At 36.0% G+C, this 288,358-nt stretch overlaps 1 long non-coding RNA gene across 3 annotated transcripts; it reads right to left on the bottom strand.

The window, feature by feature from the left end:
* Positions 1-159,380: 159,380 nt before the first annotated feature.
* On the bottom strand, positions 159,381-276,387 carry LOC112440858 (uncharacterized). Of its 3 annotated transcripts, none has more exons than XR_008619776.2 (4): positions 276,258-276,387; positions 267,315-267,403; positions 257,821-257,942; positions 159,381-163,285 (listed from the first exon to the last, which is right to left on the bottom strand). It is a non-coding gene; the product is annotated as an uncharacterized LOC112440858 (long non-coding RNA). The 3 variants fall into 3 exon arrangements; XR_008619777.1 differs by lacking the exon at positions 159,381-163,285 and adding an exon at positions 207,383-207,439; XR_003028848.4 differs by lacking the exon at positions 159,381-163,285 and adding an exon at positions 249,340-249,657.
* Between the last annotated feature and the right edge of the window lie 11,971 nt (positions 276,388-288,358).

Genomic DNA, 288,358 nt, shown 5'->3' with positions numbered 1-288,358 from the left:
CTGCTCTGAGACGAAGCTTCCAGAGGAACAATCAGGCAGCAACATTTGCTGTACAGTAATATTCGCTGTTCTGCAGCCTCTGCTGCTGATACCCAGGCAAACAGGGTCTGGAGTGGACCTCCAGCAAACTCCAACAGACCTGCAGCTGAGGGTCCTGACTGTTAGAAGGAAAACTGACAAACAGAAAGGAAATCCACACCAAAACCCCATCTGTATGTCACCATCATCAAAGACCAAAGGTAGATAAAAACACAAAGATGGGGAAAAAACAGAGCAGAAAAGATGAAAATTCTAAAAATCACAGCGCCTCTCCCCTTTCAAAGAAATGCAGTTCCTTGCCAGCAATGGAACAAAGCTGGATGGAGAATGACTTTGACAAGTTGAGAGAAGAAGGCTTCAGACAATCAAACTTCTCCGAGATAAAGGAGGAAGTTCGAACCCATTGCAAAGAAGCTAAAAACTTTAAAAAAAGATTAGACAAATCGCTAACTAGAATAACCAATGTAGAGAAGGCCTTAAATGACCTAATGGAGCTGAAAACCATGGCACGAGAACTACATGACAAATGCACAAGCTTCAGTAGCCAATTAGATCAGCTGGAAGAAAGGGTATGAGTGATTGAAGATCAAATGAATGAAGTGAAGTGAGAAGAGAAGTTTAGAGTAAAAAGAGTAAAAAGAAATGAACAAAGCCTCCAAGAAATATGGGACTATGTGAAAAGACCAAATCTACGTCTGATTGGTGTACCTGAAAGTGACGGGGAGAATGGAACCAACTTGGAAAACACTCTGCAGGATATTATCCAGGAGAACTTCCCCAATCTAGCAAGGCAGGCCAACATTCAGATTCAGGAAATACAGAGAACACCACAAGGATACTCCTTGAGAAGGGCAACTCCAAGACACATAATTGTCAGATTCACCAAATTGACATGAAGGAAAAAATGTACAGGGCAGCCAGAGAGAAAGGTCGGGTTACCCTCAAAGGGAAGCCCATCAGACTAACAGCGGATCTCTCAGCAGAAACTCTACAAGCCAGAAGACAGTGGGGGCCAATATTCAACATACATAAAGAGAAGAATTTTCAACACAGAATTTCATCTCCAGGCAAACTAAACTTCATAGTGAAGGAGAAATAAAATCCTTTATAGACAAGTAAATGCTGAGAGAGATTTTGTCACCACCAGGCCTGCCCTACAAGAGCTCCTGAAGGAAGCACTAAACATGGAAAGGAACAACCTGTACCGGACACTGCAAAAACATGCCAAATTGCAAAGACCATCGAGGCTAGGAAGAAACTGCATCAACTGACAAGCAAAATAACCAGCTAACATCATAATGACAGGATCAAATTCACACATAACAATATTAACCTTAAATGTAAATGGGCTAAATGCTCCAGTAAAAAGACACAGACTGGCAAGTTGGATAAAGAGTCAAGACCCATCAGTGTGCTGTATTCAGGAAACCCATCTCACATGCAGAGACACACATAGGCTCAAAATAAAGGGATGGAGGAAGATCTACCAAGCAAATGGAAAACAAAAAAAGGCAGGGGTTGCAATCCTAGTCTCTGATAAAAACAGACTTTAAACCAACAAAGATCAAAAGAGACAAGGAAGGCCATTACATAATGCTAAAGGGATCAATTCAACAAGAAGAGCTAACTATCTTAAATATATATGCACCCAATACAAGAGCACCCAGATTCATAAAGCAAGTCCTTAGAGACCTACAAAGAGACTTAGACTCCCACACAATAATAATGGGAGACTTTAATACCCCACTGTCAACATTAGACAGATCAATGAGACAGAAAGATAAAAAGGATATCCAGGAAATTTAACTCAGCTCTGCACCAAGTGGACCTAATAGACATCTACAGAACTCTCCACCCCAAATCAACAGAATATACATTCTTCTCAGCACCACATCGAACTTATTCCAAAATTGACCACATAGTTGGAAGTAAAGCACTCCTCAGCAAATGTAAAAGAACACAAATTATAAAGAACTGTCTCTCAGACCACAGTGCAATCAAACTAGAACTCAGGATTAAGAAACTCTCTCAAAACCGCTCAACTATGTGGAAACTGAACAACCTGCTCCTAAATGACTACTGGGTACATAACAAAATGAAGGCAGAAATAAAGATGTTCTTTGAAACCAATGAGAACAAAGACACAACATACCAGAATATTTGGGACACATTCAAAGCAGTGAGTAGAGAGAAATTTACAGCACTAAATGCCCGCAAGAGAAAGAAGGAAAGATCTAAAATTGACACCCTAACATCACAATTAAAATAACTAGACTAGCAAGAGCAAACACATCAAAAGCTAGCATAAAGCAAGAAATAATGAAGATCAGAGGAGAACTGAAGGAGATGGAGACACAAAAAAACCCTTCAAAAAAATCAATGAATCCAGGAGGTGGTTTTTTGAAGAGATCAACAAAATTGATAGACCACTAGCAAGACTAATAAAGAAGAAAAGAGAGAAGAATCAAATAGATGCAACAAAAAATGATAAAGAGGATATCACCACCAATCCCACAAAAATACAAACTACCATCAGAGAATACTATATAGACCTCCATGCAAATAAACTAGAAAATCTAGAAGAAATGGACAAATTCCTGGACACATACACCCTCCCAAGACTAAACCAGGAAGAAAGTTGAATCCCTGAATAGACCAATAACAGGCTCTGAAATTGAGGCAATAATTAATAGCCTACCAACCAAAAAAGTCCAGGACCAGATGGATTCACAGCCAAATTCTACCAGAGGTACAAGGAGGAGCTGGTACCATTCCTTCTGAAACTATTCCAGTCAATAGAAAAAGAGGGAATCCTCCCTAACTCATTTTATGAGGCCAGCATCATCCTGATACCAAAGCCTGGCAGAGACACAACAAAAAAAGAGAATTTTAGACCAATATCCCTGATGAACATCGATACAAAATCCTCAATAAAATACTGGCAAACCAAATCTAGCAGCACATCAAAAAGCTTATCCACCATGATCAAGTGGGCTTCATCTCTGGTATACAAGACTGGTTCAACATATACAAATCAATAAATGTAATCCAGCATATAAACAGAAACAAAGACAAACACCACATGATTATGTCAATAGATGCAGAAAAGGCCTTTGACAAAATTCAACAACACTTCATGCTAAAAACTCTCAATAAATTAGGTATTGATGGGATGTATCTCAAAATAATAAGAGCTATTTATGACAAACCCACAGCCAATATCATACTGAATGGGCAAAAACTGGAAGCATTCCCTTTGAAAACTGGCACAAGACAGGGATGCCCTCTCTCACCACTCCTATTCAACATAGTGTTGGAAGTTCTGGCCAGGGCAATCAGGCAGGAGAAATAAATAAAGGGTATTCAATTAGGAAATGAGGAAGTCAAATTGTCCCTGTTCGCAGATGACATGATTGTATATTTAGAAAACCCCATAGTCTCAGCCCAAAATCTCCTTAAGCTGATAAGCAACTTCAGCAAAGTCTCAGGATACAAAATTAATGTGCAAAAATCACAAGCATTCTTATACACCAATAACAGACAAACAGAGAGCCAAATCATGAGTGAATTCCCATTCACAATTGCTTCAAAGAGAATAAAATACCTAGGAATCCAACTTATAAGGGATGTGAAGGAACTCTTCAAGGAGAACTAGAAACCACTGCTCAACGAAATAAAAGAGGACAGAAACCAGTGGAAGAACATTCCATGCTCATGGGTAGGAAGAATCAATATCATGAAAATGGCCATACTGCCCAAGGTAATTTATAGATTCAATGCCATCCCCATCAAGCTACCAATGACTTTCTTCAAAGAATTGGAAAAAACTACTTTAAAGTTCATATGGAACCAAAAAAGAGCCCACATTGCCAAGTCAATCCTAAGCCAAAAGAACAAAGCTGGAGGCATCACGCTACCTGACTTCAAACTATACTACAAGGCTACAGTAACCAAAACAGCATGGTACTGGTACCAAAACAGAGATATAGACCAATGGAACAGAACACAGCCCTCAGAAATAATACCACACCTCTACAACCATCTGATCTTTGAAAAACCTGACAAAAACAAGAAATGAGGAAAGGATTCCCTATTTAATAAATGGTGCTGGGAAAACTGGCTAGCCATATGTAGAAAGCTGAAACTGGATCCCTTCCTTACACCTTATACAAAAATTAATTCAAGATGGATTAAAGACGTAAACATTAGACCTAAAACCATAAAAACCCTAGAAGAAAACCTAGGCAATACCATTCAGGACATAGGCATGGGCAAGGACTGATGTCTAAAACACCAACAGCAATGGCAACAAAAGCCAAAATTGACAAATGGGATCTAATTAAACTAAAGAGCTTCTGCACAGCAAAAGAAACTACCAACAGAGTGAACAGACAACCTACAGAATGGGAGAAAATTTCTCCAATCTACTCATCTGACAAAGGGCTAATATCCAGAATCTACAATGAACTCAAACAAATTTACAAGAAAAAAACAAACAACCCCATCAACAAGTGGGCAAAGGATGTGAACAGACACTTCTCAAAAGAAAACATTTATGCAGCCAACAGACACATGAAAAAATAGTCATCATGACTGGCCATCAGAGAAATGCAAATCAAAACCACAATGAGATATCATCTCACGCCAGTTAGAATGGTGATCATTAAAAAGTCAGGAAACAACAGGTGCTGGAGAGGATGTGGAGAAACAGGAACACTTTTACACTGTTGGAGGGACTGTAAACTAGTTCAACCTTTGTGGAAGACAGTGTGGCGATTCCTCAAGGATCTAGAACCAGAAATATCATTTGACCCAGCCATCCCATTACTGGGTATACACCCAAAGGATTATAAATCATGCTGCTATAAAGACACAGGCACACGTACATTTAGTGCGGCACTATTCACAATAGCAAAGACTTGGAACCAACCCAAATGTCCAACGGTGATAGACTGGATTAAGAAAATGTGGCACATATACACCATGGAATACTATGCAGCCATAAAAAAGGATGAGTTCATGTCCTTTGTAGGGACTTGGAAAAATAGAAGCTGGAAACCATCATTCTCAGCAAACTATCGCAAGGACAGAAAACCAAACAACGCATGTTCTCACTCATAGGTGGGAATTGAACAATGAGAACATCTGGACACAGGAAGGGGAACATCACACACCAGGGCCTGTCGTGGGGTGGGGGGAGGGGGAGGGATAGCATTAGGAGATATACCTAATGTAAATGACGAGTTAATGGGTGCAGCACACCAACATGGCACATGTATACATATGTAACAAACCTGCACATTGTGCACATGTACCCTAGAACTTAAAGCATAAAAAAAAATCAATCATGCTCATTGCATGTCATATTGTGATAAGGAGGAGAGTTAATATAGCTCTGGAAACCATGAATATATACTATTATATTTTCTAAAAGGACAATGGCTTTTTATTCACTTCATTCCTGGTGACTGAAAACAAATTCAAATCAATGACCACATAATAAATGTAAAAGGATATCTTGAAATTTTCCAATAGATACATGATATAATACACAGCAATGGGAATTGGTGCTATAACCTGGTTATGTTTACAACAGTGCATTGACCTCTACCATAACCCAATTTGTTTTTGCAGAAACTATACGAACCAGTTGAAGAGAAATATGAAGTATCCTATTATTTCTGCAATCTTGAAGACTTTGAATATAACCTTTATCTCTACAATTTTACCAAAAATGTGATATTGCTTCTGACAAAGTCTCCTGACTAGGATGTGTTTGTGTAGGTGGGTGAGGAGTTGGGGAAGTTGGTTCAAGGACTTTCATTTTACACTTCCTACAATAATGGATATTCTTTCATAGGTCAGAGAACCAAATATGAGGGTTCAGTTACCATTTATCTATAACCATTCCAATTATGCATTTGGGGATCAGAAAAAATACTGTAAGGTGTGTCCATAGATGCTTTTGACTCACTGTAAGATGGATGTCAGTCAGGACTCCATCTATATCCTGTATTCCATAATACCCTACCCTAATAAACTAGTCATAATGATATTTTAAAGCCCATGACATAAGTAATAGTTTAGACCATGATTCTAACAACCTTCAAATTATCTCAGTCCTTTCATTTCACTGATTTTTCTAATTCTCATAAATGACTACAGGTCCCTTTGGGAAAGATTTCAAGGAATATTTATTTTATTTATTTTTAGTGACAGTTCAAGACTTTTAAAAGACATATTAGCATACATAATCAATGAATTCTGAAACTCACAGGCTTAGAACAGGTTAAGGGCTGCTGCTTTGTTACTGTGGCAACAGATATAAGCCTTTGCCCACAAGCCCTTGATTTTTCTTTTTTCTCGTCATGCAGGTCAAAACATGTCATTGCTGATTGCACATCCAATCTTTCCCTAAGAACATCATGCTCTCTGCTCAACTTCGTAGGTTCTGGCAGGTCACATGCCCAACAGTTACCTATCTACTGTCGCTGTCTATAATGGTAATTAAATACACCTTGAGGCTGATTGATAATTGCTGCCACCTAACCTCCAAGAGGCCAGAATTTTATAATCTCCATTGATCTAAGGGTCCTAGTTCCATGCAAAAATCTTTTGTCAACCCTGGACTCTGAGAACAGTCACTGTGGAGCTTCTCAAGAATGCTGATGCCCCCATAAATATCTTCCTTAGTGAAGAGAAGGCATTCTTGTCTCTTTGCAGGACATAATCTGGCAGATTATCTGGTCATACATGATAAATATGTTTATATTTGTGTGCCTTTTGACCCATTCTTCAATACACCGTAAGTACAATTCGACATGTCTATTTATTTACTGTACTCTGTCATCATGTTCAAACTTTAAAGAGCAACTCAAGCAAAGTTTTAGAATCGGCTCCCGATTTATTTGGCAGGGCATTAAATTCTAAGGCATAACATGAGATTTATCTCATGTTAATAATTCTTCCCTATCCAGGCTCATATTCTATCCACATCCTCCATTTCAATATTCTCAAAATCCAAACTTACCCACATTTCACTGTTTCTGCTATTACTTATTAACTAGCTGCTACAGCTCTTTTTTTTATGTGTGTCCCATTCAGGCTATACTGAAAGCTAATATTGCTTCTTATCTAGAGGCAATGTGAGAAGTCAGGAGGGGACATTTTGGAGAAAAAGCATTATCTCCTAAAGAAATCTCCATATGTGAATTTTTTGCGTAGTCCCCAGGAAGAGATATTCCCGCTGTAGGAAGAGTGAGGTTACTTCCACTAGTAATCCAAGTACTGTTCTGCAGAATCTGTTTTCAGGCATATGCACCCAAATGATCCCATCCCTGTTTTCAGGGTTTACATTCTTCCCTATCAAGTCGTGATTTTCTGAAATAGGAATGCTATCAAGGCAATACATTCAGCCTCCTTTGTAATTTTGCCACCTTTCAAATTAAATTCTTGGCTTGATTATCAACACAGTCTTCACTGTAGCTGCAGAAGACAAAGATCTCTTTAAAACACTGTCCTGCACTCCTGCAGTCCTTCACATTTTTACAGCATGCACATAATATGGGAATGGCTAACTTGTTTTAGCCATTAGCAAATCTGGACCACTGACATTCTTTATATTATCATCTTCCCATTGCCTTCAAATGCTGCAGAGCTTCACACAAGTCCATTTCTTCTACTCTTTCACATCTTCTAATCCAAAATAATGAGACAGATTATTAATCGTTGCTTTACGGCATCCCGGGAGTTAGTAGTACCCATGTACTGCTAGTGATGGGGTTTTGTGGCTATTTGATCAGTGCGTGATCTAGTTCTAAATCCCATCTTGAGGGCTGCCTTCTAACACCTCTTCCACAACTGCATACACTAGTTGGCAGATCCTAAAAACAAAGCATTAGACAATAATTTATAAATGGTAGTTTATCTGGAAGGTGATCTCTGGAAGCAGAGATGAGGGAAGTAGGAGAGTGACAGGGAAAAGTGAAGACAAATATAAAATATAATACTAAGATATTACTTCTATGGACAACTGGATCTAAATCCTACTCGGGGTCTTCTATGTTACCCTGTAAAGTACATCTCTGATTAAACTCTATGGATGTAGATAGGGAGGCTGAAACATTTAAGCCTCTACTTTCTACTTCACTGGTTGAAAGATAACTATCCCCATGCTCTTCTCTGGGCCTGTATATGAGATAAGAAAATATCTATGATCTTGGAAACAGCAAAAAAATAGAATAAGCTTGAATACTGTCAAACCCAGCTACAGCTCAAGTGAGCTGAGGAAATGTTGTTTGTAGAATCACCAATACATGCTACAAGGCCGAAGTAGTTTTACATGAAAAAAATTTGCAAACTTTTAACCAACAAATAATCCTCATACTGCATAAAATATTTCAAAGAAGTAAAAGGTATAGTTACAACATTTATTTTGTAGAGCTGATACAACTTTTCAAACAAGAAAGAATAAGAATAGAAAATTCTATATTAATTTTATTTGTGAATGCAGATAAAAAATTCTAAAGAAAACATTGACAAATTTAATTTGGCCATGTATTAAAAAGGTAATATCTACTGACCAGGTATACATTATCATAGAACTTCAGGAAAGTTTCAACATTTTAGTAAAATGTATCAATATATCTCAACACACTAATAAAATGAAAGTCCAAATAATCATCCTAACAGATGCAGAAAAATTATGTAATAGAATGTAATACACATTCACAATGAAAATCTGCTTAGTAAATTAAAAACAGAAGATAACTTATTTAATGCGGTAAAGATACATGACAAAATCTCACAGAAAATATAGTCTGGGTTGATATTTTAGAAATATTTCCTTTAAGGACAAAGGTAACTATTATAACCTCTATTTATTTAATATTTTACTTGAAGTTCTAGGTGCAACATCAATTATAAATAGGAATAGGTAGATAAATTATGAAGAAAAACACATATTTTATCTCTCATTTGCAAACACTATAGTTATTTGCATGACAAATCCAAGGGATTTCATAAACTGTGAGAATAAATTAGTTAATTCATTAGGATTGTATATTTGTCAGTGTATAAAATTAAAACCATTGGTGTTCTTCATGAATGACCAATTAGAAAATGGAAGACACCAAAAAAAAATGCTATTTCTAATAACATAGAAACCTATATGAACTACATTTAATAAATATGCATTGAAGCATTATAAAGTCATTATAAAATATTATTTAAAAAATATGAGTAACTTAAAAATAAACCTGAATAAATGGAATATTGATGTACATTGATGAAAGAGAAGATTCAATTTTTTGTATTATTATACTTTAAATTTTAGGGTACATGTGCACAATATGCAGGTTTGTTACATATGTATACATGTGCCATGTTGGTGTGCTGCACCCATTAACTCATCATTTACATTAGGTATATCTCCTAATGCTATCCCTCCCTGCTTCCCCCACCCCACAACAGGCCCCGGAGTGTGATGTTCCCCTTCCTGTGTCCAAATGTTCTCATTGTTCAATTCCCACCTATGAGTGAGAACATGCAGTGTTTGGTTTTTATTTATGCAGCCAAAAGACACATGAAAAGATGCTTATCATCACTGGCCATCAGAGAAATGGAAATCAAAACCACAGTGAGATACCATCTCACACCAGTTAGAATGGCAATCATTAAAAAGCCAGGAAACAGCAGGTATTGGAGAGGATGTGGAGAAATAGGAACGCTTTTACACTATTGGTGGGATTGTAAACTAGTTCAACCATTGTAGAAGTCGGTGTGGTGACTCCTCAAAGCTCTAGAACTAGAAATACCATTTGACCCAGCCATCCCATTACTGGGTATATACCCAAAGGATTATAAATCATGCTGCTATAAAGACACATGCACACGTATGTTTATTGCGGCACTATTCACGATAGCAAAGACTTGGAACCAACCCAAATGTCCAACAGTGATAGACTGGATTAAGAAAATGTGGCACATATATACTATGGAATACTATGCAGCCATAAAAAGGATGAGTTCATGTCCTTTGCAGGCACATGGATGAAGCTGGAAACCACCATTCTCAGCAAACTATCACAAGGAGAAGATTCAATTTTCTAGGATGTCAGCTTTCCTCAAATTATTCAATAAATTTATTGCAAATTTAATTAATAACCCAAAATGATCTTTGAGGCACTAAGCAAATATTCTAAAACTCATATGGAAATTAAAAACTTAATAAAGAAATACAAATAGTAAGACATAAGGGGATTACATAACACATCAACATGAAGCATAAAACTATAGTGTGATTTGAAATATACACCCATAAAACTGTTGATAGGGTGGAGAGGCAGAAGTGAGACAAAGCCTATAAAGAAACTTATTGTATTTCATGGGCAACATTACAAATTAATGGGTAATACTAAACTATTTAAGAAATGGCATTTGGATAATCAAATCTCAATATTACAAAATGACAATAGATCTCTATTTCAGAGTCTACTAAAGGGCAACTTCTGGATACAAAAAAGACAGAAATTGGAGAGAAATATGAGAGATAATTTTTAGATACCTGCTGTACAACATGGTTGCTGTAATTGACAATACCTTATTGTACACTCAAAAATCTGTTAAGATGGTAGATCTCATGTAAAGTGCCCTCATTATAAGAAAATAAATTTTTTTAACATAATTGTTCTGGTAGTTGGATAGAATTGCTAAGCATGGGCATTTTCGTCTCCTCTTGATTTTACAGGAAATGCATCCAGTTTTTTACGATTGATAATGATGTTAGCTTTTCATATACATCTTTACTATGTTGAAGTAACTTCCCTCTAGTTTTTAATTTACCATGAAATTATGTATATTTTTTGCATTTATTAGAAGATATGATTTTTATTCTTCATTCTATTAACATGATATGTCCCATTAATTTTTTTATGTGAAGAACTATCCCTGCATGCTGAAGATTAGTCACACTTGGTCATGGTGTATGATCATTTTAATGCACTGTTGATTTCGATTTGTTGGAATTTCATTTTGTTGAGTATTTTTGCAAGTATTTTTTTCAGATTTATTAGCCTGTAGTTTTCTTTTCTTGTGATGTCTGTGTTTAAATTTGGTATCAGGGTAATGCCGGCTTCAAAAAAGAAGTTTGGAAGTGTTCTCTTCAATTTGTTGGAAGAGTTGGTATTAATTCTTCTTTTGATGTTTGGTAGACTTTACTAGTAAAGCAGTCTTTCTATAGGCTTTTTATTTGGGGGGAAGTGTTTATTTGATTACTGTTTCAATCTCCTTAGTAGTTACAGATCTATTCAGATTTTTTTTTTATAATTCAGTCTTGGCAGCTTGTATGTTTCTAAGAATTGATCCATTACTTCCAGGTTATTCAGTTTCTTTGTGTATTCATAGTAGTCTCTTACGATAAATTTTATTTCTGTGGCATTAGCTGTAATGTCTTCTCTTTGGTTTCTGATTTTATTTATTTAAGTCTATGAGTCTTCTCTCTTATTTACTTAGTTTAGCTAAAATTTTGTCAATTTTATGTTTTCAGAAAATCAACTCTTATGATTGTTTTTGCTTTTCTATCCTCTATTTTTCAATTTCTGTTCTAATCAGTAATCAGTATTATTTCCTCTTTTCGGGTAACTTTGAGCAGAGTTTATTCTCCTTTTTCTAGATCTTTGAGATGTGAAGTTAGATTTTTAATTTTGAGACATTTATTCTTTTTAAATGTGAGTGTTTATCAATGTAAACTTTCCTCTTGGTACTGCTTTTGCTACATTCTACATGTTTTTGTATGTTATATTTTCATCTCTGTTTGTCTCAATGTGTGTGTGTGTATATATGTATTTTGGGGTTTATTTATTTATTTATTTATTTATTTATTTTAGACAGAGTCTAGCTCTGTTGCCCAGGCTGGAGTGCAGTGGCATGATCTTGGCTCACTGCAACTTCCACCTTCCAGGTTCAAGGGATTCTCCTACCCCAGCCTCCCAAGTAGCTGGGATTACAGATGTGCACCACCACCCCTGGCTAATTTTTGTATTTTTAGTAGAAACGGGGCTTCGACATGTTGGCCAGGCTGGTCTCAAACTCCTGATCTCAGATGATCCACCCGCCTCGGCCTCCCAAAGTGCTGGGTTTACAGGCATGAGCCACTGTGCCTGGCCTGTCTCAATACATTTTTAATTTCCCTCTTAATTTCTCTTTTGAACCATTAGTTGTTTAATAGTGTGTTGTTTGGTTGCAAATATTTGTGAATTTTGTAGTTTTCTTTCAGCTATTGATTTCTAGTTTCATTCCATAGTGGTTGGAAAAGATACTGGATATAATTTTAATCTTATGTTTATTAAGAATTGATCTGTAACCTAACATGACTGATGGTCTAGTTGAAGAATATTCCATGTGTGTTTGAGAATAATGTATATTCTTCTGCTATTGGGTGAGAATTTAAATACATCTGGTTAGTCCATTTAGCCTACAGTATTGTTCAAGTCTGCTGTTTCTTTGTTGATTTTCTGTTGGTTGTTCTATCCATTATAAAAGTGGGGTATTAAAGTATTCTATTATTAATGTATTCTGCCCATTTCTTTTTTTCAGTTCTGTCAATGTTCCCTTTCAAATATAAGTGTCTAATTTTGGATGCATGTATATTTATAATTGTTGTATTTTCCTGGTGAATAGTTATTTGTATTATTACATAATGTTCTTCTTTGTCTCTTGTGACAGTTTTTGACATAACGTCTATTTTAATTGACATAAATATAGCCACCTCTGCTCCCTCTTGGTTACTATCTCCATGGGGTACATTTTCCTATCCCTTCACTTTCAGAAGTTCTTAAATCTAAAGTGAGACACTTGTGGTTAGCACAGTTGGATCTTATATTTTTTATTTAAAAAAAATCCATTCAGCCATTTCATGTCTTTTGATTTGGGAGTTTAAACTATTTACATTTGAAGTAAATACAGTTATGCACCCACGTATTGCATGATGAAATTTTGGTCAATGATGGACCACATATTCAAGATTATAATAGATTATAATGGTGCTAAAATATTCCTACCATTTAGTGATGTTGTAGCTGTCATAGAATCACACGACGACATGTTACTCATGTGTTAGTGGTGATGTTTGTATAAATAAACCAAGTGCACTGCAAGTCATATAAAAGTCTACCACAAACAATTATGTATACAATACATAATACCTGATAATGATGATAAATTCCCACAACGATGGCTTATGTATTTACTATACTATACTTTTTATTATTATTTTAGAGTGCACTCCTTCTATTTAAAAAAAAAAGTTAACTGCATCATGGCCTCAGGCAGGTCCTTCAGCAGGTCTTCCAGATAAAGGCACTGTTACCAAAGGACATGACAGTTCCATGTGTATTACTTCCCCTGAAGACCTTCCAGTGGGACAAAGTGTGAAGATAGAAGACAGTAATATTGATGATCCTGACCCAATATAGGCCTCGGATAACGTGTGTGTTTGTATCATAGTTTTAACAAGAAAGTTTAAAAAGTAAAAATAAATAAAAACAATTTTAAATAGAAAAATGCTTAAAGAATAAGGATATAAAAAAGAATGTATTTTTGTACAACTGTACAATGTGTCTGTGTTTTAACCTAAGCATTATTACAAGAGTCAAAAAGTTAATAAAAATTTAGAAGTATATGAAGTTAAAATGTTACAGTAAGCTGAAGTTAATTTCTTAGTGAAGAAAGAAAAGCATTTTTAAATAAATTTAGTTTAGCCTAAGTGTGCAGTGTTTATAAAGTATACAGTAGCATACAGTATTATCTTATACCTTATATCTTATACCTTCACTTATACATTCACTTGTCATTCACTCACTGACTCAATTAGAACAACTCCAGTCCTGTAATCTTCATCTATGGTGTGTGCCCTACACAGGTGTACATTTTCTTTAAATATTTTTTACCATATTTTTACTATGCCTTTGTCTTGTTTAGACATCTTTAGATACATATATACTGACCATTGTCTTACGATCACCTACAGTATTCAGTACAGTAACATGCTGTACAGTTTTCTAACCTAGGCACAATAGGCTATACCATATGGCCTACATGCATAGTAGTTTGTACCATCTAGGTTTGTGTAAATACACTCTATGGTGTTTGCACAATGCTGAAATTGCCCAAAGATTTCACAGAACATATCCTTGCCATTAAGTGATGCTTGACTATATTGATATGGAACAATTTTCTACTCCCCTTTTCAAAACTAAGTTGTTTGTCTTATAGTTCTTTTGTTCCTTTTTCTCTCTTCCTTGCTTATTCTGTTTTGTTAATTTTGTTGTTGACATGCATTGATTTTTTTCTCTTTCTATTTTATGTAATTTCAACGGTACATTATTTTTGTGGTTACCACGGGGCTTACATAAATTATCTTTAATTATAACAGTCTTTTTAAAGTTGATAACAACTTAACTTCCATCACAAACAAAAATTCTATATTTTACCCTCACACACACTTTATGTATTGATGCCACATTTTACATCTATGCATATTGTGCATTTGTTTCATACTTTTAGTTACAGTTATTTTAACTACTTTTGTATTTTAACATTTGTACTTGAATTAAAAGTTGTTTAATGATCACCATTCCAATAATACACGTTCTGGTTTTGTCTACATAGTTAGCTTTACCAATGAGCTTTATACTTTCTTAAACTATTGTATCACCGTTTCTCTTTGGTTCAAGTTGAAGAATTCTCTTTAGCATTTCTTGTAAGGCAGATCTAGTAGTGATGAAGGACTTCAGCTTCTGTTTGTATGTGAAAGTCTTTATCTATCTCTCCTTTTTGAAGGACAATTTTGCCAAGTATAGTATTCACACTTGACAAGTTTTTTTTTCTTTTTTTCAGCGTTCTGAATATATCATCTCATTCACTTTGAACTGCAGAATTTGTGGTGAAAAAATCCACTTTTTGTCTTATTAATATTACCTTGTATATGACAAATCACTTTTCTCTTGCAGCTTTCAAAATTCTCTTTGTCTTTGACATCTGAAAATATGATTATAATGTGTCTCAGTGTGAATTTCTTTAGATTCTGCTTACTTGAGGTCATTTGGGTTTTCTGTATCTGAATGTGAATTTCCTTGCCCAGATTTAGTAAATTTTCAGTTATTATTCCTTTGAATAATCTTTCTGCTCCTTTATCGTTCTTCTTCTTTTTAGACTTCTATAATACGTATATTGTCCAACTTAATGGCATCTCATAAGTCCTGTCATAAGCTTTCTTCGCTCTTTTTCATTGCTTTTTCTTCCTCCTCTGACAGGATATTTTCACATAATCTATCTTTAAGTTGACTGATAATTTCTGCTTGCACTAGTCTGCTTGCTGTTGAACTCTTTCACTGAAATTTTTTTTTAAAAATTTTATTCATTGTCGAAATTCTTACTTTGTCATGCATTGTTCTCCCGAGCTCATTAAGCCTATTTATGACAATTACTTTGAATTATCTCTCTGGTAACTTATATCTCTGCTTCCTGAGGGTTAATTCCTGGAGATTTATCTTCTGTCTGTATTGTGGGTATAGTTCCCTGTTTACTCCTTTAGGCTTTCTCCCAGAAAATTTGGAACCTCTGCACATGGTTCAACTCTTTGCCTCTCAGGGAGAGGCTGGAAGCTGGAGCATTTCACCACTTACCCCGTGTTGAGCCATGGGGAAGAGCTGTGGTGAAAGCCCACATGCTAGTTCAACCTACCGGCTTGCTTCATGTAGCCCCCAAAGGTCTAGGCTATGCTGGACCCTCTCAATGCTTTAAGAAAGGAGACATAAAAGCCAGTCCCTCAGGTAACACCCAGAAATTTGAGACATTGGGTGCGCTGTCTAAGGCTTTTCCTACCCAAGGGGTAGCTGGGGGCTGAAAGTTATTTTTTGCTTCACTCACCTCTGTGTTGAGCCACAGTAAGGGCCTTTGTTCAATATCTGTATGCTAGTTAAAACCACTGCCTTTGTTACGTTAGGTCCCATCAGCACTCCAAGACAGTAAGGTAAAAGCCACTCTCTTGGACAATACCAAGAAAAACTGAGGTGTGGATATGCTGTCCAACTCTCTGCATCCTCAGGGAGAATCTGAGGATTTCCTCACAACTGCATGTACAGTGCTGTGCCAGGGTGGGGATTACGGTGAGAGGGTGTTGCTAATTTAAATGTGACTGGCTTTGCACTCACCCATGGTACAGGAGCTTTTCCACTAGTTCCTAGATTTCTCACGAAAACAATTGATCTGCATATTGCCGTTATACTTGTGTGTCCCTAGGGGGAAAGAGAGTCCAGGGCTTCTTGTTTCACTATGTTGTTGATGTCACTTGGAAGTTCTTTTGTTCATTTTTTGAGTCAGGGTCTCACTCTGTTGCCCAGGCTGGAATGCAGTGGGGTGATTATAGCTCACTGCAGCCTTGAACTCCCAACTTCAAACAATCCTCCTACCTCTGCCTCCCAAGTAGCTGGGACTATAGTCACACACTACATGCCTGGCTAATTTTTACATTTTTTGTAGAGACAGGGTCTCACTATGTTGCAAGGGCTAATCTAAAACTCCTGCCCTCAATCAATCCTCCTGTCTTGACTTACCAAAGTGGAAGTATTTTTTATTCTAGGGAAAACTGGAAACAATTTAAATGGAAAAAGATAAATGAAAATCAATGAAGTATACTAATATAATGTAATATATACAGCTGTTACTATTAATGAAAAAGATATAAATTCCAAATAATGAATTTAAAAGTAAATTGAAGAATAAAAACTGACATATATCATTAATATAATTAAATAGTACTATATGTTTGTCATCAATAATATACTAATATTTAACAAAATATTAAATAATATGGGTCCGTATAACAATAAAATAAAACTACAGTCCTTCATTTAAATTAAATAAAATAATTGGCCAGGCAGTTACTAGGCATTGGAAATAAAGTTGCTGAATAATTGTGACCCTTTAAAGAATTTATAGACCAGTAGAAAAAAAAAATCTAAGGCAGCGGCACTGGTGATGGTATCAAGAAGAGAACAGAAGTTGTGGTAAATGTGCATAGTAAGGTGAATATGTTAAATCCATTTCCTGCTTCCTATCTTTGTGAGCCATTTGATTCCTTTATTTACAGTTTACCAAAGAAGTTCCAGCATTTCAACTTCCTTTAATATAAGCCACCATGGGCCTACATTTTAGTCAACCAATCAATTAAGCAATAGAGATACTGCTGGCTTAGCTGCTCATGGTAATATGTGCTAAATTCAGAATCTCTGGGCCATCTTTCCATATCAATAATTTAGCTCAATCCATCAGCATTTTCCTTTCTCCCTGGTATAATTGCTTTACAATCCATTCACAATATATACTCTAAAGTCTCTACAGGTGTTAAATGGATAATAATTATAAAAATATTTTGTTGTGTATAGCATCTTGTCTCATTTCACATTTTGGTATGTACTCATCCTGTTGTGGTGGGTACCTGTTTATTTCCCTGTGGCCTGCTGGTATTTGAGCCTAGTTACGGATCAAGGAATAATCAGGGTGTTAAGGGTGATTGTTAAGGAGGACCAGTATTCACTTTAAATGCAATTAACTCATACTTGATGATTATGTTTTTCAGACAAAGGGAGACAAAGCTGATAAGGAAAGCTTAAATTTCAATGCATAGAGTTTAGCTAACAGTATGAGCGGGAGAAGGAATTCTACAGGGAGCCAAGACAGAGCAAGGGATCAACAGCATAAAAGGGCATGGTGAGAGGGAGGAGTCCCACATTCAATCCAGTACACAATAATGCAGTAACTCCCGAGACACAAGTCGGTAATAGTTAAAGGAAGACCACATCACAGGTGTCCTTTTAAATGATATGTAGGTTTTAGATTTTGGACAAAGAGCTATTAAATACTTTTGAGCAAAGGAGAAATATAGTCATATTAGAACTTTAGACAGAACACTCTGGCTAAAATGTGAAGAATGGATTTTAGATGGGCAAAATGGACAATACAAATTTTGATGTTTATGATGCTAATATTTGGAAATAAATATTGTGAAAAATAAGACATTTAATTGATTAAAGGCAATGAGTATGGGGGAGTTACTTGCCAGTGGAAAGCTTAAAATTAAGTGGCATGAGAACAAATATACTGAAATAAGTGTTATAAAACCTTTTGTTCTGAACTCATGTGTCTTTTTAAACTATTTGACCTTGAATATGGGAATCAAAAGCACCTATTATTAGTGGCTTTTGTGTGTCAACATTTAAGCAGCAGAATGCATAAAAAAAGAGAATACGCTCAGCTGAAACCCAAAGGAAATTTAGAATATGGCTATTTTGCAACTGGTGAGTTTCTGGCAGGGAAATTGGAATAGAGATGAATTTTCTGGAAGAAGTAGAAAGAAGTTTTGTGCAGGTTGTTAAAACAATGGTGATTGAATCTAAATATCCGTAGACAGATGAAAGTATAAAAGATGTAGTAAATACATATATTGAAATATTATACAGGCTTATAAAAGAAGAACATTCTATTACATGCTACATGGATAAAACTAGAGGACATAATGATAAGTAAACTATGACAGCCAGAAAATGACAAATACTTTAAGATCCTACTCATATGAAGTATTTAAGAGTCAAAATCAGAGAAAGAGAAAGTACAAAGATGGTTGCCAAGGATGGAGAGATAGCAGAAGGAGAGTTAGTGCTTAAGAAATACAGAATTTTAGTTTTGAAAGATGAAAGAGTTCTAGAAGATTCACAACAATGTGAATATACATTGAGTAGTGCTAAGGCACTACTCAAATATACACATAAAAATGCTTGACTGTAAATTTAATGTTATGCATTTTTACCACATTTTAAAAAAACAAATAAACAATGGAGAGTATAGTGTGAAATTTGTGCCCAAGCTCTGCAGGCAGATTGATTTTTGAGCCCTTTCACAGAAATATTTTTATCACTAAATGTTATATAAGTTATTTCCTGAAAGATGTTTGAGGCTTTGGAAAAAAACAAAGCTATAAAGTCATGGGAATAATGAGGAGCAGTGGCACTCATGGGCCTGGGCAGAGTGGAGGGAAAGCATGTGTGAAGGGAGTGAATTTTTTTTCTTTCTTCACTTTTTTTTAATATTAAGATAAAACTGACATATGGTGAAAAGCAGTTTCCACAAATGCATTTAACTGTCACCATCACTGTAGTCAAGATATGGAAAATATCCAACCCAACACAAAGTTCCCTCCTGCCTCTTTTCACTCAGTTCCTGCCTTCCAAAGCTAACTGTTGTACTAATAATTCCTACTATCATAGGAATAATTCAGTAAAGATTTCTAAAAGGACTAGTTGTTTGAAGTCATAGTGGCTTAGATCTCATGCATATTAGGGAATGCTGTGCAATTAAGGATATCATAGCTGACTTTTAAAATGTAGGGATAAGAGGAAGGATGGCAGAAATATCAGGAGAGAAGACTGAATGGGGCAAGAGCCAGAAAATTCAGAAATTTTAGTTCATTGAAAATAAGTTTATAGGCCTGCCTAATGGCTCATGCCTGTAATCCCAGCACGTTGGGAGGCCAAGGTATGAGGATCACTTGAGCCTAGGAATCTGAGACAGGCCTGGACAACATGGGAAGACCTCATCTCTACAAAAAATTAAAAAATTAGCTGAGCATGGTGGCATGGTTCCAGCTACTTAGGAGTCCAAGTTTAGAGGATTGCTTGAGCCCAGGAGGTTCGAGGCAGGAGTGAGTTGTGATTGTGCTACTGCACTCCAGCCTGTGTGACACAATAAGGCCCTGTCAAAAAACAAAACAAAAAAAAAGAGAAAGAAACAAGAGGAAAGAAAGAAAGAGAGAAAGAGAGAGACAGAGAAAAGAAAAATAAGCTTTATAAATTCAACTACATCAATGGTTTTTAAATTTTACTATGCTTTAGAATCATCTGTAGAATCTTCAAAATGTTCAGTTGCAAAGATTTCTCTCTCTTTTATGAGATACTGGTTTGTTAGGCCTGGAAGAAGCCCAAACACTAATACAGGTCCTCTGATCCCTGTGAAATTTGTGATAACTAGGGCCGTAGACCAGTGACTTTCAAAGTTCAGCATGCATCACAGGCTCCTGGGGAGTTAGATTAAAGCCAGCACAGCCCCAGGCTTTCTGATGTATTACATCTGGGTAGAATTTCGGGGTCTGAATTTTCAACAGATCTCATCTAGTAAGGTGAGGCTGATGGGAGGACCATATTTTGAGAACTACCATGTGGGACATCGATCTATTACCAGTTTAGAATGTCCAACAGAATCACTGGGGGATCTTACTAAAAATACCTACATGCAGAACCCAACCCTCATACCTCCCCTCTTTCCTAACTCCTGCTCTGCTCCCGACTTACCCTCATCCCTATTTCTGATATGCCCTAGAATAGGAGATGTAGTTTGAAAGCTCTTTCTAGGTTGAGTTGTTAGAAAATCAAACGTGATAACAAATCAAAAGTGTTCTTAACCATAAAGGGCAATATGTATGAAAGATATTAATTTGGTTTCTAACAGTATACCAATATTACACAATACAGTCTCAAGTTCAGAACAATTCCTATGTGATCCAAGTTGCCAAGCTGTATATTTAGAATGAGAGGGGAAAAATCTTACAGAGGAACAATAGAAATATGATATATTTTAGAAACAGTTATTATCTGTTTTTATGCCTATTTGTATAAATGTTAGAAATGTTAGTTTGTATCTTACACTCTGTGTTATGCAGTGAACAGCAGTATTTGATTAACTGTGTGTCCCTGTATGCTATTTGCTTGATATTTAGAAGTACTTTAGTTCAAAACACATCACACCCTGAGTGTGCTTGGTAAAGTGGGAATTGTTTTCACAGGTACTAAATGATAAAATATTGATAGAAAAAGAGAACTAACTCACATTCTGTAATCATTATGGAGAGTTCAGTGGAAGAAAATGGGGCAAAGACCAGCCTTTCAAATAATACCTACTGAATAAAAGCAATTTTTCTGTGATAAATTGAAGAAGGTAATTGTGAAGTGGAATAACCACTTTCTTCAGAAAGTCCCTCCCAACAAAATAAGAACGTATGGTAAACTCTTATAAAAGGTGTCAGCTGAAGATGGTTGTAGTATGAGGTTATTATTCTACTTTCTCCAGTTCTAGAAAAGGAAATTCAAAATAAAAATAGCTCTTTGAAACATACTGTGATTACATTGTGTGGGAAAACAAAAATGAAACAACCGCCACCAAAAAAAAAAAAAAAAACTGCCTTTGATCAACTCATTAAAACTATTACAAAGCAACATTCCAAATATATCTTCCTTAAAAATGTTTTGGATTAGAAAAGTAAATCTTTCAGAATTGCCTTTTTCTGCTTTATAAGGATTTTCCTTTCTGTCTTGAGAAGCTAAAAGAAGAGAGTTGGATAAGAGAGAAAAGTCAAAATGCCAGAGCTCAAGGCAAGCAAGAGAAGAAGGCAAACTTTCCAGTCCATCACTGATAATATTTTTTTTGCTTTGTTTTAATCCTTATAAAGTGGAGGTTGTAAATGTGTTTGGTGAATATTTATTAAACTTCATTTAATGCTGAGTGAATATATAGCCACTAGAATAGTTAGGAACTAGAAGGTATGTAGTACTCATGATCTTGCTTTTAAGACTAATTCCAGCTGCAGTCAGACCTCACCAGAAGTCAACACTGTTCCAGGCTTGAGGAAACTCACGTTGAGATTGACAAAGTGGAGTAATTAAGTTAATGGCTTGGTTCCCATATCTTAAGGTGTCAAAGAGCAGGTGAACTTTCAGGAAATGAAGGAGCCAGAGCCAGCTAGAACATAAACCATTTGAGAAGCAGGTGGAAGAACAGGGTAAGTGCATCTAGATTAAATCAGGCTAGGTTAAGAGGAGTAACTATTGGCAACTGTTTCTAGGAGAAATGAGCTAAATATAATTATGACAAATTCAAATGCCCAGCAAGATACATTTGTTAAAATCTTGTGTTAAATTATTTACCACTTTATCTCTTCTATAGTGACTACATTATTTACATTTCTGCTATCACAATAAAATGAATTTTGGTATGTAGCCTCTTGTTTATTTTTATTAGAAACAGGCAATATATATTTGAAACAGGTAATATATATTTACCCAAAATATATTAGTAGTCACATAGTACAACTTTGGCTGCATTTCCAATTTTTTTGTTCTTTCTTTTTTCTTTTTTTTTTTTTCTCAGACAGGCTCTTGCCCCATCACCCAGGCTGGAGTGCAGTGGTGTAATCTCAACTTCACTGTAGTCTCTACCTCCTAGGCTCAAATGATCATCCCATCTCAGCCTCCCAAGTAGCTGGGACTACAGGTGCACCACCATGTCTGGCTATTTTTTGTATTTTTTTGGTGGAGATGGAGTTTTGCCAATGTTGCCAGGCTGGTCTTGAAAACCTAGGCACAAATGATCCCTCCGCCTGGGCGTCCCAAAGTGCTGAGATTACAGGCGTGAGCCACCGTGTCCTGCTCAATTTCCAATTTCTGTTTTATAAGGGGTATGTATTAGTCTTCCTTTAACAACACAGAACACAAAACTTGAAACATTCACAGAGTATATTCTTGAATGGACTGTCAAGTTGTATAAAAAGTCTGCCTGAGACTGTGTTATTTAGAGAAGATAGTCAAAGGGATCAGCAATTCAACTCTAAATTCTTCTCTTAGATTTAGTTATGTGTACTTAGATCACAAGTGACTAGTCCATGCAATATCACCTTCTCTCTCTGAGGTCCTTTCTGAGGTTATATCCTCAGCTTTTGCTAAAGGATGTTATAACAAATAGCTATTTGGAAATGAGTTTGTCATTTAGCACAAAGCTGTAATAAAGAGCATGGTGGAGTACATTTTTTATATAACATCCCAGATGAAAAATGTCTTTTGGAATTTATTCTTGCAAGAACTTTTTCTTCTAAGTAACATGTTTTCTACAACAAATATACATGGTAACTTCTCCCACTGCTCCCACACCCCACACCAAAATATACCTAAAAGGCTAAGAGAATGAATTCCAGAGACTGGTTCTATGGCTTATGTCCTAAAAAATGACTAGGTAAGTAATATGGTTTGGTTGTGTCCCCACCCAAATCTCATCTTGAATTATAGTTTCCATAATTCCCACATGTCATGGGAGGGACCAGCTGGAGATAACTGAATCATGGGGGCGCTTTCCCCCATCCTGTCCTTCTGATAGTGAGTTAGTTTCCATGAGATCTGATGGTTTTATAAGGGGCTTCCTCCTTCACTGAGCACTTATTTTCTCTTCTGCTTCCCTGTGAAGAGGTGCCTTCTGCCAATCATGGCAAGTTTCCTGGGGCCTCCCCCACCATGTGAAACTGTGTGTCAATCAAACCTCTTTCCTTTATAAATTACCAGTCTTGGTATTTCTTCACAGCAGTGTGAGAAAGGACTAATTCAGTAAGTCATTTTTTTTCTTTTTTTTTTACCCTTTATAAGACATAGTATCAACATGTTTCTCATTGTGCTTGCTGTTTGAAGAGTAAATTGAGCCTCGATCTTTAAAGGAATATGGCTTCTGGAAGTTTACTCCTCTCAGTTTCTAAAGATCAACTCGTATTATACTTCTATGTTAAATTATTGATATTTTCTACATTATACTTCCTCTATCTTTTTCTCTACTCACAATATTCCTCACCATAATTTTTGGGTGTTCTGACTCAGAAAGTTTGTTTCATATAGTGTCAAGTCAATATAGCAATGAGGACAATCATTCATAGCATTATATAAAATTAAAACCCTGGACTTAAAAGAAGATGTAAAAGTTATTTAAATCCATTCACTTACAAGAATTCTATCTAAAATATCTATACACTGTAGGTGGGTGCCCACTCTATAGATTTTAACCACTCCTAAGACTGTTCAATCCAGTCTGTTATAAATCTGTATAACTACCCACAATTATAGTTATATCAATTTAGAATGAACATACAAATGTTACATGGCACTCTTAAATACCGAAAGCTAGTTATTTTCTATAGAAGGAAGCCAACAGATTAATAGACTTCCTTTTTTTTCCTCCTCAGAGACAGAAATTTGTGGATATAGATTTTCACTTGGGCTTCTGGGATCACCCTGGCCCCTCTTACATTTAGATCTCTTTGGGAAATATCTCACAGCAGATTTTATTTTTTATTCAAAATTTCTTAGTCTTTTAAATAATACTAAAAGTTCATAGCACCAAACTGATCCTATATATTAATCTAATAAATAAAATAACACATTTCAGTTTCATAAAATAAAAACACTATTTTAAAAAATAAACTTTGTCATACAAAGAAGGTGACTTTAAAGGGAACTATTGAAGGGATAACTATTTCCACTCTGAAATTAATAAATTACAAATATATCTAAGTACCTTTTATATTAATTGTCTTATTTTGTTTTCATATCTACATTTTTGTGTACACCATGATTTTCCTAGAATTTAGTACAATTTGCTCTGCATTCAATAAGTATATAACACAGTATTATGCAACCTAGGATATGTGAAATGGAATATAATGAGATAATTCTGAATTTAGAATATTTCAAGTAGCAGTAGATTTTAAGCTAGAAAGCTAGATTTAGATTACCTTTAAATATAGTATTGCATATATTATCATCACTAGTGCTTCCACCAGAAATTTATCAACTACATTAGCTATGAAAAGGACTTGGCAAAAATACTGAGTGTGATGATCAAGGAGGAAGACCCAGGGAAGCAAAAACTGCTTCAATGACCCCAGGCCTTAGGGCACATGTCAAGTAGACCCTAAATCATACCCAAATCCCAATCAGGTGTTGCCAGTGGGGAGTGGAATCTTATGTATGTCCAGGCCTTCTTTCATTGGCCAAGCTTTGTCCTTAAGACCAGTCTGTATGAATCTTCAATGAAGCTAGCTAGGATAAGGGACAAGGCTATAGCCTGGACTAAGTCAGGGACTTAGACATTAATCCTAGATGTATATATCAAACCCAATTTCTTGCTGTGCTTCATAATTTTAATATCTTGTGCCTCCTGGCTATATTATATTGGCACTTCAAATTCAGTATGTCTAAAGTAATAAATAATTGTCACCATGCCTCTGCTTCCCTTTCAGTTGCTTGCTTTCATTACAAATGACTGCTAATTTCTGCATTTTGCCCACATAAGAAATCCTCTGTCTCACCTAAAACCTCACATCTGAGAGGTCACCAAATACCGTAATTTCTACCCTGTAAATATCTTCAGAATTTATATATTCTTTCCCTCTTTTTTGCTTCATACATCTAGTTATAGTTCTCATCATCTCGTTTCCTTACTGTATTTTGGCTTCAATTTTTGGCCACTTCTGTTAGCAAAGAGATCATTCTAAAATGCCTATTTTTCTGTACGAAATCCTACAGAGGTCTCTTATTTCCTAGTTAAAAAACTCACTAGGATAGCAACATTTTTCTGTTCCAGTCCCTGTTGGCTGTTTTTTAAAACAACAATCTCCCACTTTTTTTTCTACAAGCCTATCTGATATTTCTACAAGCCTATCTGATATTTTCTACTGTTTTTTTCTGAAGCCTATCTGATATTTCCAAGTCTCTATTCTTTCTCATACCTAGTTGTTTTTACATATGCTATTACCTCTGCTGAGAAAGATCTTAATTCAAATCTTTGTTCCCTTATGATTCTATTCTCTGACCTTTAAGCTCCAATTCAAGTGTTACTTTTGGGTATCTGCTCTGACCATCCTCCATCTCCATCAATCTCCTGTACCTGCTAGGACTGCTGACACACACACACATACACGCACACACACACACACAAAATCAGGCATTTAGTCACTCTCCCTTTCATTTTTATTCCTTTAGCAAAGGCATTGTTAAATGTGCATTTATAAAAGTGTGTTTTCTTCACAACTTCAAATTCCTTAAAGGCTGAGATCAAGCCTTATTAATATTTATATCCTCAGGTCCTGGCACATAATGGGTTTTCAATTTCTTTTCCCAGCTTTCTTCCTCTCTAATAAATTCCCGAGGAAGTACCTTTGTAAACACAGATCTGGCCATGTTATTCCATTACTCAAAAACCTCAATCAAGCCTTCATCCTAACAGATACATTCTAAAGTCTTTAGCATGACTTAGATCCTTCAATATTTGGTCCCAACATCATCTCCTCTTACTCTTAGCACATCTGACACAGTTTCCCAAACACAACCTCTGCTATCTACAACATATCTGTTTTCATGCCACTCACATGGTCTAATTGATCTTTACATGGTCAACATCTAGTAAGATGCTTAGCAAAAAGGACCACTAAACATTTGTTAAAAAAATAAATGAAAGATTGAACATATTAACTTGTGTCAGACTATGGTATTATACATGAGAACAATGAATAGCTATAACAATGTATTTCCACTATCAAACTGACAACTCACCACTTCGATGGAATTGAAATTTTGACAACACAGGAAATGCTACCATGGCATCCCAAAATAATGAGGGAAACAAAAATAAATCATGGATTGAGAAACGTTTCTCCTGTTTGAGGCACCTGTGAGTTTTCCAGGTGATTCAGGACACTTGGTATAGTTTTAAGAGTTAAATAATCTGTTAGCCTAGAAAAATATTTCTTATCAGTGTCTTTTCCTGACATATTATAGGTAGAAGTAAATTCATATTTTGTTTATTGAGACAACATAGAAGCAAATTTCAGTGCACTCTAAATACAAACTATAACGTTACTCTTTAGGGTAACATCATTAGCAATGATATTGGATTAAGATTATTACTTTATTTTGTAATATCACATATTTCCATTTCATATGCCTAATACAAACAATTCACTACAGTGGATATTGCTGTTACCCTCCAGCATCCACTCTCCTTTCATTCTTGTGAAAACACTCACTTCTCATTCATCACACTCAAACTTCATGCTTAATTTTTAAAGCAATGCACATATTACATTTCCCTAATGAAATGGATAGCTCAGGTTTGGGCACTTTCCCTTAGAAAGTATAATCACTGCACATTTCAGAATTTTTGCTTATATTACAGTTATTATTTCTGTGTCTTAGTGATACTCTGTAAACCTGTTTTCTAAGTTTAATGAGTACATTTATGAGAAATATGATGTCAGAGACAGCAAAGGAATATCTCTCTAAATATTTTATATGGTATTAAAACTTTTGTTCACATTAATACTTTAGCAATCTGAAAATTGGCACCCTGCATTTGCTATATTAAGAGGGTCATCCAAAATTTGAAAAACCAATTTGTCAAATTATAAAAGCAAGCATATGGCAACGTTTACAAATATATGGAAACTAAATAACACACCCAAACAGTCAATCGCTGAATCAAAGAAGAATTCAAAGAGGATTTAAAGTATTCTAGCTGATCTGTAAAAATACTCTTATTGATTTCTAATTTTGTTTCACTGTGGTCATAAAAGATACTTGTTATGATTTTGGTCTTTAAATTGGTGAAGACTCATTTTGTGTCCTAAAATGTGATCTATCCTGGAGAAGTTTCATATGCATTTCGGAAGACTGTGTATTCTTCTATTGTTGGGTGAAAAATTCTGCATCTGTGTAAGTCCATTTGATCTATATTGTTGTTCAAGCTTGCTGTGTCTTTGTTGATTTTCTGTCTGGATATTCCATACATTATTGAAATTGGGCTATTTAAGTCTCCTACTATTATTATAGTTTCCTATGTCTTCTGCTTACTTAGGATTGCTTTAAATATATAGATTTAATTGAGAATAACTGACCTTTTGACAATATAGAGTCTTTCTCTTCATGAACATGGGACATTTCTCCATTTACTTATTTCTTTGATTTCATTCATCAGAATTTCATAGTTTTGAGAGAAAATATTCAGAAACTGTGTATCTGACAAGGGTAAAATATACAGTCTGAATAGTAGACCCTTAGAAATTTAAGCAATGCAAAAAGCAAAAAACAAATAGCCTCATTAAAAATTGGGCAAAAGACATGAACAGACACTTCTCAAAAGAAGATGTACAAGTAGTCAAAAAACATGTGAAAAATGCTCAACATCACTAATAGTCAGAGAAATGCAAATTAAAACCACAATGAGATATCATCTCATACCATTCAGAATGCCTATTATTAAAAAGTTTCATATATATATATATATATACATATATATATATACACATATATATATGTATATATATATATATACATATATATATATATGTATATATATATATATATAGCAGATGCTGGCAATGTTGTGGAGAAAAGAAACACTTATACACTGTTGGTGGGAATGTAAATTTGTTCAGCCATGGCAGCAAGCAACTTAGAGATTTCTCAAAGAACTTAAAACAGAACTATTACTTGACCCAGCCATCCCATTATTGGGTCTATATCCAAAGGAAAATAAATCATTCTACCAAAAAGGCACATGCACTCCTATGTTCATTGCAGCACTATTCACAATATTAAAGACATGGAATCAACCTACGTGCCCATCAGTGGTGGACTGGATAAAGAAAATGTGGTACAGGCTGGATACAGTGGCTCATGCCTATAATCTCAGCATTTTGGGAGGCTGAGAAGGGAGGATTGATTTATCTTAGGGGTTCAAGACCAGCTAGGGCAACATAGTGAGATCCTGTCTCTACAATTTTTTTTAAACAAGCCAGGTGTGTTGGCATGCACCTGTGGTCCTAGCTACTCAGGAGTAGCTTCTCAGGAGGCTGACATGGGAATATTACTTCAGCCTGGGAGGTTGAGGCTGCATTGAGCCATGATTGTGCCACTACACTTCTGCCTGGGCAACAGTGCAAGGCCTTGTCTCAAAAACAAAAGAAAAAAAACAAAATGTGGTACGTATACATCATGGAATACTATACAGTCATAAAAAGAGTAAAATCGTGTTCTTTACAGCAACATAGATGCAGCTGGAGGCCATAATCCTAAGTGAATTAATGCAGGAACACAAAACCAAATACTGCATGTTCTCAGTTATAAGTGGGAGCTAAAATCAGGTATACATGGACATAAAGTTGGGAAAAACAGACGCTAGGCACTACTAGATGGGGGAGAGATGGAGGAGGGTAAGAACTGAAAAACTAACTCTTGGGTACTATGCTCACTACCTGGGTAATGAGATCAGTCATACCTCAAACCTCAGCATCATGCAATATACCATGCAACAAACCTGTACATATACCCACTGAATCTAAAATAAAAGTTGTAATTATCTTTAAAAATGAATTTAAGGATAAAGTAAAAAAAATTAAGAATTTCTGAGTTTTTGTCATATATTATTTTTTAGAACTCTCCAGAGAAACAGAATTGATTATACAGATGCACACACACAGACACGCACACACAGATACATAATGTCTGTATGTGTGTGTATATATATATTTTGATTATGTGTGTATGTATATCTATATACACATACACATGTATATATATCTATACATACACACGTATATATATCTATATACACACACATACACATGTATATCTATCTATACATACACACATACACATGTATATCTATCTATACATACACACATACACATGTATATCTATCTATACATACACACATACACATGTATATCTATCTATACATACACACATACACATGTATATCTATCTATACATACACACATACACATGTATATCTATCTATACATACACACATACACATGTATATCTATCTATACATACACACATACACATGTATATCTATCTATACATACACACATACACATGTATATCTATCTATACATACACACATACACATGTATATCTATCTATACATACACACATACACATGTATATCTATCTATACATACACACATACACATGTATATCTATCTATACATACACACATACACATGTATATCTATCTATACATACACACATACACATGTATATCTATCTATACATACACACATACACATGTATATCTATCTATACATACACACATACACATGTATATCTATCTATACATACACACATACACATGTATATATAGCTATACATACACACATACACATGTATATATAGCTATACATACACACATACACATGTATATATAGCTATATATACACACATACACGTATATATATCTATATATACACACATACACATGTATATATATCTATATATACACACATACACATGTATATCTATCTATACACACATACACATGTGTATCTATCTATACACACATACACATGTATATATATCTATATATACACACATACACATGTATATATCTATCTATACACACATACACATGTATATCTATCTATACACACATACACATGTATATCTATCTATATATACACACATACACATGTATATATCTATATATACACACATACACATGTATATATATCTATATATACACACATACACATGTATATCTATCTATACACACATACACATGTATATCTATCTATACACACATACACATGTATATCTATCTACATATACACACATACACATGTATATATCTATATATACACACATACACATGTATATATATCTATATATACACACATACACATGTATATATATCTATATATACACACATACACATGTATATATATCTATATATACACACATACACATGTATATATATCTATATATACACACATACACATGTATATATATCTATATATACACACATACACATGTATATATATCTATATATACACACATACACATGTATATATCTATCTATACACACATACACATGTATATCTATCTATACACACATACACATGTATATCTATCTATATATACACACATACACATGTATATATCTATATATACACACATACACATGTATATATATCTATATATACACACATACACATGTATATCTATCTATACACACATACACATGTATATCTATCTATACACACATACACATGTATATCTATCTATATATACACACATACACATGTATATATCTATATATACACACATACACATGTATATATATCTACATATATACACATACACATGTATATATATCTATATGCATGTACGTACATATACATACACACATAATCAAGAAATATTATATATATGGAAAGAAATACCAGAAAATAGCTATTAGGAGAATAGGCTTACTGAATTATGGAAGCTAAGAAGTCCCATGATAGGTTGTCCACTAGCTGGAGAACCAGAAGAGCTGGTAGGGCAACACAGTTAAGTTGGAAGGCCTCAGAACTAAGAAAGATGATGGTGTAACTCTCATTCTGAAGACAAAGGTCAGAAAACCTAGTGAGTAACTGATGCAGGTCCCAGAGTCCAAAGTTCAGAAAACCTGGAGTCCTGATGTCCAAGGGTAGTAGAAGATTGTCCTGGCTTTGTCAGAGATAGAGTAAGAAGTAGCCCTTTCTTCACATTTTTGTTTCATCTGGGCACCAGATGATTGGATTTTGTCTGCCCACACTGATGGAAGATCTCCCCCATTCAGTCTACCAACACATGCTAATCTTTTTCAGAAATTTTTTCAGAGATGCACCTGAGGAGGCTCAGTCACTCTAATGAAAAGCAAAACCACATGAGTTTCCTCTCAGGGGCCATGGAATGGGTTCAGTGCCTATGGAAGAACTGAGAATAAATATTGCTTTACCAGCCAACTGAGTATCCCTTAATTCAGTCAAGTGGGTACCAAAAATCAACCATCACTTAGATCTTGTACATATTTTCTTAGATTCGTACCTAAATATTTCATTTTGGGGAGTGCAAATGTAAATGGTATCTTGTTTTAAATTTCAGATTTTACTTTTTCATTGCTGATATATAGAAAAGCAACTGACTTTTGTGTAGTGAACTTATCCTGAAACCTAATGACTAATAAACTATTAACTGCTTATTAGTTTCAGTTTTTTTGTTGATTCTTTCAGATTGTTTACAATCATGTCATTTGTAAACAAAAGCAGTTTTATTTCTTCCTTCTCAATCCTCATCACTTTTTTTCCTTTTCTTATCTTATTTCATTCCAGTATGGCACTGAAAAGGAGTCATGAGGGGGGAACCATTGCTTTCTTCCTAACGTTACCGGGAAAACTTTGAGTTTCTCACTATTAAGTATAATATTAGCTGTAGGGATTTGTAGGTATTCTTTATTGAATTCAAGAAGTTTATATCTATTCCTAGTTTAACTGAGGGTTTTTATGTTGTAATAATTTTGAGTATTGTCAAATGCTTTTTTCTGAAATTCCAAATATGATCATGTAATCTGCAATTTTCAAGATGATCCATTAAGACCAAATGGACTTAGACAGCTACTAAACTTTTCACTCAACAACAGAAGAATACACATTCTTCTCAAGCACACATGAAACTTCTCCAGGATAGATTATATATTAGATCATAAAATAATTTTTTTTGAAACAGAGTCTTGCTCTGTTACCCAGGTTGAAGTGCAGTGGCATGATCTCAGCCCACTGCAACCGCTCCCTTGTGGGGTCAAGCCATCCTCTTGCCTCAACTCCCTGAGTAGCTGGGAGTACAAGTGTGTACCATCATGCCCAGCTAATTTTTGTAATTTTTGTAGAGGCAGTGTTTCTGCATGTTGCCCAGGCTGTTATCAAACTCCTGAGCTCAAGTGATCTGCCTACCTCATCCTCCCAAAGTGCTGGGATTACAGGCATGAACCACCATGCTTGGGTACAAAATGGATCTTAACTAATTTAAAGAAGATAAAAATCATACCCCATGTCTTTGTTTACTACAGTGAAACAAAATTAGAAATCAATAGCAGCAACAAAACATCAATTAATGTAATCCATCATTGCATTTATAACACACATACACACACACACACAAACAAATTTTTTTTGTGTTAATTTGTTGGAATACTGTATTAGTCCACTCTCACAATGGTATAAAGAACTTCCCTGAGGGTGAGTAATTTATAAAGCAAAGAGTTTTAATTGACTCACAGTTCTGCATGGCTGGGGAGGCCTCAGGAAACATAGTTATGGTAGAAGGGGAAGCAGGCACATTTTTCACAAGGTGGCAGGAGAGCAAAGAGCAGGGGAAACCACCACTTACAAAATCACTAGATCTTGTGAGAACTCACTCACTATCAAGAGAACAGCATGGGGGAATCACCCCCATAATCCTATCACCTCCCTCCCTCACCAGGTGGGAATTAAAAATTAAGATGAGATTTGGGAGAGGACACAGAGCCAAATCATATCATTCCCCAAATCTCACGTCCTTTCACATTTCAAAACAAATAATGCCTTCCCGACAGTCCCCCAAAGTCTTAACTCATTTCAGCATTAAGTCAAAAGTCCATAGTCCAAATACTCATTTGGGACAAAGTAATCAAAAGTAAGTTAGTTACTTCCTAGATACAATGGGGGTACAGGAATTGGCTAAATGCTCCCTTTTCAAATGGGAGACATTGGCCCAAAAAAGCCGCTACAGTCCCCATGAAAGTTCAAAATTCAGTGGGGCAGTCATTAAATCTTAATGCTCCAAAGTGATCTCCTTTGACTCCATGTTTCACATTCAGGGCATGCTGATGCAAGGGGTGGACTCCCACCACCTTGGCCCGCTCCCTCATGGCCTGGCACTGAATGCAGCTTTTTTAGGTGCTACAGTGCAAGCTGTCAGTAGATCTACTACTTTGGGGTCTAGAGGATGGTGGCCCTCTTCTCACAGCTCCACTAAACAGTGCCCCAGTGGGGACTCTCTATAGGTTCCAACCCCACATTTCCTTTCTTCACTGCCCCAGCAAAGGTTCTTTATGAGGGCTCTGCCCCTGCAGCAGACTTCTGCCTGGACATCCAGACATTTCCATACACCCACTGAAATCTATGTGGAGGTTCCCTAACCTCAATTCTTTACTTCTGTGCACCCACAGGCCCAACTCCACATGGAAAATGCCAAGGCTTGGGGCTTGCACCTTCTGTAGCAATGGCCTGAGCTGTACATTGGCCCCTTTTAGCCACAGCTGGGACACAGGGTGCCTAGTCCTGGGGCTTCACAGAGCAGCAGCCGGGCTCTGGGACCAGCCCAAGAAACCATGTTATTCTCCTAGCCTCTGGGCCTGTGATGGAAAGTGTTGCAGTGAAATTCCCTGACGTGCCCTGGAGACATTTTCCCCATTGTCTTGGTGATTAACATTCAGCTCCTGGTTACCTATAAAATTTTTGAGCAGGCTTGAATTTCTCCCCAGAAAATGGGTTTTTCTTTTCTGTTACATTGTCAAATTGCAAATTTTCCAAACTTTAATGCTCTGCTTCCCTTTTAAACATAAGTTCTAATTTCAGATCATCTCTCTCAAGTTCAGAGTTCCACAAGTCTCTAGAGCAGGGGTAAAATGCTGCTAGTCTCTTTGTTAAGCATAACAAAAGTGACATTTGCTCCAGTTCCCAATGAGTTCCTCATCTCCACCTAAGAATATCTCGGCCTGTACTTCATTGCCCATATCACTCTTAGCATTTTGATTAACACCATTCAACAAGTCTTCAGGAAATTCGAAACTTTCCCACATGTTCCTATCTTCTTCTGAGCCCTCCAAACTGTTCCAGTATCTGCCTGTTACCCAGTTCCAAAGTTGCTTTCACATTTTCAGGTATCTTTATAGCAGCGCTGTACTCTCTGTGGTACCAATTTACTGTATCAGTTTGTTTTCACACTGCTATAAAGAACTTCCCTGAGACTGAGTAATTTGTAAAGGAAAGAGGTTTAATTGACTCTCAGTTCCATATGGCTGAGGAGGCCTCAGGGAACTTACAATCATGGTGGAAGGGAAGCAGACACCTTCTTCACAAGGTGGCAGGAGAGCGAAGAGCAGGAGAAACTGCCACTAATAGAACAATCAGATGTCGTGAGAACTCACTACCAGGAGAACAGCATGGTGGAACTGCCCCCATGATCCAATCATCTCCCTCCCTAGACATGTGGGGATTACAGGCCCCTCCTTTTACACATGGGGATTAAAATTTGAGATGAGACGTGGGTGCGGACACAGAGCCAAACCCTATCACTTACATTGATTTTTGAATGTTGACCCAAGCTTGCATATCTGGGATAAATCTAACTTGGTTATGGAACAGAATTCTTTTAATATATTGTTGGATTTGATTTGCTAATACAGTAGTCCCCTCATATTCTCAGGGGAATATGTCCCATGACTCCCAGTGGATGCTTAAAATTGCTGAGAGTATCAAACCCTGTGCATACTGTGTATTTTCCTATGTACTTACCTGTGATAAATTTTAATTTATAAATTAAGTACACTAAGATTAATAATGATAATGACTAATAAAACAGAACAATTATAACAATATGCCAGCATCATTACTTTTGTGCTTTGGGATCATTATTAAGTAAAATGAGAGTTACTTGAACGCAAGTAATACAATTCTGTGACAGTTGATCTGATGACGGAGATGGCTAGTAAGTGGCCCACAGGCAAGTAGCATATACAGGATGGATACACTGAAGAGAGGGATAATTCACATCCTAGGCAGAGTGGAACGGAACAATACAGGAGTTCATCACGCTGCTCAAAACAGCGTGCAATTTAAGACTGATGAATTGTTTATCTCTGAAGCTTTCCATTTAATATTTTCAGACCACTGTCAACTGTAAGTAATCAAAGATACAGAAAGTGAAACTACAGATAAGGGGGACTACTGTATTTTGTTGGGGATTTTTCATTTGTGTTCATGAGAAATACTCTATTTTTTACACATATGATCCTGAATATATTAAAAAATCGCTAAAGAGGCTTAAGAGCATAGCCGAGTTTTCCTTTCATAAATCAACAGGACAAGAATATAAGTTATTGAAGAAATCTCCCAATCTTTCTTTCAAATACAAATGAACATGTGTTCCCATTGAAAGAACAAACTAATATTAAATCTTTGGAAGTTATACTAACTTTTAAAAAATATCATTATTATCTGGGAATTCAAACTGTTCCTACCAATCTCTTTCTTTTACATTTAGATTTTGTTTCTAGTTTTTGACTCCTGAAGGTCAGTGTGATATCTTAAAGGCTGGGTGATTTTAGGGTAAGGGATTTTGTTTTAAATAATTCCTATAGTGTCACCTTTTAGTCCTCAACCTGGATTCTGGCATCACTCAATTCACATCCAACTTCTTCCTTAGATGCTACTATTCCTGTTGCTGTTTCCACAATTCCTAGATCATATTTTGCCCTAATTCCTGGCATCAGTTGCCTTTTGGATATTACCTCCTGACTCTTCCCAGAGACCAGGGGTGGAAGATTTTTTTTAATGAGTTCTTGCATGGAGCAATTCTGGCTCTATACTCTCTTGTCCCATGACGTTTACTCCTAACATGACCTGATGCCTGAGCATTTTATGATTTAATAAGAATTTATGGCAGCATAAGAGTGAATGAAATACACTCAAAATGCAGCATGTAGTGTGAACAGATAAGAAAACAGAAATGGATACTAAAAGGACATCAAGATCTAAAGTTCAGAGAGATAAGGAACCACCAGAAAAAATCTCAGAAAAGTAGGTGGGAAACCAGCTTAATGACATATGAATTAAATTAGGAGAGACTTTCAAGATGTAAAACAAATTAAACCATGCAAGGTAATCCAGAAACCTAAAGAGTATGAAGAATAAATTTAACACTCGGATTTTGGCAATTAAGAGATTCTTTTTTTTTTAATTATACTTTAAGTTTTAGGGTACATGTGCACAACGTGCAGGTTAGTTACATATGTATACATGTGCCATGTTGGTGTGCTGCACCCATTAAGTCGTCATTTAGCATTAGGTATATCTCCTAATGCTATCCCTCCCCCCTCCCCCCATCCCACAACAGTCCCTGGTGTGTGATGTTCCCCTTCCTGTGTCCATGTGTTCTCTCTTGTTAACCTTTGAGTTAGTGGCTCTGAATAGCAATGGAGCATAGTGATAAGTAGTGGACTCTGAAATCAGACTGCTTGAATTCACCAGCTTTACAACTTACTAGTTATGTGACCTTGGGCAAATCACTTAAATTCTATGATCCTTAGTTACTTTATCTGCAAAATGGGTATCATAAGAGTAATTTTCTCATATGGTCGTGATTTTAAATGAGTTATTACATCTAAAGAACTCAGAACAATATCTGGCACATAACTATGTAAATGGTCTTGAATATGCACCACCCAGATTTTCTTTCAAAGAAAGACTTACTATCTGAGTTTCTAGAAGAGTTGTCAAGAAATACCTTTCAGTTGTCATATTCTTTTGGGGTTACCTTAGGCAGAGACTCACCACACCCAAAGTCATGCTCTTTCCAAGAGAGCATACATCCAATAAGTGATTAAGAGACAACCAATAGGTCCAACTATTTCAGTGCAACCAGCACAGAAAATCTGTGATGGGATAACTCCAAAGTTTCTATCAGGCTGATCAAGCCTTTTTTTCTTAGCCAAGCATGGTGATTCTAAGCCTTTTCCATTTCTAATAAACATCTTACACACTGAAGTTTTCCCAACAGTGTTTCTCAGTGAACTCAAATTGTGACATACGTGTAGTTTGCTTTTATATTTTTAGTTGGATATATGGGTGAATCAGATGGCAGTAGTAGCATTAGATTTTTTTCTGAATGCTTTATTTACTGACTGTGTTATTAAAACCATATTAGTATTAACCCTAAATGAAGTTTTAAAGTTTATTCTCCTATTTATTATCATAGTAACTTCCAAAGAATTTGCACAGAAACATAACCTATTTTTTCATGATAAACTAAACTCCTAAAAGCTAGTTTCTATAAAGAGAAATAGCCATTAAAAATCACTGTTGACTTTTAGGTAGCAGAAACTAAATTACAAATAGTATAAGTAGTCATCTTCTCTATGAAATACCCAACATACTGTATGTGGGTATTTGTGTGCTAAAAATGATTATTTTGCCAAATTAAAATAACAGATCAAAATGTTAGGCACAAATTGATACTATGCTCATTAAAATGAACATAATGTTAAAAAAAAAAACCCTGGAATTCACAAAACCCATAGAAACAAGAAACATACCAAACAATTTAAGGTTTCTATAATGATAGGTATGGGGGTTTTGATCCAAGAGATCTACAACATAATGAACAAATTATAACAAATCTATAGAGACTGAGCTTTTATTTTTAGCTCCTGAATAACGAGATCTGACATAAAAATATCTCTCTGTTCCTCCAGCCCACTTTCAAGGACCTCATTTTTTTCATCTTTTGACTTCTAACTGCATTTTTTAAATGTCTGAGTTCAAATGGTTGTGGGAACTTCATATGACTAAGTTATGTGTGAAGGAAAATAAAGCACCAGAATGTGAGTGGGGTATTATTTAGTGGTTAGCTTTCCGTCAGTTCTCCTTCTGAGAAGGACTCATGAAATTGTCAATGGCTTTAGAGGACAGCATAATTTAAGTGAAGCATAAGGAAGATTTTCCTCATTGGCAATGGTTGTTAAAAACCGAAATGAGTTTTCAAAAAAGAGATTATAGAACAGATAAGGAAGGGGTATCTTTAAATATAGTCTAGATTAAGGCCAGGGGTGGTGGATCATGCCTGTAATCCCAGCACTTTGGGAGGCCGAGGCAGGCAGATCACCTGAGGCCAGGAGTTCGAGAACAAGCCTGCCCAACATGGTGAAACCCCATCTCTACTAAAAATACAAAAATTAGTTGGGCGTGGTGGTAGACGCCTGTAATCCCAGCCACTTGGGAAGCTGAGGCAGGAAAATCGCTTGAACCCAGGATATGGAGGTTGCAGTGAGCTGAGATGGTGCCACTGTACTCCAGCCTGGGCAACAAGAGCAAAACTCTATATACAAAATATATATATGCATATATATTATATATGCATATATATATTATATATTATATATATTATATATTATATATTATGTATATAATATATATAAATATATAAATTATTATATATAAATATATATAAATTATTATATATTATATAAATATACATTATATATTATATATATTATATATATTATATATAATAAATATATATAATATATATGCATATATGTGTGTGTATATATGTGTGTATATATATGTATATATATTATATAGTCTAGATATTACAAAATATTGGCTGAAAAATAGTTCTGCCTAAAGAAAAATACGTGTGTGTGTGTGTGTGTGTGTGTGTGTGTGTGTGTGTGTATTGGGGGATTTCAAGTAAGAATCTTTCAATTTCAATTGAATCTATAATATGACTTGATATGGAGGCTTCCTTGAAAAACATCATCAACAACACAATAAACATCAATTAAGACCACTAACTCAAAATTGTCCTATTAAAAATATATCACTATATCTAAAATATTATTTTAAATATACCTAATGCATTTTATTTTGAATAGCTGAAACTTACTCTCAATTTGGTTGTTATGTAAATGAAAACAATGCTTTCCTAAGTAATGCCTATTACTTTAAAAATTCTAATTTTCCAGAGACTTAAAAGACATATTTCTCCCCAAATTCTTATTCACAATGGATTTCAGCCTTAGATACGTTTCTCTTAGAACAGAGATGGGATGAAAAGTGAGCCAAAATATTAATGTAAAAATAATAAATCATCTGGATCAGTTTTCTTTTCTTTTTTTCTTTTTTTGAGATGGAGTTTCACTCTGTTGCCCAGGCTGGAGTGCAATGACACGATCTCAGCTCACTGGAACCTTCACCTCCTGGGTTGAAGCGATTCTCCTGCCTCAGCCTCCAGAGTAGCTGGGACTACAGGCATGCGCCACCACACCTGGCTAATTTTTGTATTTTTAGTAGAGATGTGGTTTTGCCACGTTGGTCAGACCGGTCTCGAACTCCTGACATAAGGCAATCCACCCACCTCAGCTTCCCAAAGTGCTGGGATTACAGGCGTGAGCCACCGCGCCTGGCCTAGCTTTCCAGGTTCCACAGAGATCATAGTGGAAATGACTTTTTTTAAAACTTTTATTTTAGGTTTGGGGGTACATGTGAAGGTTTGTTACACAGGTAAACTTATGTCATGGGGGGTTGTTGAACAGATTATTTCCTCACCCAGGAATTAAGCTCAGTACCCAACAGTTATCTTTTCTGCTCCTCTCCCTCCTCCCACCCTCCACTCCCAAGTAGACTCCAGTTTCCTTCTTTGTGTTCATAAGTTCTCATCATTTAGCTCCCACTACTTATAAGTGACAACATAACAGTATTTGGTTTTCTGTTCCTGCATTAGTTTGCTAAGGATAATGGCCTCTAGCTTCATCCATGTTCCCACAAAAAATAACATGATCTCATTCCTTTTTATGACCACATTGGGTTCCATGGTGTATATATACCACATTTTCTTTATCCAGTCTCTCATAGTTGAGCATTTAGATTGATTCTATGTCTTCACTATTGTGAATAGTGCTGTAATAAACATTCCTGTGCATGTGTCTTTAGGTAGAATGATACTGGATATTAGGCCTTTGTCAGATGCATAGTTTGCAAATATTTTCTCCCATTCCTTATGTTGTTTGCTTACTCTGTTGATAGTTCCTTTTGTTGTGTAGAAGCTCTAAAGTTAATTATATCCCACTTCTCAATGTTTGTTTTTGTTGTGATTGCTTTTGTGGGCTTTGTCATGAAATATTTGCCCGTTCCTAAGTCCAGGATGGTATTGCCTAGGTTGTCTTCAAGGGTTTTTATAGTTTGGGGTTTTACATTTAAATTTTTAATCAATCTTGAGTTGATTTTTGTATACAGTGTAAGGAAAGGGTGCAGCTTTAGTCTTCTGCATATTGCTAGCCAGCTATGCCAGCACCACTTACTGAATACGGAGTCTTTCCCCCACTGCTTGTTTTTGTCAGCTTTATCAAATATCAGATGGTCATAGGTGTGTAGCCTTATTTCTGGTATCTCTATTCTGTTCCGTTGGTTTATGTGCCTGTTTTTGTACTAGTACCATGTTGTTTTGATTACTGTCACCCTGTACTATATTTCAAAGTCAAGTAAGGTGACGCCTTCAGCTTTGCTCTTTTTGCTCAGGATTGCTTTGGCTATTTGAGCACTTTTTTCGAGTTGTAATAGTTTTTTTCTAGTTCTGTGAAGAATGTCATTGCTAGTTTTATAGGAATAGCATTGAACCTGTAAATTGCTTTGGGAAGTATGGTCATTTTAGTGATATTAATGCTGCCTATCCATGAGCATGGGATGGTTTTCCTTTTTTTTTTTTTTTTTTTTGGTCTTCTCTGATTTCTTTAAGCAATGTTTTGTAATTCTCACTGTAGAAATAGTTCACCTCCCTGGTTACCTCTATTTCTATGTATTTTATCCTTTCGTGGCCACTGTGAATGGGACTGCCTTTCTTATTTGGCTCTTGGATTGGCTGTTGGGGTATAAGAATGCTAGAGATTTTTGTAAATTGATTTTGTATCCTGAAACTTTGCTGAAGTTGTTTCTCAGCTGAAGAAGCTTTAGGAACAAGACTATGGGGTTTTCTAGATACAGAATTATGTTGTCTGCAAATAGAGATAGATTGACTTTCTTTCTTCTTATCTGGATGCACTTTCTTTCTTTCTCTTGCCTTATTGTTCTGGCCAGGACTTCCAATATTATGTTGAATAGGAGTGGTGAGAGAGGACATAATAGTCTTGTGCCATTTTTCAAGAGGAGTAATTCCAGCCTTTGCTCACTGAGTATAATGTTGGCTGTGGGTTTGTCATAAATATGACTTATTATTTTGAGGTATGTTCCTTCAGTACCTAATTGAGAGTTTTTAACATGAAGGGGTGTTAAATTTTATCAAAAGATCCTTCCGTGTCTATTGAGATAATTATGTGGTTTTTGTCTTTGTTCTGTTTATGTGGTGAATCGCATTTATTTATTTACATGTGTTAAACCAACCTTGCATCCTGGGGATAAAGCCTACTTGCTCATGGTGGATAAGCTTTTTGATGTGTTGCTGGATTTGGTTTGCAAGTATTTTGTTGAGGATTTTTGCAACAGTGTTCATCAAGGATATTGGCCTGAAGTTTTCTTCATGTGTATGTGTGTGTCTCTGCCAGCTTTTGGTATCAGAATGATGCTGGCTTCATAGAAGGATTTGGGGAGGATTCTTTCCTTATCAACTTTTATGAATAGTTTCTGTAGGAATGGTACCAGCTCTTCCTTGTAAATCTGGTAGAATTCATCTGTGAATCCATCAGGACTTCAGCTTTTTTTTTTTTTTTGGTTGGTAGGCTATTTATTACTCATTTAATTTCAGAGCTTCTTATTGGTCTGTTCAGGGAATCGATTTCTTTCTGGTTCAGTCTGGGGAGGGTATATGTATCCAGAAACGTATCCATCTCCTCTAGACTTTTTAGTTTACATGTATAGAGGTGTTCATAGTAGATTCTAATGGTTGCTTGTGTTTCTGTGGGGTCAGTGGTAACATTTCCTTCATCATTTCTAATTGTGTTCATTTGGAGCTTTTCTCTTTTTTTCTTTATTAGTCTAGCTAGTGGCCTATATATCTTATTAATTTTTTCAAAAAAAAAAACAGCTCCTGGATTCATTGATCATTTGAATAGGTTTTCGTGTCTCAATTTCCTTCAGTTCAGTTCTGATGTTAGTTATTTCTGGTCTTCTGCTATCTTTGATTTGTTCTTGCTTCTCTTATTCTTTCAGTTGTCATGTTAGGTTAATTTGAGATCTTTCTAATTTTTTGATGTGGGCATTTAGGGCTGTGAATTCCTCTCTTAACACTGCCTTTTCTGTGTTCTAGAGATTCTGGTATGTTGTATCTCTGTTCTCATTATTTTCAAGTATCTTCTTGATTTGAGCTTAAATTTTATTCAGAAGCACGTTGTTCAATTTCCATGTAATTGCATGGTTTTGAGTGACTTTCTTAGTTGTGACTTCTATTTTCATTGGACTGAGATTCAAAAGTGTGTTTGTTATTATTCTGGTTCCTTTGTGTTTGCTGAAGATTGATTTATGTTCAATTATGTGGTGGATTTTAGAGTATGTGCCATGCAGCAAAGAGAAGAACGTATAATCTGGCTTTTTGGGTTGAAGAATTCTGAAGATATCTATCAAATCCATCTGGTCCAATGTTGAGTTCAGGTCCAGAATATCTTTTGTTAATTTTCTGCCTTGATGACCTGCCTAATACTGTCAGTAGAGTGTTGAAGTCTTCCACTATTATTGTGTGGGATCCTATGTCTCTTTGAAGGTCTCCAAGTGCTTGCTATATGAATATGGGTGCTTCTGTGTTAGGTGCATATATATTTAGGATAGTTAGATGTTCTTGTTTAATTGAACTGTTTACCATTATGTAATGCCATCTTGATCTTTTGTGATCTTTGTTGGTTTGAAATCGGTTTTGTCTGAAATTAGTACTGGAATCCCTGCTTCTTTATGTTTTCTATTTGCTTGGTACATTTACCTTCATCCCTTTATTTTGTTATTACATGTGAGATGGATCTCTTGATGACAGCATACCATTGGGTCTTGCTTTTTCATACAGTTTGCCACTTTGGTCCTTGTCAGCAGGACATTTACCACAATTACATTCAATGTTAGTATTGATATTAGTGGATTCGATCCTGTCATTGTATTTCTAGTTGGTTATTATGCTGGCTTGTTTGTGTGGTTGCGTTACAGTGACACTGGGCTTTGTGTTTAAGTGTGTTTTTGTATTAGCTCATAGAGGTCTTTCGTTTCTATATTTAGTGCTCCTTTCTAGATCTCTTGTAAGGAAGGTCTGGTAGTCACTCATTTTATGAAATCTTGAGCGCAAACTCTCCATCATCTGTACAGTGCTTAACATGAAAAGGAGCAAAATTTGAGTTAAACAATTTGAACCAGTCCAGCTACAAAATGGTAAATGAAAACAGAGAGTGGTGGTGTGGAGTTTTTGCTTTATACTACAGAGTTTCTAACACAAGAAGGCAGCAATTCCCCAGTGCAACACCAAACTGCTTCCCACTGTTCCCCAAAGCACAGTGATTTAATAATAATAGTCAAAGTTCTAAGAAAGTTTCAAGGAAAATAAGGACAGAACCCCTGTAGCCCTGTGCAGGGCCTACCATTGAGGAATCAAGTTGTTAAGAACCTGTGATTGGCTAAATCTCTTGGGGAGAGCACCTTCATAGAATCTCCAGCACCAGACCTCAGTTTTTCCATTTGTAAAAGAGAGCATTGGAGAGAGTAGGAGATCCAGTAGACTTCCAGATCAAAGTTATTGTGCTCTTGGTTGTACTCCAGCACATTCTGCTTGATCCTAGATGAGTTGACCCAGGTGACAAAGTCTCCATTCTGCACATGACAAGGAAGGTAGGGTGGGTAACCATGTCAGGGCCCATGCACATATGGCCTTGCTCCACAAAGGCCACAGCAGCCTGAAGGTGCTTCATGATGTGCAGCTTGAGTAGCATAGTAGACAGGTGGTGGTGGCAGAAGAATGAGGCCATAATTAAGTTACAGAGCTTGATTGAGCCACGTGTAGGCACCAGGCTGAGAGCATACAGCTTGTCTAGCAGTGCAGCTGAAACACACATGCAGAATGGGTCACGCTCAGGCAGGTCTTACAGGCATGCCATGCTCTCTTACACACGGTATGGCTCAGCTGATTGTAGCACCTGTTGTCCTCCCACTGCTTCAACTGGTAATGCCACTGTATGCACAGCTCATGCAGGTTGTGATCAGTGACCTCCCAATTCAGGAAGTCCACCTGCTTCAGCAGGTTCTGCACATGGAATTTAAGCTTCCGCACCATGATGGTGGCAGCCGGAATGGCAGGACCAAAATGACTTTTAAACCAAGTTTATGATTGCTATACCCTTGCCCCAGGATCTGTGTTCTATGGGGAGGGTTGGAGAACACTTTGAGAAGCATATGCTGCACTGTTCTCAAAATCACTGACTGTAGCCCATTCTCCTCAAAACAAATTTCTCTCTGTGAGAGTGTTTGCCTTTCTTGTAAGTTTACCAAACATATAAGACAGACCTCAGCAACCCCAGAAATGTTCTAGTTATATGCTTTATGAAATCATTATTGGTTTGCTAAGACATAAGTATAAAAAATAATTAATAAAAATCAAAACAATTTGATTAATATTGCCATAATTCTAAAACACGGTGAATGTTGTATAATAGATACTTAATCTGATAAATCTTCTCTTCTTTGAAGTTTCTTCTAAAATCAACAAGATTTTAATTATTTTTTCAATCATTTATTTGCAGGGATATCCTTATTTGATTATTATTCCTCACAGATGGAAAACTATCTCTCTTTTTTTTTTTCTTGAGATGGAGTTTTGCTCTTGTTGCCCAGGCTGGAGTGCAATAGCACAAACTTGGTTCACTGCAACTGCTTCCTTCTGGGTTCAAGTGATTCTCCTGTCTCAGCCTCCTGAGTTGCTGGGATTACAGGCATCCGCCACTATGCCCAGTTAATTTTTGGTATTTTTAGTAGAGACGGATTTCACCATGTTGGCCAGCCTGGTCTCGAACTCCTCACCTCAGGTGATCCACCCACCTCAGCTTCCCAAAGTGCTGGGATTACAGGCGTGAGCCACCACGCCCAGGCAAAAACTATCTTCTAAACCCAATATTCATGGCTGTCTTTACTTTGACACCTAGTGTAGGTTGGTCCAATTTATTCATTTGTTTCATGCAATTTTACTTAATTTCTATGAAGTACCAGGTAATTTGCTAGTTCTAAAGCTATAGAGCGATAACTAGAGCTATAACTCGGTTCTCTTTCAAACAACCAAGGTCTAGCATGTGGGGCAGATACATCAATAGACAATAATGCAACCATAAGATAAAATGTAAGCACAGGTGGCTAAGCAAACAATAATAATAATAATAATAAAATGGAAACAAAGCTAGGGTCTTAGAAAGTCTCAAAAAGTAAATAAATCCTGATCTGAATTGTGATGATATGAGAAATTAATCAGGAATAATATAAGTACGCTGGATTGGACGTCGTGGTTCAGGGAAACAAGCACCAGATCTCTCAGGCAAGAGGTGAGGTATATGCTGAATCTTGGCATAAACAAGGATCAGAGTTTTTCTCTGGGAACCACAAGTAATTAACTATTGATGTAACTCAGTGCAAAGTGCATGGAGTTGACAGATGATGCTGGAGATGCAGGTAAAGAAAAATCTTGCTTTGGACTTCATGATTTAGGCAATAGGAAATAAAAGGATTTTAGGTGAGGATGTGATATAACCAGATTAAGTGTGACAAATGGTTTGGAAGGGTCAAAGGTGGTGGAAGGATTATTCCACTTATCAATTGTAAGAGGTCACACGATTGTGTAACTTTTCTGAGCCTCAGCTTTCTCATGTGATCACGCACACATACAAAGATATTATTAGCTTCATTTCAAAGTTGTTGCAAGAGTAGAGGATGTGTCTATAAAGCAGCTAGTACAGTGACAGGAATCTATTAGATAATTATTAAGTGGATTCTTTTTTACCAGCTCCAGCCTCTGGAATATTAGTCTCCATTTCTACAAGGAAGATGATTTTTCCTTATAACATAATATATATTTTTTTCTCTTTCTTATAACAACTCACTCTTTCAGATGAATACAAGAATGGGGAGGTAGCTCTCCTGCTGAGAATGAACACATAGAGTTATGTGCTTAGAAAAGGAAACATGTCATTTCAAAATAGCTATTTCAAAGACATATCATACATAGATACATTGCATGCATTTTGCAGCTTAAACTAAAAATCCAGGCACAAATCATGATTCAGGAAACTCCATTTCTGCTATTTTGCCATACAATCACGAAGGCGAGGTGTCTGCTAAAGCCTTCCTTGTGAAGAATGGTTCCTAGCACCAAGCAAATCTAAATATATTTTTACAGGTGGATAGATTGTTAGTTTCCAAGTCAGCTTGTCATGGTGAGTGATATTTATGTGTGAAGATCAGCCAAAAAGTTGTTCACATTACCAGTTTCTCTTTCTTGGCTATAATTTTCATCAAAGTCAATGAACCAGATAAATAAAAATGTGGGTGTGTATGTTTGCATATGTGCACATTGTGTATGCTTTTCTCCTATATCCTGTCCTCCAGTTGGTTTATCTCCCCCAAATTCATGATGAATACCCCAAGCACAGAAAATGCTTCCTGGTAAACATTTTTTTGCTTGATTCCAAATTAGGCTTTGAAAGAGAGAAGAACATTTTCAAATGCTTTCAGAAAAGTAAGATCCTATGTTGAAGATTTAATATTTTTCAAAGTTATGCCTAAGGAAATGCTCAGAAAATTAGCAACTGGACAGACTGGTTGAAATTGTCTCCCTTGTGGAATACAGCATTAACTTCAGAGAAATTTGACTCTGTGATTGAGTAGAAATTATGCAGTGTAGTGACTCGTAGTCACGGGTTAAAATAATTTGTAAGGCTTAATTAATTGCTACAACAACTGATAGCCCTGTCAAATTGGCAAGTAAGTTCATTGATCTTAAAATTCAGCTGAGCTCAAGAGAAAGACTGACAAAATAATTTGTAGACTGTAAAAGAGACAGCTAGAGATAATGCGTATGAAGGTGGAGTAGAGGATATACCACCAGGAGAGATAAAACAGGGATGGTATTTTCAAGGAAATATTATGCTTACATAGCTCCAGAGACAAGACCCCAGGAACCAAATTATCTATCCTTCTTGTGTATTGTACATAAGGGATTTCTTGTACTTTTAATGATCTACGTTTCAGTTTACACCGAGCACATAATAAATGGATCAGATTGTGTGCGAAGTTCATTTCATCTCCAGTTTTGAAAGCAAAAATATCCTGACATTTGATTATTAAAAGAAGAATAAGTGCCTTCTTTTATATGAACTTCCAACTCTCAGATTTCCACGTAATCCTCCCAAGGATGAAATGAATCTGATGCATTCTTCTTTTTTATGTTAAGAACAAATTAGTATGCTTTGCCCTGTAGTTCAGAGATCGTTTATAAACTGAAGACTCCCTGTTACCCAAAGTAGCAGGATACCCCTCATCAATGTTCACTCACTGATGGAATGAATAAGAAATGAAAACAATGGACAATTTCTCCACTTTTCCCAAGATTTATAAATGAGAAAATCCAATCCCTGAACATAGTAACTGAATTGCAGTACAGAATTTCTTATCACTTAAGCTATTCCTATAATCAGCAGCAATCTTGATGTCCATTGTATTGTGCACACAGAGGGCAAAATAATCATATTAGCCATGTCACAATGTAATCTTGCAAACAGTCATGGAGTATGTAAATAATAATGAAAACAATAATTAGAAAGAAGAGGCACAGTATTGACATTTAGTGCAGCAGTTCCAGAAACAAGAGTCTGGATAAAACTTAGATACTTGGTATCAGACACCTTTTATGTTGCACATCAGATCACCTCAGCCTCACTGGTCTCCTGTCTCTGGAACCTCTGGTAACTTTCTATATCCCAGCCCTTGGCTATTGTGATTAACTCTGTGTGAGTTCCTCCCTCAGCTCCAGAGTCTACCCTGATAAAAAGTCATGTCTATGGACTTTCAGAAGATAATTATGCAAAACTGAGCAAGCAGTCTCACTTAACTCTAGTAATTGATCCTTAAAGTGACTTTTCTCCTTCCCTGCCTCATTATTTTTTACCTTCTGCTCTCTGGAATTACCCTCCCTTGTAAACTGGTAGTCTATAAGGCTTTGCCTTTGTTAAATAAATTTATGGGAGGCTTTTTTTCTGGACTGAGCTCCTGCACTAGACTCCAACATACCAAACCAAAATGGAGTCACTAATGCGAAGGTTTCACATCACCAAACCTAAGCATAAGCTGTTGACTTGTAAGATCTGACCTTCCAAAAATCAGGACAGAGATTATAGCCAAGGCTATAATATATATAGCCAGATCAGTTTTCTGGAAAACAAACAAGCAAAGAAACAAATAACAACAACAACAACAAATACAGGAGATTCACAGCAACCAATCAAAAGGGGACCAGTCAACCTGACTCAGTAAAATGAAGTCCCCTCTGCTTTAACCCATGCAAACAAAGTAACCTGAAGTAACCTGATGTTAACAAATCTGCTTTTTTCACTCTGTTATTTCCTTGATCCAACTCAAGCTACCTTAGAAAAAACTGACTGTTTTGTCACTCCCAATGGAATGCCTTTCTGTTTCATAAATGGAGTGCTGCCCTGTTCATAAATCCTTAATAAAAGCTAACCAGATCTTTAAAATTCAACTTGTCGAAATTTTGTTCTGTGATACTTTGCATTTGTTTTCTGCAACCTACATTATAACATAACATCTTTTCAAAGTAATAAAGAGAAAATACTTCTTATATTAAAATGGATTAGCATGGTGCCAAAAAGATGTAAAAATTAAAATACTATGACTTCTTTTTATTGGAAACTGACAGCTCTATGCCTTCTAAAGTAATAAGGAAATATCCAGCTATTCTAAATTTCTCATATATTTATCTCTGGGCAAAGTATTTGAGGAACAACAATATTTGTACTATTAATTTCAAAAGAAAGTATAAAATGTGTGAATTGCTGGTTTGTCATAGCTAGGGCAGTTTAACGGGTCTGTTTGTGTGTATTCATGTCTCTTTTGCTTTGGAGTAGGAATCCTTAGATCTAGTGAATATGTTCATATCAGTAACTGTAGTTATTAAAAAACTCAATAATTGCAGCCTGAACCATGTTTCAGACCCTGCAGGTTATGCTGTTGTCTCCTCTACTCATTTCCCATACTCCTACTTCAGGGCATCTTGCCTGAAGGACTTCTTTCCACTGTTGTGAAACAAAGGTTTTTATTTCTCTCATTTAAACTGTCAGTGCGCTACTTTTCTTCATGATTATCTTTCCAGCAAAGTTCTTAAATAAATTCTCTAAGGAAGAGTCAAAATGTAGAGGAAATTAATGAACTGGAGACTTCTGAATTTTTGTATAAATATATTCATATATGAAATTTCAATGAAAATTCTAACTTAAATAAGGCAAGATGGATGAATTAAGGAAAATATACATTTGTAAACACTGGGGTGAATGACATTTCCTGGTCCTTGAAAAAGCTTTCAACATAGAGCTAAGCTCTTCAGAGTTAGGACTCATTCAGAGTTAGGACACATTGGGATTACAAACTTGGAAAAAATACACTAACAATGAAATATATCACTACATTTACATTTCATTTATTTGTTTCATTTCTGATAAATTATTAGGATAAATGTCTGTGTGCATGAACCTTTCAATTGAAAGTAAAATGTGATCCTATATATATCATATTGAGAGGTGACAGCGTGCTGGCAGCCCTCGCAGCCCTTGCTTGCGCCTCCTCGGCCTCTGCGCCCACTCTGGCCGCGCTTGAGGAGCCCTTAGGCCCACTGTTGCACTGTGGGAGCCCCTTTCTGGGCTGGCCGAGGCCAGAGCCGGCTCCCTCAGCTTGCAGGGAGATGTGTAGGGAGAGACGCGGGTGGGAACCGGGGCTGTGCGCCACGCTTGCAGGCCAGCGCGAGTTTTCAGCGGGCGTGGGCTCGGCAGGCTCCACACTCGGAGCGGCTGGCCAGCGCCACTGGCTCCAGGCAGTAAGGGACTTAGCACACAGGCCAGCAGCTGCGGAGGGTGCGCTGGGTCCCCCAGCAGTGCCGGCCTGCTGGTGTTGCACTCAAATTCTCGCTGGACCTCAGCTGCCTCCCCACGGGGCAGGACTCGGGACCTGCAGCCCACCATGCCTGAGCCTCCCCGCTCCCACCATGGGCTCCTGCACGGCCCAAGCCTCCGCAAACAGCACTGCCCCCTGCTCCATGGCACCTGGTCCCATTGACCACCCAAGGGCTGGGGAGTATGGGCACATGGTGTTGGACTGGAAGGCAGCTCCACCCGTGGCCCCGGTGCAAGATCCCCTGGGTGAGGCCAGCTATGCTCCTGAGTCTAGTGGGGACTTAGAGAACCTTTATGTCTAGCTAAGGGATTGTAAATACACCAATCAGCACTCTGTGTCTAGCTCAAGGTTTGTAAACACACCAATCAGCACCCTGTGTCTAGCTCAAGGTTTGTAAATACACCAATCAGCACTCTATATCTAGCTAATCTGGTGGGGACTTGGAGAACTTTTGTGTCTAGCTCATGGATTGTAAACACACCAATCAGCACCCTGTCAAAATGGACCAATCAGCTCTTTGTAAAACAGACCAATCAGCTCTCTGTAAAATGGACCAATCAGCAGGATGTGCGTGGGGCCAGATAAAGGAATAAAAGCAGGCTGTCTGAGCCAGCAGTGGTAACCTGCTCAGGTCTCCTTCCACAAGGTAGAAGCTTTGTTCTTTAGCTCTTTGCAATAAATCTTGCTGCTGTTCACTCTTTGGGTTCGCATGGCCTTTATGAGCTGTAACACTCACTGTGAAGGTCTGCAGTTTCACTCCTGAGCCAGTGAGACAGCGAACCCACCAGGAGGAATGAACAGTGCCAGATGGGAGGAAAGAACAAACTCCAAACATTCCGCCTTTAAGAACTGTAACACTCACTGCGAGGGTCCGCGGCTTCATTCTTGAAGTCAGTGAGATTAAGAACCCACTAATTCTGGACATGATATTGTTTCACTCTAAAAACCTTTTTTTTTTTTTTAACCATTTGATTATTTTATCTAGCACACATCTATTTAAAAACTTTGAAGTTCCAGGATTGACCTAGCCATGAAAATTACAAGGACAACTTGGGCTGGGCACGGTGGCTCACGCCTGTAATCCCAGCACTTTGGGAGGCTGAGGTGGGCGAATCACGAGGTCAGGAGATCAAGACCATCCTGGCTAACCTGGTGAAACCCCATCTCTACTAAAAAAAAAAAAAAAATAGAAAAAATTAGCCAGGTGTGGTGGTGGGTGCCTGTAGTCCCAGCTAGTCAGGAGGCTGAGGCAGGAGAATGGCATGAACCTGGGAGGCGGAGCTTGCAGTGAGCTGAGATCACACCACTGCACTCCAGCCTGGGTGATAGAGCGAGACTCTGTCTCAAAAAAAAAAAAAAATTACAAGGACAACTTAAACTTAGTTTTGACCCTCAACTGGCAACAAATAGATTCTAGAATTAATAAAGCAAATTAAAAGTGATGTTTTATTATAACCCATGTTATGATAAATTTCTATAGGAGAATTACTGAATCACAAGGTAAAAGCATTTGTATTGGGGTTACATTAGACAGGGCTTAAAGGTTAAGGATCAAGGGAAATGTCTATGAGCAGATAAAAATGTGGTAATTAAGAATGAATTGAAGCTATTTGAACACATATTGTACTTTGGGTTTGGAAAGAGAATATATTCCACATAATATTAACAAGCATGCTGGTGTTAAATAGCATAATGCAAGTGCAGAATATTCAAGTCATTGTGGCTATGGCTTGAGCATAGATTGAGGGATAGAGTAGAATAAGATGAGGTATAAGACAGACACAGTATAGATAAAGCTAAACTAATTGAATATTATTCTGAAATCTTTTGAAGCAATTGAAATCCTTTTTTTAAAAAGGAAATTTTGTGATGAAGATTGTGTTTGAAGAGATCTCTAGCTCAGTATGCGTAGGAAGACTAGAGCAGAGTCCAACTGGAGACAGAGACTAGTTAAGCATCTACTGCTTTACTCTAAGAAAAAATGGTGAGTGTCAAAAGATAAACAGTGGAAATAATAATAGAGAATAGGATGTCAGTGGGGTAGACATTAGAAAGAAAAGTCGATTGATCTTGGTGATAATGTTTTTAAGTACGAACAAGTTTCTGACTGAGGCAAACTGACAGTGGGTGCCAGTGCCCTTTGATTAATAAAGGAAATAAGGCCTAAGAAGATGCTTGGGAGCAAGGGGCAATTATGAGTTCATTAATGTGTAAAATTTGAGATGTGTTTTGGGAAAGACACTTGGCAATGTCTTAAAATGCGGGTACAGTCATGTGCCACATAATGATGTTTCGGTCAATGATGGACCACATATAAAAGATGGTGGTCCCATAAGATTTATAACGGTGCTGAAAAATTCCTATTGCCTAATAATGTCACAGTCATTGCAGTCATATACTCATGTGTTTGTGGTGATGCTAGTGTAAAAACATGTACTGTGCTTCCAGTCATATAAAAATATAGTGCATATAGTTATACACAGTAGACAATACTTGATAACGTTGGTAAATGACTATGTTTCTGGCTTATGTCTTTACCATACTATACTTTTTATTGTGATTTTGGACTGTATTCCATCTGTTTATTTTTTTTTAAAAATTGACTGTAAAACAACGTCAGGCAGGTCCTTCAGGAGACATTCCAGCAGAAGGCATTATTTATTATAATAGGAGGTGAGAGCTCCATGCATGGTTTTGCACCTGAAGAGCTTCCAGTGGGACAAGATGTGGAAGTGGAAGACAGTGATACTGATGATCCTGACCCTTTGTAGGCTTAGGCTAACGTGCGTGTTTGTGTCATAGTTTTTAACAAAAATGTTTAAAACGTAAAAAAATAATAATAAAATAAAATAAATCTAAAATTTAAAAATAGAAAAATGTTATAGAATAAGGATATAAAAAAAATTTTCTACAACTATACAATGTGTTTGTATTTTAAGCTAAGTATGATTTCAAAAGACTCAAAAAGTTTAAAAAATGAAGTTTATAAAGCAAAAAAGTTACAATAAGCTAAGGCAAATTTATTATTGAAGAAAAAAGTGTTTTGTTTTGTTTTTTTGAGATGGAGTTTTAATCTGTCACCCGGGCTGGAGGGCAGTGGTGTGATCTAGGCTCACTGCAAGCTCCGCCTCCCAGGTTCATGCCATTCTCCTCCCTCAGCCTCCCGAGTAGCTAGGACTACAGGCGCCCACCACCACACCCCGCTTTTTGTATTTTTAGTAGAGACGGGGTTTTACGGTGTTAACCACGATGGTCTCGATCTCCTGGCCTCATGATCCGCCCCCCTCAGCCTCCCAAAGTGCTGGGATTACAGGAGTGAGCTACCATGCCTGGTCAAGAAAAAGGTATTTTAAAATAAATTTATCGCACCATAAGTATACAGAGTTTATACAGCCTACAGAAGTGTACTGTGTCCTGGGCCTTCAGATTTACCACCCCTCATTTCCTGACTCACTCAGAGCAACTTTCAGTTAGTTCTTCAAGCTTCATTCATGGTAAGTACCCTATGCAAATGTACCATTTTTAATCTTTAATACCATATTTTTACTATACTATTTATATGTTTAGATACACAAATACTTACTATTGAGTTATTATTGCCTATAGTATCCAGTACAATAACGTACTGTACAGGTTTATAGCCTAGGAGCAATAGCTATATCATATAGCCTAGGTGTATAATAAATAGGCTATATGATCTAAGTTTATGTAAGTGTACTCCATGATGTTTACACAAGAATCAAATCACCTAACAATGCATTTCTCAGAATGTATTCTCATCCTTAAGCAACACATGCCTGTAAAAGCATAGTTCTAAATTTTAAGAGGGCGACTTTGACCTAAGATATATATTTGGAAGTTTATTGCATTTAAGTGATAACTGAAAATAGAAAATTGAATAAGATTTCCCAAAGTTATACAATTTAAAAGATATAATAGACAGCAGAGAATTTCTGGAAATTTGCATTTCAAATTTAAGTATAAGAAGACCAACTAGTGAGGAGTACCAAGAAGGAACAAATGTAGTGGTAATAACATCAATGGTGATGGTGATAACAACCACCAAGTATTAGATATTTAACAGCATGTATTAGCAACTGAGTTACATACTTCACATACATTACCTCACTCTTAGTTTGCAACAAATCTATAATTGAGATTACATTGTTATTATCTACTTTTAAAGATAAGAAAACTAAGGCTCAGAATTGTTGCCAATTTACATAAATACTGTAGTTACTATCAGGTATACTGGATGTGGCAGAGTGTATTTTCCAAAAATGTAATAATATTTCTCATTATGAATACTGTCCTATAAACTAGTTGATCAAAAGGTCATGCACTTTTTCTTTGCTCTGCTAGGACTGTCACTTTTAGCAGAAGTCTCCATGGTGTGAGGAAGCCCCAGCAGCAGGTATAGAGGTCTACATGGAGAGGATCACAACCAAGCTGAGTGGACTTTCAGCATCACTAAGTCATGTAAGTCATGTAAGTGAAGGATGATTATTGTTGCTTTAAGCCACTAAGTTTTGAGTTAGATTTTTATGCAAAAATAGACAAATAATACAGATTTTGGCACCTAAAAGCGGAGAGTAGACATAAAAACACCTAACACCAGTGACATTGACATTGAGACTAGGCAATAAGTTAAAGCTGAAAATGCTTTGAGGAGACTCTTGAAAAAAGCCTAGGACCTCAAGAAGGTTATGGGTGAGAATAGAAAAGTAATGAAAATGTGACAAAGTTTTACCAAAGGGAAGCCTTGTTATATATGGAGTATTGAATTTTGAGAGTTCTTTATCCAAGTCCTTTGTTAGAGAGGTGATTTGCAAATATTCTCCCCAACTATGGCTTTTATTTTCCCTCACTGTTTTCTTTTCAGTCACTTAAAAGTGACCTTTAATAAGCAGAAGTTCTTAATTTTGATAAATTACAATTTATTATTGTTTTTTATTGTGTGTCCACTTACTGTTGCATTTAAGAAACTGATATCTTATTCCAAGTCACAAAGATTTTTACCTGTTCACTTTTAACAGTTTTATAGTTCTATATTTTAAATGTACATGTCTACAATTTATTTTGAGTTATACATGTATGCTTGTGAGTGTGAGGACTATATCAAGGTTTTTGTTTGCTTTGTTTTGTGTGCTTTGTATGCATATATTCAATGGTATCAGCACTATTTATTTTAAAAAGTATCTTCTCTTCATTAATTGCTTTTGCACATTTGTTAAAAATCAATTGACTGTAAGTGGCTCCATTTCTGGACTGTTCATTCTGTTCCATTTTCCTACTTTCTACCTTTTATCAATACCACACTTTTGATTGCTCCAGCTTTTTAGTAAATCTTAAAATCCAGTAGTGAGAGTCCTCCAACTTAATTTTCCTGTAGAAAAATCATTTTGGCTTCTAATTATTTATCTTTCCATATAAATTTCAATATTGACTACAATATTAACTACAAAAAGTTCTGTTGGGACTTAATGACATTTTGCTGAGTTTATCACTTTGGGAAAAACTGATGTCTTAACAACAATGACTCTTCTTATCCGTAAACATGATAGATCTCTTATTTTGTTCTTAATTTTATTTAACATAATTTGGTAGCTTTGTGTCTTCAGACCTTGCAAATACTTTGTATCTCATAATTTTGACCCTATGTAAATGTTAATTTAAAAATTACTTTCTGATTTTTTATTGCTAGTATACAAGCATACAATTGATTCTTGTATTTTGAGTTTATATCCTTTAATATTTCTAAGCTCAGGTATTACTTATCATAGTATTTTTTGTAGATTCTTTGAATTGTCTTTCACAGACCATCATGTTAAGGCAAACAGAGACAGTTTTATTTCTTCTTTCTCAATCTGTATGCAATTGTTTTCTATTTCTTGCTTTATTGCCCTGGACTAGACCTTCATGAGAACACTGAATAAGAGTAGTGAGAATGGGCATCCATTTTCTTTTTTCTTTCCTCCCCCCGAGATGGATTCTCGCTCTGTGGCCCAGGCTGGAGTGGAGTGCCGAGATCTCAGCTCACTGCAAACTCCGTCGCCCGGTTCAAGCAATTCTCCTGCCTCAGCCTCCTGAGTAGCTGGGATTACAGGCGTGCACCCAGCTAATTTTTGTATTTTTAGTAGGGACGGAGTTTCATTACGTTAGCCAGGCTGGTCTCGAACTCCTGACCTCATGATCTGCACACCTCGGCCTCCCAAAGTGTTGGGATTATCTATGCCCGGCCACTATTTTCTTAATCTTTCTTACAAGAAGAGCATTCAGTCTTTCACCATTCAGTATGACATTAGTTGTAGGTTTATGGTATATGCCCTGTCATAGAGAAAAGTTATTTTCTATTCCTAGTTTACGGTGTTTAATTATAAATCAATACTGAATTTGGTGAATATTTTTTCCGTATTCATTGGGGTGCTCATATAGGTTTTCTTCTTTATTCTTTTGAAAAGGTGAATTAATTTATTTTCAAATGTAGAACTAATCTTGCATTCACAGAGTAAACTCACTTTTCCATAAAGTATTATCACAAGTTTGAACACACAGATATATATTCTTTTTATATATTGTTTAGCATATTTGATATGCACTAAATATACTAAAATTGAGAAAGAAAATTTGCATCTCTATAAGGGTAGGTGAAAATTAAACAGATAATTTTTCCTTCCAATGTTTTCTTCTGGTTTTGGTGTAAGAAAATGATCGCTTCATTGAATAAATGAGGAAGTTTCCTTTTCTTCAATTTTCTATAAGCGTTTTCATAGAATTGCTATTCTTTCTTCCTTAATTTTTGGTAGAAATGACCAGAGAAAACTTCTGTGCCTGGCATTTTATTTTTGGAAAAATTTTAAATTACAAATTTAATTTTTCAAATCTATTTAAAGCTCTTCAGGCTACTTATTCAGGTTACTCCTCACTGAATGTCATTATTTTGCATCTTTCATAGGATTTGTCCATTTAATCTAAATTGTCAAACTGGTCGACGTAAAGTTTTTATACTTAACTATTTTATGTAACACACTGCCACAATATGTAATGCTTAAAATGACCAACATTTATTGTCTCAAACTCTCCTGGTTGGGAATTCGGGAGCAGATTAGCTGGATGTTTTTGGCTCAAGGTCTCTCATGTGGTTGCAGTCCTCAAAAGAATTGAATGTCAGAGCATCCAGTTCAAAGACAAATCACTCACACGGCTGTTGGAAGAAGACCTGGGTTCCTTGATGACTGTTGGCAGGAAGCCTTATTTCCTTACCACATGGTTCTGTACATAAGCTGCTTATGTGCTTAAGTATCCTCACAATATGAAAACTCCCAGAGCAAGTGATTCAAGAGAGAGAAGGAAGCCACTATGTCTTTCATTATGTAGCTTCTAAGCTGGTACATAATCATTTCTACGTTACATTATTCATAAGAAACAAATTGCCAAATCAAGCCCTCAATGAGAAGAGCACAATAAAGCTCTACTTTTCAAAGGGGGACTTATAAAGAATTATAGAAATATTTTTAAACTGCCACAGGTTATTCAGATTTCTCACTTATTATTTTATCTGATTTATAGGGATATTCTCTCTCTCAATTTTGATATTGGTAGTTTTGTCATCTCCCTTTTTTGCATGATTAATTTGGCTAGAAGTAGATTCAACGTATCAGTTTTTACAAATAACTGTTTTTTATTTGATTTATTTTATGATTTATTTATTTTTTTCAGAGACAGGATCTTGATCTGTCACAAAGGCTTGAGTGCAGTTGCACAATCATAGCTCGCTGCCTCCTCCATCACCTGGGCACGCGATCCTCCTGCCTCAGCATCCTGAGTAGGTGGGAATATAGGCACACACCATGATGACTGGCATATATATACAGTGATGACAGAGTCTCACAATGTTGCCCAGGCTCATCTCAAACTCCTAGCCTCCAGCAGTCCTCTCACCTCAGCCTCCCAAATGCTAGTGTTAAATGCATGAGCCATCATGCTCAGCCTATTTGATTTTACACATTGTTTTCTATATTATTACTTGTGCTTTTATCTTTATCTTATTCTACATATTTTGGGTTACAGTTCCTCTTTTTATTTGCTTTATTAAATGGAATATTAGGTCATTCGTCTGAGACCTTTCTACTTTTCTAATACAGACATTTAGTGCTATAAGTATCCCTCTAAGCCCCATTGTAGCTATATTCCATAAATTTGATAACTGCATTTATGTTCATTCTGCTTAAAACACTTTGTAATTTGCTTTTTGTCTTTGATCATGGGTTGGTTAGAGATGCTTCATTTCTTATATTTGGAAATTTTAAAAATATCTTGTTATTCATTTTAAATTTAATTATCTTGCAGAAAGCATACTTTAAATAGTTTGAATCCTTTTAAATCTACTGAGCATAATTTTGTTGCTCAGAATATGGTCTATCCTGGTAACAGTTTCATGTGGCCTTGAGGAGAATGAATGGTCATTCTACATTGTTGAGTGGCATATTTTACCAATACCAAGCAGGTTAAATTAGTTGATGGACTGTTTAAGCCTTCTATGTTATTTATTACTGATTTTGTGTCAAAATTTTCTATCACTTATTGAGAGAAGAGTGTTGATGTCTCCAATTATAACTGTGAATTTATCTATTTATTTTTACAGTCCTCTGAGTTTTTGCTTTGTAAATCTGTGAGTCTTGTTACTGAGTTTATAAATAGTCAGGGTTTTTCTGTCCTTTTGATAAACTTATGAAGTGACAGTCTTTATCCATGTTAGAATATTTTTCTCTGCAATATAGTTCATTTGATATTAATATAACTCCTTTAGTTTTGATTACTTTTGGCATGGTAGATATTTTTCCACCTTTTCACTTTATATCTTTAAATTTAGTTGGGCTTCTTATATTCAGCACATGATCAGGTGTAGATTTTTCTAATCTGATAATCTCTTCCTTTCAACTGGATTATGTACCATTTGAATTTAATGTGGTTATTGACATGGTTGGATTTAAATCTACCACATTACTGTTTTCTATTATCCAAATGCCCCTCCGTCCCTGTTTTTCCCTATTTTCTGTTTTCTATAGAATAAATGAGTATTTTCTATCATTCCATTTTATAAACTTGCTTATTTGCTCTATTCTTTTCTTCCAGTTCATTTAATGGTTAGTTAAGTTTTATATTATACATCCTCAACTGATCACAGTCAATCTTTAAATGATATTATACCACTTCATATATAGTATAAGAACCATCCATGAGCATCCTTCTATTTTGCCTCTCCGTTTTTTGCTGCTGCTACCATACATTTTGGTTATAGGATTTAACCTCACAAACATTTTTATTATTTTTGCTCAACACATTATATTTTAAAGAGATTAAAAGAATACATTTTATATTTGCCACATATTTGCCATTCTTTTGCTCTTTATTCTATTGCTTGAGTTCTGGTTTCCACATGGCAACAGTTTTCTTCTGCATAAAACATTTTAATAGTTCTTAATTTTTAAACATCTTATTTCCTTTATCATCTTTTGATAACTTTTTTCCAGTTTTGGTATAGCTAAAAAAAATTACCTTTTATTTTATTTTATTTTATTTTTATTATTATTATTATTATACATTAAGTTTTAGGGTACATGTGCACATTGTGCAGGTTAGTTACATATGTATACATGTGCCATGCTGGTGCGCTGCACCCACTAACTTGTCATCTACCATTAGGTATATCTCCCAATGCTCTCCCTCCCCTCACCCCACAACAGTCCCCAGAATGTGATGTTCCCCTTCCTGTGTCCACGTGTTCTCATTGTTCAATTCCCACCTATGAGTGAGAATATGCGGTGTTTGGTTTTTTGTCCTTGCGATAGTTTACTGAGAATGATGATTTCCAATTTCATCCATGTCCCTACAAAGGACATGAACTCATCATTTTTTATGGCTGCATAGTGTTCCATGGTGTATATGTGCCACATTTTCTTAATCCAGTCTATCATTGTTGGACATTTGGGTTGGTTCCAAGTCTTTGCTATTGTGAATAATTCCGCAACAAACATATGTGTGCATGTGTCTTTATAGCAGCATGATTTATAGTCCTTTGGGTATATACCCAGTAATGGGATGGCTGGGTCAAATGGTATTTCTAGTTCTAGGTCCCTGAGGAATCGCCACACTGACTTCCACAATGGTTGAACTAGTTTACATTCCCACCAACAGTGTAAAAGTGTTCCTATTTCTCCACATCCTCTCCAGCACCTGTTGTTTCCTGACTTTTTAATGATTGCCATTCTAACTGGTGTGAGATGGTATCTCATTGTGGTTTTGATTTGCATTTCTCTGATGGCCAGTGATGGTGAGCATTTTTTCATGTGTTTTTTGGCTGCATAAATGTCTTCTTTTGAGAAGTGTCTGTTCATATCTTTCGACCACTTTTTGATGGGGTTGTTTGTTTTTTTCTTGTAAATTTGTTTGAGTTCATTGTAGATTCTGGATATTAGCCCTTTGTCAGATGAGTAGATTGGAGAAATTTCTCCCATTCTGTAGGTTGTCTATTCACTCTGTTGGTAGTTTCTTTTACTGTGCAGAAGCTCTTTAGTTTAATTAGATCCCATGTGTCAATTTTGGCTTTTGTTGACATTGCTGTTGGTGTTTTAGACATCAGTCCTTGCCCATGCCTATGTCCTGAATGGTATTGCCTAGGTTTCCTTCTAGGGTTTTTATGGTTTTAGGTCTAACATTTAAGTCTTTAATCCGTCTTGAATTAGTTTCTGTATAAGGTGTAAGGAAGGGATCCAGTTTCAGCTTTCTACATATGGCTAGCCAGTTTTCCCAGCACCATTTATTAAATAGGGAATCCTTTCCTCATTTCTTGTTTTTGTCAGGTTTTTCAAAGATCAGATGGTTGTAGAGGTGTGGTATTATTTCTGAGGGCTCTGTTCTGTTCCATTGGTCTATATCTCTGTTTTGATACCAGTACCATGCTGTTTTGGTTACTGTAGCCTTGTAGTATAGTTTGAAGTCAGGTAGCATGATGCCTCCAGCATCCAGTTTTCTTCTGCATAAAACATTTTAATATTTCTTAATTTTTAAACATCTTATTTCCTTTATCATCTTTTGATAATTCTTTTCCAGTTTTGGTATAGCTAAAAAAATTTACCTTTTATTTTAAAAATATACTTTTAATATTAGGATAGATCACATTTAGAAAAGCATTGTAAAGATAGTACAGAAAATGTCTTTATATATCACATCCAGTATTCTCTATATTAATATCACATATTAGCATGTTACATTTGTCAAATTAACAAATATCAATGCATTACTATTCACTAAATTTCATACTATATTTTCATTTAATAATTTTTATTTTGTTTTATTATCTGATCCCGAATACCATAATATATTTAGTTATCATGAAAGTGAATACTCTTTCTAGGATGACTGCAAAAATACAAAAACAAAAGTAAAAAGCAATGTTACAAAGAATCACAGGACGGACTTAACCAGCCCTATGATTTATTGTGCTCAGGACGAAATAGTTAATCACTCGACAGATATTCATGAAGCTCCTCTATGTAACCAACATTTAATAATGCATTTTCCTCTACTCGCATATAAAAGCATATAATTTTAGTTTCCCAACCAAGCAGAAAACTGTGTATTTCTTGATCCCTATTTGTCAAAGATAAAACCAAAACCAATAAAAAATTATAAGTGATGAAATTCACAGAACTTATGAAGCACTTTTCCAACCAGTTATTATGTTTAGAGTTAATTCTATTGTCCAGCAAGATATTTTCTAGTCAATAGCTTCCGGGAATCATTCCAAATTGTCAGTCCTATTTCTTATTCTTAATCATCATTATTAGTGTTATTTTCAGTAGTTGTAATAATTTTTCCCAAAACATACACTGTTGAAGCCCTAAATACACCAATAAATAAAAATAATACATATATAGTACTTTGAGTTATATATTTGATATTGTAGCAAACAAAAGAAATATGCCTTCTTAGCTGTTTCAATTGCTATCTGTTAATTCTGAGGCTGCTTATTTCTTGTTTGTTTATCTGTTTATCTGGAACAGATAAAGGTCTATAAAGCAACTGAGGACAGGATTGCCCCAAACAAAGTGTATACTTTTATTGGTACAATTATGAATTCATTTGAAATGCCTTTCTTAACTCCCATTTTGGGATATTCTTAGCAGGATTAAAGGATTTCAATCTGGATTAAGGGATTAGGTAATTCATAAACTAGTGATTCATTTTAGAAAAGAAGGAAACATATTCATTTAGATTCTTTTTGTCAAGGGATGAATGACTATTCTTTGCAACATGATTTTTTTCTATTTAAGCTGAAACAACAATACATTTATGTTTTTTCTAGTCCTTTGCTATCTTGATCCCCTGTTCATCTTTTACACTGAATACTTGAATATGCCTTCAGGGCTATAAAAAGAACATTATAATAAGGTTAAGCATTACCACTTTTGGATGATAATGTTAGGCAATCATTGCTTTAATTTACAATAAATATGATATAGCAAAAACAGAAAAAAAATGAATATTTGTGTAAAGAATACTCCCTACATGCTTTGATTTCCAGAGAAAATAAAAAACAGAAAATCATTTTTGGATACTTGTATTTTCAGCATAAAGACTTTTCTAAAGCTTAGATTTACAAAGACTATTCCCATAAGTGATCCATCAAATAACTCACTTACTTGAATGGTGTTCATTCCTCTTTTATTTCTAATGAGCAGGCCTCGGATATGATACCTGAAGTCATAACCATAGCCTCAGTTAGCTACTTTGTTGGGCAATGGTGTTGAGCTACTGAACATTTCAGTCTAAGGAGATTCCTGCAAAGTGAAACTTCTTGCTCCTTTCAGCATATTCTTATCAGAAACAATCCCAAAAACCTGGCTGAATTCCATGTGAGAACATGACACTCCCTGGCAAAAAGGCTATAGGGAGCACAGGATAAACCAGAGCCTCATAAAACTACATAGCAGCTTACTTGTGAAAAGCCATACTAGATTCATAATTTTTGAAAAGTATTCTTGATGCATTTCTTATTGTTAATTCAAATTATTCTGCCTTCTTTTGAGAAGTGTCTGTTCATGTCCTTTGCCCACTTTTTGATGGGGTTGTTTGTTTTTTTCTTGTAAATTTGTTGGAGTTCATTGTAGATTCTGGATATTAGCCCTTTGTCAGATGAGTAGGTTGCGAAAATTTTCTCCCATTTTGTAGGCTGCCTGTTCATTCTGATGGTAGTTTCTTTTGCTGTGCAGAAGCTCTTTAGTTTAATTAGATCCCATTTGACAATTTTGGCTTTTGTTGCCATTGCTTTTGGTGTTTTAGACATGAAGTCCTTGCCCATGCCTATGTCCTGAATGGTATTGCCTAGGTTTTCTTCTAGGGTTTTTATGGTTTTAGGTCTAACATTTAAGTCTTTAATCCATCTTGAATTAATTTTTGTATAAGGTGTAAGGAAGGGATCCAGTTTCAGCTTTCTACATATGGCTAGCCAGTTTTCCCAGCACCATTTATTAAATAGGGAATCCTTTCCCCATTGCTTGTTTTTGTCAGGTTTGTCAAAGATCAGATAGTTGTAGATATGCGGCCTTATTTCTGAGGGCTCTGTTCTGTTCCATTGATCTATATCTCTGTTTTGGTACCAGTACCATGCTGTTTTGGTTACTGTAGCCTTGTAGTATAGTTTGAAGTCAGGTAGTGTGATGCCTCCAGCTTTGTTCTTTCGGCTTAGGATTGACTTGGCGATGCAGGCTCTTTTTTGGTTCCATATGAACTTTAAAGTAGTTTTCTCCAATTCTGTGAAGAAAGTCATTGGTAGCTTGATGGGGATGGCATTGAATCTGTAAATTACCTTGGGCAGTATGGCCATTTTCACGATATTGATTCTTCCTACCCATGAGCATGGAATGTTCTTCCATTTTTTTGTATCCTCTTTTATTTCATTGAGCAGTGGTTTGTAGTTCTCCTTGAAGAGGTCCTTCACGTCCTTTGTAAGTTGGATTCCCAGATATTTTATTCTCTTTGAAGCAATTGTGAATGGGAGTTCACTCATGATTTGGCTCTCCGTATGTCTGTTATTTGTGTATAAGAATGCTTGTGATTTCTGCACATTAATTTTGTATCCTGAGACTTTGCTGAAGTTGCTTATCAGCTTAAGGAGATTTTGGGCTGAGACAATGGGGTTTTCTAGATATAAAATCATGTCATCTGCAAACAGGGACAATTTGACTTCCTCTTTTCCTAATTGAATACCCTTTATTTCCTTCTCCTGCCTGATTTCCCTGGTCAGAACTTCCAACACTATGTTGAATAGGAGTGGTGAGAGAGGGCATCCCTGTCTTGGGCCAGTTTTCAAAGGGAATGCTTCCAGTTTTTGCCCATTCAGTATGATATTGGCTGTGGGTTTGTCATAGATAGCTCTTATTATTTTGAGATACGTCCCATCAATACCTAATTTATTGAGAGGTTTTAGCATGAAGGGTTGTTGAATTTTGTCAAAGGCCTTTTCTGCATCTATTGAGATAATTATGTGTTTTTTGTCTTTGGTTCTGTTTATATGCTGGACTACATTTATTGATTTGTGTATATTGAACCAGCCTTGCATCCCAGGGATGAAGCCCACTTGATCATGGTGGATAAGCTTTTTGATGTGCTGCTGGATTCGGTTTGCCAGTATTTTATTGAGGATTTTTGCATCAATGTTCATCAAGGATATTGGTCTAAAATTCTCTTTTTTGGTTGTGTCTCTGCCCGGCTTTGGTATCAGGATGATGCTGGCCTCATAAAATGAGTTAGGGAGGTTTCCCTCTTTTTCTATTGATTGGAATAGTTTCAGAAGGAATGGTACCAGTTCCTCCTTGTACCTCTGGGAGAATTCGGCTGTGAATCCATCTGGTCCTGGTCTCTTTTTGGTTGGTAAGCTATTATTGCCACAATTTCAGAGCTTGTTATTGGTCTATTCAAAGATTCAACTTCTTCCTGGTTTAGTCTTGGGAGGGTGTATATGTTGAGGAATTTATCCATTTCTTCTAGATTTTCTAGTTTATGTGCATAGAGGTGTTTGTAGTATTCTCTGATGGTAGTTTGTATTTCTGTGGGATCGGTGGTGATATCCCCTTTTTCATTTTTTATTGCGTCTGTTTGATTCTTCTCTCTTTTCTTCTTTATTAGTCTTGCTAGTAGTCTATCAATTTTGTTGATCCTTTCAAAAAACCAGCTCCTGGATTCATTAATTTTTTGAAGGGTATTTTGTGTCTCTGTTTCCTTCAGTTCTGCTCTGATTTTAGTTATTTCTTGCCTTCTGCTAGCTTTTGAATGTGTTTGCTCTTGTTTTTCTAGTTCTTTTAATTGTGATGTTAGGGTGTCAATTTTGGATCTTTCCTGCTTTCTCTTGTGGGCATTTAGTGCTATAAATTTCCCTCTACACACTGCTTTGAATGTGTCCCAGAGATTCTGGTATGTTGCGTCTTTGTTCTCGTTGGTTTCAAAGAACATCTTTATTTCTGCCTTCATTTCGTTATGTACCCCGTAGTCATTCAGGAGAAGGTTGTTCAGTTTCCATGTAGTTGAGTGGTTTTGAGTGAGTTTCTTAATCCTGAGTTCTAGTTTGATTGCACTAAGAAGACATTTATGCAGCCAAAAAACACATGAAAAAATGCTCACCATCACTGGCCATCAGAGAAATGCAAATCAAAACCACAATGAGATACCATCTCACACCAGTTAGAATGGCAATCATTAAAAAGTCAGGAAACAACAGGTGCTGGAGAGGATGTGGAGAAATAGGAACACTTTTACACTGTTGGTGGGAATGTAAACTAGTTCAACCATTGTGGAAGTCAGTGTGGCGATTCCTCAGGGACCTAGAACTAGAAATACCATTTGACCCAGCCATCCCATTACTGGGTATATACCCAAAGGACTATAAATCATGCTGCTATAAAGACACATGAACACGTATGTTTATTGTGGCTCTATTCACAATAGCAAAGACTTGGAACCAACCCAAGTGTCCAACAATGATAGACTGGATTAAGAAAATGTGGCACATATACACCATGGAATACTATGCAGCCATAAAAAATGATGAGTTCATGTCCTTTGTAGGGACATGGATGAAATTGGAAATCATCATTCTCAGTAAACCATTGCAAGAATAAAAAACCAAACACCACCTATTCTCACTCATAGGTGGGAATTGAACAATGAGAACACATGGACACAGGAAGGGGAACATCACACACTGCGGACTGTTGTGGGGTGGGAGGAGTGGGGAGGGATAGCATTAGGAGATGTACCTAATGCTAAATGACGAGTTAGTGGGTGCAGCACACCAGCATGGCACATGTATACATATGTAACTAACCTGCACATTGAGCACATGTACCCTAAAACTTAAAGTATAATAATAATAAAATAAAATAAAATAAAAAAATTATTCTGCCTTCTTTTGTCTTTTTCTTCTTATAGAGTTACCTCCTCCCAAAACATGTTGAAGATTTTAAAACTATCCATCTGTTACCTCATATTTCCCCAGTCCTTCCTGTTAGTTCATTTTAAATTTCGACTCCAGAAGACCACACTGGCAGCTTACTTCTCTGCCTGTGGCCTCCAAGAGGCTCCTAGCTACTTGTCTTGATTTCCTTGCTTATCCTCACGTTTATCTTTCCATCTGGAAAAAAATTATGCTGCCATAGAGAAGAAACCCTATTGATAACTGAAGTCATAAAATATTTCTGATAAATTTTTTTTATACGTTTTATTGCCACAGCTTTTCATTAAGCAGTAGTAATTCAAAACAGATAAGAGCTCGGACACAGGAGCCAGACAGTTTGATTCATCTAGTTTGACCAATTCCTGTATTTGTGATCTTGGACAAATTGTTTAACTGTTAGTAGCTGTCTCATAGTAACTACTATATAAGTGATAGTATTTTTATTTGCAAAGAAACAAAATATCAGCATCATTAAGGCATGGATCAGACATCTTCTCCACTGAGTTATTTCAGGTTCTCAGGGAAAATCTGGTTGATTAGGAAGATTCCTGGTAATGTATCTTTCAGAAAAAAAAAAAATTCAATTTACCTACATACTTTAATTTTGTGTACTAAACAATTTTAAAATTTCCATGGATATATGTGTTTTGGAAATATATTATGGTAGTATTTGTAAGACGTTTAGGAGTTAATTAGCCATTCATTGTGGTGCATGCCTGAAGGCCCAGCTACCAAGAAGCTGAGGTGAGAGGATCACCTGCTCTCCTTTGGAGGTCAAGGCTGCAGTGGGTTGTGATCTTGCCACTGCACTCCAGGCTGGATGAGAAAAAAAAGACCATGTCTCAAAAAAAAAAAAAAGGAAAAAGAAAAAGAAAAGAAAAGAAAACAATGCCCACCCTGTGGTTTTAAATTTTCTTTTTCAGATTTTTGTTTTTTACTCTCTTTTCATATGCTTTTGATTTTAGGGGGCAGCAGCTTCCCTAAAATGCTAGAAGCCCACAGCAGATTCAGATCAAACAAATATAGTTTCATTTTCTTCTACTGTTTTGCTTTGGGAAAACGTTGAAAGATAGTGAATACTTATTTACTGTGCTGGTTTTTGTTTAGTTAATATTTCCTATCTCATGTTTTTAGATATAAATAAAAATTACAGAACTACTTGATATCTTTCTAATCCCAAGCATTCATTTTAACTTTTTGTATTTTAAACATTACTGTTTCTTTAATTGCCATACCATAAGTATTTACAGGTTTTGAATGATATACACAGCACATTTCTAAATACTTTAGGCAATTGTCAAGACAACACTGATAGTCAAAGATTTATGGAGACACGTAGTATGAGGTAGACCCATCAGATAAGCAAATTTTGATTAGGTAGATAAGGAAAATATATGATATTTAAAGGCTTGTTACATTATCAATTTTGTTACTGAACTTCCCCAAATATGTAGAACCTCAAATTGGACCCAAATACATAAATATATTTATACCTATATGTGTAGATATTTGTAGATATATTTTATGTGTAGATATGTGTAGATATATTTTATCTGTGAATGTCTAGCAACTGACAAGAGCAAAAACAGGCCCACTTCCACTTGTTTATCTTGTTTAGACATTTAAACTTCCAGCTGTAATCATTAATTACTTAGAGGCAGAAATTTGAAGACGTTCATAGAAGTTGCCACTCCCTTAGAAAAGGAAATTATGTAATTCATTACATTCAATGGGAATAAAGTTGAGCTTTTACTGAAAAAAGTCAGTTTTTTAACTTTCCTCTACAAATTTTCAAAAAACTGGATGAAAAGAAACATTAAGAGTATTTGTAAATACATAAAGAAATCTTCAAGGCTTTCTATATCAATTATTTTAGTTAGTAAGCGATGGCATTACTGATTTCAATTACATATATAGGTTATACTATTGTTATCAAATTGTAACTGACTTTTTATTAAAATTATTTCATGTCCAACTTCATAAATCTTTGAAAAGCATTAATGTATTTCCAATTCTGTTAATTTAAATTATTTTGCTTTCTTTTGTCTTTTACATTTTGGCTTTCTCCTCACATTACTTTTGACCAACTTGACTGATCTAAGACAAAAATTACAATAGCTGTATATTTTAACTTAGATGATCTATATTATATATATAGCAATCAATAATTTTAACTCTTTATTCTTAAAATGATCCATATTATTTTCCCTTGCATCATATTTTATTTCCTGAAAAGTAGAGAATACTAATAAAATAATTTCAGGGCTTCTCCTAGCAAATCCTAGTTAATTGTGTCGGATTGACATCAGAGATAAAAGCAAGGCAAAACAAAATGTAAAGACTCAATGTCGCTAAAAGAAAAGAAGAAAAGAATAAGTTTAACAAATATTTAGAAGTAAGAATGTAGATAGAGAAGTATTATCCTAGTTGCTATTAGTAGTCTGCTCATGTTCCCTCTGATCCCCTTACCAAGTCATGCACACAGGCTATGTTTGCTCCTTCATGCTCTGTAGCCAAGAGCATCACTGTCAGAGAACTGTTTCTTAGATGCTAGGACCTACTCTGTGTATCAGTATATGCCAAAGAGCAGCAGGTGGCCCTTTCACAATGACTGACAGATACGACAGTATGAATACACCAGTTTCCTAGTCTCATAATTGGACCAACACTGGATCTCCAGAACATCCATGTAGCTTTAACCTAAATAATTATCTGGGGATTTGGGTTGGCACAAGATCCTTGCTTCAACTCTTTCCCTTCGCATCCCACTGCCTCAACTGCCTATTGTTTTTTCCTGGGAATCCTTCCTAATAAACCACTTTCAAAAAAATCCTCATTTGCTTTTGGGAAACCAACCCAAATATGAGTGACAACTGATTAAGTCCTGTTAATAAAGTCACCACCTAGGCTTGTGTAGAGTGACATATTGATGATAAGTGAAATCCATCCTACAGAATCCCAGAACATTTCATCATTTGGAGACACTCTGAGGAACAAGGTAAATGCAGTGAGCTTAAAAGGAGATTGGTTGAAAATCTGTTTAAAAAGCACTTGGAACTCTATGTCTCACATCCTCATATGCTTATGCCCTGCTAGAAAACAGCATAGACTTGGAGATACCAAATATTGTAGAAAATAGGAGAAGTAAGGATTAGAGTAAACGCTGCATTATAAATATGCTGGACTCAGCTGTCTTTCCTTCCCTGGTTCCCAGAAAGTCAAGAGACAAGTACACATAACCTATTCCAACTGTAAATGTGCACCTCCACCAAAATTAAGCAAACTATCTTGTCACTATAAATAAGCCTAGGAAAAAGATTTTTGATATCATAGTTGTAAGTGTTCCACTGAAAATGCAAGATTGACATTAAATCACCATCAGGTGGCCAGTTCTGTCAATGAATCAACTCACACTTAAATAGGAAAGGGCAGCTAGGGGTCCACAGCAACCTAGGGAAAACCTCCGCCAGTGAAAAAGGAGATAAAATAAACAAATAGAAGAAAAGAATGCCTAGGAAACAAAGACTAAAGAAAACTAATTTATTTTCAGGATGAGAGCAATGCTGAATATAAGCATAAAACATGTATGCTATAAAAAATCGGAGGACAAACAAGCTCTTGGAAATTACAAAGATAATTACTTATATACTATTCCTTCCCTCACCAGAATGGTCAGCAGAAACATTTAAGGACATCTCTTCAACAGTAAAAAAGTCAAAACTAAGATTTGAAAAATACTGCTACAATTAGCAATTTGGAGTATAAATCAAAAATCTCCAACATCTTTTTAACAGGATTTCCAAAAACAGAAAAAGAGGGAAGAGAAAGTTAGCAAAAAAGTAGTAGAAGAAAGGTCTCCAAAACCCAAGAATTCCAGTCTCCATTATGAAAGAATCCATCAAATTTCTTGTATAATGAAAGGGAAGAGGCCCACACTAAGGTACATTTCCCAGCAGTTTCAGGAAAACAGGAACAAAGAAGAGCTTAGTGTCCAGAAATGAAGAAGGAAAAAAGTTACAGTGACAAAAAAGAGGGAAAAAATGGTATCATTTCTTAGCAGCACACTAGATTTTATAAAACAGTGCCTTCATTATTATGTGTAGGTGGATGATAGATTGAAGACATTTTCATATATGCAAAGCTTCAAATAATTATCTCTTAAGATCCTCTTTTTTGAAATCTACTGGGAAATGGGCTTTAGTAAACAAAGCAGCTAAAAATGAGAAAGATACAGGGTACAGTAAAGCAGTGAAGCCTTTGCCCTTATTAAGGATATATTCTATTAAAACAGAGGCAATAAGTAAGTATATGAAAAGTGTGATAAATGTTAAACAGAAAAACAAAACAGGATAAAGAGACTGAGATATGACGGTTGGGAGATACTTTGGATGAGTTGCAAAAGACAGCTTTCTAGGGCATGAAGGAAATATACGAGAGCCAAATGAATACCTGGGTGAAAAGTGTCCTAGGCAATGGGGGTAGCAAATACATCCCTGAGAAAGAAGGATGTTTGGCTTCATGAACAGCAGGGTAACAAGTGGCTGAAGCAGACAATGAGCTGCAGTGGAGATTAGGTCACCAGCTTGGAGAAATAGTGAGAGTCCATGTCATGTGGGGCTGCTAGGGTTTGAAAGATGCTTTAGATTGTATTCTAAATGTGATTGCCCATGAGAATCTGCTGGAGGATTGAGCAAGGAAGTAGTATGACTTGATTCACATTTTTAAAAACCCTGATAGATGGAGAATAGCTGATAGGAAATGATGCATAGACTGGATTAAGAAAATGTGGCACATATACACCATGGAATACTATGCAGCCATAAAAAAGGATGAGTTCGTGTCCTTTGTAGGGACATGGATGAAGCTGGAAACCATCATTCTCAGCAAACTATCGCAAGGACAAAAAACCAAACACCACGTGTTCTCACTCATAGGTGGGAATTGAACAATGGGAACAGATGGACACAGGAAGGGGAACATCACACACCGGGGACTGTTGTGGGGTGGGGCGAAGGGAATGGAATAGCATTAGGAGATACACCTAATGCTAAATGATGAGTTAATGGGTGCAGCACACCAACATGGCACATGTATACATATGTAACAAACCTGCACGTTGTGCACATGTACCCTAAAACTTAAAGTATAATAATAATAAAATAAAAAAAAAGAAGCAAGGAGACCAGGTAGGCTACTGTACTTGTTTTGTCTGTTTAACTTTCAATATTCATTGTGCCTCCTTTGCTCTCAAAATCCTAATAGTTTCAATAATTTAAATCAAGACTGTGACATGATCATTTCCACTTATATTTGAGACATTTTGGCACATAAGTCCATAAGTGTAATAAGATAATAATAATCTGACATGAGACAACAAACAACAAAAAATTCCAGAGATAATTTCCCTAGAACTCAGTTCTCATATAATATGACTATTTTCTTATTTGTAACCATACATTATGACATCTATCAATGAAGAGTATTTACAAATGTTAAAATGGCTGGTGTGTATTTATATACTGTAGAACCAGTTGTAAAAATGGCTGATGTATGTTAATAGTATGAGGCTAGATATGACATTTTGAGTCTCGAAAAATAAATAATTGAATAGGGAGGAGAAGAAAAATAAGTAATCTGTTTACATGCTCAGAAGGTTTTAAAGATTTTTTTATTTCAATAGTTTTAGGGGTACAAATGGCTTTTGGTTACATGGGTAAATTGTATAATGGTGAAGTCTGGACTTGTAGTGTACCTATCACCCAGATAGTGTTCATTGCACCCAATAGGTGATTTTTTTTTTTTTTACCCCTCACTCCCCTCCCTTGTTCATCCCTTCTGAGTCTCCAATGTCCATTATACCACTCTGTACAACTGTGTGTATGCATGGCTTAGCTCCCACTTGTGAGACCATACATGCTCAGATTTTGAATTTTTGCAGCAAAAAAAAACTTGAATTACAGAAAATTGCTTCCCTATAATACCAACACCTTCACCAAGTAAAGTTAACCTGATGATCTAATCAAATATATGAAGAGATAATTGTCTATTTGATAGTCATGCCAATTTTCTTTTGTCTTTTTTGCGTGGTTGCCATTTTATTTTTTATTCTCATTGGAAAAAATATGTTTTGATTAAAAGAAGCATATTCTTAAATGGAAGAAATGTTTGTTTTAAAGCAGCCATCATTATATTAAATTTAACCTGGGACATATGCTAAAAATGGAAGCTGGTGTCATAATGTGCTTCTGGTCCTCTGGGAAAGTTTTTAACTCAGCAGGCTATGAAGATCATGATAAATCCTCAGGACAGTAATCCAGAAACTGCTAATGATTGCATTCTTGCATGTTAAAGAAGATGTGCAGAGTCAGCAAAGAACACTTAAATACAAGCAGGAAGAAGATGGAAATCAAGGCCTGCTTGCACAAGGGAATCTTTTACATGCAGACTACAGTTTTTACGCTTAAAAGTCGTCAAGAAGCTCTATTACCACATATTCCAAATGATGCACTGATTAAGGAAGGTCAGTATGTCTTTTGGGAGGTTGACAGTCATGATATAGTAACTATGCAAAGCTGCAAGTCTCTGGAGTAATATTTGTGTCTAATCTATACGGTCACAGGAAATATAACTGCCAAAAATGCCATATTTATCATCTTGAGTAGTTTTATCAGCACTACCTGATGTCGTACTCAAAAGAAAAATCACCAAAAATTTGCTTGGTCATTCAATCATGTATCCTTTGTGAAATGTGCTTGAGGCAATCTCTGTACCTGGTGCTCACATAATAAAGGTGAAAATGAGACACTGTCCCTGCCCTCATTGTGCTAAAAAATAAGAGAAAAAAAGATAAATAAAATATTTTAATATAATGTGATAACTGCTATCATAGAAGCAAAATCAAAATGTTAGAGAAAGTGCCACCTTAGCTTGAGGATTCTCCATAAAATGTATACACAAACCTAAGAATAAGGAATAACTAATAAAAGGTATAATCAAAGATGCTTTTTTAAGCATGAGAAAACAAAAAAATAAATTAATATTTTTACATTCTCTAAGTTCCTTAACAACTCTAGCACTAAAGTCTTCCTGTTTTGAATCTACCTCTATTGCTTTTCTACTATACTGCACAAGCAAAAGGTTTTTTTTAAATTAATTTCTGATCGTATAAATATTTAGAATGTTCCTCTTACATATGATTGCCTTTTTTAGAATTTGGCAATAGCATTGCAAACAAAAATAGACATATTTTCTTTGATATAGCTTATATAAGAGCAGGGATATATTATTCAAATAAATACAAAAGTAAAAATTAGTATTTAGCTTCCAATATAAGGACCATGCTGCTAACACCAACCCTCCAGCAATTAACCACTACAAAATGTGCACAAAATACAAAAATAATTACTTGAAGGTTTTGTAGGGTGAAATGTGCAGGCAGGATTTGAAGGGGAGTCAAAATATGGAAAATGGGATCAGAGGAGGATGGTTCTTATTTTGTAGGTTTAATTTGAGGATGGGCCATGATCACTACCCAGCCCAGGGCAGCTGAAGCTCCATAAGAAAACCTGCAATCTTTCTGTCTTGTAAAACTGTAAAAGAACGGCTGAAGGGCCATAGTCACCAGGAAGTGAGGGAGCAATCCTGAACAAAGAGTGTCGCAGCAAAGGAACCCCAGTTCCTGTGTGTTAACTCTGACCAAGTAGCTGGCTAATCCTTGAACAATAAACACCTTAGACAAGGTGCAAAAATTTAACTGAGAAAGGGTCTTCCCCCCGCTGTAGATGGGAAAGGTTTTGCATTTTGAGTCTAACTACATCACTACCTGTTGAAACAAACAAAAAATTTAAGACTTTTCTGAAGGAGTATAATAAAATCCACAGCCTCCACAAAATAACATTCACAGTGTCCAAAATAATATTTAAAATTATGTGAGTATAAGAAATATAGGGAAATGTGGAAATTTGACCCATTTACGAAAGAAAAGCATCAGAGATCAATGCTGAGGTGACTCAGATATCATAGTTCAAGGACATTAACAGGTGGAGTTACTATGTTCAATGAATTGAAAGAAGTAGCATTATGATGAATGGAAAGATGTGAAATCTCAAAAGAAATATAAAAGATTTTAAATCAATCAGATGGAAACTTTAGAACTATGAAGATACATTACCTGAAATAAAAAATTTCTGGAATGGGCTCAATAGCAGAGAAAAGAGTCAGTGGCCTTGGAGATAACAAATAGAATTTATTGAATTTTAAGAACAGAGAAAAAATAATAGGAAAAAAAATAATCAGGGAGTCAGGATCCCTATTGTGTGGAAATAGAGTCTAAAATATGTGTAGAGTTCCAAAAGAGAGAAGGAACAAATGATAGAAAAAAATATTTGAAGAAATAATGAAAATAACTAATTTGGAGAAACACAAATGAACAGTTTTAAGATATTCGGTGAACCCCACGTGGGTTTAGCATGAACAAAACTATGCACACATCATAATCAATGCACTAAAGACAAAGATAAAGAGTAAATCTTGAAAGCAGCTAGAGAAAAACAACATATTACAATTGTTTTAGAAAAAAATTGAGTGACAGGGACTTCTCAGAAAAAATGTATGAAGGCAATAAGATAGAAGTCCAGTATCTTTAAAGAACTGAAAGAAAAAAGTAAATAAACTATCAAATCAGATTTCCATATCCAGCAAAATATGATTCAGAAATAAAGGCATGCTAAAGACATTTCAGATAAACAAATATAAAAAATTATATGCAAAATCTTTCAGAATATAGACAAGAAATTAGTTTCCCCAACTTGTTTTAGGAGGCCATCATAAATATTATACCAAAACCTGCAGACATTAAAACTAAAAATAAAGTTAGGTACAAATAGTCCTCATGCACATAAACATAAATATTTGTAAAACATATTAGCATATTAATTCAATGTTAGGTATGGTTCATCCCAGAAATGCAAGGCTTAACATATGAAAATCATAGGAATAACAATTGAATATAATAGGGCTACAGGAACAAGGTTACGTGCAAGTATTAACTGTGTGCATGTATATGTATACACACATACATTCACAATAAAAGATTGGAAGTAAATTAAAATAAAAAATTCCACTTAAAATATTATTAAAAATCTACTTAGGAATGAATATAACAAATGTTAAAGGACTTTTAACTGAAAACTATAAAAGATAGTTGAGAAAATGTAAATACAACAGACACAATAATGAAGAAATAGTCTCTGCTGATGCGTAGGAAGACTCAATACTGTTAAGTTGGCAATTTTTCTCAGATTAACCTTCAAATATACCCTATTCTCAATCAAAACACTACTAGTATATATATATATATATATATATACTATATGATATATATATATATATGATATTGACAAGCTGATTCTAATATCTATGTGGAAAGTTAACAACATAGAATAACCAAAGCAATAACAAGAACAAAAACAAAACTGTAACACTTATATTATGTGAAAACTCATTTTCCATCTGTTTTTATCCAGTAATATAGTCCTTGCACAAGAATCATCTTCATAGATTAATGGGAAAAATAGAGTTCGGAAATAAACCTGCACCTATTTGGTTGAGTAATTTTTTTTTAAAACAAAGGTGTCAAGGCAATCAACTGGGAACAGAAAGACCTTTCACAAATGGTGCTGTGAAAATTCGATATCCACAAGGAAAAGCAAAAAAAAGCATCTTTCCTTCCCTCACATCATACATGAAACAGAACACAAAGTGAATTATGAGTCTAAAAGTAAAAATGAAAGTATAGTACTTTTAGAAGAAAACAAAGAAAATCCATGCGACTTTGGTGTCAGCAAAGATGATATAAATAGGGTATAAAACCATAAGCCACTAAAGAAAAAAATAATAAATTGAATATTATGAAAAATTTTTAAATGATCTTCAAAGACCCTGTTAGGAAGAGACAAGTCATAGCCTGGGAGATATTATGAATAACACATAGAGCTGACAAAGTGCTTATATCCCTCTAGAATGTATAAAGAACTCTTACAACTTAATCATAAGAAGATAAATGCTTCAAAAAAATAGGTAGATCTCAGCAGATATTTTTCAAAAGAAGTTGTAAGTTATAAGTGCATGAAATGCATGTGTCTCATTAGGAAAATCCAAAGTAAAACCACAGCAATATACTACTACACTCCCATGAGAATGGTTAAGAATGGTTAAAATTAAAAAGCTAACAATAGTTGGTATTGATAACCATATGGAACAATTTGAACTCTTATAAACTGCTGATATGCATGACAAATAGTACCACGTTGGAAAACCAAGAAATCTGCAAGTTTCTTAAGACATTAAACTTCCACCTGACAGATGACCCAAGGTATTTATTTAAGAAACACAAAAACATACCTCAATTAAGTCGAAAAACAATAAAGACAGACAGATACATAGAGAGACAAGTGGTTGGGAGTCAGAAATTTCAGGTTCTGTTGGTTGAAATACTGTTTTAAAGCCACTTTTGACAAAGCAAGTAAGTATGCAGACCAACATTTTCCAACATTAAACTAACTAGAGGAGTATATCTGAATAATAAACTTAATATCATGTCATCATAAGCAACACTAGTAAATCCAAGAAGAAAGTCAGAGATGGAATAAATAACTGGAAGCCACACTGTATGCAGATGCCAAAAAATAGGCAGCTAGTAATACACCATGGCCTATGATTAATGCAAGAGTGATGGTCAGAAACAAGGCCTGAGGTTGAAAGAGAAGTTGCTCCTAGCTAGAGAGGAACTTTTAAAGAGAAAAGACTCAGAGTAAAGCCACACATTTCTGTCTAGAAAAGAAATATCTGACGTGTTCAGCTCAAGGTCTAATCTACCCAGATAAAGGGCAAATATAGCATGCTGACTGGGGTAAATCTACCGAGATAAAGGGCAAATATAGCATGCTGACTGGGGTAAAAAGTAAAGGATGAAGGATTAAAAGATGGATTGTAAGAAGATTCTATCTTTTTCAGAGAAAAACAAAGAAAAAAATGAGAATAGATCAACATAGCAAATTGAGGTAAAAACAGAAGGTTGCTAGGGAAAATTGGAATAACTCATGGACTCTAATTTAGTTTTTAGACTAAAGAGGAATGTCAAAAGCAAGGACCAAAAAGAGCACTTGGACTAAGACCAAAAAACTAAGAGTTTTTCTTAGTCCAAAGAGATTTAAATCATTGTGTCTCTGATCAGAAACTCACAAGTTACAAATAATGGAAATGTGAGAGCACCTACACCTAACCCTTCTCTAGGGAACACCACACTGCTGTAGCCATTGCGCCTGTTATGAAAACACACAACTATTAAAAGAATTTGTAAATTCTGAGATAGAGTAAGGGGGAAAATATGAAAAGCAGAAAGAGCACATATGGAGGCTTATTCTGATGTTTGAATTTCAGACAAGGCCTGTCCCATCTTTTGAGATCTCTGCCCAAATATATATATCTTTCTATAATATCTGAGTTTCTATTTTAACCCTTATACAAAAAATATAGTTTTTTGAAATGAAAATTCAGTTGGCTGGCATGAGAAATTAGATCCATCCTCATATGATATGAGTAAATTTAATAATTAATGGTATATGGGAATTTCAATAAGTCAATAATTAGTTGAGTTATGGAAGTTTTGATTATGATGAGACAAATGATTTGCAAACAGTATTAGTAAAGAAAAGCAGTGAAAATAGTAGTAGAAACTAAGATAAATAGATAAAGAATGTAGGAAAGGAAGAGAGAAAAGTACTGAAAGTTTTCTTAGGCCTCTTCTGCATCAGATATGGATGGGGAGAACATGGGTGTATCTTTCTTCTCCTTCCTGAATTATGCAACCCACTTCTTCTCCTTGACACCAAAAATAGGCTAGTTATGGTTCTATAATTGAATCTCATTGTAGATTAAATAAACTGTAGTGGATTGTTTGAGTGTGGGAATCTTAGTGCCAATTGTAGTATTCCTTTGTTTTTATGTTACAAATATGTGTTTTAAATAAAAAATGAATTTGTAGTTTAGGAAGGTAGAGAATGGTGACATACTTCAATTATTAGTAATGGCCCCAACTCCTTTAGGATTGTGGTTAAGTTGCAATCTTTAACTCTTTATGTGTAAGTTTTTATTATTTTGAAATGAGGCTAGAAATGCCATAACTTAAAGTAGAAATTGTATTTAAAACAAAAGAAACAAAGAACATATCTTCACTGATCTGAGGTAGCTCAAGCAGAGGTAGCTCTAAAAGAGGCAAAACAGTAACTTTGAAAATAATTATTGTCATATTGGCAATCACCAGTGATACTTGCACTCAAGGGTTTCTTTATCATTGGTATCTAGAAAAGTTGAAGGAGGAAGATACAATGGCCTAACTTTTATTAAAGTACAATAATATGTAATCTGAGCATCTAACAGGTGGAAAGTTGACATTCACATTTGATACTCAAAATATAAAAACACCGATTGAATCCTGTTTATCCTTTAGTGAATGTGTATTTAAAATCAGGTGGTCATCAACTAAAATTGAGAACTGCATAAGTTTTGAGTATACTAGGGTTTAGTTTCTGATCATAATTCCGTTCTTATAGTTCAGTCAATTATTTCACAGGTTCTGAGAATGACACTCCTGGAAACATTTTTGTGTCCCATATTTCTAAATATTTCACCTAGTGATTTGACATTTTATAGAATGAGAAAAGTATTCCGAGACACAGCATCAAGCTCTTTGCTGTTAGGGGTAAAAATCACATTGGCGAGAGTAGCTAAACTTTTACAAAATCTTCCAAAATGGGTATCTCCAGAGTAAAAGCTACCAGGCTGTTTATATGTACAAAGAGAGATAGAAGCCTGAGGAAAGAAAGGAAAAGGATGTGGTAGGCAAAGTCAAGTTACTGAGAAGTATATGCCTGGAAAGAAATGTACACAGTGTTTTATAATAAGATTTTAGGTCTTCTATTAAGATTCAATTCATTTATTGTTGGAATATTAAATTGCACATTTGAGTTCCTGGTAATTGAATTACTGATGGTCACACCCAAGTCTTTTATTAGGAGTAAATTTCAGTTTAAAACTACCTGTTGGATACGAGTTTTGAAAATGACATGGTACTAGAGTGTGGTTTAAAACTACCTGTTGGATACGAGTTTTGAAAATGACATGGTACTAGAGTGTGGTTTAATACCTTTGCCAAACTGATTAATTCTCCACTAATTTATGTTTCAATTCAGACAGTTTTTATCACAGTGTATTTAAATTTGAAGACTAGGAGCATGAATCAAAATGTCACTGGGCCCATGAATTAGTGAAAGATGGAACAATGTGTCAGCATTAAATTGGTGAATAGCAACAGCAAGAATTATCTACATGGGGATCAATATTGCAATTTAACTTGATGCTACAAGTATTTGACCTTATAGATGTTAACTATTCTTGGATTAGACTTGTTTACTCCCATTGCCAAATTATGAAAATCTGGTAAGACTAACATTATTTTTTAAAGTTAATTATTATAATTATCATGGCATACTGAAAAGAAGCTGATTAAAATATTGTTTATATTCACAAAAACTATATCTACATTTTATAAAGGAATACATTCTTTATTATTCATAGACACTACTGGTGTATAAAGTTCAACTACATGCTGTGTTATTTATATTCACAAAAAATGACATCTATATTCTATAAAGGAATACATATTTTATTATTCATAGTCACTACTGGTGTATAAAGTTCAACTACGTGCCATATGTCAATTATTATCAAATGAGATATGAAAGAGTCACCTTTACATAAGCATTTATTGCTACACACATATACATATATATACTACACACATATACATATATACACATAGTTTCATATGTATATACACACACACATTCACACATATGGTTAAAGCATAAGTATATATAATTTTACTAGATTCTAAATTGTGTCTAGAGTCAAGATCATTAAAAACCAATGATGGAAGAGGAAAAATGCCTTGAAAGACATTTAAAATTGCACCAAGATAATGAGAATTGTGCATATTTGAAACATGATAGTCAAATGAAATTATTTTAGAGAATGAAATCATGAGAGATAAGACTATAAATGTTAGTATGTTCAAGAAAATGAATATATTAAAAATAGACAAACATTTGACCTAAAACAGACTTTAAAGTCAGACATATAAGGAATATGAAAAAGAGATGGACAATCTAATATCAAATAGCACTTATTAGATAAATAAATACAAATATAAATTAGTATAAAAATTATCTTCCAGATAGGACAAAGAAATGCACGGTTTTGTTGCCCCGTTTAAATATGGGAAACAAATATGAGACACAAAAATGTTTCCAGTAATGTCATTCTCACCACTTGGAAAACAATTGGTGAGACTGGCCTGTAAGAATGGAATTATGATCAGAAAGTAAATGCTTCTGTACTCAAAGATGTGTGATCATGGTTGTTGCACATCTGGAAGAAAATCATGTCATTTTCTGATTATTATTGGGAAATACTTGTATGGGTCCTCTACAAGGTAGCTTAAGAAATCTAACTGTACTCATCATCATTCATGAGAAGTGCACGTACAAGTCTTAGTTAAGCACAGGGAGACTCGGGTGGGGTGAAGACAGGGAGAAATGTAGGGAACCTACCTCCTTCAAAAGAGAGAGAGAAAAAAAGGAGCGTTTTGAAGTTTGGTATAAATATTTAAAACCAAATATGTTTTTTGAATACAACTCATTTTTTAGTTGTTTCTCCAACTCACCTAGATTTGTATCGTTTCATCTGATCTATTCTTTTTTTCTATGGACATTGATATAAGGCCCAGTTCTTAGAATAGATGTCAAAGAATATTGTGAAGTCAGCACATTAGTTCACATCACTGACTGATTTTCATGCTTTCTTATATCTGTGCAAAATATTAATACTTTTATTCACTTATAGTAAATACCAGTCAACAGGCTTTTTCTAAAAACTTAATGATTCCCTGCAGAGTATGTAAGAGAAGTCAGAGTTTGGAAATTATAATTGGCATAGTGAAAATACAGATAGGTCTGGAATATTAAACTAAGGCTAGAGAAAAAATGGTAGGGATGAATTATTGCTACTTATATTCAGGATCAATCTACATCTTGGAATAATCATTATTTAGGACATGACTGTTGGAAAGTAGTGGGTCTAGGAACATATGTAACACACACACACACACAGAGTTAGTGTATTATTTTATCAGATGGAGTCTGCTCTATTAGCAGTATCACAGTTAACACTGGCTTCAGTGGGTGGTTTCACCTGCCTCTCTCCACGCAAATAAAATGGGCAATATAAGAAAGAAGCATAGGTACCCTATGTGTCTCCTAAGTTTAGTTACAATCATAGAACTTAAAAGCTATAATAAAACTTAGAACCACATTACTCACCCTCTATTTGGTATAATATTAGAAAAGTAGCTCTCTAGAATGGAAAAACAAACAAAAACATTATATGTTAAAATATGGTAGGAGACATTTGCATAAGCAAAGGTAGTGTATTTCTTTAGAACTTTTCAGAGCTGATTTGGGGCTTCCAGAGTCATTGCCTTTTATACCCCAACATACTCTTGTATTTAGTCCTTAAGGCTGAGGCCCATGTTAGTAGCTTTGAGAAATAGTGTCCCCGTTCTGCTCATCATGATAATCAGCTCACAAATTCAAGTGGGCTGTCCAGAGAAGAAGTATAAACAAGGGGTACAAAAATAGAAAAAATAGGGGTTAAGAATATTGTCTCTGGAGTCAGAAGACACTAGATGTTTATCCCACTGTCACTTTCTATTAGCTGTGTGAACTTGAATAAATAAATCCCTTAAGCCCCAGTTTCCTCACATTAAAAATAAGGCTGTCTAAGCCCCATTAAAAAGTCAGCAAAAAACTTAAAAAGACACTTTTCAAAAGAAAACAAACATGTGGCCAATAAGCAAATGAAAAAAAGCTTAACATCACTGATGATTAGAGAAATGTAAATCACAACCACAATGGCATATCATCTCACACCAGTCAGAATGGCTATTATTAAAAAGTCAGAAAATAACAGATGCTCATGAGGTAGTGGAGAAAAAGGAACACTTACAAGTTGACGGGAGTGTAAATTAGTTCAACCATTGTGGGAGACAGTGTGGTGATTCCGCAAAGACCAAAAAACAGAAATACCAATTGGCCGAGAAATCCCATTACTGGGTAAATACCCAAAGGAATAAAAATTATTCTATTATAAAGATATACGCACATGTATGTTGAGTGCAGCACTGTTCACGATAGCAAAGACGTGGAATCAACCTAAATGCCCATCAATGGTAGACTAGATAAAGAAAATGTGGTACATGTACACCATGGAATACTATGAAGCCATAAAAAAGAACGAGATTATGTCCTTTGCAGGGATATGGATGGAGGTGGAGGCCATTATCCTTAGAAAACTAACGCAGAAACAGCAAACCAAACACCACATGTTCTCATAAGTTGGAGCCAAATGATGAGAACACATGGACACATAGAGGGGAACAACAAACAGTGGGGCCTAACAGAAAGTAGAGGTTGTGAGGAGGGAGAAGATCAAGAAAAATAACTAATGGGTGCTATACTTAATAGCTGGGTGAAAAAATCATCTGTACAACAAACCCCCGTGACACAAGTTTACCTATATATCAAACCTGCACTTATAGTCTTAAATTTAAATGTTAAAATACATACACTATAAATAGTAGGGCTGCAGAGAGGGTTTAATATAAAATTTTAATGTTACTATTATTATTTTTATTAGCTTTTTCTAACCATCCATCACTATTTTAATGGAGTATCAGCTTCATCTCCAATTCTGAAAAGTAGCTCTTTCATTGGTTTTCTTAAAATGGTATCAAAGAAAAACAGATATCCCTTAGATGAAACTGAGAGACTTTATTTCCAAAGACACTGTATAAAGGAATCCTGAAGTAGTAACTGTTATTTTTGTATTGTTATAAAATAATAAATGCTGTTATTTTAATTAAAGTATGAAAATCTCTCTTTCTCTCTCTCACGCACACACAAAAAAAAACTTACTTTTTTGGTCTTGTATTCTATGTGAAAGGACCTTTAACTGGTCCTAGTGGCATCATATTAATGAGTGATCTTCAGGTAGCATATCCATTTTAAGGATGATTTCAAGTATGGCTTTCTCTACTGAAAATGCTTAATACTTCAGAGAACAGGACATATGCCAATCTTTTCTGAGAATCTGAATTAATGAGCAAAATGTTATTCATTTGTCAGCCTGATCATTTAATGTATTATTATGCTAATTACTTTAAGTAGCTTATATTTTGCCCCTGAAGGTTTTATTCCTTGAAATCACAAGCTAGTGTCTCTTTCCTAAACTTATTTATATGGAAAACAATTATCTGAGAATAATACAGTTAAGCCCCAAGAACTCCTCAATAGCTGTAGACAAATAAAAAGCACACTAAAGAACTATAGTTAAATATATTTTAAGACAGAAAAGCTGTTGTGTAAAAAAAAAAAAAAAAAAGCTATCTGAAAACTAAAATTAAGTTATCCTCTCTTATAAAAATAAAAGGATGAGTGTGCTATTGTTACAATATTGAAAGGATACATATGATCCAATTTTAAAAAGTAGTTCTCCACCCTAACTCTGCATTAGGATTAGGATGGCTTAAAGAGCTTAAGCCAGGGCAATGCCTGAGCCACACCTAATACCAATTAGAAAAATTGGTGGAGCCTATAATTAATATTTTTACAAATCTTTCAAGGTGTTATAATGTGCAGAAAGGTATTCAAACTACTGATCTAAAACATTGCTCCCTATAAACAATGGCTTCTAAACTTATTTTGTATCATGGGAGTTTTTGAAAATCAGACAATAGCTATTGGTCCTTCTCTACCTAGAAAAATGCACCCATACACATACACAACCACATAACATATCCACATAGACACCCAAACACATGCTTACACTTGCACACACACGATTTTACATATGACTTTAAGGACAACCCCAAATTCCTGAAGCCCAATGAAGAAACCTGGCTTTGGCCGGGCGTGGTGTCTCACGCCTGTAATCCCAGCACTTTGGGAGGCCCAGGTGGGTGGATCACGAGGTCAGGAGATCGAGACCATCCTGGCTAACACGGTGAAACCCCGTCTCTACTAAAAATGCAAAAAAAATTAGCCGGGTGTGGTGGCGGGCGCCCGTAGTCCCAGCTACTCTGGAGGCTGAGACAGGAGAATGCCATAAACCCGGGAGGCGGAGCTTGCAGTGAGCCGTGATCGCGCCACTGCACTCCAGCCTGGGCGACAGAGCAAGACTCCATCTCAAAAAAAAAAAAAAAAAAAAAAAAAAAAAGAAACCTGGCTTTAAGAGCAAAACTTAAATGATTTCAAGAGGAAAAGAAGTTGTTGCTCTTTCAAGGGATCAAGTAACATCACCTAGGTAATTGCGTCACAATTTAAAAATCACTTGCGTTAATGACATTCCTTTGTAGCTGCAACATAAACATGCTTACATTCTCAACACAAGTGGAGAGAGATCAACCTGTGCATGTTCTGTGTGACCATGAGTAATTTACTTCCCCACTTCAAGTCTGTTTTTTTAAATCTGATAAATGAATAAATTGGTAAAATGTGGAGTAATAATTCAATGAAACATATAATACTGACATTGAAAGCAATCAATGAATATAAGCTGCCACTATTACTTTTGTTTTTATTTATTTCTATTAAAGATAGCTTTATATGCCTGTAGACTTAATGAAATTTCCCATGTAGTATTTTTACTTCAAGAAAATAGTTACATTAATAAAGCAAAGAAGAGCAAACAAGCCATAAATAAACAAAACAATGATCATGATGGCCATTTCCATCTCTTTACATTGATTTAATTCAAGTTTGGTTAAAGATACTGAGAGATTGTTTGTGCTTCCATTCTTAAAATCTATTTCTATTACATTCACTAAAGGGGGTATTTAAGGGAAAAGTTCAGCATTGTGTTGCTGCCTCATGCCAACTTTTTGTCCACTTTGCCTCTTAGATAAGAGTACTTCTACATAAAACAAGTCAATTTTAGTTGTTAATTAAACAGTATTGCCATTCATATTTATATTAGTCCATTTCACACTGCCATAAAGAAGTACCAGTGACTGGATAATTTATAAAGGAAAGAGGCTTAATTGACTCACAGTTCTGCATGGCTTGGAAGACCTCAGTAAACTTACAGTCATGGTGGAAGGGAAAGCAGGTACCTTCTTCACAAGTCAGCAGGAAAGAGAGCATGTTAAGGAGGAACTATCACACACTTATAAAACCATCATATCTCCTGAGAACTCATAAACTATCATGAGAACACATGAGGGTAACCACCCCCTGAACCAATCACCTCCCTCTCTCAACATGTGGGGATTACAGGTCACTCCCTTGACACATGAGAATTAAAATTTGAGATGAGATTCCGGTGGGGACACAGAGCCAAACTATATCATTCCACTCCTAGCCCCTCCCAAATCTCACGTTTTTTCACATTTCAAGACCAATTATGCCTTCCCAACAGTCCCACAAATAGTCTTATCTCATTCCAGCATTAACCCAAAAGTCCACAGTCCAAAATCTCATCTGAGACAAGGCAAGTCCCTTCTGCCAATGAGCCTGTAAAATCAAAAGCAAGTTAGTTACTTCTTAGATAAAATGAAGGTACAGGCATTGGTTAAATGCTCTTGTTCCAAATGGGAGACACTGGCCAAAACAAAACAGCTACATGCCCCATGCAAGTCCAAAATCTAGCAGGACATTCATTAAATCTTAAAGCTCCAAAATGATCTCCTTTGACTCCATGTCTCACATTCAGGGCATGCTGATGCAAGGGGTGGGCTCCAACAGTCTTGGGCAGCTCTTTCATGGGCTTGCATTGAGTGCCTGTGGCTTTTCTAGGCACATGGTGCAAGCTGTCAGTGGATCTACCATTCTGGGGGCTGAAGGATGGTGACCCTCTTCTCACAGTTCCACTAGTCAGTGACCAGTGGGGAACCTGTGTGGGGGCTCCAACCTCACATTTCCTTTCTGCACTGCCCCAGCAGAGGTTCTCCATGAGGGTCTGCCCCTGCAGCAAACTTCTGCCTGGACATCCAGGCATTTCCATACATCCTCTGAAATCTAGGTGGAGGTTCCTAAACCTCAATTCTTGACTTCTGTGCACACGCAGGCCCAACACCACATGTAAGTCACCAGGGCTTGGGGCTTGCACCCTCTGAAGCAATGACCTGAGCACTACACTGGACCCTTTTAGCCATGGCTGGGACACAGGGCACAAACTTCCTAGGCTGCCTACAGCAGGAGGGGGGCCTGGGCCAGATCCAGGGAACCATTTTTCCTTCCTAGGACTCGAGGCCTGTAATAGGAGGGGCTATTGTGAAGGTTTCTGTTATGCCCTGGAAACATTTTCCCTATTGTCTTGGCTACTAACATTTGACTTCTTGTTAGTTATGCAGATTTCTGCAACTGAATTGACTTTCTCCCCAGAAAATGGGTTTTTCTTTTCTACCTAATGGTCAGACTGCAAATTTTTCAAACTTGTATGCTTTGCTTGCTCTTGAACACTTTGCCGCTTACAAATTTCTTCTGCCACATACCCTAAATCACCTCTCTGAAGTTCGAAGTTTCACAGATCTCTAGGGCAGGGACAAAATGCCACCAGTCTCTTGGCTTACGCATAGCAAGAGTTACTTTTGCTCCAGTTCCCAATAAGTTCCTCATCTCCACCTGAGACCACCTCAGCCTGGACTTCATTTTCCATATCACTATCAGCATTTTGGTCAAAACCATTAAACAAGTCTCTAGAAAGTCCCAAACTTTCCCACAGTTTCCTGTCTTCTTCTGAGGCCTCCAAACTGTTCCAACCTCTGCCTGTTACCCAGTTCCAAAGTTGCTTTCACATTTTTGGGTATCATTATAGCAGTGCCCCACTCCCAGTATCAATTTACTGCATTAGTCCATTTTTACATTGCTATAAAAAATACCTGAGACTGGATAATTTATAAAGAAGGGAAGTTTAATTGACTCATAGTTCCACATGGCTAGAGAGGCCTCAGGAAACTTAAAATCATACAGAAGGGGAGGCAGATACCTTCTTCACAAATCAGCATGAAAAAGAGCATTTGAAGGAGGAGATCTCAAACTCTTATAAAACCATCAGATCTCATAACTCATTCACTATCATGAGAACAGAATGGGGGAAACTGTCCACATGATCCAATCACCTCACTCCCTCAACATCTAGGGATTACACATCCCTCTCTCAATATGTGGGAATGACAATTTGAGAAGACATTTGGGTTGGGACACACAGTCAAATCATATCAATATTTTTTCATAGTAAAAATTAATATTATTTCTAGATCATACCTCTAAAATACTGTCATCATTTCAAACTCAGATTTCAATATCCTGGCCCCTCTTCCACATGATTGTTGACATGACATGGTAAATAATAATTTTATTTTAAAATATCTTAACCCTGATTTTTAGTTCTCTCTCTCTTTCTCTTTTCAAACTTCCAAAGGCTACTTACAACTTTTAAAGAAATCTAACACTTCAAGATGTGAAAAACACCTTGAAACTGAAACTGACAAAGTGAATCACATCCCTCTCCCAATTAAGATCTACGCAGACAGAGATGCTCATATGTGTGATATATATACACAAACACAGCTGGGCTGAAACCCCACATTTGACTTCTTATAACTTGACTTAAAATTCTCTGAGCCCCAAACTTATATGGCTGTGCTATTCCATGAATATGGCAAAGCTTTTGTTACATGCTCTTGTTAAATAATATAAATTTTCAAATACAAATATTTATTTAATTATAAATTTGTTTAAGAAATAAAGATGATACTCTTTGAAGAAGGGAAGAATAACTTACTATAAGCCAAAGACTGCAGGCATAGAAAGCAACCTACTCTACATCAAGCCACCTGTTAATTTGTATTGCCTTACTTCCTGGCAGCCACCCTGTGAAGCAGGTATAATTGACCTCAGTTTTACAGATGAATAATCTATGTATTAAAGGGTTAAAATATAATGAGTAACAGAGGTAGAATATAATTTATCTTCTGCTGAGATTATCTATCCTAGTATTTAGTTATGACACACTGCCCCTTTGGGTTTAAGGGATTCTAAAAGTTAGCCATTTTTCTATACTTAAGAAGTTAAAACTGAAAATAGGAGTACTTGGGCAAATCATGATACTGCAAAGAAGACTAGCATAAGGAAGATTTAAAATCACTTTTGTACTGTAAAGTAATTATAAATGTGAAATAGCAACAAAAATATTAAATGAGGCTTCTGTTGTACTAAATTTCTATAAATGGCTCTATAATTTCTCACAACTATTTCCTGCCTGCATTTATATGAAGCTTGAAACTATCACTTAATTCTATATCCTACACATGACATTCAAAATTGTAATAGAAGATCTTAAAATATTTTAAATGATTAAGTAAAAATACTACAAAGTTTTAGGTAGGCTACAAAAAGAACTGTGTGAAGTAACCTGGTGAAATTAAAGCTGTAGAGATGAATTGTGATTAAATTCAAATTATGTATAAACAGATAAACATTAAAAACTCATTTATTGTCATGAATTTTAGTCCCAGCTGAAGGTTATGTATAAATAACATGAAGAATACATCTGGATCATAAACCAATAGAAATGACAAAATCAAAGCTGATCATTTTGGTTCAAATCATCGGAGTTGAGTATTTCCATGAAGCATAGTAATGTTAGTTACTGGCTTTTAGAGAGTATCCTTGTTATTATAAATACACTCCCATCCAGTTTACACCTCAGTGATTCTATCAACATCGAATGAGTGAAATAGATATTTTAAAAGATGGATTTTAGATCTTGTATAAAAACCTTCAAATTAGTACTCTTTTCTTTCCTGAAATTGGCAATACATTTAAAAAATCAAGAATTCATGTATTTTAGCAATTTTGCTTTTATATTTTCTTGATATTTCTTGAACCATTTTCCCCAATTTCTTACCCCTTTTTTACAGAACACTTTTATTGCCAACTACCTTTACAGTAGCCTAATAACATTATCTTACCAATGCTATTTGTACAAAATATTAAATTTGAGGTGTTCTTTGCAGTCTAGGCCTTGTATGGAGTTTATTAAAAGGAACATTTATATTTAAAGGCACATTTTAGATTATTCAAATGTAAATATATTTTTAAATATTTACGAAGATATAACATAGCTCCCAGACCTAATATTGATTTTTGTGTATTCAAAAATTAAAAAAAAAATCATATGTGACCTAGGCTGCAAAAAAGTGACCCATTTTGGTTGAAATTTCTTTCCTGTCTGACTCATGTCATATGGATTTGGAAGGAAATGACTACACAGGGAGAAAGAGTATTGGAAATGTGCCAATCGAGTATTCTCTGTGGAGTCTTAGAGAAAAATGGTGACAGTGATAAAGGACAAGCTGGTAAAGGACATTCTTACTTGCCTTAAACATGACTACATAAGGCAGTGGTTATGAGCTCTAGAATCAGACTTTCTGGACATGAATACTGACTGTATCATTTAATATGTGTGTGACCTCAGAAAAATTAACTACTTTCTCTGTGGTTCAGTTTACTCACTGGAAGAATTGTGGTAATAATGACATCAACATCATAAATTTGTTGTAAGAGCTAAGTTATCTATTAGATGGTTTAGCATAGTCCCTTGCATACGTTAAGTGCATAATATATATATTCACATTTTAGAGGTTATCTTGTTATATTTCAGAATAGTAAAATTGTAACTCACTTTTACTCATTGTGATAGGAGAAATCATTGCAGTTTAGCGGAACCCTATTTCTCACCTCTGGAAAGACCACCTCTTCCACTACGATTTTAATATCTGCAGAGGCTTTTATTCTCTTTTGTTTACTGCTGTATCCCCAGGGCTTAGATTAGTGCCTGAACCATAATGTGCTATCTGTGAATGTCGAAGGAATGAATCATTGGTCAACTCTCAGTTTCTCCTTGCCAGGAAACTCTCCACAATATTTTGCAGTGGAGAAAATATTCCATCCATCATGGAAATACTCTGCCACATGATAGCATTCAATCTAATTATTCTTTTTTTCTTTAATCTGCTTCCTCCTGCTTCTAACTCTGTAATGGATGCCTTGGGTTGCTAGAGAATTCTAAAAATCCCTTTGATATCCCACTCAGGGTTTTCCAATTTGGGAAATCCCTTGTAAAGCAAAAGAATTTTTCTCTGCCAACCCTTGCCAAAACCTCCATACCTGGAGAATATGAAAATAATAGTAGCATTTGATATTTATTGAGTATTTACTGTGTATGCAGTAGTGAGTTAGCTATTTCATTTAATCTTCCTATGTTTCGATGATATGGATCCTAGAAACTTTTTACAAATGAGAAGATTGAAATTTGGGGAGATTAATAATTCACTAGTAAGTCTCAAACTATATTAGTCAGGGTTCTTTAGAGAGACAGAACTAATAGAATAGATGTATATATGAAGGGGAGTTTATTAAAGAGTATTGAATTACATGATCACAAGGTAAATTCCCACAATAGGCCATCTGCAAGCCGAGGAGCAAGGAAGCCAGTCCAAGTCCCAAAAACCTCAGAAGTAGGGAAGCTGGCAGTGCAGCTTTCAGTCTGTGGCCCAAGGCCGAGAGCCCCTGGCAAACCACTGGTGTAAATCCAAGAGTCCAAAAGCTGAAGAACTTGGAGTCTGATGTTTGAGGGCAGGAAGCATCCAACACAGGATAAAGATGAAGGCTGGAAGATTCACCAAGTCTGCTCCTTTCCATTTCTTCTGCCTGCTTTATTCTAGCCACTCTAGCAGCTGATTAGAAGGTGCCCACCCAGATTGAGGGTGGATCTGCCTCTCCCAGTTCACTGATTCAAATGTTAATCTCCTTTGGCAACACCCTCACAGACACACACAGGAACAATATTTTGCATTCTTCAATCCAATCAAGTTGACACTCAATATTAACCATCACACAAACTATAAGGGGCAAAACAGTTTTCACCAGTCTAATATTAACATCAATGCTCCTAAGAATCAACTAACCTCTACTTCTATCTGTGTAGTCAGTGTTCAGTACCAAAGCTATCAGGAGCTCTGATCATTTCACACACACCAGGGTATGAAGGACTGACAATGAGTTAACTATCAATTACCAGGCTAACTCTGTCTGAATATGTTTTTGCTAAGAATGTTACCTTGAACAAAAATATATTAAACCTAATGAAAGAAATTTAATGGTGAATTTCAGACCCCATGACAGGTAAATGGAATAGATAATTTGGGACTAGAAACTTTCTAGAGTTAACAACCTTCATAAAATTTTGACCTGAGTTTCACTTTCAAATTCATCCATATATGTACTTTCCCTTTTAACACCTATAAAATAAATACATATTCTACTCATTAATTAGTAAATCAGTTCAATCATTCAACTCATAAGGATTTTTAGAATGTCTACTCTATGGTAAACATTGTTTTAGACTTGGAGGTGAATGACTTCAGAAAGTTTACAACTTGTGGCAGGGAAAGGACATTTATGTACATAATTAGAGTACAATAAGATAAACACTACAAGAAAGACACCTATTATGAAAATGGGAATAAATTGTTTATTGAGAAAACCTTCACTGGAGCAGTTACATTTAACTGTGACTGGGGACAGTGGGGAGGTAGTACAGAATGGTGAAAGAAATTTACCAGCTGGAATAGCTTGTATAGGGAATTCTAGATAGAGAAAAGATATGCAAAGGCATGGAGGGCTGAAGAAATTCAACTTACTGAGAGAATTAAGATTAATAGGCTATGAACAATCATGTTCTGATGACTTCAATGACTACAGTCACTATTAGTTCTGAATTTGTGTCTTGAATGTTGGGACTGCTCATCAGATGGTCCTCCTCGCCTCTATCAATTTTAGGTATCTGAGTTACCTCATTTTCTCCAGGGCTTTAATTAGCTGCTACCAGAATCTGGTGGTGGCTCTTTGGGGCCTTCTAGTATATTGTCACATAGATAAGCCAATCTCATCAAAATTAGACAATTCTGAAACACAGAATAAAGCCTGGATGAAAGGAAAGAGATCTTTGCAAATGTTAAAGGAATAAAAATTTGTAGGTGGGAGAAATTTCAAAAGTAACAACTAGTAAGAATTCATGTTCTGCTTAATAAAGTTACACATAATTACTCATAGAAGTATTTTTACTTCTATAAGTGTGTTTTCATGTAGGAGTTAGTATACAAATATACATTTCTTTGCTCCATCAGGCGCAAGAGCCTAAAAGAAATGATACCCCAGTAACAATGTACATACCATGGGCCCATATGTCAGTTGCAAATAGCATTCTCCAAAGAAAGGAATCAGGGCTCATTGGAGCAATGGCTGATTCTAGGATTGCTAGGATTTTCTGAGAAGTTGCGTGCCACATTTAATTTGGAATCAGTAAATTGTGGGTATTTTTGTCCTGCCACTGACTGGGATTTTGGGCAAGTCATTCTCACATCTAAATCTCACTTCCCTGTGTCAGCTAGAACCTGAGCTTTGCTTGCCCTAAGATTCATGCAAATAGGAGTCCCAGTGAAGGATCTGAAAGCCAGATCTAGCTATGAACTATTTATATGAGGAACTGTGGAATTTCCTGGGAAATAGCTTATTGAAAGGAAAGGTAGAATTCGGGCACAGAGGCCTAAAAACAATGCCCAAGGATCTAACACGGGAGGAAGGGAAAGAAAGCAATTGAACAGCCCACTGTTAATTATCACATTATTTGTAGCTCAGTCTTCACCAATGTGTGCTTAGATCTGAGAAGAGGGAGTGGGTAGAAAGCATAGATATAGTTCTTTCGCTAAAATCTCTGAACATCAAAGCACAGTCTAGGGATTCATGGATTAGCACAGTTAAGGCAGTGGAATCCTTTTCCCACATAAGTGGAAAGTATGGTATGTTTTATTTTGCATTAAGACCTCAGAGGTCTCAGCTTTCTTTGCAGGTCCCAGCAGCTCTAAGATACAGACACAGCAGAGTAGTCTCCATCCAATGTGCCACAATGTGTGATTCCTTTGCAGTCTCTTATACCAGAGATGGAAGTTTTGGTGTTCCGAGTTCCACTGTGTTACCCCTCAGAAACAGGTTTGAAGAGGAGTAGGGTCTTTCCATAAGTTTGAGACAAATATGGAATGAATTAATTAGATTCTTTTTTTTTTTTTTTTTTTTTGAGACGGAGTTTTTGCTCTAGTTGCCCAGGCTGGAGTTCAATGTCATCATCTCGGCTCACCACAACCTCTGCCTCCCAGGTTGCAGTGATTCTCCTGCCTCAGCCTCCCGAGTAGCCAGGATTACAGGCATGCACCACCATGCCTGCCTAATTTTGTATTTTAGTACAGACTTTTGTATTTTTAGGTTTCTCCATGTTGGTCAGGCTTGTCTTGAACTCCCAACCTCAGGTGATCTGCCCACCTTGGCCTCCCAAAGTGCTGGGATTACAGGTCTGAGCCACTGTGCCCACTCAATTAATTAGATTCTGATGTCCTATAATTGTAGACAGTGATAAACTCAGGGAAAAAATATTTGTTATTATGCTTGAACAATGGAAGCTAAGAAACCTGTAGAAGGCCGGGGGCGGTGGTTCAAGCCTGTAATCCCAGCACTTTGGGAGGCCAAGGTGGGCGGATCATGAGGTCAGGAGATTGAGACTGTCCTGGCTAACACGGTGAAACCCTGTCTCTACTAAAAATACAAAAAATTAGCCGGTCGTGGTGGCAGGCACCTGTAGTTCCAGCTACTCGGGAGGTTGAGGCAGGAGAGTGGCGTGAACCCGGGAGGCAGAGCTTGCAGTGAGCCGAGATCGCGCCACTGCACTCCAGCCTGGGCGACAGAGCAAGACTCCGTCTCAAAAAAAAAAAAAAAAAAAAGAAAGAAAGAAATGTAGAATAGGAATTTCTAAGTAATTATTAAAATTGATATTGCATAAAATTTGAGGTAGAATTCCAATATCAGAAAAATTGGAGTTACTCTTGTAGAGGAGTGACATACTCTATCTTAAGATCTCAGTGTTCAGCATCTCTCTTATTTCCTGAAAATACCTAAGAATATTCTCAATGAAATGAAAATAAGGGCAACCCAGAATGCAGATTGAAAAAATATCTAACTGATTGATGGCTAAGATGCTACCTACATTTAGATAATTGTTGGCTCTAAGCCACTGAGAAGGCTTATTATAGAAACATTGTTGCTGATTCTCAAGACTGTGAAGAAATAAGAAAAAAAAAATGAATCCTTAGTAACAGCTGAAATGATAACCTGGCTACTTGAACAAGGTCACACTGCTTTTCTATCCCAAAACCAATAGGAAAATATTAATATTCTGAACCTTGGGCCTTCTGCCAAGTCTCTATACCAAGTCTACTGCATTAACTATTTACATGTCAGTCACACATACAAAAATTACTTGTCTGAAAATCCTTCACTACATGACCAAGATTGAAAGGAATTCTAAGAGAAATAGAAAAAACAGGCAGCCTCTACTCTAGGCAGCTTCTTCCTTTATGTTACCCATACATCTCATCCCTTGCTAAAAGTGCCAGGATATAAGGCATTGATATAGTTCAGTCTGGGAGGGAGAAGTTTTCTTTCTTTTTTTTTTTTTTTTTTTTTTTAAAAAAGGAGGAGGTTGAAAGATAATGAGTGTTTTTTAACTGAATTGCAGACAGTCCAAGGAAAGAAGAGATAAGATATCAGGCACTCCCAGGGCACTTCAAATGTAAGCCCAACAAAAGAAAAATAAATACAGAAATCAGTGATAAGACCTGCGTTTTTTAAAAGGTAAACTGTGACTGTGAAATACTTGTCAATCAGTGAGTGCCAGGGGCCAATCAGATGTAAAGGAGGCCCTGGGCTAGAAAAAAAAATTTTGATTGTATTAAATTGGTGATGTGTGCATATAAACAGAGTGAACAAAATTACTCAATTCTGTCCTTTAAATCAGTCAAGGGTTTCCTGAAATCAAGTGAAGTATTTCTTAGTATTCAGTAAAATAATTTAATGAATTCAGTTTTCCATTGTCCTTCGGATTGTGTGACATTTCCCATAAACGGCCATTTAGAAGAGGAGCTTTGGGAAGCAAATTAATAGTTTAGGAAATCTAAAACCATTACATCTGCCATTATTCTAGTTTGGATTCACTGATAAAACACACACTCCCATAGTTCAATTGGTGATGTGATACCATATGGGAGGGTGGTATAAATAGTTTTAATCATCTCTATACTAGGGTAAAGGATCATTTGCAAAAGTTTTTTCATAAAATGCATTCTTTGGCCTCATCCTTGATACTTAAATATTTTGCAAGTTGGATACGTATTGAAAAGCAAATCTTATATTTGAGCGTATCACATGAACAAATTCTTAAAGATAAGATAACACACCCTGTTCATATACATTTTGTTTTTTCAAGAATTTTAAAGAAGTAGTCAGTGTCTCTGGCTTTTATAAATCACCTCTTCAAAATGCATACAAGTGTCCATTTAGGAAGACTTGCATAGCCTTGCAAAGTTCAGTGCGGCTATTCTTTCTTTGGAGAGTTCATCTCTGTTCTAAGTGCAGAAGCTTACAAAAACCTTTCAGAAAACAATGAAAAAATTCAAGTTGAAGAAGAAATGTGTCATTGAAAATACAAATTAAGATATTCAAAATTTGGTTTCACACTTAGGGAGAAATAAAAATGTATTTTTCATTTGTATTTCTAAAGGCTTTGGTTTAGTGAGATATTTTCCCTAAAGGCAATTAGCTAACCAAGATAATTACTTCATCTGACATGTATAAAGAATTATTGATTTGTCTAGTCCATAATTTTGAATTGTGCTCCATTTTAAAAATGAGCCTTTGTCCGTCACCTCTACCAAGTCAATGAATGCAAATTATTTTCAGTGTTCTGGCAGCTTTTATCTTACAGTATTTGTTTGCCAACAGGATTTTCTAGGAAATAGGCAACTTATGCTATTTACTTAAATAAAGTATAAAAAGGAATTTCAGGTCAGAAAATCAGTATCTAAATAGATTTGAGAAAGTGATCTTTTTTTTTTCAAATATAGGTCAATGGAGTATAAATTGTATTATGTATATGCTGCTATTATGTAAATTTTATTATTTATATGGCTACTATATAGCCATAGGAAGAATATAACCATGAAGAAGAAGAAAGTGAGGTATCAAAAAACTGTAATGAGAATAGAATCTTGGAGAAGTAAAAGTAAGGCCTCAAGGAAAGGGGATTAATAAACAGCAGTTTCTTCTACTAATGTGCTCTTGGAGATTGTAGGTGCAGAAACCAATATTAACACTTTTGATAGTGAATTTTGGAGAGCTTATAAAATCACTGCAATTTGTCTTCAGCCATAGGTCTGATTTCTTGGAAACTTATGGAAAATACATTGTACTGGGAAGATTAACTTTCAACAAACTAACATCTTGAGATGTCTAGATCCTCCTTCTTAGTCAATGTCTGCCAAAAATGATTTAGCCTTGGGAATCAAATCTAAAACCAACCAAATCTCTGAGATTCCTTTAGTAATCAAGAATATGGGTATTTTTTATGTGAATGCATCTTGACTTGGGTCTAGGTTTCTGTTTAAACCTGTGCTATAATCTCTGTCTGTAACACAGGTCAACAGTACTACATCCCAAATATAACGCTTGAAAATAATTAATCAGTTCATTTAATACTTACATGGTACTTTTCTGTGCCAGAAATTTGCCAGAATTTCTGAAAATGAGATAGTACAGAGAACGAGATGCAACTTCCTTATTAAAATTTTTAAAAATAGGTAATATAATGACTTTCACACAGATATAAATTACTTCATAAAATATCTTATTTAATTCATTAATTACTGAAGAAACCAGTAATATTACAATTGGATCAAAATAGATTTCAAAATGCCACATATTTTTAGTCAGAAAACCAGTGCTGAAATGAATTTATAAATGAATAGAAAACCTAGTCAATATTCACAAGGTGATGATCAACTGCATTTTACTGGAAAATTTGTGTTTTTAAGACACAATTTGTCTTTCCATGGGCAGGAATTTTTGTATTATATCAGCATTCTACAATTTTTTTTTTCTATTTATGAAGCTGTAAAATGGTTAACAACAAGCAAAGGTAGAGACAATGAATGGCGAAGTTGGTCAGCCCATTCATTACATTTCAAAGTCCCTCAGATTTTTCCTAAATTTACAACAAACTCATAGCTTACAATCTAATGTAGAATGGAAAGTAGTCACTTGGAAGCACAAAAAAAGGATCTTCATTTGTAGACATGAGTAGGGTCGGGACTTCATAGTGAGGATGATAACTAATCTAAGGAAGGATAGAAAATAAATAGCCGGCCCAAATACTGTGGATGGATGGAGCAGGGATGGTGTTCTTAGAAGTAAGTAAACAGGGCAACAGAGAACTAATATATTCATAAGGTGACCCACTTCTATTCAAAAGACATAGAGATAAGCTACTTTTAAAATATTTATTTGTTCCAGGAAATTAAAATACAGAAAACATCCACATATTAAGGAATTGATCTCTGCCTTATTGGTAGATACTTACCCAGTGCTACTTGGCTTTGACAATACACAAAGTGAAGTGAAAAGATCATACAATTCCACAGGTTCAGTTCTGCTAAGTGTAAACACCTAGACCATCCATCTCTATATTGGAATACTAAGATAAAAGATCAGTGCAGTCACTGGCCAAAACTAAATTCCATTGCAGATAGAGTTGGGCATTCATTAGAATTGGTACAAAAGAAAAATTTATACTTTTAAATTTCTCCCTTATTTAACTTGTCCACTTGGTAACTGTGGCAAATTACTTAACTCCTCTGTCCCTCAGTTTTCTCTCTAATAAAGTGGACAACAGTAGTGCCTGGATCATAAAATCATGAATTTTAAAAGAGATAGCACATGCAATATACTCAGGACAGTGCCTAGTATGTAGTAAATCCTTAATAAATGTTAACTGTTTTATTGCCAGTTTGAGATCACCATTACAAAGAAGACTCCCTTCATCAAATAAAGCCAGGGTTCAGTAAGCTCAGATAATAGGGTTTATGTTTTAATATATAACATTCAAGTGTTCAAAGTTACGCAAAATATGCAAACTCATTTAAGACAAAGAAAAGAGTTGACCACAGTCCAATATGGAGTCCTGTGACCTGGTTATAGATGTGGGCACGTGTTATGATTATCCGAAAGCTATACAATCATTGTACAAGATAACCAAATGAAAGAGGGTGCATATATTGAAGGATTAGTCCAAAATCATCACTCCAGAGAAGAGAGGGAGAGAAGAAACTGATCTGAAACCACAAATCATATATCAAAGATTTGAAAGTGTCTCCTAATAGGGGAGTTCTGCCAGGCCTCTGAGCCCAAGCTAAGCCATCATATCCTCTGCGACCTGCATGTACACATCCAGATGGCTGGTTCCTGCCTTAACTGATGACATTCTACCACAAAAGAAGTGAAAATGGCCTGTTCCTGCCTTAACTGATGACATTACCTTGTGAAATTCCTTCTCCTGGCTCATCCTGGCTCAAAAGCTCCCCCACTGAGCACCTTGTGACCCCCAACCCTGCCCCCCAGAGAACAACTCCTCTTTTTCCTTTACCTACCCAAATCTTATAAAACGACCCCTATCTCCCTTAGCTGACTCTTTTCGGACTCAGCCCGCCTGCACCCAGGTGAAATAAACAGCCTTGTTGCTCACACAAAGCCTGTTTAGTGGTCTCTTCACATAGACGCGCATGAAATTTGGTGCTGTGACTCAGATCGGGGGACTTCCCTTGGGAGATCAATCCCCTGTCCTCCTGTTCTTTGCTCCATAAGAAAGATCCACCTATGACCTCAGGTCCTCAGACCGACCAGCCCAAGGAACATCTCACCAATTTTAAATCCAGTAAGCAGCCTCTCTTTACTCTCTTCTCTAACCTCTTTCACTATCCCTCAACCTCTTTCTCCTTTCAATCTTGGCGCCATCTTTCAATCTCTCCCTTCTCTTAATTTCAGTTCCTTTCCTTTTCTGGTAGAGACAACTCAGGAGACGCATTTTATCCGTGAACCCAAAACTCTGGCACCAGTCACGGACTCGGGAAGGCAGCCTTCCCTTGGTGTTTAATCATTGTGGGGACGCCTGCCTGATTATTCACCCATGTTTCAGAGGTGTCTGACCACATGGGGATGGCTACCTTGGTCCTTCACCCTTAGCGGCAAGTACCGCTTTTCTTGGGGGCAAGAATCCCCCAACCCCTTCTCTCCATGTCTCTACCCCTTCTCCACTTTCCTGGGGGGCAAGCAACCCCCACCCCTTCTCTCTGTGTCTCTACCCTCTCTTTTCTCTGGACTTGCCTCCTTCACTATAGGCAACCTTCCACCCTCTATTCCTCCTTCTCCCTTAGCCTGTGTTCTCAGAGGCTTAAAACCTCTTCAACTCACACCTGACCTAAAACCTAAATGTCTTATTTTCTTCTGAAAATGCCGCTTGACCCCAGTACAAACTCGACAGTGGTTCCAAATAGCCAGAAAATGGCACTTTCGATTTTTCCATCCTACAAGATCTAAATAATTCTTGTCATAAAATGGGCAAATGGTCTGAGATGCCTGGCATCCAGGCATTCTTTTACACATCGGTCCCTCCCTAGTCTCTGTTCCCAATGCAACTCATCCCAAATCTTCCTTCTTTCCCTCCTGCCTGTCCCCTCAGTCCCAACTCCAAGCATCGCTGAGTCTTTCCTCTTTCCAATCTTTCTTTTCTACAGACCCATCTGACCTCTCCCAGGCTGCTCCTTGCCAGGCCGAGCTAGATCCCAATTCTTTCTCAGCCTCTGCTCCTCTACCTGACAATCCTTTTATCACCTCCCCTCCTCACACCTGGTCTGCCTTACAGTTTCATTCCATGACTAGCCCTCCCCCACCTGCCCAGCAATTTCTTCTTAAAAAGGTGGCTGGAGCTAAAGGCATAGTCAAGGTTAACGCTCCTTTTTCTTTATCCTACGTCTCCCAAATCAGTTAGCATTTAGGCTCGTTCATCAAATATAAAAACCCAGTCCAGTTCATGGCTCGTTTGGCAGCAACCCTGAGACACTTTACAGCCCTAGACTCTGAAAGGTCAGAAGGCCGGCTTATTCTCAATATGCATTTTATTTTATTACCCAATCTGCTCCCAACATTAAATAAGCTCCAAAAATTAAATTCCGACCCTCAAACCCCACAACAAGACTTGATTAACCTTGCCTTCAAGGTATACAATAATAGAGTACAGGCGGCCAAGTAGCAATGTATTTCTGAGTTGCAATTCCTTGCCTCCACCGTGAGACAAACCCCAGCCACATCTCCAGCACACAAGAACTTCCAAACGACTAAACTGCAGTGGCCAGGGATTCTTCCAGGCCCACCTCCCCCAGGAGCTTGCTGTAAGTGCCAGAAATCTGGCCACTGGGCCAAGGAATGCCTGCAGCCCAGGATTCCTCCTAAGCCATGTCCCATCTCTGCAGGACCCCACTGAAAATTGGACTGTTCAACTCACCTGGCAGCCACTCCCGGAACCCCTGGAAATGTGGCCCAAGGCTCTCTGGCCGACTCCTTCCCACATCTTCTCTGCTTAGTGGCTGAAGACTGAAGCTGCCGATCGCCTCGGAAGCCCCCTACACCATCACGGACGCCGATCTTCAGTAACTCTCACAGTGGAGGGTAAGTCCGTCCCCTTCTTAATCAATACAGAGGCTACCCACTACACATTACCTTCTTTTCAAGGACCTGTTTCCCTTGCCTCCATAACTGCTGTGAGTATTGATGGCCAGGCTTCTAAACCTCCTAAAACTCCCCAACTCTGGTGCCAACTTAGACAATACTCTTTTAAGCACTCCTTTTAGTTATCCCCACCTGCCCAGTTCCCTTATTAGGCCGAGATATTTTAACTAAATTATCTGATTCCCTGACTATTCCTGGGCTACAGCCACACCTCATTGCCGCCTTTTCCCCCAGTTCAAAGCCTCCTTCACATCCTCCCCTTATATCTCCCCAACTTAACCCTCAAGTATGGGATACCTCCCTCTACTCCCTCCTTAGTGACCGATCATGCACCCCTTACCATCCCATTAAAACCTAATCACCCTTACCCTGCTCAATGTCAATATCCCATCCCGCAGCATGCTTTAAAGGGATTAAAGCCTGTTATCACTCACCTGTTACAGCATGTCCTTTTAAAGCCTATGAACTCTCCTTACAATTCCCCCATTTTATCTGCCCAAAAACTGGACAAGTCTTACAGGTGAGTTCAGGATCCGCACCTTATCAGCCAAATTGTTTTGGCTATCCACCCCGTGGTGCCAAACCCATATACTCTCCTATCCTAAATACCTTCCTCCACAAACCTGTTATTCTATTCTGGATCTCAAACATGCTTTCTTTACTATTCCTTTGCACTCTTCACCCCAGCCTCTCTTCGCTTTCACTTAGACTGACCCTGACACCCATCAGGCTCAGCAAATTACCTGGGCTGTACTGCCTCAAGGCTTCACAGACAGTCCCCATTACTTCAGTCAAGCCCAAATTTCTTCCTCATCTGTTACCTATCTCGACATAATTCTCATGAAAACACACCTGCTCTCCCTGCTGATCGTGTCCGGCTAACCTCCCAAACCCCAATCCATTCTACAAAATAACAGCTCCTTTCCTTCCTAAGCATGATTAGTGCGGTCAGAATTCATACACAAGAGCAGGGACAGCACCCTGTAGCCTTTCTGTCCAAACAACTTGACCTTACTGTTTTAGCCTAGCCCTCATGTCTGCGTGCAGTGGCTGCCACTGCCTTAATACTTTTAGAGGCCCTCAAAATCACAAACTATGCTCAACTCACTCTCTACAGTTCTCATAACTTCCGAAATCTATTTTCTTCCTCACACCTGATACATATACTTTCTGCCCGCCTCCACTACCTCTCAGCAAGCTGAACTCATTGCCTTAACTCAAGCCCTCACTCTTGCAAAAGGACTACGCATCAATATTTGTACTGACTCTAAATATGCCTTCCATATCTTGCACCACCATGCTGTTATATGGGCTGAAAGAGATTTCCTCACTACACAAGGGTCCTCCATCATTAATGCCTCTTTAATAAAAATGCTTCTCAAAGCCGCTGTACTTTCAAAGGAAGCTGGAGTCATTCACTGCAAAGGCCATCAAAAGGCATCAGATTCCATCCCTCAGGACAATGCTTATGCTGATAAGATAGCTAAAAAAGCAGCTAGCGTTCCAATTTACATCCCTCACTTTCAGTTTTTCTCCTCCTCATCTGGCCACTCCCACCTACTCCCTGGCTGAAACTTCCACCTATCAATCTCTTCCCACACAAGGCAAATGGTTCTTAGACCACGGAAAATCTCTCCTTCCAGCCTCACAGGCCCATTCTATTCTGTCGTCATTTCATAACTTCTTCCATGTAGGTTACAAGCCACTAGCCTGCCTCTTACAACCTCTCACTTCCTTTCCATCGTGGAAATCTATCCTCAAGGAAATCACTTCTCAGTGTTCCATTCTATTACTCAGGAATTTCTCAGGCCCCATCTCTTCCCTACACATCAAGCCTGGGGATTTGCCCCTGCCCAGGACTGGCAAATTGACTTTACTCACATGCCTCACAGGAAACTAAAATACCTCTTGGTTTAGGTAGACACGTTCGCTGGATGGGTAGATGCCTTTCCCACAGGGTCTAAGAAGGCCACCGCAGTCATTTCTTCCCTTCTGTCAGACGTAATTCCTCGGTTTGGCCTTCCCACCTCTATACAGTCCGATAACGGACCGGCCTTTATTAGTTAAATCACCCAAGCAGTTTTTCAGGGTCTCGGTATTCAGTGAAATCTTATATCCCTTACCGTCCTCAATCTTTAGGAAAGGTAGAACTGACTAATATTCTTTTAAAAACACACCTCACCAAGCTCAGCCACCACCTTAAAAAGGACTGTACAATACTTTTACCACTTGCCCTTCTCAGAATTCGGGCCTGTCCTCGGAATGCTACAGGGTACAGCGCATTTAAGCTCCTGTATAGACGCTCCTTTTTATTAGGCCCCAGTCTCATTCCAGACACCAGACCAACTTGGACTGCACCCCAAAAAACTTGTCATCCCTACTATCTTCTGTCTAATCATACTCCTATTCACCGTTCTCAACTACTCATAAATGCCCTGCTCTTGTTTACACTGCTGGTTTACACTGTTTCTCCAAGCCATCACAACTGGTATCTCCTAGTGCTATCCCCAAACTGCCACTCTTAACTCTTAAAGTACATAAATAATCTTTGCTGGCAAGGCTATGCTGAACCTCCTTGGGCACTCTCTAATTAGATGTCCTAGGTCCTCCCAATTCTTAGTCCTTTAATACCTGTTTTTCTCCTTCTTTTATTCCATTTAGTTTTTCAATTCACACAAAACCATATCCAGGCCATCACCAATAATTCTACATGACAAATGTTTCTTCTCACAACCCCACAGTATCACCCGTTACCACAAAATCTTCCTTCAGCTTAATCTCTCCCACTCTAGGTTCCCATGCCAACCCTAATCCCGCCCGAAGCAGCCCCGAGAAACATCGCCCATTATCTCTCCATACCACCTCCAAAAATTTTTGTCTCCCCAACACTTTACCACTATTTTGTTTTATTTTTCTTATTAATATAAGAAGACAGGAATGTCAGGCCTTTGAGCCCAAGCTAAGTCATCATATCCCGTGACCTGCACATACACATCCAGGTGGCTGGTTCCTGCCTTAACTGGTGACATACCACAACAAAAGAAGTGAAAATGGTCTGTTCCTGCCTTAACTGATGACATTACCTTGTGAAATTCCTTCTCCTGGCTCATAAGCTCCCCCGCTGAGCACCTTGTGACCCCCCCCCACCCCTGCCCACCAGAGAACAACCCCTCTTTTTCCTTTACCTACCCAAATCTTATGAAACAGCCCCATCTCTATCTCTCTTCGCTGACTCTCTTTTCAGACTCAGCCCGCCTGCACCCAGGTGAAATAAACAGCCTTGTTGCTCACACAAAGCCTGTTTAGTGGTCTCTTCGCACGGACGCGTGCGATCTTTTCAGACTCAGCCCACCTGCACCCAGGTGCAATAAACAGCCTTGTTGCTCACACAAAGCCTGTTTAGTGGTCTCTTCACAGGGACGCAAGCGAAAAGTTCAATGTTTGAACTTTTAGAAGGACACTTGGTTCCAAAATCTTAGTTAATTTCATGTATCTCCTTGCTCTCTTGTTTCAAATATAGTATTAAAAACATGGCATCTTGCTAAGATTCCTGAGCATTTCCTTTTTTCATCTTCTATTTTTATCTGGAACAATATTGTATCTGGGCTTTCTCTTTTATTCATCTCTTATTAGTACTTGTGCTTTTTTTTTTTTTTTTTTTAGAGACAGAGTCTCGTTCTGTCGCCCAGGCTGGAGTGCAGTGGCATGATCTCAGCTCACTGCAAGCTCCGCCTCCCGGGTTCACACCATTCCATTCTCCTGCCTCAGCCTCCTGAGTAGCTGGGACTACAGACACCCGCCACCGTGCCCGGCTAATTTTTTGTATTTTTGGTAGAGACAGGGTTTCACCATTTTAGCCAGGATGGTCTTGATCCCCTGACCTCGTGATCCACCCGCCTCGGCCACCCAAAGTACTGGGATTACAGGTGTCAGGCACTGCGCCCTGCAGTTCCATTCCTGTGGGATCCTCTCCTGAAAGGAGGCTGTGGAGATCAGTTTGAAGAGTTCACAGAAGTCCTTTAGGGCTTTACCACCCACTACTTTTACTATCCTGCCAGTCAAGTGGGAAATGTTTCTTCTAGCTTCAACTGCCATTCTCAGGAGCAGGCATTCCTTACACCATCTCGTGAATACCTGCTGGCAAATGTGAGTTCATCAGAAACTCCATTGCTTCTCTCTACTTTCTCCCTTACAGGTGCCTACCAGATACAGATCTTGATGGCAGTGTATTTTGGGTTTGTGGTATTCCTTGCCACCTATTTAAGTTTGAAATATTTTACATATATTGTTATTTTTGCCATTTAGGTGCTCTAATTTTATGTGAGAATTTTGGAAGAGCCAAAATTGTACTTCCCCTTTTTCCTCTCTTTCCTCAATTGCACATACAGATATTCCCATAAATTTACTGATAAAGTACTTATCTAATTAACAATGTTTAAACATGAATAGGTAAAAGATAAGTAAATTAATTATTTTTGTCCTGTAAGATGTGTTTTTAACCCTAACTGACACAGGAATCTCATAGAAAGCAAATAATTCTTTTGTTTTAATTTGAAAACCCCTATAAAAGGAAGTAGATCTGTAAATTTTTAGCAATGCCAAAGGAATGTGAAAGCTTCATATAGCACCATGAACTGATATTTTTGTTTTACAGTAATACATTATTTGAATTGATATTGAATAAAAGTATGATGTGTTTCATTATCTCTGAATATTTAGTAGTCACCACCTAGAACAAAAGTAGTGTATAAGAACCCTCAGTAGTCACATGTTTATAGTATTCAACATAATTTTATTCAGAAGCAGGGTGACTTTTAAAATATGCAATTATATCACATATAAGAAGTGATTAGATGTTAGGAAGAATATATTGTTTCTGGAAGGCTTTTCCCCATCTTCTAGATCATTGTAAATGCATTTACTATTCAATTATCTGGTATTTCCTTTTCTGTAATAATACTGAGTTGGATAAAAATATTTCAAGTATACAGGCCAGGTGCAGTGGCTCACACCTATAATCCCAGCAATTTGGGTGGCCAAGGCAGGGGTATCACCTGAACCCAAGAGTTGGAGACTAGCGTGAGCAACATAGTAAGACCTTGTCTCTACAAAAAAAGAAAAAAAAATTAGCTGGACATGGTCGTGTGTGCCTGTATTCCCATCTACTGAGTGGGTGAGTTGAGGGAGGATCTCTTGAGCCTGAGAGGTCTAGGTGGATTGTGACACTGTACTCCAGCCTATATGACAGAGGGAGACCCTGTCTCAAAAAAAAAAAAAAAAGTATACAAACCTCCCCCCTTTTAAAGGAAAATATATTATTGAAAAAACTTTGGAACTGGTATTAGTTTCTGGGAAAACAATCAAAACTAGGTGTATTTTTTTAATAGACAACATTTCCTCTTTTGACTTCTGTTATTGCATAGCTACATCAAATCAATCAATAAAATGGCATTGATTTGAGTTGTATCTTGACTACACTACAGTGAAGTGATTTGCTTACTAACACAGAGTGCATTTTAAAACCTTTTCCCCCCAGAAGGAATTCTTAATTCACATAAATTCTAACTGCTTTTATATAAGGGTAGTAAAAGTTAAAGAATGGACAGTAGTGACAGTTCCATAACATTATGAATGTAGTTAATACCACTAAATTATCTACTTAAAAATGGCTAAGATGATAAATTTTCTATTATGTGTATTTTACCACAATTTTGAAAAAGCTGGAAAAAATAGCTAAAGGATGCCTACCTACATTGAAATAGCACTTGTCTGGCAGATATTGATAGAGACTCATCCTCCTTGCAACTGTAATTTATTTTATTTTATTTTAATTTTATTATTATTATACTTTAAGACACATGCACACGTATGTTTATTGCGGCACTATTCACAATAGCAAAGACTTGGAACCAACCCAGATGTCCAACAATGATAGACTGGATTAAGAAAATGTGGCACATATACACCATGGAATACTATGCAGCCATAAAAAATGATGAGTTCATGTCCTTTGTAGGGACATGGATGAAACTGGAAACCATCATTCTCAGCAAACTATCACAAGGACAAAAAAACCAAACACCACAACTATAATGTTTTTTAAAGAAAGAAATGGCTGAATGACAAACACGTGGTTCTGAAAACAAAAAAATCCAAAGATAGCCTATAATCACAGTGCAAAAAAAATTCCATGAAATATTAATCAATGCAACTAAATCAAGGGGAATAAACAACTAAGCTCTGGTGGTCTAGTAATACTTTATTTCACGAACTGGAAGAGTCCCATTACTGAGAAAGGTGACAGGAATCCCTTATGTTCTCCCTTACTTTCTACCTCCTGGATCAGGGCACAGGGTTGCCATCTTTTCAATAACAAGCAGCTTTTCTTTGAGTTTGCAGAGTTTCAGTAATGGCTTAAGAAAATGTGTGTGTGTGTGTGTGTGTGTGTGTGTGTGTGTAAAGTGTTGTATATATTGATTTGACACATTTTAGGAACTCAATCAATAGTACATATGTAACTATGATTTCTGTTTCCTCAGATAACAGCTGAGAAAGCCTTTTATATACTATAATGTTTAACTGCTTTGTATGAAGTCCAGAGGTTAGTACCCTCCATTGGCTCCATGGTGAACATTCTCTCATCATAGACATTTGCTCTTGGAAAAACATAAGAAGTAGTACATAATTTAGCTTGGCTCAACAAGAAGGTTTTGATATATTAAGAGGTCCTGATGCGTGAAAAATCCATTATTATAGTTTAATATAGGTTAATAATCAAAGTTTTGGTGTGGGGTTGATCTATTTAGTTATTAACTAACAACATCCTGTTTATGTGCATTAAGTTTCTATCATGCATAGAATATAAACTAATGTTTACAAAAAGTAAATAAACAAGTGAATAAATAAAGTCAGTTCTCTAAGTGGTCACACTAATCTCTTGAATGAATGTCTGTATTTAGCTCTTTAGCTGATATTTTTATCATTGTTTGCTTCATATTCAGTGTTCCTAACAAGCTACACAGCTTGGGAAATTTAAGGAGAAAGTACTTGAGAGAACCAGTAAGAAGAATAGTTGTAAATGTTTTAGAAAGCAAAGGCCAAAGCTCTAACTAATAGATTCTAGGTCTAAAGAGGTATTTGAATAAATGTAAGATACAGCATATAGCATGTCTGTAATTGTTAGTACACAAAATTATTGCATAACTATTGGCATTAAATCATTACATTTTAAAAATTACCTTGATATATTTTTATGTAAGAGCTCTAAATATTCACATTCAATTTTCCTATAGACTATCAATCATGTCTTCAGCTATCTATAACTTCTAGCTGCTATTAACTTCTTATGCTGGGAAAGCAATGTCTAAAATCCATTGCCGTGTGGTAAATTAGAAAGAAAAGTGATGTCTTATTTGAGGAAATTACTGATATTTGCTTTTGTATTACTTTTTGGCATGTTTATCGCAATTGTACATGGTATTCTTGTTAGGTTATCCATATTTTGGAATTGTAAACGGTGTGATAAGCATCTTGGAACATCTCAATAATCTTACAAAAATAAGGACCTTGGTCTGGAAGCCCTAAAATATTTTATGCAAAAGAGGTATTATCAAACGCAATGACAAATAGCTACAGAAAGCCAAGTCTTGCATAAAAATAGGCATCATCCATCATTACAATAGAACTACTGAACACCTATCAAGTTCCTGATAATCAGTATTACAACACTTAAGTAACCTCAGTCATTCCAGGGCTTCCTTACATAGACGCTAATTACTAAATATTTGGTTAACTGGAAAATTGAGAAGTTCAATTCATGAATATTTACTGAGTGCCTACTATGTATCCAGCAGTGTGGTGCAGAAATCAAGATAAGAATTAAGCCTGTAACTCACAAGCAAAACGTGTACTCATGATCTAAAAAGCACATGTGTTCTTCCTCTCATTCACTTCTGGGAAATAAAACAGTGTTTAAAACTACTCTAGAAGTCCAGGGTAGTACATTAGGGAAATGTCCTAAATAATGTCTCCGTGGAATCCACTTCTTGCTCTGGATTTTCCTAAGAAGCAAGTAAGTTGGCCCACAAAATTAGATAGACTGTGGGCGTTTTCACATGCTTAAGGAAACATCAAAGCTCCATAGAAAATGTGGGTGCTGACAAGAAATTAGGGAACATCTGTTTTAATCCTCTATAAGTATTTAACAAAAAAAGTGCCAAAAATAAATTTATAAATGTGGCCAGTTAATGGCAGACCAGAACAAGTCCAGGGCTCCAAATGTCCAGTTCAGAGCTCCTTCTGTAAGAAGTGTTCCAACGAGAGTGACTCCATCTTGAGTGAGGGCTAGGAAATTGAGGCTGCGACTTGCTAGGCTGCATTCCCAGAAAGTTAGGTATTCTTTACCTCTTAGATGTTTATGGCTAAGGGAACAGATTGATAATGTTTACTAAACATACCTGGACTTGGGAGTGTCCAGATATCCCAATATCTTGAGAACAAAGGCATTCCTAATTTTTCTTTAAAGATGATAACATTGATTCTTGCAAAATGTAGTAATTATGAAAATCAATCCTTTATCACAAGCCCTTGTAGCAAAGCACATCTCCTGTGATTTTTTTTAATTATATATATACAAGTACTGTACCTACAATGGACGCGTTCCTCCTCTTACTTTCAGGAATGCCCTACTCTGTCTGTGGAGTACTGTTCTTTCACCACTTTACTTTCTTAATAAGCTTGCTTTTGCTTTGCACTGTGGACGTGTCCTCAATTCTTTCTTGTGCAAGATGCAGACACCTCTCTTGGGGTTTGGATCCAGACCCCTTTCCTGTAACATTTATACCAAACTACATCAGCTGTTTCCCAGTCTCATACCTAAATTAGGCTAATATTGAAAGTAAGATCAAAACAGTTATAAGATGGCATTATGTGGTTGCCAATTAGTCAAACATGAATAGGTTCTAGAAGTAGCTCTTAAGTCCCAGAAATACATTGAGCAAACATTTCGAATATTTCTTGAATTCGTTAATGACCCTAGAACTGTTATCTCTCAATGACTATACTATTAAAGAATATACTTATGGCTGTAAAGAATCAAAGTTACAGAACAATAGAAATATGGTTTTTAGGATGAGGCAGGCAGATCCCTTGAGCTCTGGAGTTTCAGACCAGCCTGGTCAACATGGCAAAACCCCATCTCTACAAAAAATACAAACATTAGCCAGGACTGACGGCGCATGCCTTTAGTCCCAGCTACTTGGGAGGCAGGCTGTAGTGAGCCGAGATTCACACCACTGCACTCCAACCTGGGTGACACAGTGAGACCCTGTCTCAAGAAAAAAGAGAAAGAAAAAAAAAAAAAAGAAAGAAAAAAGAAATATGTTTTTTTATAGGACAGACTTTTAACTGGTTATTTTTTCTTAATTTGTTTTCTCATGTTTCTGACAAAGATTTAAAATCAATCTACTAAATAGGTTACAGTGAAATATCAATGAGGGTTCTGTCTTCATCTGCCCCTGCTCTATTTCAGGGCAGACATTTCTGTTTTTCTGCTCTACCACTTTTCTTCAGTCTAAGAACAGGGAATTTGTGAGTGATTTTGCCATGTTATTCCTATATATGATATTAGGATTTACATTTTTGTAGTTATTCCTCAGATTACTATAGATTTCATTAATTGCTCTGAAGAACAATTCAAAACAGCATGGTTGACAAATGAGAATTTTCTCTACACCTAAAAAAAAAAAAAATTCATCATTATGAGAAGTCTTTGCAGACTATTCAACTACAAAGAGAGAAAAAATAATCCTTTGACTTCTCTCTTACCTTGATTTTTTAAAATAAAAATCTCAATATTTGCAAATCACAAAGTTTTAATTTCATGGAGAAAATGAGAAAATATTATTAACTTAGTTTGTATCCTCTATTTCCTAAGAAGAAATTGCAATTAATCTAGTTTCAGAAGTTTAGATACAACTCATTCATATAGATGCACTACAAATTTAAACTACAAAAAAGCAAATTTGCAGTGTAAGTCTTACGAAATTGTTAACAGCATCTCCATTTTCTACTTCATGTAATGCATCACAAAATGTAGACACAATGACTAAGTCAGTATGGTCAGAAAAATTTTCAAAGTTGATTGAAAATGCAAAAATTGAAAAAGGAAACCAAACATTGGGCAGAGAATGGAAATATCCAAGGAGACTCATTTTTCTCTTTGCACTGTTTTTGTCAGCCCTCATTAAGTTTTTCATTGTAAAAAAATTAGAATTTCAGTCAGTCGTTCTGTAAAGACGAAATATTTGGATTAGAGAGAATTCATTTTATATTTTTGCTTTTTGCATTAGCAATCTAATGAAAAATGATAATTACTGAGCGGAGAGTGAAATTCACAAAATTATATAATCCCAAATTTACTAGTCAATTCCACGTTTGGTAAACTCTAACTGTATGAGTTATCATCACCACTTGTTTAACTTAGTGTGCATCTGCTATGAGATAGGCATGATCTAGGTATTGCAGACATATCTGTTAATAACAGAGATGTGGTCTCTGTCGTCTTTCAGCCTACAGTGAAAATAGAGATTTAAACCAGTGATTCGAAATCTGATGATCATGCTGAAAGAGAAACACATCATGTTTAGAAGAGTGTCAAAAGCATTTGCTGAAGGATTTTTGTTAAGGTTTACAGAAGAAACAGGAATTCAAAAGTGTTTGAATAACTGGAAGCTCATATATATCTGTGCATGTTTGGTTAGTATTAGGAAGTCTCAGAGATCTGAAAAGAGCAAACAGAAACACAGGTGGCAGTATAATAAATAGAGGCATAAGAAAATTACTGGCCTTTCTTCTAATAATTTTGAGTTAGAGTTGAAAATAAAATGCTTTTCAAGACAAAAATGAACAGAACAGTCTTAAAATGTAAGTTCATTATAGGATTTTCAAAGCATTGAGTTGGCTAAAATAATGTTGAATATTTCTGTAAGTATTGTAATTGAAAATTAATTAAGTAAATAGGTGTATTAGTCTGTTCTCATACTGCCAATAAAGACATACCTGAGACTGGGTCATTTATAAAGAAAAAGAGGTTTAATGGACTCACAGTTCCACATGGCTGGGGAGGCCTCACAATCATGACAGAAGGCAAAGGAGGAGCAAAGGCAAGTTTTGCAGGACGACAGGCAAGAGAGAGTTTGTGCAGGGGAACTCCCACTTATAAAACCATCAGCTCTCATGAGCCTTATTCACTACCATAAGAACAGTATGGGGGAAACTACCCCATCATTCAGTTACCTTCACCTGGCCCTGCCCTTGACATGTTGGCATTATTACAATTCAAGGTGAGATTTGGGTGGAGACACAGCCATATCATATAATTGTGTCCCTGGCCCCTCCCAAATCTCATGTTCTCACATTTCAAAACCAATCATGCCTTCCCAACAGTGCCCCAAAGTCTTAACTCATTTCAGCATTAACTCAGAAGTCCACAGTCCAAAGTTTCATCTGAGACAAGGCAAGTCCCTTCCACCTATGAGCTTGTACAATAAAAAGCAAGTTAGTCACTTCCTAGATAGAATGGGAATCCAGTCATTGGGTAAATACACTCTTTTCAAATAGGAGGAATTGGCCAAAACAAAGGGGCTACAGACCCCATGCAAGTCTAAAATCAAGTGGGGCAGCCAAATCTTAAAGCTCCAAAATGATCTCTTTTCACTCTGTGTCACAAATCCAGGTTACACTGATGCCAGAGGTGAGCTCCCATGGCCACAGGCAGCTCTGCCCCTGTGTCTTTGCAGGGTACATCCCCCCTCTTCTGGTTGCTTTCATGAGCTGGCACTGATTGTCTGCAGCTTTTTTAGGTGCACAGTATAAGCTGTTGGTGGATCTACCGTTCTGGGGTCTGGAGGAGAATGGCCCTCTTCTCACAGCTCTACTAGGCAGTGCCTCATTGGGGACTCTGTGTGTGGGCTCCAACCCCACATTTTCCTTCTTCACTGCCCTAGCAGAAGTTCTCCATGAGGGTCCCACCCCTGCAGCAAACTTCTGCTTAGATATCCAGGTATTTCCATAAAGCCTCTGAAATCTAGGCAGAGGTTCCCAAACTTCAATTCTTGACTTCAGTGCACCAGAAGTCTCAATATCACATGGAAGCTGCAAAGGCTTGGGGCTTACACCCCTGAAGCCATGGCAGGAGCTGTACCTTGGTCCCTTTTTAGCTATGGCTGGAGAGGCTGGGACGCAGGACACCAAGTTCCTAGGATGCACAGAGCAGGGCCTGACCTACTGATCCCTGGGACTGATCCACAAAACCATTTTTTCCTCCTGGGCCTCTGGACCTATAATGGAAGGGGTTGGCATGAAGATCTCTGACATGCCCTGGAGACATTTTCCCCACTGTCTTGGGGATTAACATTTGGATCCTTGTTACTTATGCAAATTTCTGCAGCCTGCTTGAATTTTTCCACAGACAATGGGTTTTTCTTTTCTATCACATCATCAGGCTGCAAATTTTTCAAACTTCTATGCTCTGCTTTCCTTTTTAACATAAGTTCCAATTCAAAACCATATCTTTGTGAATACATGAAATGCTTTTAATAGCACCCTAGTCACCTCTTGAACACTTTGCTACTTAGAAATTTCTTCTGGTAGATGCCCTAAATCATCTCTCTCAAGTTCAAAGTTTCACAAATCTGTAGGGCAGGGGCAAAATGCCACCAGTCTCTTTGCTAAAATATAGCAAGAGGCATCTTTGTTCCAGGTCCTACCAAGTTACTCATCTCCATCTGAGACCATCTCAGCATTGATTGTATTGCCCATATCACTATCATCATTTTGGTCAAAGACCATTCAACAAGTCTCCAGGAAGTCCCAAACTTTTCCACATCTTCTTGTCTTCTTCTGAGTCCTCCTAACTGTTCCAACCTCTGCCTGTTACCCAGTTGCAAAGTTGTTTCCACATTTTCAGGTATCTTTACTGCAGCATCCCACTCTACCAGTACCAATCAGTCTGTTCTCATGCTGCTAATAAATAGATACCCAAGACTAGGTGATTTATAAAGAAAAAGAGGTTTAATGCACTCACAATTCCACATGGTTGGGGAGACCTCACCATCATGGTGGAAGACAAAGGAGGAGCAAAGGCACATCTTACATCATGGCAGGCAAAAGACAGCTTGTGCTGCAGATTTCCCATTTATAAAACCATCAGATCAGGAGTGGTGAGAGAGGGCATCCTTGTGCCAGTTTTCAAAGGGAATGCTTCCAGTTTTTGCCCATTCAGTATGATATTGGCTGTGGGCTTGTCATAAAGAGCTCTTATTATTTTGAGATATGTTCCATCAATACATAGTTTATTGAGAGTTTTTAGAGTGAAGGGCTGTTGAATTTTGTCAAAGGCCTTTTCTGCATCTATTGGGATAATCATGTGTTTTTTGTCATTGGTTCTGGAAGTTCTGGCCAGGGCAGTCAGGCAAGACAAAGAAATAAAGGGTATTCAATTAAGAAAAGAGGAAGTCAAATTGTCCCTGTTTGCAGATGACATGATAGTATATTTAGAAAATCCCATCGTCTCAGCCCAAAATCTCCTCAAGCTGATAAGCAACTTCAGCAAAGTCTCAGGACACAAAATCAATGTGCAAAAATCACAAGCATTCCTATACACCAGTAACAGACAAACAGAAAGCCAAGTCATAAGTGAACTCCTATTCACAACTGCTACAAAAAGAATAAAATACCTAAGAATCCAATTTACAAGGGATGTGGAGGACGTCTTCAAGGAGAACTACAAACCACTGCTCAACGAAATAAAAGAAGACACAAACAAATGGAAGAACATTCCATGCTATTAGATAGGAAGAATCAATATTGTGAAAATGGCCATACTGCCCAAGGTAATTTATAGATTCAATGCCACCCCCATCAAGCTACCAATGACTTTCTTCACAGAACTGGAAAAAACTACTTTAAAGTTCATATGGAACCAAAAAGAGCCCACATTGCCAAGACAATTCTAAGCAAAAAGAACAAAGCTGGAGGCATCATGCTACCTGATTTCAAACTATAGTACAAGGCTACAATAACAAAAACAGGATGGTACTGGTACCAAAACAGATATATAGACCAATGGAACAGAATAGAGGCCTCAGAAATAACACCACACATCTACAACCATCTGATATTTGACAAACCTGATTAAAAACAAGAAATGGGAAAAGGATTCCCTATTTAATAAATGGTGCTGGGAAAACTGGCTAGCCATTTATAGAAAGCTGAAACTGGATCCCTTCCTTACACCTTATACAAAAATTAATTCAAGATGGATTAAAGACTTAAATGTTAGACCTAAAACCATAAAAACCCTAGAAGAAAACCTAGGCAATACCATTCAGGACATAGGCGTGAGCAATGACTTCATGACTAAAACACCAAAAGCAATGGAAACAAAAGCCAAAATAGACAAATGGGATCTAATTAAACTAAAGAGCTTCTGCACAGCAAAAGAAACTACCATCAGAGTGAACAGGCAACCTACAGAATGGGAGACAATTTTTGCAATCTACCCATCTGACAAAGGGCTAATATCCAGAATCTACAAAGAACTTAAACAAATTTACAAGAAAAAAAAAACAAACATCATCAAAGAGCGGGCAAAGGTTATGAACAGACACTTCTCAAAAGAAGACATTTATGCAGCCAGCAGACACATGAAAAAATGCTCATCATCACTGGTCATCAGAGAAATGCAAATCAAAACCACAATGAGATACCATCTCACACCAGTTAGAATGGCAATCATTAAAAAGTCAGGAAACAACAGATGCTGGAGAGGATGTGGATAAATAGGATCCTTTTACACTGTTGATGGGAGTGTAAATTAGGTCAACCATTGTGGAAGGCAGTGTGGCAATTCCTCAAGGATCTAGAACCAGCAATCCCATTACTGGGTATACACCCAAAGGATTGTAAATCATTCTACTATAAAGACACATGCACATGTATGTTTATTATGGCACTATTCACAATAGCAAAGACTTGGAACCAACCAAAATGTTCATCAATGAGAGACTGGATTAAGAAATTGTGGCACATATACACCATGGAACACTATGCAGCCATAAAAAAGGATGAGTTCATGTGCTTTGAGGGACATGGATAAAGCTGGAAACCATCATTCTCAGCGAACTATCACAAGGACAGAAAATCAAACACTGCATGTTCTCACTCATAGGTGGGAAATGAACAATGAGAACACTTGGACACAGGGCAGGGAACATCACGCACCAAGGCCTGTCAGGGGGTGGGGGCTGGGGGAGGGATAGCATATTAGGACAAAAACCTAATGTCAATGATGAGTTAATGGGTGCAGCAAGCCAACATGGCAGATGTATACCTATGTAACAAACCTGCATGTTGTGCACGTGTACCCTAGAACTTAAAGTATAATAAAAAATAAAAAATAAAACCATCAGCTGTCATGAGCCTTATTCACTGTCATAAGACTAGTATGGGGGAAACTGCCCCCATTATTCAGTTATCTCCACCTGGCCCCCCGCTTGACACATGGGGATTCTTACAATTCGAGGTGAGATTTGGGTGGGGACACAGCCAAACCATATCAATAGAACAGATCTTGAATTTTTAAACATCTTTGTCATTAGATAGTTATGCTGTATCTTACATTTATATTTTCAGGCTTTTTGAAATAAAAATATTAATTTATGATTAGCAAATTTTATTGTTTTATTCTCTTATATTTAAGAAATTCCTTTCAGAGACATATGTTTAACATTGTCATTGAAAATCAATCAGCCTTTAAGAATTTCCAGGTTAGACAATAAGAAGTTTAATGTATTTGTTGATATAACAATAGTGTTAAATAAAAATATCTGTTTCTTAGCATCTAGTTCATGACAGTATACTTCTTGGGTTACAATCAAAATGTCTTGCTTGATGATGATAAATTATTTCTACATTTTCAATTTTGTTATTATTAAGACTTATCAGATAATGAAGCTTAGAGAAAAATTAGCCACACCACTTGCAAAAGATACAGCTGTAATATATTTAATTTTTTTAAATTTAGGGTTTAACTGAAAAAAGTAGTTGCTATGTAGTAATACAATATATTGCATTATTACATGTTCAGACTCATTATATTTATTTCAATTTCTTTCTCTTTTTCATAATGTATCTGTTTTATATTCTGATTCAAATACATATGCAGGCCAAATACTAGATTCAAAAAAAAATTAGAATAAAATTGATGATAATCACAGAGTTTTCATTGACAGAAAACTGCTACTATTTGTAGGTTATTCTAAAAACTATATTATAACTACATAGAAGAAGAAACTATAGTAAAAATAACACTTTATGTGACAGACCCATAAGGTGTTCACAAGATAGAACAGGCAGCCATACATTGTACTGGGGTATAATAGGAAAAATATTACTATAGCTGCATTAATTTAAAATGGAATTTGGTTGTTATAAACTGGAAAGAAAAAATAAAGTATGAAATAGATATCTTTCTTTTGCTCCACTCAAATAGAAATTACAGGGCAATTTCAGATAAGAGGATTTCCTGTTTTATTCAACTTGAGGTCATTCTATATAGTTTGTGTTTCTTTTTTTCTTTTTTTCCCCTTCTGTATTTACTCAGACAAGGTCAACAGTCTATCTGGAGCTTTCTGCAATCACCCATTTATTTTAAAGAACCAGACTTCCCTAGTGTTAAAATCCTTCCTATGCCATTTGTGAGATATTATCTGGCCTTTCTTTTTGTTGCCTGTTGTGTCTATGCATCCAAATAACAGACAGTCTATTTCCTCTAACTCTTCCATGAGTCAGCAGGCTGTGATAGGTCAATTGATATAGTATTATTTTTGACTTTCAAAATATATGCTTAATCTTTTCATTATTAACTGGATGACTCAAGTATAAAAAGTATTTTTTGACCTAGACTCAAATAATTTACTGTATTATGTGGGTAATGCAAAATAGAATCTTTGGCCATTGCTAGTATTTTTCACTCCTAAGTAGTGAAACATTGCAGATAATGTATTCTTACTGGAATTTAGCATCCAGACATAGTTTAATAAGAGAGTAAGAACTATAAAACTGATTTGTGAATGAGGGGAAAGGTGAAGGAATTAAAATTCTGTATAGAACAGAACACTTTACTTTTTTTATGAAACATAAAAAATGGAAATCTAATTGAAGTTTCCTCAAGTGATAAAACATTCCAGACATAAGTATGTTATTCAAAAGATAGCACCATGTGGCCTTTTGTCATTACCTACCAGTCTTGAATAAGGTATTTTTTTAAAAAACGAAGTATCTTCACAGCAATTTTGTCCCAGCCTCTCTCTTGATTCTAATTATTTTGAGGTCAGCAATTGCAACTTATTCTCCTTTGTGTCCTTTACGTGTTTAGCACTATGCTATTGCTGAGGATAAGATGATGTATTCTGAGGTATTCTGTAGAACACCCATGCTAGTTTCAATGACATGCAGCTCTTAGAGTTGTTTTCTCTTCAAAAACATGCATCTCCTCTGGGTCTGTTCAGGAGTCATGAAACCAAGAACTATATCAGATGTATAGTAGGAACTACAGTGTACTACTTTAGTAGCAAACACTGACTATTTGCTTATGGCATAATTTTAGAGTAGCCAAAGGAGAACATGTTCAAGAGCAACATGTATATTCAAAGATACAATTTCTGGATAAATATGTACTTAAACCAAAGAATGTAGAGATTTATTAATGACCAGTTTATTCTTATTCTTAGTCAATTATCTCAGCTACAGAGCGGCTTTTCAATCACGGAGCTCTGATCGTGTCATTTTTCTATTTAAAGCCTTTGATGACAAAAGATTTCCTTCAAGGTAAAGTCTAAATTCACAGTAAGTGTTGGTGCATTTCAATGTTCTGCCCTCAACAGTCTTTTCCACTACTCTTTATTTTTTTATAATGAAAAGTAGTAAAATTATATCTACTTCCATGACTTCGGTTAACACCCACTTACACCGCCTACATACACTTCAATTTTGAGAAACTAACTCCATAAATCTGACAACTGCCAATGTAATCAGCTACATTTAATCTCTCAAGTCTATTCCTAACCTCATCATCTAACCCACAAATTCTGCTATTTTTAATTAAATTTTATTCCATCATCACTTTAGTATTATCAAGGTAAGGTTATAGTAGAAAACAATAATAACAAAAAAAACTCAAAACAAACAAAAATTCAGTGGTTTAATAAGAGAGTAAGAACTATAAAACTGATTTGTGAATGAGGGGAAAGGTGAAGGAATTAAAATTTTGTATAGAGTAGAGCACTTTACTTTTTTTATGAAACATAAAAAATGAAAATCTAATTGAAGTTTCCTTAAGTGATAAAACATTCCAGACATAAGTATGTTATTCAAAAGGTAGCCTGGCTGGGGTGCTATGGCTGGGGATTTTGCTTTGTATAGTTTGTATTCAAGTACCCAGATTGTGGGAGCAGCCACTATTACACTATTAGGCATTGTGTGGCAAAGGGAAAGAGAGAGTGTGGACAATCAACTCTGGTTTCTAAAGCTTCCACTTGGAAGTAGACATGTCAATTCCTGAACGTCATTAGCTAAAGTAAGTCATGTGGCCACACCTTCCCACAAATGACAGCCTCCATGTTCTTGAAGGAAGACCATAGATACTATAACATAATAGCAGTAAAGAATGTTACATGTACCATCTAGCCTAAACTATAAACAAGATAATCTCTGCTCTTCTTCACCAGCTTTTATCTTTCATAGCCTATCACCAAATCTTACAAATTCTGGTTCTAAATGTCTTTCATATCTGTTTTCTCATCTCCAACCCAACTGCTACTACCATAGTTTCAGATCTCATCTTTTCCCTACACTATTGCTTCACTTTATTACTCTCTGCCTACCAATTTCCCATACTGCAACCCGTTCTCCATACGGTAACCAGAGAATATCCTAAAATGTGAATTTGATTTTATTCATCCTATTCTTAAAATTCTCAATACTGTGGTTTCAATTTATAGTTTATAGTTCAATTTATAGTTTAAGATTCAAGCTTTCTAGCTTGAAACACAAAGGTGCTTCATGATGAGATCCCAGTCTACTTTTCTGTTCTCATCTCACACCTCTCTCCTCTGACACTTTTTTATGCTCCAGGCATCATGCACTACTTGTCATTCTCCCCAAGCAAAACATTCTTTCTTATATTGCCAAAAGCTGCATATACTCTTTTATTTCTAAAATGTTCTTACTTTCAAACCTCTATTTATCTTTCAAGATTAATTTCAAGCATAAACCCCTTCACATGACTTCTTTGGATCTTCCTTTCAAATGGCAGGATTAATGTTCTGAACCTCTGTTTTCACATGCTGGAGTACTTAACGCACAGTTCTATTAATCCATTTCTAACATTGTAGCCAACTATGTATGTGTTTGTGCGTTTTTTCAGGGCCAAGACTATACCTTATACTTAGTCTATGGCGTGAAATTGGTACTCAATAAATATTTATGATATTTTAACTTTTTAATCTGTTGGAGCCATTTTATCAAGCACCACGTTAAAATGTTTAAATAATTTACCTTGGATTAAAATGAGGGCTGATGATCTTGGAAAGCCAATGTTTTCTATAATTTTATTGGAACTATTACCCAAATTACTCTTCAAAAACTGGCTTTAAGTAACATTGTTCCAAAAATACTGCTATGTAGGCAACATTCATAAACTTTACATTAAAGTTTTTCATGTATAAAATGAATTGGCCTAATAATGTAATTTACAATGCAAATGTTAATGTTTAAATTGTTAATTTGTATTTGACTTACAGTACTTTAGAGAGTATCTTGACCATCTGACTTTTTAGTTGATGGTCCATTGTTATGTAAAACAATAGATTCATTTTTTTTTCTATTGGTTATTTATACCACAAAGAAATTACTACAGTCACTGTTGTACATATTTTACAGTAATGAGATAGATAACAGAATGTGAAGTAAAAAAAAGCTTCCTAGTAAATCTGATACACAACTGTAGGAAAATTGCAGCAACAATACTGCATGTAGTCAAAAAAGTAAGAGTATGGTTGGTTTGACATCACCAACATTATAAATAATTAAGGCCTCTTACATTTATGGATGGCCCAAGATATTCTTGGAATGATTTTTGCTAGGAATATAGTGATGAAATACATAACGCTTATCCACAAGGAGTTTTCAATGTAGTAATGGAGACAAAAATACATATAAGTGATTTCCACTGAGTAAAATATGGGTGAATATAGAAACAATAGCTATTATTATGGGCTCTGTGTCAAGTACAGTAATCCTTTTAACGGCCATGGGAATTCAATGTTTTTATTCCATTTTACAGGTGAGAAAAATAAGAGAGGAATAGTAGCTTGTTTGCTGTGTCACACCTAGTCAATAAAGATTGTAGTTCGGGTCTGCACATCTTCAAAGGCCATGTTCAATGCTGTCCTAGCTTTCCATAAGAACAAGTGCATCAGAATCATCACTAACAATTACAATTTATACACTCTCTATTACTGGCATGCTACCTGCTTTCTTCACTAGAGTAACTTAAAATCAAATGAAGATGTCTTAATTAAATACTTCTATAATTCACTGTATTAATTATTATTTCATGACTTTTTAACATTTTCTTTGAGAGAAAACACTGCTTTGTTATAAATTTGCCAATGATTTTTGGGAAGGAATGTTCTATACATTGGTTGCATAGATAGGTCATTGATTATGTGAACAAACTCAAAAAGATGACATGCCCAAATACTTGTGTCTCTGAAATTCGGCTAACTCCAACCTCTGCCTCCCAGGTTCAAGCAATTTTCCTGCCTCAGCCTCCTGAGTAGCTGGGATTACAGGCGCACACCACTACTGCCTGGCTAATTTTTGTATTTTTAGTAGACACCGGGTTTCACCATGTTGGCCAAGCTGGTCTCGAACTCCTGACCTCAAATGATCCACCCACCTTGGCCTCCTAAAGTGCTGGGATTACATGCATGAGCCACCAACATTTACCAGTTCTTTTCTATTAGCTATTTTTTTCAATTTTTTTCTAATTTCTAAGTGCATATATTTCCACCTTAAGTATCCTATGAGACATTTCAAATCCTGGTGGAAATGACTGCCTTTAGGAGACACAAGGAAAGCACTGAGTAATCTATACAGAAAGTAGTTCTGAAATTCTTAGTGGAGCTATACATAAGTGGTCAGACTTAAAAATTGTGTACTTTAATACAGAAATACTTATGTTTTAAGATAAACATATCTTGTGTATCTACATATTCACAAATGATTAAGAAACTTTAAATTCTGCACCAGAGCATATCTACTGTCATTAAACTGGAGTCACAGCCAGGCACGGTGGCTCATGCCTGTAATCCCAGCACTTTAGGAGGCTGAGGTGGGTGGATCATTTGAGGTCAGGAGTTCGAGACCAGCCTGGCCAATATAGTGAAACCCGTTGTCTATTAAAAATACAAAAATTAGCCAGGCAGTAGTGGTGCGCACCTGTAATCCCAGCTACTCAGGAGGCTGAGGCAGGAGAATTGCTTGAACCTGGGAGGCAGAGGTTGCAGTTAGCTGAAATCGGGCCACTACACTCCAGTCTGGGTGAGAGAGTGAGACCCTGTCTCAAAAAACAAAACAAAACAAAACAAACAACAAAACTGGAGTCACATATGTGACTGCTGATTGAGATCAGTCTTGGGGTATATCTGTGTAAGATGCACCACTGAGAGAAATCCTGGGTGTTTAGAATTAGTCACCTAAAGAAAGCAAGAAAGAGAACATCCAGATAAAGAAACCCTTCCACAAAGACAAGAGAGAATTCTAAAGCCACTCTGAAGTGTCAGACCTCTGAGCCTAAGCCTGCAGATATACATCCAGATGGCCTGAAGCAACTGAAGAATGACAAAAGAAGTGAAAATGGCCGGTTCCTGCCTTAACTGATGGCATTATCTTGTGAAATTCCTTCTCCTGGCTCAGAGGCTCCCCAAATGAGCACCTTGTGACCCCTGCCCCTGCCTGCAAGAGAACAACCCCCTTTGACTGCAATTCTCCACTACCTACCCAAATCCTGTAAAACTGCCCCACCCCTAACTCTCTTTGCTGACTCTCTTTTCAGACTTAGCCCGCCTGCACCCAGGTGATTAAAAAGCTTTATTGCTCACACAAAGCCTGTTTGGCGGTCTCTTCACACAGACGCACGTGACATGAAGGAGTAAGATGGATCCTTATCCACAATTTGGTTTGGATGGCAAGCCTGGTGATAGCACACATACATCAAGAGGGTATAAAGCATTTTATTACATAATGAGATTTTCTGTGGGAAAGCAGGATGATTCCAAGTAGGTCTGAAAATGACTGGAGAGAGCAAGGAAAAGAGATTGGCCTGGGGTTTTCCATTGTGATTAGGGGTGTGGCCATTTTTGCACATGGTTTAAACTTCTCTCCGGTGCCAAATGAGAGAGCAGCTGTAAGTTTGTATCAGTTTTGCCAGATGTGGGGTATAAGGGGAAGTGAAAAGGGTAGGTTTTTAGCAGACAAACATAAAAACTGGAGTCAGACCCTTTATAACATACATATTTTCCACTTTACCCCAAAATGCCATCCATTTTACAATTTTAAAACAGCCTGCATTTCATCTGACATATCACAGACTTAGAATGCTCATATTCCAGACCAATAACCCACAGTTTTGCATCTTTACCATTTGCTGCCAAAAGTCGTGGGATTTTCCTATAATATTATCAATTACTGAGGAAAATTAGATATAACAAAATTCCATCTGAGGCCCTGTGTAAGAAGAAATAGACAATAAATTGCTGAAGTTTATTAGTTTAAGGGTATAAAACAAGTAACTCATTGGCTCTGAGAGCCGTGAGCACCAGTATATGCTTATAATGTATCTTTTCTTTACCTGTCCCTAAAACCATCATGCTTAACTATAAGCATATTAAAATGTAAGTATTAATACTTATTTTCAATTTTTCCTTACATATATAATTATGCTGTTATTACACTATTTGTGCAGAGAAGTTTGTAATCTAAGATCTAGTGTGAAACACTTGAGCATGGCCACGGAAACGACTTCTCAGTAGGTTTGAAAATGGATATTTTTCCCTCTCATGGTGTCATTGGAGTGCTGCTTAAAGAAAGGAAATAAACTCAAATTTGGTAATTCTCTTTTGAAATTATATAAATATATTTTCATTTTCTCTTTTTTAAAGGGTTGACATTCTTCCTAATAGGGGGAAATCATAGCTGAAAGTGTAAATCAATTCATTGAAAATACATTCAACACATAGCCATATTTTGAAATTATATCAATTACCATATTGATGGGTTTGAGAGGTGACAACGTGCTAGCAGCCCTCGCTTGCTCTTGGCGCCTCCTCGGCCTCGGCCTCTGCTCTGGCTGCGCTCCAGGAGCCCTTCAGCCCGCCCTACGCTATGAGGGCCCCTCTCTGGGACTGGCCAAGGCCGGAGCCCGCTCCCTCTGCTCTTGGGGAAGTGTGAAGAGAGAGGCGCGGGCACGGCACTCACGGGCTGGCACCGGTTCCAGGTGCTCGGCAAGCCCTGCAACTGGTGCGGCTGGCCAGCGCCCGCTGGGCTTGATCGGAGGCTGAATCCCATGAGTGGACTGCCCTTCCCTCTTTGCGGGATCGTTGGCCACCATAGCAGGTCTGCATCTCTTTCTCGCTTCCCCTCTTTTCCTCTTGATTGTCTGGGACAAGCTCCCTCTGGGCTGCTGGAGTGCCTCGGCAAGACCCCTGCCCAGTGCTAGTGAGAGGTGAAGTTGGCTGGGCTTCTGGGTGGGGTCAGGACTTGGAGAACTTTTCTCTCTAGCTAAAAGATTGTAAATGCACCAATCAGCACTCTGTGTCTAGCTAAAGGTTTGTAAACACACCAATCAACACTCTGTAAAAATGCACCAATCAGCACTCTCTGTCTAGCTAAAGGTTTGTAAATGCACTAATCAGAGCTCTGTGTCTAGCTAATTGGATAGGGACTTGGAGAACTTTTCTGTCTAGCTAAAGGTTTATAAATGCACCAATCAGCACTCTGTGTCTAGCTAATCGGGTGTGGACTTGGAGAACTTTTGTGCCATTCTAAACGTTTGTAAACGCACCAATCAGCACTCTGTCAAAACGGACCAATCAGCTCTCCATAAAATGGACCAATCGGCTCTTTGTAAAATGGACCAATCAGCAGAATGTGGGTGGGGCCAGATAAGGGAATAAAAGCAGGACACCCAACCCAGCAGCAATAACGTGCTCAGATCTCCTTCCACTGTGTGGAAACTTTGTTCTTTCCCTCTTCATGCATGAAATCTTGCTGTTCCTCACTCTTTGGGTCTGTGCCACCTTTAAGATTTGTAACACTCACCATGAAGGTCTGCAGCTTCACTCCTGAAGCCAGCAAAAGACCACGAACTCGGCGGGAGGAACAAACAACTCTGGATGCGCTGCCTTTAAGAGCTGTTAACACTGACTGCGAAGGTTTGCGAGACCACGAACCTACCAGAAGGAAAAAACTCTGGACACCTCGGAACATCAGAAGGAACGAACTCCGGACACACCATCTTTAAGAACTGTAAAATCACTGCGAGGGTCTGCGGCTTCATTCTTGAAGTCAGCGAGACCAAAAACCCACCAATTCTGGACACAGCTTTAAATTGATAAAGAAAAATTTTTATTAGTATTACATTAGTTGTCATTCTAAGTAATTGCCAATATCAGACACATAATTGTAATTCATCTTTTATTGTCATTGCGACATTCGATGTACTTAAATTTAAAATAATTAATGTTTATTGTTCCAGGAAAAAGTCTGTTGGGTTTTATAGGTGCCACAAATTATATGATGTTATATCTAAGTATTTTGAATAATAGCTATTTTACATGAAAGTAAATAACATAAATGAGTTTTTGGCTAGAAAAAAATTTTCTTATATCTTTGAAAAGATTATCTTCTTTTTTACATTTCTATTATATAGGGAACTAGAAATATATGAGTTATTTTAAAAGCTTTACTTTTTGGACCGAAATATGAATTTAAATAGAAGACAAATATGAAGATACATTAATTTAGGAAATATGTGCTCTGCCAAGAAGTTACATTGAGTTTAAGTTATTTAAGCCAGCAAATTGGCTTAACTCCTACATAAGAGGTAGGTGGAGCCTTTATCCCCAAGATGGCTAGATATCTATCATTTATTTATTTATTTATTCCCTGAGATATAGTATTTAAAACACTTTAAGAAACAACTTTAAAGTTCTATGCTAGAATAGCTATTATATGTTTTATTAATAAATAGTTCATTGTTTATTAGAGGAATTGATTCACAAAATGAATAATTTCATAAGGGTTAGACTTACAATGATGATGAAACTTAGCAGTTACACTATAGACTGACATTTTAATTTTAATTTTTATTCTTTTGGCATAAACCTCTTATTTATAGAGAACTATAGGTACCACAGTTTTCAGAAGTAATAGTTACATGATGGGGCTAGTTGAAAAATTAATGAAAAATACTTTCTTATTAAAGTTTATTTTGCTGGTTCTACTAGGCTATACTGCAAAGTTTCTAACTTTATGGTTATTTAAAGCCTTGTAAAGGTGTCTATGATTACTTTATTAATTTTCCTTTCTGTGATTGATGATGTAGCTTTCATGAGAATATATATGAATTATCAGTGCTGTACTTATTTTATGATCTATCATTAATTAAATTATAATATTCTACCACTTCTTGATACTGAGAGAGAAGAAAATCTTCTCAGATTATAATAATAAGAAAAAGTAGAAAACCCAGTGTAGTTAGTAAAGATTTGCCTTCAAAAGATTTTTATTTTCTCAGAAAACCACAATTATTCTTTGCAATTTTCAAGTACTTTCATATTCGTTGTATTATTTGATCATAATTAAATCTTAGTGGAGTAGATGTTGCCATAATTATACCAATTTTGCTAATGAGAAAACTGAAACTTAGATGGGTTAACTATCTTTTTGAACATACGGATTTAAATATTCATCATTGTAATGGATATTTATTGAAACCCCACCATATTCTGGGCATGCTCTGAGCACTAAGGATTAAGATGTAAACAAACATAAAGTCCCTGACCTGATGGAGTTTGCATTTTAGTAAGAAAGACAAACAGTAACCAAATGCATAAATAAGCGTATAATGTCAAGTATTGGCAAAGAAAGTGAAAAAGAAGGAATCTGGGAAAGAGAATAGAGAATGATTATGGGGAGGCTACTATCTGAGAAAAGATGAAGAAGAAAAGCCTCATGGAGAAAGTGGAATTTGAGCAAAGACATCTATTAGGTGTGGCAGAAAGCCATATAAATAGATGGGAGAAAAGCAGTCCTGGCAAAAGGAAAAATAAAAGCAAAAGGTTATGAATCAGAATCATGTTTAGCATGTTGTGGATGGATCCTGAAGGTCTTATAAGATATAGCAATGGGTCTAGAGTTTATTCCAAGTGACCTGGAAAGCCATTGGAAAAATTTTAGCAGTGAAAGCATGTCATGTTGTTTATACTTTTAAAAATTCACCCTGGTTGATTGGAAGGAGGCCAAAATCTAAATAGCATGGGTGCTGGCCAGGAGCAGTAGCTCACGCTCCTAAACCCAGCAGTTCGGGAGGCCAAGGGGGGTGGATCATTTGAGGTCAGGAGTTCAAGACCAGCCTTGCCAACGTGGTGAAACCCCGTCTCTACTAAAAGTACAAAAATTAGCCACGCATAGTGGCGCGTGCCTGTAATCCCAGCTACTGGGGAGGCTGAGGCAGGAGAGCACTTGAACCCAGGAGGCGGAGGTTGCAGTGATCCCAGATTATGCCACTGCACTCCCGCCTGGGCAACAGAGTGAGACTCTGTCTCGAAAATAAATAAAAATAAAAATAAAAACATAAATAGCATGGGCCCTAACAAATCAGAATGGACAACTATAAACACCTGTTTATATAAGTAAAATCATGTCATCAGGGTTTGTTGTACAGATTATTTCATCACTGAGGTAGTAAAACCTAATACCCATTAGTTATTTTTCCTGGTCCTTTCCCTCCTTCTATCCTCCACCCTCCTGTTGGCCCCTGTTTCTTTTGTTCCCCTCTTTGTGTCCATGTGTTCTCATTATTTAGCTTTTTAAACATTGTACTGCTCCGTGATTTAAAATTTTCCGTTCAACTTTAGAAATGATATGTATTTTTTTTAAAAAGGGTCACATCTGATAAATGTAAATAAATAAAACTGCAGAATAAAATGTAAATAAATTTCATACTTTTCTTTAAATCCAAAATCCATCAGCATTTGCCAATTCTTAATATGTAATTCCAAAATAATTTGATAAATGAATGCACATTTGCTTTTAACAACTAAGTTTATTTCTGATAACTTTATTCTTTCATATTTCTGATGCTATAAAACAGATCATCATAAAGTACCCAAATTTCATAGTACAAATATCTTTATAATATAATAATTCTATGCAGAGTTAATAAACAATGGATCAGCTACAGGGTCAACATAGTCTTAAAGGTATTTTTGAATAAAGTATTTATTAAAAGCAAGTTAGATCAAAATGAATTACTGCTTTTAAGTATGTGAGTCTACTTAGTTATTCTATTAAGTAATTTTATAAAATATAAATTATTTGATAGTTCTTAGAATTTCACATTGTGTATTTACATTTCTAAAGCTCCCAATATTTTGACATGCCCCCTCAAGGGGACTTTGATGGAATCCAAAGACTTAAAAGACACTGTATGTATATGAGATTTTGGAGAATAATAATGTTAAGAAAGCCTAATATGAATATATCTTCACCTGAATTATTTCAGATAAATACATTTTCACTTTTTATATATTTTGCATCGTGAAGCCATGCAAATAACTGTACATTTGTAAACAGTCCAGGTTTATTATAGGACTATGTCGCAGAGGAAGACAGACAGAGGAAATTATAGGATATAACAGTATAGCAAAATGTGCTCTATGGAGAGCAATGAGAAAAAAGAATAGAAAAAGACAAAAATCCCATGAGAAAGCCAGAAATCCCAATAAAACAGATTAACTTCTTTTCACTTTCTCTCTCACTTGAGGAATCAGGAAGGGTCTGTCAACTATGCACTACAAGTTTTTAAGAAGCTGACTATCAGCCTGTGGCCATGCAGGAACCATGCCCATAGGGAGAGTCTGTGAAGGCAGGGCAGTCTCAAAGACTAGCTGGCAGCAGCTTCTTATATAGACCTGATATTACTACTCTTCCTGTCTACCTAGCACATTTATTCCTGCCCACAACCCAACTTCTAGTAATGGAATCCTCATTCTCGACCACGAGTGGGCATAGGACATGGTTTGAGCTAAGCATAGTCAGGGTGATTGTGTAACTTGAGCCAAATAGGGATAATCTGATTCCTGTCCCTGTGAAGCTGATAGGAAAACATTTTTTCCTCCTTTGGGTTAGCTATGCTGGAATGACTTGAGAGCGGCCAGTGGCTCTTTTTGCCTAGAGAATAATCCATCCAGTAAGGGAGAAGGAAGCCAATCATAGAGAAACAGAAAAGATTTAAAAAGCGAGAAACATGATGCACCCGCCCTAAATTCCAGACTCTCAAATTCTGTTTCTTTCGGTTCATTTTTTTTTTTTTCTAAGTGATGTGTCCATGAACAGATATGAGCTGTTAATTGTTCCAAGACTTAACTATAACTGGCCTTGAAGTGGTGACAGCAATTAGCAGAAAATTTAAGAAACAATGTTTTGGTGTTATAAAACTTAATAGGTAAAAATCAGCTGACACTTAACAAATGAGAAGGGACACATGGAAACATTTAAGCATCGTCCTCCTTGATTTGTCCCTGATGTTTCACAGTATAATATTCATTATCTGAATATTCAATTTTAACATTATCAAGTCAGTGCAAGTAAACCTATGTTTAATATTCTATTTATGTTCTACCTGGTTACATTTACAGTACTTGTCATCCTTTACCAAAATATATTGTGCATTGGACACAGCTCTGCTTAAAATAGTTCATTTTAACCCTGATATAAAGGGAGATTTTTTTGAATAGTCACATGAAAGTCCAAAAATACTCCTATATTTTGATTAGCAAAAGCAGGGTACAAAGAGCACACATTATTTTTAAGAACTACTGAGAGGGATTCAGCAAAGATATTGTTACAGCTACTGTGGGAGAATGGATGAGGATATAAGGATGCCAATGACATCTTGCAGTGTCTAGGTTGGCAATTCCTAATAATTACATCCTTGTGAGAAAGACAATTAGAAAGATTCACACATAAGTTGTAAGATGCAATGAGGAATGCATATTAAAAACCTGAAAAAATGATTTAAAAATATTTTAAGTGCTACAATTTTTAGGGTATTATTGCAAAATCCACTATTTTATTACCAAAATGTCTAATTTACCCCATGAAAGGAGACACAATATCCTTATTAGTGGAAGCAAATGTGAAAGCAAAACAATCCTTTACCAGTAAGTTAGAGAAACTAGTAGCTAAACAAGTAGCTAAAAGGTAATAAATAAACAAGTAGCTAAAAGGTAATAAATAAAATCACGACAATAAAGAAGGCATCATTGCAGAAATAAAATCCCCAACATATGGTCTATTATTTTCCCTTTTAACACTGATCTTAGAGCTCTTTCAGCTACAGTGCTTGGAGCCATTTACTCTCTACACTTGTTCTAATTATATCTATCAAATGCGATGCATGTTTAATTGGATTTTAATAGGACTATAGCTCCTTGTTTAGCAGCAAGTTTAACAGGAGAGTAATTTATTGCTGATAAGGTATGGGGTCTTCTGTTCCTCCTACTAAATAAGAACTGGAAATGCATTTGGAAACCAATGTCTTGGATGAAGTTCCTGTTCTGAAAGCAAATTCCTATAAATCAAAGTGGGTGATTATTTTGCCCATGTTCTGAATGCGTTGAGAACAAATATTAAAACATTTGATAGCCCTGCCTATGAAAAATGTTGCTCAAAAAAGTGCTTCCTAAAATTTTCTTCAAGTTAATTAGATACTGGTTGTACAGTTTTCATGATATTATAATAACAGGTACATTTCCTGCTGGAGGGAAGTATAAACCAGTAACAAATTAATTCTGTGAAAATGTGAACAAGCTAGCTGACCAAAAGTTGTAGCACTCATCAAAAGAAATAGCATTGACATGTAAAGAAAGTGTAGAATTTTAAAATAGTAGTTACAAGGCAAATGAATCCATTACCATATGAAGTCTTTTTTCTATTATGTTCTAGAAGTTTCTTAGATATGATTTTTCAGAAGAATATATTCAAAGGTATTTATACCAATGCAGCATGATGCTTTATGTGGCTAAAACTTAATCATGATCTCTGCTCACATACTTATCAATCTCAAGTGAGTTGGTTTCCATTTTGAAAGTGACGACAGAACAATGAGTAGGTGTTAATCATTACATTGTAAGAACAGTCCTCTGAATGTTGAAATGGTACTTTGAGGTGTATTTGGAAAAGCAGAGATACTTCAGGAAACAAAGGGTAACAAGGCTTCAATAGTAACATGCCTTTATTATTATTAAACATATATACCTTCCTCAACATATACTAATCAAAAATCATAATATTCATCCTTTCAAAATTCAGGATAATGGAAAGTGACTAAAATGAAGGCATATTTAGATGAGTTGATGAAATGAACTTTGAAAATTTCAATAGAATCACAACAGTGTTGTAGTTGTCTATTTGTTCCGAACATCGTTTCTCAAACTATTTATTCCACAAAACATATAAAGCTACTTTAAAAATACCTCATTAATCCTTACTTATCAACTTCTGTGCTTAATTGTATGGCGGGAGGGAACAATGGCAAATTCACCTATGAAAACAAAATTCATTATATGAGGTGCAGGTGCAAGCAAACTAAGGAAAACCAGGACTCTTAAAAAATCAATGAAGATATTTAAGACTATATTTCCTAGAACTCATGATAAAAAAGCATCAGAATCGGTACACCGCTGTCCAGTTAAGTTTTAATTAAAAGCATAGGAATGGATTTTCTATATATAAAAGCTGCCTACATCATTGCTCATTGAATTCTTCCGTGATTCTGATTCTAGCAAAGCATGCATATCTGACATTCATTTTTTCTCATAGCTTCTACATCTAGGGCATGGCATGAACTAATTTCTCTGACCTCCTGTAGCAAGAGTGTAAATCGAGTAGCTACATAGTAGGATGCAAAGGGAAACAAATGACCTCTGACCTTAATTAGGGCAGTTATTTCTTGCAGAGATAGAATATATACATAAAACATAACTCTATAAGAGAGCATATGAAAATGTCAGTTGAATTTAGATCTACCTTTAAGCTCTGCAGGAAACCAATTTCTAGCCAACTTCTATATTCTTAATCTTTATGCTGAAAATTTTTCACTCTGTTACCATTCACCTTCAGGTATTTATAAATTCCACACACTCCCAATATCTTCAATAAAGACTGTCTTTTCCCATCTGTTCACCAGACCAAACAGAGCTCATATGTTCTACAGAAGTATGTACGACATAGTCAACATAAGCATGACGTTTTAAGTCAGGAGCTCTGGATTTTGGCTCTAGCTCTGCTAGTTGCTAGCTCTGTGATTTTGAATAAGTTATTCAGTATTTACTTGCTATCTGTAAGATATGGATTATTATAATGGTACTTACCTTAATGTTGTTGTATGAAATGAGGCAAAGTATCCAAGGCACTTAGCATACTTCCCAAATAATAAAATGTATGGATATTTTTGGTAGGTGGTGGTGCTCACATAGTCAGATATCTAGAAGCTTTTGCTTTAACTCAATCTGGTAACAGTGCACACTTAACATCTGCATTATAACTCTGGGCTTTCTTGGGCAGACCCATTACTGCTCAATTGCTGATTGTGCTTTGAAGCTGGCATTGCTTCATAAGAGAAAGTAAAGACAACAATACATTTATGATATTCAGCATTTTTATCTTAGTAATTATTGTAAACAGTATAATTGTACTGAAAGACAAAAGTACAGATGCATTTATTTAGGATTATGGCTGATACTAATTTGGTTGAGTATGCAATGTGTTCTATGGCCCAGTGATATGTAATGCAAGTAATTTTGTTAATTATTGATGATAAACTAGGATCATTAGACTTTTACTTTTGACTTTACTGATTAACATATAAAATTTCTATGAAAAACGGTATTTAACAAAATTCCAAAGATCACATCAATGATTTTATGGTGTTTTGTTTGGCAATGATTTCTTGGCTATGACCCCAAAAGCACAGGTAGTAAAAGCAAAATGGACAAGTGGAAACACATTAAACTAAAAAAACTTCTGCACAGCTAAGAAAATCAGAGAATAAAAAGTCAACTTATGGGATAAGAGAAACTATTTGCAAACCATATATCTGGACAAGGAATTAATTTCCGAAACTATAAGGAACTCCTACAACTCAATAACAGAAACAAAACAAAACAAAAACAAATAAACCAATTTAAAGAAATGGGCAAAGGACTTGAACAGAAATTTCTTTGAAGAAGACATACAAATGGCTAACAAGGTATATAAAAAAGTGCTGAATGTCACTAATCTTCAGAGAAATGCATATAAAAACTATAATGAGATATGACCATATACCTGTTAAGATGGCTATTATCAAAAAAAATAAATAAATAAAAGATAAGTGTTTACAAGGATGTGGCAAAACTGGAACCGTTGTATAGTTTTGGTGGGAACGCAAAATGAGGCAACCATTCCAGAAAACATTATAGAGATTCCTCAAAAAATTAAAAATGGGACTACCATACGACCCAACAACCCTACTTCTGGGTACATATAAAAAATAATTAAAATCAGGATCCTGAAGAGTTATCTGTACTCCCATGGTCATTGCGGCATTATTTGTAATAGCCAATATGTGCAAAAAACCTCATGCCCGCCAATGGATAAATGGATAGAGAAATGTGGTATGGCCGTGGCAGGTGGATCACCTGAGGTCAGGAGTTTGAGACGAGCCTGCCAAACATGGCAAAACCCCATTTCTACTAAACATACAAAAAATTAGCCAGGTGTGGAGGCAGTCACCTGTAATCCCAGCTACTCGGGAGGCTGAGGCAGGAGAATCGCTTAAACCTGGGAGGCGGAGCTTGCGGTGAGCCGAGATCTTGCCATTGCACTCCAGCCTGGGTGACCAAAAAAAAAAAAAAAAAAAAAGAAATGTGGTATATACATACAATGGAATATTATTTAGCCTTATAAAAGAAGAAAATCCTGCTTTCTGTGACGTCATGGTTGAACCTGGAGGATATTACAAAAGTAAAAGAAGCCAATCAGAGAAGTACAAATATTGCATGATGCCATATATATGAGATACCTAAAATAGTCAAACTCATGGAAGCAAAAAGTAAAATGGTGGTTGCCAGAGTCTGGGTAAAGAGAGAAATAGGAATTGTTCAATGAATATAAAGTTTCAGTTATGCAACATTAATACATTCTGGACATCTGCTGTACAACATAGTGTCTATAGTTAACAATAGTGTATTGTGGACCTAAAAAATTTAAGAGGGTAGATCTTATGTTAAGTTTTCTTACTACAAAACAAAAACAAAAATGAAAACGAAGAGATGGAAACTTTTGGAGGAGGTGATGGATATGTTTATCATCTTAATTTTAGTGATGGTTTCATGAGGGAATGAAATTCTAATTTCATCTAATTGTATACATTAAATATGTGCCATTCTTTTGCATATCACTTATATCGCAATAAAGCTTTTGATTAAAAAGTTAGTTTAAAATATGCATAATTGGGCACTTCAGTTTAGGGCTGATGAGGGTGTGCTCTGAAATAAAATGTCCTGAGTTTAAGTTATAACCTGCAATTTACTCACCATAAAATCTTGCAGAAAATGGTTAATCTTTTTGGACCTCAGTTTATTCATCTTTAAAATGGAAATATTTACAGTACGTCTTTTATAGCATTCTTTCGTATTAACAGGAGATTGTGTTTTTGAAGCACTCAGCATTGTGCTTAGCACATTATAAGCGCTCAATAACTGTTTGCTAATACCACTATCCACAAGACAAGTAGACTCTGTGTGATGAGTGCTGTGCAATGTGCAGGACAAGGAGAGAGTGTAGAATGGATATATAAAACAGGAGAGACAACTTTGTCTAGGCAGTTAGTAAGGCAAAGAAACCTGAAGAGGGGACACCAGCAATCCAGATTGAAGGACTGACATGCACAAATCCTTGCACAAGACGGGAAAAAAATAAAGTATACCTGTTGTTTCAAACAGTGTATAAAGTTGAAGTCATTAACCTATGTGTAGCAGGAGGTAACTAAAGGGCAGCAAGCAGAGGCATTACATACTTAGATATGCATTACAAAAGAAAGAAAGCCTTCCTGCTGCGATGAAGAGAAAAGAAGTGAGAGTAGGAACAATGAGACTTCTTAAGATGTTATTGCAATGACCTAATTATATGAGATTTACTGTTTACAATACTGTTAACCTTTGTATTAGTTTGCATTAAGATTTGGAAAGATAGGATAGAAAGAAATGAGTGAATCAGAGCAGTGATTTTCAATAACATCAACATTTCTTAGAGTTTTAAAATTATTATTATTAATTCCGTGTCTGGGATTTACACCAGCCTAATTGAATCAGGATCTCTGGAGATGGGACTCAGAGAAGTATGTATTTTGTTAACCTCTCCATACTATTCTAATATTCAGGAGAAATGAAAACTACTAGATAAATACTTAGAAGGAAGAATAGATAAGACTTGATTGATTAAATGTGGAATTTAGAAAGAGGTAGGAATTAAAGATGAGCCCCAAGTTTCTAATTTTTTCTCTGGACAGATGGTAGGAACATTTAATGAGACAAAAATGCTTGAGAGAGAGCCCATTTTTGGTGAAAAGATGGATTCATCTTGGTCATGTTGAGTTTCAGGATCCTAGTATACATCCAAATGCAGAGGTAGGGTAGAAAATTGGGTTTGAGATTTGGGACTCAAAAAAAAATAATCTGGGTTAGAGGTGTCAGACTAGGGAACATTATGCATAGATGGATGGTACCTGATATTTGGGGAGTGTATATAGACTGCAGAAAATGTTAACAGTGAGAAGAATATGTTAGATTAAATAATGAGGAATTCCAACACTGAATATTTGGATAGAGTAGCAGGAGCCTGGAAGGAAAACTGAAAATGAATGTTGTGTGCTCAAAGCCAAGGGAACAGATTTCAGAAAAGAAGTCTGTGGTCAAATATGTTTACTTCTACTAAGAGACACAGTAATACAAGTACTGAATATGTCTACATGTTCATCTGGAAAAACCCAGGTCTAGTGCAACTCAGCCTCTACTTAGCTCTAATCTATACTAAAACAGCAAAAAGTGCCTACAGAAATATTTTTTAAAATAAAAATTAAAAAAGAACAATCCTACCAAATTTCCCTTGGAAATTTTATTTCTCATGCTCTCACATTTTCTCTTCAATTTCACATCTCTTCATCTTGTAGTCCTGCAGCCTTCATTTTCCACTTGTTATTCTCAACTGATGGACTGATTCTTTTTTATTAAGAAAATAGAAGCAAACAGAAGACAGCTATTTTATCTCCCAATTCTTTGTCTATTTCCTATCTGCATCAGTACTCATAATCTTCTCTTTTCTTCTTGTTGCCATGGAGAAATGTCCTTATCCCTATCTTATGCCAACCCCTCCAGTTTTAAACTGAATCTTGTTTTATCAAATATTACTGTTGACCAAAGCTCCCTCAATCCTTTCATGAACATTTCTTCCTCTCTGTTGTACTCTCTCCTCCATCCCTTTAATGTTCTTCTGTATTCAAATATGCAAACAAATCTTCTGCCTGAAAAAATCTCTTTTGACTTCCAACTGCCTTTATCTACCTCATCATTTCTTTTTCCTATTTACTATAAAATATTTTAAAAGAGTTATTATTTCTTCTATATCTGCTTGTCCAAACTCCCATTTTACCTGTTTTTGGAATGCAAATGCAGGTTGTGTTAATCCTATTCCCCAATTTGTGACACATCATCAACATGGATCCTTACAAAGGTCCTTTCTCATATTTCTTCTGCTTCTTCCTCATCACCTTTCACCAGCACCTCTTTAGCAACCATTTGTGATTAAAATTTAATTTGAATGTATTTACATAAAACTTGGAGTCATTAATTGTGCATGCAGTTTTAGTCCATATATGCAGTATGTTTTATAGACCACATTGTGTTTCTCAAATTTTCTATCTATGTACATTATTAACATTTATCCACATTGCTGTTACATATCCAAGCTTTAATTGAAATTGTTATGTGGAATTCCAGTGTTTCTTTTTTCTGTTACTTGTTATCCGTGTTCCCCAATGATGCACATCTAGATCCAGAGATGTCCTCATATACAAAAACAATGCTGAGAGCTGGAACTTCATATGCCTTCGTTTTTGAACCTGCATGAGAATTATTCTGCTCTATTCTGGAGGTTTACTCAGGGAAAAGTCTTTACAACTAACTAATCAACGAATCAGTTAACCAACTTACTAAAGTACATCTATTGGCACACAAACACATGCAAATGAATTATAAGTACTCTGCTTGCTTTGGCAGCAAATGTAGGAATTATAAGTACTGCTAGATTTCTCTCCAAAATGACTACTACTTTACATTGTAAACACTAGTGCATGAGAGATTCTATGTTCCACACCCATGTTATTTTATGACTATTTTATTTAAAATATCTTTTGTCTGTTTTCCTTTTTAAATACTCTATCTAAAGTTTCTTTATTTGCCTCTTCTATCTGCTTTTGATGTTGGCCAATCTTTTATGGGTCTGAAATATATTTTACATTATTTTTCCCTGTCATTGATTTTTTTCCTGTTTTATTATATTGCCCCTTTTTGCTTTATTCAGTGAGACTTGTCCCCATCACTTCACTGATACTATCTGTGTCAGGGTCGCTAACACTTCATATCAAATCCAATATTGATATTGGTACTTATTTAAACTTCTTAGTTGCATAGGGCATGATTGCCTATGCCTACTTTTTTCAGGCACTTTCTGTGCTCGGTTTGTAGCACATTACTCTCCCTAACTGTATTCATATCCCACAGTTCTGAGCCTCCATTTATGGTTACTCCTCCTTTGTTTCTAACCTTTGTCTAAAGATTCAAATATCCCTACCATTGTCCTTAACCCATATATTTTTGTTATTTATCTTCTGTCCCTTTGTTATCACACCTGTCTCATGGCTTTGCATTCCATCTATAGGCAGACAATTCCTCAGTTTATATCTCAGGGTCAGGTCTTTCCCCTGAACATGAAATTTATATATTACAGTTCCATTTTGACATTTCTACTTGCGTATAATAGGTATTTCTAACTTAACAAGGCCACTGCAGAATTATGTATATAAGCCCACCAATGCCAAACTGATCTTGCCCTTTAGTCTCCCAGCTCGATTAGCAGTATTGTCATTAACATAGTTTATTGGGTCAAATTTTCAAAGGCTTTCTTGATTTTTGTCTTTCTTGCAGCCTAAACTTGTATTGCTTCAGGGAGTTTTATGTGCAAAGTTCTATCTCCACCATGAAAATGTAAACATAATGAGGATGAGGGCTTCATTCGTGTAGTACAACGCTCTTGACTCATTACTTGGAGTAGCATGTACAGATCGGGGCTTATATATATTTGTGAAAAGGCTACATGTGTAAAGATAGATGGAAAATGATAAGGGCAGGGGAGATCTGAATATGTGTTAATGTTAACAGCAATAAAGCAGGTGAGAGAGAGAGAGAGAGAGAGAGAGAGAGAGAGAGAGAGAGAGAGAGAGAGAGAGAGAGAGACTAGTCATCTAAGATGGAATGATTCCCGCTGTGTCCACCAAGGCTACAGATACCTCCACTGTGGATGTTAGGCACATACTTAGGCCAGGAACATGCCTGCTAGGCATTTTCAATTTATTTGGTAAGTTTGGTGCCTGATATTGAGAAGCAGAAATTTTAAGATTATAGACAATGAAGGAGAACAATTTGAAAAATATATGTGTGTGTCATATATTTGTTGAGATATAAGACCTCTGGAGTCTGAATTACATTATGTAAATTTTAATGCTTAATTTTGTGTTGTAAACAACCCCAAGTGATCTAGTTAATTTACAAAAAAATAAGCTTAGGAAGCAATATATTGTGAAAAATAATGTACGGAGTTCAGAGTCATACATTTTACGTATAGATCCTCGCTCCCCTGACAACTGGCTGTATAACAAGACTCTGGCCTATTCATTAACCTCTGCCATCTAACGTTCCATATCTGAATAAATGGACATAATGATGTCAAGGTTGACTCGGAGATTGGTTCAGGTGATATGTACAAATATTAATTCTTCCTCCTCTCCATACCAATACTTTACCTGTAATTGTTCTTTACGGATATGGCTATATATTCTGAAAAATAGTATCATTGAAAAATAATTCTTTGTGTAAAAAATGATAGCATCGGAAAACATTTCGAAATAATTTTAACGGAGTTTGGATGGTTTTAGGTTTGCATGCCTCAGTGATTTTGAGCAGTGTATTCAGTAACAAGGCCAGATGCTATTTTGAAAAGGTATCTTCATGTCACGTGATACTGATTATTATTTGTTCTTATTCAAGTATTGTCATATCAAGTGTGTACTCTTAATAGATAATAATATTGCATTTGCTGTCAAGTATGCTTGCTCTCTTTTTAAAATCTCCTTTTTTATAGATGTCTATATGAAGTTAATAGCTTCAGCAAAGCAAATTTGTTATGCAGATAGAGTTAGCAACATTAATGTAAATGGTAAATCCAAATATCTTTGTATTTTTTACAATAAATTAGATCATTTAATATATGCATCACACTGTTAGATGTTAGTTTAATAATTTGCAAATAATTGTAAACAGTGTCTTAGGGTATTTTACATGGGCTTGTGATTCATATTGAAGGCCAAATTAAATGGGGGCTTTTGAACTTTCAATTTTAGTTTGTCTCAGCAAGGCAGTTAAGCATCCAGGAGATGCATGTAGGAAATTTCAGGGTCAAATGCATGGTTTACTGTACTATGTTCACAAATTAGTAACTGTGTGACTTTGCTCAGGTTACTCAAACATTCTGAATCTCAAATTTCCTCATCTTTAAAATAAATATAATAGCCCCCTCATTTCATGAGAGAATGAAAGGAGACAGTGTATCTAAAGTTTAGAGTGCAGCTAGCACTTAATAATTATTCAATAGAAGTCACTTTTATTAGTGACTTCTATTTTATTAACAATTTAGTAGTAGTATTTTATTAACAATTTAGACTAACCTCTCTGTGAAATATTTACAGAAACATATTCTTTTTAACCAGTCAGGTTATGTACAATTCCCTGCAAAGCCATTGCACTTAGCAACTTGTTTCTCATTGTTTACGTGACCGTTTACTCCATGGGTCTTCAGTTCTGCAAGCACCATCAATTTGTTTCTTATTTGTGTTCCTCGCACCCAGCAAGTAGCTTGGCACAGAATATTCCTGTATCCCGTATTAGATGAGTAAGTTGGATTACTTCCCTTTATATAACATGTCATTATTTGAGAAAACTTACCTAAAAATTATATGAAAAAAATGCTTAATGGGGCAGCAATTTAAACAGTTTTCTTATTATTTCTAAATACAAGAATTCTTGTACTTAATATTAATAAAATATTCCTGTATGTCAAACCATTGTATGGTTTATACCGTATTAGGAAGTGGAAAAATACTGGGGCAATTAAAATTCAGTTTCTGATATAATTTATATATGGACTAACGTGGAGAAAAATTGCAGAAATGATATCACATCTCATAATGCGTATCTATTGACTCTTTGTAATCTCCCTTCAAGTCAGTGCAATGACTTGTAAGAATAAATCTCAGTAACCCTTTAAAAACTCATCAGAGTAATTATATCACGCAGAAACTAAATATCCTATTACCATTTTCTAAAATTGAGCTTATCTTCTTTGTAGCAAAGACATAGAATACTGTTCTTCAAGGTTTGTTTTTTTTTCCCCCAACATGATGCATGGTTAATTTCATTTTGAAAATTGATTAGACTACCTGATTGATTACAGTGATTGCTTTTCTTGTCTTGAACAAGGAGATAGCATTTGTAATTCTTATTAAAAGTTGATTAGTATTTAATACTGTTAGTCTTATTAAATGTTGAATAATAAATTTTAGAACCGAAACCCACATGGCCAATTACTAAACATGAAGTAAATCACATCTTCAAGTGGTATAAAAAATTCAAAGGCATAATCTTCAGTGTTAAACAAACTTGGAAAAAAAAATCTCATTAAAAGCAGTAGCTCAATGATCTGAAATGTTTTGTTGTTTTCTTTGTGGATATGTTTATTATTTTAAGCTAGGAGTGAATACAGCTTGCCTTGTCACTAATGCATTTAGAATTTGCATAACGTAAAGCTGTACAGATATCCAATTGGTTTTATTTTCCTAAGGATTGGAGCTATGATTAAAGAACACCTTAAATTAAGATATGTATGCCTACTATGTACAGACATAATTGACATACTCATACCCTTCTGATGCTTTGATAAACATATTTGACTGATTTTGAAATGGGTTCCCTAGTGAATGAAATCCAAATCGTTGAAACAAATGATACAAACTGCTCCCTTCCTTGAAAAGACAGCTATTTCTTTCACCTGTTGAACATTTCTCAATAGAAATAAGATCTTGTATAGCTGCTGAATGAAAGGGCTCTAGATAGTGTGGCATGAAATAAAGAGTATTGTGACCTTGAGGAGGTGCTTATTTTGTGACATCTGTATTCAGCGAGATGAAGGCATTATTCCTTTTTGCTAGGCTTAGGGGGTATTGCTTTATGACCACTGGGGACGACAAACATTGCATGCCTTTAAGTCTGATATAGAGGAAACAACTCCAAAATGTTTGCATCGTACAATGGAGTCTGTGAGTATGTTCTGTTTAAGTTTTATGCAGTGTCTGCCTGCACCACCCACCAAGAATCTCACAGCCCATTGTGCATAAAGTATTTCACTCTGTTGACAGCAGACAATTGAGATTAGTAGGAGTGACACACACATGTAGAGGAGTGCAGAGTAGGCAGAAAAAAATGAGCAAAAGGGAAATGAAGTGACATCCTTGCAGAAGATGAACATGACCCAATCAGCAATGGAAATCAATGAGCTGAAAGGAAGTGGCAGGGAAAATCAATGATGAAATAATGCACTGACCAATGAACTTTGTCCTTTTTTGTATTGTCTGGCTATAGCAACTTAAATATTCAAGTGCATCACTTTCAGATCATTCTAGCCTTTCCATCCCAATTTATAATATATTCTCAGTCACCTCTGGCTCCCATACTACTATACACAAGGCCCTCTGCACAATCTAAAGCATCCAAAGATGTTTCAAGTATCATTCCCTTCACCCCATGGGAAAGCAATTAGAGATAAGACTTCATCTGAGAACCTGACTATCCAAAACATGGCAAAGTGGAAATTAGCATAAAAAGTTTTCCAGGGACATAAAAGGGTTTCCAGGGACTGCAAGTCAGTTTCAGCTTTGCCATTAAGAGGTTTCTTAGTGTCAGTTAAACTTTGAGCCTTAATTATAATGGACAGTACATGTGGACAGTTAAACAACTACAGGGTGTCAAACAACCTGCTTGAAATGCCATTATGTGTAGCAGTACACCGAAGATTCTCAGTTATACATTACCTGTGGTGAATTAAGCAATGTTGTCATTGTGGGAGGGGGCATCACTTTGCTGCAAGGGCAAGTAAAGGTTGTGAAATTAATTAAGCATTTCATAACAAAGTTGGAGTGTTTATAATTGTAAACCTGGGGCAATGATGAACAACCCAGAAGAAGGAACAATACCACAAATTCCACTAATGAACATGAGGTTAAATTCTGAAAATCTGGAACTGTTCTACCCTACACTGTGTGGCCTTCCCCAGTGACAATCACTCTGTATTTTTCCTTCCTAATATAAATCGTAGTTGCCTGCTATTTCCTAGGATCCTTGTGAGACTACAGTAAGAAAAATTTTACAAAAGAAGCATCTTAAAATCTATAAATTTAAAAATAAAATGTAAGGTACTTACGATGGAAAAATAGAAACAATCTGTACATACAGAGTTAATAGTGAAAACAAACACAGCTCTTCCATTTCCCCTCAGCCTAAAAATAAAATAAAACAAATTTGTGGGCACAACAATACTCTGTCACATTTTGAGATATTAGTCAAGTTGTTTTTCTCTCATTAACAGCAGGAGTAATCTTTTTCCTGATGGATAATGCTGTGGTCATTGATTAAATATTTCAGTCTGTATATATTTCTCTTTCTGTCTCTAAGTCTCCAGTCTGCTCTCTGAATTCTCTCTCCAAATATATTGTACAAACCTGGAGGGCCTGACCATGTCTCAGGTTTCTTTGCAACTCCCATCACATCTAACAAAGTGGCTCCTTTGAGACTAAATGCTTAAAAAATTTTTTTTGTTAATGTTCTTAATGAATTGCCTAATTTGCATTAAGTGTTTATCAATAACAATGTATCACATTTTGTATGTACATTAAATATTTTAATCTTTACTAAATCCTGTGAGTTGATTTTTCAGTTTTATATTTAAGAGAGTCTGGATGCAGAGAAAGAAAGTAAATTGCCCTAGATTACACGGCTTCTAATTGAAAGTACCAGCCTTCCAACTTCTCTCTGTTGCTGCTTCTTGAGCCAAGGAAATCTTAAATATAGAGTTCCCATGGGAATAATGATTCCTTTTGATGAGGCTTTTCTGGGAGTCATTTCTTCTGCAGCCTGAGAAGCCTTCTGTTCAGTTTGAATGTCTTTCTTTAGAGAAGGGGACCCTCTCTTTTCTTATCATTGATGGAGTTCATTTTTTCGGTTTGATTTCAGCTGTAGCTGGGTTATCTCAAAAGGAATTATTCCAGAATTCAACATCTATTCTCTATTTTATTGGTTTTCCAACTTATCAAACTGCTGTGGGTTTTGTTTATTTGATGGTAGAATATGAAATTTTTTTTTCAAATACCATGTTACATAAAATGTGAACTTACAAAACACTGTAGCTCCTCAATTTGAAGTGGTGGAATGAAGGGTCATGAGTCCCACCCTCCAAACTTTAGAACTCAGGTCACTTTACCACTGGGTCCCAGCATTCTGCGAACTGCTCACCTGTGGGATTTGAAGGCTGATTTTTTTGTTCTGTGAAATGTAATTACAAAAACATTTAAGTTTTAACTCCTTTATACAAATCAGAGAGCAAAATGGAGCCACTCAGAAGTCCAAACAAGGGTTACTTTTCTCTTTTGGTAAGTATACTTCGGTATGCACTTTATTAAACATATTTTGCTTCTATTTAGGGCATGCTGTAGTACATGCAAAGAGTATCAATTCTGGTTCTAGATACAGTTTGGTTGAAATCTACTACTTAGTAAATTTATGATCTTGGAAAAGCCCTTTAATTATATTATTAGTTTTTTTCTATGTGAAAAATACTAGAACAATTCATCTATAAAATGCCCAGCACAGTTAGTGGCTGCACATAGAAGGTATGCATAGTGGTTGATCATGTTCTTTGTCCTAATAAATTGTGCAAGAGATAGAATGCTATTTAGAAAAATATACACATTACTCATCAAAAACAACTCTCAGCTTTATTAGCTTGGCATGATTTGTATTCACTAACTTCTTAATTCAGTCAACATTTCTGAATCCTGATTATAGGACATGTAGCAGAGAAACAATGTAAACCAAGGCAGAAGGAAATTGTACCCTCCTGAAGAAAACAGTCAAGTGAGAAGAAAAGGCCATGGATCAAATAATCACACAAATAAAGGTGAAATTACAACTGGGCCAGTGTTGTTGAGGTCAACAGAGATTGCTTGAGGAAATGACAGATCTGAAGAAGATGAGCAAAATTTAAATACTAAGGAGAAAAACAATTGTAGGTGGGATGAGATAAGACATGTTAAAGCAGGCGCAGAAGAAATAAAAATATAACGCTTCTAGGTAACAAGCACCTGAGCAGGCAATCCACTCAGGACAAAATAACAAGCAATGAAATTGTACATCAGGAAATAGTAGCATCATGTAAGCAAAGTGATAGAAGACTAGATTACATGAAGGCTGTTGCCTTAGGAAAGAATAAAATTAGTTATTAGTGCACAAGTATTTGAAATGTGTTGTTCTCTGGCTTAGTTTTAAAGGGGTAAGTGTGTAAAAATGAAAGGATACCTGTCAGACGGAACTAGAAGGGATACTTAATAAAGAGTCCTTGAGGATAGAATGGTGATGATTACTGACCTGGGGTTGTTGAACAGAATTAGATAAGGCAGTTGAAGAAGGAACATCCCTGGGAGCAAACACATCAGAACTGGGAGTTGACAGAACAAAAGTACATGGCTAACTGGCACTACATTTTTTAGGAAATGGAGTACTATTAAGGCATGATTGCATGAATTCAAAACAGATACAACTTACTATCTACCATATAATGTAATCCAGCTTGCCTTGCCAGGGGATTTGGCTATTGGTTGGATGTAAAGATTTTAAAAAAAAGGTTTTTAACTTTCTTTTGCTTAACTCTCTTGTGCATAGAATATGAATATTATCACAAAGAATATTATCATAAAATATAATATTTGTAAAAAGTTTAAATTAGGAGAAAGAAATAAGCAGATAATCCTCTAAGGTAGAATGTTGTCTTTTAAAATGTTAAAAGAACAAATAACATTGGTTTGTATTGTAATGTTAGCTTTTAACAATTTGAAATTATCTCTGCAAAATATACATACAAAAAAGATAAGGAGAAAACATTAACGAGAGTTGTCTTTCAGTGGATGAATACACACACAGATATCCATACATACAAATGTACATAATTTTTTAAAACATATCGATATATATAGATATATAGATAAACATATCGATATATATAGATATATAGATAAACATATCGATATATATAGATATATAGATAAACATATCTATATATATAGATGTATATAATTTTTAAAAACATTTTATATCTTAACTTTTTCTACAACTGGTAGGTAATACTTTTATAACTACATGAGTAGTTTTATAACTACAGTAGTAGTTTATAATACTTTTATAACTACATGAGTAATAAAAAACAAGAAAATATTAAGATTCTATTAAGGCATGTAGTTTTCTAGGAGAATGGAACAACATTCAGAAATCTGAAAGTATTTTGTTAAATTGACCTTGATGCAGGAAAAGACCATGGGTCCCTCTGCCTCCCATAAAGATTTTGGGGGATTACATCTCTCAGTGGGGAGATGAGGCAGGAAAATAGGGTCTGGAGGCAGGGAACATAAAGCAAATTCACTCTTCAACTATAACAAGAAATGTTCTCTCCATAGGGCATAAGCTGGAAATGACCGTATAACTTTACTTCATCCTCTCCTTTTATGTAGGGTGTACCCCAAGTAACCAATGGCCTCCTCTAGGGGATATTTAAACTCCCAGAAATTCTGTCACAAGGCCTTTTGAGCCTCTATGCTCAGGCCCACTCCCACGCTGTGGAGTGTACTTTCATTTTCAATAAATCCCTTCATTCCTTCCTTGCTTTGTTTGTGTGTTTTGTCTAATTCTTTGTTCAAAACGCCAAGAAGCTGGACCATCCTCCACGATTAATAATCTTACCAAAATTTAATTAGGTTACTACTTCGGTAAAAGCCAGACAGACATTCATGACAATTTCAAAAATTTTAAATTAGTTCAAAAAAGCAATGACACTTGTGAGGATACTAGCGGAATGCTGAATTCTTAGCTTATTCAATGAAAAAATGTTTTCAAATATCCCTAAAATTGTCTGAATATGTGTTAAGGCATTTGACAATATTTAAAATGTGGACAAAGACAATTGGCTTTCCACTTCTGCATTATGTCTTGTTGATAATCTTTATGTGTGAATACAGGCCAACATTTTCTAATTCACCTTTTCACTTGGACATCTGCTACACAAAACATATGGCTCTCTCTGAGAAAATCTGGAGTCCAGATTTTTGCAGGTAAGTTTAGGCTTAACTTTTGTTTTGCTAAAAACTTTGCTAAGATAAATGCTGTTTAATAAAATAATCTGAAAAATAAAGTCATTATTCATTCTCTCCTCTATTTTATGTCCCATCTTTACATAAATTTGATCACCAGGATTTGGTTTAGTTTCCTGCAGGAGTTCATTTGTTTGGGTTCCTGTAAAAATATTTTCACTGGATTAGGGTATAATGCTCCTGGCAGACAGAATTTTGGCTTCTGTGATTTTGCCCCCTGATGTCTTGCCTGTAGATAGGTTAAATTACATGGCAGAAAGAACTTTGCCAGTGGAATTAAGGTTATAGACCTTAAGACAGTGAGATTATCCAGGATTATCTGGAGAAAAAGTACTATTAAAGATACCAACATATGAAGCTTTCACTCTTCTTTCATAGTTTTCTTCTCATCAGAGTGTCTTCTATTTGCTGTTCAGTGTTGTGCAAGGTAAAGAACAAATAAAATGTTCAGTTAATAAGATATCTACAGTTGATTCTTCTATTTTGAAATTTGTCTTAAATAGAAAAAGTAGAGCCACAACTAGCCCTGTCATGAAATGACGCTGTGTACATACCACACCCTGACACTTCCCAAGACTGTTCCAGCCACCAGCAGGAGTGGAGGGCAGTAACAGACTGGGTGGGAGCATGGTGGGAGGGGCTGGACAGGCTGGGTGCCAGAAAGCAGGGCAGAAAAGAGGGAACTAAGACATCGCTTAAGGAACTGAGACATGGTGGGAGGCATCCCAGTCACGGGCTATGGCTCTAGGCTCCTAGTGCATGTTTCATTGTCCAGTTGGTCTTCACAAATAAAACACTTAGAAACTTACAAAATTCAAATGTCATGTTATTGCAGATTTCCACATGATGACCTCAGAGTTTTAAACCCCAAGTACGAGAATGTTCTGAGAGTGGGACTCAGAGCAACTGCTTTGGTCATATGCCCATGAATCTGACTCTGATAAGAACTGGCCTTAGCACACACATTTCCCTTCTTTTCATGATTATATTGTATATAAAATAATAATTAAGTAAACAAAGAATAAAATAGGAATAGCAAAGAGAATGGAAGGAGGGTCAATAATAGATTACAAATTACAAGTTTTATAATACCTAGTATTACTTAGTGCTTTCTGTGTGCCAGGTATTTCACAGTTGAAATGTCAGGTCACTAATTCAAGTAAATAGATAGATTAATAAACTTATTTTATGAATAAGAAACAGGAATTAAGGCTACTTAACACTTCCAAGGACATAGAAGTTATAGGTTGAATCTGATCAATTTAACACAGAGACTGACCTCTTAAACACGAATTATAATGGCTCTCAAGATGAAATAAGGTGGATAACAGAGTAATGAAACTAGCACATTTTTCCACATTTAGGAGGAGGGTAAATTGTAACAAATTTCTTAAAGGAAAATTTGGCTATAGCTAAAACTTAAACATTTCACATATATTTGCATCTTAAACACTATTTTTAGAAATTTATTATTTTAAAAAATCAAGGATGTCATTTCATTTTTCTGTGGCTGCATAATCACATCAAAATTTAGTGGCAACATGCAAGCATTTTGTTTTGTTTGGACTTGATGTACTTTTCTTTGTATTTTTGGAGTATGCGTTTTGTTGAGTTTTGGATCAGTGGATTTATAGTTTTCATCACATCTGAAAAAGGTTTGAAAAGTTGTTTCTTCAAACGTTTTTTCTGTCTTCCTCCAACCCCTCTTTGGAGAATCCAATTATATTTACATTAAGCTGCTTAAAGTTAGCTCCGAGCATACTGATGATATATTCATTTTTGTCTTTTTTTCTGTTCGTGTTGAATTTTGGGTAGTTTTAATGGCTATGTCACAAAACTCACTCATCTTTTTCTTTTTCATTATGCATTGACTTAATATGCTGTTATTGACTTCCAAGTTGTTTTTCAACTCAAACACTGTGGTTTTCATCCTTATAATTTCAATTTCGATCATTTTATCATGTGTTATGATGTGTCATTTCTGGATCTGTCTCAATGGATTGATTTTTTTTTCATTATAGATTATGCTTTCCTGCTTCATTGCCTGTCTGGTAATTTTTCATTGGATGTCAAACATTGGTATTTTACCTTGTTGGGAGCTAGATTTTTTTTTGTAATTCTATATTCTTGAGCCTTGTTCAGGATATGGTTACTTTCAAAACATTTTGACATTTTTTAATCTTACTATTAATGAAAATTAGGAGATATCTATCTCATCAGGTTTTATTCTACAGCTATCTTTTCTTCCCTACAGAGACAAAATGTCTCTGAATATTCTATCCAATATTTTGTGAATTATGAATTTTTCTACACTGGGGGGTAGATACTTGAACTACATTTGTTCCTGTGTGAACTCTAGATATTATTCCTTCTAATCATTCATGTGGTCCTCTCTCTAGCTGCAGATAATTTTCTCACATGTGCATGTTGATCCTTAATCAGCAGATGATTCTAGGGGAATCTCTTGCAGATTTCCAGCGTTCTCCCTGTGTGTAGCTCTCTACTCTGGATTTTGCCCAGCAAAACGCAGCTGTCATGATCTCCTTAGACTCCCAGATTCATCTTCTCAGTTCAAGGACGCTACTGGACTCCATCTGGTTTCTCTCTATGTCATATCCTGAAAATCTTTCTAGGATCTAAGTTAGAGTAATTATAAGACTCTTCTTGTTTGTTTCCTCTTTCTCAGGTATCATTTTGTAACATACAATGACTTCAAAATCATTGTTTTATATATATATAAAAAATATATACATACAACTAAATTTTTTCCAAGCACATGACTACATCTTGGCCCAAATTATTTCACTTTTTCGTTATTTGTGGATTAAGAATTCTGGAATAGCTCATCTAGACATTTTATCTTTTATCTACATGATGTTAGTGGGGATTGCTGAGCTGGAGATTCTAATTTCAACATGGTATCTCACTAACATGTGTGAATCCTTGATTTTCTTTGACCTATCTCTTCCTCCCTTCTTTCCTCTCTTCCTCTATCTGGCATCTCATATTTTCGTGCATCTTTGCATGGCTTGATTTTCTCACATCATGGTGGATTTGGGATTGTGGACGGCTTGCAAGGTAGCTCAGGCTCCAGGAGATCAAAGTGGAACCTGCAGAATTTCTTCTGACTAGACACAAAACACACAACAGCAAAATTAATTTCTGCCTTATTTTGTTTGTTACCAGTGAATTACAGAGCCTGCAAAAATTCAAGTGGATGAGATGACACAAGGACATGAATACTAAGAAATGTGTCCCATTGGGCTGTAGAAAATTATTTTACAGACTGATTATCACTGGTACAATAAGGGATACAACTACAAAAGTGTTTACTACTGTTTATATTAAGAGAAAACAGCAAAAAAGAAGGCAACCAGAGGAACCTGGCTGTTGTCTGAATTATGAGCTATTTACAAAATATTATTTTGCAATATTTCAATATGTTATTACAGATGTATATGTAGATTTAATATTTAAAATGTGGAGGATTGCTCATATACTCATCTCCAAATAAATGCTGGTAGAGTATCAAAACAGGGTTTGTTTATTTTTTTTTACATTTTTCTTTCGTTCACTTTGAACATTTCTATGTTGAGCATGTAGTAAAATAAAAAGATGTATTTGAAAGTCTGTTATTCTTCTATCATTCAAAAAGAACTGGTTAAAAGCCTCCAATTTACTACTTGCTTCATTTTGAAGAAATATTCCACAATTTAATACTTCTGTAAATTTTGCCTAATGCAATGCCTAGCACATTAATACTTGATAAATGTATGAACAAGGCAGCGATAAAAGAATACATCATATTTTCCTTTTCACTTGGTTTCCGGATATTCAGAAATAAATTTGCCTTTGATTACAGTAGGATTAGTCTAGGTAGTCAAAATATTCCCTCTCTCACAGGTCTTTTTAAAAATTTATTTTAAAGTTTAGTTTAATTATCTAATTCTATATTGAATTGAAATCTGTTTCAATTATATTTTTTAATTTTATGAATAAGAGGAAGGTAGACAGCTAGTTAATTTATAAAAAATTAAGAAATACCCTAAGCAAGATGTTTGATTTTATTTTGAAGACGATTAATTACTTAGAAAATCCAAGGTATACATAAAACAATTTAGATAATTCCAAACCAAATAGTCATTGTTTATAAAATGCTGTTGATTTCCTAATACAAGTCCCATAAGTAAATTTTTCGTTTGACCTTGAATTCAGTCCCATGCTTCTTAATTCTTTCAATTCCATTTTAGATTATGTATACATAAGAATAGCCTACATTTTGAGATCGTCATTCATTATGGTGATCACTCTCTCTTGTGCAATACATGATTTGAGGATCCTTCTAGAGTACATGCATAAACAATATTTTCATAATCTACAGAGGTATGATTTACAAGGGTTCAATATTATGGGATCTGTGGAGATCTATATTCAGTATACAAAGAGACTCACATATATGTACTCGAATTCAACATAAGTCCTAGAAAGAAATGACTGACAGTCTCCTTGTGCTGCTGAAACTTTGCTGTCAACATCAAAATAGAATTTATTGGTTCGAATGGCAATCACCAAAGGGGATCATAATCAATTATACAGATGAAAAATGAACTGTGTCAATCTTTTAGAAAAAAAAATATTTCTTTTTGAAGTGGGGCAGGAGAGACAGGGTGTCACTCTGTCAAACCAGGCTGGAGTGCAGGAGTGCAATCTTTGCTCACTGCAGCCTTGACTGCCTGTGCCCGAGCAACCTTCCTGCCTCAGCCCCCCAAGTAGCTGGGATGATAGGCATATGTCACCATGCCCAGCTAATTTTTCTATTTTTCGTAGAGACGGGGTTTTGCCGTGTTGCCCAGGCTGGTCTCGAACTCCTGGGCTCAAGCAATCCTCCTGCCTCAGCCTCCCAGAGTTCTGAGATTACAAGAGTGAGCCACCGTGCCCGGCCAATATTTTATTTTACGATTAGCTTGATGAGTACAAATATACCAACACAAACACACACACACACACACACACACACACTCTGTCTCTCTCTCTCTCTCTCTGTATCTCTCAAACTAATTTTTATGTTATTTATTTATTTATTGAAATGAAGTCTCACTCTGTTGCCCAGGCTGGAGTGCAGCGGCAGGATCTTGGCTCACTACAACCTTCGCCTCACAGGTTCAAGCGATTCTCCTGCCTCAGCCTCCCAAGTAGCTGGGATTACAGGAATGCACTACCACACCCCACACCCAGATAATAGTTGTAATTTTTTGGTAGAGACAGGGTTTCACCATGTCGGCCAGGCTGGTCTCGAACTCCTGACCTCAAGTGATTTGCCTGCTGTGGCCTCCCAAAGTGCTGAGATTACAGGCATGAGCCACCATGCCAGGCCCTCAAACTCATTTTAATTGGGTTTCAGTTATAAGTTTAGAAAGAATGACAAAACAAGTTATGTCGTATTTATATAAATCTCTGAGCACAGCTATAAACTGTATATAATTTCTAGTATAAATGTGTAAATGTCATTATTCCCTGTTCCACATCTATGATGTCATGGGAACTTGGGCAAGTCACAGAAACTTTTGTCTTGGTTTAACTTTTCCATAAAAAAGAAGCTTGGAGTAGACAAACTGTAGAATCCTTGTTGAATCAAAAATTCCAAAATTTCTAGAACTAATTGTTTTAAGTGATCCTGCCATTCCTCATTTTTAATGCAATGTATTGTTACTTGAAAGCTAAGTAATAGCAGTGTCAAGAGGATATATTGCCCACAACCCATCAAATAAAACTTAAATGAGGGTTTCTCTGTAGAATCACTGTAGGAATTAGGAAATAAAGAAGGTAAAACAGATATAGAGACCCATGTTTTCATATTCCCTATACTGTAGATCTTGGAAAAGCCCTAGTAATTAATTAACATTCTCTAACATGTACATGTGTGCTTATATGTGTGCATGTGTGTGTGTGTTTGTGGTGTGTGTGTGTGTGAGAGAGAGACAAAAAGTAAGGGGAGAGAATCTACTAAATGAAATAATATGTTGTAAAATTTTTTATTGATTTAATGATTATCTTCTTAAAAATTTTACTTTTCAGATGCAATGTTGGAATTAACATTTAGATAACAGTTCAGCCAATTGAAAATAAACATAAAATTACATGCATTACACATGACATGCAAGTGTTTCTCTCTGACTTTTGTATAGTAAAATGTTTTCTGTAACTTGCATTTCATCTGTCAGTTCTTACTTATGAATGTATTTTTTTTTGTATTGATGCCTTTCTTTACTTCTTTTTTTTACCTAGCAATAAGCTGCATGTTCACGTTTGATTGTCATTGAATACCCAACTAGTGTTCAAATGCCTGTTATATAGCCAGCAGAGCATACAATTATTAGAGTTTTTTGTCCCTTAATTGGCCAAAACTGCAACATCTGTCATTTTTGTGGGAATCAAATTTCAGCTTCAAAAGCAGCGTGAACAGTCTGGCACAGACACATCAGTATGACTTCTGTTTAATCTACTTGCTCACCCTCCCGCTCTTCCCTATCACCATCTCTCCTTCAAATCTCCCTTTCTTCACAAAGTTCCTTTTCACCTTATTGGACTCACTACTGAATCCTTTCTGGCTATTGATTCTGCAGAGTGTGCTGGCTTACCATTTCAAGGTCATTCATAATTGTGTCTAGAATTTTTGTATCCTTAAAGGTAAAATGCTCTGCTAAACATCACATTGGCATCCTGAGAACTAAAATTTAACCAGTAATAAGTGGATCATTTAAAAAGAGGTGACCATAGGAACAGCATAGAACATTTCTGGTGCCATGGGATTTTTTTCTATTTCAGCCTCTGAAGATTCATTCTTGGCTACTCCTTCTGGAATTGAATCTGCCCAAATAGATGAGGTCTGAGGTGAAATAAAAATGAAGGTAAGATATTACAGAAGCATGAACCTAAAATATCTTCCATGTTTGATAAAATCCCTTGAGAGAATTGTAATGTTAGTGCTATTTTTCTCCCCCTTTCTCTTATCAACTGGAAAGGCACTTTCACTTTCTGTTATTACAGTACCATACCCTCTAGTCACAATGACACAAATAACAAAAACAGCACCATGCCCTTTCTTTTGTCCCTATCCATTGACAAAGTTCACAAATAAGCATACTTCCTAACTAAAAGAAAGCAGGAAAAATTGCCTAGTTCTTCATTTCTGCTTCCTCTGACATTGCACAGCAGCATGAACAAAATTCACTATACTTTTTTTCTTTTCTTTTTTCTTTTTTCTTTTTTGAGATGGAGTTTCTCTCTGTCGCCCAGGCTGGAGTGCAGTGGCATGATCTTGGCTCACTGCAAGCTCCGCCTCCCGGGTTCACGCCATCCTCCTGCCTCAGCCTCCTGGGTAGCTGGGACTACAGGCGCCCACCACCACGCCCAGCTAATTTTTTTGTTTTTTTTAGTAGACATGGGGTTTCACCGTATTAGCCGGGATGCCCTCGGTCTCCTGACCTCATGATCCGCCTGCCTTGGCCTCCCAAAGTGCTGGGATTACAGGCGTGAGCCACCGCGCCCGGCAAAATTCACTGTACTTTCGAGCAAAATATAGTACAAAAATGTTACTCTTTAGTATTAGAGAATGAATAAAGTTTTCCCAAATAGACAGGGGATACAGCCAGGGAAACGCAAATAAAAGGTAATTTTGGATTAGTGTAAATAGATTCCCTCCCCCCAAATTATTCCCTTAATTTGACTTAAGGGTCAAGACAATTAATCTTTCTGAGATGTGATTTCCCTGTTTATGTACTGGAGATTCTAAATATAAAAATAAGGTAAAATAAGTAGAAGACTTTCTGCAATGTATATATGAAATTTAGTTGTTAAAGTGAAGTGGGGACAGGGAATTCAGTACATAAAATCAATGAATAAAAATAGTAAAAGAACTGGTAGAGTAATGGCATACTAACTTTTTCCATATCAGCTCATCATTGAGAATAACTGAAAAATCCAAAAAGTATCTCCTTGAAGACATCAGAGGTACACCAAAACATCCAGGGCTTGAAGAGCAAAAATCACAAAGAAAAGAAAAGAATTTTGAAACAGATTTTAATGATTCACTATTTTCCCCCACAAGGCTCTCATCATTTTGAAAGGGATAATTTCCGAGGGATAAAATCCAAGGAGAAAGTGGTGGCAATAGCTGATAAGCGGATATTAACTTTACACAATGCTGGGGGTCAGGAAAACAAAATTCGAGTTTCTGGGCCACCAACTCAGTGCAAACTAATATGTTAAAGTGAAACAAAGCACCTTGAAATGAGCCCAGGATTTGAAGGCACTTTTTAAAGTCCAGACATTTATTGGTTTCTAAGTGGTACTGAAACAACAAGCTTAACACCAAGAGAGTGATGGCTAATAGGCTAGGAAGCAGAGGAGAGCTTTCAGGAATTTTCTAGTGCCGAGTGGAAAAAAAAAATGTACATGAGAGCCGAGTATGTACTGGAAGTCTTGATAGCACAAACAACACACACACACACACACACACACACACACACACATGATCCTGCTGTGCTACAAATAAGAGTAAGAGTGGATTGGAAATAAACTAGTCATAACAAAATATCAAGTATGGAGTATAGCTGGGACCAAACTTAATCCCAAAGTGAAATAAATTAATCTGCACAACTAACTACATCTAACAACGTGATATAACAATATTTTTCAAGAGAAAGAGAACTGTATTTATAGTCTCAGTTTCTTTTCATTTAAAATGACCAATAATATATATATTTTTAAGTACTGGGATGACAGAAGATAAAATCAAAGTAATAAAAAGTGAGAAAAGTAAACAAGCAAACACATGGAATCTAACTAAGAAGTGATCTAAAAATTGTACTTATCAGAGAAAAAGAAAAAAAAAAGATGATGATATGGTTTGGATTTGTGTCCCCACCCAAATCTCATGTCAGATGGGAGGAGTGGACTGGTGGGAGGTGATTGGATCATAGGGGTAGATTTCTCCCTTGCTGTTCTCATGATAGTGAGTGAGTTCTCATGAGGACTGATGGTTTAAAAGTGTATGGCATTTTCTCCTCTCTCTCTCCTCCCATGGAGTAAGACATGCTTGCTTCCCCTTTGCCTTCCACCATGATTATAAGTTTACTGAGGCCTCCCAGCCGTGCTTCCTTACAGCCTGTGGAACTGTGAGTCAATTAAATCTCTTTTCTTCCTAAATCACCCAGTCTCAGCTATTTATAGCAATGTGAGAACAGACTTATACAGATGACATGAAGGATATTTTCATTTAATGTAGATACTCTAGAAGACTTACCCACAGATTAGACATAAAAGAAGAGGGGATCACTGAATCAGGAGAAAATATCCAGAAGAAAAATATTCAAATGTAGAGAATAAAGGTTGTAATGTACTTACAAGAGCCTAATATGTATATAAAAATGGTGAAAGTCTTTCATAAGTGTAACTGGAGACACAGAGGGGAGAAAAAAATACAAAGCAGAAACATTTTTAGAAGATCTAAAGGCCAAAAATTTTCTAGATCTGAAGAAAGTAGAAGAACCCAAATTTAAGGGGCTCTTCAAACTCAAGGTAAGATAAATACAAAGAAAGTCACTGCCAGAACCATCAGAGTAAAAGTAAAACCAGTGACAAAAGAAAACCATAAAGTCATCAAGTGGGGAGCAAAAGACACATTACCTTCAAATGAGCAAAGGTTATTCTGACAGCTGAATTCACAGCAAAAATGATGGGATTCTGGAGGTAATAAAATAACATCATCCAAGTCCTGAAAGAAAATAACGATCAGGCTAGAATTCTAAAACTAATAAAATGTATCCTTCAAAATTAAAATGTAGTAAAAAAAGTAATAGATTATATGTTAATCAGATATGAACCTGAAGAAAGAGATGCTTATTGAGGTCTCCTGGGGAACTAATTGTAATCTAGGATATATACAAAAGAATTAAAAGCTATTAAAATATCAATATATTAGGAAACATAAATGAGAATTTGCTGTATTGAATAGCAGTAACATCTTGTCAAGTTTAAAATACGAGTAGAGTAAAAATATATGAAAACAGTGATACAACATGTGAAAGGAGATAAAAGAAATAGCGTTCTAAGCTTCTTATGTCATCCCAAAATTGGTAAAGGTCATATTTTATGTCGGTGTCAAATAAAAAAGAAATGAAACTTATAGTCTGTTGGGTAACCAATAAGCATGGAACTGTATACACACACACACACACACACACACATATACATACATATATAAACAGACACACACACACCTCTAATAAGAAAACCAAGAATGATTCTTTTTGAAAAATCACTTAAGGAGAGAGAAAAAGGACATAGAATAGGCAAGACAAGTAGATTATGGATTTTAACTAAAATAAATTAGTAAATATATCAAATATAAATTTTAAAATATTCCAGTTTAGGGAAGATTTTTATTAGCATATATAGATAGAGAGATTATTATTATTATTTGAGACAGAATCTCACTCTGTTACCCAGACTGGAGTGCAGTGGTGCCATCCCGGCTCACTGCACCCTCTGCCTCCTGGGATCAAGTGATTCTCCTGCCTCAGCCTCCTGAGTAGCTGGGATTACAGGCACCCGCCATCACACCTGGCTAATTTTTGTATTTTTAGTAGAGGTGGGGTTTCACCATGTTGGCCGGGCTGATCTCAAACTCCTGACCCCAGGTGATCTGCCCAAATCAGCCTCCCAAAGTGCTGGGATTACAGGTGTGAGCCACCACACTTGGCTTTTATCAACTTACATTAAAACAAAGAATGTTGGTTACGTTTTTAAAACAGACATCTTAAAAAAGTAAGAATGGAGAAAATTAAAAAGTAGAAGTGTGAACAAGTCATACTACACATAAAATATCAAAAAATCTTATTAAAATATTTCAATATCAAACAAATTAAATGTTAAGACAAATTTATTATAAGACATTATGAGATATATTTCATAGAGATAAAAAGAACATTTCACTGAGTATAAATAGCAATTGTACTATAGCCCTGTAAACATACTGCTAAATATAAAAAGCAACACTTTATAGGATGAGGAGAAATAGAAAAATCAACAACAGCAAATGAGATTTAACACATTTTTCTCAGTAACTTAGAGAAAATATATTAAGAATTCAGTAAGGATATAGAAGATTTTTTTAAAAAGTAAAAGTTTTTATTGAATTGCCATTTATAAAACACTGTGCATAGCAATTTCTTTTCATATTCATGTGAAACATATCTCCAAATAATCCTAGAACATATATAGGTTCTAGAACCTAAATCTAATCTCATCAAATTTCAAAGAATAAAAAGCTTACAGATAATTGTCTGTCTCTACTCCTGAAAGCACATAGAAATGGGTAAGAAAATAACAAGAAATCCGTAATTATTAGGAAAGTTAACAACACATTTATAAACAATCCATGGACTAAAGAATCAATAACAATTAGAAATAGACAATATATTAATTGAAAGATAATGAAAAAATGTTATATCAATACCTATGCAATGCTACAAATCAAGTGTTTAGAGGAAAATTTACATCCATAAACAAATTTGTGAAAATGAATGGCTGAAAACTAATATATTGAGGAGTGTATTGATCTCAAAAACTAAAGGTATTAGAAAATATTAAATAACAAAGAAAATAACAAAACATACTAAATTGTACTCATGTAACCAAATACCACCTGTTCCCCACAAAACTATGGAAATAAGTATAAAAATAACAATAAACTATAATACAAATGCAAAATAAGTATCAACAAAGCCCAAAGTTGTTTTTTAAAAAAAGAATGAAATTAATAAACCAGTGGCAAATATGATAAGAAAGAGAAAGGCAGACATTAATATCAGGAAAGAAAAAAAGACAAAAGTATCACCATTATACATTTTTTAGGTATTAATCAGAAAGTTGTAGAATATTATGAAAAATTATTTTCAAATGAAATGAATTTTAAATGAAATGACAGTCTTTCTAGAAAACACCACAAAATCCATTCAAAAGAACTACAATGAAAATAGTTTTGTATTTATTAACTTAATTATACACTTAATAATAAATATTTACACACACTAAAAAAAATCTAGACACAGAAAACTGTATAATTGAGTTCCACTAATTATTTAAGGAAGGGATAACTAACACCAATTTACACAAACTCTTCTAAAATAAATAGGAAAAGGCTTTCCAGCTTATGAAGAAATATTTAAAGCTTACTCCTTGAAATGAGAAAAGAATATAAAGATGTTTAGTATCACTGTAATTAACACTGTACTGAAATACCTACAAAAAATAAAAAGCCACATAAATTGTATATATATGTATCATAACTTATACCTTCATAACCAGAAAAAAGTGGGTCAAAGCACAATTTAATAATATTCCTTGAATCCATCAAAAAACTGGAGTCACAGGGCAAACAACTAACCTCAAATTCAGAATGGGACAGATACCCGAATAGAAACAAACTATTTATTTACTTGGAACACAAGCTGCTGAATACCGTATAAACTGATAAAAATATAAGCTTTTTTTCTTAACAAAACTCACTCCAAATATAAAAACATAGGCTAAAAACTAAAGGCTGTAAAAGGAATATACCATACAAACACTAACTCCGAGAACAGATATAGTTATATTAGTATCAGAAAAAATAAATTTCAGAAAAAAAAATATGATCAGGGATAAAGAGAGTCATTACATACTGATAAAAGGGTTAATTTTTCAAAAAGATATAGTAATTCTAAACGTAAGTGTATCTAACAATAGAATTTCAAAACACACGTGACAAAAATGGATTTAGAAAGGCAAATTGATAAATTTATGGTTGGCAACTGCAATACCTTTCCTCAGTATTTGACAGAACAAATGAGTATTAGGCCAATAAGAATGTAGATGACCTGAATAAAACTGTCAACCAACTTGAGCTAATTCATATTTTTAGAACACTCTACTCAATAACAGCTGAACACACATTCTTTCCCAGTGCTCAAAGAGCATATACACGACATTCCACTAAAATTTTGATCTGCTCCCAGAAATAAGCCCGATAAACAAACTTTCCCAAGTCAACAATATATTACACAAAATAGTTTTCAGTAAACTAACGTCCTCACAAAACTCTGCCAGATACATGGAAAATTATTTCAAAAATAGAAATGGGCAAAAGAAGTGAGTAATATACAATAATTGAAACGGGAAAGTTTCCCTTGTCCCTCTCGCAGGACGTGCGATGGGAGCTCGCTTCTTCAGTGCCCCACTGCTCAGACCTCTAGGGGAGCATACAGAAGGGCAGGCTGTGGGGCTCCGACCCCATGGCAGTGTCTAGGTGTGAATATTTACAGCTGAAGCCCCAGTGGGCGCGTGTTACAGGGCGCTCTCTTAGTTTGCCATCTATAGGCGGCTTGTGTTAACCGGCTCAATTACAGCCCTTTCCTTATCACAAGCACAGAGGTACTTCTGTATCCCAGGGCTTTCGCTTTGGTGTACAGGAAGAATCGGATCATATGTGGGATGGGAGAATGAGTGCAAGGTTTTATTGAGTGCAAATAGCTCTCGGCAGAGAGGGGAGCCAGAAGGGAAATGGTTTTCACCTGGAGTCGGGCCGCTGGCGGCTCGGGCTCTCCTCCACTGCCCCGGCCCAACTTCGCGTTGTTCTGCTGGTCGATGGCTCGCTGGTGAGCAGGTGACTGCTGACATGCTCCTCTCCACATCCCCTTGCTTTTTCTTCTGCGGACGTGCTCCTCTGGATATCTCACCACCTCTGCGTCTGCCTGCTAGGATCTCGGGTTATTATAGGCCCAGGATGGGGGTGTGGTGAGCCAGGGTGGTCTTGGGAAATGTAACATTTGAGTGGGAAGGCAGGAGTGTCTGTCTTCACTTAGGTCTGTGGGGGTGGAGCCCTAGCCGGGGACCACACTCTCCTCTACCCAGCACTTCCCTTCCTCCCTTCGGCATTATTTAAAGTGCTTCCCAGCACTTTTGTATTATAATGCCTACGGATAGATAGCGCTATTTTTACTCAGACATAATTTTTAAAAATTAAGTCTCTACTGTAATCAGATCAACTAGGAAAGAAAATGTAAATAGAGTTTGATCAGGTTAGAGAGGAGGAAGCTCAAATATTGGAAATCTTGAGAAGAGGTTACGTCAATCAAAAGAGGGTTTTGGCCTCCATGTTTGCAATACGTTGAGAAATGAGTAAAAAGCTCATACTTTGGTGAAGTCAGACACAAAAGTTTGTAATAAGAAAGCAGGGGTTCTGGGGTAGGGGAGGGATAGCATTAGAAGAAATACCTCATGTAGATGACGAGTTGATGGGTGCAGCAAACCACCATGGCACGTGTATACCTATGTAACAAACCAGCACGTTTTGCACGTGTCCCAGAACTCAAAGTATAATCGAAAAAAAAAAGAAGAAGAAAGAAAAGAAAAAGTGAGAATGATTAACATAAAAGTCAGATCATGATTACCTCCAGGAGAAAGGAGAGGAGTGTGATTAGCAAGAGAAATAAAGTGGACTTAAAAAAAAGAAAGAAAGAAAGAAATCAGGTGGGAGAAATCAAGAATGAAGTCAGACATAACAGCTGCAAGCTAGATGGCTGGCAAAGTAACGGAGGCAGAAGAGGCTTCATGAAAAAGTGAAAAAGTTCATGTACTTGTATCAGCTATCGAGACCATTTCAGTCAGAAGAATTTCTGTAAATCTTATAAGAACAGATTCTTTCATTTTCATTTCAGTTCCAAAATGAAATCTTGAAATGTATAAACTTCTCGAAAATGATTCACAGAAACGTAATTATCCAGATACGGAGGTTTTATTCAGGGACATTCAGTTTTCTCTTTGCCAATCTCACTTCATCTTCATAAATGTATTTTGATGGTAGAATGATGGCTTTCTTCATAGCAAACCTAAAGAAGAGAGGTATTTTACCAAAAATAATATATATATAAAATGAACATGCTGTTTGTTTTATCAATAGAAATGGTTATACAAGTGAATATCTATTTACAATACTCAGCATAGCAAACACAAGAAAAGTAATTTACTCTTTATTCTATAAAATATTTTTATCTTATAATTATTTGCCTTGATAAGTTATATCATTTATTTTTGGTGTTCAAGGACACATTTACAAACTGGTAAGAAGAGTGGCTTATTTGGTTATAAATATTATAATAGTATTTTTACTTTCAGCAAGTCTTATTGTTAAATATTATAGAATTCTATAGCAAGCAAATGGAAAACAAAAAAAGGCAGGGGTTGCAATCCTAGTCTCTGATAAAACAGACTTTAAACCAACAAAGATCAAAAGAGACAAAGAAGGCCATTACATAATGCTAAAGGGATCAATTCAACAAGAAGAGCTAACTATCCTAAATATATATGCACCCAATACAGGAGCACCCAGATTCATAAAGCAAGTCCTTAGAGACCTACAAAGAGACTTAGACTCCCACACAATAATAATGGGAGACTTTAACACCCCACTGTCAACATTAGACAGATCAACGAGACAGAAAGTTAACAAGGATATCCAGGAATTGAACTCAGCTCCGCACCAAGGGGAACTAATAGACATCTACAGAACTCTCCACCCCAAATCAACAGAATATACATTCTTCTCAGCACCGCACCACAGTTTTTCCAAAATTGACCACATAGTTGGAAGTAAAGCACTCCTCAGCAAATTTAAAAGAACAGAAATTATAACAAATTGTCTCTCAGAGCACAGTGCAATCAAACTAGAACTCAGGATTAAGAAACTCACTCAAAACGGCTCAACTACATGGAAACTGAACAACCTGCTCCTGAATGACTACTGGGTACATAACGAAATGAAGACAGAAATAAAGATGTTCTTTGAAAGCAATGAGAACAAAGACACAACATACAAGAATCTCTGGGACGCATTCAAAGCAGTGTGTAGAGGGAAATTTATAGCACTAAATGCCCACAAGAGAAAGCAGGAAAAATCTAAAATTGACACCCTAACATCACAATTAAAAGAACTAGAGAAGCAAGAGCAAACACATTCAAAAGCTAGCAGAAGGCAAGAAATAACTAAGATCAGAGCAGAACTGAAGGAAATAGAGACACAAAAAAACCTTCAAAAAATCAATGAATCCAGGAGCTGGTTTTTTGAAAAGATCAACAAAATTGATAGACTGCTAATAAGACTAACAAAGAAAAAAAGAGAGAAGAATCAAATAGATGCAATAAAAAATGATAAAGGGGATATCACCACCGATCCCTCAGAAATATAAACTACCATCAGAGAATACTATAAACACCTCTATGCAAATAAACTAGAAAATCTAGAAGAAATGGATAAATTTCTGGACACATACACCCTCCCAAGAATAAACCAGGAAGAAGTTGAATCTCTGAATAGACCAATAACAGGCTCTGAAATAGAGACAATAAATAATAGCTTACCAACCAAAAAAAGTCCAGGACCAGATGGATTCACAGCCGAATTCTACCAGAGGTACAAGGAGGAGCTGGTACCATTCCTTCTGAAACTATTCCAATCAATAGAAAAAGAGGGAATCCTCCCTAACTCATTTTATGAGGCCAGCATCATCCTGATACCAAAGCCTGGTGGAGACCCAACAACAAAAAAGAGAATTTTAGACCAATATCCCTGATGAACATCGATGCAAAAATCCTCAATAAAATACTGGCAAACCAAATCCAGCAGCACATCAAAAAGCTTATCCACCATGATCAGTGGGCTTCATCCCTGGGATGCAAGGCAGGTTCAAGATACACAAATCAATAAACATAATCCAACATATAAACAGAACCAATGACAAAAACCACATGATTATCTCAATAGATGCAGAAAAGGCCTTTGACAAAATTCAACAGCCCTTCATGCTGAAAACTCGCAATAAATTAAGTATTGATGGGATGTATCTCAAAATAATAAGAGTTATCTATGACAAACCCACAGCCAATATCATACTGAATGGGCAAAAACTGGAAGCATTCCCTTTGAAAACTGGCACAAGACAGGGATGCCCTCTCTCACCACTCCTATTCAACATAGTGTTGGAAGCTCTGGCCAGGGCAATCAAGCAGGAGAAGGGAATAAAGGGTATTCAATTAGGAAAAGAGGAAGTCAAATTGTCCCTGTTTGCAGACGACATGATTATATATCTAGAAAACCCCATAGTCTCAGCCCAAAATCTCCTTAAGCTGATAGGCAACTTCAGCAAAGTCTCAAGATACAAAATCAATGTGCAAAAATCACAAGCATTCTTATACACCAATAACAGGCAAACAGAGAGCCAAATAATGAGTGAACTCCCATTCACAATTGCTTCAAAGAGAATAAAATACCTAGGAATCCAACTTACAAGGGACGTGAAGGAACTCTTCAAGGAGAACTACAAACCACTGCTCAATGAAATAAAAGAGGATACAAACAAATGGAAGAACATTCCATGCTCATGGGTAGGAAGAATCAATATTGTGAAAATGGCCATACTGCCCAAGGTAATTTACAGATTCAATGCCATCCCCATCAAGCTACCAATGACTTTCTTCAAAGAATTGGAAAAAGCTACTCTAAAGTTCATATGGAACCAAAAAAGAGCCCGCATTGCCAAGTCAATCCTAAGCCAAAAGAACAAAGCTGGAGGCATCACACTACCTGACTTCAAACTATACTACAAGGCTACAGTAACCAAAACAGCATGGTACTGGTACCAAAACAGAGATATAGACCAATGGAACAGAACAGAGCCCTCAGAAATAATGCCGCATATCTACAACTATCTGATCTTTGACAAACCTGACAAAAACAAGAAATGGAGAAAGGATTCCCTATTTAATAAATGGTGCTGGGAAAACTGGCTAGCCATAGGTAGAAAGCTGAAACTGGATCCCTTCCTTACACCTTATACAAAAATTAATTCAAGGTGGATTAAAGACTTACATGTTAGACCTAAAACCCTAAAAACCCTAGAAGAAAACCTAGGCAATACCATTCAGGACATAGGTATGGGCAAGGACTTCATGTCTAAAACACCAAAAGCAATGGCAACAAAAGCCAAAATTGACAAATGGGATCTAAATAAACTAAAGAGCTTCTGCACAGCAAAAGAAACTACCATCAGAGTGAACAGGCAACCTACAGAATGGGAGAAAAATTTTGCAATCTACTCATCTGACAAAGGACTAATATCCAGAATCTACAATGAACTCAAACAAATTTACAAGAGATAAACAAACAACCCCATCAACAAGTGGGCGAAGGATATGAACAGACACTTCTCAAAAGAAGACATTTATGCAGCCAAAAGACATATGAAAAAATGCTCATCATCACTGGCCATCAGAGAAATGGAAATCAAAACCACAATGAGATACCATCTCACACCAGTTAGAATGGTGATCATTAAAAAGTCAGGAAACAACAGGTGCTAGAGAGGATGTGGAGAAATAGGAACACTTTTACACTGTTGGTGGGACTGTAAACTAGTTCAACCATTGTGGAAGACAGTGTGGCGATTCCTCAAGGATCTAGAACTAGAAATACCATTTGACCCAGCCATCCCGTTACTGGGTATATACCCAAAGGATTATAAATCATGCTGCTATAAAGACACATGCACACGTATGTGTATTGCAGCACTATTCACAAAAGCAAAGACTTGAAACCAACCCAAATGTCCAACAATGACAGACTGGATTAAGAAAATGTGGCACATATACACCATGGAAAACTATGCAGCCATAAAAAATGATGAGCTCATGTCCTTTGTAGGGACGTGGATGAAGCTGGAAACCATCATTCTCAGCAAACTATCACAAGGACAAAAAACCAAACACCACATATTCTCACTCATAGAAGGGAATTGAACAATGAGAACATATGGATGCAGGAAGGGGAACATCACACACTGGGGCCTGTTATGGGGTGGGGGGAAGGGGGTGGGATAGCATTTGGAGATATAACTAATGTTAAATGACGAGTTACTGGGTGCAGCACATCAACATGGCACATGTGTACATATGTAACTAAACTGCACGTTGTGCACATGTACCCTAAAACTTAAAGTATAAAAAAAAAGAATTCTATAGCATTGTGAAGGGGATAAATTTCAGGCATTAGAAGGACTGTCAAAATATTTCTTCTCTGCTAATTTATATCCATCTAGAAAACCGTTGAGCAATGAGCCCTGATTCTGTTTCTAGACAGTTATTTCTTGCTTTCTCTCTTGCTTCACAGTAAGAACTCTGGCTCCAGCAACATCATACATTTAGATATTTGCTCAATCGTATTATACTTCATGAAAAGTTTCAGAATTATTTTATACATACATCTATAATAACAAATCAGCTGGACTTCCATTTGTACTTAAGATGTAAAAAGCTTTAAATAATGTTGCTTTTACAGTAACAATGAGAAAAAGTCAGATTATAACTTTCTTTGAACCCATCAGAAAACTGAAGGCATGAGGCAACCAAGGAACATGAATTCCAAGCAGAGAAAAGTATAAGGAGAGTCAGGGCACACAGATTGTATCTCCTGTGGTAGCACATTGGAGGAAGAGGCACAGGCCACCATTTAAGTGAATATAAATAAATCAGGTAAATTTTAATGAATGGCCAAAGCCCAAATATAGGATAGCATGTCGTTTTTGAATAGTTTGGGGCCACAGACCTAAGTGAAAATGATACTCTTTTAGCTTTTTCCTACATACCTTCACTGGGTGCTTACAAAAACCAAACAAACAAGCAAGCAAACAAACAAACAACAAAAAAAGAAAAGAACAGAAGAGAGAGAGAGAAAGAGAGAGATTGGAAGAAGGAGAGAAGACTGAAAAAAAGCTCTATCAGTAATGACGATATTTAGTACACGATCAGTGATTGTGGGGTCACAGGCGCATAATAATGCTCATTTCTCTGGACCCTTCTCTTATAGGAAGCAGAAGACTTAAGCTACAAATGCAGAGACAGCATAGCTGCTCCCAAGATATAGGAAAAGGCATTTGTGGCTAGAGGAAGGGTAGAAAAAAACTAATAAACCCCTCTATTACTGAAGGGAGGTAGAAAACCATCTTGGGCCCAAGATACTCTGTTGTTACCGAGCTCAGGACTCATTCCACTGAGGGAAGGAAAGGAAACTCCTAAGACCAGCTACGAACATAAGCAAAATTTGACTGCCATAGGAAAGGGCAAAAATACTGAGAAAGTTCACACAATTTTGTCTCAGATTCAAAGAGCCTGTTTAAGAGTGAGGCTGGACCAGAAGAAAGAACATTCCTGACCCATCACGAGCCTAACAGAGAAGTCTAAGGATAAGAAAAGGCAGAAGCACAGGATGAGAGATGGAGGATGGGGAGAAAATGCTAAAAGTTGTTGATGAAGAACTAACACTGAGAAAAAACCTCTAAGACTAAAGGCCCCACCTTAAGCATAAAACAGCAGGCCACCACTGGAGGAATTTGAAGACTGGGTCACTGACATTAACCATAGCCAAAGTAAAAACAAAACCTAAACCTCATTCCTTGCCTTGACTATCCCAACTCATACTTTAATGTCCTGAGAGAAGAGGCATGTTCATTTCAAGACATAAATACTATTTGCCTCAGCATTTACAGTTTTACACATAACATCCAGTATTTAATTTTTAAAACGATAACATATACTATTTTAATGTATGTAACAACATAAGGGGAAAAAAACCCCAACACATTGTCCAGAAACAACACAATCAAAAAGATCTGACTCAGAGATTACCCATAACCCACTCTCCAATAATGATGTTAAAATATGTGTATTAATATTTTAAAGGATCTAATGAAAAAGATAAGTAACATGCATACATAGATGGGAAATTTTAACAGAGAAATACAAACTATAAGAATCAAATGAAAGGCCAAGGTGAAAAAAGCTCTGATATTATAAAAGAGGAAAGCTTCATGGGCTTGGTAGTAGATCTGAAACAGTCCTCTGGCCTATATACTAAGGTCTCAGAGTTTGCTTGCCTTTTTTTTTGGTCCATATTGGCTCAAAGCGAGATTGTTCCATGAGCCCGGGTTGAAGCTGCAGAAGTTCCTATTACGTAGTCTGCACTACATTCTAATAATCTAACAAGTCACTAAATGCATCCCAGATTCCAGAAGAGGGGAATTGGACTCCCATTTGCTACCCAAATAAGAGAAGAAGCAAAGAATTTTTAGATATCTTTAATCTCTCATCATGGATGTATTTCCCATTCCTTCTTCCACATGCAAACAGTCATCTGTTAAAACTGATTAGTGATATATCTATTAATATAAAATATTCAGATGCAAGTAACTTCAGAAGGTAAATTTGTGTAGATTTTACAAGGCTAAACAGAAAACAAAGAAAGTAGAAGGAAATCATATTTTATTGTCCTAAATCTTTAATTTATACTCTAATGGAACATCATATACCAGGCTAGGAATCTGTTGTACCTATAACCTACCTAAAGTTTTAAACTTATTTTTCTGATATTTATCTCTAAGTCACTTATATCATAATTCCTCAATTATTTCTAGAATAATAATTATATATTTTAAAACATATGTTTTTCTCTTTTATATCCAAGTGTTTTCAAATTTAATCTTATATTCTATTGCCATTATGCTAAAAAAAAAAGGTAAGATATTAAAGGTAAACTTAGGCAACAAGTTCTTTCTTTTTTTATGGTAAAAGCCTGATCTAACTAATTTTATTACCCACTGGATTTAATGAATTATCTGAATAAGTTGATACAGTAGGGTGGCCTTGTTGCAAGAAACATTAAGAGAAATGCATGTTTTAAACAGTTGAAGCAGTTATATTAGAATCCTCAAAAATAGGCCTATCTATAGTATTTCATGCTTTTATATTTAAACTTTCTTCTTTTATTGCCAATAAAGGCAGAAATGTTGAGAAGACAGAGGGTGAGTCCATAAGCCAAATGTTGACAAGAATTATATTTTTACTCTGAGTCTATTTTTTTACTTAAATGGTTTCTCCCAAAAGTTAAGAAAAAGCATTATGACTCATATTTATGACTGATTCTGAATCTACAGAAATGAAACAAATTTGCCATTTGTACCGATTTAAAAATGAAACAAAAATTTTGAATAACTTTTCAAGAATGATATGTAGAACTTTTTTTGCTACTTTAAAAATGTATTCTAATTTGACTAAAAATTTTTAAAGAACCTAGAGAATTAATTTGATCACTTTAAATGTTTTAATCAAAAATTCTGCATACTATTTCATTGCCATCTAAAGCAATTAGTCATATCATCTGTTTATTAAATTTCAGAATGCATGTGTTTTAATTTTGGCGTTTTTCATATCAGATACACTTAAAACTTTATATATGACTTGAATTATAATTATAAGAAATAGTTAAGACTGACAAGGTTAATTTTATGCCTTTATTTATAATATTGCTTTTAGTCTTCGAGGAAAGAAATTGTCTTTGTTCTTTTAGTGAGCTTAATAAGTTGACATTTTAGGAAAATTTTGTTCATATCGCGTTGGTCTGATATACTGAACTTCTGATTAGCAACTCAATGATCAGCTATGCTTAGAAACTTCAATACCTTTTCTAGTGATAGGCTATGATAACAGCCTGTAACCCATGTAGTTTTCCTATTTCAAAATGTGTTTAGGCACTTTGATCAATACATTATCTTCTGAAGTGTGTAGAGGGGGCTTCCAGGTCATTGTATGGAAACATACTCTGCCCCGTCCACATCTGTACTTTTGGGGGGAGCGTTATTTGCACTTTTCAACCTTAATTTACTTTACTTCAGAGTTTTACAAGTCTTGAACATACCCTAAAGGGTATTTTTGCTAGGGAAATTCTATTATCTTCAAAAAAGAAAGAATGATCAGAAGGTTTAAGGGAAAATTAACAAATGAATAGGTATATCCTTTGACTTCAGTTTAAATTACAAAATGCAGTCTTTGCTAATTTCCCTTTAAATTTAAATCAAAGTATTTATTTCACATAGAAAATTAGCATTTTTAATTACTAACACATTACATTTAAGAGAAATAAAATGTAATTATTTTTTACCCTACTGCACAAAGATTTGTTAAATGAAAGACCTATTAATTTAAAAGCTATTACAAGTTATGATTAATCTTAATAGTCACAATACTTATTGGGAATAAATTGCTTGAACCTTTAATTAAAAGTTAAATAGTCATTAAAACTATGTTATTTGGAAAGGAAAGGGTCTTAAGTTCAAATTTTTTAAATTTATTTTTAAATCTAGTTAAAAGTTAAACTGTAACATCTTTCAGTGTACTGGTTTTGAACTAATAGTTGGAGAGATACTGATATGGTATACTTTTCTCTACTTTGATACTAAAACACAGCACAACAAAAATTATCTTTATGTAAATGGTAACATCATTGACATCCATGAATTCTGCTTTTTTTTTTTTTTTTTAACAGCAATTGCCAAGGCGTAACCCCATTCGGATTCAATACATTTCCTGATTCTTGATGGATTTTTTTTGGCGCACTATCTTTGGACAGGATAAAAGTGAGGAAAAAACAATTATACATAAGTAAATTAACCCATGATAAATACCAGCAATTAAGACACCATAGCATACTAAAAATGAATACTGCATCAATTGAAACTTGAAAGCAAACACACTGGAATAAGTCTCTATATTTTATAATTTTTTAATGTCTTTGACCACCCTAAAGAAGAAAAAGAAAAATAAATAGTTTCCCCTTGAGCTATGGAGTCTGATTAAAAATGTAAATAATAGGAGTGAGAAGAATGGGACTCATCTTTCACTGAGCATATAATAAAATATATTTACTAAGATGAATGAATATGACAAGCTCTGTTCTCTTTCAGAACATTTAAAAGTCTGCAAAATGTAGTCTGCTTCTTTGACTACAGAAATTTATGAAAAATTTCTTGTCGAGGTAGGAATTCAGTATTCAAATAGTGCATGAACCTTGAGATTATCAATATTTTCCATCTTAAAATACATAAAAATGATTTCCCAGAGAAAGCACAACTCTATCTGCAGCTTCCTAAATGTCCATTTTTAAAATAAAAAAATTACTTGATTATTCTTTTATTGTATTATTATATTATTATATAATCTTATATTATTATATTATATAGCTGTGGGGTTTCTCTCTTCCTGACCTCACACTCACTCTAACTTTGATAAATTATATTGATTTGAATTGTCTCCACATCTTGCAAGATTAAGACCCAGAAAGTCTGATGAAGTGAGTTACAATGAACGCATTTTTCTAAAGCTAGGGTGAGTAAATTTATCTATTTTTTTCTTTTTTTTAATAGACTTCACAACATAGTATACGGCAACTGCAAGTTCGTTCTGTTTCTTAAAGTAAAGCTCAAACCCTTTTTAATGGAAAAAAAAATTATGGTTATTTAGCATTTTGAAACTTCAGTTTACATTTCAGAGTACAAAGATCAGAGGTGATTTTCAAGATTAAATGAGATAATGTATTGCACAACGTTTAGGTCCAAATCTTGGCTCAGGTCAGTAATCAGCTTATTGACTTGGGTGGGTTACTTAACCTCTCTGCCAGCCAACTTTCTTGTCAAAAACATGAGAATAAAAGCACTCTTTACTTATGAGACAATACATGAGATAATGTCTGTAGAGCACTCAACACCACCTCCTGTTCATATTAAATGCTTATTAAATATGAGTTGTTGCTGCTTTCACTGAGACTATATAAAGTATCTTGTTCTGGCTTTGGCAGAACATATACAAAACAATACAAAATGACCTAAAATCAAAATGCTAGGAACTACAAGGTTAGACCTCATTTCTTCTGAGGTATCTTTTACCTCCTCGCCATCATCAGCTTCACCATCATTTCCATCAGCATCCTCCAGGAATGAGTAGGCCTCCATTTTAAAAGTGGATAAACATACAGAAGAAATTAGGGATTGAATACTTCTATGCATTTCTCAATTTTATGTTATCCTTGCTGAATATTATAGAAAATCAAGTCATCAATAATATTGAAAGCATCCCCCAAACTCTTAAGTTACTTACCATGATCTGATTTAAATGATTGGTAGTCATACAGAAAGGCCTCATTTAAAATCTCTGATTTACCACAGACATTATTGAAAGGCTAATATTCCCATTATATTGAGTAGACAAGAAAACCCACTCTCTTTCAATCAGGATTTCTCAGTTTTAATTTCAGGAATATATTTTTTCAGAAGAAATCAATCTGTGACCAAAAACAAAAGTATTAAGATCTTTGTTTCCTGACTAATCCTCCATTAAGACACAGAGAAGTTGTTGAAATGCGTATTTGATAAATAAACTGAGATTGAAACTTAACTTTCATTATGGTTAAGACAGTAAAATTAATTGTACACTGTCTTACCAAATATTTGCATATCAGTAATAAATTAGCAACATTAGAGTCAAATTTGAAACAATTAGATAGCATAAAACTTGAAGATTATTTAAAGAATGAAAGAATAAATTATTTAGTATATATGAATAATATGTAATGAAGCGTGATAATGCTTTCTTTTTTCCAAAAGCTTTCACAGATAATTCTAGGGAGAAAAATCAGCATATCAAAGATTTCAGAGTGCAGCCTATATGTAGAAGACCAGTTAGGTTCATGATTAGGTAATGGGCATATGTGGTGAATGGTAGGAGTCCTCAAGGAATGTGAGATGGATTTGAAGTTATTATGAGTGGAAACACACAAATACACTGATATGGTTTGGCTGTGTCCCCACTCAAATCTCGCCTTGAATTGTAATAATCCCCATGTGTCAAGGGCAGGGACAGGTGGAGATAATTGAATCATAGAGGTGGTTTCTCCCATACTGTTCTCATGGTAGTGAATATGTCTCATGAGACCTGAGGGTTTTATAAATGGGAGTTCCCTTACACACACTCTCTTGCCTGCTGCCATGTAAGACAAGACTTTGCTCCTCATTTTCCTTCTTTCATGATTGTGAGGCCTTCCCAGCTATATGGAACTGTGAGTCAATTAAACCTCTTTCCTTTATAAATTACCCAGTCTTGGATATGTCTTTATTAGCAGGATGAGAACAGATTAATGGGCTTTGGTAGAAACTGAATGTTTGACTATGAGTCATCAAGTAACCATGTGACCCTGAACTGCCTATCATGAACTGGGTGTTTTCTGACCCATCTAGCCATGAAGTGGGGCATACACAGCAGCATTCCATCATCAAATGGAAGTGGTATATACCTGATCAGGATTGAGCAGTTCCTGAGAGCACAAGTAAGTTACATAAAGAAGTGGTTCAAATGCCCGTGGTCCCCACTCCTGCTGTCCTGCCTTCTCTCCCCCAGACTGCACTGATGGCCTTATGGGGAGCTTTCTATGATAAGTTGACAGAGGAAGAGAAGACTAGGCCCTGGTTTATAGACAGCATTGCACAATATGCAGGCACCACCCAAAAGTGGACAGCTGCCACTCTATAGTCCCTTTCTAGGACATCCCTGAAGGACAGTGGCAAAGGGAAATCTTTCCAGTCAGCAGAGTTTTGATCAGTGCATCTGATAGTGCACTTTGCTTAGAAGGAGAAATGGGCAGATGTTGTGATTATATACTGATTCATGGGCTGTTGTCAATGGTTTGGCTGGATGGTCAAGGACTTGGAAGAAGCATGACTGGAAAATTGGTGACAAAGAAATTTGAGGAAGAGGTATGTGGATGGATCTCTCTGAGTGGTCGAAAACTGTGAAGATATTTGTATCTCATGTGAGTGCCCACCAAAAGGTGTCCTCCGCAGAGGAGGATTTTAATGATCAAGTGGGTAGGATGGCTTCTTCTGTGAACACTACTCAGCCTCATTCCCCAGGCACCCCTGTCATTGCCCAATGGGCACATGAACAAAGTTGCCATGGTGGCAGGGATGGGCTCAGCAACATGGACTTTCACTCAGCAAGGCTGCCCTGGCTATGGTGCCCAATTTGCCAGCAGCAGAGACCAACATTGAGCCCTTAATATAGCACCATTCCTCAGGGTGATCAGCCAGCAACTTGGTGTCAGGTTGATTATATTGGACTTCTTCCATTATGGATAGGACAGCAGTTTGTCCTAACTGGAATAGACAGTCTGGATATGGGTTGCCTATCCTGCACGCAATGTTTCTGCCAAGACTACCATCCCTGGACTCACGGAATGCCTTATCTACCATCACGGTATTCCACATAGCATTGCCTCTGACCAAGGCACTCACTTTATGGCTGAAGAAGTGCGGCAGGGCCAGGCGCGGTGACTCACACCTGGAATCCCAGCACTTTGGGAGGCCAAGGCGGGCGGATCACGAGGTCAGTAGATGGAGACCATCCTGGCTAACACAGTGAAACCCCGTCTCTACTAAAAATACAAAAAATTAGCTGGGTGGGGTGGCGGCCACCTGTAGTCCCAGCTACTTGGGAGGCTGAGGTGGGAGAATGGTGTGAAACCGGGAGGCAGAGCTTATAGAGAGCAGAGATAGTGCCACTGCAGTCGAGCCTGGGCGACAGAGCGAGATTCCATCTCAAAAAAAAAAAAAAAAAAAAAAAGAAGTGCGGCAGTGGGATCATTATCATGAAATTCACTGGTTTTACCATGTTCCCCATCGTCCTGAAGTAGATGGATTGATAGAATCATGAAATGGCCTTTCGAAGTCACAATTACAAGGCAAACTAGTTGAAAATACTTTGCAGGGCTAGGGCAAAGTTCAGCAGAAGGCTGTGTATGCTCTAAATGAGGATCCAATATATGGTACTGTTTCTCTCAAAGCCAGGATTCATGAGTCCAGGAATCAAGGGGTAGAAGTGGAAATGGAACTACTCACCATCACCTCTAGTGACCCACTAGCAAAATTTTTGCTTCCTGTTCCCATGACATTACATTCTGCTGGCCTAGAGGTCTTAGTTCCAGAAGGAGGAATGCTGCCACCAGGAGACACAACAATGATTCCATTAAACAAAGTAGATACCTACCTGGCCACTTCGGGCTCCTCCTACCTTTAAGTCAACAGGCTAACAAGGAAGTTACAGTGTTGGCTGGGGGGACTGACCCAGACAATCAAGATGAAATCAGTTTACTACTCCACAACGGAGGTAAGGAAGAGTATGCATGGAATACAGGAGATCCCTTATGGCATCTCTTGGTATTATCATGCCCTGTGATTAAGGTCAATGGGAAACCACAGCAACCCAATTCAGGCAGGACTACAGATGGTCCAGACCCTTCAGGAATGAAGATTTGGGTTACTCCATCAGGTAAAAAACCATGACCTGCTGAGGTGCTTGCTGAAGGCAAAGGGAATACAGAATGGGTAGTAGAAGAAGCTAGTCATGAGTGCTAACTACTACCATGTGACCGGTTGCAGAAACGAGAATGGTAATTGTCCTGAATATTTCCTCCTTAATTTTTTTAAGAACATGTTTGTGCATGTATACACTTGTACTAAAAAAAAAAAAAAACATTATTTTATTTTCTTTCTTTTTCCTTTATCACGTGACATAAGGTTTATTGACTTTATGCTGGCATTTAAGTGTTGTTAACTTTATGTAATAGCATTTGGTTTGAGGATTGGTGTGCTTCTGCTTGTACGAAGGATAGCTGTATTATGTTAGGTGTAATTATGACTTTATTATTGTCTTTATTTGAAGATTATGTATGATTTCAGGAGACATGTACGGGTTCAAATTGACAAGGAGTGGACTTGTGATGATTAATATTGAGTGTCAACTGTATTGAATTGAAGGATGCAAAGTATTGTTCCTGGGTGTGTCTGTGAGGGTATCGCCAAAGGAGATTAACATTTGAGTCAATGGACTGGGAGTGGCAGACCCATCCTGGATCTGAGTGGGCACCATCTAATTGGCTGCCAGTATGGCTAGGATAAAAGCAGGCAGAGAAATGTGAAAGGACTAGACTGGTTAAGTCTTGCAGCCATCATCTTTCCCCCGTGCTGGATGCTTCCTGACCGTGAACATCGGACTCCAAGTGCTTCAGCTTTTGGACTCCTGGATGTACACCAGTGGTGTGCTAGGGGTTATTGGACCTATGACCACAGACTGAAGGCTGCACTGTCAGCTGCCCTATTTTTGAGGTTTTGGGATTTAGACTGGCTTCCTTGCTCCTCAGCTTGCAGACAGCCTATTGCAGGAATTCCCATTGTGATCATATGAATCCATGCTCCTCAATAAACTCCCCTTTATATATACATCTATCCTATAAGTTCTGTCCCTCTAGAGAACTCTAATACATGCACATAGAAAGGCGCACATGTGTATATATATGTCTGTGTGCATATTTATATATTTATTCTGTATATACTTTACATATAATAAATGTTGTATGTATTCTGACTGCTCCATCAAACAGCCATTCTCCAATACTAGGAAACACAGAAAACATAAAAGAGCTTGAAGAAAATATGCTGCCCCTAGGCTTTAACTTTTATGCTTACGGTAGATAGGAGGGAGAATCAGGCAACAACGCTGGAAAGGTCTTGTACAGGTGTCTGTTGACTTTCAAGATAAACTAAAAAGGTTTCTACTTAAGAAAATAATGTTTAGTATTTACTACACACACCCCATAAAGATAAACTAAAGTGCACAGACACATAGAAAACATGTTTTCATTCTCCATTCAATGAGAATTACATGTCTTGTTTTATTGAGCTTTACTATATTGTGCTTTACAAATTTGTGTATGTTACAAATAGCAGGTTTGTGGCAACCTTGCCCCAGATAAATCTATTGGCAGCATTTTTTTCCAAAAGCATTTGCTCACTTGATGTCTCTGTTTCACATTTTGGTAATTTTTTCAATATTTTATTATTTTTATTATATCCATAATAGTGATCTGTGATCAATGACATTTGATGTTACTATTATAATTGTTTCGAGGTGCCATAAACTATGTTCATATAAAGCTGAAAACTTAACAAATGTTGTATGTGTTCTGACTGCTCCAACAAACAGCCATTCCCCAATCTCCCTCCCTCTCCTCAGGCCTCCCCATTCCTTGAGACACAATAATATTGAAATTATGTCAATTAATAATGCCTTCTAAGTGTTTAAGCAAAAGGAAGAGTCAACTATCTCTCACTTTAAATAAAAAAAACACTAGAAATGATTAAGCTTAGTAAGGAAGGCATGTTGAAAGCTGACATAGGCAGAAGGAGTCCTCTTGCACAAGTTAGCCAAGTTGTGAATGCAAAAGAAAAGTTCTTGAAAGAAATTAAAAGTGCTACTCCAGTGAACACAAGAATAATAAGAAAACAAAACAAGCTTATTGTTGATATAAACAAAGATTTAGTGGTCTGAATAGAAGACAAATGCAGCAGAACATTCCCTAAGCCAAAACCCAATCCAGAACAAGGCCTAAGTCTCTTCAATTCTATGAAGGATCAGAAAGGTGACGGAGGTGCAGAAAAGTAGTTTGAAGTTAGCAGAGGCTGATTGATGAGGTTTAAGGAAAGAAGCCTTTTTTATAACATAAAAGCATAGAATGAAGCAGCAACTGCAGATGAAGAAGCTGCAGTAATCTATCCAGAGGATCTAGCTAAGATCATTGATGAAGGTGTCAATGCTAAACAACATGAGTTTCAATATAGACAAAACAGCCTTATGCTGTATTGGAAGAAGATGCCATCTAAGACTTTCATAGCTAGAAAAGAAAAGTTAGTGACTGGATTCAAAGTTTCAAAGGACAAGCTGACTCTTTTCTTACGGACTAATGCAACTGATGACTATGTTGAAGTCAGTGTGCATTTACAGTTGTGAACATTCCAGAGACCTTAAAAAATAAGCCAAATCTACTCTGCTGGTAATCTATAAAGTGAAAAACAAAGCCTGAATGACAACACATCTGTTTAGAGTCTGGTTTACCGAATATTTTAAGCCCATTGTTGAGACATACTTCCCAGAAAAAAAAAAAAATTCAAAATTATTACTGCTCATTGACAACGCACCTGATCACCCAAGAGCTCTGATGACAATATATTAGGTTGGTGAAAAAGTAATTCAGATTTTTGACATTAAAAGTGATTAGTTAGGTAATTAATGTCATTTTCATGCCTACAAACAATATTTATTCTGCAGACCTTGGATCAAAGAGTATTTTTGGCTTTCAGGTCTTGTGATTTAAGAAATAAATTTTGTAGGGCTATAGCAGTCATAGATAGTGATTTATCTGATGGATCTGGGCAAAGTTCATTGAAAACTTTCTGGAAAGGATTATTCATTATAGATGTAATTTAAGAACACTGGCAATTCATGGGAGGAGGTCTAAATATTAACATTAGTAGGAGTTTGGAGCAAGTTGATTTCAGCTCTCATAGATGACTGTCAGGGGTTCCAGACTTCAAGGGAGAAAGTCACTGCAGATGTTTTGGAATAGCAAGAGAACTAGAATTAAAAGTGGAATAGCAAGAGAACTAGAATTAGAAGATGTGACTGACTTACATCAATCTTATGATAAAGACTTGAATGGAAGAGAAGTTGCTTTTTATGAATGATCAAAAACAATAGTTTCTGGAGACAAAACCTACTCCTGATGAAGATGCTGTGAACATTGTTGAAATGACAGCAAAGGATTTAGAGCATTGCATAAACTTAGTAGGTAAAACAGTAGCAAGGTTTGAGAAGATTTATGCCAATTTTCAAAGATGTTCTACTGTGGGTATAATGTTATCAAAGAGTATCACATCATACAGATAATTATTTCTGAAAGAAAGAGTACATCAATGTGGCAATCTTCATTGCTTTCTTATTTAAGCTACCTCCACAGTCAACCCAATCATCAGCAACCAGGGCCGAGATGAGTCACCCCTCTCTCCCCTCCTGGCTATTATGATCCACATCGCAGGGGTGTGAGGCACCCCCTCCGATATGAGGACTAATAGCACACTCCTATCCCCGCCGGCTATTACGATCCACATTGCAGGGGCCTGAGGCACCCCCTGCAATAGGGGGAGTAATAGCACCCCCCCCACCCCGGCTATTATGATCCATGGTGGATTCACAGTCTGTTTACGATATTGTGAGTAATATCATCTCCCCCTCTGGAAATTGTGAACTATTTCACAGACGGGTGTACACCCATCTGTATTGGGAGTAATAACATCCTCTTCCTCTCTGAATATTAAGAACAGTATCACAGGAGTGTTTCTACTCCCTGCGATATTGGGTGTCATATCCTCCTCTCCCACGTTGAAATTAGAAACAATATCACTGAGGGCGTGTACACCTTCTGTGATATTTAAAGCAATATCATCCTCTTCCCTCCAGGATCATGGGAACAATATCCCTGGGGGGTGTACACTTTCTGCGATATATGTAGTAATATCATCCCCTCCGCCTTCGAGTATTATTAAGGACCATCTCACACGGGGGTGTACAACCCCTGCGATATTGGGAATACTATTATCCTCTTTCCCCCCTGCATATTTGGAAAAATAGCAGAGTGAGTGTACACCTCCTGCGATATGGGAATTAATATCCTCTTCTCCCTTTCTGGATATTAGAAACAATTTCACACGGGGGTTTACACTTACTTCGATATCTGGAGTAATGTCATCCTCTCCAGTTTTGAATGGCAAGAACAATATCTCAGGGGGGATGTACACCCCCTGCCATCTTGGGAGTAATATTATGCTCTCCCCCGCTTAATATTAGGACAAAATCCCAGCGTGGGGGTACACCTGTACTATATGGAAAGTAATACCGTCCTCTCCCTTCCTGGATTTTAGGGACAATATTACAGGGTGGGTGTACACAGCCGGCAATATTGAAAGTAATATCATCCTCTCCCCCTCCGGATATTAGGAACAATATCACAGAAGGGTTGTACACTCTCTGCGATATTGGGAGTAATATCATTTTCGCCTCCTCTGAATACTAGGAGCAATATCCCCGGGCGGATGTACACCCACTGTTATATTGAGAGTCAGGTCATACTCTACCCCCTGGATATTAGGAGCAATATCACAAAGTGGGTGTACACCCACGGAGATACTGAGAGCAATATCATGCTCTCCCACCCTGGATATTAGGAACAATATCACAGGTGGGTGTACATCCCCTGCAGGGCAAAGAATAATATTATCTTCCCTTCCTTTAGCTATTGAGAACAATATCACATGCAGGGGGGCTACACCCCCTGCACTATTGGGAGTAATATCGTTCTCTCTTATTCTGGATAGTAGGAAAAATATCACAGGCAGAGTGTACAACCTCTGTGATATTGAGAGTAATATCATCCTCTCCCAACGTGGATATTAGGAACCATATCACAAGAGGCGTGTACACTTCTTCGATATTGGTAGCAATACCATCCTCTCCTCCCTGGATATAAGAAACAACATGACGGGGGGGTGGACACCCCCGCGATATGGGGAGTAATATCCCTACCTGGATATTAGGATCCACGGTGGACACACAGCGTGATTACCATTTTGTGAGTAATATCATCTCCCCCTGTAGAAATTTCGAACAATATCAAAGACGGGTGTACACCCTCTGCAATATAGGGAGGAATATGATCCTCTCACCCCACGCCCTTGATATTAGGAACAATATCAAAGAAGCATTTATAAACCCTGCGATGATGGGAGTAATATCATCCTCTCCCACGTTGAAATTAGGAACAGTATCACTGGGAGCGTGTAGACCCCATGCGATATTGAAAGTAATATCATCCCCTTCCCTACTGGATCATGGAAACAATATCACTAGGGGGTGTACAGTTTCTGCTATATTGGGAGTAAAATCGTCTTCTCCGGCTTGGAATATTAAGAACAATTTGACGGGGGTGGAGGGGGGTACAATTTCTGCAATATTGGGAAAAATATTACCCTCTCTCCCACTGCATATTAGGAAAGCTATCACAGAGTGGGTGTTCACCTCCTGCAATATAGGGAGTAATATCATCTTCTCCCCTTCTGAATAGCAGGAACAGTATCACATGGGGGTGTATGCTTCCGGCGATATTGGGAGTAATATCAACCTCTCGGCCTCTGAATATTAGGAACAATATCACAGGGTGGGTGTACACCTCCTGCTCTGTTATGGGGAGAAATATATATCTATTATGGGGAGTAATATCATCCTCTCCTTTTCAGGATATTAACAACAATATCACACGGTGGGTGAACACAGCCTGCGATACTGGAATTATTATCATCCTCTCCCCCTCGGGATACGAGGAACAATATCACAGAAGAGGTGTACACTCCCTGCGATATTGGGAGTAATATCATACGCTTCTTCCGTGAATATTAGGAGCAATATCACCGGGTGGCTGTACATTCATTGCTATGTTGGGAGTCATGTCATACTCTACCCCCTGGATATTAGGATCAGTGTCACAGGGTGAGTGGACACCTACTGCGATATTAAAACTAGTAACATGCTCTCCATCCCTGGATATTGGGAACAATATCACAGGTAGGTTTACACCACCTGCGATATTAGGAGTAATAATATTATTAATTATTAAACATCATTCTTAATAATTATCAATGTAACATTAATTAATAGTATAACGTTATTAATCATTAATTATTATTTTAAATATATGATTATGCATGATTAAAATTAATTATTGCTTTAATGCCATTTTTCAATATTAGTTATTAATCTTAATATTAATTATTGTTTAATAACCAACATCACTTATGACTGATTTAATTAACATTAATTACTGACATGATTATTTTATTATTAATAGTGATATTGCTATTAATTATTAATAATTAATAATTAATATAACTGTTCCCGATCTCCGTGGGGAAGAGGATATTACTCCCAATATCACAGAAAGTGTGCACCCCTCTATGATGTTACTCCTCATAGCCAGGGCATAGAGGGTGACATTATCGAAAATATCGCCATAAGTGTACATCCGTTCGGTCATCTTCTTCCTAATATCCTGGGTGGGAGCGGATGATATGACTCCCAATATCGCAGGGGGCGTAGACTTCCCCCTTGATACTGTCCCTAACATCCAAAGGTGGAGAGGATGATATTTCTTCCAATTTCGCAGGGGGTGTACACCACCCCTGTGATATTGATCCTAATATCCAGGGGGCGAGAGGATGATCTTAGTCTCACTATTGCAGGAGGTGTACACTCCCTAGGGATATAGTTCCTAATATCCAGGGACGGAGAGGATGATCTCACTCCCAATATAGCAGGGGGTGGACACCCCTTCTGTGACATTGTTCCTAATAGCCAGCGGGGGAGAGGAAGATATTACCCCCAATATCATAGGGGGTGTGCACCCCCTTGTGACATTGTTCCTTATATCCTGGGAGGGAGAGGATGATACTAGTGGCAATATCGCAGGGGCTGTACACACCCACTGTGATATTGTTCCGAATATCCCGAGGGGTAGAAAATGATATTACTCCCAATATCGCAGGTGGTGTATATCCTCCTGTGATGTTGTTTCTTATATTCAGGGGGAGACGATGATAGGGGTTGTACACACCTCCTGCGACATTGTTCCTAATATCCCGAAGGGGAGAGCATGATATTACTCTCAATATCGCCGGGGTGTACACCTCCTTGGTAATATTGCTCTTAATATCCATGATGGGAGAGGCTGGTATTACTCCCCATATCGCAGAAGGTGCACACACACCTGTGATATAGTTCCTAATATCCAGCGGGAAAGATGCTGATATTACTCTGGATCTCGCAGTGGGTGTACACCCCCAACCCCCCTGAGGTATTGTTCCTAATATCCAGGTGGGAAGATGATGATATTGCTGACAATATCGAAGGGGGTGTACAACTCTTCTGTGATATGGCTTCTGATATCCAGGGGGTGACTGGGTGATATTTCTCCCAATAACGTAGGAACTGTACACCATCCTGTGATTTTGTCCTTAATAACCACATGGGGAGTGGTGATATTACCCCCAATATTGCAAGGGGTGTACACCCCACCTGTGATATTGTTTCTTATATCCAGGAAAGGAGAAGATGATATTACTACCAATATCGAAGAGATGTACAGCCCCATGGGATATTGTTCTTAATATACAGGTTGAAAGAGGATCAGATGACTCCCAATATAACAAGGGGTGTACACCCCGCCTGTGATATCAATCGTAAAATCTAGAAGAGTGAATAACATTGCTTCCAAAAATAGATGGGGTGTACACCCCCTCTCTGACATTGTTCCTATCATCTACAGGAAGAGATGATGATATTACTCCCAATACTGCAGAAGATATACACCCCCCTGTGATATTGGGCATCACAACTAGTGGGGGAGAGAATGATATTACTTCAAATATGACAGTGGCTTTACACCCCATCTGTGATATTGCTCCTGATTTCCAGTAGCTAAAGTAGGATGTTCCTCCCAATAGAGCAGTGGGTGGACACCCGCCCTGTGATATTTCCCCGACTATTCAGGGAAACCCAGGAGGACATGACCCCAAATCCCGCAAAAAGTGAACACCCATTGTGTGATACGGTTGCTAATATGCGGAGGTGCAGAGGATGATATTAGTTTTCATACCGCAGGTTGTGTACACACACCCTGTGAAATTGTTCCTAATAGCAGGAAAAAAGAGAATGCTAATAAAGGACACAGATCGAAGGGGGTGAGGCCCCCCCGCGATATGGGGAGTAAGAGCCAGCCCCTCTCCCCGCCTGGCTCTTAGGATCCACATTGCAGGGGGGTGAGGCACCCCCCGCGATATAGGGAGTGATGGCCACACCCTGTCCCCCCTGGCTATTACGATCTACATCGCAGGGGGCTGAGGTACCCCCTCCTTTTTGGGGATATAGCACCCCTCTCTCCCCCACCCTGGCTATTATGATCCATAACGCAGGGGGGTGAGGCACCCCCGTTATATGGGAACTAATAGCAACACAGAGAGACATTACTGTACTCCAACAAAAACACTAAAAGTTGTGAAGGCTCAAATGATTGTTACCATTTTTTTAATCAATAAACCATTTTAAATTAAGGTATGCACCTTTTTTACACATAATGCTATTGCACACTAAACTATAGTAGAATTTAAACACAACTTCTATACGCACTTGAAAATGAAGAAGTGTGTGTGATTGACTTTATTGTGATATTTGCTTTCTTACGGTGGTCTAAAACCAAACCGACTATATCTCTTTACTATGCCTGCAATTGTAATATTTGACTTTCACGAAATAAACGTGAAATAGTGTGTGCATTCTATAATGGGGATGTCTATTCTCCTTAAGAAGGGCGGTTTTGAACAACTAAGCTCTTTTTAAGAAATGGTGTGAGATTGCTATTGAAATTTTTCAGTTTGCATATTTGAAATATTCAAGATAAACAACTACACAAGTGTCCATGTGTGGATGCCTTTTCCACTTAACCATGTGTAAGCAATTTGAAATGTTGAATGATTCAATAACTGCCACTTCTTAGACCCAGAACTAAAAACAACATTCAATGTTGTTACTGAAAACATCGGTAAGCAACCAAGTAGAAGGCCCTGCATATACACAAACTTTTCCATCTCATGGGTTCGAATGGCTGTTTTTCCAGGTATGACTAGAATAATAGTTTAGCATTCTATTCCCCAATTTATTCTTCACGTCTGAAAATTCTCACTTAACTAATAATTTATGGAATTCTTACCTTAGACAACCTATGTGAAGAGTTTGCAGGCTGACAAACGTTTTAGGGAGAAAACGTAGTCAAGTGAATAAAATATTGCCAAATTCAAACTTAAAAAAAAATTTTAAGTTTTCAAATGTTGGTTTTAACTGATTTTATTATAATTTAGAATAAAGATATCTATTGAAGCAATTTATAAATGATAATTATGTTACAATGTTAACCACAGGGGCCATTTTCACCTATCATATGATGGAAATAGTTACACTTATTCTCACGTGACTTTTATTCCTTAGTCTCAGTTCACCTTGTCTTGAAGGGCTTTCTCACTACCTGAGAGAGATAGGTAGTGAGGGAAAAAAAACAATAAAACAAAATATACACCCAAACAAACAAAGTGGGATGATGCATAGGGAGGGTTTCTGGGGACTTCCTGAAGTGGAGTGGGTTAGAAGGAAGATGTGGAAGCAGAGAATGGAGAGTGAGAAAAATAGATTCTGTATAAGTCTTGATGGCAGAGAAGACATTTATGAGCATATGGCTCTGAGGTAGTCCATAAACTTTGAAATTGAATGGGGGTATTGTTTAAAATTTCCTTGAAATTAATCTTTTATTAAGATAAACCAATGAGCAGATTGTATAATATTGAAAGTCCTCTGATATGAATATTGAAAGACATGATTTTGTAGGAACAGGTTCTGCCTCAGTGTTATTTACAAGTATTATGAAAAGCAAATATGTCATAAATTAGCAGTGAGTTGTATAGAGAGTTTTATTTCATAGATGGATTTGTAATTGGCTAATACTAGTTTATTTGACAAGTGTTGATGATATAGACACTCTGTAAACATTATGGTGGGTTTATTCTGTGCTTAATTACCTAGATACATCTTTTATGACCAATTCTTAGATCTTTCTTCCAGAAAACTATTTCTCCTTTTGCTACCTTTTAAACTCAGCATGCTACATGTGAACTTTATAATATAGCTTCTGGATAGCCTTTCAGCCTAATTTCCTAGGATATCTACTATATACTCTTATTTTCAGCTATTTTTACCTCTCCCACTGTTTCCCAAATGCAGCACATTCACACACCCCTCCATGTCTTTGTTAAACTCTCCTTTCTCCTGGAATGCCTTTTTCTTTTCATTTTCACTCCTGTCATTAGCTTGTCAAATAGTCCCTCCACCAAGGTAACTTTTGATCAAGTCTCCTCAAGTGACATCTTTTTCTTCCTATAACTTAGCCTATTTTTTCATGGCTAGGTAGTGCTGCTTTATAAAATTTTCATGAAAAGTATTAGGCATCTTTATTTTAGCACTTAAACACTAAATTATTTAGTTCATTACCCCAAGACCAATAGCCTAGCTTTATAGCTGGACAAAATAGGGAGTCAATAATTATTTGTCAAATGAATAAATAAATCAACAAAATCCTCAGTAAGTGATATCAATGGATTCTCTCCATTTTGCAGCTATGTTCAAACTCTCTCCCTATGTTTTCACAATTATTACTGAAATGTCAAGTTCCACACTTTATAGTATTAAAAAAAAACTAGATGTAGGCAAAATTTTTTTCTTTTCATTTCTGTAAGCTTCTTAAATATTCAATCAGACAGCTTTTTTTTTTTTTTTTTTTTTTTTTTTTTTTTTTTTTTGAGACGGAGTCTCGCTCTGTCGCCTAGGCTGGAGTGCAGTGGCGGATCTCGGCTCACTGCAAGCTCCGCCTCCCGGGTTCACGCCATTCTCCTGCCTCAGCCTGCGAGTAGCTGAGACTACAGGCGCCCGCCACTACGCCCGGCTAATTTTGTGTGTGTTTTTGGTAGAGACGAAGTTTCACCGTGTTAGCCAGGATGATCTCCATCTCCTGACCTCGTGATCCGCCCGTCTCGGCCTCCCAAATTGCTGGGATTACAGGCCAGCCGCGCCCGGCGTCAGACAGCTTTATACAATGCATGTGCATGTTGGGAGTAGGTTCTGTTACATGCATTGAATGCTTCATTTGTTATATGTCATTTGGTCTAAGAGAGAAAATCATCCTTCTCCATCCCAGTGAAAATGATGATTATGTCACTAAGTCATTTGTGCCAAGAAAACTATTTCAAAGAATTTAAAGAACTTGAACACAGGATTTTCTGCGGGAAAAATAAGTAAAATATTGAGTAATGCTACATTAAAATTGAAAATAATATATTCTGCAGGTATGTTACTAGAGAAATTGACCTTCTACCTATCTTCTACATGGGTACTTTCTCATGAGGCTCTGTTCATTGTTTCCATGAAGAACTTAGAGAGACTCAAAAGGAATAAATTAATAGTATTATATGTGTATATATATATATATATATCTTCTTAATTTATGTATAAGTAACAAGAACACAACTTCTGGAAATAACAGAATCTATAAATGTAGTCAACAAAACTAATGTTACAGAAGACAGGTTTCTCCCAAACTGAACTGATTTTCTAAAATGATTGAATAAACTGACAGAGTTTAAAGATAGATGCAATATTTGCACAGGTAAAAACAATTCTAAATACCCTGTCCTTCAGTCCTTTGTAGTTCTTGAATTTAAAATTGCTTTATTTATTATTGTTTCCACTTCCTTTTTTTTTTCTTTCAGAGAAAGAATTCCTTCCTCCTTCAAAGACTCCTCAATATGGTTTGACTCTGTTTCCCCACCCAAATCTCACTTCAAATTGTAATTCCAATAATCCTCACATGTCAAGGGTGGGACCAGGCAGAAGTAATTTGGTCATGGGTGCAGTTTCCCCCATTCTGTTCTCATGATAGTGAGTGAATTCTCAAGATATCTATCTGATGGTTTTATAAGGGGCTCTTTCCCTTTCGCTTGGTATTTCTCTTTCCTGCTGCCTTGTGAAGAAGGTGCCTTGCTTCCCCTTCACCTTCTGACATGATTCTAAGTTTGCTTAGTTCTCCCCAGCCATGCTGAACTGTAAGTCAATTAAACCTCTTTCCTTTATAAATTATCCAGTCTCAGGCAGTTCTTTATAACAGTATGAAAATGTGCTAATACATTCCTTTTCTTATATTTTAATATTCTTCATATAATCACTTCCCATTATCGCACATCTTTAATTACTTAACAACTTTCTGTTTTATCAAAGTTATCTAAAGTCTTAGATCATCTTCTTGGAAACAACAACAATAACAAGTAACCAAACAGAGAACCACAACTTTATCATTTTGAGAAAGTCTTTTACCATGCATTGGAAATTTATGACTTTTTTTTAACCTCAATTTTCTCACCATTCACTGGATTTTTATTCCCTGCCTATTCTGACCACAATCTCTCACAGGTTCAAAACCTTAAGGAAAATAAAAATTATCTTTCTATGGAAACATCCTAATTAAGAGCAAATATGTTAATCAAAAAAATGTATGTAATATTTAGTAGCAGTACTCATAAATATACACTATCCATTTATTCTTCTTCAGATTTTTGTCATTATCCTTCACTGTTGACAACCTCAACACTTTTGCAATGGAAGGCTGATCTTTTGCTCTATGTCATAATATCTTATTTTTCATTTTGACCTCTGAAGTATTTCAATATGTTGTTGCCTGGCTCCTTATGCACCTCTTACCTCTTACACATGGGTATACATCTTTGGTTATTCACTGTAGTAAGTCCAATTATAATATAAGTTATTTCCAAACCTGACACTTTATTCCTAATTTCTTATTTTTTACTTCGGTCAGTGTCCAACTGCTACCCAGCACAAACAACTGTACTGCACTAATTTAATCATATTCCCCAAACTAGTATCAACCATTTATATCCCCGCTTACCCACAGCAACCAATCTCTACTATGAATGTCGACAGTACTCCTAATGATTTCCCAACTTTCTGGGTAAAACTGAAGCAAACACTTGGAAATAAAAAACTACTTTGTTTTTTCTATTCTTTCTTCCCTTTGTTCCTCCATATTTCTCTATCCCTTCTGTCATCACATATCCTCATCACTTATGCCTAAACTACTACATTGTATTTCTGCAAATAGTCCTAACTATTCTTTAGTCATAAACTTTGCCATAAACTTTTAAGAATGGATTTACAAATTGTAAGATATTACTAGCAGTCACCCAGTTTGGTTCTTCCTTTGCACCTGAACATAGGGAAGAGTTTACTTGCCAGCACACATGAACAAAACCATATGCTTAATTTATATAAATAAAAATGTGAGGATAAGTCGTGTGTCACATCTAGTTTTAGGTAAAGAAAGATGGATTTTGATACTTCAGTCTCTTCCATTTTCAAAATGGTCACAGACTAGCTCTTGTGTTATAGATGATGCAAATAAATATGAGGCTACACAGCATCTGTTAGTTTGTGTGACTTTGCAGCAGAGGCTCCCACTTACCCATACAGGATGATAGCCTAGTGAAAAATTAACTGTTTTGTCTACAATCACTGGAGTTTGGGGTTCATATTTTACTACAGTATAACTTAATCAGTCATTTCTATTACATTCTCTCTACACACAGAAAGTACATACAAACTTAAGTACAAAATTTGGCACCAAATGTCTGAGTTCATGGATACAGTCTTCATTAAGATTTCATATTATAACAGATTTCTTTGGTTACAAGTTTCTTTGTCTATCATTAAAATCTGATTAATAGGATTTGGAGAAATTGACTTAGAAAAGAGAGCTAAATATTTTATGCAATACCCAACACCTTCAATAATCTAATTTACAACTCTGACTTTGCTTCCACGAATTAATAATTCGGTCCACTTGCCACAACCTATCATGTACATTCTTACTGGCATGTATTTTGGGTAATGCTTTACATCCTTCTTCTCTACTCAAAGTGCAATTCTAGTCTCTCATTGTATCTAAGCCACTAATTATTATAACCCCCTCTGAATGACTATACTATGTATTATTTACTTTTCAAACTGTTGAAACATTATAATATAATCACTTAATGATTTGGGTTAAAGTTTATATTTTTAAACACTTCTCAGATGTCTGCAACATGCAATAAATAGCTTATTGTTTTTCCCAGTTCAGTTGGGTAATATTCTAGCTGTGCTATTCATGCTGTTGTCATCATTGATTATACAATAAATATTATGCATATTTTAACTTGTTCTATCACATTATGTGAGCATGCAGGAGTAAATGAAACCCGTCAATGGAGGCAAAAAAAAAAAACCATGACTATCTCTTCAAAATGTTGTAAAGAAATTATTTTGACAAGGAAGCATATTGGTTTATGTGACTTCTATGATCTTTTCAATATTAAAATTATATTCTGCTTGTTAATAATATGAAACTGAGAAGACCGTAACCTCATTTTTATAAGTCAGTACATTGCTCATCATGAACACTCAATATATATTTGCTAGTGCTTTCTTATTATCTAAATAAAATATATTAATAAAGAATATTTCCCTAGGACCATGCAGATTTTTTTTCAGGGAAGACTAAATACATTAAAAATTCAAAGTAATTCACTATGATTAAGATGATGGATAAGAGGCGGGATTAGCTTGCAGTTACCACTTGGATGGACAGAGCAGCATGTGGAGACTCATATCATGAACGTTTGCTCCAAGAACTAATGCAGGAACTTACCAGGAAAGCTGAGAGAATCCACAAACCCTTTGAAGGAATTGGATTGCCCCTGCAGGCTCCCTGGGATGAGGAAAAACTGTGAGTTGGCTTGCTTTCTCAACAGGGAGGCTCATGGCCTCCGGCAAGTTCTCAGCACTGGTCACCAGCTGCCTGGGAATAGACTTGGAGCTGTTGTGGCTGCATGGTGGGAGTGAGACCAGCTTTTAGGACTGTGGGCTGCATAGGAGTAGGGTGAGGCCTGTGACTACCAGCTTTTCCCCACTTCCCTGGCAACCTGTATGACTCAGCACAGGCAGCCATAATCCCCCTTGGAATATAACTCTATTGGACTGGGAATCATCCCCCATCACCACAGCAGCCGCAGTAAGCCCCACTCAAGGAGAGGCTGAGCTCAGAAACACCTATCCCTGTCCCAACCTGGTGGTCTTTCTCTATCCTCCCTGGTAGTCAAAGACAAAGATCATAATCTCTTGGTAGGGCTACGGCCCTGCCCACTGCCTGAGAAACCTGAATACTTAACCCACAAGGATTGTCTGTAGGGCAAGTTTGCATCCTCCCTATAGGACCATAGCTGATGTGCTCTTGTAAGTGGCACCTCCTGGCTGGAGGTCAACCAATACAAAACCACTGCACTAAATAAAAACACAACCAAGGACCCTCATAGAGTCCACTTCACACCCCTGCTATCTCCACTGGAGTAGGTACTGGTAACCCTGGTTGGAAGACCTGAAGATGGATCATAGCACAGGATAGGATCACATATCACAGGACCCTTTGCAGATACTCCCCAGTACCAACCCAGAGCTCAGTAGCTCTGTTGGGTGTCTAGATCCAGAAGAGCAAAAACAATCACTACAGTTCAGCTCTCAAGAAGCCACATTCCTAGGGGAAGGGGATAATACCACATCAAGGGAGCACCCCATGGGACAATAGATTCTGAAGAGCAGCCCTTGAATCCCTGATCTTTCCTCTGACATAGTCTGCCCAAATGAGAAGGAACTAGAAAAACAATTCTGGTGATATGACTAAACAAGTTTCTTTAACATCCCCAAAAGATCATACCAGCTAACCATCAATGGATCTAAACCAAGATGAAATCCCTGAAGTGCCAGAAAAGGAGTTCAGAAGGTTAATTATTAAGCTAATCCAGGAGGCACCAGAAAAAGGTGAAGTCCAACCTAAAGACATAAAAACATGATACAGGATCTGAAAGGAAAATTATTCAGTGAAATAGATAGCATAAATAAAACATAATCACATCTTCTGGAAATCAAGGAGATACTTAGAATAATGCAAAATGCAGTGGAAAGTCTCAGCAATACAATTGAAGAAACAGAAGAAACAACTTCAGAACTCAAAGGCCAGGCTTTTGAATTAACTCAATTTGTCAAAGACAAATTAAAAAGAATTTTTTTTTTTTTTTTTTTGAGATGGAGTCTCACTCTGTCGCCCAGGCTGGAGTGCAGTGGCACAGGATCTCTGTTCACTGCAACCTCTGCCTGCCGGGTTCACGCCATTATCCTGCCTCAGCCTCCCGAGTAGCTGGGACTACAATTAAAAAGAATTTGTAAAAAATTAACAAAGCCTTTAAGAAGTTTGCGACTATGTTAAACATTCAAAGCCAAGAATAATTGGTGTTCCTGAGGAAGAAGAGAAATCTAAAAGTTTGGAAAACATATTTGAGGGAGTAATCAAGGAAAACTTCCCAGACCTTGTTAGAGATGTAGACATCCAAATACAAGAAGCTCAAAGAACATCTGGGAATTTCACCACAGAAAGATTATTGCCTAGGCACATAGTCATCAGGATATCTAAAGTCAAGACAAAGGAAAGAATCCTAAGAGCTGTGAGGCAAAAGCATCAGGTAACCTAAAAAGAAAAACTTATCAGTAACATCAGATTTCTCAGCTTTAGAAACCCTGAAACTGCGGGGCGCAGTGGCTCACGCCTGTAATCCTAGCACTTTGGGAGGCCAAGGCGGGTGGATCAGGAGGTCAGGAGATCTAGACCATCCTGGCTAACACATGGTGAAACCCAGTCTCTACTAAAAATACAAAACATTAGCGAGGCGCGGTGGTGGGCGCCTGTAGTCCCAGCTATTTGGAAGGCTGAGGCAGGAGAATGGTGTGAACCCAGGAGGCAGAGATTTCAGTGAGCCGAGATCATGCCACTGCACTCCAGCCTGGGTGACAGAGTGAGACTCCGTCTCAAAAAAAAACAAACAAACAAAAAAAGAAACCATGAAATCTAGAAGGGAGTGGATTCCTGTTTTTAGCCTCCTTAAACCAAACAGTTATCAGCCAAGAATTTTGTATCCAGGGAAACTAAGCTTCATAAATGAAGGAAAGATAGTTTTTTCCAGACAAACAAATGCTGAGAGAATTTGCCACTACGAGTCCAGTACTACAAGAACTACTAAAAGGAGCTCTAAATCTTGGAATAAATCCTCAAATTACACCAAAATAGAATCTTCTTAAAGCACAAATATCACGGGACCTATATAGCAATAACATAATAAATTTAAAAAGGCATTTAGGCAACAAATAGCATGATGAATAGAATAGTACCTCACATCTCAATACTAACATTGAATATAAATGGCCTAAGTGCTCCACTTAAAAGATACAGAATGACAGAATGGATAAGAATTCACCAACCAAGTTTCTGCTGTCTTCAGGAGATTCACCTAACACACAAGGACTCACATAAACTTAAGGTAAAGGAGTGGAAAAACATATTACATGCAAATGGACACCAAAGCGAGCAAGAGTAGCTATTTTTATACCAGACTAAACAAACTTCAGAGCAACAGCAGTTGAAAAAGACAAACAGGGACATTATATAATGAAAAAGGACTAGTCCAACAGGAAAATTTCACAATTCTAAATATATATGCACCTAACACTGAAGCTCCCCAATTTATAAAACAATTACTACTAGACCTAAGAAATTAGATAGATGGCAACACAGTAATAGTGGGGAATTCAATATATCACTGAAAACACTAGAAAGGTCATCAAGACAGAAAGTCAACAAAGAAATAATGGTCTTTAACTATACCCTACAACAAATGGACTTGGCAAATATTTACAGAACATTCTATCCAACAACTGCAGAATATACATTCTATTCTTCAGCACATAGAACATTCCCCAAGACAGACAATAATAAATAACTAAAAGTAGATCTATCATTTGATCTAGCAATCCCATTACTAGGTATCTGTCCAGAGGAAAAGAAGTCATTATACAAAAAAGATACTTGCACATGCATGTTTATAACAGCACAATTCGCCATTGCAAATATATGGAACTAGCCCAAATGCCCATCAATCAATGAATGGATAAATAAAATGCGGTACAAAATAATGGCCTTTGCAGCAACCTGGATGGAATTGGAAACCATAATTCTAAGTGAACTTAGGAATGGAAAATAAAACATCGTATGTTCTCACTCATATGTGAGAGCTAAGCTATGAGGATGCAAAGGCATAAGAATGATACATTGGACTCTGAGGCCTGGGGGGAGAAGGTGGAGGGTAGGGAAGGATATAAGACTACACACTGGGTACAGTGTATACTGCTTAGGTGATGGGTGCACCAGAATCTCAGAAGTCACCACTAAAGAACTTCTTTTTTTTATTATTTTTTTATTACACTTTAAGTTTTAGGGTACATGTGCACAACGTGCAGGTTTGAATTCAAGATGGATTAAAGACTTAAATGTTAGACCTAAAACCATAAAAACCCTAGAAGAAAACCTAGGCAATACCATTCAGGACATAGGCATGGGCAAGGACTTCATGTCTAAAACACCAAAAGCAATGGCAACAAAAGCTAAAATTGACAAATGGGATCTAATTAAACTAAAGAGCTTCTGCACAGCAAAAGAAACTACCATCAGAGTGAACAGGCTACCTACAGAATGGAAGAACTTCTTATTCTTGTAAGTAAACACCACCTGTTCTCCAAAAACCTATTGAAATAAATCAAATACAAAATTTTTAAAAAACAAATTAATTCACTATGTACATTGAACTTCAAATTGAATTTCATATGCAATTTTGAAGTGTGCTTGGTGCTTAGTGTGCAGTTACTGCTACCATATTATAGTCTATTTTTAATGTGAACATTGGTGACTGATGTATATACGCTATCAATCAATGTTTGATTAAGCAATAAATTATTCCTTAACACAGCATTACAAGAGAGATTTTATTGCGAATATTTTTATATGAGAATCAGCATGAATTTATTACTCTATAGGAAAGAAAATAGACTTAAACTTGTATTTGGAAGTATTTTTTTAAAAACTTCTTTCTGCTATGTTCCCAATGTACATTGTGTGAAGTTATTCTCCTTTCATACTCTTTACACTTGACACTACTGTACATTCCTCTATGATCCTGAAAATAGTATAAGATCCTGAGTGGTGTTTCCAACCACAAATTGAAAAACAACATTAATCTTTTAATATTTGGCCCAATAGTGGCAAGAGTGCTATTGAATTATTCTAAGAAGATTTAGTGTATTTATACTCATTTCCAGAAATGTTTCAAAGGAAGTTTGAATTTTTTTTTTTTTTTTTTTTTGAGATGGAGTTTTGCTCCTGTTGCCCAGGCTGGAGTGCAATGGGCAACCTCAGCCTCCCAGGTTCAAGCGATTCTCCTGCCTCAGCTTGCTGAATAGCTGGCATTACAGGCGCCTGACACCATGTCCAGCTAATTTTTGTGTTTTTAGTAGAGACTGGGTTTCACCGTGTTGGCCAGGCTGATTTCGAACTCCTGACCTCAGGTGATCCACCCACATTGGTCTCCCAAAGTGCTGGGATTACAGGTGTGAGCCACCGTGTCCAGCCAGTTTGACTATTTTTTTTAAAAAGCTCCTATTATTATTCAATTTCCCTCTACTCCAAATATAAATGTGTATCATTGAGCTGTACTAGGAAGAAGAGAGAAATGATGAACCTCAATGAAAATGTTTCACTATATGGTTAATGATGTAATTTTAATTCTCTGTTCTCTGTCAACTACCTCATAAACCTCACCTTGGTCCCTCACATCATTGAAATCTGCTAAATTTTGTTATCTTAATTTGGCCACTATTATTAGTGGGCAGACTAGTGTTCTGTGCATAAAATGTTTTATGTGTTGATAATTAACTCCCTTTCCTACATTTCCTCCTTTTTTATAAAGTCAGAAATGTAGAACGTTTTCAGACCTGTATTGCTTGTCATTACTTTAGCATCCTCTATCATATAGCTCTTTAGAAGGCAATTTGGGTTTAAGCAAGATTTAAAGGCCTTTATTAATCTTTCTATCCAGGTTTACCAGAACTCTGAACGGATTATCAGAAACCGAATTAGCTTATAATATGGTAATAATTTGAGTCTCATTCTGCTATTGTCCATTGTTTATCTGGCTCCCTCATTTATCTGACAGCCTCTGTGTCTAGGAAACAGGGTCATAAGGTGCACATTGTACAGTTTTCTGAAACCTGAGATTATCATTCTATATAACAAACTGTGATTATTGCCTTTTACAAATCTACAAAAGAGAGGTTTGGTGATGAATGGCATCATTCGAGAAAAGTTTGGAAGCTTTTTAATATAACTAGCCATAAAATAATCACATCCAAAATTAAAATATATTCATTAATATAACTGAGAAAAGAGAGAAAACTTGCAGATTCACAGTAAAAAAAAGTAAGTATTTTTATTAAATGAATTATTTTTCTCCATTTTCGATTCATAGAAGCTTTTTAAATAACTTGCTACAAGTCTTCTCATTAAAGGTAAAAGTCTCCTTTCTTACAATGTCTTTTCCTCTTGAATTTACTTGGTGTATTATTAACATAATCAATGGCAAAATATTTATAGATTCTCTACTCAATTCTGCTTATACATTTATCCATCCTTATTCCAATATTACACTGTCATTTTTACTGTTGCTTTTGATCTTTACATCAAAGATGTATGTCCTCTACATTTGTCCTTAATTTCCAAAATTGTTTTAGCTTTGGTAAGTCTTTTCATTTTCATACTGTATTAGTCTGTTCTCATGCTGCTAATGAAGACATACCTGAGACTGGGTAATTATAAAGGACAGAGGTTTAATTGACTAACAGTTCTACATGGTTGAGGCAGCCTCACAAATATGGCAGAGGATGAATGAGGCGCAAAGTCATGTCTTACATGGTGGCAGGCAAAGAGAGTGTGTGCAGGGGAAGGCCCCTTTATAAAACCAACAGATCTCATGAAACCTATTCACTATCATGAGAACACCATAGAAAAGACCTGCCCCCATGATTCAATTACCTCCCACTGAGTCCCTCCCATAACACATGGGAATTATGGGAGCTTCAATTCAAGGTGAGATTTGGGTGAGGACACAGCCATACCATATCATATACAAATTTCAGAGTCAGATTAAAGCCTACTAGAAATTTGATTTTGATTACATTGAATCTATAGATCAATTTAGATACAACTGACATCTGAAAGATATTGAGTCTTTCTACCCACACATGGTATATTTCTTCATGCATTTAGTTTTCTTTAATTTCTTTTAATAATGAGTGTGTGCATAAAAGTTATGTATTTGTTATGTTAAATTTATTCCTAATTATAAGTGTTTCATATTTTCATGATACTGTAAATATTTTAAAAAATTTTTATTATTATACTGTAGGTTTTAGAGTACACGTGCACAACGTGCAGGTTTGTTACATATGTACGCATGTGCCATGTTGGTGTGCTGCACCCATTAACTGGTCATTTAGCACTCGGTATATCTCATAATGCTATCCCTCCCCGCTCCCTGCCACCCCACAACAGTGGTTTTACTAGTGGTTTTACTAATTTACATTTGCACCAACAATGTACAAGGGTTCCCTTTTCTCCATATCCATATTTTTAACCTTTAGATAAAAGCCATTTTAAATGGAATGAGATAATATCTCATTGTAGGTTTGATTTGCATTTCTCTGATCGTCAATTATTTTGAGTAGGTTCTCAGATACCTGATAGCCATTTGTATGTCTTCTTTTGATAAATGTCTATTTGGGTCTTTTATCTATTTTTTAATAAGTTTATTTTTTTTCCTGTGGAGTTGTTTGAACTTCTTATACATTCTAGTTTTTGGATGAGTAGATTGCAAATATTTTAGCCATTTTGTAGGTAGTCTCTTCACTTTGTTGATTGTTGACTTTGCTGTAAAGAAGCTTATTAAAATGATATGAACCCATTTGTCCACTTTTGTTTTGATTTCTGTACTTTTAGGGTATTCTCAAGTAATCTTTGTTTAGTTCAATATCCTAAAGAGTTTCCCTGAAGTTTTTATTTTTTTAGTAGTTTCATAGTTTGAGGTCTTAGATTTTAGTCTTCAATTAGTTTCAATTTGATTTTTGTATATTTTGAGAAATAGGTGTCTAGTTGTTTTCTTTTGCATATGAATACCCAATTTTGCCAGCACCATTTATTGAAGAGATTGTCCTTTCCCCAAATTATGTTCTTAGCACTGTTGTCAAAAATGTGTTCACTGTATGTATTAGTCCATTTTCATACTGCTGTAAAAAACTACCTGAGATTGGGTAATTTATAAAGAAAAGAGGTTTAATTAACTGACAGTTCAGCATTGCTGGGGAGGCCTCAGGACACTTAACAATCATGGTGAAAGGCAAAGGAGAAGCTAGACATGTCATACATGGTGGCAGAAAGAGAGAGACAGAGTAAGGGGAGGAACTGCCAAACCCTTTAAAATGATCACATCTTGTGAGAACTCACTCACTAACCCAAGAACATCATGGGGGAAGCTGCTCTTATGATCCAATCACCTCCCACTAGGTCCCTCCCTTGTAATGGAATTACAATTCAAGATAAGATATGGGTAGGGACATAGAACCAAACAATATCATTCCACCCCTGGGCTCTCTCAAATCTCACGTCCTTCTCACGTTTCAAAACAGAACCATGCCTTCCCAACAGTCCCCCAAGTATTAACTCATTCCAGCATAAAACCAAAAGTCCAAGTCCAAAGTCTTATCTGAGTCAAGGCAAGTCCCTTCCACCTATGAGCCTGTAAAAATCAAAAGCAAGTTAGTCACTTCCAAGATACAATGAAGGTACAGGCATTGGACAAATGTTTCCGTTCCAAATGGGAGAAATTAGCTACAGGCCAATGCAAGTCCAAAATCTGATAAGGCAGTCATTCAACCTGAAAGCTCGAAAATAATCTCCTTTTACTACAGGTCTCATATTCAGGGCACACTGATGCAAGAGGTGGGCTCCCAAGGTTTTGGGCAGCTCTCTCCCTGTGGCTCTGCAGGGTACAGCTCCTGAGGCTGCTCTCACAGGCTAGTGTTGAGTGCCTGTGGCTTTTAAAGGTGCATGGGTGCAAACTGTCAGTGGATCTACCATTCTGGGATCTGGAATACAGTGTCTCTCCTCTCACAGCTCCACTAGGCAGTGTTTGTGTGGGGACTCTGTGTGGGGGCTCCAACTCTACATTTTCCCTCTGCATTTCCTTAGCAAAGATTCTCCATGAGGGCTCCACCCCTGCAGCAGGCTCCTCTCTGAACATCCAGGTGTTTACATACCTCCCCTGAAATCTAGGCAGAGGTTCCCAAACCTCAATTCTTGTCTTCTGTCCACTTGCAGGTCCAACAACACATGGAGCTGCCAAAGCTTGGGGCTGGCAAGCTTCTGAAGCAATGGCCTGAGTTGTGTGTTGGCCCCATTTGGCCATGGCTGGAGGTAGAGTGGCTGAGACGCAAGGCATCAATGTCCCAAGGCTGTAGAGAGTAGCAGGGCTCTGGGCCCAGCCCACGTAATCACTTTTTCCTCCTGGGTCTCTGAGCCTTTGATGGGAGGCACTGTCATGAAGATTTCTGAAATGCCCAGGAGATATTTTCCTCTTTGTCCTGGCTATTAACATTGAACTCCATCATAGCATTATCTAGTATATCTTTAAGTTTTTAGGAGATAGATTTTATATACAAATTAAGTATTGTACATGTTCAATTAAAATACATGTATTTAAAATAACATATATTTACATATTTTAATTGAAATATCTTGGAACTAACATCCCACTGACTTCTACATTCTAAGACTATGATATTTTACTAAGAAATAAATAACCTAAAAACGTTAATATCTGAGTTTTTTTCAATCTCTGTAAATCATAGCATGCATTTAACAAAATCTGGGAAGTGACCCTTCCCCACATTTTATCTTCTGAAAAAAATATATATTTCATGTTCCATACAGCAGCATAAAATTAATCTTGCACATTATAGCCTCTGACCTAGGAAAAAAAGTGCTTAAGTGGAAGAGGAAATGTTCTCTGATTGCAACGCATATTTGGACAATGTCCCTAAGCTGTTTTTGATGTCTCCTGAATATCGTGATTAGTATGTCATCTATTCATCAGCAAAATGGAGTTTTAGTACTATTGCTGTTAATGAGGGTGGAAAGCTATTTAGATTCATTGGCATTAGGTTGCTTTTCATTGTAGAGATCTAAAGTATCAGATAATTATTTGAAGAGAGGCAGTTTTGAAGTTCAGAAAAATAGGTGTTATACACAATACACATGTACTCCATTCTTCCAAGGTACTTGCAGACAATGCCCACTAGACAAAGATCTCTGAAGATACAACTAAATAGAAAAGTAAAGTATAGAAGTTTTATTTAATTTATTTGAATTTGTTTTTCTCACTTTTAGTCAACCACTGCCCCAGAGAGTCTGTGGAATGGAGTTCCTTCAAAGAAAGTTATGATTTTACAACAGTGCAACAAAGTTCTTATGGACATTCGTTGAAGTCCTTTTTTAAATGAGTTGTTCATTGATAAAAATCCAAATAAAGATGAAAGAATATCATTTGAAATTTAGGAATTCAGAATAAAAGCAAACACAATTTCAGGTATTGTTGAAGTGCAATATTTAAAGTATATATTTCATCAGTTTTGACATGTGTATATACTTGAAAATTATTGCCATAAGCAAGATAAGAAATATTTCCATCACCTTTCGCAATTTTCTTATACCCTTTGTAATATGCTTCTTCCTTCACTCTCATTCATGGAAAACATTGACCTACTTTTAATATTTTTGTGACTTAGAATTATATTAATTGAAGAAGTAAGTACTTTTTGTTTTTATTTTTAACTGACTGTTCCAGCTGGCTACTGATTTTCAGATCCATCCATGTTATTATATGTATCATGTTATTAAATGTATTTTAGTGAGTAAAGGAAGATGAATAACTCTACAACTCACTTTAGCAGCCAAGAAAAACCTTAACACTGAAACATGACAAGGACATTATGAAACAGGAAATGTGTGTAACAATACTTCTCATGAATATTGAGGCAAAAATCTTTAACAAAATATCAGCAAACCAAGTGATTACCTCTGTAAAGAAAAAAAATTAAAAAAATTAGCAAACTGGTTGCAATATTATACAAAAGGGATAATACATCATGAACAAATAGGGATTACTGTAGCCGAAACAACCCCATCAAAAAGTGGGCGAAGGATATGAACAGACACTTCTCAAAAGAAGACATTTATGCAGCCAAAAGACATATGAAAAAATGCTCATCATCACTGGCCATCAGAGAAATGCAAATCAAAACCACAATGAGATATCATCTCACACCAGTTAGAATGGCAATCATTAAAAAGTCAGGAAAAAACAGGTGCTGGAGAGGATGTGGAGAAATAGGAACGCTTTTACACTGTTGGTGGGACTGTAAACTAGTTCAACCATTGTGGAAGTCAGTATGGCAATTCCTCAGGGATCTAGAACTAGAAATATCATTTGACCCAGCCATCCCATTACTGGGTATATACCCAAAGGATTATAAATCATGCTGCTATAAAGACACATGCACATGTATGTTTATTGCGACACTATTCACAATAGCAAAGACTTGGAACCAACCCAAATGTCCAACAATGATAGACTGGATTAAGAAAATGTGGCACATCTACACCATGGAATATAATGCAGCCATAAAAAAGGATGAGTTCATCCTTTGTAAGGACATAGATGAAGCTGGAAACCATCTTTCTCAGCAAACTATTGCAAGGACAAAAAACCGAACACCGCATGTTCTCACTCATAGGTGGGAATTGAACAATGGGAACACATGGACACAGGAAGGGGAACATCACACACCGGGGCCTGTTGTGAGGTGAGGGGAGGGGGCAGGGATAGCATTAGGAGATATACCTAATGTTAAATGAAGAGTTAATGGGTGCAGCCCACCAACATCGCATATGTATACATACGTAACAAACCTGCACGTTGTGCACGTGTACCCTAAAACTTAAAGTATAATTTAAAAAAATGTGAAAATACATCAATGTGCGTTAACATATTCACTGAACAAATGAGAAAAATCACAAGAACATTTGAAGAAATGCAGAAAAATTGAAAATATTTTATAATTGAAAGACATGAATTTTCATGTTGAAGTCACACAGTAAGTTTATAAAACAATGGAAAAAATTAGGTTCACCATAGTCCACATCACAGTAAAATGTCAGATCACTGGCTTTCAGCAAAATTCTAGAGAAATGAAATGTTTTAGGCCTCAAAATGGCTTTGGGCGTTTTGAATAGAATACTGAAAGCAGAAAGACAGTGGGCTAATAGCTATAAAATTCTGAAAAAAAAATCTGGTTTTTTCCCCATATAAAACATAAGCTCTATCTTGGCAGAAGTAAGAGAAGAAATGTTGAAGAGGCAGCAGTGGAAGCATGCCGAGGAGAAGTACATTATCAAATCTGCAAGTGAAGTTCAGGGCATGTGCAGAAGGAAGTGAAGAAATAGAGATGCCAATCCCATCTCTCTTTGAATTCAAATTCTTGAATCCTACAGCCGAGGAAAAAATGGACCTGATTAAAAATTCCTTAAGGAAAATTATTTTAACATAGAATTCTAAATCCATCCAAATGATCAATCAAATTTAGACTAGAATAAAGACACTTTTAGATATGCAAGAGCTTAAAATATTTATATCCTATTACCTGTACCAAAGAGGCCTTTGGAGAATACTTGCTGTCAAATGAGAAACTAGGACAAAGGAAGATTTGGAATATGGAAAATAAATAGATTGAACACAGAAGAGAATTACAGAGAATCAACATTATAATGGTAAACAGAGATCCTAGGGTGAAATGTGTACCAGATATAGAAGTCAACCATTTTGGATTGAAACTGTGTGACACAAGATACAGATATTTTGAGGACTGACATCATATAACTTCTATGTTTTTACCAGCCATTTATAGAACCAACAAAACTACTGTAAATTCTATTCCACAAAAATAAGGAATTAGCTCTTACATGGCTATAAACTTCAATCTTCATTTATGAAGGGGAAAAAAAACAAAAGTAGACCGGTAAAGGAGAAGTCTTGAGATTTAGGAATTAGGCAAACTTATCAGGGGAGCGAATGAGCATTACTATGTCCCCATATTTCCACATAATATACTGCATGCTTTCAAGGAGTAATTTTAGATAGTATTTGAATTATTACTTAAATAATAAAGGGCTTTCTAATTCTCCTCCCTAGAAGTAATCAATTTCTACTGTGGTAGCCACCAAAATTACCTTTAATATTATTTAATTTTGAAAATTGTAACCATGATTTAATTAAAATATATATTCATTTTAAAAAGAAATTTTAAATCTACCAGTCTGCATAAAAGTAGGGGTTTTTTCTAAATCACTTAAAAGCTGGACTTCAAGGCTTAAAAAGCCTCCTATAATTGTATTTCCTTCGGAATACCCATTCCTCCTCTAATTAAAAATCTTTAAGTATTGTTGAGACTAAAGTAATTCTTTCAGAAATTTTGCATTTTCAATTTTATGCTGCTATTTTGAGCCATAATACTCTTCTAAGTATTATCAAATTGTATTGCATAATCTGTGTTACTCCATGTGGTACTGGAATATGTATAGTCACACTTTAAATAAGGCACTTCCAAAAATTAATCCTACTATTTCTAGAATTGTTTTACCCTTGATAATGCTGTTTTTATATTTACTTTATTTTTCTGTTTTCTCTTCTCCATCTTTTTCTTTCTTCCTTTGCATCCTTTCCCTCAACTACATATTTCTTTTCTCTTGCTTTCTACTGCTTTTTTCCCCTTGTAATCTCTCATTCCTCTTCTCTTTGCCTTTTCTTCCTCTACTCTTGGGGTTTTTAACATGATCTCCGTGGGACCCCATGTATGGATGGGCTTCAGGCGATCCGAAGATATTCTGAAAGTGAGTGCAAGTTACTTATATTGAAAGTGGGTTACTTGTTGTGCTTGTTAAGTATCCCTAAAGTCCCAAAGAAGCAAGTGAATGACCAGAAAATTGTAAAGAAAACCCCAATCACCCCTCTCAAATTCCCCTTTTTGTTTGCCTCTAGTTTCCATCTACAGTCCTGTGCAAGGCAAACTACCAGGGAAGCGCTACGATGTTTCCTCTCATGTTCATTTCCAGACTTTCTTTTTCTCCTTTCACTTGAAAAAGACGAAATGTTTTCCCTTAAGAAACTGCATTGTACTGGCAGGAAGGAATTAGTTCCCATCAGTGCCATATCGGAGGAAAAAACAACAACCTGCGAACACAGTGCTGGAGAACCTGGCAGCTGATGATTCTCAGGAATAGGAACTAGCAGGATGCTTCGCTTCTAAGCACCCCTTGCTGCATTCATGCATGAAAGATAAAACGTCTTCTGCTGTTTGCCAGTTGATTTTGAAGAAAAAAACAGATATCTTGCAACTTTTAACCCACTGCTGCAACGACAAATGTGAAAACCATTCTTCCACCACAAGTTTTCTGAAATAGACCAGAGTTATAAACATTTTTTCCTCTCTCTCTTTGTTCATGGCATTTTCTATGCCTCAAGATTTTTCCTCAGCATATTCTGAATTTAATAGACTACTACTAATTCATTACGAGACAACTTAAATGCAGCCTTTGGTATGAAACATTCCCTCATTTGAATGTACTCTAGCGTCACCTTTTTCTAGTCATATATACAATGCATTATCAAAGCTATGTGTGCCTTTTAGCAGAAGTGGTGTCTTATTCACCTTTATTTGTTCCAGTATCTATAAAAGCAGAAAGTTTGTAGGTAGGCAAATTATGTAGAATGATTGGATAAATGAATAAATGCATTTTAAGTTCAAAAGAGCAGTTATTTAAGTTGCAATACCCAAAATCAAAGCCAATTAATTCATTTTATAAGATGCTTATATGGTTTGACTGTGTCCCCACCCAAATCTCAACTTGAATTGTATCTCTCAGAATTCCCACGTGTGGTGGGAGGTTACCAGGGGGAGGTAATTGAATCATGGGGGCCAGTCTTTCCTGTGCTATTCTTGTGATAGTAACTCTCACCAGACCTGATGAGTTTATCAGGGGTTTTCGATTCTGCTTCTTGCTCATTTTCTCTTACCACCACCATGTATAAAATGCCTTTCACCTCCTGCCATATGAAACTGTAAGTCCAATTAAAACTATTTTGCTTCCCAGTCTCAGGTATGTCTTTATCAGCAGTGTGAAAATGGACTAATACAGTAAATTGGTAGTAGTAGAGTGGGGCATTGCTGAAAAGATACCCAAAAATATGGAAGCAACTTTGGAACTGGGTAACAGGCAGAGGTTGGAAAAATTTGTAGGGCTCAGAAGAAGACAGGAAAATGTGGGAAAGTTTGGAACTTCCTAGAGACTTGTTGAATGGCTTTGCCCAAAATGCTGACAGTGATATGGACAATAAGGTCCAGGATGAGGTGGTCTCAGATGAAGATGAGGAACTTGTTGGGAACTGGAGAAAAGGTGACTCTTATTATGTTTTCGCAAAGAGACTGGCAGCATTTTGTCCCTGCCCTAGAGATTTGTGGAACCTTGAACTTGAAAGAAATGATTTAGGGTAAATGACAAAAGACATTTCTAATCAGCAAAGCATTCAAGAAGTGACTTGGGTGCTGTTAAAGAGATTCAGTTTTATAAGAGAAGCAGAGCATAAAAGTTTGGAAAATGTTCAGCCTGACTTGCAATAGAAAAGAAAAACCCATTTTCTGGGGAGAAATGCAAGCCACCTGAAGAAATTTGCATAAGTAGCAAGGAGCCTAGTGTTAATCCCAAAGACCATGGGGAAAATGTCTCCAGGCCATGTCAGAGATATTCACAGCAGCCCCTCCCATCACAGGCCCAGAGGCCCAGGAAGAAAAAGTGGTTTCCTTGTCTGGGCCCAGGTTCCCTGTGCTGTGTGCAACCTAGGGACTTGGTGCCCTGTGCACAACCTGCTCCAGCCATGGCTGAAAGGGGCCAACATAAAGCTTGGGCTGTGGCTTCAGTGGCTGGAAGCCCCAAGCCTTGGCAGCTTCCATGTGATATTGAGCCTGCAGGTTCACAGAAGTCAAGAATTGAGGTTTGGGAGCCACTGCCTAGATTTCAGAAGATGTATGGAAATATACAGGCAAAAGTTTGCTGCAGGAACAGGGCCCTGATGAAGAACCTCTGCTAGGGCAGTGTGGAAGGGAAACGGCAGTGTGGGGGGGGTTGGAGCCCCTACACAGAGTCCCTACTGGGGCACTGTCTAGTGGAGCTGTAAGAAGAGGGCCATCGTCCAGCAAGCCCCAGAATGCTAAATCCACCAACAGCTTGCACTGTGAGCCTGGAAAAGCCACAGACACTCAACACCAGCTCGTGAAAGCAGCTGGAAGGGAGGCTGTACCTTGCAAAGTCACAGGGGTGGAGCAGCCGAAGAACATGGGAACCCACCTCTTGAATCAGCGTGATCTGGATGTGAGACCTGGAGTCAAAGGAGATAATTTGGGAGCTTTAAAATTTGACTGCCCCACTGGATTTCACACTTGCATGGGCCCTGTAACTCCTTTGTTTTGGCCAATTTCTCCCATTTGGAATGGCTGTATTTACCCAATACCTGTACCCCCATTGTATCTAGGAGGTAACTAACTTGCTTTTGATTTTACACGCCCATAGATGGAAGGAATTTGCCTTATCTCAGATGAGACACTGGACTGTGAACTTATGGGTTAATGCTGAAGTGAGTTAAGACTTTGGGGGACTGTTGGAAAGGCATGATTGGTTTTGAAATGTGATGATTTGAGATTTGGAGAGGGCAGGGGTGGAATCATATGGTTTGGCTCTGTGTCCCCACCCAAATCTCAACTTGAATTGTATCTCCTAGAATTGCCATGTGTTGTGTTGTGGAAGGGACCCAGGGGAAGGTAACTGAATCATGGGGGCCTGTCTTTCCCATGTTGATCTCATGATAGTGAATAAGTCTCACAGTATCTGATGGGTTTATCAGGGGTTTCTGCTTTTGCTTCTTGCTCATTTTCTCTTGCCATCATCCTGCAAGAAGTGCCTTTCCTCTCCCACCATATGGAACTGTAAGTCTGGTTAAATTTCTTTTTCTTCCCAGTCTCGGATATGTCTTTATCAGCAGCATGAAAACACACTAATACGGATGCATTATATGAATTGCCTGATATAGATCATAGATCAATCTATAAACATTGATTAGTGAAATGATATGCCAGATCACAGTAAGAGGTAGAAAACACACACACACACACAGAGTATATTACATACTTCTAACAATCCTTCAATAAGGAAACTCATTTAACTTAATTTAGCATTTCCCACTGTCATTAACTTTTAGGACACCTACTATATTTTAATTTCCCCAAAAAAGAAATATTGTATAGAATCCATTAAGCCATTTTGGAAAATCATAGGCTAAATAATAAATATTTTATTTTGTTTTGCACTGTAGAGGCAAGATTGTGTGTGTGTGTGTGTGTGTGTGTGTGTGTGTGTGTGTGTGTGTAGAGAGGATCCTGAATATCACTTCATTATAATACCCATATTTTATTTAACAATGCAAAACACCACCTAGCCAACAATATATATTTTTAAAACTATAAAACCAAAAACCCACAACTATAAAACTCCACATGTAACTAAGACTTTCAGACAAATAAATGTATTATAAAGTTTTCCTGTAATTATTTCTATTTAAAATAGTTAATAGGGAGCAGCTGAGTCTTCTCTTCCATTCAAAATGTTTATTTTAACTCTAAGCAATTAAGTTGGAATGGTCAACAAATAAAGAGTAAAAGTAATTTAGAATAAGAGTGATATTTTTTCCATGATATTAGGGAAAATTAAATGTCCTTGAAACTACCATTAAACTGAATTTAATAACCTGATATACTAAACAGGCAAGGAGAAAAAAAGTGGTCTATATTAACATTACTAGACAGCTACAGAGTAATTCCACTGAAATTCACAATTGGTTGGGGGGAAATTGGAGAACTTTATCATAATATTTGAATTGGTTTTGTTAATTCAAAAAAGCAAAATACAAAGGTGAATTTTATTTGTAAGAATGCTGTGTAATGGAGTCAATCTGGAAAATATTAATAAATATATCACAAAATCACATACAGTAGAAAAAGGAGATGCTTTAACATTGGCCATTAGACTTTTCCCATCTATGTTTCACATTGCTTTCGGGGTTTGATCTTATGAGACTCTATCTGTTTTCTGCTGTGAGCTATGGGCAAACTGCTGGCAAGGCACTCTCCATGTTCATTTTGAAAAATCAACAATGACAATCTTTCCCTAGTCTGTTCTGTGCTCATTATCTATGTCTCCAAAACTAAACCGCTTAATACAATGTTCTCTCATGTTTAGACTTTTAGAAAGAATACATTAGCTATAGCCTAAGAATCATCCTTAGAAAAGATGTTTTTGCTTGCTGTATAGATGTTGCAGGCAAAAAATGTAATAGCCAATTGGGTAGTTCTGATTTCTGCATATTTTGAAAATGGGTATGGTAATACCATCTCTTTAGCCTGCAGTTTTTTAAAAAGAATAAAGGCTCTGAAATCTGACTTTGTTCACCTCTGAAGACTTTCATTTAAAAGCTGAGCACTTTAGAGAATTATTAAATTGTTCTGAGATGCAGTTGCCTCATTGCAAAAATCAAGCTCTTAATAACTTTTTCATAGTAGTACTCCTCAGAGAGTATACACATACATATATACGTACACATATATACAATACATACCACGGAATTGAGACTTAGAATGTGGTCATATGTTTCCATTCTCTTGCCTTTAAAAATCATTATAAGCACATCTTTTTTGTAGGAGTCATTTGCTATCAATTCCCATAAACCAACTAGTCTACAGCCACATTTATTCTAAAAAAATTCCACAGCCATTTAACCCTGCACACACACACAGAAACACATCTGAACTCACCAGGTGTGGTGGTTCATGCCTGTAATCCCAGCACTTTGGAAGGCCGAGGCAGGTGGATCACAAGGTCAAGAGATCGCCACCATCCTGGCTAACATGGTGAAACCCCGTTTCTACTAAAAATACAAAAATTAGCCGGCCATGGTGGCGTGTGCCTGTAGTCCCAGCTACTTGAGAGGCTGAGGCAGGAGAATCAGTTGAACCTGTGAGACAGAGGTTGCAGTGAGCCGAGATCGTGCCACTGCACTCCAGTCTGGAGACAGAGCGAGACTCCATCTTAAAAAAAAAAAAACACACACACACACCTGAACTCATACACATGCGTATTCACATAGTAATACAGAAAATACAAAGTTGTTTGTCTCATCTTCGGCAGTGTTAGACGTGGTTAGCAGTATGGACATTATAGACAGAAAAAATGACCATGTATTCTCACAGGCTCTTAGCTAGAGCCTCAGGAAATGACTAAGAAATGACTGATCAGTCAGAGAGGATGATGTTCAGCCTAGAAAATCGCTAACATAGATCAGTGCAACCAGGAGGTAAACAGTTTCTGGAAACTTGACACATTGAACTACTTAATTTAATGAAAACAAAGTAGAATTTGTTTAATAGAAACTTGGCTCATTCTACCGTCGTATGCTTCTAGACGAATGAATGATGTTCACTGAAATCTAGAAGATGAGTATATTTTGGGCCACTTTTCTTTTCCCTAAGTAGAGTGACCTGTATAGAATAAGAAAATAAAAATTATAATTAAAATCACAATAATGCTATGACAGAGGTCCTAATTTGGGGGAAAATTTAATAATTTTAGGAATATAAATTTGATGATTTCTTTTCCAGAAACATACCATTGAAAGACACATTAAATCTCTGAATATATATTTTCAGGATATGTAAGTATTTCATAATAGTAAAGCTTTTGTTATAGACAGCGCCCTGAGTAAAACGATACAGTCTGCTCATAATAATTTTTCAAAGAGGATTTTGTCATATACTGAGAATGCAAAGAACAAGTTAGGATTCATAATTCATTTTTGCATTTTTTATTAAATATATGCCGGCACATTCAAGAAGTCTCATTTACTTAGATATAAAGAAGTATTTTAGAGTACGTAAGTGGAAGAAAGACAATAGCACAATAATCTCATTCACTATGATGAAATATCAAGTGTACGTGGCATGGAAATTTTGTCTCGTAGGGGTAGAGAGGAATTAAAATTATCTTCATTTCTAGCCACAGCTGCAAAACAGAAGAGAATTTTATAAAGCAGAGCAAGCTTACAAATGCTTACATTGTTTATGCTTGCAAAATGTTGGAAAGAAAATAAATACAATTATATAATTTCAAAATTCATTATTCATCAAAGATTCTCATTTTTCACAAATCCAGAAAAAAATATCAGAATTAATGGAAGGGAAAATAATGCTTGAATACTACAAATACTGTTTTGTTTCTCAAATTCTGATACCTTTAGTAAAATACAATACCGAACTTTCAAAAAAATTATATATTTGTCTACTTATGGCAAAGCTATTTCAAAGTTATTTTACATTTCAGACAAAATTTCATTTGTTTCTGCCTAAAACTGTACTGCTAAGGCCAATATTATAATGACTTGTCTGGGAAAACAAGATATTTGTAATAGACATTCAAGTATTTATTTTATGGTTATGCCATCAATATTTAAAATTGACAACAAGTAAACGTTGTATATCATTTACTTGTATATACAAGTAAATCTTGTATATCACCACTTTTAAGAGTGGTGATATTTTCATAATTATATAAATTAATTATGTTCTGTGCAACACTGAGTCAACACTATTCGTCTTAAATAAATCAGTTAAAACCTCATGTAAAACTTTAAAGCACAGAATTATTTTATTTTTTATTTTTAAACAAAACTTATTTTAGACACAACATTGTTTTAATCTCATCGAGATTCTTAGTTTAGGTGCCATTAGCAAGTTTCCATCAGTTCAAATGTAGAACTTTTTATTGTGTTATTTTTTGTTGTTTGTGGTAGCACTCAAGAACTAGTAAGAGCATGAAGCTACAAAATATTGAGTGTCATTGAAAATTTAATGTATGTAAACATTTATATATAAATTGTAATATACATGTAAGTTATGTGTATAAACATTTATCAAACTTATTTTAATGGTGTTTATTCAGAGTAAAAAGGTTGGGTAATGATAAAGTTGATTTTCACCTTTAAAAGAGTGAATGGAGATGTAAAGTGTGTGTATGTTTAGTGTCTACTTTTTTTAAAAAAGAGTAGAATGGAGATGACAACCGTGTGTGTGTGTGTGCGTGTGTGTATGTTTTAGAAATCTTTGATGAAAGCAACATGATGTCATTATGATTAACTTAAGCAGAAAATGAATGATTTGAAAATCTGTGATATAGTCCCGAATAAAAAGAAAAAAGGGAAAACTGCTTTCTTAGAAACTGGAATTAGGGCTCCTCCAATGGACACTGTCACTAATGGGGACATACTTCAGACAACACTTGTTGAGGGTCTTCTATCATTTTTGTTTTTCTGGTGGTACTAAGCATCTGTTGCTTGCACATCTCCAAGAATTTTGGAGAAAAGTTTCAAGGATATTGTTTGATAATTAAAATGATTCCCTGTAAGTTTAATTGTGAAGGGTATAATTTTCAGCATATTATAAATACAGACTTTACAAAATATAACTGCTATATTATTGCTTTAAATGTAGTCAATAGGATCTAAATACCATGAAGATTTGATACCTACAACCTTCAGTCATGAACAGTCTATATTCCAAAAGAGGAGATATTTCCAAACTGTATCACCTATGAAATTATAACCTAATTAAAAATATATTTTGTTCTTGAAAGTCTTGTATTAAGGATGCCAACAGAATAGAAAGCTGGTTCAGTTCTTTCACCAGCACACAACTCTACTCCATTTGTTTATGTGTCCGCTAAACTTGGACTGTGCCATCTTCCCAATCAGAGTACCCTTTTCTTGAATCGAGCTTCATTCTCCGGAGAGCTGCTAACTAGCAGGAAGTGGTGAAGACAGCAGGGCTGGAATTCAAAATGGTAAGGAAAGAGATAAGGAAGCTTCTTTATCTCTGATACAGAAGCAACAAGTAAAATGAGCACTCCGAGTTAAGTGTCAGCACTTTGCCGTGAGAGTGAATGCGTTCAAGTGCCTATGAAAGTCTTTTAAACAGCTGAGCTGGTTTATGTAATTCCATCAGTCAAAATTATTTGTGTTAAATTTTAACAACTAGTCACAGTTGAGAGACATCAAAGTTGGCTAATTGTTGAAAAGTGATGTTAAAAATCGGTCATCATGTCTATCAATGCTGATGACTTTATATATCCCTACCTTTGTCCTTGCTTTCATCTCCCTGTTCCTTTCTCTTAAGTAGTCAGTTTCCAATTTTCCTCTGATTGTTTACTCATACCTTGTTTCTCAGATGGTGTCTCTTAAAAAAAACATTTTAGGATCAAGATTTTCTTTGCATTCCCAACTAAACTTTAATCACCATGAATGCAAGTATAATGTCTATATTCACTCACTATTATATTCCCAGCACCCAGCAGAGGACATTCAATAACTATATAATAAGAGAATAAATAAAAAATATAAACATGTGGTGGCTGACACCTGTAATCCCAGCACTTTGGGAGACCAAGGTGAGTAGATCACTTGAGGTCAGGAGTTCGAGACAAGCCTGGCCAATATGGTGAAACCCTGTCTCTACCCAAAAATACAAAAAATTAGCAGGGCATGGTGGCGTGTGCCTGTAGTCTCAGCTACTTGGGAGCCTGAGGTGGGAGAATTGCTTAAATCCTGGAGGTGGAGGTTGCAGTGAGCCGAGATCACACCACTGTACTCCAGCCTGGCAACAGAGTGAGACCCTGTCTCAAAAAAGAAAAAAAAATTATGTATATATACACATGTAACCAAGAAGACCAGCATATGGTAATAGCTGGTGTAAAAAAAATGGCTAAACCCAATAGTGAAATAATAGCTTTGCCACTAATTCAAAGACTAAATTCAGAGATGTCATCCATCAAAGGAACACTATTTTCTGAAAATAGTGATAGGTATATTGAAAAGAGCTCTGCAGTTAAAGACATCTAGGAGATACTGAATACAATTTAATAAACAGAAAAAAGTAATGAACAAATGATGGATTAAATACAGAATATTGAATTTGCCCTATGTTTGATTCCTAGAAACCTGCTAATGAAAATGATTAAAGTAATTCCAGATGAATTGTTAATGCCTGTTACATTTTCATATTATTTATCACCCCACATAATATATGCCTTCCAAATATGCTTATAGCAATTAACCCAAAGAATGAATAAAGTGGTAATCACATTTACCACAACAAGTTATGGGGGGAGAATTGTTTTTATACCATGCAAAACACTCCCTATCCACTGGTGATTGTCAAATATTGTGGTCTAAGAAGAGCACCATAGACAAAAATTCAAAAACACACAGAAGAAAAGGGAAAAAATACTTTGCTACTCTCTTGAATTATTCTTAGTGGGTCTTACTAACAAAACTACAAAAAGAAATGCAAACTTTACATATTATCTCAAAATGAATCTGTAAGGCAAAACTACAGCAATAACGGGAATGGTGCTAGGAAAGCTGGTGGAGTGTTTGTGAATGTGTGTGTGTGTTTGTGTGTTGTGCTTGTGTACCCAACTAAAAGACAGCATCCTAAATATTTTCAAGTTTAAAATTCTAATTATTCATTATAAAAGCACAATACAATAAAAAAGAAGCCCTTCTTTAAACTCTGGCCAAGGTCCCTCTAGCAGAAGGATTCTAACAAGAATGAAGATAAAAAGATGTCTGTGAATTCTCAAAAATTCACTTGAAATTTATGTTGCATCCCCTCACCTTGCTCAGTAACCATGTTTTGTTAACACTGTCTGTTGAGCCTTGTTGACTCCTGGTGACTGGAATATCTTGTTAACTGAACTGCTAGAAGTTCTAGTTCTTGCAGCTAATGCATTCTCAGAACTGCACAGTATGAACACAGCAGGTGTAAAGTAAAAGCAATAATAAAAAATTGAACAGACTTTAAGTGCTATGATTATTACTGTAGGCCAGTTTTTATCTTCTATTTTAAAAGTATACTTCTTGGATTTCCTGTGTCTGAAAGTACTGATAGCCTCATATTTTCTTTCTCAGTGATGGGAATTAAATATCATATTTTTAAAAAGAAAGTAATATTTGAAAGGCTTGCCTATAGATGGTGAACTCCTAAATCTATGAATGAAATTATCTGAAGATTCTGAGAAAAATCCCTCAAATAATCTAACAACTGATTAAAAATTCAATACAGGAGTAGCTGTGACTTTTAACATCAGCTTTCCCCTAGGGAGCTTTTACCCATTGATCAATTTTGCATCTTTCTAAAGTCAAAGGAGGAAAAGAACTTGTTTTAGAGATAGAAACTCTGAGTAGCAGAAGCACTTTTCATTGGTAGTTGGAAAGTAGAATGATGAAAATCAAATTCTAATTTCAGCAATCCATTACCTATGCAAGATTGTGTTTTGAAATGAGGGTAAATGTATCTTTATTTCTACCTGTAGAGATATAGATATACTACCAGAAAACAAGATACACAGGTAGGCTTATCTGAATCTACCGTCAGATTATTTCGTCTTACTTATTAAGAGCAAAAATATTATATTAATGGATTATTTTGTCATCTTTTTCTCTTTAGTAACTTACAAGGTATGAAACATTCAAGAACTAGTAAGATATGCAAATCCTGTATGTACCTGAAGTGTTTTACAAGAGCATGTCCACACTGATGTTACACATTCATATTACTTTTAATAATTATTCATATTTTTCATAGTTTTACTTCCTGCATCTGATCCATCAGTGCACTCTGGCTGCTGTAACTCTAAAACATATTTAAAATTAAATCACTTCTCACCCTTCTATTGCTACTACTGTGGTCTGAGCTACCAGGCAACAGCCACCTGGCATGATCTGTCATTTCAATTACTGTCTCCTAATTGATCATTGTTCTTGCATAATTTTGGTGTGTTTTAACAGAGCATCCATAATGGTACCATTAGATCACATCAGCTCCGTCCTCAAAATATTCCAGTGTTCCCGATCTGCTTTAGAGTAAAGGATAAGTCTTTACAATGATTTACAAGGCATTAAGCAGCCTCTCTCTTATGCCCCATTACATTTCTGATCTCATTTACTAAAATTATTTTTTTCAATCTCTGTGCTCCAGGCACACTCACCTCTTAGCTGTTTAAGCATGCCAGTCACACTCTTACCTCAAGACTTTTGCACTTGTTATTCATTCTGCCTAGAGTGTTCTTCCTCCTGATAACCATTTGGCTTTCTTTGGGTTGTCTCTCTCATATCATTTTCTAAGTTTAACCTCCCCTTCTTACGCTATTTGAAAACCCACCACTCCACTACTTCCTAATTCTCTTTATTTTTCTTGTTAGCACCTCTTAATATGTATTATTTATTTACCCAAATAGAACACAACTCCATGAGGGAAATTAGTTTCTTATGTTTTGTTCACTGTTTTATACCAGTGTTTAGTACAGTATATGAAACATAGAAAGTAGATGCTCAGTAAATATTCATTTAACATTTTTCCTAGATATGGGAAGCATTTTTTTAAAATCATGGGATTTTAGAGATATGGAAATCTTAGATTTCCTGCTTCCAGCAATCTTATTTTACAGAGTGAATACTGAAGACCAAAGATGTCGTGTCCTTTCCAGAGTCAACTAGTTAATTAAAGTCAGAATTTGGAGTAGAAGTTGGGATTTTTAAAATTATTATTGAAATGATTATATCCTTTACATCTCATTATTACCACTATGTGAATTATAAATTTGGGAGAGAAAATAAATTTAAGATATATAAGCATATAAAAGTAGTAGTCCTGAGAAATTATAAAATCTGAGTTATTGATAAATAAAATTATTTATAATTATAATAGAAAAATATCTATAGCTCATAGAATATCACAAGTCGATTATAAATTAGAAACATCACAATGTGAGTGAAAAAATATACAGCACAAGCACATATTATACTAAGAAATACTATAATTGAAAAACAAGGATCTCATTATACTCAACACTGGTCAGGCCCTTATTAGAATATCATCTTCAATACTGAGCTCAGGAGCAAAATGGGGATGTGGTCAAATTGAAGTGTGCTCAGTTGGGAGCTAGAAAGATAATTAAAGTGCTGGGAAATTGGGCCTTTGAGGATAGGTTAGAGTAACTCGGATTACTGAAACTGAATCAAAGGGGGTTGAGGGTAGTTTGGATAATAGTTGCCAAGTGTAAAAATAGTCTTATTTTAAAGAAAGGAAGCCAGCTGTCAGGTTCTCCATAGGGGAATAAGAAGGGGGTCAATGCTATTTCTCAGCAGGATAGTGAAATTAGGTCAAGTGTAATGAAACTTTTCCTTACACGGGAGAATTATTAAATGGGAAGACATTACTGAGAAAAGTATTTTCATATGGTAGTCTAAAATTTGCCATGGGTTCTCAATGTTTGAGATTGATTAAATCTCCCCTTTGATGAGGGCATGGATAAGGTAACAAAGCAAATTTTCTCCAGGTCATTACATGTCTGGTTCTCATTGATTGTTCCACTTCTTCTTGAAATAATGTTTGATTACAGTTTAATTGTAACCTCATTCTGTACATGTATTTTCGTCCCTTTTTGCACTAATCAAATTTAATATTGCTGAATAATGTTGCAGGAAAATTTTTATGAGATTCTTACAATCACATTCTTACATCAAGGCCATTTATTAATAGCTAGACTCTTTCATGAAATATCTTCCTAAATTTCTTAACCCCCTCTTCTGACCCACGTCCCTTTTGCTAAATTGCATTCTGCATTCTTGCAGAAGAATTAATTCTTCCTAGCATAGATCTAGTCATGATAGTTTTTCTTAAGAAAAAAAGTTTGGTGTATATTAACTATTCGCATCTCTCTGTGGCCAGAGGAATAAAGGCCCTATGTATCTCTTGCACTTTAATCCTGGTGTAATGCATCATTTTATGTTGGACACCATTTTCCTTTGATAAACTGTCTTATACATTATACTGGCCTATTTTCTTTAATGAAATTTTATAGGCTGCGTTTTAAAAAGGCATAACTTAACCCACCTTATCATTGCTCATTCTTATTCCTTCTTTCATCAGTCACCTGCTCAACACTTAAAAATGCTGGCTTAGTCAATTCTTGCTGCTACAGCAAAATACCTAAGACTGGATAATTTATAAAGAACAGAAATTTATTTCTCACAGTTCTGGAGACAGGGAAGCTCAAGATCAAGACACTGGCAATTTATCTGGTGAGGACCTCTTTTCTGAGTTCTCATATAGCAGAAAACAAAAGGGCAAGCTAGCCTAAAATTGTGTGAAGTCTCTTTTCAACGGGCTTAATCCCATTAACAAGGGAGCAGCCCTTACAGGCCTAATCACTTCTTACAGGCCACACCTCTCAATACTATCACTTTGGCAATATCTAAATTTTGGAGGGGGCTACATTTAAATCATAGCAAATGCCATACAGATGAGTATGCCCTCACAAAGACATCTCTGATTCTCTGGTTTGAGTGATTCCTACAGTTCTGTTGGAAGAAGTATGATCAACAGTATACTCTAACTTCTGGCTGCCAGTTGGCCTTAAGGGGGCAATTGCATATGTATTCTCTCATTTAGAATGAGAAATAATGCATCATTAACAAATTTAAGATTTTTTTTCACAGGAACGATAGACCACTTTTTAAAAAGATTTTTCCATTTCCCCCTGTCCTAAATTTGTTTCATTTGTTTGACAGATTCCTAGCAAGAATTAATGTGTAAATAGCATAATTTTGGTAGCAAAAATTCCCTTTTCAGTATTGATGTACTTAAATTTTTCATTATTTATTCATTATTTATGGTATATAGGTATATATACCATAAAATACACAAATATTCTAAAAAATGAGAAAAAGTGGTTCAAAAATTATTAATTGTATTACTTAGAGATAAATCACTATAAAAATGTGAAATTTATATATATAAATAGAAAAATAGAGTGCATAATAATATTAACGCAACTTAAAATAAATGAGTTTTTACAACTTTGTTTTGACCAAAATGAGATGCTTTAGAAATACTCTTTTGTAATCCTTTATCTCCAATGTTTATTGTATAGTGAACATCTTTACACAGCAAGTCCAAATTTATTCCAACAGCTGAATAGTATTCCACTGTTTAGGTGGAGGGCTGCCATGTATTATCATGCAGATTTTCCATTGATCAAGGGTCCGGGACTGAGTATGTAGACAGAGGCTAAAATCTAGCCCAAATTGCAGTCACCCAGCTCCATTACACTTTGTGCCTGACCAGAGGAACTGGCCTTTTCTAATTGACATGAATTTTCCATATGGCTTGTGGTGGTCCTGTAGTTTTAATTTACAAGTTTTATAAGCTCATAGTTTAAAATATCCAATAGCTCAACAAGGCTTATTTTCAAATATAGCAGTATCACTGCTCGAAACCCATCTCTAGTCCCCTTCTTCTTTTTGTATTGAGACCTGTCTAGAGTTACATTAAAATTTTTTTCTAGCTATATTAAGGTATTTTTAACAAATAAAATATGTATACATTCAAGATGTACAATGTGATTATACGTATATATGTACACACACACACATTGTGAAATGGTAACCATAATCCAACTAACACATCCTTTACTACAGTTACCATTGTGTGGTGTGTGTATGTCTGTGTGTGTGTATGTGTGTGTGTGTGTGTGTGTGAGATGAAAACACGTAAGATCTACTCTTTTACCAAATTTCAAGTAAACAGTATGGTAATGTACTGTACTGTAATATACAGTATAGTCACCAAGCTGTACATCACCGGAACGTATTTGTCTTACTATTGAAAGTCCTCCATAATTTTGGTACCTATTACCAATGTCTTCAACTATTTTAGCTATTGCTTCTAAAATTTTCACAAAATTTATTAATAAGATATTTTTACTCCATATCTTAATTTTTCAGTTTCAGATGTCATTCACTGAACTCCTGCTATGAGAAAAATGGGAATTTCCTTTCTTATAACCAACCACATCACTTCCAGCATGCCAAATGTATACAAACACAGTGCTCACAATAAAATTGGTAAAATATTTTTACTGAATTGGTATTTATTGTCCATGTGCTTATTATTGCATACATGGTATTCATTATCCAAATGATTGTATATATATATGTATATGGGTATTTTAATACTATTATTTTTTTTCAAATATTTTTATTTTTAATTTTTGTGGGTACACAGTATGTGTATATATTTATGTGACACGAGATATTTTGATACAGGCGTACAATGGGTAATAATCACATCAGTGTAAATAGAATATCCATCACCTCAAACATTTATCCTTTCTCTGTGTTACAAACAATCCAATTATACTCAGTTATTTTAAAATGTACAATATATTATTGTTGACTATACTCACTCTGCTGTGCTATTAAATACTAGATCGTATTCATTCTATCTAATTATACTTTTGTACTCATTAAACATTCCTCATTCCCTCACCTCTCACTACCATTCACAGCCTCTGGTTACCATGATTGTACTCTCTATCTCCATGAGTACAATTGTTTTAAGGTTTAATTCCCACAATAAATGAGAACATGTGAAGTTTGTCTTTCTGTGCAAGCTTATTTCACTTCACGTAATGACCTCCAGTTCTATCCATGTTGTTGCAAATGACATTATCTCACTCTTTTTTATGGCTAAATGGTATTTTATTGTGTATATGTCCTGAAGGGTTTTGCCAATGTTTTCTTTAAGTAGTTTTATACTTTGAGATGTTAGATTTAAGTCTTTAATTCATTTTGATTAGATTTTCAAACAAGGCAAAAGATAGGTGCCTAGTTTTACTCTTCTGGATATGGATACTCAGTTTTCACAGCACCACCCATTGAAGAGACTATCTTTTGTCCTATGCATGTTCTTGTATCTTTGTCTAAATAAGTTCCTGTATATGTATGGATTTATATCTGAGTTCCCTGTCCTGCTTCTCTGATCTATGTGTTTGTTTTTATACCATGCTGTCTTGGTTACAATTATCTCTGTAGTATAAAATCAGGTAATATGATTCCTAGTTTTGTTCTTTTGGCTCAGGATGGCTTTGACTATTGAGTCTTTTGTGCTTCCATATCTACTTTAGGGCTATTTTTTCTACTTCTGTGAAGAATGTTACTGGATTTTGATATGGACTGCATTGAATCTATAGATCTCTTTACATAGTATGGATATTTTAACAATATTGATTCTTCTAATCTATGAATATGGAATATCTTTACTCTTTTTGTGCCCTTTTAAATTTCTTGCATTAATGTTTTATAGTTTTTATTATAGAGATTTTTTACTTATTTGGTTGTTTATTCCTAAATATGTTGATTTTGTATCCTGCAACATTACTGAATTTGCTTATCAGATCAAACAGTTTTTTCGTCGAGTCTTAGGTTTTCCCAAATATAAGATTATATCTGCACACAAAAATAATTTGAATTATCTCTTTTCCATTTGGATGCCCTTTATTTCTTTCTCTTGTCTGATTTCTCTAGCCAGGATTTCCAGTACTCTGTTGAATAACAGTCGTGAAAATGGGCAATCTTGTGTTCCATGTCTTAGAGGAAGAGCTTTCAGGTTTTCTCCATTCAGTATAATACTACATATGAGTCTGTCATATATGGCTTTTGTTGTGTTAAGGTGTGTTCGTTCTATACCCAGCTTTTTAAGGGTTTTTATCATGAAGAAATGTTGAGTATTATCAAATGCTTTTTCTGCACCAGTTGAAAAGCTCATATATTTTTGTCTTTCATTCTGCTGATATGATGCATCACATTGACTTGTGTGTATTGAACCATCCTTGCATCCCTGGGTAAATCCTCTTAGTCATGATGAACGATATTTTTAATGTGTTCTTGAATTTGGTTTGCTAGTATTTGTTGAAGATTTTTGCTCAATGTTCATTAGGAATTTTGGCCTGTGGTTTTCTTTTTTGATGTGTTTTTGTCTTGGTATCAGGGTAATTCTGGCCTCATAGAATGAGTTTGGAAGTATTCCCTCCTCCTCTATTTTTCAGAATAGTTTGATTAGGATTGATGTTAATTCTCCTTTAAGTGTTTGATAAAATTCAGCAGTGAGGCTGCTGGGTCCAAGGCTTTTCTTTGCTGGGAGACTTTTTATTATGACTTTGATCTCATTACATGTTATTGGTCTGTTCAGGTTTTGGATTTCTTTGTGAGTCAATCTTGGTAGGTTGAATGTGTGTAGGAATTTACCTATTTCTTTTAGGTTTTCCAATTTCTTGTGTAGAGTTGCTCATAGCAGCCACTAATGATCTTTTCACTTTCTGCAGTATCAGTTGTAATGTCTCAATTTTCACCTCTGATTTTATTTATTTAGGTATTCTCTCTTTTTTTCTTAGGTTAGACATTTGGCAATTTTGTTTGTCATTTCAAAAGACCAACTTTTTGTTTCATTGATCTTTTGTATTTTTTTATTTTAATTTTATTTCTCTCTGCTTTAATCTTTATTTCTTTTCCTACACTTATTTTGGATTTGGTTCACTCTTGCTTTTTTTTATATATATTTTTATTGACAGCAAGCCAGTGATAAGCATTGTTTTTATACATTATAGATTAAATAAAAGTATTCCTTATGGGAAATAAAGGAATGGGCCAAAACAAAGGGATGGGTTTGGCTAGTTACCTGCAGCAGGAACATGTCCTTAAGGTGCAGATCACTCATGCTATTGTTTGTGGTTCAGGAATGCCTTTAAGCAGTTTTCTGCCCTGGGTGGGCCAGTTATTCCTTGCCCTCATTCAGGTAAACCCACAACCTTCCAGCATGGGCATCATGGCCATCATGAACATATCACAGTGCTGCAGAGATTTTGTTTATGGCCAGTTTTGGGGCCAGTTTATGGCCAGATTTGGGGGCCTGTTCCCAACAGATATACTATTCTAGGATAATTTTTTTCCAACGCTATGTGTATGTCATGCCATTCTCTACTGGCCTGTAAGCTTTCCACTGGGAAGTCTGCTGCCAGACATATTGAAGATCTTTGTATGTTACTTGTTTCTTTTATTTTGCTGCTTTTAGGATCATTTCTTTATCCTTGACCTTTGGAAATCTGATTATTGAATGTCTCAAGGTGGTCTTCTTTGGGTGAAATCTGCTTGATGTTCTATAACTTCCGTGCGCTTGGATATTGATATATTTCTCCAGGTTTGAGAAGTTCTCTCTTATTATCCCTTTGAATAAACTTTCTACCCCAATCACTCTCTCTACCTTCTTCTTTTTTTTGTTTTTTTGATGGAGTTTTGCTCTTGTTGCCCTGGCTAGAGTGCAATGGCATGATTTTGGCTCACTTTAACCTCCTCCTCCCGGGTTCAAGCAACTCTCCTGCCTCAGCCTCCTGAGTAGCTGGGATTACAGACATTTGTCACCATGGCCAGCTAATATTTTTGTATTTTTAGTAGAGATGGGGTTTCCTCATGTTGATCAGGCTGGTCTTGAACTCCTGATCTCAGGTGACCCACCTACCTCAGCTTCCCAAAGTGCTAGGATTACAGGCATGAGCCACCCTGCCTGGCCTACCTTCTCTTTAAGGTCAATAACTCTTAGATTTACCCCTTGGAGGCTATTTTCTGGATCTTGTAGATCTAGTTCATTCTTTTGTATTATTTTTTCTTTTCTCTCCTTTGACTATGTGTTTTTAAATAGCCTGTCTTCAAACTCCTTAATTCTTTCTTATACCTGATCACTTTTACTGTTAAGAGACTCTAATGCATTTTTATGTATGCAGTTGCATTTCTCAGCTCCAGAGTTTCTTCTTGATTTCAAAAAGTATTTCAATCTCTGTTAAATTTATGTAATAGGATTCTGAATTCCTTCTCTGTCTTATCTTGACTTTCACTGAGCTCTTCCATAGAGATATTTTTAATCTACTCTCTGCAAGGTTACATATTTCTGCCTCTCTGGGATTGGTCACTAGTGCCTTAGGTAGTTCATTTGGTGAGGTCACATTTTCCTTGATTGTCTTGATACTTATGGATATTTTTCAGTGTCTTGGAACTGAAGAGCTAGATATTTCTTGTAGTCTTCACAGTCTGGGCTTCTTTGTACCTGTTTCTATTGGGAAGGCTTTCCAAATATTCAAAGGTACTTGGTTGCTGTGATCTAAGTCTTTTGTCACTGCAGCTGTATCTGCATTAGAGGGCATCCCAAGCCAAGTAATACACTAGTTCTTGGAGGCTCATAGACGTACCACCGTGGTGTTCTTGGGTCAGATTTGGGATAATTCTCTGGATTACCAGTCAGAGATCCTTGTTCTCTTCCCTTACTTTCTCCCAAATGGAATCTTTATTACTGTGCTGAGCTGCCTGAGGGGTGACAATAGCACCCCTGTGAGCATCACCACTGGGACTGCACTGAGTCTGACCCAAAGCCAGCACAGTACTGAGTCTCACCCAGGGCCTGTGGTGACCACCACCTATTTACCACCTATGTTTTCTCAATGTCCAAGGGCTCCACAATCAGTAGGTGACAAATCTGGTCAGGCTTCTCCTCTTCCATTCAGAGAGGTGAGTTATCCCAGTCCCTGGGTAGGTCTAGAAATGGTGCGCAGGAGTCAGGTCCTGGAGTTGGGAACCTATGAATCTACTTGGTGCTCTAGCTAATGTGGCAACCAAGCTGCAAGATTTTTCCATCTTTTCCTCCCCTTTCCTCAAGTAGAGAAGACTCTCTCTGTGGCCATCACTGCCACAGGCCTGCAACAAATACTGCCTGGCTAGTGCTGATGTTCAGTCATGGCCCAAGGGTTCTTCAGTTCACTTGTGGTGAATACTGACAGGCCTGCATCTCTTGCTTCAGGGCAGTGGGCTCCCTTCTGGCCTAGGGCAGGTCCAGAAATACCATGCAAGAGCCAATGTCTGGAATCAGGGGCAGCAGAATCCCACTTGTGGCTGAGCTGGCACCCAAGCTGCAAGAGAAAGTCCCCTTTACTCTTCCCTCTCCTTTCCTCAAGCAGGAGTCTCTCCCCATAGCCACCACAGATGGAAATGTGCTGAGTCACACCTGAAGACAGCACGGCTCTGAGTCTCGCCCAAGGCCCATGGTAATACTGCCTGGCTATCACTGCTAGTTATTCATGACCCAAGGGCTCTTTACTCAGCAGGTGATGAATCCTGTCAGGAATGTATCCTTCCTTCCCTTCAAGGCAGCAGGTTCTCTTCTGGCTCAGGGTGTGCCTAGAGATGTCATCCAGGAGCTAGGGCCTGGAAAGGGGGCCTCAGAACTCTGCCTGGTGACTTCTTCTGTGGCTAAGCTAGTATTCAATTCACAAGACAATTCCTATTTACTCTTCTCTCTCCTCTCCTCATGTGGAAGGAAGGAGTCTCTCCTGGATCTGCAAGCTCTACTGTCTTGGGTTGGAGAAGGGGTGATGTAAGCACTGCTTTAGCCATCTCAGTTGATGTCTCACTAGATTGCATGCGCCCCAAATTTACTGGCTCCAAGTTCAGCACAGCACCAGGACTTGCCCAGGAATTCTATTCTTTGTGGCTGAAACTGCCATCCAAGTTCATTTAGAACCCCAGAGCCCTTTAGCCTGTGGTGATGTGGCTTGCTGGAACTCAAATTCCTACTGCTAGGGCTGGCCTAAATAATCCCTCCATGGGCGCTGACTGAGTCCTGCCCCTTCTTGCTTTCTGCTGTGACAGGGCAGCACTGAGTTCCAATGCAACATTCCACAATCACTGTGCTCTCCCTCCTGCAAGCACACAGATTTTCTCTCCGCATCACGTGGCTGCTGCTGGGAGGTGGAGAGGGGTAGTGTAGGTGATTTAAGATTGTCTTTTTTAGCCTCTTTCCTTAATATGATGTTAAAACCAGGTACTGTGACTGCTTGCCTGATTTTTGGTTCTTACGAAGGTGCTTCTTTGTGTGGATAGTTGTTCAATCTGGTGTTCCTGTTGGGGGGAAGATTGCTGGAGTATTCTGTTCAGCCATCTTGTTTTGCCTCACTCTTCTCTGTTCTCTTTTTTTATATATTTTTTGTTGTAACTGGACTTAACAATTATTTTGTTTCCTTATTTTCTTATAGGGGATTAAATATTACTTCCCATTAATTCATCCCATACCTCTTCTCCAGAACTATAATTATACTTTCATTATGTCCATACATTATGTAATTCATTGGTTTAATGTTGTTCTTCAATAAATACTTCTTGAGGCCCTCTCCTTTTCTTCTCTAATCTGAAGTTTATTCTCGAATTCTGTGGGATAGCTTATGTCTTGTCACTTTGGGATTGACATTTAACTTCATCCTAGCAATTCCTATCAACTCCTTCCTGCACTGAACCCCCGACTTTTTTGTTTTCATTTCTTCTTTACTCTTAATTTATGGCTTTAATTTTAATGGGCTATATCTTATAGTAGCACATTGGAAATTATCTGAAGAAAAGTAAATTTCTTGAGGATTTGTGTGTCTGTTAAAAAAATAATTGTGATAACAACTTTCTGAGAACTTCTTAGATGCCATACTCTACTCTTTGCATTTTATGTGTGTTTACTTATTTAATCCTCAAAACAACCCAGTAAGAGAATTAATTATTGATTTACTGGGAAAAATAAAAACTTAAGAAATTGAAATTTAAGCCCCAAGATATGTAGAAGCTTGCTGTTCCAGAATTAAAACCCCTGAAATCCAACTCTAAAGTTTGTGTTTTAGTCCTACACTATGCAAACACCCAACAGCATTATTCTACCATCACATGTGATAAGTAATTATATTTGATGCAGAATTCTAGCTTCCAGTGTCACTGACATATTGTTTCTCTTTTTATTGTTATTTCTTCTGAAATTCCTATTGTTTATATATTGTGTGTGGGTCATCTGGTTTTGTCATCTCTTCACATGTTTTTTTCCATTTCTGTTCTGAGAAGTTTTGTAACTTTATTTTCCAACACTTTACTATTGGGTTTTTAATTTTTTCTAATATATTTTAAATTTCAAATATTTTTTCTTTTTCTTAATCCCTTTTTGTATATTTATAAACAGTATCTTTTTGTCATTTATATATATATTAACTGCAGATGTTCTCTGTATGATAATCTTGCTGAGCTTTTTCTTGGAGAAATTCAACTGTCAAACTCTCTCAGTTTCTCTAGAGAGGAATTATTTATCATTCTGCCTGAAGACTGCAAACCCAGTAGCCAATGTTCTCACAGCTGAGTGGAGGAGGTGGTTTTACTACTCTCTATATAGATTTCCACAGATGCCCACCTTTCCACATAGTATTTTCACCCTCAGCTATGCTTGGATCCCCAAGTCTAAAGCAATGTCTGACTTAACCTCTTTAGACAACTGACCTTCAGTTTAAAGCAGATGATTATTCCTTACACAGATTTCCAAACAATCCTCCTTTTTATCAGCCCAACATACACCCAACTATCAGAAGTGCCTCCAATTTATGCAGTTCTGTGATTCAAATGTGTTTTTGCTGGGTTCTACGCATGGTTGCATTAGAATGCACTTTCTTCTAGTTCTAATCAGTTATCGTGTGTTCATTTGTTTTTTGTTTTCTTTCTTTTTTCTTTCTTTCTTTTTTTTTTTTTAGAGACAGTCTCACTCTGTTGCCCAGGCTGGAGTGCAGTGGCGTGATCTCGGCTCACTTCAAACTCTGCCTCCCAGGTTGAAGTGATTCTCCTGCCTCAGCTTCCAGAGTAGCTGGGATTACAGGTGCCTGCCACCACATCCAGCTAATTTTTGTTTTTTTAGGAAAGATGGGTTTTCACCAAGTTGGTCAGGCTGGTCTTGAACTCCTGACCTCAGGTGATCCTCCTGCCTCGGCCTCCCAAAGTGCTGGGATTACAGGCGTGAGCCACTGCACCCAGCCTGTTTTCAGTTTTCTAAAATATATCGCTGTTTCTCCTATTCCATTTTTGATTTTATGGTGTATAAACTTTTATCTCTTTTCTGATATTTTAGTGTGATTTCAGCAGGAAGCAGATGTTTCTCAGAAGTTTGTCTTCATTCATAAATAGAACCTAAGACCTCTACATTATCACTGGAGAAGAGAATATCCTCATAAAGAGAGACATGTGTACCCTGGAGACATAATAATTTTCCCTGAAATTTATGTTTATCCTGTTATTGTTATGCTACTGGCAGCAACATTCTGACTACTTCTACTCAACGAACTGCCCTTTTAATGTAGATCAAAATACGAACAGCTTCCTTCTCTTCTTTCCTCTTTAACTATGTTTAAAAACACTTGATTATTTTATAAATATTTAATTGAGCTGAACATAAGAATAATCATTTGAAAGTGGAAAGTAGTATGTATGTAAAGGATCTGGCTAGCGAGGCCTTATCGCATCCATGTAGGCCCAAGATGTAAGAAAATAAAGATCATGAAGAAATTACTTGACTCCTAATTTTATGACCACTCTCCTCTCATTCCACAAATGTACTTCAATTTAAAGGACAGCCTTGTTCACAAACAAAGGTGAGTTACAGAATACTTCTGTTTACCCATTAATTATCTGTTTACATGAAATACTTCACTTGCAAAGTTCCAAAAGTACAGAAAATTCTTTCTTCCTTCAGTAGAAGATTTTATATAGTATGTGTAATGTGTAACGTGAATTGTATATAACAGAGGTGGAGGATAAACTTCACCAATTAAACCATTTCTCACACTTCACCAACAATGTGTTGAGATGAAAAGCTTACAATGTAGAAAATGTTAAGACCAGCAATATTCTTCTCCATCTACAATTTCAATGGCAGGTGGTTGTTTTGACATTGTCTGTGTCATTTTCTTTCTTACGTGGTAGAATATGCCATCATTTTAAGTATCAATATATGTTATTGCTTATACAAAACAATCAGGGGATAGTAAATGATTCTAAAGTAAGCATATTTTCAAGAAAAAGGCAATAAACTCAAAGGTAGCAGGAAAAATTTAAAATGTGAGAGGAGAACAAGAGAGAAAAATAATCATCAAATTTTTTGAACTGTTAGAACACAAGTCAAGATATCTGGGCTGGCAGGAGGGGGGTTTTGAGAAGAATGAATTGTTAATAGGAAACTTACATAAGCATATGATTTAGAAGGAAAAATTTTCAAATTTTGCACAAAGAGATGATTATGACAGTATTTCAAGCAAGCATTTGAGCTTATGAAAATGAGTTTTTAAATGTATAGTCGTATTATACAAAACATCATTGCTAATCTGTTTTGCTTAAGATAGTCCCATCGAATACCAACAAATTTTTAAATATTTTTGAAAACTGAAATTTGAGATTCCAAACTTTCAATATTACAGGAGATAAGTATAAGTGGGGGTTCATTGTTATCTCTAAACTTAGAAAGAATATATGGCTTCTATATTTTGATAGAATATTTGACTTACATGTACCCAGACCTGATTTCTTGAAAAGTTAGATATGGTTGATGCTCTGTCCTCCTAAAAGAAAAATAAGCTTTCCAATATTACTAATTGGAAACACGTATTTTGAAATCACGGAAAATAACTGCATTTGAAAACTTACCCATGCTATCAGTTAAATTTTTAAAAATGCTACAGCAGTAAACTTAATTTGGAGAATTTTTTAAGTACATAAAAAGTGAAAAAAATTCACATCTTCCTCCATAATATGCCACATCTCCTGCACAAGAAGTAAATATATTCCTCTCACTCACTACAGTTCCTGGAGAATAACAAAGGCATAGAGAAAGTTATGACCATGTTTTTTAAGAATAGGATATAATAAACATTAATCATTAATTATAGATTCTTCTTCCATGTGAAATTTAGGGTGATACCTCACTTTTGCATTTCTTTCAGGTTTATGTTTCAGTAGGAATGTCTTAGATTTCATACAGAGAGACTAGGCTTCAGGGTAGGAGCCATATCTTTCTCCTTAATTTCTTTGCCTCTGTATTTTAATTTAATATCTGTTTGTCTTACTCAGTACATGTTTATTGAATGATTTTAAGGATGAATGAAGAAATAAGTAAATGCAAAAAATATCCTCAGCCAAAACACGAATATTCTCACCAAAGTACAATTATTATTTTATATTATTTATTGAGTATGGCTCTACTCTCAGTATATAAAAATGGTGACTTGGCCTTCCTTCCTATTTTAATACTGTATTTGACATTTAAAGATTCTCATGAATTTCAAATACACTGTTATTTTAAAGACTATAACCAAAATAATTATTTTCTTGAAGTGTTTAACCTTATTTGTACATGTTTTAATTCTTGAAACATAAAATATTTGACAAACAATTTTATTAAATCATTACAACTCGATACCTTTTCGAATCAAAGACAGAAACTTACAAAATGCAATGACAGCTATTAGGCCAATGATTCTCAAATGTGAGGTAGCGCAGAAATCAACTGGGGAGCAGGTTAAAAGTCCAAATTACCAAGCTCTTTTGCCAGAGATTTTGGCTCGTCTGTCATCAAGTTTTATAGTTGACTTTTGATGCAGTTGGTATAGGATCTTATTTTGAAATACACTGGACTACAGTGTAATTTACATGATTGTAGGTATTGTGCCATGGTTTGATTCTTCCAAGAGCTGATCTGATAGGATTCTAGTGATAGAACTTTATTTGTGGAGTGCACTTTATATGAATAAACAAAAAAGAGAGGGATGCAATAGAGGAAAGGGTTAGACCTAATAAAAGGTGGACTATTAAGATATTTTCCACAGTGGCCAACTGAAGCCTAAACCCTGAGGAGTTTCTGATAAATGTCACCATACGCATGCCTCAATATTATTTCACCAACAGGGAAAGAGAACTTGGGTATTTATATCCCAACTCCTAAGAGTCACTGGTAAAGGCAAAACCCAAGTTAAATGTAAAATCCAAGAGATATTAATTTCTCATCATTTTCAATCTGCTTGGGGAGTTTAGCAGGGCTATCTGCAGTTTGTGCACAATCGATCTTCATCACAAGTGCAGACTGGCAAGGGGAAGTCATATAGAGTACATAGTAATAATGTCCATAATACCTGAACAACATGGATCAGATACTGACATTGTCTACCAGAGATTGGGTCTGTATATTTATATCTCCCTCTTTTGTGCCTAGAATACAGTAGGCAATAAATATTTTTAATATATAATGAACGAATGAAAGAAAAAACAAACCACTAGTAAGTGAAGGATTCACATTCTATTCAAATAAAATGGGAACAGTGATTAAGGCAAAATGAAAAGCTCTGATAGCCCGGGAGCTGACAGTCATGCACCTTAAAATACTTTTTTCTCTTATGTGATTTGTCATCATCTTAGTAGGCACTATAGAATTCTCTGTTTTGGGTTGGCACCTTCTCCTCTCACTCATCACCTTCAGAGATATTTTCTCTAGAACTACTCCCAATAGGATGATGCAACAGAGTTTAATGGAAAGCTTCATGTTACTACACAAATGTTGGCTCCTAGTGAATATCCTTCTGCCCTCCTCATTAAATATTAATTTATTTTATCTGTTTTGTCTAATCTTAATGTTTCTATAACAGCATTATTTTAAATAATCAAAAAAGCAAATAGGAAATACATCTGAAAATTTCACACTTAGAAAACAGCGCAAATAAATCTGTATCTAATTTTTTCAGTCACAGGTGCATACTTTAAGACACACACTCACACAAATGTATGTATCCTTGAGTAGGACACGTGACATGAAATCCCTTGAAATTGTTGATGCAGATAGAAAGTGGGATGGCCTTACAGAATCTCTGTCTTATCACCATGTCTCATATTTCTCATCATATCTAAAGGAATCAAGGGCACACTCTTGGAAGCTGAAAAAACTCAATATTCCAAATATCTGACTCATATTCTGCTTGGGACTTACAGGGCTTGGGGATGTATAAGCAAATAATCATGTACTCCTAAATTAAAATTCTTTCACAAGAATGTGGGAAATATTCATTTCCACACTCATACCAGTTACTTAGTTAAATGCAAGGGTTATGACTGGAAGGCTTAAAAATATCAATGAGGTAACACAGAGGTGTCAATTAGTCTAGGTGCATATTGGTGCATGGCAAATGAAAAAAAGAAGGGAGAAGTAAAGTCTTCGAATGGGACAGTATACATCTTGCATAAAGTTATTCAAATAAAGGAAATATAAAGTATGTATACACACACACACACACACACACACACGTCTTTTGAAGTCCAAATAAAGCTTTTCAAAAACAAAGTTGCAATATTTAATTTAGGGCAAAGAATTTTCTTCCTTAAATGAAGTAGTTTTCTAATTTTAATTTCAGATGATGTCCTTAAAGTGTAGTAATTCACAGCCATTTTAAATTTTCTATTCTGTCATATAATTCTTCCTGCCACTTGTTGGAATGTTTTAAAGAATATTTGTGCATTTGGACAAAATCCAGAGCTGTAAAGTTGCCTAAATGAATTACCTGTTATCTAAATATTAAGCAGCGAAACAGAAACTGCTTAATAGGACCTTACATTCCAGTGAGCAGGGTAAGGAAAAGTCATAACGGATTCTCCAGTTTGTAGTCAGGCTTATTTGGAATGTAGCATAGGTGAGAGTGGACATCCAAAGGGCATTCCTTAGGTGTCTTTTGGAATAAGTATTATGTATGGATCTAATCAAATTCTAGCACCCCTTTCTTGGCAATATGATCTTTGCAAATTACTTAAACTGCTTTGGTAAGTTGCTTAAATTGCTTTGGTCAAGTATTGTGGAGATCAGTGGATATTATTTAAAGTACTTGGCACAATGCACGACCCATAGAAAGCACTAAACAAACTTTGCTTTCTGTTATTTTATTATTAACATTATTATTATGCCTGCCCCAAGACCAGTGGCACAGAATACACAGGCAACATTTAAAGAACACTTGGGAAAAGATAGAAATAATAGTAGTAGCTGACATCTATTCAAAGATCACAATGTTTCAAGAACTGTCCAAAATGCATGAACTCATCTAATTCTTTTATCTTTCCTATTTCATTTCCAATTGTACAGAAGAATCTGAGCCTCTGAGAAATGAAGCCTCTTGCTCTAGGTCAGGTAGGTAGGAATGGCAGGGCTGGCATTTAAACCCACAGAGTCTAGGGTTAGAGTCAGGCTCTTAACTAATATCCTATACTATCTCTTGATAACAAGAAAACAGTCATTCCAAATAGGAACCACGTGGATTAAAACGCCATCTAGGGCACATAGAAAAGGAATAGCAAAAATGAATGAAAACAGAGGAGAACAGATTTATTTTCCTTGGCTACATCTGGCTCACAGTTTACACCTATAAAGAATGAAACAGGAACCAGAAATTAAATACTAGAACTGTGCTATATCAAAAGCATAAGTGTTATATCAAAAGCATAATGCTATGTTAATGAGGGTATACTTTGTTTATGACTAAATAACCTGTATAGTTAGCTGCATAAAGCATGTTATTGGGTATGTTCTGCCACTATCGATTTCTCTTTTTTTGTTTCGTTTTCCTTTATTTCTATAATGTCCTAAGTTAAAAAATTTCCTAAGTTAAAAAATTATTCCTAAATTGATTTAATAACATACTATATTGAACAGCACCTGACAATTACAGTCATTATTCTGATGTTCCATTAGAGGAATAATATTTCTTATTTATGGTATGTAACATTATATTACTCAGCGTGGGGTTTATTTACATTGATGTGTATGTATTTCCCCAAGGTTATTCTGCCCTTCTTTGTCCTACGTATCATTTTCTTCAAGAGAAAACAATTTTATACACGCAGTTGTATGTACACACACACACACACACACACACACAGAGAGAGAGAGAGAGAGAGGTCAAGCACACATAAAACCCAAGAGAGAAGTCAAGCACACATAAAACCCAATCTAAAACAAAACACATTTAGGGAGTATTTTTTGTTTCTCTTATTAGTAGCGTTCAGTTGTACTTTGTATCCACAAAGTTAAATTATTAGCCTAAAATTGTGAATTCTTTTCTTATAAAAAAACCACAGCAAAACTTACATTATGTAATAACATTTAACCAATTTCTTTATATTTACTAACAACCACTTTGAATACATTGTGAAAAAATATATAGATTCCATCGAATATGGAAATTTGGTCCCAGAACATTTAGTGACTTGACCAACGGCACTGAGGAAATCGGGCTAAAACAGGATGCAGTCCAAGTCCTCAGATGCCTGGCCTACTTCTTCTCGTCTTCCCAGGACAACAGACAAAGAAGGAGCAAAGCCGTGCATTGCCAGACCAGTCCATGAATGCTTGAAGCAAAACATGCTTTTGTGGCACCACAAACGTTCTTAAAGCAGTTTTACCCACACTAAAATGAAAAACAAAAGGAACATGGGCTCTAGTCCCAAGAGAGCCACATTTTCTAATGTTTCCATTAGAAATAAACTCTGCATTTGACTCCCTAAAGCAACATTATTATGAACATGATTTTATGTGGATAAATTACTACTGTATTTCAGCTGCACTGTGGGTTAAATAGGCTTTTGTGGGCTACACTATAGATATTATAACCTCATATACAGCTGCTACTATAGAAAAATCAATTATGAGTCCAAGCTAAATTTTTTTAAAATCATTAACATTGAAAATATGCCCTGGTAAAATTGTTTTACTTTCACAAGACTGAAGATTTAACTGTTACTGCTTTGGGGCAGAAATGATATTTTATTCCCATATGCGTTCCATAGGGGTATTTATTCCCACAATTTACCTATTGAAGTATCTTCCCAATATGTAGCTTGAAATGCATAAAAACTCCAATATTTGACCATTTTGAGCTGTAAAAGTAGCAATTCCATATAGTATAATCTAGTACATAAATATACAGTAGCTTAACTCTCTATTGCTGACATTTCAAGTCTTTTCTCTATTTCCCATTACACAACGGCAACACCTAACCATACGCAGTCATATTATCACAGTGTGAACATTTTGATTAATTGTATTTATATTTAAACACTATTTATTTAGCATTTCCTATATTCCAGCCACATTCTATGTGTTTTGTATGATAAAAGTAATACAAATTTATTGCTGACATTGCACAAAATGTAGAAAGATAGAAATAATAAATGTCATGAGTAATTGCAAAAATACACTAAGAATTTTGGAATCAGTTACTTGTTTTAAAAATATATAAAAATAGGATCACTATATGTAATGCAGTTATAATTTTTAGATGTCTATATTGTGTACATTTAACTGACACACTGTCTTTCCTATGTCATAAAGTGTTTTTGGTGTACAGACATTCCAATGCCTGATAGCACTCCACGGTATGGCTCTACCCACATCATCTGTATTAGGCCACTCTTGCCTTGCTATAAATAAATGCCTGAGACTGGGTAATTTGTTTTTAAAGAGGTTTAATTGGCTCACAGTTCTGCCGGCTATATAGCAAGCATAGTGCCAGCATCTGCTTCTGGAGATGCCTCAGGAAGCTGTTTCTCATGGTGGAAGTCAGAGCAGGAGCAAAACAGGAGCTCACATGGCAAAGCAGGAGCAAGAGTTGGGGGGAGTTGCCACACACTTTAAATGATCAGATGTCATGTGAACTCAGAGCAAGAGCTCACTTATCACCAAGGGGATGGCCCCTATGATCTGCCCCCATGATCCCAATACTTACTACCAGGCCCTACCTCCAAAACAGGGATTACATTTCAACATGAGATTTGGGTAGAGACAAATATCCAAACTACATTATTTTGCCCTCCGCCCTTGCTCCCACCCAAATCTCCTGTCCTTCTCACATTGCAAAATACAATTATAACTTCCCAATAGTCTCCCAAAATCTTAACTCCTTTCAACATTAACTGAAAAGTCCAAAGTCCAAAGTCTTATTTGAGACAAGGCAAGTCCCTTCAACCTATGAGCCTGTAAAATCGAAAACAGATTATTTACTCCCCAGATACAATGAGGGCATAGGCATTGGGTGAGCATTTCTGTTTCAAAAGAAAGAAATCACCCAAAAGAAAGGAGGCGGGGGCAGTCGTTAAGTGTTAAAGCTCTGAAATAACCTCCTCTGACTCCATGTCTCACATTCAGGGCACACTGTTAGAAGGGGTGGACTCCCAAAGCCTTGGGCAGCTCCACCCCTGTGGCTTTGCAAGGTTCAGCCTCTGTGGCTGCTCTCACAAGTTGTTGAGTGCCTGTGGCTTTTCCAGGCACAGGGTCCAAGCTACCAGTGAATCTACCATTCTCAGGTCTGGAGGGCAGTTTCCCCCTTCTCACAGTTCCATTAGGTGGTACCTGACTGGGGACTCTGAGTGGGGGTTCCAATCCCCCATGGTCTCCCTTGGCATTGCCCAGTAGTTCTCTGTGGGGGCTCTGCCCATGCAGCAGGCTTCTGCCTGGGTACCCAGGTTTTCCATACATCCTCTGAAATATAGGGAGAGGGTGCCAAGTCTCCTTCACTCTTCCACTCTGTGTGCCCACAGGCTTAATGCTACATGGAAGCCACCAAGGTTTATGGCTTGCACTCTCTGAAGCAGTGGCCTGAGCTATATTTGGGGTCCTCTGAGCTAAGGCTGGAGCTGGAGTGGCCTGGATGTGGGGAGCAGTGTGTTGAGATTGAGCAGGGCAGTGGGGCCTTTGGTCAGGCCCCTGAAACCATTCTTCCCTCATAGGTCTCAAGGCCTGTGATGGAGGGGCTGCCATGATGGTCTACGAAATGCTTTCACGGCCTGTTCCCCATTGTCCTGACTTTCAGCACTGGGCTCCCTATTAGTTATGTAAATTTCTCTAGCAAATGGTTGTTCCACAGCCTACTCGAATTCCTCTCCTGAAAAGGCTTTTATTTTCTCTTCCACATGGCCAGGCTGCACATTTTTCCAACGTTTATTCTCTGCTTACCTTTTAAATAGAAGTTACAACTTTAAGTCATTCCCTTGTTCCCGCATATGAGTATAGGTTGTTAGAAGTAGCTAGGCCACATCGTGAATGCTTTGATGCTTAGAAATTTGTTCTAGCAAATACCTGAAATCATTACTATGAGGTTCAAAGTTCCACAGATCTCTAGGGCATGAAAAAGTTATTTGCTAAGGTATAACATGTGACCTCTGATCCAGTCCTCAATAAGTTCCTCATTTTCATCTGAGACCGTGTCATCCTTGACTCCATTATCTGTATCACTACCAGCATTTTTGTCACAACTATTTGACCAGTCTCTAAGAAGTTCTGAACTTTCCCTCATCTTCCTATCTTCTTCTGAGCCCTCCAAATGCTTTCAAACTCTGTGTGTTACCCAGTTCCAAAGTCGTTTCCACATAGTCAGGTATCTTTATAGCAATGCCCCACCAATCAGTACCAATTTTCTGCATTAGGCTATTCTTGCATTGCTATAGATAAACACCTGAGATAGGGTAATTTATAAATGATAGAGGTTTAATGGGCTCATCGTCCTGCAGGGTTCACAGGATGCATAGTGCTAACATCTGCTTCTGGGGAAGCCTCAGGAAGCATTAACACATGGCAGAAGCTGAATGTGGAACAAGTACTTCACATGACTAAAACAGGAGCAAGAGAACTGGGGGTGATGAGGAAGTGTCACATACTTTTAAAGAGCCAGATCTCATGTGAACTCAGAGCAAGAGCTTACTTATGACCAAGGGTATTGTCCCAAGCCATTAATGAGGGCTCTGCCCCCAGGATCCAAACACCTCCCACCAGACCCCACCTCCAAGATTGGGGATTACATTTCAACATGATATTTGAATGGAGACAAATATAAAAACTGTATTACCATCTCATTTCTACTCCAACTTTTGGATTGTTAGGCTAAACCTAATTTCTTACTTTCTGAAACATGATGGAATGAGTACTCTTTCTTATAAAATTTGCATGCATCTCTGATTCCAACCATAGGAAAATATTTTCTTAGAAATGGACTTTCTGGATTAAAAAGTAGGTTAATTTTATTTTGTTACTAGTAATATCTTCTATATTATTTTAAAGGACATATTCACTGAAAACAACCCAAGCATTACAGAAGCCAGTCGAACCAAAATGAACATTATACATCCACTTCCTGGGAAAAACCACTGTTGATATTTTGGCATATACATGCCCAAATATATAAGGCCCAAAGCTTGATAGCTACTGGGATGCCTGGGATGCAAGGCTGGTTCAACATATGCAAATCAATAAATGTAATCCAGCATATAAACAGAAACAATAACAAAAACCACGATTATCTCAATAGATGCAGAAAAGGCCTTTGACAAAATTCAACAACGCTTCATGCTAAAAACTCTCAATAAATTAGGTATTGACGGGATGTATCTCAAAATAATAAGAGCTATCTATGACAAACCCACAGCCAATATCATACTGAATGGACAAAAACTGGAAGCATTCCCTTTGAAAACTGGCACAAGACAGGGATGCCCTCTCTCACCATTCCTATTCAACATAGTGTTGGAAGCTCTGGCCAGGGAAATCAGGCAGGAGAAGGAAATAAAGGGCATTCAATTAGGAAAAGAGGAAGTCAAATTGTCCCTGTTTGTAGATGACATGATTGTATATCTAGAAAACCCCATCGTCTCAGCCCAAAATCTCCTTAAGCTGATAGGCAAATTCATCAAAGTCTCAGGATACAAAATCAACGTGCAAAAATCACAAGCATTCTTATACACCAATAACAGACAAACAGAGAGCCAAATCATGAGTGAACTCCCATTCACAATTGCTTCAAACAGAATAAAATACTTAGGAATCCAACTTACAAGGGACGTGAAGGACCTCTTCAAGGAGAACTGCAAACCACTGCTCAATGAAATAAAAGAGGACACAAACAAATGGAAGAACATTCCATGCTCATGGGTAAGAAGAATCAATATTGTGAAAATGGCCATACTACCAAAGGTAATTTATAGATTCAATGCCATCCCCATCAAGCTACCAATGACTTTCTTCACAGAATTGGAAAAAACTACTTTAAAGTTCATATGGAACCAAAAAAGAGCTTGCATTGCCAAGTCAACCCTCAGCTGAAAGAACAAAGCTGGAGGCATCACGTTACCTGACTTCAAACTATACTACAAGGCTACAGTAACCAAAACAACATGGTACTGGTACCAAAACAGACATATAGACCAATGGAACAGAACAGAGCCCTCAGAAATAATGCCACATATCTACAACTATCTGATCTTTGACAAATCTGACAAAAAGAAGAAATGGGGAAAGGATTCCCTATTTAATAAACAGTGCTGGGAAAACTGGCTAGCCATATGTAGAAAGCTGAAACTGGATCCCTTCCTTACACCTTTTAAAAAAATTAATTCAAGATGGATTAAAGACTTACATGTTAGACCTAAAACCATGAAAACCCTGGAAGAAAACCTAGGCAATACCATTCAGGACATAGGCATGTGCAAGGACTTCATGTTTAAAACACCAAAAGCAATGGCAACAAAAGCCAAACTTGACAAATGGGATCTAATTAAGCTAAAGATCTTCTGCACGGCTGAGTGTTTTTATAGTGGGAGGGTGCTGGATTTCTTTCAAATACTTATTCTGTATTTACTGATATGATTATGAGTTTTTCCTCATTTGCTCTACTAATATGGTGACTTACATTGTTTGATTTCAAATGTATAACAAACTTTTCATTCTTGGGATAAAATCTACTTAGTCATTGTATATGATGATCCTTTTTATGTGATGCTATATATGGTTTCTAGCATTTTCTTGAAGACATTTGTGTCTAGAGTCACTAGACACGTAGTTTTTCTTTCTTATGATGTATTTGTCTAGTGATAGTATGATGGCAACCCTAGCCTCATTAGATGAGTTGGTAAGTATTTTCTCCTCTTCTATTTCTTACGAAAGGGTGTAACTAATTGGTATTCATTCTTTTCTAAATGTTTGGTGGAATTCAGCAGTGATGCCAAAGGAACCTGGCTTTTCTCTATGGAAAGTTTCTTATAAATTCAATCTCCTTTCTCCTCTTAGGTCTAGTCAGATTTGTGGCATTTTCTTGACTCAGTTTTGGTAGTTTATGTTAGTCTGGGAATTCATCCATTTTATCTAAGCTATCTAGTTTGTTGAAGTATAATTGTTCATATTACTCCCTTAAAATTCTTTTTATTTCTGTAATAATAGTAGCAATGTCCTCTCTTTCATGCCTAACTTTAGTGATTTGAGTCTTTTCTCCTTTATATTAGTATGATTAAAGCATTATCAATTTTGTTTATCATTTCAGAGAACTAACTTGTGGTTTTGTTTATTTTCTCCATTGTTTTTCTTTCTCTCTCTCTCTCTCCATTGTTTTTCTAATTTCCATTTCACTTGAGTCTACCCTATATTTAAAGCTCTTTCTTTCTTCTTGCTCTGGTTTTAGTTTCACCTTCTTTCTCAAGTTTAAGGTAAAAGGTAAGTTTGCTGATTTGAGATCTTTATTCTTTTGTAATATAAGTGTTGAGTGTTTAATTCTATAAATGTCCCTCTAATTTCTGTTCTATTTGTATCTTATGGGTTTTGTATGTTCCATGTTCACTTTTATTCATCTCACAGTATTTTCTAATTTTCTTTTTTTTTTTTTGATCCATTGGTTATTTAGATGTGTGTTGAATTTCTCACTGTTCCTTCTGTTATTGATTTCTGATTTAATTCCACTGTGTTTGGAGAACAGATTTTTGTCTGATTTCAATCATTTAAAATATGTTGAGTCTTATTTTGTGAACTAGCATAAGGTCTCTTCTAGAAAATGCTCCAAGTGCTCTTGAGAAAAATGTGTACTGTCTTGCTTTTGAGTGCAATTAGCTATATAGAGATCTGTTAATGTTGTTAAGTCTCCTATATCTTGTTGATCTTCTTTTTAGATGTTTTATGCACTATTGAAAGCGGGGTATTAAAGGCTACAACTATTATTGTTGAATTGTCTATTTTTCCCTTCATTCTAGCAGTTTTGCATCATGTATTTTGGGAGTCCTCTTTTTAGGTTCATGCATTTTTACAATTGTTACACATTTCTAGTAGATTGACCCTTATATTATCCTAAAATCTCCTTCTTCACTTTTAGTAACACTTTGTTGTTGTTTTACTCTCCATTTTGTGTTATTTTGGCATAGCTGCTCCAACTTTGAAATGGTTGCATTTGCATGAGTATTTTTTCCATCCTTTTGCTCTCAAAATATTTGTCTTTAAACCTAAAGTGGGTCTCCAGTAGAGAAAATATAGGTGTACCTTGTGTTTTTAATCCAGTCTGTCAATTGCCTTAGAACATAAAATGTTTATCTTATCAGGACACATTTCAAATTTATACTATATTAATTCCAATGAGCATAGAAATGTTACTTCTGTATAAATTGATTTCTTCCCCTTTTTTGTGCTCTATTTGTTACATATATTCAATCTATGTTACAAACCCAATGATATAATGCTAAATTATTGTCTTCTGTAATTTTATGTCTTTCAAAGAAGCTGAGAGAAAAATAGCAGGTATATATTGCAGATATGGTTATACTAACCTTTTTATTACCCTCTCTGATTCTCTCCGTATATTCCTATGTATTTCAGTTAACCATTGTGTGTCATTTCCTTACTCTAATGAAGCTTTGTTCCCATTCACCTACTTTGTGCTGTTATGTAATTACATACACATTGTTTTAACAATTGCTCTTTAATCAGTTGAGAAGAAAGGAAAGGAAATATGCAATTATAATGTCTTTGTAAATGACTTACTAATTACCTTTACCACTGTTTTTATTTTTTTCATGTGGATTCAAATTACTTTCGGGTATCACATGTTTTCTTCCTGAAAAAAAGTTCCTACAATATGTCTTGTAAAGCAGTTTTGATAGAAACGAAATCTCTCTTTTTCCAACAATGCAGGGATGTCTTTATTTTGCCTTCATTTTTCTTAGTTAGATATTTTATTTTCATTTATTGCAGATTCATATGAAGTTATAAGAAATGATACAGAGAGACTGTGTTTCCTTTTCCCAGTTTTCTAATGGTAGTATCTTGCAAAACTAGTACGATATCAAAATTAGGTGTTGACATTGATACAGTCAAGACACAGAATTTTTTTTTTATCATATTGTTCTTTTATAGCCACTCACCCCTACTTGCTCCTTAAGCCCTGACAGACACTAATCTGTGATTCAGTTCTATTATTTTGTCATTTTAAGCATGTTATGTAAATGAAACCACAAAGTATGTAACCTTTTGAGAAGAGCTTTGACATTGTTCTTTTCTTCTCAGCAAAGTTCTCTGGCACTTATTTCAGGTTGCTGTCTATATCAATAGTCATTGCTTTTACTTTATACTTTGAATTGTATTCCGTGGTATGACTGGACCGCAGTTTGTTTAACCATTTGCAGTTGAAGAACACGTGGGTTTTTTCCAGTTTTTGCCTATCACAAATAAAGCTTCTATAAACATTTGCATACACAGTTTTGTGTGAAGATGTCAGCATTTCTTTGGGATAAATGCTCTAAAGTCCAATTGCTGAATTATATGAGAGTTTTTTATATAGCTTATTAAGAAATGTTCAGAGTGGTGGTATCAATTTATATTCTTACCAGTAAAGTGTGAATCATCTAATTTCTCTTAATTTCTTCAATCTTACCAGCATTTAGTGATGTCATTGCTTGTGCCTTGAATTCCATTGTTCACATATTTTGTGAGAATATTTCTTAGTATTAGGCTATTTAATATTTCATTATAAGTATCTTAATTTATTAATTTTGTGTATTTACTGATACTTCAAAATTATGTATTCAGTTGGATGTATTAGACACAAACAATTTTCAGTTATTTTTTTTCTTAATTGTAAAAATTGGATGACATATTAATTTTTGCCGGAATTGTGTTTTTTTTTTTTCAATTCAACTTTGATCAATTTGAACATTGTGATATCCTGGTTTCTTTTTGTTTGGATTTGCATAATTTTTTAAAATTTAATTTATCATAATTTTTAAACTGTGTTATTATATGTCTCTTGTAGACAGAACTTAATTTAGGTTTCCTTTTTGACACAGAGATGTCTTTGTTCTTTGTCTTATTTTTATTTATTTTTGCTGTCCTATTGTTGTATTTTCGACTATGATTTTCATGTGTTTTCTCATCTACATGTGAGTTGACTGGGTTTATATAATCTGTTTTAAAATGTGTTTATAGTGTTAAATAATGTGTTGGAATTCTTATTTTTATTTTTATTTATTTATTTTTTGAGACGGAGTCTAGCTGTCACTAGGCTGGAGTGCAGTGACCCGATCTCGGGTCACTACCATCTCCACCTCCTGGGTTCAAGTGATTCTCCTGCCTCAGCGTGAGTAGCTGGGATTAGAGGCACGTGCCACCATGCCTGGCTAATTTTTGTATTTTCAGTAGAGACAGGGTTTCACCATGTTGGCCAGGATGGTCTCGATCTCCTGACCTCATGATCTGCCCGCCTCGGCCTCCCAAAGTGCTGGGATTACAGGCGTGAGCCACTGTGCCTGGCCTGAATTTTTATTTTTTAATGTATTGATCTAAAGTAATAATGGTATTTAAGATTACTTCTGTTAAATATAAATGCATTAGCATGTTTATCCAACCTTTTTCCCTCCTGAAACTTTCACCATTTCTAAACACCAGTAATTATACTTATTTTGTAATGTTATTGATATAGTCTTGAGTTTTTTAATTTAATAATTTTATTTCTTATGTTTACACCTAGTGTTTTGATTCAAATAAATTAACAATCACTTTTTTCCTAACCATTGTACCCAAAGTAGTTTAAAGCTAATTCTGCATTTGAGTTAATTTAATTTGAATTAATTTAGCCATCATCATTATCCTTTTTAATAATTTTCCACATATTTGCTTCCTTATTGTGATTCATTTTTATTGAAGCTACAATCACAGTAAATTCAACAAAAGATATTTACATATTTGAGAAGATACATCTTTTACATTTACACTGGAATGGTTACTTCATTAAAGAAATCTTGGGTCAAATAATTTTTTCTCCAAGTTTTGTAGAAATTGTGTTTTGCTTTTTAGTAGCTATAATGGCCCAGATAAAATTGAAGGAAAAAGGATTATTTGTTTACTGTGTTAGTGATGTGCTTTTATCAATCTAGAGTTCACAAACTGATAATTAACATGAAAAATATCATAAAAATTAATTTCTGCCAAAAATGGAATAAAAATTTCCTATTCTCAAATTTTAAGAAAAGGAAAGACTGATTTTTTTTTTCATAACAACCTAGCCATCATCCAGTAAACACTTAAATTGACTTTAAACTTTCCCAATTAATCAGTGACAGCTTCATGTTAGTGCCTGAAGCATTTCAAAATCAGCCAATTAGTGACTTTTCCATGCTTCTGAAAGTTATCCAATCATCAGTAGCCTCTGTCTAGTGACCACATGCCCATGCCTGAAAATCAGGCAACCCCCAAACACTAAAAAATCTGTGAACATGAAGCTTTCCCAAAATCTATGCAAAATCACATCCTTGTTTGGAGAACTGGGCTTTGAGGTCATATCAAGCTCTTGCTTAACAAGAAATAACTACTTCTTTTTATTTTTACTTTTTGGTGGTGGTGGGCCATTCTGATGCATGTTTCCAGATCTGCATTTTTCATTAATATACATTAGATTACATGAAGCTGAAGAAAGAGAAGAAAGTCATGAGAGGGGAACCTGCAATGGGAGAGGAACATATGGATCAAAGCACAATCTTCCAAGTGAGTTACTTAGTCTATTTGTGCTGCTAAAACAGAATATCTAAGACTGAATAATTTATAAAGAACAGAAATCTGTTTCTCACAGCTCCAAGGCTGAGAAGTCCAAGATCAAGATGCCCCAACTTTGGGTGTCTGATGAGAACCTTCTTCTCGTATCCTCACATAGCAGAAGGGCAAGCTAGCCAAATGCTGTCCTTAACCTCGTTGACAAAGAAGAGCCTTCATGGTCTAATCACCATTTAAAGGCCTCACCTGTTAACACAATCATGTTGGCCATACTTAATTTTTTTTTTCTCACCAGAAATCATTTTATTTATTTTTTCTTTTCTCCAGTTCTATTTTATGTTCATGGGGTACCTATGCAGGTTTACCATTTGAGTAAATTGCATGTTGCTGGGATTTGTTATACAAATGATTTCATCACACAGATAGTGAGCATAGCACCTGATAGGTAGTTTTTCAACCTTCACCCTCCTCCTAACCTCTCCCCTCAAGTAGGCCTCTGTGTCTATGGTTTCTTTTTGCCCATGTGTACTTAATGTTTAGCTCCCACTTGTAAGCAAGAACATGCAGTATTTGGTTTTCTGTTCCTGCATGAATTCACTTAGGGTAATGGCCTCCAGCTGCATCTATGTTGCTGCAAAGGACATGATTACAGTTTTTTGTTGTTGTTGTTGTTTCATGGCTGCATAGTATGTCATGGGTGTATATGTACTACATTTTATTTATTCAGTCCACCATTGATTGGCTAGGTTTATTCCATGTCTTTGCTATTGTTAATAGTACGTTTATGAACATACAGGTACATGTGTCTTTTTGGTAGAAAAATTTCTATTGCTTTGGTTATATAACCAGTAATGGGATCATTGGGTTGAATGGTAGTTCTGTTTTAAGTTCTTTGAGAAATCTCCAAACTGCTTTCCACAGTGGCTGAACTAATTTACATTCCCACCAGCAGTGTATAAGCATCCTTTTTCTCTGCAATGTCACCAGCATCTGTTATTTTTTGACTTTTCAATAATAGCCATTTTGACTGGTATGAGATGATATCTCATTATGGTTTTGATTTGCATTTCTCTAATGATGTTTTATTGAGCATTTTTTCACGTGCTTGATGGCTGCATGTATGTCTTCTTTTGAGAAGTATCTGTTGATGCCTTTTGCCCATTTTTTAATGGTTTGCATTTTGTTTTGGTGGGGGATTTTTTGTTTTGTTTTTTGTTTGTTTTGCTTAATTTGTTTAAATCCCTTATGGATTCTGGATATTAAACCTTTGTCAGATGCACGGTTGCAAATATTTTCTTCCATTATGTAGGCTGTCTGTTTAATCTGTTGAAATTTTCTTTTGCTGTTTAAAAGCTCTTTAGTTAGGTCCCACTTTTCTATTTCTGTTTCCATTGCAATTGCTTTTGGAGATTTTATCATGAAATGTTTGCCAAGGCCTAGGTCCAGAATGGTATTTCCAAGGTATTTTGCTAGAGTTTTTATAGTGATAGGTCTTACGTTTAAGTCTTTAATCCATTTTGAGTTGATTTTTGAATACGGTATAAAAAAGGGGTCCAGTTTCAATTCTCTGCATATGGCTAGCCAGTTATCCCAGAACCATTTATTGAATAGAGAGTTCTTCCCCATTGTTTGCTTTCGTCAACTTTGTTGAAGATCAGATGCTGTAGGTGTGAAAATTTATTTCTGGGTTCTCTAACTTGTTCCATTGGTCTATTACACCTGATTCTTGAAGTGGACACTTTCAAACCACAGTAGTGAGTACGTAATTAAACACATTCCATTTAGTCAGACAAAAAAACAGACTAGAAAGGACAAATCGCAAAACACGGAGCTCTTCTGGAGTATTGGTACCCCTGGTAACCATTGCCTAAGAACAACTTACCAGCTAGAAAGTCCAAGGCCCTTAAAAGCCTCTAGAAAAGAAAAGGAGAGAGAAGTTGAAGTGTGAGAATTAAAGTGTGAAAATAATGCCTTCACTTGTGATAAAATGAAAAACAAGTGGGAATTTTTCTATGAGCTTAGGTAATGGTGGACTCATTACTTCTTACATATTACAAGGTGAATATAAATCAAACAGTATGCCTTTGAATTTCAAGAAGCCCATAAAAGTCAGATGATTTTATAATAGTTTTCCTGGTACATTAAGCAAGCCACACCTAAGTGAGTGGGCATAAGGATATCATTGAAGACAAGGTATGTGTCATCTGCCAGCCTTGAAGGGAAATTGTTGAATCTCAGAAGAAATAAATAATATGCTATATTGGGGCTCTTGCCAGATACAGTTCAGCTTGGTCATGCAGGGTGAAAATAGAACATATAAGAAGTAGCACCCTCTCTGTGTTCATTTTTACATTTCTTATGCTTCATGTCAAAGCTCATTTGACTCCAAAAGAAGAAGAAAGAAAAATCCCGAAGAGAAACATTTTATCCACAAGGAACACCAAGAAAAATGCAGCTTAACAAAGCAGTGACAAATCCCTTTTGTCCTCTAAAGAGTGTCTTCAACAAAACAAATAAAGCAAACAGTCAAAGCGGAGCTTGAACCAAGTTATAATGACTACCTGGAGAGCTGTTTTGTTTTGCATATCCCAATTCAATTTCACATTATTCCAAGGCACATAACAGATTTGGATACAATCATGAAACATTCACACCTGAAAAATAATCTCTGTAGAACTTGTTTTCAATGATTTTCAGGTCAGAGACCCCTTTGAAAATCTGCAAAACTATGGAAGTTTATTTCAGGAAAAAAAAAAAAAAAAAAAAAAACCTTAACATTTTAGGGATTTCAGGTTCGAAAGAAGATTTTTATAGCAAATGTCACAGGCGTTTGAATGACAGTAACTCCATTTTGAATAGGGGCTGGATAAAACGAGGCTAAGATCTGCTGGGTTGCATTCCCAGGAAGTTAGGCATTCTTAGCCACAGTATGAGATAGGAGGTTGGCACAAGATACAGGTCACAAAGACCTTGCTGATAAAACAGGATGTGACAAAGAAGCCAGCCAAAATCAAGATGGCGAAGAAAGTAACCTCTGGTTGTCCTTGTCAGGCCTCTGAGCCTAAGCTAAGCCATCATATCCCCTGTGACCTGCACGTACACATCCAGATGGCCGGTTTCTGCCTTAACTGGTGACATTCCACCACAAAAGAAGTGAAAATGCCCTGTTCCTGCCTTAATTGATGACGTTGTCTTGTGAAATTCCTTCTCCTGGCTCATCCTGGCTCAAAAGCTCCCCTACTGAGCACCTTGTGACTCCCACTCCTGCCCGCCAGAGAACAACCCCTCTTTGACTGTAATTTTCCTTTACCTACCCAAATCTTATAAAACGGCCCCACCCTTATCTCCCTTTGCTGACTCTTTTTTCGGACTCGGCCCACCTGCGCCCAGGTGAAATAAACAGCCTTGTTGCTCACACAAAGCTGTTTGGTGGTCTCTTCACACGGACTCGAGTGAAAGTCCTCACTGTTCTTTATATGCTATCTATAATGCATTAGCATGTTAAAAGACACTCCCATCAGCGCCACTGCAGTTTACAGATACTTTTGGCAATGTCGGGATATTACCCTATATGGACTAAATAGGGAAGAAGCTCCGGGTTCCATGAACTCTCCACCCCCTCCCTGCAAAACTCATGAATAATCCACCACTTATTTAGCATATGACTAACAAGTAACCATAAAAACAGCCAACCAGCAATCCTTAGGGCTATTCTGCCTGTAAGTAGCCATTCTGTTGTTTCTTTATTTCTCACATAAACTTGATTTCACTTTCCTCTGTGGACTCCCCCGCCCTCTGCAAATTCTTTCTTGCACAAGATCCTAGAACCCTCTCTTAAGAGTCTGGATCAGGACCCCTTTCTGGTAACACAAACAATAAAGAAATTTGTTGGCAGAGAGCGCGGAGAGACGCAGAGCGCGGGCCGCTCCTCCAGGGCCCTCCAGGCCCTCCGGCCCCGGGTCGGCGGGTGAGCTAGGGGGCGCCCCAGGACAGGCCGCGCCCTCTGCCCTGCAGATACCGGAGGCCTCTGCTGTGGCTGCCCACTGGCTGGGCCCAGGCCTTGAAGCGGTGGCGAACCTCTCTTCCCTACCCTACCTCGGTGACTGATGGCGGCGGCGGCCTCTCCCAGTCCGGACCCTGCCGGCCGTCGGGTCTCCCGGCCCAAGCCTGCCGGGCCTGGACGAAACCCCCGCCGAGCAGCCTGGACGCAGCGCCTTTGGGTGGCGGCGGGAGTAGCGTGCCGGGAAGCATGGCGGCCGCTCGAACGCCGCGCGGCGGAGGGCGTTAGGGCATGGAGGGCCCGGGAAGGCGGCCTAGGGACGCAGGCAGGCTCGGCCGCCTCTTCAGGCCACGGAGCCGCCAGATCTGGGTCCCGGGTGACCACTCTGTCGCCATTGGGCGAGACCTACCTAGTCCTAACGACAACGGACAAAGGCCTTAACGGGCCTGGGAGGTGAGCGAAGTCCCGAACGACGACGGGTGGAACGGTTAGCGGCGATCGGGCGGTTGGTCTCCGTACTACCAGACCTTGCTGTCGGAAGAGACAAATGGTAGAATGACAGGCCACGTTTGGCCTGTTGGAAATGCCCTCCATCCTCTGGGAAGATTCACTGGCCGTTTACGGAAGGCCTGTGTATATAATATGAAAAAGCTGCTCTCAACTCCACCCCAACCTTTTAATAGAAAACATTTGTCACATCTAGCCCTTCTAGATGGAAAGAGGTTGCCGACGTATGATAGAGTTAGAAAGTCACACATCTTGTAAATTCTCATTTGTTTAAAAGAAATCATAGAAAATACATGTCTTCCGGAGTTGACTTTTGGAAACTGAGTTGTTAGACGGCCTCTAGAAGCGATACGTTCACGTTTGTTCAGTGGGTTAGATGACATGGAGCTCGAAGACCTGAGAAGGAAAAAAAGAAGGTTCTATGCTAGACTGGTCATATTTAGAAGACATTTTCATATTCTATCCATTGTTTTGTGTGCATTCGCTTCCTCACTACTATGTATATAGTTGACAATGCTAAGCTTTTTTGAAATGTCTGTTCTTTTTAGATATTCTGAAGTGTCTGATATATGTTAAAATTAGAGGTAGTAAAACCACATTTTGTAAATATCTTTTTGTTACAATTCATAGAAATGTTGTTTTTGGGGGGGAATGGCCAAATCACCTGTTGAGTAATACTCATTGTGTTTGTGCAGTGGTTCAGGGGAGGAGAGAGGAGGGGGAGGTGCAGAGAGCTCTATGCCATCCTGCTTACAGCGAAGCAAGATGAATCACTATGTCTGTGCATTTTGTTTTATCTATGTATATAATGTACATAAAGGACAAACGAGTCCTAATTTACAACATCTAGTCTTTCTGGATGTTAAAGAGGTTGCCAGTGTATAACAAAACTAGAGTTAGTAAACTAATATATTTTGTACATTTTGTTTTACAAGTCCTAGGAAAGACTGTCTTCTGAAAATTTGAGCATACTTGCCCACTGGGTTGATGGAGATGGGAAGGGTTCTAGGCCAGAATGTTCACATTTGGAAGACTCTTTCAAATTATAACTGTTGTTACATGTTTGCAGTTTATTCAAGACTGCTGTGTACATACATAGTGGACAAATTAACTCCTTACTTGAAACATTTAGACTATCTAGATGTTTAGAAGTGCCCGATGTATATTAAATGTAGAGGTAGTAAAATACCACTTTGTAAATATCTTTTTGCTAAAATTCATAGGAAACACTTTTGGAAGTTGAATTGTGAAGCCACCTTTGTGAGCAGTATATTACTGTCTATACTTGCTCAATGGTTTAGAGGAGGTGGGAGGGAAGAAATTGCAAAAGATAATATGCTAGTGTGTTCATACTTGGACATTTTCAGACACCATTTTTTCTGTATGTTTTGTGCATTTTGTTTTGCTCTGTATATAGTGTATATAATGGACCAATAGTCCTAATTTTTTAACATCTAGAGCTTGCCAGTGTATGACAAAGTAGTAAAATTAGCATATTTTGTATGCTTTGTGTTGAAAAAAAAAAAGAAAAGAAATTTGTTGTTCTCTATGTTCTCATAGCAGTGTTTTCTGTGTTTTTTTAAACGGGTAAACAGAACACAAAGATTTTTCACTGAGGTTAGAGATTATTTAACAATGATGCCTAGGTTATATTTGTTGTCATTGTTTTGTAAATCTAGGCCATCTTATAGTCTCCCCAGAGATTGCTTCAGCAGGCATTCTACTCACTTGGTTCATGTTTACTGTATTTAAATCCTGACTGTACCATAAATTAGAAAAGAAAAGAGAATATTAAAAATTAGATCTAAATTAATTCCCACACTCCAGTTCAACATTCCTCATCCTAATAACATGAGATGTTTTAAAGACTTCAAATTGAGAGAATAGTTTGTATCTTAGATTTGATTCATGAGGAAATGAGCTTCTATCATCAGTTTGAGTCTAATCACCCTGAGCCTTCTTCCTCCCAAAGACTGGGACTGAATTACATGGCTTCAAGTTGTAGAAGAACATTACATGGATCGCATTTAAGGCTATCACAAGAATTCACAGACCTAAACCAAATATACTATTTTCTTTAATTGTATTTTTCATTTCTACCAAATACTTGTTTCATCTTCACTCTTATTACCATAGTACTGTCTATGATTATCTCAAACCTGCTAAGTAGCTTGCAGATTAAGCTCAAACATTTAAACATGAATGTTAAAGCCTTTTAAAACATTTTAACTTCTCAATTTTCAGGTTCCTGTTTCCCTGCTAAAACACAAGTAAGAGACATAGGACTGTCCCATGTCCTAATCTACTAGGAAAGTGAAAATACCAATGATGTCAATTCAGTCATGGTGCTGGTATACTCATTTCAATACAAGACTCTTTATATAAGTTGTATGACATATATTTACCTTGCTCTTGCAGAAAGAGGTACCACTTTTTTTTAAATTTTATTTATTTATTTATTTATTTTTGATATGGAGTCTTGCTCTGTCACCAGGCTGGAGGAGATAACACTTTCATGTAGAACAGGGGTCGTCCCCAAACCTTGGGCCACAGACTGGCATCACAGGAACCGGATTCACAGCAGGAAGTGAGTGGCTGGTGAGGGAGCATTACTGCCTGAGCTCCCCCTCCTGTCAGATCAGCAAGGGCCTTAGATTCTCATAGGAGCGCAAACCCTATTATGAACTGGGCATGCGAGGGATCTAGGTTGTGTGCTCCTTATGAGAATCTAATAATGCTTGATGAGCTGAGGTGAAACAGTTTCATCCCAAAACTATCCCCCTCCACATCCCCTCCATGGAAAAATTGTCTTCCATGAAACGCTTGCTAGTGCCAAAAATGTTGGGGACCACTGATGTAGAATCTAAAGGTAGGAGATGGGGAGAAAATTCCCTACTTTGGCTATAGGTCTTATATCAGTTATGATGTGAACTCTCTGAGAGTGGCCTAAAATTGAAGTCAGTCAGATGAAATTCTACAACTGAACAACAGGTAGCAAATATTTAGCTATTATTTTTTATATTAACAATTGGTCTGGGTCACTAAAATCCACCTAATTTTTTTCTTATGCTAAACACAAAGAAAAAGGTGTACAATATTTATTCATAAAAAGCCCATGTCTATATTCCCATCAAAACAAGGGAGATTATTATATAAATAATATTCATTTACATATTTATTACTCCAAACTATTTTACATAAAAGTGACAAATGTAAAATGGCTTTGGCAAAGCATAAATAAACATATAAACAAATAAAAGGAAAATGTAAAGATTTTGGCTCTCAACATATGAGAGCAATTTTAGACTTCTATGACCAGGTATAGGGGCACAAACAGTGTCATGATGTCTCAGTCTTTCTCCGTCCACCTTTGGCCAATGGGTCTGCTCTATTTTCAGATGAGCTTTTCTTTGTTGGGACAGTATGTCCCCTAGTATTTCCAGGCTAAATGCAATCCCTCCAGAAATAGCCCGTAGAAAAAACAAAACTATAATCTCAAAGGATGCAAACACACACACACACACACACACACACACACTCACACTCCCTGCACACAAAAATCAACAACCCGGAATTGATTTTCATTGGCCAGATTTAGTCACATGCTTATCTTTGGAGTTACAGAAAAAGAAGAAAGTCCAATACAATAGCATGCACTGAAAATGCTAACTAGTAATTACCCAAGGAAAATTAACATTATGTTAATAAAATAAAATTATGAATATCTATTGTTGATTCCAAATAGATGCAGAGAAAATAATAGATATCCACAATTGTTTTACTCCCCCCAGGTGTTTACTGCTCCTACATTATTCACTTCTTAAACTATAAGCTTAGACATACGAATTAAACTAAGCTCCTTAAATGTGTCATGTTCTCTTATCTCTGGAACATTAAGCATTTAATTTTCATCACCTGAAATGCATTCTCCTTCCCTTTTTCTTTGGCTAAATCTTAATTCTCTTTTGTATATTAGTTTAGAAATATTTTTCTTGATCCCACTTACATTGTGTACTTAGCCTCATTTTCTATCTTCCACACTTCCACAATGGTTGTACAATTTTTACACTCACACTAGTAACGAATGACCCTTCCTATTGCTCCACATCCTCTCCAGCATTTGGTGTTTTCCGTGTTCTGCATTTTGGCCATTCTAGTCTTTTATCACTAGACTATAAGCTGTATAAAGGAAGAGATGTGGCCTTCCTTAACCACTAGTATCTCTAATCTCAACTGAGTGCCCAATGCAATAGCAGATAATAAATATTTTAACGAATAAATGAATCATCTGAGTAACTTTTAAGTCACCAGAAAAATTGACTTCCTCTTAATAATTTCTGCAAACAAGAACAGAGAGCTGACTGCACATGGACTTCACAATTGAAGTTAATTTTAGTCCGGTAATCCCATAAAGAAGTGACAAAAATAACAAAAGCAAACAAAAAACACCAAAACACAGTTGCAGAATTGCCTAATGAGGAATTTATATTATTTTATTGATTTTATCTTTTTCCAATCCTGGCTCTCTCCTGAAAGTCATATGAAGCATCCCTAAAATCATACATTCAGCAACGCCACACCAGATGTATGATTTATGATGACTGGAAGAGTAGATAGGTAATTTAAGCCACCCTTTGAAATGGATCCAAAGCCAAAACTCTTATTCTTAGGCTATAGGCTTTTTCTTGTCATATCTATCCCAAAAGGATGTTCAGGCTACCATGGTGACTAAGATTAAAGGTATATGTCTTCTGCTGTTTTTTTTTTTTTGCTTTTCTTGCAATTTTTCTAAGGAAATTAATTATGTACATTTCAGATACATGCTTGCATCTCTCCTCAATATCAACAAGGAATAATAGCACATCACAATAAAAATAGACTATGTTAATTTTGGTCAACTTCTAATTTTTTAAAAATAGATGTATAAGTAAAACTCCTGGAATTCATTTTCATGTTTCCTATTGATCTCCACCTGCCACAGATTCTTGTCTACTATATCATAGCATTTCATTAAAAAAGAACATATTTCAATTACTCTTGCCAATATTTTTTGTTTGTCTCAACCCAATTAGTAATATGTCAATTACATGGAAATCCAGAAATGTTGCGGAATTTCAGGTTTCTGTATTCCCAGATGCTCTGATCCTCTTAATCGATACACAGTAATTAATCAAGATAGCTTGTTGATTTGCTGCTGTTTGTGTGGGAATACTTTTAGTGGCTATAGGACATTTCCTCTAACTCTGCTAAGCAGAGGTCACTAAATGAACCCAGAGCCATTAAGATAGTATCTCCCTGCTATGTTGGCATACTATGGGTACAGCTCTCCCTTCTACTGAGCTTTTAGATTCTCTTTTAAATTCTAAGACACATTTTTCTACAACAGAAGACAAGGTTAAAACTACGGCTAATAAAACACTTTGATTCTAGTTTATGTTGGACAAGAGAGAGCTTTGATAAATTCCTCTTATTGATTACTTAAGTGTACAGTGTTAGTAAAAACACTTTCAGGTTTTCCTCTTACGTTCCTCATTCAACTTGTGTTGCTTTTACTTCCATAGTTATTGATGTCTACTTGGGAAGTGTCACATTATGGTAAAATAAGCGATGAATGAGGTAGTCTAAAGTGTGTTTAAAAACTATCTCTTTACCAACCAGCCATCCACCCTCTTCAGATATGTTTCTTAGTTTGGTAAGTCACTGGTTTGTAAATTGTTATTATTTTTCTAACCACCATGCACCGTAGAAATACTCATATTATATGTTGATCTCTGCTCCATGTATATTTGCCTTCTTCCTCTAATCATCATATGAAATATAGTCTGTTTTGGTTAACAAAGTACATGATATCTAACATTCTGTTAAAACATAATTGGTAAGAATATATTTACCATCTTAAATTTTAAGTAGGCTCTGGGTATTTATTTCTGAAGTCCTTACATTACATGTTAAAATGGTCTTTTAAAATAATGTTTGCTTTTAAAAATAATTTACCAATTTTATCCTTGTGATTTTAGTTTTATTTCTGAACTAAATAAGTTGAATTCTTGTTGGTTAGTTACTATAATACTGTTTAATAATCATCTAATTAAACATTTATTGGTGTTCATTATTAAATATTAATTTTATTTTTAGAGCCATGCATTTTTTTCTGATGCCAAATATCATCTCAGGCCATGCAAATCTCATAGACCCTACCTAGTATGTCCAAATAATACAATATCCCTAATTTTTAAGATGAATTTTTCCTACCCTCCTTAGAGTTATGCAGTTTTCAATAAATTACATTGAATTAAAATTTTTAATAAGTAATTTGAAGGGTTGATTTTTTTAAAGGTGTACAGTGAAAAAAGGCATAATGTCTATCACATTTTGGGTGTTCAGTAGATCAGTAGATAGTGAATAATTAATGGTACAAATTTCATTACTTGCAGAGAAAATTTCATTTTTGCTATTCCTAAATCTCTGCTTTTGGGTAATCTCCTTCGCCAGGATTACATTTTTTCTTAGTATGTTTCTGCAATATTCCTTCTAGCATGGGTATATAAAGAAAAGACATTTCTTCAACTTATTAGCCTGCTGATATATAACCTATGATTATGTCGGTGTACTTCATATTATTTTTGGGTTTATTTAATATAAAAACAACAGATGATTTCTAATATTACAAGAATTTTTGGCCTATTAAATTATAAGTTCCTTTCCTAGTGCAAACGCGGGTCATTCATTTGTGCCACCTCTAAACATAATGTGAAAACTTGTAATGTTTTCTAATGTGTTTCTTTAGAGTCACCTTCACTTGATTTGTTAAATAAATTTATTTGTTCGATCATTAAAATACCTGTGATGTTGCTATACATTGTACAGAATAAAGAAGATGCTTTAGGTGAAAGGTTTATGACGTACATATTTTTACACTAATTGATCTAAAAGAATTAACTGCAGTTACACCCTAATTTGTTTTCAAAATTATTTTTTAAAAGCTGTCATGGACTAAAATACCCACATCTAAACCTACTCAGATTTTTCTTATTAAATTTTAAAGAACATATTTTAGGAGTATATTTTTATGTTTTCAAAGCCTTAAATATCAATAAAGTAAAAATGAACATGCCAGTCCAACTCCAATGGGAACCTGTCTTATGAAGGAGATCAATGACGATTCTAACTAAGCTTCTAAGAAAAGAAAAATCATCTGTGAGCTAGAAGATCTGCATTTCAACAGGCTGTTTATATATTTACTTACATTGAAAAGGAGCCAAATGCTGTGGTTTTTACTTCTTAGCTTTTCCAAATAGGATTTTTTTTAATCCTTCATAAAAATGCACTTTAAAAATAGTTAAATTGTGTGCATTTTTTGCCTTTTCATATTTAAGGAAAATAGGGCATATATAATATGGAGCAAACACAAAATCATAAACAGTACATTAAATTGAAGTAAATGACGCATTGCATTTAACATTTTACTTTCAAAGCTGTGTAGAAATAGAATATGACCTAAGAAATGGGAAACTAGGCCAGTTGAGGTTTTGTGTGATGATAGTTTCCCAGTGCTTATGTGATAACAGGAAGATATCAAAATACATTGTCAGAAATTCTTCCCTCCACTGCTATCATCCAGAGTATCAAAAAAAGTAAGTGGTGAAAGAATGGCAGCAAAATACTTTTCCAGGGCACTCAATGATGCAGTGACTTGGAGGGAATCAATAAGACAGAAAGATGAGAGAGCCAAATGTATTCTAGCTACAGAGTAAAACTTCTTAATCTTCCTTAAAAGTCTCTTGTGGTCAGCTAGTAGAACTACAAAACCTGGAAGCCTTTACTGGGATGCCATGAGGGAAGGATGCATGACAGTGTAAGCTAATTCTGACAAAAACCTCTTGACTGGGAGCACAGAACTGTTTAGAAAGAACACTGGAGTCTCAGAATTCTTAATTGCAGTACGGTCTTTTTCAAAGACTTGTCTTTATGTTTTGGGGGAAACTACATATTTTGAGACTCTTTTCTCATCTATGAAATGAAGCTGATAATATGTATACCACAGGACATATTTTTGGAAGTGCATAATACAATGTTTTAAAATTACCGTATAATTCAATTATGGTAGAGGTTTCTACCATTTTTAAGAATAATCTCTAAAGCATGTGAATTTTAATGGTTTTCAACTAATAATTTAAAAAATAGACTTTTAAATAAGTCCTTACCTTATCATGATACACTTATGGATAAATTATCAAGCCTTGAAGTACATAAAATAATTCACAACTTCAGAAAAAAACAATCTCACTTTTGTCAGATTTTCTTTTTAGGGGGATAGTAATAAGGGTAGCGTACTCCTTAGGTTGAGTTAACCAATTTCTGACAAGTTATGTAGCAAACAAGGATGATTTAAAAAGAATTACTGGCCTGGCACAGTGACTCACGCCTGTAATCCTAGCACTCTGGGAGGCCGAGGCAGGCGGATCACGAGGTCAGGAGTTTGAGACCAGCCTGGCCAACATGGTGAAATGCTGTCTCTACTAAATATACAAAAAATTAGCTGGGCGCCGTGGTGTGTACCTGTAATCCCAGGTACTCGGGAGGCTGAGGAAGGAGAATTCCTTGAACCCGGGAGGCGGAGGTTGCAGTGAGCCGAGATCGCGCCATTGCACTCCAGCCTGGGCGATAGGGCAAGACTCCATCTCAAAAACAAAAAAATAAAAAGAATTACTATAAGTTTAATCACAAGAGCTTGATTGATAGTGTGTACACTTGTAAACATATTTTTACTTCTGAATTATTATAGAGATCATTGAAATTAATTTTGTTTTTCACTATGCCTTTTAATCTGCCCACGGATTTTATGTTTTTCTTTTTTATAAATAGCATCTCCCCTACTAATATAATAGATGACATAAAAGGATAATGCCTTTTAATCACAGTTACAAAATACAGATGTGCTTCCAGTTAAAACGTTTTCTTTGTAAACTCCCACCCCCATGATGTTCATAATGTAATATAAACACATTAAAAATGCCTTCCCGGCCAAAGATTTGATATCTTAATTCTGTAATGAAAATCCAGAAGTCATTTCAGATGACTAGATTTTAGCCACCAGTCCCATATACCTATCTACCTTTCAACATCTATGTTTCTCAACTGCTTTCACTCCTCTTAATAGGAGTAGACTGTTTCTAGCTGAGGACAACCTTCCACTTGTGCAGTAAGTCCTCTCACCCAATAAGAGCTGTTGCTTCAATAACATCCCCTCTCAACTTCTTCTGAATTATCATTTTTTTGCCATGTCTCTACTGGATCATTATCATCAGCACACGAACATTCTCTTACATATTCTCTTAATACTATTCCAAATGGGCTTTTACTGTTCCTCCACCATCACACTTCTCTTGTCAGTCAGCCCTAAGCTACACAATGTTAAATCCAATGGTTAATTCTTATCCCCTACCTTACTTCATTCATCACCAGTATTTTTTAAAACCACTTAATTGTGGTGTGATTGACATGTAAAAACTGTACCTATTTTTGTACACAAACCAATACCTTGGGGACGAGTATATACCTATGAAATCATGACTACCATCAAGGCCATAGATACATTCATCATCTACCAGATTTCCTCCCCCAACCCAAACACTTAACATAAGATGTACCCCCTTAGCAAATTTTTAAAAAAATAAGTTCCGAATGTCTACTATAGAGCATACTGCCTGTAGCTAACATCAAGAGTATTTTAAGCAGCCAATTACTTCCTTCTGGAAGCATTGGCTACATTCTGTATTCATGACAGGTTCGACTCTGTTTTAGTCTTCTTAACGGTTTCTTTTCATCTTAACCCTCTTCTTTACTCACTTTCCAGGAACCTAAGCAAGTTGCATAGCTTTAAGCACAATCTTTATGCTGTAGACTTCCAACTTCATGTCTCTAGCCTAGAAATCTATTCTGAATTTCAGACACAAATCAAATTTCCTCTACCACATTGTCACTTGGATGGATAAGTGTCATCTTAATATGTCCCAAATGTAGCTCCCCAAGTAGTACATGATAATTACATTCTTCTAGTTCCTTTCTGTCTTAAAAAGAAATTACTGATATCTCTGCATTTCCTTCTCTCTCTCTCTTTTTCTCTCCCAACCGCTATTAGTAAATTCTGTGCCTCTACTTTCAAAATATAATCAGGGAGGTATCAATTTTCACCATGATTACGGTTGCCATAATAATCTGATCCTCAAAATCTCTTGCCTTATTACCAATATCATCCTAACTATTCTTCATTTTTCCATTGTACTTCATTTCCATCTGTTCACAAAACAGAAGCCATAATAAAAATATCCACTTTAAAAATCTTACATCAGATTATACAACTGTTTCTTCAAATTCTACAGTATTTTCTCATTTTATGTACAATCACAGGAAATATATTTTGTAAATAATTACATATTATGTACATAATTTTGTTGGAGAATGACTATGGTAAGTGATTAAAAAAACTTGTCAGCATAAAAAAATTACAGTAAAGTGAAACTCAGCAGTCAGAGTATAACAAAAACATATTTATAAGAGAATAGGTATTAAATAAAAGCTTTTTTATGGCAGTATTTAAAGAGTTGATATTGGGCAGTGTATTGCAAAATATTTAGTTTCCATTGGATAAAACGAAATGGGTGATATGATAATTTATTTTAAAATACCAATATATAGAATACACAATAAATTATACCCTTTCAATTATATTAGAATTTATGGTGAAAAATGTTAAATTTCAACTCAAAATGTATAAGTGAGAACATTCTTGAAATTCATTTATGGTAGGTACAAACAGATGTGCTTGGAGATTATTGCTGTAGAGCACCTTCTAATTGTTAGAATTGTCAGGGCCACTTGCAAACACCAATTGCTTTGATAAACTCTCTCAGCCTAGGCAATTTCAACACATCAATCACATGTTTTGCTCTTTTAAAAAAACCATTAAAGTCTTCAATAAGGGAAAACTACAAATTTTGCATTCATTTGAAAACACTTTCAATGAAAACCAAACGTAAGTGGGGTACCAGTAAGGTTCTATGAGTAAAGTGCAACCTTGGAGCCTGGCTGTCTTTGCTTAAGTTTCATGAATACGTTTTTCAAGCTAAGTCTTGAGAATTTAAATATAACTTGCTTTTGCCTTTTTTAACCTATTTTTAATTATTTAACTAATTCAATTTTGTGAGTACACTTTTCAATAAATTATCATGCTTGGCACAGAATCATATATGAAGTGTGTTACTGTTACATAAGACAGTATATCTCAAAGTATAGTTTCTCTGAAGGGAGAATTCCTACTAAAGACTCAGATTCTAAGGTGTTATCCTAAATGAAATGAGAGTTTGATGCTGGGAAAAGAAGTTCCACAGTTAATTGTGATAAACACTATTTCAGAACTACAGTGAGAGATTTATAAATCTGTAAAGTATAAATTTTTTAATACATTTAAGTGTATGTCATTTTTCTAAAGAGTAGGGAAAGTTAGAGAAAAATATGCAGAAGAGAAGATACTGAAGCAGTCTTGAAGAAAGAGCATGAATTTAGTAGGAAAGCAGAATATTCCAGGAATAGGAAGCACCATATGCAAGAGCACAGAGCACTCTGTGAGATGATCCTCTAAAGGGAAAACCACATCTCATCCTTCACCGGCAGAGTCAGAGACCAAGTTAAGCTGTATTTTACGGCTATTAATAAAGTAAAATAGCCATCAAACTGAGTGGCTGCCAAGTGATTTTTTCTGTCTCAGAATTTAAGAAGGTATCTCCAAGAGATATGAAAGTGAATAAAATATATGAGGCCCAAGTGTAATTTGTTTTATAAAATACACATTTTGGGGGAGTGATTTTAGATTCACAGAAAAGTTTAACAATAAAACATAGTTTCTTTATACCATTCATCCATCTTTCTTAACAACCTAACAATAATATATTTGTCCATCTTCTAAAGTTAACATATTACATAACATTTTCTAAAGTTAACATGTTACATAACATAACATCTTCTAAAGTTAACATATTACATTTATGATGTTTCTTTTATATAACTATAAAGCATCCATCAAAAATTAAATGGTAACATTGAAACAATAAGCTAAACTACAGATTTTATTTGGATTTCCTCACTTTTTCCACTTTTTCTGCTCAGGATCAACTCCAGGGTACCATACCGCACAGATCATTTCCCATAAGTCATATGCTTTATGGATACGATACGTTTAAAGTAAAGACTGAATCTGAACAAGTTTTTAAATAGACCAGTTATCGTACAAAGTCTGTATAAATAGTGTACCAGAAAGCCATATTAAATCTTTTAAAGACAGGCTGGGACACCTGATAAGTCCCTGTATCACTGCTAAGTATTGAAACTTAATAAGTTTAAAAAAAAGTTCTACTTTTCTGTTTATTCACCAGTCCATATGAAACAAATCAAGACCATATTACATTTTAACGATAAATTTAGTCTATTGTTTTCATTCATTTATACTCTGATATGAGAGCCATGCTAAACGCTGCTAATTTTAATATGGGTAATCAGAGCTATGACATTTAGTAGTAATTTGAAAATTAAATTCGAACTCTAGAATTGTGAAGAAAAATGTTTTTAGCTAAAATCTGAATGAGTTTGCTAGAGAAAAACAACTAGATTTAATCATTTTACAGGAGCATGGTAGGACATTTGTGATACATGTTGTGAAATTTATGACAAAGACTTCTGTGAGAATTTTAAAAGAACATTTTTCTTCTTGTTTAGTTTTACTGTGAAATTTAATATTTAAGTCTTTCATTACCTTTATCATGATTGTTCTAACATTAAAAAATCAGATATATTTCTTCTGTGAGTTTTACCTGCATTTTTTTCTGATATATTTGAATGTATATTGTCAGAGATAAGGTCTTACCCATTGCATTCTTTTCTTTAACATGGTAAAAATGAACAGAACTGCCTTTAAATTAATTTTCTTTGAAAAGCATAATGCAAATTTCAGGGAATTGACTATATTGCTAGTGTCTAAACTATGTGAAACCATAAAAACACCAACTTAACTAACTACCAATCGTCCATCCAAGTACTCATCTATTAAGCACTTTCTGATTTTTATTATTGTTATAAAATACCAATTTATCATTACTTTACATCTTAAAATTATATTGTTATAAAATACCAATTTATCATTACTTTACATCTTAAAATTATAAAGTAGTAGGGAAAATTGAGTTTAGAATGAAAAAGATGGTATATCCTTATTAGATCAGTCTTTCTAGTTACAAGAGTCAGAAACAGACATCATAAGTGCTTTTGCATAAATGAAAAGTCTAGGATGAGTTTTCAGATATGACTTGATCCATCAGCCTCCAATGATTTTTTAAGATTCACCTCTTTCTTATCTCTGAGTTATGCTTACTTCTGTATAGCCTTTACCCTCAGAGTCCTCTTTATGTAGTGGCCTCTAGCAGAACCCTCTGATATTTTTTTTTCCTCCTCAATTCACTAAGACCGTAGGCTTTTTGTGTTTGGAGTTTTCCCTTTCTTCCTCCATAGTGAGAAAATCTCCTCCTGGAAAAACACTGGAATAGTTGTAGGATTTACCTCATTCTTTTTTTTCTTGCTGAAATCACAGTCCTGTCTTGACTACCGTACAATGTCTTAAAACAATTGTTGCAAATCTTGTGCATTATTTTCTAGTTATTTATAATGGCATGTGAGTCATGGAGGAGTTATACTTTCAAATTTAAAAGCAGAAGTCTGTTTACCCATTTTTAATTGCAATATATTGACATAATAGTTAAACCTGATGAAAAACACCAGAAGTACTGAGACATGCGTACTTAAAATGTTTAGGCAATGAAGGCCCCTATGCAGGAATTTCCAGGAAAGACAATGGCTTTATTGGTTTATCTTATTAAATGTTAATTACACCTTTGAAAAATCTCTAATCTAACCTTTTATTTATTACCACCACAGAACCTCCAGTACCACTGCTCAACTCAGATGCACTATGAACAAGTTCTTTGTGATATTTCACAGTGTTCTGTCTTCCTTCAGGCCTTTTCTGTGTAGCTATTGAGTCTTTTTTCCTATTTAAACTAAATTCCCAGGAATCCTTCTAATTAACTCCCATTAACTGAGGTAAAATGAGAGCCTGTCTCTCTCTCTTATTTAGCTAAAAGGAGCTCGTAAGCAATAGTTTATGTTAACATGGTGACTAGACTCTCATACTTAGAATATGCATTTGGCGGTGACACTGGGTCAAGGAAAAATTTATGAAAACCCTATTTGCATCTTTGTTTGCATGCAGTGGCCAGTGGTATTTTGGGTCTTATATAGTTAGGTAAGAGAAGAAGTTGCCCTGAAGATGAGAGTTTGGGTATTTATTCATCACTAATATATAGCATTATTAGATTTCTTTAATGCGGAGGTAGAAATTTGTATCTTCTATTCTTAGAAACCTATAGCAGGAAAGAAACCCATTATAGAAACATCTCTCCTATTCTGAGAGGTTAAAAAAATCCATTGTTGAATATAATGGCCGTAAACTCACAGCTCAACTAATGGAACATCAGGAAAGAGCAAATTCCAAAATAATATATTTTATATAAATGTAAAATTTGTAAAAATTAAAGCCCTGATGGGTAATGATTTAGAGTTGCATATTTGAATAAATATTTTTAAAAAGATATGGATTGGCTCACGTACATGGAAAATGCTACCTAAAAATCCTTTGCATCTAAGCATTGTGTGAAAATAGCAATATTCTTGTCTTGTAGAACATCCTATGACAATATTTAAAGTAGTCTGGACTGTGGAGTGATCTGTAAAACTGTCTTAGGAAAGAAATAAATTATTTTAAATTGAACTACAGAAAATTTTAAGGGACTACATCCAATTTGTGGGAAAACATACAACAGTTTAGAGCATTATTAGATCTTGTATTAAAGCAATATAATCAAGGAACAGGTAAAATATTGAAATATAAATTATTTTGGCTGGAATGGAGGTAATAGAGGTATTTAGTTCAAAAATAATCTAACTTGTGCAAATGTAAGCTTTATGTTTAACAGCTGCCATTGGTTCCCAGTTGATAAAGTATATTTAATAAGGCCTACTGTGTGTCAGGACAAATTTCAGATATCTCTCAATTATTTTTCTTGTTTTAAACTGCCACATAACACTATGAAGACTTTATTATTATGCTTGCTTTTTTATACGTGAAATTTAAGGCTAAGAAAAATAACTGTCACTCTTATTAAACAAACACATACTGCACACCTCCGAGAAATGTGGTGAAAGAGTTCAGTATATGTCATTCCGAAATATACCTCTGTATTAGCCTGTTCTTGTACTACTATAAAAAAATACATGAGACTGGGTAATTTATGAAGAAAAGAGGTTTAACTGGCTCACGGTTCTGCAGACTGTACAGAAAGCATACTGGCTTCTGATTCTGGGAAGTCCTCAGGAAGTTTCCAGTCATGGCAAAAGGCAAAGGGAGAGCCAGGCACTTCACATGGCCAGAGCAGCAGAAACAGAGAGGGGGAAGGTGCTACACTTTTCAACAACCAGGTCTCTTGAGAATTCACTCACTATCATGAGTGACAACACCAAAGGGGATGGTGTTAAACCATGAGAACTGCCCCCATGATCCAATTACCTCCCACCAGGCCCCACCTCCAACATTGGGGATTACAATTTGGCGTGAGATTTGCGCTGGGACATGGAGCCAAGCCATATCAATCTCTATGGCATATTGACTATTTTGAAGTAAATGCACTTTAAAAATGGCAGGTGCAAAAATAATGCTGATGTTCTTTCTTCTTAAAAGCAGGAGATAAAATTCTCACATAAAAAATGCCCTCTCTATACCACAAGGAAAACATCATTCTTATCATCAAGGGCAAAAAGTTGAGAGTAAGGGACATCTGTAAACACAAACTTTGTTAAACTTACCCTTACCTTTCTAGTCACTTTTCCACCCAGTGAACTCTCTTAACCTAAATCCCTTTGCCTTTTCACATTTTCACAATTGACCACTCTTTGTCAAACCCATTACATAAACATTCAATGCTAACTGCTTCTTTGGGTCTTCATTTGTTTAGAGGATCTTCATTTCTTTATGAAAGCTCTTGTGTCATGTAAAACTCATGTTAAACAAATGTGCATGCATGTTCCTTGTTAATCTGTCTTATGTCAATTTAATTCTCAAAGCCAGCACAAAACCCTAAAATAATAAAGCTAAAAATATGCCTCTACTACACTGGCATAGTAAAATGAGAACAGGCTTTGAGCAGGGATACAGGAGTAGAAAGACATATCCTACTGGCTATGTGTCCTTTGTTCAGTTACTTAAATTCTCTGTGCTTATTCAACTTTAAAATGGTTATGAATATAATACTTACCTTCTGTGTTAATGTAAATGTTAGCCGTGATCTCTCTCTCTCCTCCCTCTCTTTCTCTCTCTCTCTCATCTAATCAAGCAAAGTATTTGGCCCATTCTAGTTAATCTAAAGGTTATAATGGACATAGCTGTTCTTATTATGGTATATTGGCAGGCACTGTATGAAATACATTCCATTTATTATCTTATTTAAACAAACCTATCTATTTTTGATGATCAGGAGTGACTAAAATGATGAGGAACCAAAGCTCAGACAGTACCTTATTTTACTGTCTATTTGGGTAAATAGATAACCTAAATAATATGGTTTGGTTCTGTGTCCCCACCCAAATCTCATCTTGAATTATACTCCCACAATTCCCACATGTGAGAGATAATTTGAATCATCAGGGTGGTTTCCCCCATACTGTTCTCATGGTAGTGAATAAGACTTATGAGATCTGATAGGATAAGGGGTTTCTGCTTTTGCATCTTCCTCATTTTTCTCTCGCTGCTGCCATGTAAAAAGTGCCTTTCCCATCCCGACATGATTTCTGAGGCTTCCCCAGCCACGTGGAACTGTAAGTCCAATTAAATCTCTTTCCCTTCCCAGTCTCGGGTATGTCTTTATCAGCAGTGTGAAAAAGGACTAATATGGTAAATTGGTACCAGGAGTTGCTTGTTGCTAAAAATGATACCCAGAAATGTGGAAACTACTTTGGAACTGGGTATCAGGCCAAGGTTGGAGCAGTGTGGAGGGCTCAGAAGACAGAAAAAAATGTGGGAAAGTTTGGAACCTCCTGGAGAGTTGTTGAATGCCTTTGACAAAAATGTTGATAATGATATGAACAAGTCTAGGCTGAGGTGGTCTCAGATGGAGATTAGGAACTTGTTGAGAACTGGAACAAAGGTGACTCTTGTTATGCTTTAGCAAAGAGTCTGGCAGCATTTTGCCCCTGTCCTAAAAATGTGTGGAACTTTCAACTTGAGAGAGATGATTTAGGGTATCTGGCAAAAGAAATTTCTAAGCAGCGGAGCATTCATAAAAAGGTGACTTGGGTGCTGTTAAAAGCATTCCATTTTAAAATGGAAACAGAGCATAAAAATTCAGAAAATCTGCAGCTTGATAATGCATTAGAAAAGAGAAACACATTTTTTGAGGAGAAATTCAAGCTGATTGCAGAAATTTGCATAAGTAAAAAGGAGCCAATGTTAATCCCCAAGAGGATGGATAAATGTCTCCAGGGCATGTCATAGATCTTCATGGCAGCCTCTCCCATCACAGATCAGGAAACCTAGAAGGAAAAAATGGTTTCCTGTGCCAGGACCAGGGTTCTCATGCTGTTTGCAGCCTAGGGACTTACTGCCCTGCATCTCAGCTGCTCCAGCCATTGCTAAAAGGGGCCAAGGTACAGCGTGGCCCATTGTTTCAGAGGGTGTAAGCCCCAAACCTTGGCAGCTTCCATGTGGTGTTGAGCCTTCAGGTGCACAGAAGTCAAGAACTGAGGTTTGGGATCCTCCACCTAGATTTCGGAAGATGTATGGAAACGCCTGGATGCCAAGACAAGTTTGTTGCAGGGGCAGAGCCCTCATGGAGAACCTCTGCTAGGGCAGTGCTGAAGGGAAATGTGGAGTCAGAGCCCTCCTACAGAGTACTTACTGGGGCACCGTCTAGTGGAGCTCTGAGAAGAAGGCCACCATCCTCCAGACTCCTGAATGGTAGATCCACCAACAGCTTGCACCATGCACCTGGAAAAGCAGCAGACACTGAATGCCAGCCTGGGAAAGCAGCCAGGAATGGGGGCTATACCTTGCAAAGCCACAGGGGCGGAGCTGCCAAAGATTATGGGAACGTACCTCTTGCATCAGTGTGACCTGGATGCAAGAGGTGGAGACAAAGGAGATCATTCTGGAGTTTTAGAATTTGACTGTCCCACCGGATTTCAGACTTGCATGGACCCTGTCACTCCTTTGTTTTGGCCAATTTCTCCCATTTGGAATAGCTCCCATTTGGTACAGGTATTTACCCAATACCTGTACCTCCATTGTATCTAGAAAGTAAGTAGCTTGCTTTTGATTTTACAGGATCATAGGTGGAAGGGACTTGCCTTGTTTTAGATGAGACTTTGGACTGTGAACTTTTTGGTGAATGCTGAAATGAGTTAAGACTTTAGGGGACTGTTGAGAATGCATGATTGGTTTTGAAATGTGAGGACATGAGATTTGGAGGGGCCAGGGGCAGAATCATATGGTTTGGCTCTGTGTCCCCACCCAAATCTCATCTTGAATTGTATTACCATAATTCCCACGTATTGTCGGGGGGACCTGGTGGGAGATAATTTGAATCATGAGCGTGGTTTCCCCCATACTGTTGTTGTGGTAGTGAATAAGTCTCACGAGATCTGATGGTTTTATCAGGGGTTTCCATTTTTGCATCTTCCTCATTTTCTCTTGCCACTTCCATGTAAGAAGTGCCTTTTGCCTCCCACTATGATTCTGGGGGCCTTCCCAGCCATGTGGAACTGTAAGTCCAATTAAACCTATTTTTCTTCTCAGCCTCAGGTATGTCTTTATCAGCAGTGTGAAAATGGACTAATACACTAAACCAATGCAATTATTTTTACACTGGTTTAGATTAAGAGATATCTTAGGTTAAGGGACAATACTATAAAGATATATCTACAGAGATATATTTTGGGGTGATATATTCCAAACTCTTTCACCACATTTCCTGGAGTTGTGCATTGTTTGTTTTAATGAGAGTGTGACATTAGTAATTTTTCTTAGTCTTAACTTTCATGTATAAAAAAGTAAACAATAATAGGATCTTTTAGTATCATGTGGAAGTTTAAAACAAGAACAAAAATTGAAAGCTATCAGAGAGCATTATTTTTGCACCTGCCATTTTTAACATGCGTTTTCTTTCAAATACTCAATATGCCATAAAGGTTAATATGGTGTGGTTCTGTGTCCCCGCTCAAAACTCACATCAAATTGTATTCTCCAGTGTTGGAGGCAGGGCCTAGTGGGAGGTAATTAGATCATGGGGGTGGTTTCTCATGGTTTAACACCATCCCCCTTGGTGCTGTCACATCTATTATCTTATTTTACACTGTTAGACAAGTAAAGTAGGGTTATTAATTCAAAATTATACAGAAACTGATGTTTCTAGTAGTGTGTGGCTTTAAACTAGAGATCAATGTTATTGTACATTCTGGGAATAGACAAAAAAGTTGCCAGGAGAATGGGCAGAACAGATGTTCTGCATGAAACAATGTTAATTAGCTATAACATTCCCTCTGTCTCTCTTATCAGCAGTTGGCCCCCATTCTATACCTTACAGATTCCGACCCAAATCAGGCTTTGTCAACTTTGTAAAAAAAAAAGCAAAAAGATGAGATATTTATGATATATTTTAATTTGTGAAAACAAAAATAGTTCTTGTTCAATGCTTAATTTTGTTAGATAACATTGATTTGTAGTTATTGCTTTAATATTTTACTATGAAAATTACTTTTCAATAGTTAGTAAAAGAATCAAGTTAAAACCAATGATAAAATGCAGATATAAATGTGTGTTTTAATCAAAACAAATATCTTAGGACTCTGATAATTAAACACACTATTTTATATACATTCATTTTCACTTGTATTCATTTTTTTAACATATAAACAAAAGTATCTTAAAATGTTTTCTGTTAGTCTGAGACAAAGTGTAAATGTCTATCTAGATATTCACACTTTTGCTGCAATTGCATTCTGTAATGGCTTTAAACTTTATTCTTTAGAAATGTAATAGTGTTTCAAATTTAATCACTTTTGTTCTGCTGTTCTGCAGAATTACACAGAAATATGCTTATGCTTAAGCTAAAGATCACATTTTCTTATGAATGTGTTTTTAACATTTTTATTTACTGAGAGATAAATAGGTTCAAATGTATCTTCTGTATACAGTTTTGGTTTGGTCTTTTAAAAATATTTTATTTAGAAAAACAACTATTTTAAGTAAATAAATTAACTGAAGTTATTATGTCTTCAATGTTTTTATTTATGTCATATTATAATTAAATATCTTGCTTGTGAGAAATGTCCTTACTAAAATATCTACTAATAGTGCAACATTTTAGAGCTCAGAAGGTACTTTCGATTTAATCTAGTCTAGTCTTAAAGTAATTATATGAAAATAGTAACATTCAAGAAAACCATATGACATGGGCTTCTAGAATAGCTGGATTATGATTTAGACTAGGGGTGGCAAGCTCACATTCTTCAGTGGTCAGAAAAGAAATATAAACCTGTGAGACAAACAGCGAAAGCAATGGGGCTGTGGCTTGTCTTTGGGAAGTGAAGAGTGCATGCCAACTGAAATGCACTGAAATCTATTAGCAAACAAACAAAAAATATAGACTATCCAAGCAGGCAAGCAACATAAACTGAGCCAGTCATTCTTAATAATGCTGCTGGCCTGATTTGGCTATGAGTGTGAGAGCTGTGACTTAGATCTTCCACTGACCACTCCAAGTCTCTTTCCAATATAACCCAGTTTCTAATGTTAGATAAGGAAATGTACTAGTTTTACTTAAAAGACTAGACCTAAAAAAACTTGCCAAATAGGTTTTGGAGACACCATATACACAGATTACCGTTTACTTACTTTCAAATTTTGATAATGTTAAACTTAACCTGAGACCTGTGGTTTCTAAAGAGTGATGGTTAAAGAAATCTCCAACCTGTGTATTCCTGACAAGGCTACTGCAAAGAATCACCCTTCTTCAAATGATTTGCAGATGACACCTTTGTTCCCTATGACAAGACCAGACATACCCTCCAAATTCTCATTCTTTACCTGAATGATGAATAGCTTAGCTGTTTTTACCCACAAAGAAATCTGGACTAAATCCCTGGCTTATCTGACTTTAGTGAAACTTCTCCCCTTTCCTTAGGCCCCTGAACTTTGACTCATCCTCATTTTGATCCAGAAACACACTTATTCTCTAAGGGACCCTTCTGAGAAGCTGCTTAACTCAGGGAAACACACATTCCCTGTGGTCCCATCATACCACTCACCTCTTTCCACTCGCCCATACTCCATTTTTTTCTAGCCTTGTCTGCTCCTGCCTATTAAAAGAAGAGCCTTTTTCTGCCTGACCTTGAAGACTTTTACAGATCTTATGGTAGGAACTTTCTCCCATTGCCATCAAGAGTTCCCTTCACCTTATTTTAATAATCTTTTCAAACTGGTTTCTTCTTATCTAATTCCAGATTTGTATGACAATGTAAACAAACCATTATGCTTTTAGAACTCAGATTTAAACATTTTTGATGTTTACAGAAATACATGATTGAATATAATTTTATTTCATTTTTTATGTTTATGTATTTATTTTTGAGACAGAGTCTTACTCTGTTGCCCAGGCTGAAGTACAGTGGCACCATCTCGGCTCACTGCAGCTTCTGCCTCCCGGGTTCAAGCGATTTTCCTGACTCTGCCTCCCAAGCAGCTGGGATTACAGGTGCACACCATCACACCTGGCTACTTTTTGTATTTTTAGTAGAAACGGGGTTCACTATGTTGGCCAGGCTGGTCTCAAACTCCTAATTTCAGGTGATCCACCCACCTCGGCCTCCCAAAGTGTTGGGTTTACAGGCGTGAGCCACCGTGCCTGGCCAATTTTATTTTTTAACATTGTTTTTTATTTTAAATTGTTTAAAAATATACATAAAATGATAACATTCATGTACCACGATTAGCTTTCTCAGACATAAACATTCCAGGATATTTATGTCAGTATATATATTTTTTAAGTAACTATATTAAGAATAACAATTTAAAAGCTTCTATATATTCCTATTGTTGCATAGAGGTAAATACCATCCTAAATTTTGAGTTTATCATTTCCATGCCTGCTTTTTTATTTTCACTGCATACATATATGTCCAAATATAATAATAGAATTGTTCAGAATGTTTTTAAACTTTACATGAATTTTTCATAATTTATGTAACTCTCTGAAATATGAATTTTTAATTTAATTTTATATAAAACAATGTTGCTGTAAACAGCTCTAGTCAATTATTTTCACTGTTTTCCATCATACAAATGTTTATTTCCTTATTCCCTATTAAATAGCATGTAGGTTTCCCCTCAATATTCAGAGTATCTTACAAACCATATGACAATGAGTTGTCTAGTATGTTTCATTATACATATTTATGTGTAAATGTGCTTTCAGAGAAAAATACTTCAGGTGGAATAGCTGAAGAGTAAGAACTGGAATTCCATAGGCAGGTCTGCAATGTTATTAACTATTGTCTAATATCTCCCCAAAAGGCACTCATTATATAAATTTTAGTTGACTATGATGCATTTTTAATACACTGAAGAATTCAGCTTCGTAATATTTTACTTAGTGCTTTATGTCTATATTCATATTGATTTTTTAATGTTATTTTCTGCTCTCACTTCTGTTCTCGCTTCTTTCATTCTATCCTCATAAAATGAGTTTGGTAACATTTCCTTTTTATGTTTAATTTGAATTCTCTAAAATGTGTTGGATAACACAGGAATTAACTGCAAGTTGGAGACTTGATAGAATATGATCATAGAGTAATACATATCCAGTGTGATTTGCGGGGATATAGGGACCTCAAAAAAATTAAATTTTAAAAATTATGATCTTAAAAATGATCCTATGTTTTTCCCAAGTAAATTTGATAATGAATATTTTTACATAAAAATGCCAGTTTTCCTCCATTTTAAATTTTTAACCAAGAATTTGTTCATAGCATTTTCTCATATTTAACTCTTCTTCAATCTTTTAACAATGTTTCTATTTCTCCCTTTTAATTGTATGGTTTTAATGTATAATAAATCAGGTAAAGCTACCTTTTATATGGAATTTTGAAGAATTAATACCATTTAGACTGATAAATGTCTATTTCTTTTTAAGTAAGCGGATTTTTTATTGTCTATTTTCTTGAGTGTTAGTTTTCTATTTGTCCATTTATACACATATTTTTCTTCAATATATTTCTTTGTTTATCTCATATTCCTTTCTTTAACATAAGTGTGTCACATATTTGAAACTTCATTATTACACATAAATTCACTGAAAACCTAAAATTATATTTACTATTTTAGCTACACCCTGACATTTTTTACAAATGACACATTCATCATTGTTTTATTCAAAAAGATGTTATATTTTCTACTCTGATTTCTTCTTTAATCTGTGAGTTATTAAGAAATGTATTTTAAATTTTTCAATAAGTGATTATAATATAAAAATATATTTCCCTTTATCATTGAGCAAACACACAGAATTAGACTATCAAATCAGATGCACACAAGCCAGACATCTAACCCAGTATCACTCTTCTAAGTAATTTTAAGGATACAGGCAATCAAAAGGCTCAAAGAGAGAGGTCCAGGACTGGGTTGTTACTTGTGTCTGTCTTTCCCAGTCAGACATGCCTTTCTGGCCTAGAATAAATGATCTTAACATGAGGGTCGCGCAGTTTCTCATATAGCTAGATCATTTAAATTATGAAACCTCTCTATTTTATACTTCAAACAGTTGTATAGCTTCATAGATCCTAGGTTCTGCCCTTAGCGAGTGATGTCCTGGTAAGGACATTTCAGAGGCAAAGCCTCCTCTTTGTAAAAAATATTGCTAGCCTATTTACTTTAGAGATAGAGTTGAAAAGATGAGGTCACTATGCTATGTAGGTTATAGGCTTTTTGTTGTTTTGTTATTTTTTAATAAGACAACTCTCCCACTTCAAGTAAAGGAGGTGAATGGCTTCCAGGGCACTTCCCTCCTCTCATTTTGAATCAAATTGCAGTGTGCACTGCATTGTTTTCTTAAACTATTATGAGTTGTCTTTCAGTTTCAATTACTTTCAATAAAAATTGTTGAAATTTTTGAAAAAATAAATATATATGTATGTATATATCTATATAAATAAGTTATACATGTATAAAACTGGATTTTCAAATTGTACTAATTCTTACTAATCCCTCATCAAGATTGTATGTCCCTAACAACTGTAAATTGGTCAATGTTTGCCTTCAAAAATTTTACATGTGGTTTGTATATATTTTGAAGATACATTTTTAGAAGCATAGAAGTTTATAGTAGATTATTCCTTTTGTCATTTTGTAATATTCTTTTTACTTATTAGTTTTTATTTGTGAGTAATTTTGGATTATTCATTGCTGCCTATAAAATGGCTCATCCTTTTGTTTTCATTTTTCTGTAAGTTTTACATGTGCTTTGCTATATTTTTCAGCCGAACTTAACACCTTTGTTTTTTTAAATAGGTAATTTAATATTCTTTCATTTATTGTAATTACTGATATAATTAATATTAGTTTAATCTCATTTTGTGCTATTTACCATCCTTTTCTGTTTTTCCCTCCATTTCAGCCTTGAATTGGTAATTTTTTTCATATTATTCTATTTTAGTTTGAAATATAATTTTTAGAAATTGGTATTAAAGCTTTATCATGCAAAACTATTTAATGCTATTTTTTCTTGCATTTTAGTTATTAATATTTTAATCCACTGCCTGAACTTAGTAAGAACTTACTCTAGCTGCTTATTAAACTTTCTTCATCCTTCATCTTATTATTGTTCAGAATTTTAGATTTTCTTATTTTAATTCAAAATAATTATTTTTGAAATATGTACAGTTAAATTTATTATTTTTCAGTGATTAACAATGTTGCTTGTAACTGATTATTTCTGTCTTCTCATATATTTATCTTTCAATATTGTAGTAAAGTTTAAACCTTTTCTCTGAAGGGTTGATGATTGAGTCATCCTGTCAAAATATACTTATAATGGACAGATTAACAGCAGAAAAGGCATGTAAATCGATTAATCTGCACATAGACAAAGGGGTTTTCCAAATATGAGACTCCAGGAAGAGTCAGATGGTTGAGGTTTAAAGAGCACACTTCTCACAGGAGAGAGGAAGATAGGGAATGTAAGTATTATGAGGGGTAGTTAAAGTGATTTTCAGGAGAGATATGTGAGCCCAAACAACAGACAATAGCCAGGGACAAAGTTCCTCTGAGCTCTGGCAGGAGAAGGTGGTGGGAAGGTGAGGGGTGGAACTTAGCCATGAACAAAAGTTACCTTATTATGCAGGTAAAGTATCCCAGGTAACCTCTAGAGCTGTCTCAAAGAATAGCTGGAAAGGCTATCTCAGCATTGTGGCAAAGTTTAGTATTTCCTCTTCTCTGGTGGTTAATCTTTTCTGATAATTTGATAAGAATTCTAGGGAGAAGGTCTTAAGGCAATTGCATTTTTTTGAAAGAAGTTTTTCTCAGACAGATAAGAGAACTTCCAGAGACAGACACTCCCTGCACTTGGGAGAAAGAAAAAAGAGAAAGCTAGCAAGTCCTTGATTCTCAGGTAGCTTCTAGGCCTTCTAATTGCCTTTAATTTAAAAGTGCTTAGCATGCCAAAGCACCAATTTTGGGTTATTTTTCTCTGTGCCCCAATAATGTTCACTTTAATGAACTGATTTTTGGTGTTAAATACTAATTTTTATGTAAATACCAAAATGTTATTATTTTCCCATGCATGACAGGTAAATTGCATGTTATAAGAGTGTAAGTTGACAACAGTTTTCCCTATATTTAGTTGAAAAGATCTATTTTTTTGTAAGTCAATTTATTTAGGTACATAATTTACATATGAAATTTGACCAATGTTAAATATAAAATTTGATGAATTTGATAAATGTAACCATTATCTCAATGATGGGGAATTCCTTTCACTAACTAAAATATTTCCCCTTGTACTCTTTTCAATCAATTGCCAACCCTTACCCTGAGCCTCTAGCAACAGCTGATTTGTTTTCTGTTGCTATAATTTTATGTATTCTATAATTTATTTAAAAGAAATTATACACAGGGTAGCCATTTGTGTCTTCCTTCTTTCACTTAGCAGGATGGATTTTTTCCTATCAGTTGTCTATCAGTTATTTGTTTCTTTGTATTGCTCATCAGTGCTCCATTGTAAAATGTGACCACGATTTGGTCATCCATTCACCAGTAGATGACATTTAGGTTGGTTAAAATTTTGGCATTCAATTAATTTTGATATATATGAGGAAAGAAGCAAGGTTTATTTTTGTGCACAGGAATAGTCACTTGTTCTGGTATCATTAAATGAAAAAAAACTTCCTAAATTTAATTACTTCGCCCCTAGATCCAATATTAATTTTCTATATACGTGTGGGTTTATTTCTGAACTCCGTTTTGTTTCACTTATCCATATGTTTGTTCTTATGTTCATCTCACACATTTAATTTACTCTAGCTTTAAAGCAGTCTTAAAATCAGGTAATATAATATTCCAAATTTATAATATTAAAAAATGCTTTTGATACAGGAGCTAGAAAGAAATTATTTAGGCAGATAGTAAGGAGAACAGAGTCCTCGGCAGAATTTCCCTTTTAACAAAAAGCAGCCCCCAAATCATTTATTTTCTAACAAAGAGCAGCCTGAAATATCGAGCTGCAAACACAGATAAGCAAGCTGGAAGCTTGCACAGGTGAATGCCAGCAGTTGTGCCAACAGAAAAGGGTTACCTGAGGGCCAGGCATGTTCAACATGGACGCTTCATCTTCCCTTTTCTTCGTCAGCACATGTAAAGAAACAGGCAACATGGCGCAGGTCAGGAAGCGAACACGCCTGCGTGATAAAAGATTAGGGTGGGGGCAGCCCCGTTCCCGTGCACTATGCAAATGTAAACCTAGTCCTAACAAGTTTTTTGTGCCTTATGCAAATGACACACTTGGTCTGACCAATCTTTTGTGCCCTATGTAAATCAGACACCACCTCCTGAAGCCCATATATAAAACCCTTTGCATTGCACCAGGGAGCCAGCAACCCGTTTCTCCAGCACCCCTCTCTGCAGCAGAGAAAGATTTTCTCTTTCTTTTTCTTTTCTATATATATATATTTTTTAAGACATTCTTGCTCTTGTCACCCAGGCTGGGTTTCAGTGGCAAGATCTTGGCTCACTGCAACCTCCACCTCCCAGGTTCAAGCAATTCTCCTGCCTCAGCCTCCCGAGTAGCTGAGATTACAGGTGCGTGCCACCACACCCTGCTGATTTTTGTATTGGCCAGGCTGGTCTCAAACTCCTGATCTCAAGTGATCCCCCTGCCTCAGTCTCCCAAAGTGCTGGGATTATAGGCATGTCATGCCCGGCATGAGATTTTCTCTTTCTTTTGCCCTTTAAACTTCCTCTCTGAACCTCACTCTTTGTGTTCTTCTAGTTTTACGTGGCTGTGAGACAACAAATTTCATGTATTTATCCCAGACAGTGATGCCACTTCACTTTGACTACTTTAGTTAATAATTTTAGATTCAGCTTTTGTACTTCTATAACAAGAGCTTGTTGGAATTTTAATAGGTATTTTATTGAGCCTATAAATCAATTTGGGAAGAATTGACATCTTAATAATATTGAATCTTTAAGAACACTGAGTCTGTGTTCATTCATTAAGATCTTCTTAAATTCTTTCAGCAATATTTTATAAATATTAGTGAAAGGTTGTGAATATTTTAAGTGTACTACCTTGTATAGAATATTTTTGATGTCTTTTAAATGGTGTTTTTAAAAATATGTTTACTATTACCTGTCTTAGCATCAGAATTTTTACATATTTTTGAAAAATTTTATACAAGGTCAATTGGCTGGCCCATTTTTTGTGTTTGTTTATAGTTTTCTTTCTCTCTGTCTTATTCTTTCTCTCAGTATTTCTTATGTAGCTTTTTTTTTTTTTTTTTTGGCAACTTATCACCCAGGGTCCCCAATGTACAACCCCATTTTGTAATGTTGCTTTGGGTTCTTGTCTTCTTTTGATATTACAGATATAGTTAACTACTGAATGGGGAGATGCGTTCATACTCTCGAGGCAAGCCTGCTTCTTTCTATGTCTTATTGCCTCCTGATACATAGAACTTTCTGTAAATGATAACCAAGCCTATGATTGGACTGGGAATTTTATTTATTCTCCATTGTAGAGCATGGGCTAGCTCCACCCTAAACTCAGATTTCAAGCTTTGAACTTTACTCTTGCACCTCCTATGGAGCATCTTTAGTTTCTGTTGCCTCTAGAATGTCAATATCCCAGCCACTATTGCCTCTCCTTCACAAGGAGCCCAGCGTATCTATAAGTAACAAAATTCAATTCGTTCTTTGTTTGTTTAGTTGTTGGTCCTCTTTTTCTCTTCTTTGCTCAATTAGGTCTTTTTTGCTTTAGCCATATTTAAAATTACCTGTCATTGGTATGTATTTCTAGCCGAACACTTGTATCAAAGCATGAACTTCTGGCATTGTGCTATATGTAAGTTCTACTACATAAAATTTCAAAGTTTCTATATCAGATAATTATAGACTCTCATTTCTTGAGTTTTAGTAAAGAATTTCTGGTTCAAGTAAAGACGTCCAAAATCAAATTAGCCTTGCTTCTGACATCTAATGTTACTTTGAATCCCAGACTCTAAGAAATTATACTCTTATTATTCTATGTCTTTTCAGTTGCAACTGTTGAGGCTTAGATAGGCAAGTGATATTCTTTTAAATATCACACAGCTCTTGCTTTATAGAGGAAAGACTAAACGGAATCTTGAGTTTCCTAGGTGGGTCTGCATGCTATCCAATCAACCCATATCCAGTGACATTTGAGACAGAGCCGTGCCTACTGCAGGACAAAAGAATATAACATCTGGCAATTAATGTCCCCATAATTCTTGAGTATAAGGCAAGAAGATCCATATTTTCCTGTGGAAATCTCGATTATGAGAGACAAATATATATAAAATATTGAATATTAAAAACAATTTGAATCCCATAATTTTTATGGCTAGATACAAAAAAGGAATATGTATTTTCTAGTTGTATGCAGAATTTGAAATGTGAAAAAAATTCAAACAAAAAGTTATTTGTTTTATAAAACATTTCTAGAGCAATTGGAATGAATGCTTACCCTTGCATTGATTAAGCTCACTTTTTTTGGGTCTTTGTAAAGTCGTAGTTGAAGTTTTAAATTCATCTGAGTTTTCTTTCTTGTTACATTACTAAAGATGAGCCTTCTTAGTATGCTGCCTTAAATTATCTCTTAAATTGTAATACTTCTTTGGAAATTCTATAATTCTGCATATACAGAGAGAAATGTATTCTGAGAATATAAAATTTCAGAAATATGCTTAAAAAGTAAACATAATTTTGAAATCTCAAATGTATTAAATAAAAGTAATTGTCTTTAAAATTGACTCCAGTATATTCTATAGAGCACTTTAGTATTATTTGGGTTTTCTCTATTCCATGAAAATGAAGGCTCATGTGTTGCAAATAAAACAAATGACTTACCCAAAATAACTTAGTTGCCATGTCTACACAGTGCATAGAGACTGGCAATTTTTGGTGGAATGTAGGTGGTATGCACAGGCAATCCAGAATATGCTAGCCAACATTTTTTTTTTTTAATATTGTCTCTTTTATTTGGGTAAAAATGGAAACAGAAGGGGAAAACGTTATAGTGGTAATGATTAGAACTTATTAAGTATTTAGTAATTATACATACCTTTATAGTATGACTTAGAATCTTTTTAAAAAAGTGAAAGCACATAACTATCTGTTCTTCTTGAGTTTACTATTGATATTCATTGTCACCCTAAGAAAATTTCAGTAGGAAAATTTTAAAAAAAAACATTATTTTTGTGTTGATTTAGGGAACACTAATACTTTGACAATGCTTTATGTAACTTTTCCATTATCCAAACAGCAGAGTAAGCCTGAGTGGGTGCTTAATAGACATGATTAATTGGATGTGTAAGTATCTGTGTTGTCATTTATGTTGCTCCCTCTGATTAAAATTCCTTTCTCATTCTAGCCAGCTTAGAAAATGTCTAATTAACTTTTGACACTCAGATACTATTATTAATCTCTCCCTCATACAAATCTGACCACACCTTCCTTTTTGTGCCCAGTTAATCATAAGTGTCTACTGGTGAAAACATTATTTGAAGACAAAAAACATTTCCTTCACTACTATATCCATTGCATGGTTATTGGTACTGTAGATATTAATAGTAGGGAGATACGTCATAAAAAATATCCTTTCTCCTTTACTGTATTTTTATGATCAATAGACACAGACATCTTGGTTGTACATATTGAGTTGATTACACAGTAATTTAAAAAATGGTGTGCTGTTGGTTGAAGTCAAAACATATATTGATTTTGAATGGTTTCATATGTAAAATATATCAACATAATCATAAATTAGATAATCATGAATGAAATACAATATTCATCAAAATCTCATATAGAAAAAAAGTTTTAACAATAGTGGGATAAACTATATTCCCACAGGATGTGCAAGATAAGTCTACACTTAAATATCTATGAAATAAATTTTATGCAAATGTGACCATGGGACTTTAAAAAATATGCAATTCTTAATTACTTATTATTACTTTATAAATATGCTATATCTATAAAAAATTGGTAAAAGAAAACATTCTAAATAGTTTATCATGTAAGTGCAAATATTTCTTTTTTTCTAAATGTTCGAAGGACCACAGTTTAAGAAATTATGTTAGAAGCCTCAGTAGAATCTTAACTATTTAGTAATTATACATTGTTGTAGAAGTCACAGAACCCTCTGAGTTTCTCTTCCTCATTCTATAAATTTCCAGGGCACTTTTAAGGTTAAATGTATGTAGGCACTATCTGTAAAATGTTATATTATTATTATTTTTAAATTCATATCATAGAAAATCATAAATGAATAATTAAGATAAATTTAGTTTAAGCATTTTTATTGTATTTTATGAGGATGACAGATGTTTTAGAAATGCCAATAAAATTACATGTTTTAGCCAAGTATGTTTCTAATAATGATAGTAATTTTTCAGTTATGTTTTGCAATTTTTCTTTAGAATGAAAATACTGCTCATTACCTATGTTCATCTCAGAAATACAATTTCAAAGTAATTTTTTGCCATTTTCTTTATTTTTCAGATTGCACCTTACAAATTATATTTTCATGCTCTCTACTGGATAACGATATAACCATAAAAATTTGGAAGGGGAAATTAATAAGTTAATTTATATTCTGTATTAATTCAAGATAAACTTGAAGTCAGTTTTTTTGTGTGCTTTTTGGAGGGGTTTGCCTTATTTTTAAATGTTGAAATCAGTTTGAAAATAATTATGTTCATATACATATTTATAGTTTTGTTACCATATTTATTAAAGGTAAAAAGGGGGCTTTTAACACATCATTTAAAATATAGGATTAGAATTTACATATGTAGTTTTGAAGTGACAATGACTTACTCTATTTTATATCATCTCTTTACAATATCTGACTACATTATTTTTCAGCTAAGATAAAACCATTTGAGATGGACTTTCTATTACAATCATTGATAGTTTATCCATATGTCATCATACTTTTAGGCCATTTCAAACTTGTTAGGCCAGTGTTATTTTAAAATTACAGTGGTAGGCTATATTATTGAGGCATTTTATTCACTACATTTTTGTGGGATTGCATTGATTACTTAGACTGCTTTTGTCAATAGTTACAGAAAACTTAAAATGACTTAAAAATAAGAAACTTAATTAGTTCATACAATTGGAATTCAGATGTATAAGAGGCTTTAGTTGGATTTAATTCAGCCAGCGTGGTCTCATTTCTCTAATTGTTTGGATATCTCCCTCCTCTGGGGTATCTCTGTTTTTTAGTTTTGTTTCGTGGTTTTGTGTTTGTGTGTGTGTTTTAGATGAAGTCTCACTCTGTTGCCCAGGCTGGAGTGTAGTGGCATGGTTGTGGCTCATTGCAACCTCCGCCTCCTGGGTTCAAGTGATTCTCGTGCCTCAGCATCTAGAGTAGCTGGGACTATAGGCACATGCCACCAGCCTGGGTAATTTTTGTATTGCCAGTAGAGTAGGGGTTTCACCATGTTGGCCAGGCTGGTGTCAAACTCCTGACCTCATGTGGTCTGCCTACCTCAGCCTCCCAAAGTGCTGGGATTACAGGCATGGATCACCACTCTGGGCCCTCTGGGGTACCTCTTAATCATTCATGTTCATAGAAAAATGGCTCTAGCTTTCCTAAGCCTTTCATTTGCATTTCTAGCAAATTAAGACCAATTTCTTCTTCCTAACTTTCTTTTAACAGTAAGGACTTTCATCCATAATCTCCAGTATGCTTCCCCTTGGCTGTCCATGACCCCAGCTGGGTTATATGCCCATTCATGAACTAACCTTTAGACTTCAGTCTGGGTTTCTGACAGATCATCAACAAAGGAGATGACTGATCATAATTATGTGAGTTTTAATCATGACCTACTGTGTGAGATTGGAACAAAATATAAGCTGTCTTCAAAATATAAGACAGCTGAACAAAAAAGAGAGGCCTACAATGTTATTGGAAAATAACAATACTCTCTACAAGTATTAACTGTTTACAAAATACTTTTACTTCCATTATCTCACACTAAATCTAAATGACAGTTCTAAATGCTGCTCCTTTCACAGTTGCCCTGAGAATACATATGTTAACCCTTCCAACTCTATAATCCTTATCAGCATTATATCCCGTGTAATAGTCTCCTAAATATCTTTGGAGTCCCAGAAAATAATCATGTGTTTCATCAAATGCCAGGCATCAATATACAACTTGTTTCTGTATTTACTGAAAAATAGTTAAAGAATAAAAGTTAATCTTTCTATAAAAATTATTTTCATTAATGAAAAAAACAGTAATTCATATAATATTATCCATTAAAAATATACACTGTTTCAGTATCCTAAGGCTAGGACTTTGCATACCAAACAACCAGACTGAAGCAGAGCTTATTTAATGGTTAGAGTCATGTGAAAATCTGGACAGATTTCTACAGCATTCTTTTGGTTGCTAGATATATTTAAATTGGCACAATAGTGGCAAGATCACCTGTGTAGTTTTCTTGATTTATGGATGTATGTAGATTAATATTTTTCCATGGAATCTCACTTTGCTATTTAGTCATTAGAATACATGCCTCTTATTTTATTTTTATACTCCAAACAAATACTCTGAATCACCACCAGAAACAAATGTCTTCTTTATATTATAGGTTTTGCTTTATTTATTTTCTCAAAATAGTAGATTTAGTAAAAGATGCAAACTCAGCTCTTACAATGGGGCACAAAAATAATCCAACTTTGGCCTTAGGGAGACCATATATGCACTAATGTCTGATGATTAAAAACAGCAACAAAATCAACAAACAATTTAGCAATTTTAAGCCTCCTACATTTGTTCAAAATGATTTAACTATCTTATTGAAACAAAATCACTCCAATATTTAAGCCAAAAATTCATATTATTTCTGTATAGAAGAGAAGAACCCAGGGATTGGAGAAATGTTAAATTAATAATAACTCAGTAAAGAATTCTTTTTAAAGAATGAGTATAATAGCCTTCTTCTGTTGCTCACCTAACGAACAACACACAGCTGCCCAATCAAAGTCTTGCACATTGAAGATTAAAACAGAGAAACAAAATTTTCAAACTTGGTAAGGCACAAGTATTTTCTTAATAATAGTTTTCACATAAGAAGGTTATGGTGTATTAGCAAACATCTAACAGTATTTATACTGCTGCTTATTTGAAAAGCAGTGCTACTTTTAAGGAATCAGGTTAACTCTGCTTTTGACTCCTCGTGGTATTGAACTGTATGTTGGAGATGAAAATTAGTAGTACGTATGCCAAACCATATCTTTCTGTTCCCTGTTATTGGAGGGAAGGACAAGAGCTTCAGAGTGGACTAATTCCTTCTGTTTATCTCAGACTATATTAGGATATGGTTGTAATTTTGACTAATTTGGAGAGGTGGCTGCATCTCCAACTGTTCATTCTGGCATTTATTAAACATTTTACAGTAGTGGCTGCTTCTGTTAGCTGCCTGCCTTGTAGTCTCATCTGTCAGTTCCCATGAGAAATGAATGGCTTGATTTCACACAATGTGTGACTGTCATCACCCTGCCCAAACGTTTTTGTTGTAATATATGTGATTTCATAGCTGAATTGTTTTTGTTCTTTAAGTGATGTGGGTGTCTGCATGCCAGTGACTTCCAGTTTCAATATTTCTTATTTCATTGGAAGTGGTCACCTGTGGTGTTTTCAAACACTTTGACTAGAGATGGGTCAAATACAATTGCAATAATTTAAACCTACATGCAGACAATTATATAGTTTCCAATACAAATGAAAGCATAATTATTTTATTGACATAGTTAATGAATATCCACACTGTAACTTAATTATGGGAAAATCTACATATCCATATGCAAATTTATAATATGTTTTTGAGCAATATACAGACACATTTGGCCCTCTTTCCCTAGTTGGTGGGTACATAAGAAGAGAGATGTACTGTCCCTAATATAAATGCCTTTAAGGTTTTCCTATATATAAGAGGATTTATTTTTTATATTATATACATATATATTTAATTTTGATGTTTATTGTTTTGCCAAGCAACTTTTATTCCACTTCTTTATATTAGTCATCTCCTAGTTTTTTATTACCGGTGTGTTTAGGATTCAGTAATATGAATCTTTGCTTATTATCTTTGTGCTTATTGGTAAAACAATGAGTCGACTTTGTTTTCGAATTTTGTTTTCTATTTTTATTCATCCATTATAGTTTCTTTCTTTTCTTTCTTTCTTTCTTTTTTTTTTTTTTTTTTGAGACAGAGTCTCGTTCTGTCGCCCAGGCTGGAGTGCAGTGGCACAATCTCAGCTCACTGCAAGCTCCCCCTCCCGGGGTCCTGCCGTTCTCCTGCCTCAGCCTCCCGAGTAGCTGGGACTACAGGCGCCCACCACCACGCCTGGCTAATTTTTGTATTTTCAGTAGAGACGGGGTTTCAGCGTGTCAGCCAGGATGGTCTCGGTCTCCTGACCTCCTGATCCACCTGCCTCGGCCTCCCAAAGTGCTGGGATTAAAGGCGTGAGCCGACGTGCCCAGCCAAGTTTTTTTCTTTAGTTTCATTAAATATCCAAGGTTTAAAAAAGTTAAATAGTGTTGTAAATCCCTGAACTTATGCATTTTGAGTGTGAAGCCTCTGTGTTCCTGAACTACTTTGCCACGCAGAGACCTGTAGCCAACAGGTGCTAGGCATCTGTGCCTCAGCTATTCACAGGCGCTACTAAATATGTTTTTGACTTTTTCAATATGTAAAACACTATTAAATTATGGAAAGACATGGTGATGATGGAATTTTCATTCCCATCGAATTTTCCATTCAAATTTCCCATCAATATTTCAAACAGTATTTTTACTTCTTTTGTAGTTTCACCAGAGAGAGCAAGAATCCTGATAAATAGCATCTCCCACTAAAGTAGATTGGCTACTGAGTATATCATGTCTTGAAGAAGGTATAAACACAACTCTTGAGGGAGGGAGAACAACTTCCAGTCTAGTTAAGCTAATGTCCGTTACAGACATATGATATTTCACAATAAGAGACAGTCTTTATGATGATTGTCCTAATGTCTCCTTTAGGAAAAAAGTGAGACCCATCAAACAAGAAATTGAATGGATAAGATTATGAGATTTTGAATCAATAAATATACTGTATGTTTAAAACAAAAAAAGTCTTTTAGACTCATTATCTAATTATTATCTAACATGTTTTCTAACACAAAATTTATTGCTATAACCAATTACATTGATATACCCAGGCAGGTAAAATGAACTGAAACCACAAGGAAAGGGGATACTTACATCCACATTATGTTGTATGTTTAATGTAAGTGTAGATCCTGGATAGTAGACAGAAATGCCTTTAAGTAAGTCGCTAATATCGTACCTCCCAAAAGCTCATGTTATTTTTTATAGTATCTTCAGATTATGAAATAATTCTGAGAAGGTTGATTTTGTTTGACCTCCCAGCATCTGATGAGTTTTGCAACTGCTGTTTTAAACTAGAATTAAATACATAAACATGGTAAGACATGATGGCAGCCTCTGCATATTCTGCAGAGAATGGTTTAATATGAAGCAAAAAAGAAAATATCAATTTGATTATGAAATAATCATCATTATCACATTTTCTTTACAGGTTACAAAAAAAAGACAAACACAAAATTACATACAATGATTACACTGTCACCACCCTAACCCCCCAACCCTCTCATACAAAGATAAAAAATAAATAAATTTCTTTAGTTGTTTCAATTGCTGTGGAATCATGAAATTTTGCCAAAGCCCAAATGATTTGCCCAAACCCTACATATTGTTTCAAGACCTTGTTTATATTCTACTGGGTTTTGTTGTTGTTGTTGTTGTTGTTTTAGGGTCGACAACATGCTATTGGGGACACATAATAGTTGTACATATTTATCAGGTACATATGACATTTTGATATGTATATAGTGTGTAATGATCAAGTCAAGGTGATTGGGAAACCACCCAATTTATCATTCCTTTGTGTTATGAGCATTCCATTTCCAATTTTCTAGTTATGTTGAAATATACAATAAAGTATTGTTAACTTTAGTCACCCTGTTATGCTACTGAACACTAGATCTTATTCTATCTAACTGTATTTTGTACCCATTAACCACCTCTTCTTTATTCTCTTCCCAGCTTCTGGTATCCATCATTCTAGTTTCTATCTCTACGAGTTCAATATTTTTTTGCTCCCACACATGAGTAAGAACATGTAATATTTGTCTTTCTGTGCTTGACTTATTTCACTTAACCTAACTGTCCTCCAGGTCCATCCACATTGTTTCAGAAGACAGAATTTCATTCTTTATTATGGATGAATAATATTCCATTGTGTATTTGTACCACATTTTCTTTATCTATTTAAACATTGATGGACACTGCTTAGGTTAATTTCATATCTTGGCTATTGTGAATGGTGCCGCAGTAAACAAGGGAGTGTGGATATATCTTCGATATACTGATTTCTTTTTTGAGGGGTATATACCCCACAGTGAGATTGCTAGATCATATGGTAGTTCTATTTTTAGTTTTTTTTAGGGACGTCTACAGTATTCTTTATAGTGGTTGTACTAATTTACATTGTCATCAACAGTATGCAAGAGTTCACATTCTTGCCAGCATCTGTTATTGCCTGTCTTTTTGATAAAAGCCATTTTAACTGGGGTGAGATGATATCTCATTGTAGTTTTGCATTCTCATGAGAGAAATGCAAATGCAAATGCAAATGAGTGATGTTGAGCATTTTTCCATGTTGGCCATTTTGACGTCTTCCTTTGAAAAATGTCTCTTCGGTATTTTGCCCATTTTTTAACTAGATTATTATATTTTTTTCATATTGAGCAGTTTGAGCTCCTTATACATTCTGATTATTAATCCTGTTAGATGGGTAATTTGCAAATATTATCTCTCACTCTGTGGGCTGTCTCTTCACTTTACTGATTGTTTTCTTTGCTTGATGTGATCCTTTTTGTCCATTTTTTTTCATTGCTTGTGTTTTGAGGTCTTACTCAAGAAACCTTTACTCAGACCAATGTCCTTGAGTGTCACACCAACGTTTTCTTCTAGTAGTTTCATGTCCTAGATTTAGGTCATTAATTCATTTTAACTTGACTTTTGTATATAGCAAGGTCTAGTTTCATTCTTCTGCATATGGACATCCACATTTTCCTGCACCATTCACTAAAGAAACTGTTCTTTCACCAATGTGTGTTCCTAGAAGCTTTGTCAAAAATGAGTCGACCATAAATGTATGGATTTATTTCTGGGTTCTCTATTATGTTCCATTGGTATATGTGTCTGTTTTCATGTTGGTATCTTGCTGTTTGGGTCGATATAGCACTGAAGTATAATTTTGAGTCAGGTAATGTGGTGCCCCCAGCTTCGCTCTTTTTGCTCAGAATGACTTTGGTTATTCTGGGTCTTTAGTGGTTCCATAAAATGATATAATTTTTTTTCTATTTCCATGAAAATGTCATTGGTATTTTGAAAGATATTGCATTGAATCGGTAGATTGCTTTACATACTAGGGATATTTTAGCAACATTGATTCTTTCAATCCATAAGCCTGGAAACTTTTTCTATTTTTTTTTTTTTTTGCCTTCTTCAAAGTTTTTAATTCATGTTTTATAGTTTTTATTATTTTTATCTTCCACATCTTTGGTCATGTTTATTTTTATGTATTTTATTTTATTTGTAGCTATTGCAAATGGGAATACTTTCTTGGTTTCTTTTTCAGATTGCTCACCATTGTCATGTAGAAATACTACTGAATTTTCTATGTTGATACTATGTCCTACAACTTTATTGAATTTATCAGTTCTAATGTTTTTGGTGAAGTCTTTAGGTTTTTCTAAATATAAGGTTATATCATTTGCAAACAAGAATAATCTGACTTGTTTCTTTCCAATTTGGATGCCTTTATTTCTTTCTCATGTCTAATTGCTCTGGCTAGGACTACCAGTACCTGTTGGATAACAGTGGTGAAAATGGCCATCCTTGTCTTGTTCCAGATCTTAGAAGAAAGCCTTCTAGTCTTTTCCTATTCAGTGTGATGCTAGCTGTGTGTTTGTCATATATGGCTTTTATCATGTTGAGGTATGTTCCTTCTATACCCAGTTTGTTGAGAGTTTTTATTATGAAGGAAGATTGAATTTTATTGACTATTG

Source organism: Pan paniscus, chromosome 11, assembly GCF_029289425.2.
Source record: "Pan paniscus chromosome 11, NHGRI_mPanPan1-v2.0_pri, whole genome shotgun sequence".
Taxonomy (NCBI): Eukaryota; Metazoa; Chordata; class Mammalia; order Primates; family Hominidae; genus Pan; species Pan paniscus.
This window is presented reverse-complemented; position numbering and strand designations above follow the sequence as displayed.